At 44.8% G+C, this 288,358-nt stretch overlaps 1 protein-coding gene across 1 annotated transcript; it reads right to left on the bottom strand.

The window, feature by feature from the left end:
* Positions 1–135,101: 135,101 nt before the first annotated feature.
* Positions 135,102–275,287, bottom strand: NRSN1 (neurensin 1). The gene is made up of 3 exons (XM_069218771.1): positions 275,047–275,287; positions 175,413–175,610; positions 135,102–138,446 (listed from the first exon to the last, which is right to left on the bottom strand). The coding sequence occupies exons 2-3, from the start codon at positions 175,599–175,601 to the stop codon at positions 138,048–138,050; spliced, it is 588 nt and encodes a 195-aa protein (XP_069074872.1). The 5' UTR covers positions 175,602–175,610; positions 275,047–275,287; the 3' UTR covers positions 135,102–138,047.
* Between the last annotated feature and the right edge of the window lie 13,071 nt (positions 275,288–288,358).

Below are 288,358 nucleotides of genomic sequence, written 5' to 3'. Positions count from 1 at the left end.
CCGCCTGGTAGCATATTTTTCAGCTACTTTGGACCCAGTCGCAGCAGCCTTACCGGGTTGTCTGCGTGCAGTTGCAGCAGTTGGTCAGATCCTCACTCAGTGTGAAGGCATAGTGATGGGACATCCCTTAACAGTAATGGTCCCACACTCATTCGAAATACTACTCACCCGATCCAAGACCCAGCACATGACAAATGCTAGATTGACCAAGTATGAGACAATTATACTGGGGTCACCAAATGTGTCACTCAAATGCTGTACCGTGTTAAACCCGGCAACTTTGCTTCCCAATGAAAATACAGATGTTAATGATGCTGAGGAAGTAGAACATGATTGTCTTGAGGTAACAGAACTGTGCACCAAACCGAGACCTGACATTAAAGATACTCAATTGAAAGAGAATGATTACATTATCTTTGTTGATGGTTCATGCCTGAGAGACTCAGTACACACAGCGTATCCGGCTCTCAGTACTCCTACTATCACCGGTATCCTGGAAGCATCTTGGCTTAAGAGAGTGTATTCTGCTCAAGTGGCTGAATTGGTTGCTCTTACTAGGGCATGCCATGCCGCTGACAAACTAAAAGTGGCTATCTATACTGGCAGCAGATACAAATTTGGAATTGTCCATGATTTTGGCCAGTTATGGTCACAGAGGGGTTTCATGACCTCTTCTGGTTCTCCAGTGAAAAATGGTGACAGAATCAAGGAGTTGTTACAAGCGATTCAGTTACCCCTTGAAATTGCTGTGGTGAAATGCAGCGCTCATGTGAAATCACAAGACTTTGTGTCAATGGGAAACGGATATGCACATGAAGTCGCAAGGTTTTGTGCATTGAACTGTATATCGTTCAAGGATCAGTGGGAATTGTTACCTGAAACCGAAAATGAGACATGCACAGGTTATGCATTGAGGGTGGTTGACACAATGGAAGAGTTAAAATTGTTGCAGGGACGTGCCAGCAAAGAAGAGAAACGTTCTTGGCTTAAAATGCAATGTGTACAAAGACCTGATGAATTGTGGGTTTCAGATGAGGGGAAAATGGTTTTGCCAAACAGTCTTTTGTCAAAGTTTGCAAGGTTTTACCATGGGTAAGCACATATTGGGAGAGACGCCATGATCAGGTTGTTCAAAGGCGATTGGTTCAATCCAAAATTCAGACAAGCCGCAAAAGTAATCTGTCACAGCTGCATCATCTGTCAACAGATGAATGTGGGAAAAGGGACCGTGGTGAATTTGAGCCACATTGGGAGAGCTGGAGGTCCATTTAGCAAGATGCAATTGGATTTTATCGAGATGCCTGTGTGTGGAGGTCTGAGATATGTGTTGGTGATTGTGTGCATCTTTAGTCACTGGATTGAAACTTACCCTACACATAGAAATGACAGTCTCACAGTAGCGAAGTTGCTGCTTAGGGAGTTAATACCGCGTTTTGGGTTCCCGATCTCTTTAGAATCAGATAGAGGAAGTCACTTCAACAATGAGGTGGTTAAACTCTTGTGTGCCGCACTGAACATTGAACAGAAGTTGCATTGTAGCTACCGTCCTGAAGCCTCAGGACTAGTGGAGCAGATGAATGGTACCTTGAAGTCGAGAATGGCGAAAATGTGTGCAGCTACCAATTTGAAATGGCCAGATGCATTGCCCTTAGTGCTAATGTCAATGAGAAATACACCCAACAAGAAAACAGGACTGTCTTCTAATGAAATTCTCATGGGCCGACCTATGAGATTGCCTGCAGTGCCTGCAAATGCTCTTGTGAATATCACGGATGATATGGTGTTGGACTACTGCAAGGGTCTGGCTGACGTGGTCCGCTCTTTCTCTCACCAGGTGGAAGCAACCACACTGCCACCGATAAATGATCCAGGTCACAACCTGAAAGCCGGTGACTGGGTTGTTGTCAAGAAACACGTGAGGAAGTCGTGTTTGGAGCCGCGTTGGAAGGGGCCATATCAAGTGATACTGACAACTACTACTGCTGTGAAATTTGAGGGAATTCCAAACTGGATACATGCCAGTCACACAAAGAAGGTGACGTGTCCAACTGATGAGGAAATTGAGTTGTCGAAACTAACAGCTACAGAGAAGGAAGTCTCAGGGCCAGAGAGTAATCAAAGGGGAACTGAGACTGAAGGAGAGCCCGTTGAGGACGGCTTGGTCACTCAAACAGCAAATAAGATCCAGAAGGGTGACGGTGAGCCTATCTCAACTGAGGCACCAGGGGAACCGACACAAAGAGAGGTTCTCCCAGAAGCAGACGGATACAGGTTTGAAGTTGAACCCCTGACAGACCCAGAAGGCGAAGGAGTTGAGGCGGAAGATAATCAAAGTGTTCAGACTCCTCCTGAGCCACCTGCACATCCATCAAGAGAAAACACCATTGCACAAGAGGAGGGCATTGAACAGCGACCTGAAAAGCCAAACAGTAGAAGGACACTGAGAGGAGATAAGTGGCCAGAATCGCAAACTGAGAAAGGGAAAGTGGTCATTAATGATGCAATAGAGGAAGAGGTCGATACCACAAGGAAAGAAGATCTGAGTGAAGGAGAATTACAGGGTGACCGCAAGCTGAAAAGAAAGAAAATTGCAAACAGAAGATACGCAGGTCCAGAGTGGGCTTATGCAATGACAGCTGAGTGGCAACAAGAGTTCTTGGCTTTCTGTTTTGATCGTGAAGTTCAAGGTCAATATTATGGTACCTGAAGTTGGCGATAAATAAAAGAGACTGTATTAAGCTGAAATTGAATAAAGGGAAACCTGGGAAAAGAGACTAATGAAAGTTACCGGATGTGACACTGTTAACCTGAATTGACTTTTGAAAAAGCCGATTGTGACAAGCTGCTTACTCGATTGACAAAGGCCCTGGAGTGAATGATAGAGCTGTAAATACTTGCTGAAGAAAGACTTTTGCATCAGCTTTGTGGAAAAGTTATTAACCATCCTCCTATTAGTTGATTACGTTCGTAGTACTTTACTTTCTGATTCTTTATAGATCATGCCTAGATCAGGAGATGACGTAGAGGGGAATAAGCGTTTGGGTATTGCTTTGGGTGTTGTGTGTGTGATATTCATTATAGCTCTGTTTGGGGAAATGCGTTTGATGGATGAGAGTGAAGCTAACAATGCTACAGTTTCTGAGACTGCTACATTAACACCATGGGATACGTTTGAGCAAGATACAAAGTATTTGCATGCAAAACTAATACAAAAGGGGAGCTGTCTATTAATGTTTTCTATCACTTGCTGAGTGAGTATGTTGACACTATGGACGCAAAGGCTTGTTATGTGTGTACACAAATTCCTCTTTCAGTCCAAGAGGGAGTTACCTATCACAGCTTGCCATTAACCTACGGGATTAGTTGTAGTTTGTTACTAATGCGTTTTTATAATCAAGAAGAAGTGCAATATTTCTACTCAAATTATGATTTAGTGTTCTCTTACTTATATGCCTATCATAGAAGTTTTGAATAGTGTAGCTAAGTATTCTGCTATAAAGTTGATTAAGGGATTCTTTGAACCCAGAACGACAATTAGTGCTTCATATGCGCACCGCAATAATTTGACATGCTTGCTTACACCTGTAGAAAAGAGCTTTCTAGATCACACTGAAGATAGAAGGAGGGTTTTAAAGGGGAAATTAGAAAAGGGCTTGTAGCAACAATCATTCCTTAGTAATAGTAATAATGGGGTTAGGGAACAAGGGAAGCTAGCTTTATATGCAAAACATGTAGGTAGGCTTTGCATAACGCGACCAAAGTCATATTATGACTCTGTGTTTGTGGGGACGAGTGAGTGTAAGCATGTGTTTTTGTTTCAGAATAAATGGGCTTTCATGCTAAATGGAATGGATCAAGCGATCCCAGGGGTCTATTATATTTGTGGACTTAGTGCTTATGACCGTCTTCCAAAGGGATGGTATGGGACATGTTATTTGGGAATAGTTTTTCCAACGATTTATCAACTAGATGATTTAAAGAAATTTCCGAAAATGACGGAATTACTTTGTGCTAGACAAAAGAGAGAAACTGATGCTGGTGTAGTAGGACACATATTTGGAGCAATAATTCCTTCAGTGGGAGTTGTTTTGAACTCCATAAAGATTCGAAAGTTGTGTACTATTGTGGATAACATGCTGACAAACTTCACAGGGGCTATACTCCTCATGGATACTGAACTTGCTGCGGAGAGGGCTATGAATCTCCAAAATAGGCTTGCTTTAGACATCCTTTTAGCGAAAAGTGGCGGAGTCTGTAAGATGTTTAATGAGCGCCACTGTGCCTACATACCGGACAATAGTAATGAGATTAGAAGTATGGTTACTAACCTAACAAGAGATAGTGCAGATTTGAAGGAACTGAAAGAACTGAACTGAAAGAACCAGGAGTCTGGGAAAAGGTTGGAGAAGGATTTGCGTGTGTGGGAAGTTGGTTCAGTGGTCTTTCGCATGGGTTCTTGGGAAAACTAATACAGGGAATAGTAATTGTTTTGGCTTGTTTATTTGGACTATGGGTGCTAAGCAAAATTTGCGAAAGAAGTAAAATAAAATGGGCAAAATATAAAGCGAGGAGGGAGGAAAAGAAAAGAGGAAAATGTTCAGAGCAAAATACGAAAAGGCGAAGCAGAAAGAGGAAATCGAAATGAAGGAATTGAAAAGGTGAAGGATTGTTGAAGAATAGATTTGTGTGATGACAAGTGTCATCAGAGGAGGGATTGTTGGAGTGTAGTTATTATAATCAAAATTAACATGAAATGTTTGCAAATTAATGCCTAATGATGCCGCATAGAAATTGTATTACTGTGTTTCACTAAATGCGTGTTTGAAATGTGCCCACTGGGAGTGGTCACCAATGTATACGATGATTTATGAAATTGACTATTAATGAATTATTAATGTGATAATGTATGATTTATGTTAGCATTGAGAATTACATGTTAAGGTTTTTGCTGAATTAATTTCTAGGCCTTAATTAGCATGAGTCGGGGCCTAGCTGCCGGTCTCATATTAAATGTGTTTTTCTAACGTGCAATGTGCTGACTTACTGAAGGACATGTAGCCGTACTTTTCCAGAAGCTAGAAGATGTGTGTAACCATAGTAAATTCTTTCTCATGAGACTCGACTTGCTCAAGGAGACATTCTTGCTGAATGCAACAGTGTAAACATTCAACAGGTAAAGACAATGGAACCACTGACTGAGCCTGAGAGACTAAAATTTGTACCTGACATTCTATCCGTTGGAGACGTCAATTACAGGAGCCAATAAACTATGTGAGAACTGTTCAAAAGTGACAATTCTAATGAGGTGATTACCTGATCATTGGATGGAGATAATGGTGCACCAAATTTTGCCCAATTGGAAATTAGGGGACTGTACAACAAGTTTGATATAATCTTATGACACGAGGAGAAATCAGCCATTATGTGCCTTTGCTACTGCCTAGACACTTTGTCACTCTGTCTTAAAGACTTTGCGGTTTAATTCTTCGAAGCATCCTTATCTTTGTCCTTGCCCGATTCATACTTTTCCTCCTTAAGAGGGAAGTGTCCCGTATTGCCTGTCTTGCTGAACTTTGCTGTGTTTCTTGGCCGATCAACTGATGTCCTGAGGACAAAGACTGACTCCGTATGCTGACCCATTATGGAGGGTAACTATATGGTAATGAAATTGTAATTGTCTGTTTGCCTTTCCTTTCTAGGTACCAACTGCTACCTTTTGATAGAGACCTTAGTTAGCTGTTTTCTAAATTTGTGTTGCTAAATTGCTTTGCATGAAGCCCAACATGCTAATGCTAATTCGAGGTTAGTTAAGGAGTTCATTAAACGGACGCAAATAGACAAATGACTGAATCAATGCTTTGTTGAATAATGTGCTAATGATGCTCTGCTAAAGTTAATCCATGTTGACGTCGTGCTTTGTTCTAATGTTTATGATCTTTGCCTTGATGAAATCTTATTCTAGTTGTCATATTGTGACACTACTGATGTGTTTTCTGGTTTTGAGACTAATAAACTTGCTAGTAGAGTGTAACCAATAGGGAATAAAATAACGTAAATCATACAAATTTGTGTGTGGTCATTCATGGTTGGAGGGTCATGGAGTGATCAAACTTTATTGATGTATTTATCTAGATTGTTTTACCTTCACATATTGAATATTGAGAAAATTATTGACCTAGTGATTTATATGTTGATTAGTTGTCTCGTCCTAAGGTGTCTTCAATCAGGGTCAAAAGATTCATTGGCCTAAAACGAGTCCCAGACAATTAAATTATCTAAGATGGGACAGGTTATCACATGCAAGACTGAGGGTATTCTCAAACATCTCAAAAGTTGCAGATTTCCCTGTGCCTAAGGCTGGAGTAAATCTGTTTTCAGTGTAATGATGTGAGGAAGGGAACAGCGTCAATATGTATGCAGGTGTAGGGGATGGCTTTTCTCGATGGGCAAAATGTTTCCTTAGTTAGAAACAGCAAAAAAGCGAGCCACCAAGCTCAAATGCAACTTAACTCCAAATTGCCACATACAGAAGGGTAACCTGGTACATTTCAGGGGAGGAAATTGGATTTGTGTGTGTGCATCCTTTAAAAGTCAAACTATGACAGTGACAGCTCCTCAGGTGTACCCTTGAAACACTTTGATAATTCCTTAAAGAAGGCTTCATTGGTAAATTCCCAGTTTTTCAAATGCTATTTTTTTTAATCTGGCCCAAATACCCTTTCACACTTAACTGTAGGATTGAAAACAAATGCTATGCAGTGCAACACATCGGACGCTTACAGAAAACCAGAATTGATTTACTTTGAGTTGATTAACTAATGTTGCACTAGGATTTTATGTATGCCAGCATTGCCCACTTACACTAGCAAAAACAAACACAGAAGAATTTGACAGCCTGGACCCGACTCAAAAATAATTGGTTGTGATTTACTTTTGGAGTCTTCCTGGCTTATAACTGAGTTGCAGGAGTAAATCAAGAGTAAGCCAGGAGTACTCCTGGAATGCAGGTGTCAGAGTAAGCCACACCTACTCATAGCAAAATATTTGTGACTCAGATCTAGGATGTGTTAGAACACTGGAATGTTGGGAGCTCCATTGAAAACAATGGAGTGCTCAGGGCTTTTAATGGCAGGTAAAAGCCCGGAGCACCAACATTCCAATGTTTATTTTCTCAGCTGTTGCTGTGAACTAATCCTCACAGAGCCCGAGGGGATTTCAATCCCCTCAGGCTCCGTGAGGCCCTTGTTTTATATATTAGAACATTCTGTCCTCTAGTGACAGAAAGTTCTAATAGCCTTATAGCCCTCCTTAGGTGGGCTATACTGGCATTAAAGTTCCCCCATAGTGTTAAAGGCTCTTGGCTTCAGCTCAGGCCTTGAACGCTGGAGCAGACCTTTAATAGCCAGTAAATCCCCTTAAGGCCGGCTATAAGGCTATAGTAGCAGCTATGAGGCTCTAGTAGCAACTATAAAGCTATAGTAGCAAATGTATTGTTTCCACCAGATAAATGTTTCCTGGGTACTCATTTAGGACTTGCTGGTAGTGCAGTAGTGTTGTAATAAATGTGCAGTATTCAGGGTACAAACAATTATTACTGTGCCAATGTATTTAAGAAATCATGGAAATTATAGAGACATCTCACTGTAATTAACAAGAATGGTTAACATGGTTAACAATTTAAATGGCTGATGTAAAGGTTCACAGCATGGTTGTGGAATATATTTTCAGAACATCATTCCCCATCTTCCAGCATACCTCTAAATTAGGAGCCTAGTTTATAAGAGGCCTGTGCCACTGGAGCATCACTTTTTATGAAGGTCCGGTGGCACAGGCCTCACAATCATCTCTATGAAGTGACACAAAGCCACCCTGCGTGGCTTTGCATTGCCTCATAGATACGGAGTAAGGCCAGGCAGTGCAAAGCTCTGCATTGCCTTACTCTATGTCAAGGAGGCATTCAATGGGCGTTGCAGTGGGTTTTCCCATGCAAACACCCATGCGTTTTGACGCTTTCCCAGATTAACAAGAATCTGTAAACCTGGAAATGTGTCAAAACTGTGTGTCTCCCCTGGGGAGGAGTAACAAGGAGAAATAACTTTATTTCTCCTCGTTTTTTCCCCTCTTTCTACGTGTGCTACAATTTCCAGCACACACAGAAAGAGGAAAACACTTCCATTGATTGATTGTGCAGGAAGGCCCTTCCTGCACAAAAATTATTCTGCAAACAACACAGACACCCTTGCACCATGGTGCAAGGGTACCGGTGTTGGCGCTAGGCACCAATTTGTGCACTGGCAAAGGCAGAAAGGACAGGAATGCACCATATGGCATTAATACTGCACATTCCCGCCATTTCCTTTTGATGCAGGGCAGTGCAACAAGAAGCCCTGTGGTATTGTCCTGCACCAAGAAGTTGTAAATGAGGCCCTTAGTAGCTATGTCACATGGTAATGGTGTTGCAATTGCCGTATTAATGTAGGTAAGGTCAAGTCTTAAATGGCTGGTGGCAACTCCCTCCCTCTCACCCTTGATATATGAGGTTGTTTAGATTTTTTTAAACCCAATTTTCATCCTTATGACAGAACATTCACAAACTATCGTAGTAGTCAGTCCTGCTTCCCCAGTTGGCATACGTGTCCACAGCCAGGTCGATAATGAAAACCATTAGTGCTTGTAAGCTGAACTTTAATACAAAAGGCTTGAAAAGAAAACTCACTTTCATTTTTGAATTTGCAAACATGAATTAGTCCAAATGAAATAGTCCAAATTATCCCAAGTCATCAGAATTACATGAGCTTGCTGATATTATTGTTTAAACTTTTATTGAAAAGTTGACAATGCAGCCATATCGTGGAATGTCAAAAAAGGTGCCAGTGCTAAGAAACAAATGCCGGTGCCAAGCCCAATCAGACACCAGCACAAATTAAGCACTGATTTACATTCATAAAGGCACTTAATCATTCCTGATATTATTCCATTATGGTATAGTATTAAACAACATTAGGTTTCCAATCTGCTCAGAGTGGGTGATCCAGGATGGGGATTCCCTGTAAGGTTATTCACAATCTTCTCTATGACCTATTCCAACAGTGAAATCACGTAGACGTTTACTCTTCAGGAACAGAAGTAAATCAATTTCTCTATTGAAAGTGGGGAATTAGTGAAGAGGTAGAGGAAGGGATTCTTTTGGAGGTTAAATCAAGTTTCCCAGATGAGAAAAAATAAAATTGCAATTTTTGCACATCTGTACCCTATGCAAGCAATTAGGATGATCAAAAAGATGGATTACTGAGGTACATGCTTGTTGCTAACAGAAGTGGTGAACTGGTACAAAGTCTGCCATTCTTCAAGATCGATAAACTGGGTAACATTAACATGGATAATGTAGATTTTCCTAGTAATTTATGACGGAAAATCTTAATTTTTTTAAAGCACGGAGGCGAGTATTATGCTTCTCTAACTTGCTTTATTTTAAATAGCAGCAGTCAAGAAAACTACAACTCCCATGAGGCTTAACAGTCCAAAGCCAATGGGAGAAGAACAGGAATAACAGATGCACCAATCACTATACATGGTGCTACGTAACCACTAAGCTTGACTGCGACCAGCCGTCTTTCTTGATGCGAGGGTTTAGTCTATGCGTGAAAACAACGGAAAAATAGTCAAAATGATTGCAACTGCCAGAACCAAAGAACAAAGTTCCTGAAGTAAGTGCAGGCAAAAGAAGAGACGAGGAGAAAGTCGGGAGATGTTCGGTGAATTCCGCTGAAATGAAGCCTGGAGATCAAAAGGAACAGTTGAGTTCGGCATAACCAGGGCCCGATCAGGTAGCTGGTTGCGCTGTTGTAGATGTTGCTGTAAGGGAGGGAAAGGACAAAAATTAGGAAAGTTTGTCCGACTCGAGGCGAGATAATACTCACCTCCGTGTCTTTAATAAAATTAAGACTTTCCGTCATAAATTACTAGGAAAATCTACATTTTATGTCAAGAACGGAGGCTCCTATTATGCTTTTTTAAAGCATATTAATCACTACCAAAGTTGCAGTATGTACCGGTTTACAATAAAATGGTCTGAAAACATTATCGTTAGACCAATCGGCTGACCTCAGAATGTCCTCCAAGCTAGAACGAACCCAAAAGGCCTTGGAGGCCATCGCACCCCTAGTGGAATGAGCCCCAAAAACAGAGGTATCTATACCTGCTAGAGACATAACCCAGCGAACCCATCTGGCAAGCGTAGCTGAAGCAACAGGTTTGTGGGGTTTGCAAAAGGAAATGAGCAACTGGGAAGAGGAAGACGTCCTGAGGTCAGCCGTGCGTTCTTCATAACATTTAAGACATTGACCAACGCATAACTTAGGTTGATTGGGAAAATATGGGTAGAATACCGTATGTAGATTACATTTTGTGCGTTTATGAACCGAAAATAATACACCTGAAGGGACAAATTGTCAAGAAGAAACATCCAGCGCTCGAACATCAGATAAACGTTTGATAGAAACTAGGCAGAGTAACATGGTTAGTTTGGCAGAAAGTGATTTTAAAGACAACTCATAATTATCTTGCCAAGATAAAAACAGATTCAGTACTACATTCACATCCCACAACTTTGAGTACTTGGGTAACAGAGGAAAAGAAAATTTTACTCCCTTTAACAGGCGACAAAGGAGAGGATGTTCTCCGACGGGTTTGACATTGATCTGATCATGGTGCATGGAAATTGCTGATCGGTATAGATTAATCGTCCTGTATGACTTACCTAAACCAGCTTGCGCCGCTAAGAAATTAATGACATAATTTACATCTGCTGAAACTGGATCGAGGTCCCTTCCCACACACCAGCTAGACCAAAGCGACCAGGCAGAGCTATATGCCTTTCTGGTGCCTGGGGCCCAGGCTTTGCTGATGAGGTCCGCAGCTTCATCCGAAATCGGGACGGAAGGTCAGGAAGTCCCGACACTTTCCATGCCGAGAGCTGAAGCGTGTTGTTGATGACAAGGGGATGAGGATTCCCGCGTGGATCTTGAAGAAGAGAAGGGAATGACGGGAGAAGAAGAGGGGAATCGATTGCTAACTCCAAAAGAGGTGGGAACCACATTTGCGACTGCCAGAAAGGGACTACCAGTACTGATGTGGCTTTCTGGCATCTGATCTGGGCCAATACCCTGGTGATCATTAAGAAAGGAGGAAACGCATAATTGATTGCTTGGGACCAGTCCTGTAGAAAAGCGTTGGAGGCCAAAGCTACACGGTCCGGGCGCCAACTGAAAAAGAGGGGTAACTGGGAATTGAGACGGGAAGCGAAAAGGTCTATGGCAAAAGGGCCCCATTTGCGACATATAGAACGAAAAACTGAGGGATGAAGTTTCCAATCGCTGTAGTCCCTGAGGAAGCGAGAGTGCCAGTCCGCCGTCTGGTTGAGGGAACCTGGGAGATATTCTGCAGAGAGGGAAATCTCGTTGAGGAGGCAATACTCCCAAAGACTTTTTGCGAGGTCTGCTAGGGGTTTCGATCTGGTCCCTCCGAGATGGTTTATGTAACGGACAGCCGAAACATTGTCCATGCGGAGGAGGATGGTACACTGCACCCTGTCCTTTGCTAGGCTTTTGATTGCAAAGGAGCCCGCAAGCATCTCTAAATAATTGATGTGCAACCTGGACTCCTCGAGTGACCATGTACCCCCAGTCGAGATTGAGCAACAACGGGCGCCCCAACCCGTCAGGCTTGCATCGGATTCTAACACAAGATCGGGGGCTGATGGAAAAATAGCCCTGCCGTTCCAGGCATCTAAATGGTCTATCCACCATTGGAGTTCTAAACGAGACTCGTGATCGAGAGCTATCATCTCTGAATAAGCAAGACCTCTTCTGAGATGACAGATTTTGAGTCTCTGGAGAGCACGGGAGTGGAGAGGGCCTGGAAAAATGGCCTGAATGGAAGCCGACAGAAGGCCCACAATCCTGGCCAGAGTTCTGAGGGAGATCAGTGATCTGCTGAGTGTTTTCCGAATTTCCGATTTTATGGTATGTACTTTTTGTGATGGGAGATGGAGAGTAGCGGACGAAGAGTCTATCTCGAACCCTAAGAAGTCTATTCTTTGAGAAGGGAGAACATTGGACTTTGCTTCGTTGAGAAGAAAACCGAGTTGGGAGAGAAGGGAACAAATTATTTGTAACTGAGATAAGAGAGTAGCACGATTCTGGTGTAGTATGAGGATATCGTCCAGAGAAATTAGAAGTCTGATGCCTAATGACCTGAGGTGAGCCGTGACCGGCTTCATTAACTTGGTGAAGCACCACGGTGCGGAAGAAAGGCCGAATGGAAGGGAGGAAAATTGATACGTCTGGCCTAGCCATTGAAACTGAAGGTATTTCCTGTGATTTGGATGAATGGGAACTGAAAGGTATGCGTCCTGAAGGTCTAGACGTACCATGAAATCGCAGGGAAGGAGAATGTCCCTGAGATGGATAATGGTCTCCATCTTGAAGTGTCGATAAACGACAAACTGATTGAAATCCCTGAGATTTATCACAGGCCTGAACTTTTTGCTTTTCTTTTGCACCAGAAAGAGAGAGCTGAGGAAACCAGAGGAATCTAGAGGGGCTTTTTGGATGGCTCGCTTTGAAAGCAACAAAGCTATTTCTTCTGAAATCAGGGAAGACATCTCTGTAGAAAAACGAGGGGGAAAGTACCTTTGGAAGGGAGTGGCATAGAACTCTATTTGGGAACCCATAATGGTATTGAGAACCCAAGGATCTGAAGGCAGCGTGCGCCATTTTTGGGTGAAATGACGAAGTCGTCCCCCTATTGGAGTAAGGCCAGAAACAGGGCTTACCTTGGTTGTTGTGGGATCGGAATCCACGCTGCCCACGACCTCTGTAGCCTCTGCCACGTTGAGGGTAGAACTGGGGCTTGTAGGCTTGAGATGGATAGGTGGACTGAGAGGAGTAATAGGAGCCTCTGTTTCCCTGGAAGGAACGGCCGGTAGAGCGGCTCCTGCCTGTACCGGCCCTGGCAAAAACCCGATGATTGAACACTTTTTTGATGTTTTGTTGAGCCTTGTCAATTGAGGAAAAAGTAGAAACGAATTTTCCCAAGTCTTTAACATAGGTATCCCCAAAAAGATAAACATCAGCTTTAACGCCGGGATCCATGTTGGCCAGATTTCACAACTTGGGGTCCAATTTTAGGAGTAAACCTTTCTTTCTCTCATGAATTATGGAGGCGTTAGCGTTGCCAAGGAGACAAAAGGCTCTCTGTGCCAATAAGGATAGCTCAGCCGGATCAATGTCTGCCTCATCCATTCTTGCTGATTCAGCGAGATCTAAATTACGAGCCAAAGGACCCACTACATCCAGCAGTTTGTCCTGGCAACTTGACCAGGCTTTATCTACCCCCTTACGGGGGTCCTTTCCGAATTTGGAGAAAAAGGTAAGGATAGAATCGTCAATTGTAGGGGTCGCTGTAATCTGGGAAAAAAGTGATGGTCTGGGGCATTCAGATCTCAATTTAGACCTTGTCTGCTTATCAAGAGGAACTCTCAACCTGGAAGCAATGTATTTACCCATGTGAGAAGAAGGAGACCACTCTGTGGAGTTAGGGTGATGTAGGAGTGATGGGTCGAACATGGGGTTACCATCCGCGTCTAAAATGGTTTTGGCAAAGAACGGGTCCGAAACATTTAGTTTAGGCTTTTTAGCAGGGGAAGCCTGAGACTGTGAACCCCATATGTCAGAGGCGTCATCTGCCTCATCTGCATCACCGACGTCGTCATCGGTATCTGAAATGTGGTAGATTACAATTTGTTTTGGCGCTGTAACAGAATGTTTAACCTTAGATTTGCATTTAATGAAAACATTACTATTCCCCTCCTGAGAAGGAGGCCTGGGAGGAAAATCGTCCTCATCCATGGGTGAAGAAGCTTCACCAGTCAAAACAGCGCTAGCGGATGGTTTTTGGATAGACAAATCCTTGTATTTTCTTTTTCTGCTATCCCCCGCAAAATGGGCCAGGAAGGATTTGTGGACCATGTTTTGAACAGTGGTCTCAATTTTTTTTGACATTTTTAACATAGAAGCTGAAACAGCTTTTACCACAGCCTCATTAATGAGGGTTCCAAAATCTTCCATATTGGCTGATGGAGAATCCTGAGGATCCATTATAAAGGGAATGGTACAGGCAAAACCAATACAATTGTATCAGGGAGAAAGAAAAAGAGCCCTTGCAGAAAGGGTTAAAAAAAAAAAAAACAACCAGGAAGTAATGGGAGGATAAAGGTATATACACACCCCTAAGGCGTGTCCAGGTCAAGAAAAGGATAATGCGAGAGCTAGGAAGAGGAGGCGAGGCTCCCGGACTCCAAACAGCGTGTGAGAAGAAAAAACCGGCACACGGCGGTAAGGAGCGTTCGTTTTAGAACGTTCGTATAATGGAAGCAAAATGCCTCAAGACGCGCGTGAGCGCAGCTCACGAAGCCTCAGGGCTGATAGAAACGCTGCGAGGAGCGGAAACGCATGCAGTGAAGACTGTTTGAGCGCAGAGCTAAGTGAGCGCTCGTGTATAACAAATAATTAAAATATATCTACAATAAACACTGAAAGTATGTAAGAGAGAATAAAAACACCACTTATCTTGACTGCGAGCAGCAAGAAAGAGGGCTAGTCGCAGTCAAGCTTAGTGGTTACGTAGCACCGTGTATAGTGATTGGTGCATCTGTTATTCCTGTTCTTCTCCCATTGGCTTTGGACTGTTAAGCCTCATGGGAGTTGTAGTTTTCTTGACTGCTGCTATTTAAAATAAAGCAAGTTAGAGAAGCATAATAGGAGCCTCCGTTCTTGACATAAAATGATGCCAACTGTTACTTGCAGAGCTCAGAAACGATAGAAATGATTTATGAAGTGGTGTATGACAAAATACTTTTATTATTATTTTAATTGAAAATGCAAGTTGTTGCAACTATTGCAGAACTGCCATGGAATGCACGTAACTGGAAAATGATAAACATTTCCAGAAGTATTCCTAGAAACATGCGTGAGTCTCCGTTTTTCGGGAGCACTGCAGGGAGGATTTGGGAATTTGAAAAAGTCAACATCCAAACAACAGAGAAAAGCTCTTGGTGCTGATTACTTGTTTTTTAAGAATCCGCCCGTAGCTGTTATTGATGGGCGTAAATGTTTTCAGATTCTGATTCTGTGAATTCATATCTGCTCTTTACAGCTGCAACAGGATATCTGAACAATTACTGTTTTCTTTCTGAATATAACAAGTTGAAAATTAGGCCTTTCAACTTTACCAAATCTCACTCCTGGTGCAATTTTCTTTTCTCTTTCTTTTCTTTTCTCCTCCTCTCGTTTCTTTTCACCAGCCACCAGCAATATTCTACATAACAGACTTTAAGCACAGTTTGCTAGGTCAGATCGATGCTGTAAAATATTAATTCAGTATAATTTAAAGGTTACAAAGGAGGGGAGAAGAACTCTCTGATTGAAAAGTCACATTCGGATATTTTTGTGGCCCACCTTTCTATATTTGCGCCTACTGTGCAGTTTCGTATCACCAGATGCAGATGCTGATTAAAAGCAAATGATATCCTCTGAATATAATGATGAATCATGCAATGTTTGATTAGTCAAATGACTTTCAGTAAGATGACATTTAAATGTGTGAGTCACTGTGGCTTGGAAATGACATTCAAACATCCAGTTCTGGAGTATATTGAGCTGCCAGATCATGTAGCTGTGCTACTCTGGTACAGACCGGAACAACTCGAAATATATATACATATCAGACACTCGATGATAAACAATAGATATTCAATGGCATGCCCTGCAAAGTAGTCGAAATTATTTAGAAAGTCACTGAAGAAACGAAATTGTTTAAAATTGGTTAAAGAGTCCTCCATTTTCCCTCACACAGGGATAGACAAACACTCACAAACGGCGCAGAGGTATCCCCGCTAACACGTGTGCGTCAAAACATTCAAACACACACAGACACACACAATATGACAACACCTGCACGTTACTCTACCAGAATATTCCCTGTCTGCAGAGGTTTTTGCTCTTATAAATACATACTTATTGGCTTTGTTAATGTTATTTTAAATTGAATTCGGATAATGCATTTCAAAGCCTATAATCCTCTATAATGGACAACTGGAGAGATTTGTGTCCTGAGTGCACAGTGATTGGTATTGTGTGCGCATGCGTGTTTGCGCGCAAGTGTACGTACACATCTGGTGCCGGTAGAACTTCAGTCACCACAAGCTTTGTTGTTCTTAGAATGAACTGTGATAAATGCAGAAGCAGACAATATTATTATTCGATTATTCGTTCGTTTGATCTGAAGCATAAAGGTGTTCTGTGTTCAGAGAAATCTACGTGGTGTCCAAAATGAGACAGGCATGAAATGGGTCAGCACTTCAAAATCAAAAAATCAAAAAAGGCACACGTTTAATTGAACAGTACAGTTATTTCTCAATACACTGTTCAGATTAATACAGTCACCTATCCCTGCAAGCTGTGCTGGTTAGGAGTAGGTATTTTTTTTATTTCAGACGGTGCTAAAGGAAAGGCAAATCTTTGTCTGAGACATTCATTCCACTTGTGTGGATGTCAGGGGCGTAGCTTAGGGGAGGGGGCTATTTGGGATGGCACATCCCCCTAATAAATGTATTTTGGGATAAACAGTTGGGTGCAGATGCTTTCACCCGGATATGGTGAGGTGTCTGTAGGATTCCACTAGGAATTTTTACACGCACAGACAAAACGCACACACACTCCCTCCACTCTCTGTTTGATAAGCCTTAAAAATGTGGGCTATTTCATACAATAACATGCTTTCTCTCACTTAGGGCCACATTTACGAGGAAGTGGCACAGCACCATGCTGCAGCACTTCAGAAACGCAGGGATTCACCGTATTTACAATAATTACCCCTAGTGCTGGTGCTAAATCTAGCTGCTTAGCACCAACACAGGAACCCTTGCACCATAGAGCAAGTGTGCCTGTATTGCATGGAATGATTATTTATGTGCAGGAAGGTATCCCTTCCTGCATATAAACAATCAATAATGGCGATTTGCTCGTTTTATATGTGCTGAACTCTGCAGCACACATGGAAGTAGCAATTCGTCATTATTTAATGATTGTTTATGTGCAGGAAGGGACACCTTCCCACACATAAACACTCATTCATGGTGTTTTGTTCTTTCTATGTGTGCTGCAGAATACAGAAAGCAAAAACAAAGAGAAATAAAAGTATTTCTCCTCATTACGCCATGGTTACGCCACACCTGAGTGGCATTAGGTTTTGGTGCTGCCTCAGGTTTACTCATAAATCTGGGGCAGTGTCAAAATGCAATGGGTGTTGCAGTGGAAGACCCACAGCAACACCCATTGCACACCTCTCCCACACTAAGGGGCAGATTTAATAGAAAATGACGGTGCACGAAGCTGCGCCAAATTTGGCAGCATCGTGCCCTGTCATTTTCAAAACGCAGGGATGTGCCGTATTTACTAGAATACGGCGCACTCCTGTGTTTCCCCCTGCGCCAGGGCTAAATTTGCTGCTGTGCGCCAGCGCAGCCACCCTTATACCATAGTGCAAGGATGGCTGCATTGAGGGAGAGATTAATTTTGTGCAGGAAGGATCCCCTTCCTGCAAAAAAACAATGTTGAATGGTGATGTGCTCTTTCTATGTATGCTGCACCATGCAGCACACATAGAAAGAGCAAAAAACAATGAGAAATGAAAGCATTTCTCCTTGTTTTGCCACTCTAATGCCACCCCAGGGGTGGTGTTAGATCTTGGCACTGCCTCAGGTTTACGAAAACGTGTAAATCTGAGGTAGTGTCAAAATGCAATGGGTGTTGCTGTGGCACGCCCACAGCAACATCAATTACACGCCCCTTCCACGCAAAATGCTGCATGTAAAGGGGCCATATTTACAAGGTGGTGTTAAGCCACAAAATGTTGCTTAACGCCACCTTGTGAATACAGTGCAGGGCATAGCACCACAGGAGCATCACGAAAAGTGACGCTCCAGTGGCGCTAGAGACTCTTAAATATGCCCCTAAGTGATGTGTGTAAAGGGGCCGTATTTAGAAGGTGGCAATAAGCCACAAAAAGTGCTTAACGCCGCCTTGTAAATATGGCCCAAGGCATTGCGCCACCGGAGTGTTGCTAAAAGTGACACTTCAGTGGCACAAGGGCCTCATAAATGAGGCTCTTATCACCCAACAAATCCGCATTCTAATCTCTTTCCTTGGCCCTTAAGCCCATCTTGTGAGCCCTGCTTGTGGCAGAATATATTTTAACATTACGTGCCAGCGTGATTGTTGAGAGAAAGGATGAATAGCAACTTCAGCACACAGCAAGGGGCTTTCTTCTTTCCTGTTCGGCCTCCATCCTTTCACACTAACCCCTGCAGTGTTCGAGAATCAGCAGTTGTTATTTCAAAGATAGCTTTCACAAACAACTTAGTAGGTAGGTAAACACTTTGGGGGCAGATTTAAGAGCCCCTTGTGCCACTTTAGCACTGCCTTGTTGTCCTTTCTTTTTTTTACACTAAGGCAGCCTTTTTCCTATCCCATATTTCCAAAGTGGTTCAATGCATGCATTGCACCACTTTGTGACAGTTTGCACCACATTATGCATGTGCCAGGCATAATGTATGCTAAGGGGGTGTTCCGGCACAAGGAGGCCAGCAAAAATGGCACCATGAAATTTACAAGATTTAATAGCGCCATTTTTGGCAACATTTTTAATGCCTCCTGAAAGCAGGTGTTAAAAGGACGCACCTATTGTAATCAATGGGCCTCCTTGCACTTTGCTCCACTAGCGTCAACATTTTTGACACTAGTGGGCAAAGCGCCACAATAGCATCAAACATTTTGATGCTATTGTTCCTGATACCGCCATGGTGTGCCGTATCATAAATACGGTGCACACATATTGGCGTCAGAGGCGGCGCATTGGATTCAGAGGTGGCGCATTGGATGCAGCGCCACTTTTCTTAAATTCAGCCTTTTATTTCTGCCAGAATGCCATAAAAGTAGAAATGGAAACAGAATACACAAACTTAGCGGCAACTGATGATCAAACAATATCTAGAAAGGATTACAGATATAGGGATATGTTAAAAATAGGAGGAACTACCAATCAAGTAAAGTGCATAGTGACATTGTGTCATATGGCAATAGAGTTCACTGTGTCATAAAGTCATAATACAGCGAGATGCACACTAAGCATAGAAACTCAATTGGTATCCAGAAAAAACTGGACCAATAAATAGAGGGCAGTGCTTAATTTGTGAATAAAAATGTGCTGGGGACCAAAGCTCTCTGCTGAAACATGTGACTGCTGCATTTAAATGTGCAAGTACAGAATACTGAGGCAGAGTAAAACTAACACCATCCTGGGACTCTTTAATCCCTTTACAGACACTGCCTGCCCCTTTAGCTCACTCTTGCAGCTTTCTGCTTTCTCCCTTTGTGACGCTTTTCAATATTTCTCTTCCTCTGTCTTTCACGTATGTGTCTTTTGCTCGCAGTAAATGCTGATGGAGAAAAATAAGTCCCAGCACCCAAAAATAAATGCCGGTGCCCCACACAAGAAACCTCCACCTCAAATTAAGCACTGATAGAGGCATAAAACAAATAGAAGCACCATCTAGTAGAAGAATGATGATGAGCACCAGGGTTTCTTGACCTGTATGCCCGTGAACAACCTGAGTACATTAACCTCAGACTCTCTGAGCCAAAAGCCATATAGGGGTAGATGGCTGGAGGTAGAAATTTCCTTTGATCTTTGCTAGGAGTAACTGACCTATACTTTTAACGAGTTTAGTGAAGGAAAGAGATGATAAGAAGGGAACTGTCACGATTCCAAAAGGCCACAGACAGTGAGTCACTCATGGGTTTGGGAAACCCTGGAAAGTCAGAAAGAAAGAGCAGTAGCAATGTAACTCATACAAAAATCAAACTGCCAAACACAGGGCCTCATTTACTACAAAGTAGCACATCGCTGCGCCAAATTTGCCAGCACCGCACCACTTCAGAAATGCAGGGATGCACTGTATTTAAGACAATATGGTGCACCCCTGTGTTTTCCCTAGCACTGTCACTAAATTTATCTCCCTAGGACCAATGCAGGCACCCTTGCCCCATAGTGCAAGGGTACCTGCGTTGCAGCGAATGATTATTTATGTGCAAGAAGGTGTCCCTTCCTGCACATAAAAAATCAATAATGGCAATTTGTTACTGCTACGTGTGCTGCAAATTGCAGCGCACGTAGAAGTAGCAAATCGTCATTATTTAATGATTGTTTATGTGCAGGAAGGGACAACTTCCTGCACATAAACAATCATTCATGCTGGTTTGCTCTTTGTACGTGTGCTGCAGAATGCGCCATGCTAATGCCACCCCTGTTGGATGGTATCTTCCTTCGGCATGAAAATAGTACCAGGCCAGTTAATAGGGTCCTGGACTGGACTGACCACCATTTATTGTCCTTTAAGTTAACTGGCACAGAGGCAGTTACTAAAATTCGCCCTGTGTCAAAACTTAGGAGACCTTGTCACAAGGTATATGAGACTAACCTGGCCTTGGCTCTTAAATCAGGATGGGAACAGGCGAAAGTGCCGGCTCGTTCGAATTTGGAGATCTTTGAAACGGGAACAAGAATTGCTATTGACACTTTAGCGCCCATGGCTCCATTTCTACCAAAACAAGGACGTTTGCTCTCCGCCCCCTGGTATTACGAGGAACTTAAAAATCTGCAGAGAATTTACCGCAGACAAGAACGTAAATGGCAGCTCAATAAAACCAACACGGAGAGGGACAAACTTAGGAATACCTTGGAGAACTATAAACTGGCCATTAGATCAACGAAAACAGAATACTTCTCCCACATCATTAGAGAGGCACAGAGCGAACCGAAGGAACTGTTTAAGGTAGTCCGCTCGCTCATTTCACCACCCCTGCCCCCCAGTTTAGAGAACTCAGATACTTTCTGCCGAAAAGTTGCAGATTTCTTTAAAAACAAATTCATGCAACTACAGGTGAATTTCCCACAAATTACTCCGGAACTGGAGGTGGGCTTGCTGGAGGATTCCCTAACGCTGCCAATAGGCTGAATTGCTTTCAACCTTACTGGCTAAAAGAATAGCCGAATTACTGGCCATCGTAAAATCTGGATCTCAGAACGAATCTTGCCCCCTGCAGTTTCTCAAGTTAGTCCCCGATTTTGATCTCTACGGCCTTGGAACCAGTATATGCTGATATCCTGCAGGAAGGACGCTTTCCTGATACCTGGAAAGAATCCATTGTAATCCCTTTAAGTAAGAAACCAGGCAAGGATGCAATGGACCTGCCTAACCTCCGACCAATTTCTTCATTACCGACCCTAGCTAAGATCCTGGAAAGGCACTTGAATAAGGAATTAGCAGACTTTCTATGGGCGAATGGCAGTTTGGATCCTTCTCAGCATGGATTCCTGCGAGCTCACAGTACGGAAACCGTATTGTTATCTTAGGCAGATATTATTCGCAGAACAGTTGATAAGGGGGAGGGCACCATTCTTGTATTGCTTGACTTGTCAGCAGCGTTAGACACTATCTCGCCGCAACTCCTTATTCAGCATCTGTATCAGGCAGGAGTTAGAGACAAAGCACTGGATATCCATATGTCATTCTTGACTAATAGATCTATTACAGTGTCTTGCGGCGATTACAGAGCAACGCCTTTTCAACTACCTTGCGGAGTCCCACAGGGGTCTTCTCTTAGTCCAACTTTATTCAATCTTTATATGGCCCCACTGGCAAGTCTGGTGCATACCTTTGGCTTCCACATTGTGTCATACGCAGATGACACGCAGTTGATTATCCCAGTTTCTCGTAACTGGGAGGAAACAAGGGATAGATTCCAGCTTTGTATGGCTGCCATTAACATTTGGATGAGTAAGAATTGGCTCAAATTTAACGGCGATAAGACAGAAATTATCTGTTTTGGACTAGATAGTAAACTGTGGAGTGCGAGCTGGTGGCCGGAAGCCTACAGTGAGTGTCTGGTCCCGCGCACCTCAGCTAGAAATCTGGGGATGGTTTTTGACAGCTCCCTTTCCTTTGAGCAACACGTTAATCAGACGATTAAAGGCTGCTTTTGGGCTTTGAAAACCCTGAAGAAAATTCTTCCATTTTTGCTTAAAAATCTGAAAGTTCCAGTGGTCCTGGCACTTGTGATATCTAGACTGGACTACTGCAACGCTCTATTGCTTAATATCAGCAAATCCGCCCTTCATAAATTGCAACTCATCCAAAATGCAGCGGCTCACTTGATTTTGAATCTTCCCCGTTTGTCCTCCGCCAGTAGCTGTCTTAAACAGCTTCAATGGCTATCTGTCGATAAAAGGATCAAGTTTAAATCTCTCTGTCTAACTTATAAGGCCTATCCCCTAGAGGGCTGTGAATATTTGTGTGCAGCCCTCCAACTGTATTTACCATCTAGGACTCTTAGATCTTCGTCCAGTCATCTTATTTCGGTACCCCCGCTGTCACAGGGTCAAGTGGGGGGATAGAGCCTTCTCAGTGGAGGTGGCCAGACTCTGGAATTCGCTACCACTGACGATTAGACAGACAAGACGTATCTTGTTTTTAGAAACAAAATAAAAACTTGCCTCTTTTCGCATTAGGTTGGATTTTTAGTTACCATTACCAGGGAGGGTTTTAGTCTACCTATAACTCATAAGGACTAGCGCTTCAATGCTTTTTGCCGGAATGCACTCTATAAAAACTGCACAATAGAATACAATACCCCTGGGGTGGTGCTAGTTTTTTGTGCTGCCTCAGGTTTACGATTTATCATAAATCTGGGGCAGCATCAAAATGGTGCGTTGAGCCACCGGGGGGTCACTAAAAGTGACGCTCTGGTGGCGCAGGGGCCTTGTAAATGAGGCCCATAGTGTCACCTTCCACCCTCATTTCCTGCTTAGTTTGATCACTTTCAGGTGTTAGTGGTAGTCATTTTTACGACATTGGCAGATGTATAGCTATGTGTTGCAATGTTGCTGTGGTTCTACCCTTTACTTTAGTTTGAGCCCTTCAATCAATCCTTGCTTTTTTCGTGTTGTCCCTTTCTGGTTCTCGTCAGCGAGGGTTTTTCCTTGACTTCCCTTCATGGTCTATCAGTCCTTGTGCTTGGCCCCGTGTGTCTTTCACCATATTGTTTTAATTCACAGATTGCAACAGGACTGTCTACTGACAGATTCCCATCTGGGATTGTGGTCTCACTGAAGGTTGTTAGAGTGTATTTCCCCATTACAATAGGCAAGTCTAACCTATCCATCCGCCTAGTCTATTTGCCCTCCACGATCTACCACATTACAGATTCCTAAATGTTTGTGTTCTACTTACCCTACAGTCAGTTGTTGGTCCTTAAAAGTCCTAGAGGTTACCTGGTAGACTTCCCCAAAAGGCACCACCAATTTAAACAAATCTGTCCAAGGGGTGAATTTAGTCCTGGTTTCTCTTACTCTTTTCCCTCCTTGTTTTCCTTCGGTTCTTCGGGCCTACTAGCTACTCAATACGATTGGCAGGGATTTAGGGACATAAGGGGTCATATTTATACTTTTTTAGCACCCCATTTTCATCATTTTTTTATGCAAAAGCGGCACAAACTTACAAAATACAATTATATTTTGTAAGTTTGCGTCGCTTTTGCGTCAAAAAATGATGCAAATGCAGCACTAAAAATTTATAACTATGGGCCTAGGCGTTCTCAGCGGGGCTGACTACTTGGAACCTGGCAGGAGCAAAGATTTCATTGTGGTGGTTTTCTGTGATGAAAAGTATGATGGCATGGGTTTTGCCTGAAAATATATCTCTGGACAGGAATGGGATCGCTTTGTTGCAAAAAACGGCACAAGAAAGCCTGTGCATGACAGTTTGATTCACTCAAGGAACATTACCAATCGTGGAATGGTTTTCCCCTTAAAGTGTCCTGTCTGACCCACTCTCAGCAGAGCTGAGTGGAACAAAAGAAGACAAAATAACTTTCCTAATACTTCCTTTTAAGATCACACAGTGCTGGGTAAAGATCGCATATGACTTACTCAAAATCAGACAGTGTTAGCGGAAATGTCTATATCTCAGCCTGTCACATTTATGGTAAGGATCATGTGGCTCAAGGAAATTATGGCCCAACGTAGCCTATTATTTAAATTAAATGGACTGTGTGGTTAATGTCACAGTCACAGATTGGTCATTAATCGACTAAAAAAAGTACGGAACTTTTAAAATGGTAGTCAATTGAAAATTGTACATGCAGAATATGGTCTAAGTGCTATCACATTAAATATTGTAAATTATATGCTGATGAGAGGGATTTATTGAGTTGTCCTGGTGGTGGAGTTGTGCATCTCTAATACTACAGGAGAGAATTCTTGTTGTAGTATTAGTAGATGGGAAATCAGACATTATGCTTACAAGCCAAGCCTCTAATACATTTAGATTTTTTTTCTTGCTGATATTTCAAATGCACTAAAGAATACAAAACAGTGATGGATAGAATGCTTGATTAATCTCAGCCACTGGTAATTAATCAAGACCTCACACCCATGTGTAATAAATTGGGTTACTGGTTCACGTGGTTGTAAGCTCCTGTCAAGCAACAACCACAGTACTTGTCAGGATAAGGCACAAACAAAACACAAATTAGCCTATGCCCATCCCTTTGGTAGCATTGCACAGAGCAGTCAGGCGTAATTTAGAGGCAATGTGTAAAGTGCTTGTGCAACACTTCAAACAGTAAAACAGTCAAACACTACACAAAAAGACCCCACACCAGGTTAGAAAATATAGCTTAATTTAATTTAACAAATAAAACAAGACCAAAATGGCAAAAATCCAATTAGTAGAACCAGAGACCTGGAATGCTAAAGTTCTATGTAAAAATAGAGCCAAAAAGCACAAAGTGCCAACACTGTCCCAATCCAGCGTGACCAGATATCCAAAGTTAATTTCAGGTCCACTGTGAAGTACCATGAGCCAGCTAGAGGGATGCAGTTAGGCCTGCTGAACACAGGACCTTAAATCCTGGTTTGCCGGGTGTTGCGTGGATCAAAGATGTGTCATGCGGCCAAAGCGAAGCATCAGTTCTGAGATGCAGTGAGGCTGTGATGCAAGGGCATGTATCGTCATCAAGAATCCTGCGTAAGGGGCTTGCCATGCGTAGTCTGGGGTTGAAGATGTGATGTGCAGTGAAGGTGATGTGTCCGTTCTGAAGAGCTGCGAGGCTTTGATGCAGAATCCGGCATTGTCTTTGAGGCTACCATTAGAAATGAATGTGAGGGCCTGCACCACAAATGATTTGCAGAGTTGGGGCGATGCGGTGGTTCCAGAGAGCTGTGGTGCAATGCGGGTCTTTGCGAGGGGTCTAATCCATGCACCAGCGGTGATGCATCGCTTCTGCTCAGGTTTGCACAGCAGAGGAGATGCTCCAGTTCCGCTGGGTCCACAGATGCTTGTAAGCATCTTAAGCCCACTTCCAAGGCTCTAGGACTGGGCTGCCACCACTTTACAGGATAGACTCACAGATGGCAGAGTCAAGGTGCAGGTGTTAAGTTGTTGGAAGCCTGTTATGTCCCTGAGGCATCAGAGCAGGAGGCTAGCCAACTAGCCCTTGAAGTCACTCTGAGTTCTGAGTTCAAGAGATAAAGATCCAGTCCTTCTCACCCAGGCAGGAAGGCAATAAGTAGCAGGTCAGCATAACAAAGCAGCAGCACTGCAAGGCAATAGTCCAGCAGAGTGATGTTCAGCAGAGTGGCAGTCCTTCAGCAGCCCAGCAATCCTTCTTCCATGCAGAGTATCCACAGGTCCAGAAATCTACTGAAGAGTTGGTGTCTGAGATCCAGTACTTGTACCCAGGTGTGCCTGTGAAGTGGGGGAGAAGCTTCAAGAGAGTTCCCTTTGAAGTCCCCAGGCATCCTGCTTTCCCTGTCCTGGCTCCAGACTAACTACAGGGGGTATGCAGCTCTTTTTTTGGGAGCAGGACACAGACTATTCAGGAGTAAGTAAGACTGTGCCCAGCTCCTCCCTCCCATCCTGCCAGCGATGGCTCATCCAGGATCACATAAGCTTTTAATTGTGTCGTTGTCTAAGAGGAATACACAAAGCTCAACTTTCAGATACACCCAGTCATGTGACCAGAGGCAGGTTACAGGCACTCAACGGCTAAGGCAAGAAAACGCCAACTTTCTAAAAGTCGGATTTTCAGATTTGCAATTTAAAATCCGACTTAAAATCCGACTTTACCATAAATTAGGATTTTCTGTTGTGAGTCCAGAGACACCAAGCATGAACTGGTTATCTCTTTCCATTTGGAAATTATAGTTATAAAATGTAATAAGGAACTCCAATGTTCCTATGGGAGGGATAGGCCTTGCAGTAGTGAAAACCCAATTAAAGATTGTATTCACCACGAGGACATGTAAAGCTTAAAAGTACATATCCTACTTTTTAAATACATTGCACCCTGCACACTGCGCTGTCTAGGGCCTATCCTTGGGTGACATATGTAATAATTATGAAATAACCATTTGCCTAGTCAAAGGGTTATTTTCCAGGGCGTTCCTCCATTAGGTGAGCTGGAAAATTGGCATAAGGAAATCTATGAGATTTCCTTATGCCATTTTTTATGGCACTTTTAACGCCTGCTCAAGAGCAGGCGTTAAAAGGGGCCTTGCATTTTTAATAATGGGGCCCTATGTACTCTGCAGGAGTAGCGCTAATATTTTGGCGGTAATCCTCCAAGGTACATCAATAGCGTCATGAAGGATGACACTATTGCCCCTACCCTGCGCCATGATGCGCCATATTTTAAATACAGTGCACACATGGTGGCGGTAGGGGGGTGATGAGGGCACTTGGAGCAGCACCACTTTCCATAAATCTGCCCCTTAATTTGCAGGGCCTAGGCACATGTAGTGTCCATTTACTAGGGACCTATAAGTAAATTAAATGTGCCATTTGGGTATAAGCTAATGTTACCATGTTAAGAAGAGAGAGCACAAGCACTTTAGCACTGGTTAGCAGTGGTAAAGTGCACAGAGTCCTCAGGCCAACAATAACGAATTCAGCAAAAAGTGGATGGTAAAAAAAAGTTTAGGGGTGACCCTCTAGAGAGGGCTAAGTCTAACATAATCCTACAATCAGTTAGCACACTATACCTCCTCAATTTGGACCAAGCCATATGCAAATCACTCTTGGCCTTGCTCCAGTGGGAACAGTTCAGCTAAAACTGCCAAACCTCCTCATCACTGACCCCGAATACAAGCAGCCCTAGTTAGGGCTCATTAGACAGGTATAGCATGAGTCTAGTGGCACAGGACCAACGTCTAGGCATACCTATCCCATTTAGAGCTACACACTAAAGTATAAAAAACAGTGATGGATGGAATGCTTGAATTATTCTTAGCCACTGGTAACTACTCAGGGCCCCATACAAATCCATACAGCGCCCCCATTGTGGAAGAGCAGGGCAGGTCATTGACATCATTTAGGAACGAGCCAGGGGCCACGGCTGTCCCTGGCACTGCCTTTGCAACCCCTGGCCTAAGTAGTGGCAAAGGCAGTGCCAAGAGCAGAATGTAAACAGTGTTTGGATGAGCACTGTTTACTTTTTGGATCAGTCGTTGGGCCCTGATACAATACCCAATCAGTAGTGCAATTCATCCTCTTATAATTAAATAAAAAAGGAAACAGGTTAAAAAAAGAAAAAGAGTGAAACAACTCTTTGGCATGTTTTGTCATTGTGATTTAGAAGAAAAATAATATGTTTGGACTTAATCTTTCTTTATGTGCTTCTCACTAGCAAGCTACAAATGATCACATAGCTAAATATATTTACAATAAGGAATAATTTAAACCATTAGTGAAGTTCCTTTTTAATTTATGAGGGCCCATACACAAACAAAAGTAAAAATATTTTTTTTATATCTACTGGCAGATGTAGTTTGACTTTTGAAATTCACCTGGCACAGGTCTCCATGCATGTTACTTGGAATGGCACATATTTCTATGCTTTCAATCCATTCACACCTTATGGAGATCTTCCTGACAGAAAACTCAGGGGAAATGGAGTCTCCTATGCAACTGCCCATTTGCTTCATTTTTCTCTACTGTGAAAATATTTTTCCCGTGGAAATTGCCCTTCCCCCGCACCCCCATCAAATATTGGTAGTTATCGGTTCCTTTTCCCACACTGCATAGTGATCTACACCAGCATTTTACTGGAGTAAGAACATTACTATTTCCAAGCTGGTAAAGAGGGCTTGTGAATGTCAATAAATGTACTATATTGTAGGAACTCGCAAAGTTTAAAAGCAAACCAAAACGTGGAACGCCAAGGTTTGCCCTAAGTCCCTCCTGATAAGGATGCAGTGAACTCCACACTCAGTGGAAATCCTCTGCACCCATAAAGGTTCTTACGTCTGCCAGGAACCAAATTGTGAATGTTATGGTAGTAAACTCCTCTTTACGCCAATCTCGCACGAATTTCTGCTTTTCTCTGAGCCATGTACCACCATGTCTCACCAACACACTTAACAGCCCCATCACGATTGCAGCCTTTGCTATTCCCATGATTCCTATGACATTTGTTACCTTGTGTTAGTTAACACCTTTGGACTCCAAGGGAGAGTCCAATTGAGAATGAATGGAGATTCTTCTAGTCCATGTACTGTTTCCTGCTGCATTCCGTTTTTTTAACATTCGACAGCCTTCCTCTAACTATGCCTTAGCTACCCTTAAGGAGATGGTTTGTCTTATTTTCAACAGGCATGATGATACAATTCCCTGCTTTATGAACAAGGTGCTCTTACCATTACACCACTGGGCACAAAGTAGGTAAAACTAATTATCCACTCCTATCATACTAACAATTTTGAAGCACTTGAAATGTTCCTGGTAGGGTCTTGCTCGTAAAGTCAGGAGACGCAATAACACTAAGATAACTTCGGTGGAAATGTTACTCTTTCCAAAGTAACTGACATGGGCTATGATCGCTTCCTTCAAAATCACATATTTCACAGTCAAAAAAGATTAAAACCCTTATTGGATGAAGACATTATCTACACTCCCAAAACTATATTCTCCATAGCATATCTTTAGGGCAAACCCCATGCATACAGATCTAATGTAATCCATGTAATGCATTTACAAGATTCTTAGCATTGGGGCGCGTAGTAAACGGATTTGAGATTCTGCCATCATCAATATCTGTTCCTATTTAAGTCTGCTTGCTCCAGGCATCACGAATTATTGAGAACAAAACATATAACAAAAAAGATGCTGTGATTTGCAATTTTCTCAAAAAAATTACAAACAGCCTGGACGATGGTAAAGGGTCAGTGTTGGATTGGAGGGTATAGTTCTAAATGATGCATGGACAGTGCATGTAGAAATGCTGCATGGTAGGAAAAGTCTGTTAAGGTCCATAAGTGTTAATGAAGGCCTTGTTTTTATAAGTCTTCCCGATGAGTCTATATCCCTATTTAACCGAAAGAAAGTAATAAAATATATGAATCTGTCCAGAGCAGGCTGTTATATTGTTTGGGAACCATTGCAGAGAACTAGGCAAATGAGCTAAGCAGAATACAGAGAAATAGGGAAACAATATATATATATATATATATATATAGATATATATATATATATATCTATATATATATCTATATATATATATATATATATAGATACATAGATATATAACAAAAGAGCTACAATAAGTTAAGTTCATGAAAACGCACAGCTGACGTATCCAACTATCATTAATACTTATTTTCTAAGATCTGGAGTGATTATGTGAGTGAATAAATGGTGAAAACATGCTTCCTATAGAGCTGGTGGTATCTGAGAAGGTCATTAAACTTTGGATTGTTGCTTCGCTTATGAATAATTATTGTTCTTTTTTATTCAGATGGCCTGCTCATAGAATTATACAGAAATCATCTGCAACAAAAACTAGATGCATTAGGTAAACACTCATGCATCAATATATTGACTGTTTTCACTTAGAAAACTTAAATCTATAGCTTATTTAAATATTTTTTAAATATAATAATCAGTATGATTTACAGTTAGATTTTTTTAGGATTAAACTGCATTAATTTATATTTTTACATAGTTCGAATAATTAAATTTAAAATGATTTACAATGAAGTTGTATGTTAAGTTGTCCTACCTCCATTGATTTCAATGGAAGGGTGCTGCAGTGTCGGTCGTTAGCCATGTGTGGTGCTGGAAATACTCCAGGATTAAGCTGGAGTATATTTACTACTATTGTGTGACAATTTTTGCTGTAGTGGATATAGAAGTGCAGTTCGTAAACAGCAATGGTCCTCCTTTTTGTGGATAGGTGTCTTTCCCTCTCTAAACCCTGCCTTAACCCTCCCTTAACCTTCCTTAGTGCTCCCTATACCCCACCTAGGACCTCATTTACTAGAAAGTGGCACAGCGCGCACAAAATTTGGCAGCGCCGTACTGCGTCACTTCTGAAATGCAGGGATGCGCTGTATTTAAGACAATACGGTGTACCCCTGCGTTTTCCCTAGCACTGAATTTAGCTGCCTAGTACCAAGGCAGGCACCCTTGCACTATAGTGCAAGGGTGCATGCATTGCAGGGAATGACTGTTTATGTGCAAAAAGGTGTCCCTTCCTGCACATAAACAATCAATTCATGGCATTTTGCTCTTTCTATGTGTGCAGTAGAATGCAGCAGACAAGGAAAAAGCAAAAACGAAGAGAAATAAAAGTATTTGTCCTCGTTATGCCATGCTAACATCATACCTGGGGTGGCGTTAGTTTTTTTTGCGCTGCCTCAGGTTTAAGATTTCTAGTAAATCCAGGGCAGCATCAAAAATGCAATGGGTGTTGCGGTAGAACACCTACAGCAACACCTATTGCACGCCCCTTTCATGCTAAGTGATGCATGTAAAGAGGTCCTATTTGCAAGGCAGTGTTAAGCCACAAAAAGTGGCTTAACGCCACTTTGTAAATATGGCACAGGGCATTGTGCCACTGGTGCGTTGCTAACAGTGATGCTCCGATGGCACAAGGGTCTTGTAAATAAGCCCCTTCATTTGTAGTATGTGCATCCTGTTTTTAATGGGCTCCCCTGGTCCCTCCACCATTAACCATTAAATAAACTTACAAATGTGAAGATTTTCCCATACAAAATATTCTTCCCATACAAAAGATAGGATAGGTGGAGGTAGAGCTTTAGGGGCATACTTACAATGAAGTGGCACAGGGCAGCACAGCAAGTAACCTAAGGGCTGAAATGTACCCTATTTATGAAATAGGGTGCATTTCTGTTCTTTCCCACTGCGTTAGTGCACAATTTGCCGCTTAGCACCATCGCAGACACCCTTGCACCATGGTGCAAGTATGCCTGTGTTGCACGCAGGATTGTTTTTGTGCACAAATCAACGCCTTACAGCACCAAAACAATCCATGGAGGCTTTTTCCTCTTTCTATGTGTGCTCCAGAATGCAGTACACATAGAAAGAGGTAAAACCGAGGAGAAACAAAGATATGTCTTCTTGTTTACCCTGACCTGGGAAGGTGTAAGGTTTTGACGCATTCCCAGGTTTACATTGCATTTTAGACTATAATAGACACATGGGTGGCGTAGATAGAGTAGATCAAAGTTTGGAACCTTACAATGCTGTTGGTAATGCTTTAGAGGTTGGCTATCTATTTGCTTAATCTTGAAATCTTCAATACTTTTGTTGAATTCAAGGATTTTTCTAGAGTCAAAGATTGCATTTGTTCAGTTTCAGCAGTCTGTGATAGGCAGCCTTGTTGTAGTGGAACAGGCAAGTGTTCCTAGAGTGGGAGTGGTGGAGGATGTGATGTTGTTAGATTAAAAGATCATCACTTTGCTGATTACTTTCTTCCCATGCCCAAAAAAATAATCCCTGTAAGAGATGTAGAGTCTGTAGGCAGAGAGGGGTGCAGAAGGAGAGTCGTATTCACTGCCCTGAGTGTCCTTTTAAACCTGGGCTGGGTGTGCCCTCATGTTTTAGATTGTACCACATGCAGCAGAGTTTTTGGGAGCAACTGTGAACATAAAAGTGAACTGACTGTTCTGTATTATTTCTTATTTTTGTTCAGTTTCACGGTTGGCATTACCGTGATGTATTTAGTTAGAGCTGCTGTGTTTGTAGTGTTCAATTTGCTTTTAATTAGCTTGTGTTTTATTGTTTCATGGGATGGCGGTGGCTAGAGGTGTGCACTGATTGGTGCTTGGCTGGTGGTGTCCGTGGACTAGAGATTGGCTGGTGGTATGCATGAACTTGTGCTTGGCTGGCAACCTGCATGGACTGGCGCTTGGCTGGTGACTTGTATGAGCTGGTGCTTGGTTGGTGGTTTGTGGAAGCTGACATTTGGCTGGTGATGTGTGAGTAGTGACTTGCTGTTGGTCACTACACACACTGCTATTCAAATGCCAGTCCACACACTCCATCAGCCAGTGTGATTGCTGTGTTGGTCATGTGAGAGTATGATAGTGATGGGTCCTTGAATGGCGCTATCTGTTGATGTGAGGTTTATAATGTGCTGGGCCCGCAGCTGGTGATGTGAATCGTCTTGTGAATTGACTGTAAAGCGGTTGGCGCCTTTCTTTAACACAGCTTTACAGCTCACACGTTGTGAGTTATTGGTTTTGTTTTTTAACCATTGAATTGTTTTTTGTAAACTTTATTTTATTAGTTTTTCTCATAGTAAACACTTTCTAGAATCAACAATGCAATAATCAGCCAGACAGTGCCTTGGCTTGGTTCCACGTTACATAGAGGGGTTAGTTACTGAGACATCCAAACTCTTAGGAATAAATTATAGCAGATATGTCAGCTTAGGCATCAGCACACAACTGAATCAACCATGCAGTTTTTACATAAACCAAATCAACAAGTCGAAACAAATGTCCTGTTACATTGATGGAAAGTGGCGCTAATTTGGTCATCACCAATATTACACAGATAACATTACATTCAGGCATTCACCCATCATCTTCCACAAGGGAATCTGAACTGGTGACCTCGTCTGTGAATTGTTCAGGCAGCAGTCCCAAAGCTAAAATCCCTGCTGCTGCACCCTCATCTCTGCATGCTAATCGCATATGCTGTTCCTCCGCCACTCCCTATTCCATCAAATCTTTCAGCCACTTTTCCAATCATGTCCTTACTGCTCCCATCCATCCAATGGCCACTCTCCTCTTTGCTAGCAGAAGGGCCAACTGGGCAAGCCTATAAGGAATCTTCCATCCCTTAAGGCTAGCTATTACACCTAACAGACAGGATATCGGGGTCGATGGGAACACGAGCTCAAGGGAAAACGTTATTTTTGGTAGCACTTCACTCCAAAAGGCCCATTGTACGACCAGACTTCTCCACAGTGCGTACATCGGGCTTCCTTGTCAGGATCCATCTTATTCAGCTTATATGGTGTTATGTAGATGCGGTGCCAAAAATTTAAATGCAGCAGCTGGAACCAAAGCCTGTCCCCAGTCAGAGTCAGAAATTGTTTCACGTGTGTCTCTTACCCAGGCACCACGGGCAACATACGTTTTTTTCTGCAGATCGCCCTTGAGTACTTTATAGAACATTGTGATCAGATGGTGCCCCTCCTTATGAGCCTCCCCCACTATCTCCAACACCAGTGGATCATCTGGAAAGTCACTCCACACTCCCCGTGATAGCCTCCCCAGTTTGGCATATCGCAACGATTGCCCCGGCCCTACTCAAAACGTTTCCCCTGCCTCCCGAAAAGTGATGAAACATTCCTCTGGGCAAATATCCCCTGCCAAGAGGCAGCCTCCCCACTCCAGTGCTCCATGGACAACATTTCCATTATTAACAATGTATTTCACTTTTGTTATTAAAATGGTATATATTGAACCATCACTCACCCTCATGCCAAATACAGACAGTATATGTGTGTACTTGATGAATAGATGGTTTTGCAGCAATATTTGTCTTTTCTGTCTTTCTGTGCCAGTGTGTACATTGTCTCTACATTGTGTGCTGATGTCATTATTGTAATGTGCTGGGCCCACGACTGGGGGTGTGAATGGCCATTTGTGTGTCACGTATGAAAGATGTGTGAATGGACTGTAAAACGGGCTTTGATGCAGCTTTACAGCTCATGAGCTTTGAGTCATAGGTTCAGTTTTTTGACCTTTCAACTATTAATCGTGTATTTTATTTTTGTGAAATCTCTTGGTAATACATTTTTGCATTTTGAACCATCACTCATCCTCATGCCAAATCCAGCCAGTATGTGTTGTGTGTGTACTTAAGGAACAGATGGTTGTGAATTAATATTTGGCTTTTCTGTTTTTCTCTGCCAGGATATTCAGGGAAGATCTATCAACTCTAGGTATTTTTGTAAACTAGACACCTAGGGCTGTACAGGGTGTGGCCGGCAGTGGATCTCAACACTTTTGCTTACCCACAATGCCCTGCAAACCTCAAAATGTGACTAAAATCACACATTTTCCTTGTATTTCTGTGCCATATTCTTCCAGAATCAGAAAGAAACCACGAAATACCTACCACCTAGCATTTCCCAACTTGTCCTAATTAAAAATGCTGCCCCAGTTGTGTCGATGGGTCTTGTGCCCATGGCAAGAACTGATCAAACTAACATCAATGGGAGTCCTCCGAAAGGGACCATCCTTGACCTTGCTTTGATTAGTTCTGATGGGTTATTTCTTTTATTATTGAACCCCCGGGCACCCACTACACCCTCCCTGCATGCTCCACCCGCCCCACTTCTTTTAAATTGTGTTGGCCGCTACTGGATTCTGGGCAACAAAACGTGGTGAGGGGCATTAAAGTTGCCCCCCCCCGGATACCAGTTTGTGTCTACTTTAAAAAAATGTATAGGTTGGTTAGGTTTCCATAGGTGGCAACTAAGCTAGGGTCCAAAATCTAGAGCTTCGTACATTGGGAAAAGAGGGTCAGTTGTGGGTGGAAATATGTGCAGCGCCATGTTTCATTTTTGTCCATTTCCTATTTGCGGGCACTAGGTCTACCCACACAAGTGAGGTACCATTTGTATTGAGAGACTTGGGGAAATGCCTGGTAGAAGGAGGTTTGTGGCTCCCCACAGACTGTAGAACTTTCCATCACAGATATCAGGGGAAATGTTCATTTTTGTCAATGTTTGAGGTTTCAAGCCATCCTTGGTAACAAAACGTGGTGGGAGTCATTCAAGTCAGCCCACCCTGGATACCCCAGTGTGTCTAGTTTTAAAAAATGTACTGATTGGCTAGGTTTCCCTAGGTGGCAGCTGAGCTAGGGCCCAACATCTAGAGCTACCCACATTGGGAAAAGAGTTTAGGGTGGAAAAATGCACTGCGTCCATGTTGCATTTTAGGCCATTTTCTGTTGTGCCTACCCACACAAGTGAGGTACCATTTTTATTGGGAGACGTGGGAGAGTGCTGGGAGGTAAGAAGCTTGTGGCTCCCTGCAGATTCTAGAACTTTCCATCACAGAAATGTGAGAAAAATATATTTTTGTCAATGTCAGAAGGTTGCAAGGGATTCTGGGTAACAAAACGTGGTGAGAACCATGCACGTCAGTCCACCGTGGAAACCCTTAGGTGTCTAGTATCAAAAATTTACAGGTTAGCTAGGTCTCCCTTGATGGACGCTTAGCTAGGGTCCAAAATCCAAAGATATCCATCATTGGGAAAAGGGAGTCTGTTTTGGGTGGAAAAATGTGCTTCATCCATGTTGTGTTTTGTGCTGTTTCCTGTACCGGGCACTAGGTCTACCCAAACAAGTGAGGTACTATTTTCATCTGTAGAGCACTAGTTAATACCAATAATATTTTTCTGCATTTGTGCCTTTCAAATATAAACTATTGTATAAGAAAGATAACATTTTGAAAAATACCCTCCAAATCATTCTCTAGTAGGAGTACCCACAAATTCAGAAATGTCAAAATAACCACTGCTCCTAAACTATTTCAAAAATACATAAATGCCCTGAATACCCATTTTTCACTCTGCCTATTTCACTATAAGAATTGGTCTATACTCAGTTCCCAATGAAAACCTATTGTGTGGTGCAGCTCAGTTGTTTGGGTTCTTGGAAGACCTACAAACCCTACATATCCCCTCAGCCAGAGGGGGCATCATGACAAAAAGTTACAGATGAAAATGTTGTCACAAATGTCTGTTTTTTAAAAACGTTATTTCAACAGTTATTTTTCTTGGGAAACTTCTGATGGATCTACACATGTGACCCCTTGCTGAATTCAGAATGTTGCCTACTTTTTAGAAATGTACAGCTTTTGTGAACCACCCATGAGGTTTACATTGGTTTTCATCACAAACTAGAAGTAGGTTTACAGCATAAAATAGGGAAAATAGGTTACTTCTTAGAAAAATGCAAAAACTGTGATACAAAATTAGGTTTTTTGATTCATCTCTGCATGTTCCTGAAAGCTGGGAATATGGTGACTTTAGCACAGCAACCGTTTGTGGATGTTTTTTTTAGGAAAATAACGGACACTTTCATCTGGATCACTTAGCCCCTGTTTTTTCAAAAAACTCAAAATGTTGATATATCTTGCCTATTTTCTCGGTTCTCTCCAGGGGAATCTACAGACCCTGGGTATTTTTTGATTGCCCAGGACATTGGAAAAAAGAACCTACATTTGGCATGGGTGCCTGATCTGGAAAAAACGTTATGCAGCTTTAAGCCCGAACTACCCCAAATAGCCCAAAAAGGGATCAGCCCTAGGGGCGGGGGTTGTGGAGGCGTAGCAGCGAAGGGATTAAACATTTTAAAATCCATGTAGCACCCATATGGCAGTGGATTCCACGCCTTTAGCGCTGCAACAGAGACGGCTCTTTCACCAAACCTGCATAAGCATGTTATGACAGCTATTAGGAGTCCTGCCCTATGGGATCATAGACTTCTAGCTGGAGAATGCAGGTGAAATTTATAAGCACAAAATCTGGGTGCTTTCTGGTGACTGGTTCAATGAAAATGTATGATTATTTTAACAAAGACCCTTTTTTGGAATCTAGTTCAATGTGCCATAGGATTCCAGGTGTAATGCATTCTCCTCTGGAAAAACTCAGGGGCATATTTACAAGAGGTGGTGCAGCACGGCCGGTGCACCAAAATTGGTAGTGCCACACTGCGTCACTTCTAAAAAGCAGGGATACGCTATATTTACTAGAATAAGTGCATCCCTGTGTTTCCCCCTGCGCCAGTGCTAAATTAATTGCCGAGTACCAACACAGCCATCCTTGCACCATGGCGCAAGGATGGCTGCGTTGCAGGGGAGATTGTTTTTGTCCAGGAAGGGATACCTTCCTGCAAAAAAACAATCTTTAATGGTGATTCTGCAGGACACAGAGAAAGAGCAAAAAACGAGGAGAAATTAAAGCATTTCTCCTTGTTGCGCCATGCTAATGCCACCCCTGAGGTGGTGTTAGATTTTGGCATTGCCACAGGTTTACAAAATCGCGCAAATCTGGGGCAGAGTCAAAATGCAATGGGTATTGCTGTGGAATGCCCACAGCAACACCCATTGCATTTGGATGCTTCTTCCACACAAAGTGCTGCGTGTGAAGGGGCCATATCTACAAGGTGGCATTAAGCTATAAAAAGTGGCTTAACACAGCCTTATAAATACGGAGCAGTGTACAGCTTTACAAGAGTGTCACAAAAATTGATGCTCTGGTGGCATTTGGCCTTCTAAATATGCCCCTCGGTATTATCCTGGCTTCGGCATTTTGCACAAGCTGCAATTCGTTCATCAGAAATAGCTACATAAATAGCATTCCCATAGTCAAGTCTAAATCTAATTATGGTATTGACTATGGTGATGTGATGGTCATTGGGTAGTTCTTGGACTGAGAGGGGTGATGTGATGGTCATTGGGTAGTTCTTGGACTGAGAGGCCACGAATTCTCATTTTTTCCTGAGTTGCAATTTGATCAAAAGTGCTGCTCATCTTACTACTTCTCGAGTCTGGCTCTCCCTTAAGTTTATTGAAAGATTAGCATGTTAAATGTGCTGAATTGACAAACCTGTTCTGACTGGCTGTTTGACTGGGCTGATGATGTGATCATATTCCAGTGGGCACAGTAAGCAGGACAGAGAGATGTGTCATGTTCCTGGGTAGAGCCATTCTCAGTCCTTGATGAAGTTTAAATATTGGCGGCTTAGCCAGATTGGCAGATGTGATGCATTAGGTTCTGCAAATATAGAGTGAGATTTCAAAGACTAATCTACTATGTAACAATTCTCATGTGGAGAAAAACATACAGAGAGCAGCTGCTGAAAATCTTAAAGGCATTGGTCGAAGTAGCTTCCTTACTACACCTTTGTATGGTGGGAAGTATCACAGAACTCAACCTCATTTAGGTGCCAATAGGAATGGATGATTACAGCTTCCCTACAGATCATCTAAGATGGATGGCATAAAAAGCATGAGAATAGACTGGTTTCCATCATCCCCTCTGTCCTCATCCTCAGGGAAGGTCGGCAGAAGGGTATGTCTTTGACCAACAAGCACCTGAAGGAGGAAGAGCAGAAGCAAATGGTGTGGTCTGAATGCATTGCCTCGGCCAGTTCCTAGGTTGAAGTAAGGGTGTGCTACTACTAGCACTAATGAGGAAGGGTAAGATGGAAATGACTGAGTTGGACTCTGCATGGCAGCCAAGGAGAACAGTGAAACCAAGTATAGTGGTATGAAAGGACAGAAAAAAACAAATATGTGACTTTGATGAAGCTGTACCATGGATGTTCTCAGATACTCCTTTTGCTTTATGGCCCATATGGCTCAGAAGAGGATGTGTATTGAAGTCCTTACCTCTGGAATAGTTGCTATAATGATTCTAACACTGTTCCACTGTGGTGTCATGAGAGGCCTACAGAAGTCAGAGTAGTAAAACATGCTGTTCGTGTTTAAGAAAACCTTTTATGGGCAAGCTGAAATTGCCTGGTGCACGATTTGGACATTGACAGTGCATTGCCATTCAATAATCGTTGCAGGGCCTCTAAAGCTGCCCTAAATTACACAAACAGGGAGGTTCGTATAATATTAGAGATATAGGATATCTATCACCAAGTCCAGCAGCAATTCGGCAAACTCTATGGTGTTGAACCTCAAGTGTCTTGGGGCAATAGGTCTTGCAGAAATATCCTGAACCTATAGAAAGTTCAGCACCTTCCTGGTCATTGTCGGATATTGCAAAGAATTCTTCCTAAACTTTAGCATTGTTACAGGGTTTGAGATTATGCTCCATGAAAGGAAGATGCCCAGAGGGGTGGAGCAGGCACATTCTCTGTGTGAGGGGCCGTTCTCTCATAATCCTATTACCTTGAGGTCTGGCTAGAGAAAGTTTTACAAATCTGCCAGAGCTCATGTTATGACAAAAAAACTACTTTAACTCCACCCCTTTGTAGAATATTTTTCTTTATGGGCATGAAAGAAACATTGTTAACACGGACCCTTGTGAAATAAAGTGGGACTGGATGTTGCTTGGTGTAATCCCTTGACCAATAAAGAAAGTGGGGGTCAATGAAAAAATGAGAGACTATTCCTTTCGAATAGATATGGATAAATCTAGTAGCCATTAAATAAATCCATTGTACACTGGAAACATATACTGTCCTCTCCCCACAGTTTAACTTCATCGATCCATCCATAAATTCACTAAACATCAGAAGTATATGAAGTTGTGTATTTTTATTACCACCATTAGCTGACACTAGATCAATCTGGGTTGCGTGAGTAAGTCACAGTAGCAATCATTGTCACGCTGGTGTCAGAAAAGTGTAATGTATATTTTATTTCATCTGCAATTGCCCAGAATTAAAATCTGAATGGGTTAGATTATGAAAGCCAGTTTTTTGCAAACTCGGCTTATCAGCTATTTAAGAACCAATTCAACTCTGCATAGCATGAAGGATTTGCCAAATTATTGGCAGATTAACAACATTTGTGGATTTCTAATAAAGCAAATTATAAGACAATTAACAAGAATTACACTGGGTCTCTTGTCATGTTGTGAACAGTGGTTCCATTAGGTAATGATCATGGATTCGGGTTGAAGAATGTTTTGGCGCACCACTGTATTCTAGGGGCTTGACTAAGAATATTTTCTTTCAGTAACATATAGGGGAACCCTTGTTTACTGGGAACTGAAGATTTGTGCCTGGGATGTTTGTTATGGTTGCGCAGGGTTTTATATGATGCCGACAATTTGATTTTCGATAACATCGCTTGAATATCCAAGAGCTTGATTGATCAATTACATCTCTTCCTTCTAGTATAGACTGGCCCTTGGTTACTGGATATCGTTTATTTGTACTCAGAAAAATGTATAGGCTTGCTGTAGGCTTATATGTTCAAGTTGAATCCAGAGTGTTTTATAGTATATTGATTTAAATGAATCTGCAGCGTGCTATTTATTTACTCTCAGTGGGAAGGGGCTTTACTTTGTGGACTCTCCCAAAAATAAAATAGGAATAGGTTTTACATTGTGAACTCTTTGATTAACACCAACTGTTTAACACTGACAGATCTTATACAAATCACTGGTACGGGAAACGCCATGAACGACGACTCCATAACAACGAAGTCGTGGTTAACAAAAGCGGAACAACGCTTTCCTTAACCAGGACTTCGTTGTTTTGTGCCTTAACCACGCATGTGCTGAACAACGCACATGCGTGGTTAAGGCACAGAACAAGAGAGTCGGATGAGGAGGACGACGCAATGAGTCAGTTAAGTGGGACGGGGGTGGGGGTGGGGGGTCGGGGTATTTTTAGTTTTAGGGGCGGGGGTGGGGGGTTGGGGTTTTAGTTCTAGGGGCGGGATGGGTATTTTTAGTTTTAGGGGCAGGGACGGAGGTGGGGGGGTGGGGGGTCGGGGTATTTTTTGTTTTAGGGGCAGGGGTGGGGGGTTGGGGTTTTAGTTTTAGGGGAGGGGGTGTCGGGCGGTTTAAGGGTGGGGAAGGGAGGGGAGGGTATTTTTAGTTTTAGGGTCGGGGTGGGGGGGTCGGGGTATTTTTAGTTTTAGGGGCGGGGTTGGGGTTTTGTTTTAGGGACGGGGTGGGGGGTCGGGTATTTTTAGTTTTAGGGGTGGGTGTGGGGGTCGGGGGGGCTTTAGTTTTAGGGGCAGGGTGGGGGGTCAGGGTATTTTTAGTTTTAGGGGTGGGGATGGGGGGGTTGGGGTTTTAGCTTTAGGGGAGGGGGCCAGGGGGGACGCATACTGGAACCATGCATGCCTATCACTAATGCCTTTACCAGGAATGCCTTTACAACGAAAAATCGTTGTTAAGGCATTCGTGGCAAAGGCATTAGTGGTAACAATGCAGTGGTTGTTCCGACCTCGTTGTTCAGGCATGCGTTGTTCCAGCATGCGTTGTTCCGACATACATTACACTGGTACAGAAGGGAATATTGATGTCTGACTTTCATTGTTCATATTTGTACTTCTTCATGTTTAATATTTAGTTGTGGGCGAATTATAGCACTTTTCTATTTCTGAAAGAGCACTGACTGGACATTGGTTTATTAAGTGTTATTGTGTGCTTTGCAGTGTTTTGACTTTCTAATCTACATTGCGCCTTGAGTAAGCCTTTGTCTTCGTTGCTTCACTACCCTGAGGGCCATTTGCTCAGTTTGGGCGCTTTATTTAGGTGGGTCCAGAACACAAGAGGTATAAGCCCTCAGTTGTCACAACTGGAGCCAAATAACTCCTGATTTCCCTGGCCCTTGTGAACCAGCTCCTACATTCCAGGTGAACTGCAACTGACATGCACTTTGATTTCCCGTTTTCCCCAGGTGCCAAAAAAGTGATGCAAACCAATGTATATCCTTGTGTGTGTGTGTTTTGTGATTTAGTCTAACAACGTTAAATAGTTTTTGAGCAAGTAATGTTCAAAAACTTCCTATATTTCAAGCTGTGGATGATCCATGGGGCTGACAGATCTCTTGGGGTTATCTGATTGGCTGCCACCACATCAACCAGGAAATGTTGGCAACCATCTGAGGAATTGAGACTCAATCCAGAGTCTTAAAAACTGCGGAAAAAGGGATAGGGGGCCGGGTAGGGATACCCTGACCCCCTAGACCTGGTGGTGGGTTACCAGCAGGACCCCACCTGGGGCAAAACACGTTTTTATAAATAATGTTGCCACAAATTGGCAGAAGAACTGCGAATCCACATAAAAAAACAAAAAAAAAACAAACACGGGCTCCAAGCTTGTAAAAAATAACAAACCTGTGGTGGTTCAGTCCCGGGGAGACTTTATTTTAAGGAGGGGGAGCATAATCCTCCTCCCCAAGCCTCTGGAAGACACAGAGACATCATCCCCAGGGGCTGATGTAAAAAACAGAAGGGAGAGTGACGTGGGATTCCCCCTTCTGATGTCAAAAAAGGCTCCAGGGCCCTATCCCCTGGGGCTGAGTAAATAAATGAAGAAAGAGGGCATGCAGTCCCTCTCTGAGAGCCTAATAAGGGTCCGGGGATCCATCCCTCAGGGCTAAAATGTAATAAAAGGGGAGGTGGGCCATATAAATAAAAGGGATGTTCTAGAACAGGTCATGAGTGATGTAATGTGTGAGATCGGTCATGAGCAGTGTATGGGGGGCTGGTGAATTTCTGTGTTTCTTTGACTTCAGAATGTTAAAGTTGCCACCGACAGTCACCTAACTATAACATTACTTCAACCTTTGTTATTTTTCAGTCAATTTCTAAGGATTTTTTAAAACAAAAGCACATCTTTTTATTACACCTAACTAAAACATTACCCTCAGCCTTGCTTTTTGCGTGTTTATATATATATCTATATCTACTGATTATTATTATATATATATATATATATATATATATATTTTTTTTTTTTTTAAACAAAGCTTATAGGGACCTTATATTTGGGGTCAGATTTTAACTGTACCAAACCATAGAAATTCAGCAGTTATAGTTAGAGATACCTCAAGTAAGTATAACTCATGCCGTAAGATAACTGTAACTCGCACCTTCACGATGCACAGTTTTAGCGTCAAAACTTTACAGCAAATATTACACTGATATTATCAATGATGTTATGAAAGATGGCATGATTGCCGTAATTTGTGGGGTAATTGGCAGTGCATGGTAAGAGCATGCGTTATAGTTACCTTAGGGCAAGAGCTATGCTTACTTGAGGTAACTCTAACTCTAATTGGTGTATTTCTTTGGTTTGGTACAGTTAAAATCTGAGCCTATCAATAACGGCCCTGTAACCTTTGGATTTTTAAGTGAATTTGTATGTTTTTTTAAATTCTATTTCCTAACTCTAACATCCCTGTAACCTTTGATTTTTTTCAGTGAATTTCTAATTTTTTTTTACGTATAGTAATTTTCAGTAATTTTCAGTACATTAATCCAACCACTGTGGTGCATGGTCTTTAGCCATGCGCAGCAGTGGCTGGCTGAGGCCACCCCTATGAGTACCAAAACTTACACCGTGCACAGGCTTCACCTATGCGCAGGGGAGGTTGCCCACAAGACCCGGCCTGCAGCCAGACCCTGCAGCCAACAGCCCCTGAACCACCTGAAACCACGATGTGCACAGCGCTTTGGCCTGCACGGCGGGAGTTGGCCACAGCTTCTCTGGGTGTGAGAGGGTGTATCTGGGGGTGAGAGTGGCTGTCAGATTGTTTGTCTGGGTGTGATAGGGCATACATCAGTGTTTTACTGGGTGCGTCAATGTGTGTGCGGATCTGTGAGTGGTTGCATGAAGGTGTCAGTAGGTCTGTGAGTGGGTGTGTGAGTGTTGAGTGGGTGTGTGAATGTTGCGTGGGTCTGTCAGTGGGTGTGTGAGTGGCTGAGTGGGTCTGTGAGTGAGTGCATAAGTGTCTGAGTGGGAGGAAGTGATTGAAAGAGAGAAAGAGAAAAAGAAAGTGAGTGAAACAGAGTTTTTTATGGCTTTAAAAATGAATGAGATATATGTGTTCCTTTAAAACAAATGTATTTATTATTTTAAATAAAATATTTTTTGAACAACATTTTTTTAAAAAGGAAATGAGCCCACCTAGACCTGAACCCCCAAAGCTCAGTGTGAAGGTCTGCGACCTTCACACTGAGCTATAGGAGTCATGTTTTTTTGTTTTTTTAAGCCCTTTATGTGCTATGTAGGACTACAAGGGAGCCTTCATTGGCTTCCCGCGGTCCCTACTTTTATGCTTATTTTTTTTATTATAAAGCCCTTTACAGGCTATGTAGGACCGCGAGGAAGCCCTCAAGGGCTCCCTTGTGGTCCCTACTTTTTTATTAACTTATATTTTCTAAAAAACTTTTTTATTAAAAAGCCCTTTATGGGTTATGTGGAACCTCAAGGGAGCCGTCAAGTACTTCCCCGCCGCCCCTACTTTTTAATTTATTTATCTATTTATTTTTCTATTCATTTATTTTTTAAATAAAGCTTATGGGCTACCTGGCACTGCAGGGGAAGCCTTAAGGCTTCCCTTGCAATGCGAATGCTTCAGCAAGCATGTAGCTGCTTTGACAGAAGCTCTGCTGTTTGACAGCGGGACCTGCTTTAAAGGCCCCACTGTCACACAGCAGAGTGTTTACTGTGGCTTGGCTGCAGCTCTGCAACCAAGCCACAGTTAACAGCTGGCACCCCCGGGACATAGCAGGGGCCGGCCCTGTGCGGTGGCAGTCCCCAGGCCCATCAGTGTCTCCATGAGGGTGGCCTTATGGCCCCCCTCCCACAAGTACTTAGCCCCTGGGGGTGGTGGTCCCCGGGGTCACGGGGGGCTGCACAACCCCCCTACAAATACAATGCATTTTGCCCGGGGGTGGTGGTCCCTAGGGCACGGGGAGGGTCACAGATCCCCTGCAGCGGGAGGGGGCCAAGTACCACCCCACATTTTACATGAAAGCCCTGGGGAGAAGGTGTTTCCCAGGGCAGGGGGGGTCCTTTGCCCCTCCCACCCCCCGGCATTAAAAAAAAAATAAGCCTCAGGGAGGTGGTGGTCCCTGGGGCATCATGAGGGGGCGAGGAGGCCCCTCTGCTTTTTTTTTTTTTAAAAAGCCCCCTGGACTTGGCCCATCCAGGGGTATTAAACTAACGAAGCGCAGTAGACAGCGCTTCTTTTTTTTAATTATTTTAAGAGCGGAGTCACAGATCTACTGGGTCGCTGCTCGTAAAAACAAATTTAAAAAATGCTTTTTAGCCCTGGGGGAGTCTCTTCAGGACACCACCACCAGAGCTAAGGGGTCAGGGAGTTCGTACCCTGGTCCCTTTTCTTTATTTTTTACTTTTATTTTGGGACTCGGCTGAACCCAAGTCCCAAGATGGCTGGCAACACTTCAACAGCTTCTGTTGTTGAAGTGTTATCAGCCAATCAGATCTCTACACAAGATCAGCAGGTGTTGTGAATCCTTTGTGCCCTGCAATATACAACTTTGTTTTCCCCTTAATTTCTCAAAAACTGCTGAACAGAATTACACCAAAACAAAAAAAACACTCTTTCTGGACCAGGACATCCCTTCCTGCCAAATTTTGAACATACAAAACCATAGAAATTCAACTGTTATAGTTATTTCAAGTAACTACAACTCGACCCCTAAGGTCACTATAAATCGCGCCCCGCCATGCACAGTTATCGGCTAAATTATTTTACTGCACATGTTCCAGTGACATTATCAATGATGTGGTGAAAGATGTCATGAGTGCTGTAATTTGTGGGATAATTAGCAGTGCATGGTGAGGACGCAAGTTATAGTTACCTTAGGGCGTGAGTTATAGTTACTTGAAATAACTCTAACTATAACAGCCGAATTTCTATGGCTTTGAATGTTCAAAATATGAGCCTCACTATAACGTCCCTATATCTTTTGTTTTTTTTTAATTGAATTTATATGTTTGCCTTTTTAATTCTATTTCCTAACTACACCGTCCCTGTAACCTTTGGTTTTTTTAACTGAATTTCTATGTTTTTTTTCAAACATAAAAAAATGTCATTACTTTATGTTAATCCGACCACCACCGGGCACAGCCTATTGGCTGGAGGGTCTGGCATGCGGCCAGGCTCTTTGGCCAACCCCTATAGCCTCATTGCCCCTCTAACCAGGGCTGATCTTGACCCGGGGACCCCATGTCCCCGGGCCCAGCCTAATTAATAATTTTTTGGAGGAGAAAGTAGGCCGTGTGCCCCCCTCGCCAAAGCTGATCTCAGCCCTGGGGACCCCATGCCCCGCCTAATTATTTTTTTTTTTCGGAGGGAGAGTGCCACTTGGACCCCCTCCTCAGGGCTGATCTGAGCCCCAGGAACCCCATCCCCCTGGGCCTGGCCTAACTATGAATTGTTTTTTGGGAGGGGAACTGTGTGGCCTCCCTCCCTAGTACCAATCTCGGCCCAGGGGACCCCCATCCCCCAGAGCCAGCCATGTGACCTGCAGTCACAATGTTTGTGACTGTGGGGGAGCCCGAAGGCCCCCACGGTCTCAGGTGGCTCCCCATCTCCTGTGGGAGCCGATATTGCTGTCAAAGAGAGGAAGCTGCCTAAGCTGCTCCCTCTCTGAGACCAATGTTTGCTTTGTTTCCCTGCCTGCATCTCGTGGGCAAGCAAACAGAGGAAACCACCGCTTGCACTGAGGGAGAGCTGTGCGAAGGTTCATCAAACGGCACCAAAGTTATTAGCGAAAAAAATATGCTTTTTCTTTAGAAAGTAGGTCTTAACTATAACTACCTAGTTGCAATCGCCACTACGTAATATACGTATATAGAAAAATGTTTAGATTACTTGTGTTAGTTGTCAAATAAGCAAAGTACTTCTTGCTATTGGGTCTCTGGGTCACAGTATTGAATGGCTCTTGCTACATCATATCATGTACCCTTGACTGCTACTTGCCCCTCTGATTACGTATGGCGTCACATACAGTCTCTTCAAAATTTACATTTATTTATGCCTTATCATTTTCAATTACAAATTGCCACCCCAGTTAGCATAAATTTTTGATAATACAGGCATTACTCATTGACACTTCTGGCGCAATTTGAGACGTGCTTGCTCACTGTTGTTGGCATTAGAGTTTTTGTAGACAACTAGATTTCGCGCTAATGATCCATATGTCTATCTATGAAGCAGAAGAACTGCGAGGTGGGAGTAATTGAAAGCAGATTTTTCGTTTCCTGCAAAAGCGGAAAATAATTGCTGTGAAACTGTACGGGTGCCAAGCACATTGACGGATATGGTGAGCCAATGATGTATTTTGTTTTTGATTTCTAACTGTAAGTAGTGCGATTTACAGTATTTGCCTTCAGCCAAACTGCTGTTCTGGTGTGACTTTGAGAAGGCTGGTTGGTAGGGTGCTGGCAGCCTAGAAATCGTTATATTCCTGCAATCATTCCTATAGAAGAGAATTGTCGGGAAAGGCAATGAGTGGATTTATTATTTGTGTGGGAAGTTTCACTAAGCAGCCGTGATTGTCAGTTCCCTGCAGTGCGAGGGGTAAGGAAGTGACGTCATACACTTTTGTCCCTAATATGTCAAATACCAGAGTGTTAGAAATGGGGTTTTTGGTTGGCAGTCAGGTTACCCTCTGTCCAAGCAAAAGCCCTCACTCTAGTCAGGGTAAGTCACACACTATCCAAGATTATCCTGTGCCCACCCTCTGGTAGCTTGGCACGAGCAGTCAGGCTTAACTTAGAAGGCAATGTGTAAAGTATTTGTGCAATAAGTCATACAATACCACCATATAACACCACAAAAATACACCACACAGTGTTTAGAAAAATATATAATATTTATCAGGATAATTGTAGGTCAAAAAGAATAAAGATGCAATGGAAAATTGTAGAACTATCACAGGAAAGTGATATAAAGTGTCTTAAGTCTTTAGAATGCAATACAGTGTCTTTCAAGCACAAAGTACCTGGTTTCTGGTGGAAAATCTCCTCAGAGGGCCACAGGAAAAGGGATGCGTGGAAAAAGGGTGTGTGCGTCGATTTCTCCTCAGCACACAAAGACTTGCGTCGTTCTTTTCCACGCGGGGAAGTCGGGCGTCGTTTTCCGGCGCGCAGACAGTCTCTTTTCGTGGATCGCGGGGATTACCAGATGTCCCGGGTCTGTGCGTGGATTCTCCTACTTGTTTTCCGGCTGCGCGTCGTTCTGCGGGACTGCGCGTCGAAGTTTCGATCTCACGGCAGGCGTCGCGTCGATTTCTCCTTGGAAGTCGGGCGGCGTTGTCCTTGCGAGGCCGTGCGTCGAAATTTTGGTCTCACGGCAGGCGTCGCGTCGATTTCTCCTTGGAAGTCGACCGGCGTTGTCCTTGCGAGGCCGTGCGTCAAAGTTTCGCGTTCACGGTAGGCGTCGCGTCGATTTCTCCTGGAAAGTCGGGCGGCGTTGTCCTTGCGAGGTTGTGCGTCGAAGTCTCGATCGTCCCGAGAGCGTTGCGTTGATCAGCGTCGGTGTGCGGCGTTTTTCTCGCCGCGAAACAAGCTGTGCGTCGAAATTTTCGGCGCACGGAGCGTCCAAGTGAAAGGAAGAAGTCTTTTTGGTCCTGAGACTTCAAGGAACAGGAGGCAAGCTCTATCCAAGCCCTTGGAGAGCACTTTCACAGCCAGACAAGAGTTCAGCAAGGCAGCAGGGCAACAGCAAGACAGCAGTCCTTTGTAGAAAGCAGACAGGTGAGTCCTTTGAGCAGCCAGGCAGTTCTTCTTGGCAGGATGTAGTTTCTGGTTCAGGTTTCTTCTCCAGCAAGTGTCTGATGAGGTAGGGCAGAGGCCCTGTTTTATACCCAAATGTGCCTTTGAAGTGGGGGAGACTTCAAAGAGTGGCTAAGAAGTGCACCAGGTCCCCTTTCAGTTCAATCCTGTCTGCCAGGGTCCCAGTAGGGGGTGTGGCAGTCCTTTGTGTGAGGGTAGGCCCTCCACCCTCCCAGCCCAGGAAGACCCATTCAAAATGCAGATGTATGCAAGTGAGGCTGAGTACCCTGTGTTTGGGGTGTGTCTGAGTGAATGCACAAGGAGCTGTCAACTAAGCCTAGCCAGACGTGGATTGTAAGGCACAGAAGGATTTAAGTGCAAAGAAATGCTCACTTTCTAAAAGTGGCATTTCTAGAATAGTAATATTAAATCCGACTTCACCAGTCAGTAGGATTTTGTATTACCATTCTGGCCATACTAAATATGACCTCCCTGCTCCTTTCAGATCAGCAGCTGCCACTTCAACAGTGTATGAGGGCAGCCCCAATGTTAGCCTATGAAGGGAGCAGGTCTCACAGCAGTGCAAAAACGAATTGAGGTTTTTTTTACACTACCAGGACATATAACTACACAGGTACATGTCCTGCCTTTTACCTACACAGCACCCTGCTCTAGGGGATACCCAGGGCACACATTAAGGGTGACTTATATGTAGAAAAAGGGGAGCTCTATGCTTGGCAGGTACTTTTAAATGCCAAGTCGAGGTGGCAGTGAAACTGCCCACACAGGCCTAGCAATGGTAGGCCTGAGACAAGGAAAAGGGGCTACTTAAGTGGGTGGCACAATCCGTGCTGCAGGTCCACTAGTAGCATTTAATCTATAGGCCCTAGGCACCTGGAGTGCACATTACTGGGGACTTATAAGTAGATTAAATAGTTCAATCAGGTAGGATCCAAAGTTACCATGTTTACAGAGAGAGAGCATATGCACTTTAGCACTGGTTAGCAGTGGTAAAGTGCGCAGAGTCTAAAAACCAGCAAAAACAGTATCCACAAAGTGGAGGGAGGCAGGCAAAAAGTTAGGGGTGACTACCCTAAGGCTGTCAGGTCTAACATGTGTCCCCCCCAGCTGAAAGTGGGGAGAGCTACCCGACCTCTTGGGAGCTCTCATCGCTAAGGCGGAAGTACCTGGAGAGACCATCAGCATTGGCGTGGTCAACCCCTGGGCGATGTTCCACCGTAAAGTCCATCCCCTGTAGGGAAATGGACCACCTCAAGAGTTTTGGATTCTCACCCCTCATCTGCATGAGCCATCTGAGGGGCCTGTGGTCTGTCTGAACTAGGAAGTGAGTCCCAAACAGGTAGGGTCTCAGCTTCTTCAGTGCCCAGACCACAGCAAAAGCTTCTCTTTCAATAGCACTCCACCTCTGTTCCCGTGGTAATAGTCTTCTGCTAATAAAGACTACCGGTTGATCTCTGCCCTCCTCATTTAGCTGTGCTAGAACTGCCCCTATGCCATGCTCTGAAGCGTCTGTCTGCACGATAAATTCCTGGGAGTAGTCAGGGGCCTTGAGCACGGGGGCCGTGCACATGGCTTCCTTCAGGGCGTCAAAGGCTTTCTGACAAGCCTCTGTCCAATTCACCAACCTAGGTTGCTTCTTGGACGTGAGTTCTGTCAAGGGGGACACAATGGTACCATAGCCCTTGACAAACCTGCGGTAGTATCCGGTGAGGCCTAAAAAGGCTCTCACCTCAGTCTGGGTTCGAGGTGGTTGCCAGGCCTTGATAGTTTCGATCTTGGCCTGGAGTGGCTGCACCTTGCCACCACCTACTAGGTGTCCCAAGTACACCACGGAACCCTGCCCAATCTGGCACTTACTAGCCTTGATGGTCAGGCCTGCCTGTTGCAGGGCCTGAAGCACCTCCTTGAGGTGGAGCAGGTGTTCCTCCCAGCTGGAACTGTAGACAGCTATGTCATCCAGGTAGGCTGCACAGAAGGCATCCTTGCCAGCCAGGACCCCGTTAACCAACCGTTGGAAGGTAGCGGGGGCATTTTTCAATCCAAACGGCATCACCCGGAACTGGTAATGGCCGTCAGGGGTGGAAAAGGCAGACCTTTCCTTAGCCCCCTCAGTCAGGGCGATCTGCCAGTACCCTGAAGTAAGATCAAACGTACTCAGGAACTTGGCAGCACCTAGCCTGTCCACGAGCTCATCAGCTCGGGGGATGGGGTGAGCATCAGTCCGTGTGACTGAGTTGAGACCCCGGTAGTCCACGCAGAACCGGAGTTCTGGCTTCGCGCCTGGGGCAGTAGCCTTAGGGACCAACACCACTGGGCTGGCCCAGGGACTACTGGACTTCTCAATAACCCCTAGCGTCAACATCTTGGAGACCTCCTCCTTGATGCTGGCCTTCACCTTATCTGACAACCTGTAAATTTTGTTCTTTACAGGGAGACTGTCACCGGTGTCAATATCATGAACACAGAGGTGGGACAGTCCAGGAGTAAGGGAGAAGAGGGGGGAGAACTGCTCCAACAGCTCATAGCAGTCTCCTTTCTGGTTTAGAGTCAGGGAGTCAGACAGAATGACCCCGCTTACGGACCCATCACCTTCTTGGGCAGAGAGGAGGTCAGGGAGAGGTTCACTCTCCTCTTCCATTCCTTCATCTGTGACCAGAAGCATGTTGATCTCCGACCTCTCAAAATGAGCTTTTAGTCGGTTCACGTGGAGCACCCTTAGGGGGTTCCTAGGGGTTTGGAGATCCACTAGGTAAGTGGCCTCCCCTTTCCGCTCCTTTATTTCAAATGGGCCAGACCAGCGGTCCTGGAGAGCTCTGGGCTCTACTGGCTCCATTACCCACACTTTGTCTCCAGGTTGAAACTCTACCAGAGTGGCCTTCTGGTCATACCATTGTTTCATCACCTCTTGACTGGCCTCCAGGTTACTTTGGGCCTCTTTCCAGAAGCGGGTCATCTGATTGCGGAGGGCCAACATGTAGCTGACCACGTCCTGAGGGGGTGTCTTTGGAGCGTTCTCCAATCCCTCCTTGACAATGCTTAAGGGTCCCCTGACGGGGTACCCATAGAGAAGCTCAAAGGGACTGAACCCTACCCCCCTCTGGGGGACCTCTCTGTAAGCAAAGAGCAGGCATGGTAAGAGGACGTCCCATTTACGCCTCATGGCCTCAGGGAGGCCACCAATCATGCCTTTCAGGGTCTTGTTGAATCTCTCCACAAGCCCATTAGACTGGGGGTGATAGGGTGTGGTGAACTTGTAGGTTACACCACACGCATCCCACAGATGCTTCATGTACGCGGACATGAAGTTAGTGCCTCTGTCAGACACTATCTCCTTGGGGAATCCCACACGGGTAAATATCCCCATCAGGGTTCTGGCTACCACCGATGCAGTTACGGTCCTCAGAGGGATTGCCTCTGGGTACCGGGTGGCATGGTCCACCAAAACCAGGATAAACCTGTTGCCTAAGGCGGTTTTGGGGTCCAAGGGGCCAACAATGTCGACGCCCACCCTTTCAAAGGGGGTGCCAACGACAGGAAGTGGAATCAGGGGGGTTTTAACCCTCTTTCCTGCTTTACCACTAGCCTGGCAGGTAGGACAAGCCCTGCAGAATTTGTCTGAGTGTGTCCTCATTTTGGGCCAGTGAAAGTGGGTGACAAGCCTGTTGAAGGTCTTGTCTTGTCCCAAATGTCCTGCCAGGGGAATGTCGTGAGCCAGACCCAGTAGGAAGGCTCGGTAACATTGGGGGACCACCAGCACACGGGCTGCCCCAAAGACCGGAACCCTAGGCTCACTGTAGAGGAGATCATTCTCCCAATATAGGTGGTGATTGCCAGAGGCGTCACCTGCTGCCTGGTTTAAGGCTTGTTTCCTCAACCCTTCTAGAGTGGGACACTCTTTCTGCGCCTTGCAGAATTCCTCCCTGGTGGGTCCACCCTCAACTTGCCAGCCAGCAAGCTCAGGTAAGTCACCTAGGGTGGCAATGTCTTCCCCAGTTGGCTCGGGAGTCTCCTCCTCAGGAGCCCCGTCAGCCACTGTGGGAACTTCTGGGGCCGGTTTCCCGCGCCCCTTGTCCCTCCTCTTGGCAGCTCTCTGGGCCATCGTTCCAGGCTCCAGATGCCCTTGACTTCCCTCTCGGTCAGCCATGGACCGGGTGGTCATGCAGACCCACTCAGGTAACCCTAACATCTCCAGGTGAGATCTGAGCTCTACTTCTTTCCAAGCAGTATGCTCTAGATCATTGCCTAACAGACAATCTACAGGCATGGCAGGACTCACAGCTACTTTCAGAATACCAGAGACCCCCCCCCACTCAAAGGGAACCCGAGCCACCGGTAGGTGACTCTCGCGATTGTCAGCGACTATGACCTGGTGGAATGTATTAGGGATTATCTGCTCTGTGGACACCAGCTGACTCTTGATAGTAGTCATACTGGCTCCTGTGTCACGCAGAGCCTCCACCTTCTGCCCATCAATGAGGACCCACTGCCGGTACTTGGAAGTATTTTTAGGCATGTGGACCTTGGACATCATTTCTCCTTCTCCCAGGGACACTAGGGAAATCTCTACCTGTCCCCCACAGCTATCTGGGTCCATCTCCCCCCCGAGCGCTACACTAGTCAACCCAGGGACCTGTCCAGTAGTGGACGGTGCCCTCTTGGGGCACTGGGGATCGCCTTTATAGTGACCATACTGGTAACACTCCATGCATTTGGGGCTAGATTTTCCTGACCTGTCAAATGTCCCTGGCTTTTTCCCAAATTTGGAAAAGGAAGGGTTGCCACCCCCTCCCTGGGAATTCTTTTGGGGGCCTTTAGAGAGTTCCTTATCTGTAAGTTTATCTCCCCCCTCTTTCTTCTGTTGGGAACCCTGACCACCTTTGTGGGAGTCCCCCCCAGGTACCTTTTTGGACACTCTGGTGCTAACCCAGAGGTCCGCCTCCTCAGCAAGCTTCCTGGGATCAGTCAGCTTACTATCCACTAGGTGCTGGCGCAAATCGGTATAAGTAACATTAAGCATATGCTCTCTCAGGATCAAGTCATATAAACCTTTATAATCTGCTACTTTGTTGCCCCGCACCCATCCATTCAGTGCCTTACTAGAGAAATCAAAGAAATCTACCCATGTTTGTGTGGTTTGTTTGGTGCTGTCCCTGAACCTCTGACGGTATCCCTCAGGGGTCAGCCCAAACTTGGCAAGTAAAGTGGCTTTCTGGAGTGGGTATGTGTTTTGATCCGGTGGATCCAATGTGAGAAGTGTGTCCCTCCCCAATGGCGGCACATAACCCCACATAGCTACCCCCCATTGCCCTTCAGGAACCTCATGAGCCCTTAGTGCAACTTCATAAGCAGCTAACCATTTATCTATGTCATCTCCCACCACAAAACTGGGCACCACATTTTTGGGTATACGAACCTTCTTTTCTCCAGCAGGTCCTGTCTGTATGCTGCCACCATTATTGCTGGATTCAGACTGTCTTGCCTTGATCTCCAGCTCCTTGAGACTCAGTTCATGAGCCAACAATAGTTTCTTTTCAGCCAAAGCTCTTTCAGCTTCCACTTGTTTGGCTGTTCTTTCAGCTTCTGCTTGTTTGGCTGTTCTTTCAGCTTCAATCTGTTTGGCTGCTCTTTCAGCCTCAGCTTGTTTGGCTTCTCTTTCTGCCCTCCACTCCTCCTGTTGTGCCTCAATTTTCAGTTTTGCCATTTGCAATTGGAACTCCCTTTCCTCTCTCCTTTCCTCTGCGGTCAGGCTTTGCATGGAGACACTGCTCCCTGGTCTGGAAGGGTGCACAATTGCAGTGGTAACACCATCCATAGATAGTGAAAATCCTTCTGAGGGGCCATTTTCTGGCTCCTCTTCCTCATCATCCTCTAAATGGGCTTCTGCCCAGGCCCTCAGCGCCACTTGAAAGTCCTCCTTTCTGGAGGCCCCTTGGGTGGGTACCCTTAATGCCCTGCAGAATCCTCTTAGTTGTTTGACCGTGTATGTATCCAACTGGACTAGGTCAAAGTCCCCTGTCTGAGACCCAGTCAGAGACATGTTGAGTGAGGATTTAGTTTTTGAAAATTGTCAGGAAAAAACGGATTTTCAAAAAGAGATAAAAACCAAGTTGACCTTCAACTGTGGGTAGGTAGTGAAATACTTAGCTACTGTATGTCACTGCACAAATACAAGTCCTATCCTCACCGCTGATCACCAATGTTAGAAATGGGGTTTTTGGTTGGCAGTCAGGTTACCCTCTGTCCAAGCAAAAGCCCTCACTCTAGTCAGGGTAAGTCACACACTATCCAAGATTATCCTGTGCCCACCCTCTGGTAGCTTGGCACGAGCAGTCAGGCTTAACTTAGAAGGCAATGTGTAAAGTATTTGTGCAATAAGTCATACAATACCACCATATAACACCACAAAAATACACCACACAGTGTTTAGAAAAATATATAATATTTATCAGGATAATTGTAGGTCAAAAAGAATAAAGATGCAATGGAAAATTGTAGAACTATCACAGGAAAGTGATATAAAGTGTCTTAAGTCTTTAGAATGCAATACAGTGTCTTTCAAGCACAAAGTACCTGGTTTCTGGTGGAAAATCTCCTCAGAGGGCCACAGGAAAAGGGATGCGTGGAAAAAGGGTGTGTGCGTCGATTTCTCCTCAGCACACAAAGACTTGCGTCGTTCTTTTCCACGCGGGGAAGTCGGGCGTCGTTTTCCGGCGCGCAGACAGTCTCTTTTCGTGGATCGCGGGGATTACCAGATGTCCCGGGTCTGTGCGTGGATTCTCCTACTTGTTTTCCGGCTGCGCGTCGTTCTGCGGGACTGCGCGTCGAAGTTTCGATCTCACGGCAGGCGTCGCGTCGATTTCTCCTTGGAAGTCGGGCGGCGTTGTCCTTGCGAGGCCGTGCGTCGAAATTTTGGTCTCACGGCAGGCGTCGCGTCGATTTCTCCTTGGAAGTCAGGCGGCGTTGTCCTTGCGAGGCCGTGCGTCAAAGTTTCGCGTTCACGGTAGGCGTCGCGTCGATTTCTCCTGGAAAGTCGGGCGGCGTTGTCCTTGCGAGGTTGTGCGTCGAAGTCTCGATCGTCCCGAGAGCGTCGCATTGATCAGCGTCGGTGTGCGGCGTTTTTCTCGCCGCGAAACAAGCTGTGCGTCGAAATTTTCGGCGCACGGAGCGTCCAAGTGAAAGGAAGAAGTCTTTTTGGTCCTGAGACTTCAAGGAACAGGAGGCAAGCTCTATCCAAGCCCTTGGAGAGCACTTTCACAGCCAGACAAGAGTTCAGCAAGGCAGCAGGGCAACAGCAAGACAGCAGTCCTTTGTAGAAAGCAGACAGGTGAGTCCTTTGAGCAGCCAGGCAGTTCTTCTTGGCAGGATGTAGTTTCTGGTTCAGGTTTCTTCTCCAGCAAGTGTCTGATGAGGTAGGGCAGAGGCCCTGTTTTATACCCAAATGTGCCTTTGAAGTGGGGGAGACTTCAAAGAGTGGCTAAGAAGTGCACCAGGTCCCCTTTCAGTTCAATCCTGTCTGCCAGGGTCCCAGTAGGGGGTGTGGCAGTCCTTTGTGTGAGGGTAGGCCCTCCACCCTCCCAGCCCAGGAAGACCCATTCAAAATGCAGATGTATGCAAGTGAGGCTGAGTACCCTGTGTTTGGGGTGTGTCTGAGTGAATGCACAAGGAGCTGTCAACTAAGCCTAGCCAGACGTGGATTGTAAGGCACAGAAGGATTTAAGTGCAAAGAAATGCTCACTTTCTAAAAGTGGCATTTCTAGAATAGTAATATTAAATCCGACTTCACCAGTCAGTTGGATTTTGTATTACCATTCTGGCCATACTAAATATGACCTCCCTGCTCCTTTCAGATCAGCAGCTGCCACTTCAACAGTGTATGAGGGCAGCCCCAATGTTAGCCTATGAAGGGAGCAGGTCTCACAGCAGTGCAAAAACGAATTGAGGGTTTTTTTACACTACCAGGACATATAACTACACAGGTACATGTCCTGCCTTTTACCTACACAGCACCCTGCTCTAGGGGATACCCAGGGCACACATTAAGGGTGACTTATATGTAGAAAAAGGGGAGCTCTATGCTTGGCAGGTACTTTTAAATGCCAAGTCGAGGTGGCAGTGAAACTGCCCACAAAGGCCTAGCAATGGTAGGCCTGAGACAAGGAAAAGGGGCTACTTAAGTGGGTGGCACAATCCGTGCTGCAGGTCCACTAGTAGCATTTAATCTATAGGCCCTAGGCACCTAGAGTGCACATTACTGGGGACTTATAAGTAGATTAAATAGTTCAATCAGGTAGGATCCAAAGTTACCATGTTTACAGAGAGAGAGCATATGCACTTTAGCACTGGTTAGCAGTGGTAAAGTGCGCAGAGTCTAAAAACCAGCAAAAACAGTATCCACAAAGTGGAGGGAGGCAGGCAAAAAGTTAGGGGTGACTACCCTAAGGCTGTCAGGTCTAACACAGAGGCTTCACCTCTTGAACCACGGGATTATGTTTTCGCTGAAAGGCTCTGAAAAGAGCAAAGTGTGCAAAATATATATAAAACAGAAGGCTTAATAGACTTATGTACGTTCTTTTGCTACTGGGCCGTCTTAACTCCCGAGACCAAGGGTAGGAAGAGTAGTACCAAGAATCCAAAGGACAAGCCAGGGGTAGCAGCTGCTACCCTATGTAACCCTTAATTGAAGTCGATGTAAAACTCCCGATTTTAATAGGACAGTTGCATGCCGTGTCTACAGAAGTCCCGGGTAGATAGTGTGCACTATTTTGTTCTACCGTAGTGGTGGGGCATCGCTACACAGTTTCTGAATAATTCATACTCAATTTCGTGATGTACCGTTTCTCCACCGTATAATCGTATTCAATTCATTTTTTTTCATTTCTAACTTTAAGGCTTCAGATAAAAATAGACGAAAGTCAACAAAACATTCCTCAATAAGTTATAGGTTTACCAACACAATAAAACGAGAACGCACTAAAAGTTGCACCGCACTCAGGTGTAGCACACATTTCATCCATGCACCATCACAAAATAAATTAAATCATTAAAAATACAGGGAGCCGCAATTTGACAATGCAGATAGACAACTAACTTCTTTATCTCCCTTCCCCTTAACAGTAAAAGTTTGAGTAAGAGTTAATATTAAATATTGAACTAGTTAGGACAGCACTAGACGGTTAGTCACATCACCAGTGATATGCAACTCATTTGACTCGCCTTCTTGCCTGTGGCTAGATACTATAATTAATTGAGTGTTGTTGCAGGTCCACCCATCTCAACCATTGGACAGGCGTCAAGTAGCATGAATGATGAATCGCAGAAGCCACGTATACAACTTCTTGGTCAGATCAAGATGGTAAAAGTGAATTGCATCTGGAATAGGGCTGAGAACATAGGCTCAACAATGTTTCCTAAGAAAAAGCCACTAAGGTCTGCTATTCATATTATACTCTAATATATGGATTTGTCACTCACTTGCTAATTTACAAAAGTAACTAAAGCACACTCTCTCATCCGTCTTTCTCCAAAAGACAGTAATATTTGATGTAACAGCTTGCAAGCCCTTGGGGGCATTGGTTCGCCAAGATAGTTCTACGCTCTTAGGTCCATATTTATGGGTTTGAGGAGCAGGGCAGTGCAGCGCAGTAAGTCACCTTGTTTTGCTGCCCTGCTTCACAGGGAAAAAGGGCAGGAATGTGCCATATTTATCCATTAAGGCGCACGCCTGTCCATTGCCCCTGCGCTAGCGCCCTTTTGGCAGCTTAATGCCAACAAAGACACCCTTGCCCCAATGGTGCAAGGGTGCCTCAGTTGCATGCAGGATAGCTTTTGTGCAGGAAGAGAAAAAGAAAGAAGAATGAGAAGTAAACATATTTCTCCTTTTACGCCTCTCCTGGGGAGAGGTATCTTTTTGACGCATTCCCAGATTTACAAGTTCTTGTAAATTTGGGAATGCTGCAAAATCAGTGGTTGTTGCATGGGAACACCCACACAACCTCCCTGGTGCAGAGTAATGTAACATTGATTTGCACCGCGTTACATTAATCAAGATTTGTGAAGCCACACAGGTCCATGAAAGGTGGCATTGCGTGGCTTTATAAATCTCACTTAAAGTTTGCGTCGCTCTTGGACCACATTGCGCGGTGCATGAGCAACGCAAACCAGACCATAAATATTGCCCAAAGCTCTTTGCAAAGTTCACTAGGAAAAATGTAAAGATTACGAGCCCTCTGTGCTTCAACATGCCTTCCCAGACTTCACTTTTTAGTTCTAGTCAAAAACATGGTGTTCTTTATTAGTTTTGAAGTTTGCTCAACTGACCATACATCTGTCCAACCATATTTCGTTAGCAATTTTCTTAAGTAGCTCAACCATCTGATTTAAAATCCTGCATGCATGCAGTGTGCACACACCTTCCCTCAGCTAAGCAGTTAGCGTGCCTGATGTAGAGTATTTATGTCTTAAGAAATGTAAGTAAGCACAATTGTCCCCTAACATTGCAGCTATAACTCTCCTCAAATATTGTAGAGTGACCTAGCTCAACCAAGTGGAAAAAGACTTGCTTTCAAATTTCAAAACCTTAAAACTACTTTCTACTAATTTTGTTAATACTTTAGTCTAATATTGATATTAATATAGTTAATTGCATTGGACTTTTCCAAAACGTTTAGTGGCCTCTGTAAACCGACAAGGGTTAGTGCATAAGGGCCAAATTATGCACATAATCCAAGAACGATAATACAGGACTACCAAGGTTTGGTGGAAGTATGATTGCTTCAAAGTACAGGGCACATTTGCCAAATCGATTAAAAAAGGTTGGAGACCAGCCCAAATCCCTTCTTCAGCACAGTGTGAGAGGCAGTTCTGTGAATGATGGTTTGTGTTAATGTGACACAATTGTATTGTAACTATGAGACAAGTGTCAATTTTCCTACTACTTAGCTTTGTCCATCATCAGTTGAAAATAACCCAATTAAATGCTGTTGATAATCAACCAGATGGCAGAATACTGTATCCCCTGCCTGCATTGCTTTATTTGCCAAAATAGTAAACAACATGATTTTATCAGAAGTACAAGACCCACTCTGTAAAACAGATTGCTTGAGCCGGAACAGGTTGTTTGATTCAGTCCATTCAGTTAGATGCAGCAGCACTAATTGGGCATAAAAATTGATCATGCAGAATAGTTATGCGATCATCTGACAATAGCAGGGCAGGCTCTTTAACTCTTTCCATAGACTGCCACCAGGCCACCTTTAAGTATCTTACGGATGATACCTGACCAGATCTCAATGGGAAAAAGTACTTGCCACAGAATCCCATTAATATTCAACAGAGCAATTGGCACCCTATTCGAGTTGGTGATGGTTCCATGTGGTTAAGGTTGTCCAGTCAGTTTTAAATTTCAACCTGCCTTGGCCTTGTGTTCTCCAAAGGGACCCGGTAAGCGTCCAAGCTTTCAATAGCCAATCAGTATATAAATCATTCTGAAATGGTAACTGAACACTATCCTAATCTCTGGTACACTAGGAAGCCCATTAGCACTCAAAAATGTGATCATGCAGGTCAATTGACCACTCAATTATTCTTTTGGTTCGTTTAGTCCTAATTTTGCCCATCCTACCAAAGGCCTGTTAAATCAAAAAATAATTCCCAGGAGCCACCCTCACTTAAATTAAAACTAAATGTTGAAACAATGAAAGTTGCAATGAAACTATGAAAGCATGTTATTTACTCCGACCCTTAAGATAAGAGTCTAGTGGGCTAAGAAATTCTTGGAGAAAACTCTCATTTAGCCTTCTTACAAGTAGTGAATAGCATATCTCTGTCACTTGTAAATAACGATTGCAATACTTTCTAGGAAGAAAAACTATAGGCCTCATTTACTAGGTTTTGCCACAGGGCAGCACATCAAGTCACTTTGCTGTGCTGCCTTGCATCAAAATGAAAGGACATAAATGCTCCATATTAATGAAATACGGCGTTCCTGTCCTTTCTGCCTGGGCACAAATTGGTGTCTAGCTCCAGTGCAGGCACCATTGCACCAAGGTGCAAGGGTGTTTGCGTTGTTTAGTATCTATGGAGTTGTTTTCTTGTTTCTATGTGTGCTGCACAATACATCACACATAGAAATAGGAAAAATAAAGGAGACATAAAGTTATTTCTCCTCGTTACGCCTTCCTTGGGTAGGCACACCGTTTTGACGCATTCACAGGTTTACAGATCATTGTAAATCAGGGAATATGTCAAAACTCATGGGTGTTGTGTGGGAAAACTCACTACAACGTCTGTGGACGCCTCCTAGACAAATTGTAAGTCAACGCATGGCTTTGTGATGCCTTGCCTTACTCCATATCTATGAGGCCTCATAGATATTATTGAGAGGTCTGTGCCACTAGAGCGTCATAAAAAGTGACACTCTGGCAGCGCAGGCCTCTTGTAAATGAGGCCCTACAGTTTTTAATTTCCCACTAAGAATGTAGTCCACCAAGAAATTAATCATCTAGTGAATCAAATGGTATGTGCAAAAATAAATGTGCACAGAAAATTTGAAGGAAGTGTTCCATCAAACTGCCCTGCCTTTCTAGAGCCAATCCCCCAAAAGTTTCTAAATGAGCCTTAACTCTGTGAGAACAGCGCACACACCATTAAAATTCAATTCAACCCCGGGTCTGAGTAGCACCATGTGGCTTTCTGTGAAAGTCTGCCGCCAAATGAACGGAGGAGCAAATAAGGCCAAAAGGAAACTCAGATGATTCTATTGCTTAATACACATAATCAGATATTTTACAAATTAAAGTAAATCTAGGCAATACACTTTTGAATGAAGTACCCTCTACCACAAGCATCCATTTTTAAATACTCGTTAGCAGCGGCGGTCCCGCAAATCGGAAGGGAAGGAGGTGGGGGACAGAGATGGAGGGAGGAAATAAAAAAAGAATAAAAATAAGCGTACTTTATCACCGTCTCCTGCCGCCTCGCTCCTGCTCACTCAATGTGGTGTCCCAGCATTCACTGGGACACCAGCACAGGCTCCCCAGAAGTCCTGATGCTGCTGATCCATTTTTTCGGCCCCCCTAATGGGGGAATGCCCTCTTTGCATACATTATGCCTGTTGCAGGCATAATGTAGCACAAAGGATTACAAAGTGGTGCAATGCATGCTTTGCGCCACTTTGTAAATGAGGCGCTATGATTTTAGCCTTGTTGGGCCACATAAGTGTAAAAAAAATGATGCTAATGTGGCGCAAGGTGGCGCTAGGATCTTACAAACATACGAGTTGCTGTTCTAGATATTCTTCTGGGAGTCACAGGGGCAAAACTACCCAAACATCCCAGATGTGGGTGGAGCCTTATTGACGCACAATCGCAAATTCCCTCCTTGTTCTGTAGCCCTAACCCTCTCACATGCCCTGAGAAGGCCGGGTTCAGTCCTACTCCAAATTTTAAAACTGCTGAACGTATTTTTGGGTAGGTAAAGTTGACAGATAATGGAAGGGCCATAAATGAGCCCAAGAGTCTCAAAGCCTGAAGAGACAAAACATGTAAAACATTATATATGCATGAAAGTATAGTTGTACGCAATACATCAAATTATTTGTTTGCCAAGGTTAAAAAATATGAAAATGATCCTCACTGAATTTAGAAGAAAGACCTTCTGAGTTCAGCTCAGTGGCGGACCTAGGAATGTGTATGGTGGAACTTGGAGGCCAGATGCATTCAGCACTGGTCACAAAATACTGGTCACAATTTGAGACCAGTGTGCTTTCTTCTGAACCAACCAACACACTAAACAGCTAGTTCACAAAATAGTGATCAATAAATTTTAATGAGGTAGGTCACAAATTGCGACCCATTGTAGACATCCCAGCTATGGGGGCCTGCTGAGGTCAGCAGACCACTATGTCTGTGATTGCTTGGCTTTTAGTTAAGATTTTTTTTTTTATTCAACCTGCTTTCCTTACATGTGAACAGAATGCATGGATGCATTTATAAAATAAAAAATGAAACGTTTAAATAACATTTTTTTGAGAGTAGGAAGTGGTCTATTGGTCCACTGCCTACTCTTAAAAAATGTTTTTGTAAACATTAACAAAATAAAAGGGGTCCCTTGCTTACCACTCCCCATTTGTGATAGGGTTGCGACTACATTTTTATAGTTGGTAAAGTATTAAAGCTTTGTGACTGGATTTCAGTTGCAAAATATCAATAAATCCGAGTATTTGGAAGGGACACCCTAAACATGCCCATTCAAAACACCGAATTGGAAGTTGGTCAAAAACACTAATCGCTATTCAGTAACATTTTACCAAATTACAATTTGGGTTTCATACATAACAAAAAACCCTTTTGCAGTCGCAAACTGCCCACATCTTTGAATTGGACCTTTTGCAAATGGCAAAAAGGTGTAATCATCTGACTCTTTGTGTCTTGTCACCATTCTTGTGCTCCTGTATGAATTGTATTGCTTTACAACTTTCTTAGGTCACTTGATTTTACCCACTTGCATCCAATGGCTGTGCCTGCACTCCTGAAATACCACTGGTGGCCAGGTGTACTTAAGGGATAAAGAGCCTAGCATGCTGTCACTTTCATGTGCCATCCAGTGTCATTATGCACAACTCTGAAGTATGAGGCATGGGGGAGGTGGGATATGCGTACTCTAGTAAGTAAACTAGCCGCTATCTCTGATATTGTTGTTCTTCAAGTCAATTTCATCATTAACCCAGCAACAAATTCCCTTTAACGATGTGTGTTTACTGTCAGTCCTGGTCCGCATGCTTATTCTAGGATTGCCTCACATAGGTTTCAATCCTGCAGAAGAGGTGTCCCTTCCTGCACAAAAACAATCATGCCAACAACACAGGCACCCTTGCACCATGGTGCAAGGGAGCCTGCATTATTGCTTGGCTTCAATTTCTGCACTGGCGCTGGTTGAAAAGAGAGGAATGCACCCTGTCTTATAGATGTGGTGCTCTACAGCCATTTCCATTTGGCATAGGGCAGCACAGCTAAAAAACTTGCGAGGCTGCCATGCGCCAAATATTTGTAAATAAGTCCCTATGGGGCTTATTTGACAGGTCTCCTGTGCCAGGGGGGCTTCACTTATTTATTTTTTTACACTTCGGTGGCACACAGTGCAGATCCATATATACAAAGACATGCAAAGCCAAACTCTGTGGCTTTTCATGGCCCTGTAGATATGGTGTAAGGCAAGGCAGCACAAGTTGCTGCATTGCCCCAGGCTGTGTCGAGTAGGCATGCCAGGGGTGTTGCTGAGGGTGTTCCCACTCAACACTCATGATTTTTTACATTGCCCAAGATTAAAAAAACATAGCTGAAATCTAGGGCAGCGCCAAAAACGTACGCCTCCTCAGAGCAGGCGTAACGAGGAGAAATTTTTAAATTTCTCCTCGCTTTTTCCCCTGTCCACGTGTGCTGCATTCTGCACCACACATGGAATGAGAAAAATGCCTCTTGTGATTGTTTTTGTGCAAGAAGGTGCCCCTTCCTGCACAAAAACAATCCTACCAACAAAACAGACACGCTTGCACCATGTTGCAAGAGTGCCTGCGTTGGGGTTTGGCTGCAATTTCTGCGCTGAATGAAAGAAGAGGAATGCACCATATCTTGTAGATACTGTGCATTCCTGCTCTTCCCATTTGGCTTAGGGCAGTGCAACTAAAAGGCGTGCGGCACTGCGCTATGCTAAATGTTTGTAAATAAGGCCTTTATGGGCAGATTTAAGAAAAGTGGCGCAGCACACAGTTCAGCACCACTTTCCTTGCACCCCTTAGAGCCCCACTACCGTCACCATTTGTGCGCTGTGCTCAAACAAATGTCACTAACGTGACAATATTATGGCAAAAAGGGGCTCTTAAATCTGCCCCTTAGTGTATAAGAAATGCATTTGCCACAGAGAAAACCAAGACGTCACTTAGGGCCTGATTTAGAGTTTGGCGGATGGGTTACTCTGTCACAAATGTGACGGATACCCCGTCCCCCGTATTACAATTTCTGTAGGTTAAAATAGAATCGTAATGCAGCAGAAGGCATATCCGTCACGTTTGTGATGGAGTAACCCCATCCGCCAAACTCTAAATCAGGCCCTTGGAGCCAGTTCTATTAGTGCACAGATTACTTTGATGAAGAAAACTATAATTCCAACACAATATGCTATTAATGTCTCTCCTTAATATATATCACCCAACACCTAAGTTCCAATCGAACAACCAACATGTGCTTCGTCCTATAATGGCTCTCGTGCTAAGGGCTTTTTCAAGGCTATGGGGGGTATCTAGTCAGACGGTAAGGAAAAACAAACATTTATTTGCAGTATACTTGTCGTAATTGGCTCCAAATGTAAATAAGATAAAAAAATGTGTTGTGGTATCTTTGAAGTAAAAACCTGACTCACACAATTTATGAAGTCATAGGGTAAGCTCCAGGCAGTCTTAGAAGTAATCAAAAACATAGTAATTGGCAGGATTCAGGCGACCAACTAGTCCCACCTAAATGGTGCATGGTTCAGTCTGTGGATGTTGTGGATCAGAGAGATTTCAGAAACTTGCAATAAGCAACCTATTAGTTTTGTCTGGGGCAAATGCATCTCTTGTACCACGATTTAGACATTGTATTAGATTCTGTGTGTGCCTTTCACAATCACAGAACCCAGGATATCAGTCGGGGCTGGAAACTGTGGCCCAAAGTGGATGCTGATGACTGCAAATTAGATCACAAAATTCTAACACTGGCAACTCTTCCATTCCAGAGAGAATAACCCATTAACGCTGTAGAGTTCTGTAAGGCAATGGAACTATGAAAACTACATGAAATATGAAAACTGCAAGACAATTATCCATGCCGTCCTACACAATGTTAAGCTCTCCCTTTGCATATAACAGCTTTTGTTTCTTTCTCGATAGTCAATCAGTTGGTCTCCAGGGTTAATAAGACCTCATATTTCCAAACCTGAGTTGGTTTAAACACAAGCTTTGCCTCATATGCCAAAAAAGCAATTACAAAAACTGTTGCAATAACCATCTTCGCTCATAACTGATTTGCATCTTGCGACATAAGCAGAATGTCTTCCAAATACATGGTTAACTGATGAGTAAGTGGAAGTGCTAGTATAAATGTTTAGTGCTCTAGCAAGTGGCTTCCTGGTTAAATTGTGGAAAATCGACTTCAACTTCTGAAGCGAGGATGTTATGGGTACATTGTATGCCTCTTGGCAAGAGAGGCTTCTGAGCTCCTTGGACACTTGGCATTAGGAATAAAAATAGCTCATCTTAGTCAGTTTGGTCCAGTTGATGATTGGGATGCTGTTTTGTGACATTGGAGGGGCCTGTTCAGTATCACTTTGTCATCATCTACTGCTTTGAAGGTTGTTGAGGAGTATTAGGATATCCACACCACACAGGCTAAGCATTCAGTTCTGTGGTATGTACGTAGGGTCTTATTTTTGTTTCACCGGAGATTCGTTGATAGATATTTGAACTACAAAGAGTTGTCATGGAAGATAACTTTGTTGTAAAATTTGATTTTGTTTGGGGAAATTCTGAGGGTAATGCTTTGGTTATTTCTGGAAGGGTTTTTTTCCCCTAAAGGATGGAATATTCTGTTCGAGGAGAAGGCATGAACATCTTTCAGTCTCAATTTATTTACAATTTTCTCAGCCCAAATTGTGTGTTAGTTAATGTTGGACTAACATAGATTAGTTGTTTGTGTAAGGTAAATCAGAATATACACAAATATCAATGAGAGAAAACTGACTACCAAAATATTGTGAAGGTAAGTATATATAGACAACCTTAGATTTACTATGCTTAATTTCCCATCTAAATACCTTAAATATATACATATTGTCTAGGTACAGAGTGGTGGATTTGAGAATAACATATCTGTTAATTTCAAGCCTAACATCTGGTAATTAAGGGAGGAGGTTGAGGTGGCCTAAGGTCATCCCAGAGATTTTGGGGCATATTTATACTCTGTTTGCGCCGAATTTGCGTCGTTTTTTTAGACGCAAATTCGACGCAAAACTAACTCCATATTTATACTTTAGCGTTAGACGCGTCTAGCGCCAAAGTTCATGGAGTTAGCGTCATTTTTTTGCGTGAACACCTTCCTTGCGTTAATGATATGCAAGGTAGGCGTTCCCGTCTTAAAAAATGACTCCGATGCATATGCGTCGTATTTATACTCCCGGGCAAAAATGACGCCCGGGAGTGGGCGGGTCTAAAAAACCTGCATTAGCGCCGGATTTTAGCGCCTGGGTCAGGGCAGGCGTTAAGGGACCTGTGGGCTCAGAATGAGCCCAGATGTGCCCTCCCCTGCCCCCAGGGACACCCCCTGCCACCCTTGCCCACCCCAGGAGGACACCCAAGGATGGAGGGACCCACCCCAGGGACATTAAGGTAAGTCCAGGTAAGTATTTTTGTTTATTTTTTTTTGTGGCATAGGGGGGCCTGATTTGTGCCCCCCTACATGCCACTATGCCCAATGACCATGCCCAGGGGACAGAAGTCCCCTGGGCATGGCCATTGGGCAAGGGGGCATAACTCCTGTCTTTGCTAAGACAGGAGTCATTTCAATGGGGGATGGGCGTCGTAAAAAAATGGCGCAAATCGGGTTGTGGCGATTTTTTTGCCTCAGCCTGACTTGCACCATTTGTGGACACCCATACGCCATTTTCCCCCTACGCCGGCGCTGCCTGGTGTACGTCGTTTTTTTTAACGCACACCAGACAGCGCCGGCGGCTAACGCCGGCTAACGTCATTCAATAAATACGGCGCCCGCATGGCGCTTCAGAATGGCGTTAGCCGGCGCTAATTTATAAATATGGCCCTTTATGTCTCAACTTAGATCGAGCTGCACCCTGGAATTCCATTTATGGTTGAATGTTTTTTCAACTGCACAAGAGGTTTTAAAAGCTTATCTTTTGCATGCTAAGGAGGTTTACTCAATGACTTTAGTTTCTGCTCAACCTACTCCTCACATTGTTCTCCGGTGGTTTGATAAAACGTGTTCTACTACGGATAGAAACCTTCGCCAAGGGATACACTCTGGATTGCTAGATGTAGAAGGAGTTATAGTAAGCAGATTGATAGGAGGAAAAGAGAGGGATGAGGCCTGTCAGGAGATATATCTAGCTTTCACACTTAATAATAGTGCCAGGTTTTGGACAATAGTGAATTGTTCTTTTTTCGATAATGCTGATTAGGGTCACTTGCCTCCCATGTAGTCCCGGACACATGGGTAAATCATTTTGAAGGGATTTACAATATTAATAGTGAGGCTATCTCTGAATAGCCCTTGTTGGAAAATGGGTTATTGGTAGGGCAGGTAGGTACCTACACCTAGCAGCAAGCCACTAACCTCCACCTAGGTACAGTTAGGTCTCAGTAAATTAATCCCAGCTCAACCCTTGGTAGCTTGGCAACGAGCGTCAAGGCTTAACTTAGGAGACAAAGTGTAAAGCATTCAAATATCACAAAACAGTAATTAAATAAAACACAGGAAACAGTTTAAAAATCCAAAACCAATTTATAAAAATAGTTTATATTTTTATCTTTAAAATGACACAAAAACGATTAAAATCGGTTCAGGGGAACCGGAGATATGAATTTTTAAAGAATTATTACTTTTCTAGCGCTTAGAAACAAAAAGCACCAATCGGGTCATCTGGTTGCACCTCGACCGGGGCAAAGTCAAACTTTCAGGCCGACCGCGATGGAGCCCTGCTCGGCTACAGGTCGCGGGAGGCCTCGGTTAAAAAGTTACCTTCTGACTTAGTCTTTATTTTGAAGTTTTTCTTCACCGGGACGAACCTGCCAGTTGAATCCGACCTCCTGGAGCCCTTGTCCGGATACGCGATGTGGGTTTCCTCGGTGGAGACTTTTACCTTCGGACTTAGTCGTTTTTTCGAGATGAAAATCCTTCGACCGGGGTAAACCTGGATCTTGATCCGACGTCCATGGAGCCGTTCTCGGATACGATGGCTGGGAGGTCCCGGTCAACTTTTTACCTTCGGACTTAGTCTCTTTTTTGGATGTTTTTCTTTACCGGGACGAACCACGAAGTCAGGCCGGGTCGCGGTTGAGGCAAGCCGGCTAGAATTTCCACGGCGGGTCGGTCCCTCTCTGGAGCTTTTTTCCAAAAATTCTCAAATCTTTTCCAAACTTCTGGGGCTTCACCCAGATGTTCTTTTAAGGTTCTTTTGGGGTCCACAGCTCACCCCAAGGGTCCAGAAGTTCTGTGATGGTCCTTGGGGGGTGCGGACTTCAACTCCCAGAATGCACCTGGCACAAACTCCTTTTTGGCCACTGGACAGTGGTCAGCTGGTCGCTTTCTTCAGGAGTTGGTGCAGGGGACTCTGGTTAGCAATTTTTCACCTGTAGCAAACAGGGAGTCCCTCCTTGAACCAGTTGAAGCCAGGCAAAGTCCTTCTTGTGGTGAAGCCCAAGTGTGCAGCTGGTGCAGTCCTTCTGAGTGTAGGTTCCAGGTGCAGGCCAGGGGTCCAGCAGGGCAGTCCTTCTTCTCCTTAAGTTCTTTCTTCTTGAAATTTGGTGGGGATGTGAGTTGTGGGGGCAGGTCTGCCAGTTTTATCCTTGCTCCTGGGTGAAAAGCAGGGGGCCCCTGGTTCTCCAATCAGGGACAGGGACGTCCCCCTGTGATGACCACTTCCTAGGAAGTGTGGCAAAAATCCATCCCAGAAGGCAACAGTCTCTAAAAATCCAACATGGATGAATCTGATTTTTGGAGGTTACATCTGGCTGAGCCCACCCACTGGTGTGGCTAAAAATCATAAACACACCCCTCTCCTGCCCTCTCCTAATCTAATCAAGGGGGCACCTAATTGTCTGGGGTTGCAGGATGTGGGGGTGTTGCTGGGTGCTCCAAATGTCCTTCTCTGCCTTTGAAGACCAGTTTGACAGCCCTCCCCCTTCCTGCCTCACCATCTGCTGAGGGGAGATTCTCTCCCCCAAGCACATTCCTTTGTGTGAAGCCAGGCCACTTCACACCTCATCAAGGCAGCCTGGCAGAAGCTGCTGTAGGCTGGCCAATCAGAGCACAGCAGCAAAAACAATGCAGAGCTGAAATTGGCAACTTTTTAGGTAAAGTCTAAACTTTTTACCTGAACAAGTTATATTAAATCCAACAACTGGAAGTTGTGGGATTTATTACAACAATTAATTTGATACCAAATTCTTGGTATGTAACATTTAAGGAGACTTTAAAATTTAAAATAAAGTCTGCCCATTCTAGCCTATGAAGGCCATTTACTTCAATGAGGGAAAAACGAATTTGGCTGTTTTTACCTCACCAGGGCTTATAAATCTATTTTTATAAAGTCCCTGCTTATAGTTACATGGCACCCAGCCCTAGGGGCACATAGGGCACACCTTAGGGGTGACTTATATGTAAAAATAAGGTAGTTTAAGACTTTGGAAGTACCTTTAATTCCAAAGTCGAATTTGCATATAACTTTAATTTAAAAGCAGCCAGCAAGGCAGGCTTGCTTTTAAAATGACACTGGGCACCTCAGCAGTGCACTTAGGTGTGCACCACCTATGCTGTGGTCCCTAAACCTACATGCCCTACCATATACTAGGGACTTATATGTAGGTTAACTTAGCCAATTATAATTAGCCTAATTTGCATATCCATTTTACACAGAGCACAGGCCCTGGGACTGGTTAGCAGTACCCAGGACACCATCAAAGTCAGGAAACACCAGCAAAAAGAGGAAAATGGGGGCAAAAAGTTATGGGGCCTCTGCAATCAGCCCTGTTTTCTCACAGCCCTTCATTCTAAATGATCCGTTATGGCTGGTAGTGATTCAGGAAGAAGTGATGTTGGTCATTTCAGGGCTTTCACGTAACAAGGCTCCCAGTCCGGACAGTGTTCCAACTGCCCTTTTTTGAGTGAACCAGAATTATGGGCCCCACTTTTAACGCTTACCATTAATGCGGCTGTGGTGGGGGAAATTCTAACGTCATGCTCCTCTTCAGTGACCATTCCTATTTTTACAAAGGTGATAAAACAGCCCTGATTGCTACTGTCCTATCTCAGTGATAGACTCTGTTGTTAAGGTGATGGAGAGGGTGGTCCTGATTAGGATTTTAACCTGGGCTAATAAGAATAAAATTCTATCTGATCTCCAGTACGGTTTTAGATCGGGCCTCACCACCAGTGATCACTGCTTGAATTTACATACCATTATGTGCAAATATGTAGCAGCAAGATCAGAGTACCTTCACATTGAATTTATGGACCTTACATCCGTCTTCGACAGAGTCAGTCAGGCCAAGCTGTGGATGATCCTGTTAACTATGAGTCTGGGCTAGGATACTGTGATATTTTATAAGGGACCTGTAATCTAATATGTCTGCTGGGGCCTGCTATAATGCAACAGTTCATGCACAAACCTGATTTAAGTTAAGAGGGGAGCTCGTCAGGAGTGCATTGTGTCACATTTTTTAACTTCATATGTTAGTAAATTAAAAGGTTGCCTTGAGATGAACAACACAGATTTCTCTTACATGGGTAACCATCTTATACCCTCTTTATTGTACATGCACGACGCCGTCCAGATCTCAAAAACCACGCTGAGGTTACATCGTTTAGTGGATTCTTTTGTTGCTTCTATGGAAGCTCTGAATCTGTTCACTAACATCGGCATATTTTAAGCGATGGTAATGGGGCCCAGGTCCATGGAAACAAGGCAGTTTAAAGTGAAGGGTAACGTTTTAGTAAGGGTTGCATCTTTCACCTAACTAGGAGTTGTTATTGACACCACATGATCCTGGTCTCCACTCATTATGAATAAGAGGAATATTTTTTTCTGTGCTGTGCTATGTTTTGTTGCAGACTACTTTTTGAATGGAACCATATCTTTGGCTTGCTCAAAATGCTTATCATTGTTTTTCGTTAACCTGTTTTAGTTTTTATATAGTGCATCAATTATTCCTGACTCCCATCTCCAGCATGTCAGATAGATATTCCTACCTTTTTGTCTGTGATAGCAAATCTTCTCACAACACATTTACGCTTTATCATGTTTTCCAGGTTTTTAAACATGCCTTGGTGGGATTTTATCGTCCATCTGTTAAAAGGTAAGAGCTTTGAACAGTCTCACCCTGAACCGATGTATTTACAGTTATTATCTGATATCTGCATTGCTAGAAATGGGGTTTCTGGCTGGCTAGGGTATGCACCTAAGGCGGGCAGAACCCACCCACTCTAGTCAGGGCAATGGAGTTACACATCCAAGATAACCCCTGCTCACCCTCCTGGTAGCTTGGCACGAGCAGTTAGGCCTATCCCAGAGGCAATGTGTAAAGCATTTGCACAACACACACAACTCACGTGATGCACTATCCCCACCACAAAGGAAACACAACACCAAGTTATATGAAAATATACTGTATTGTACACAACGCAATTATTAGACCAAATACAACATGTCAGTAATATCCTGCTACCTTAGCAGCTGTCAGAACTTTACACATTAGTTACTCTGCAGAACCAGCAGTAGTCACATATAAAACACAGGTTACTTATAAGCAGTAGTCAGGCACCACATTACTAAATAAAATTGCTTGTCATAGAAATATCATAAATTGCCCATATCAGGAACATTTTAAAACATATGGCAAGTCAGAAAAACATATTAGCATGTAATGCCCATAAAAGGAACATCAGCACATATATGCAACACCTATATGAAACATCATAAAAATAGGTAGGCAACATATAGATCAGTAATGTCCATATAAGGAACTGATGGCCTATACATGTCCTTGTAAGGTACCTGTTTCACAATGCAGCGGCACCTACAGTGCCATAATGAGATCAAAAAGGCCCACCTGGTGCTCCACTACGCAAAACTGGGGCTCTCTGGTGAATTGGGGGAGGAGAGGGGCGACATGCACCCCCCTGGATTTATGAGGGCCCCCTCCTGGGGCAGAAGCACACACAAAACAACAAGGGCCAAACAGTAGGGGCCCCCACCTGCCAGCTGACGCAGGACTTCGCAGTGTGGCGAGCCTCTGCTGAGGCTTCCACCCCACCCGCGTCCTGTAAAGGGCACAATTGGGCTCCACTGGGGCCGGGGGAGCCTCCGATGAGACTTCCTTCCCCCCGCCTGTCTGAAATGATACAAAGGGGCCCGGTGGGGCGGGGGAGCCTCTGATGAAGCTTCCTTCCCCCGCCTGGCTCAGGCCACAACACAGAGCCGGTCCGGCACACAGCAGCGGGCAGGTACCAAAGCAGGTGCCTGCATGTGTCCCGGGGGCACTCCTAGGAGCGTGCTCACCCCGGGGGCACGCTAGGAGCGCACTCGCTCCTTTCCTTTCTGTTTATGGTGTCCCAGGGGCACCGGGGACAGACCAGCTCTGATGCACTTTTTAACATAAAGTCGGGTTGCGGCGGTGAAATCGGCAAGGACAACACGCTCTCCAAAGTGCCAACAATTGTACAGCCACAGTGCGCCCCAGGCGCTATACGATCTAGTTAAAAAGCGCTCTCAAGGCGCTATACCAGGACAGGAGAAGCGCTCCTCATGTGCGTCAGGTAGAGTTGCAGGGGTCAAGGGCCACAGCACCCTGCCCCTGGGGGACAATAGTTAAGGAAAACAAGAGCACAGGTGGTAAGGCTCAGCAGCAGGCCATCACAAAGGGTTTCAATCAGTGGCAGTTCCTCCTAGTGACCCAGCAGGACCCAGCAGGTCACAGGTCAGCACAGCAGCAGCAGTCCATGGCGGTTCTTGGGGAGTCCCTCCAGCAGTCTGTGTCCAGTTCCAGGTAAGTTCCAAGAATTCCCAAATTGTGGGGAAAACTCCCCTGTACTTATACTCAGATTTACTGTGTGTACACAAAGGAAGGGGAGAGGAGGTTCCAACCAGTTACAACTGGTTCTGGGAGTGCCCCCTCTCTCCTCCACCTCTGTGACATCTCCACCCTCCCTGTAAACAGGCTGTCTGAAAAGTATGCACAAAGCCCAACTGTCACTCTGCCCAGACGTAGCTTGGAGTCAAGCTGCAAAACACCAGAGTCATAAGCACAGAGAAATGCTTACTTTCAAGAAGTGGCATTTCTGTAATAGTAATAAAAAATCCACCTACACCAATAAGCAGCATTCCTCATCACCTTTACAACCATACCAAACATGCCTATGCTGCAGCGCCAAGAAATCCTAGCTATTACTTAAGCTGAATAGTGGATTTTGCGCAAGAGGTCAATGGATCGAAGCGACATAGGATTAAGAGGATGTCATCAATGAGTAATGCGATTTTCAACATTAAATAACGATTTTAGAATTCTGAACCTCAGACAATGACCATACCAGTTTATTAAAAGAAGAATTATGAATTTATTTCCCTAGATTAACAATGCTAGTGTCACGAAAATAACTCTCAAGCACAAGTGATAAGCATATAGAATTAATAATGGCTTATTAGATCGTCTTATATATCTAAGTTTATTCAAAACAATCAAGCAAATAGGTCTCCAAGATAATAACACTGATTAACAACACCAGATTTGGTAATAATGGCAAAGTATGCATTAGTTGAAACAATCAAAGAGTGTCAATATAAATCTTGAGCAATTTAAGTTAATACCCTCACTAACTACGAATCAGCATCAACATGTTGGGCTTCATGTAAAAGAATTTAGGAAAACAAATTTAGAAAAAAACATACTATCTCAGGTTATTATAAGAAAACTTTATTAATATGCAGCAGTCAAATTATAAGTTGCAGCTGTTACCTGCAAAGCAAAAGAGACACATATATCATTACAATTGTATACATTACCCATAAAACAACATGGAGTCTTCTTTAGCAAAGGGACACCATAGGTAAGTCTTCAGAGAATAGGGCCTATCGACAGCTAAACCCACACTGATAGTATGACTCGAACCATCAACAGAAACTCTTGAACACCCAAATCTCCTCTCCCTCCCAGAGCCTAGAGTCTCTCATAGAAAATCCTACCCAGGTTGTTATACTATTCTTCAAAAGGTTTATGATTGGTCAGTACATGGGGTGGTTACGATTCAACCAATAGTAGCTATAGTTGATAACCTAAAATGTTATATCATCGACATCAACAGGACATTTTCATAACAGTAACTTTTCCTCTTCCGTCTTGTCTGTGGCTCCTTTGTTCCAACTCATCTAAACTTCTCTTTTTCAGGAAGAAACTACTTACAAAGTAACATCTACTTCCATCCTCGAGGAAGAAACCACGTATTAGTGACAATTTCGAACAATAGAACATTCAATTTATGCAAGAACTTGGTTAAAGATGGCCTTGTAAGACATAATGCAGCAACCCACTAGGGGTAGCTGTGTACACATCTATTAAGCCATCTAACACACTTTTATATAAGCATTGAAGTATGGAAAACAACCACAACGTTTAGTTGGAATTTTGCTCAACTAAGAACAGAAATGAATCATGGCAACCACTTTCAAAAGTCACCCGTTTTTGTATGTTAATTCACTATACAGTTAATATATCAAAATTATTAATAAAACATATTAGAAAATTCACACTCTCACACCTAAGCTACCCCTCATACATCAGACAATACCCCCTACATATAAGCAGGGCATTTCTAATGCAATCCTATGAGAAGGCAGCACTCACAGCAGTGAGACACCAAGATAGGCTGTTTGTCACTACCAGGACAGGCCACGCAAACTGGCACTCGTCTTGCCTTCTACATATATATCTCCCTGCCCATAGAGCTAGCTAGGGCCTTCCTTAGGGGTGTCTTACATGTAGTAAGAGGGGAGTTCGGGCCTGGCAAGTAAATTTAGATGTCAGGTCCCTGTGGCAGAAAACTGTGCACACAGGCCCTGCGCTAGCAGGCCGGGTACAGGTTTGAAAGGCTACTTCAGTGGGTGGCGCAAGCAGCGCTGCAGGCCCACTAGTAGCATTTAATTTCCAGGCCCTGGGTATAGAGATACCACTGTCCAAGGGACTTATAGGTAAATTAAATATGCCAATTAGGTATAAGCCAATCATACCAACTTTAGATGGGAGAGCACCTGCACTTTAGCACTGATCAGAAGTGAAAAAGTGATCAGAGTCCTAGAGCCAACAGCGAGAGGTCAGAAAAAATAAGAGGGAGGAAGGAGGCAAAAAATCAGGGGATGAACCTGCCACAAGGGCCAGGTCCAACATGCATCACATCTGTTTCTGAGTTGCTAGTTTTATTAATTTCTGCTCTTAGGCAAAGAAAAGTTCTGATAGGAGAAATTTGAATCAATTGTATTTGATCTATTTTTGCCTGCTATGATTTTTTTATTGGATGGTTTTACTTGACACTGTGTTGTTTTATATGCATTTATATACCTTCTATGGTTATTTTTTGTTATCCAAATCAAATCAAAAAAGCATTTGTATAGTGCAGCAATGACAGTTGGCTATCGAGCATGATGCTGAGGTTTTGTGCGTGTTTTGATGGAGCGGGCATTGGTCTGAGTTATGCTGGCCACTAGCTATGGTCCTATGCTGAGATGTTCTTCCCAAAGATCAGAAATTCGGTTTAGTTGGTGTTTAGTTTGAGGCAGTTGTTTCTAATCCATGGTGCTACATTGGTCATGGTCTTGCAAAAAGCAATTTAATTGAAACTGAATAGTAAATCTATTCTTACATCTTTATAGGTATGTTGTAATAAAGCTTATAATGATGGTTGTTGGCAAAATGAGTTAATTCCTAGTACAACAAAGTGTTACTAATGTTCCATATACTAGTCCTCGCAATAATGCCTGTACTTGGGGTTTTACATGAAAGCTGGGAGCTTGGAACATTTTAATTCTCAACATTCTAAGGAGACAATGAAGCGAGTGAGGAGGGAGGGGAGTTCTCATGTGAGGAGAAGCAGCTAGTAAAAAAAATATGGTGTGTAATATAACATGAGAAATATAACACATTTAACTTTGTAACATTCATCTATTTCCAAAGAAAAAAACTAAGGAAAAAATGATAAAGAAAAAAATACTAACATGTGAGTGTACAGATAGCACAGCTAACAAAGTATGTAGTATGACCAGTAGGCAAAATCATTTAATTTTCTGAGAATATAACTTTTCCCACCAGACTTGCATCAGTTAGCACATTCAAAAATGTGCTGTGAGGAGGAGAAAGCCAATTTTCCATTCTTGAGTCACATTCTTTGCTTGCACTATCGCTCCATTTGACAATTTTTAACAAGAAGTTCTTTCCGTTTAACCTTTACAATTCAAATTGGTGAACTTGGAGATTTTATCAGAATGTACTCTGAGGATTTTAACATGGCCATATATTCCCAACTGACAGAACTCTTCCTTTACTCCATGGGTGACAGTGTAACAAGTTGTATACTTTTCTTGGCTTTCCCCAGCAATTCCATGTGACCTTAAGCCACAGAAGTGCATGTATTCATCCCCAGACACAATTATTTCCCTTTCATTGCAGATTATCTGTCCTTCAGAGATATGAAAAGGGACACTCCTGTGGCCGAATTGGAAGTGGTATAGAATGCCCAGATTGCTTTTGAAAGAGCTTTACCCCCAGGTATCCCATTGGCTCTGGCACGCTATAGTCATTCTTTAATTATTTTGTTGATTCTCTCCACTATAAACAAAAATGAATACAGTGTTCCTGACATAAAGAATGGGAAACCCACTGGTTTAGGAGTAAGAGCCCTCACACATCCTTTCGGATGTCATGCTTCATCATCGGGCTGCTCCTCGTCAAACCGGCACTGCAATGTCTGACGGGCTCCCCGTGAGGGGGCTCTTTGCCAGAGATCTTTTATAATAACTGCTGTGGTAGAATGTGGGGAGCTAAAACCTACAGGTAGGTGGTAGCTCAAGACAGGAGAGGATTACAATTGGTTCTATACCCCATCAAAAGATCACAGATTTAATGGTCAACAAGGGGATAAGACCAAGATTAAAAGCAACCTGAAAGTGAAGGTGAGATAATGCTCAAACACTTTCTAGAATAATAGGGACAAGAAACTTTCTCAAAGCCACCTAAATATTGGTCAACATGTTTCACGTCTATCGGTCTAACAGATCCTATGACGCTTCTTCAGGACCATCAAAAGAAAAGGCAACACTTTTTTTTTTAAGACAACCACATTGGATTTGCTTATTCCCAGCTATTTGGAACTGAACACCATTTTTAGATCGAGTATAAGCGTTCAACCTTGTGTATACTTTTAATATACTTCTTATGGCTTAAAGCATTTTCATTTGTTGGTTGCAGTGTTCTTTAAAAATTCTTGCTCAAAGGTGTTCAGTTCTGCTTTTTTCTCCCTCCTTTTTCTGTTTCAGAGTAGTGACCAACTACTGTATTATTCCACTTTGGTTGCTCTATCTGTTGCTGTGATGGACTACTTTTGTTATTTCTTAGTTGCTGCCTTTTCACTGTGGGTGTTTTAGACTGGTAGCTGCCTGCGTTTTATTGAAGCATTCCGTTCCTCCCACCTCCTCCCATGTCACTGACAATTGTTTTGGCTTTATTACAGTGCTATTCTCGTTTACCTCTGGCTCCTATAATAAGCCTATTTTACCAACAAAAAAAAAAAAAACTGGTGCCTAAACATTTAGCTCACTGCTCATGAAAGCCACAATATGCCATTTCTAGTACAATGTAGCTAAACCAAGAAGCAATGATGTGAAACCTGCAGAGCCTCATCTGGAGTCTCTCTCCAGACCCCCTCCCTGCCGGCCCTTAGAGACATCCACACACAGAGCATTGCTTATCTCCTTTATTGGGGCCATACATCTTCTCAGGCTGCTCTGCTATTTTTTACTTAATTAGAGTTTTGTTGAAATGTGAGGCAAAAATGTTTGCAAGACTTTTCATTATGTTAACATAAAAAGAAAAAAATACTTTTCCAGCTTTACTTTCCATTTCTGTTGCTTACAGAACTCGAGGTAGTGCAGTCATCTTCTCGTCACTCCTCAAGGGCTTGTAATTTCTGATGTCAGTAGGTGCCTGTGACCACCAAAACATGGCAGGAAAAGACAAAATTATGAGGCAGGGTTGAACAATGTACATGACAAGAAAAGGCCAGTTTTGAATTTACAATGCCTGTAGCTGTAACTCAAGAAAATGCAAGAACTATTGCATCGCAAATGCATGTTCACCTTTGTAGCTGAAACTATGGGAGCTAGTTATCCTGAAGATTCAATGGGTTTGATTATTTTCTGATCTGTCAATCTCAGTAGGTTTTCATCACACCAGAAACAGGTGTACTTTGGTAATTAGGATGACTTCTTACTTTAAGGCTTATTCTGTTCAGGAAATCTTTTAAATGGCACAGTTTAGCAGCGAACACCTCAGGAATTCAGGATAAATACCTGTCTCTTCTAGAGACTTTTCAACCAGTAACACAGGGACTGCTGCTTTTGAGCCTTGTTTTATCCCTAATTCATTTGACTGACTCCACCCAGGAGTGTAGATCCTTGCTTCATGACATAAAGTTTACCAGGTTTTCAAACAAATATGTATCACCTGCAAAAAAATATTTGAACTGTGTGCTATGCATCAGTGTATACAGCAAACAAAAATCATCTGTTACCTGAACTACTTTCTAATCAAGCACAATCTTGCAATAAGGCAATTCAATAATACATCATCTATATTGTCTACAGTACTAAACATTTCTGTTTGTTAATCTCATTACAAACCCTATTATTATGTCCAGGATTATGACAATTCCCATATACAACATATTTTGCATAGCAAGAGACATTGTGGGATAATTGACCACAGTTTCCACATTGTAAACATTTTAGCTTAGCATTGTCACTGTACTTTTGTTGATTTACTTCTTTGGTTTTGGAAACTCCATCTTTGACATCTTTTACTTTCCTCACAGCTTGTGTTTTTTTTTTCTTTTATACAGTTGGCTATGTTCTCAATGCTGTCAGTGATTCCTTCAGATCAAGGTTCTGTGCAAAGGATTTCATTTAAGTGTAATTGGTGCACCTCAGTAACTGGTGCAGTTTAAAGGAGTCACATAACAAAACCAAAGTGAAATGTCTTTGAAAGACATCCCAATACAGCAACATTTAGAACCTTTTCATTTTTTCCTCGCCATGTCAGTTTTTTTCCCCAAAATCTTTCTATGATTTTTTTAAAGTAGGGTGATAAATATCTTCTAGTACACAATTCCTAGCTTAAAAAAATGTAGGTACATTTTCATAACACTTCCTGCCTTCAATGCCAAAGATGTAAAGAGAAAATGTTGGTTAAATAATGTTGAAAACAATTCCCCATCTACTGCTATCAAGTTGGATTTAGATAAATTCACTCCTTTGCACCAAGGAAGATGAGTGTTACGTCCTCCCCAGGCCAGTAGCATGCACAAGAACACAACACACACAGAGCTCGTAGTTAACGTCTTTACTCGCTTACAGTTGTAAGACACTACACCTCCCTTCTTGTTAAATTATTATTATTATTAATAATTATTATTAAAAGACATGACCAAAAGATATGAACAAATGGCAGCATTTCATTTTTTGGATCAGCTGTCTAGGTGCTCTTATACTTATGCCAGACCATATTGTATGAGGTAGTTGAGCTGCACCCGGGTTGGACCCCAGAGGTAAGGAGTCTAATGTATGACCAGAGTCTTCAGGTGGGTCAGTTTCCTCTGAACCTATAGGGACTGATGATCGAAGAGACAGGTGTCTGAAGTGGAATGAGTCCTTTGTAATGGATTTGCCAGTACAATGCAGCATTATCATATGTCCCTTTCATGTCACAACTTTTAAAGGTTCAACATCAAATAGATGATCTGTTTTTCATATTCGCTTTTGTTTGATGAGAACCAAGTCATCCTCATCGAATCCTGTCTCCTGAGATTGATGACATTGATGCTTCTGAGCAGCGTCAGTAGCACAAACCACCTCATCATGTAAGGTTCGCTCAGTTGCCTACTATGGTAGTTTGCTTCTCATGACTCTTCCAAACATCAGCATAGCAGGATTCTTGTCTGCAGTGGAATGAGGAGTTGACCAATAAGCACAGAGGGCTTGGCATAATGCCTGGCTCCCATCAAGTCCCTCTATCGATGCATGGTGAATAACCCGTTTCAGGATCCACATAAATCGTTCTATGACACCGTTGGCTTCAGGTCATAAAGGTGTGCTGTTCTGACATTTGATGTTAGACCAGCTATAAACTCCTTGAACTCCTTCCTGTTGAACGCTTGCCCATTGTCAGGCTTCAGAATGTCTGGTATTCCTCACACTGCAAAGATGTTATCTAGTCACCCGATTACTTTGTGAATGGCTGTGGATGGCATGTCTTCTACCAGAGGAAACTGGGAATGCTCATCAGTGATCACCATAAGGGGATGTCAGTTGGCTAGAGGCCCAAAGATGCCAACAGCAATTCATTCCCAAACATGCACAGGGAGATTAGACATTGTCAGGGGATGCTGGGTCACCTTGGGAGACATGCAGTTGAATAAATTACACTCCTTTAGTCCCCCCTCCAATTTCTTATCAAAGCCATGGAACCACAAGTGATCCCTCAATGCCCCCCTGGTGGCCACAATTCCATGATGGCCTTCATGGGCAAGTTCAATAACTTGCAGTCTCAAACTTTCAGGCATGGCAATCCAGGGTCTTCTCAGCACAATCCCTTTGTTAGTGACAGACAGTTCATCTTTGACATTGTAATATGTTTTTAAATTCAACATTGTGACTCAAAAGTCAAACACTCTACCTTCATGACGGGGCTGCAATAATGTCTTTCAGGGCACACATGTCCTTATCACCACTAGTTGCGGCAATGATCTGCTCAAAGGACAGAGCTGTAGGCGTACTGGACTTTACAATAAAGTTGATGTACTTCTCTGCAGTGTTTGACGCTGAATTGTGCTGCTGTAGGAGTACTCATGAGAAACAATCTGCAGGGCTTTGATTCATGCCTGGCTTGTGCACAATTGTGTAGTCATACTTTTGTAGGTGCTAACCCCACCTCTCGATTCGAGAGGACATCTTGGCATTTGGATTACCTAAACGGGTGAGTAACGCCTGTTGGTCAGTGGCAATCATGAAATGCTTTCCACACAGACGCACAACAAAAATGCTCAGAGGCCCATACCATCGCTATACTCTCCTTTTGCGACTGGGAATAAGCATGTTCTGTGTCAGATAAACTTCGACTGGCACACGCAACAATGTGTACTGGAGCATTCAGATGTCCACTAGGCTGGCATCAACAGTGATCTCAGTGTGCAATTTAGAATCTAAGTAAGCCATCTCAGTCACATTTTCAATTGCATGTTTTATATTTTTTAAACTGCAGTCACATTCAGCTGACCATCCAAACTGGATATTTTGTTCTGTCAGGACTCACTGTGGCATAATCACGAATAAACCTTGAACAATAGCTAGCCGTGCCCAAGAAAGACCATACCATGGTGACACCTTGTGGAGGACTTGTAGCTTATAGTGCTTGTACTTTGTCAGGACCAGGAGTCATGCCTCCATAAAACGATACATGCCCAAAGAACTTGAGCTTTATTTTGTGAAATTCGCACTTTTCGGCATTTAAGGTGAGGCTTGCATCTGTAAGTACTTGACACACTTGTTTGAGGGCTTTATCATGCTTCTTCCGTGTTGCACAAAATACCAGTATATCATCACTGTAATTAAAGGCCTGTGTCACAGGCTGAATAATCCTGCAAATAGTTTCATGGAATATTTCTGCAGCAGAGGACACTCCAAAGCTTAATCTTTTGTATGTAAATAAACCAAAATGAGTCACAAAAAGTGGTAATGTACCTGCAGTTCTCTTCCAGTTCAAGCTGATGGTAGCCCTTGTTCAGGTCAAGATGGGAGAACACTTTGGCTCCATTCAACTGCATGATCATATCAGCAATGACCAGGCCAGGATATCTCTCTCTTTTGATTGCTTTGTTGGCTTGGCATATAGCCACACAGATGCGCACTGCACCTCTACTGTCCTTTTTCAGCACTACCACGATGAGCAATACCCATGGTGTGGGACCAGTAGAGCGTGCAATAATGTTATGTTTCAGCAAAGCTTCTTGCTCCTTCTCGACTGATGTGAGAATACAAATGAAAAACCACAAGGAACCAAAGAAAAAACATAGACAAATAACACCCTGTGAAAAACACATAACCCTAATATACCTGACATACAGTCAAACCTTCTTTGTGGCAACCATCATTTTATCTAAACATACAATCACAAATAAACAAGAAAAACAACACCCAGGTGCCACCACAGATTAACATATCTATAGCCAAGCTCATATCTAATACCTTCTATTCCAATAACTCAATCAAAAGCCTACAGGTCATATATAGACCTTGCATGAAACTTTATACTAACTTTCACGCCATAGACTCAATTTCCGGATAGCCACATACCAATAGATAATTCCCTAGGGAGGCAAGGACAAGAAAACATGAAATCACTGCCCAAGGTCCTAATTGGATACATAAACTAAGGTCCCTCCCACAGGACCTGACAAAATCTACATCCAAGGGACTATACAACCTCAACATAGAGGGTCTCCTCTAATTCCATCCAATATAAATCCATCTGTTGTGTGCTGATACACCTCCTAAGAGGTCTCAGAGCTCCCGTAGGGGCTTGATGAGCAGCTGCCATTTAATAACTCACTGTTCAACCCAATGGGCACTTGAAATATAGCCCCATACTCAAATCTATAAATTAGATAATTAACTAATTAGCTAACCCACCCATACAGGTATACATCAAATGCACCATGGCCGATAAAGGCCAAAGGAACATATCAAGTGCTGATGAAAACAGGGGGAAGGATACCCATAACAGCTGCATGTTTATACTGCTAACTGGCACGATGGTGTGTATCCCAGATATCTACCATCTCACCCATTCCATAGACGAATTGAGCAGGTACTCCTCTCTATGAGGTATAATCCTTCAGGTCCAACTAGATATCATAATGTGCCCGACACATGGTGATAGAGGAACAAGGTGGGAAGGCTACTTACCCACCCTTGCTACAACGCAAACTGACACAGACCGGTAAAACTGCTCTACTTAGTCCAGACACCTATCCCACTCATATATTCCCTTACCTACAATGGGATGAAGGACAGAGTGGTCCGGACCAAAGATATCCTCAGGTGGGTACTCCACTTCCTACAATGAAAGGAATGCAGCGTTGTAGGGGAGCTCGCCAATAAATACACCCCATGCTTAAAGATGTTACCAGAAATGACATGTCACTCTGACTCACAAAAAGTACACCGGAAGAAAGACACATAATAGGTGCCATTTTGAAAGGGTCTTAAATATGGACATAAATAACAAACTGAATAGCCAAGGAGTACACAGAGGGCAGGACGGCATGAACCAAAGGGTTCCTCACAGCAGGTATAACACTTCCTAAGAGGTATAGTACATTCTAGGGGGGGTCCACCAACAAATACTCCTCATGCATGAAAAAGTTACCAGAAATGACGTGTTGCTTCATCCCAGGAAGAAAGTCACGTAGTGGGTGCCATCTTGAAAGGATCCTAAACACGGACACCAATAACAGTCCGGATAGCCTAGGAGAACATGGAGCCATTCAAACAGCTCCAATTCTTATATAGACGTCCCAATTATCCATATTTAGATCTCAACGTGTCCCAGGAAAGGACACATGCTGCTTGTGGACGGGGTCTACTATCAAACATCTTATTCTGGTTTAAACTGTTAGCCAGCCCGTATACCAAGACCACCTATCTAAGGTAGGCAGTAACACAAGAAGAAGTAGTACCAATCAATGTCAAACTAGCAAGAGTAAAATGGAGCCTCAGTTATCTGTAGCCCAGAATCCAAGTAAGTCCTACTATAAAATATAGTATAGTTCAATGACTGATAAGGCTAAAAAATGCCTTCAACATTGTTTCAACAGATGGCAATGTTATATTGAAATAATAATCTAATATTTTGTTGAAATAGAATGGATTGTTTTAAAGTGAGTGGATATTATGTCTGATTTAGAGTTCATACAGTAAATGGATACGAATTGGAGGTGTCTGATTATGATTGTGAGGTGTGATAGTTTGATGTAGAGGGTGCATGAGTTTCTTTTATTAGTTATCAGAGTAAAGAAAAATGGTAATGAAATGTATATATGATTGTAATTTTGTGTAAGGAATATGTATGTACTATGAGTATTTTGATGTGTATCCACAAATAGTAAAAAGAAACAAATGAGTTTATGTATGGGCTCTACGTATATTATATATGGTATCAAAATATTGCATGGTGATATATATTATAATAGGGTGGCCTTATGGTTTATGGATGTTATTTGCCCTGGTAGGGTTGCCCTATATGCTTCTGAGGGGCCCACTTTTTTAACCTTAGCTCTACCAGCCGTTAACACCTTTTGTAGACTGTCTCTCGCAACATGTGTCTCCGGAACGAGTCAGACAATCATCAATGATTCCTGAGGCACATGGCTTCTTCATCATTATATTCAATAAATTTGCAATGTTTGTTGAGCACAGCAAGTCTTTCAACAAGTATCCATCATTTCACCAACCTTTCACACTTGTTTGAAAATGTACCTTCTAATCTAAAAGATTTTTTTGACCCATTTTTGTGGCATTTTTAACGCCTGCACAGAGCAGCTGTTAAAATGAGGCACACCATTATTTAAAATGGGTCTCAATGTCCTTTACAGGACTAGCATTAACATTTTATACGCTAATCCGCATAAAAAATGTTGACGCTAACTACCGCCATAGTGCACCGTATTTTAAATACAGTGCACACATGGTGGTGTTAGGTGGGCACTAAGGGGGGGGCAAGAAAAGTGGCTCTGCATTGGATGCAGTTTCACTTTTGTTAAATCAGGCACCTTGTCTCAGTCTGTGATAGTTTCTTTTTTCACTTTTTTACTCCGTCACCAATGAGATTCCTTCTGTATTTAATTAATTTCTCATCACTCACTTCTTCAACAAAATCCATGAAAAGTCTCAATTCACATGGTCCATCTGGCCCCAATGTTCTATTTTGTGGTGGTATCGAATGGTGGAGAAGGTTTGAAGAATGCAGCAGCACTGTATTCCATGTCTTTGTGGCAGCTACAGGAAATCTTCACTATCTTGAAGACCTTATGAGTTGTGCTGAGAGGTCACCGGCTGCTGCCTTCCCTGTCGATTGAGGTTTATTAGGGGACCAAACGTTTGACGAGCACAATACTTGTGCTTGCTCTTGAGTCACCTCGTTCAGTCTGAGGTCATAAGGCCAGTAAATAGACTTCACTATTTGTGCCTAGTTGTCACTGCTTTCTAGCGTTATATCTGGTTGTTGCTCCATGTGTTGTACCTGGTTGTTTTTGCCTCTAGCGTTTTCTTTGTATGACTGATGACTTGGTGTTGTGGAGCAGCACCTTCTTCTTTTCTTAGCCTGGCCGGCAAGTCTTGGCAGGATTTTCCAACTGTGCTCCTTTGTGGAGCCTTCAACTTCTCCACAAGGCCTCGTACGGGCTGAAGTGGCGATTGCATTCCACAAACACCAACTGCATGCTTCTTCGCTTCGGCTTGGGTGCACATCGCATGCACAAGCAGTTTGCTAGTTCTTGCAAACTCTCAGGGAGGGAGCTTCTGTTACTTCAGGCGTGTATCCCTTACTTGTCACCAGTTGTTGCATCCTTTCCAGCCTGATAGAATGCACAAGAACACACCACTCACAGAGCTCAAAGTTAATGCCTTTACTCGTCAGTGTAAAACATTCAACTGAATTCCCAATAACTGTTAAAGACCACACCTTGACACCTCCCAGATTGATTACATAATTTCCTTGGTAAGTCCACCCCTAGTCACAGGGTCCTAAAGCTTAAAATTCTAAGACATTACAGATAGCATCACTGAGGGTGAGGTGACGTTCAGCCATACTAGCTGCAGTCATGTCTGCAAAAAATATAAAATAACAAATTAAAATAGGAATGTAAAACAGGGAGTCAAAACAAGAAGTTAATTAGTACATGTGTCATGTATAGGTTACTGTAAAGATGCGACGTAGAGACTTGGTGTACTTCATCTGTATTTTATTCCATTAGTAAAAAGGAGATGTGCAGTGCTAGCAAACGAGCTAACCGCCCATGCCTCAATCCTCGCCGATCTCCACATTCTCGAATGCCACTCCGTCATTCTCACATCCGCGAGAAGACATAGCGTGAGGCATTCAGGAATGAAGAAACCGTCACTACATATCTTCCCCTTTTACAATATATAAAAAAAACACAATACAACCAATACAAACCATACAACTAATAAAACTAAACAAATCATACATATGAAACTACTTCACTTCAAACAATACAATTAAAAATCATTTAAAATATACCTTTAAGGATAATAATCTTCCAATCTTTTAGGTTTACAGATTCTTCTGCCAGAACTACTCCATTTCACATTCCTACTAAGAACACCCTGTGATCCGCATGCATCGCGAGAAGACATAGACAAGTCATCTGCATTACTAGGAGCACTAGGAACGTTATTATGTTGATTCAAACATTCCTGCTCACTCCTCTCACCTTGATTCACACACTCCTGCACATTCATATCATCTTCCAACCATTCCTTACAAATCTGACCATCCCGAACACTCCCTTGTCTCGTGTCACTTGTCCTTTTACATAACGACAACACGGCCATGTGCCGTATTTTGCCATCACTTAACCTTACAGAATTATCATACACTGCCTCTACTCTGAGGGGAGATGAAAATCTACTTTGACATTTACCTGTGTGCTTACTAGCTTTAACCCTCACTACATCTCCCACACACAATTTGATTTCTTTACTCTTGTGGACGTCATCAAAATATCTTTTGTATTTATCCTGAGCCCTTTCAATATTCTTCTTCACCTCTTCCGGACTCCATTCCACTCTTTTAGCAACTTTTAGCCATCCCACATTGTCCTTCGACATAGGTGTCCTTCCTATCATGAGCTCAAAAGGACTAGCATTAGTACTCACACATGTGGTAACCCTAAAAGCCCATAAGGTTTTCCATAATTCTGTTTCCCACACTAATTGGTTACAACTAGACAATTGAATTATACTGTTGGAAAATGGGTTATTGCCAACGGCAGGTAGGTACCTACACCTAGCAACAAGCCACCAACCTCCACTTAGGTACAGTTAGGTCTCAGTAAATTAATCCCAGCTCAACCCTTGGTAGCTTGGCAACGAGTGTCAAGGCTTAACTTAGGAGACAAGGGGGGTCATTCTGACCCTGGCGGTCGGTGACCGCCAGGGTCACCGACCACTGGAGCACCGCCAACAGGCTGGCGGTGCTCCGTCGCGGTCAGAAGCCGACTTTCCGCTGCTCGGGAGAATCCTCCATGGCATGCTCCGCCGCCATGGGGATTCTGACACCCCCTACCGCCATCCTGTTCCTGGCGGGTCTCCCGCCAGGAACAGGATGGCGGTAGGGGGTGCCGCGGGGCCCCTGGGGGCCCCTGCAGTGCCCATGCCACTGGCATGGGCACTGCAGGGGCCCCCGTAAGAGGGCCCCACAAAGTATTTCAGTGTCTGCAAAGCAGACACTGAAATACGCGACGGGTGCAACTGCACCCGTCGCACCTTCCCACTACGCCAGCTCCATTCGGAGCCGGCGTCCTCGTGGGAAGGTAGATTTGCCCTGGGCTGGCGGGCGGCCTTTTGGCGGCCGCCCGCCAGCCCAGGGCAAATCTCAAAATACCCTCAGCGGTCTTGTGACCGCGGAGCGGTATTTTGTCGGGGGAACATTGGCGGGCGTCCTCCACCACCCGCCAATGTTAGAATCACCCCCAAAGTGTAAAGCATTAAAATATCACAGAACAGTAATTAAATAAAACACAGGAAACAGTTTAAAAATCCAAAACCAATTTATACAAATAGTTTAGATTTTTATCTTTAAAATGACACCAAAACAAATAAAATCGGATAAAGGGAACCGGAGATATGAATTTTTAAAGAATTATTACTTTTCTAGCGCTTAGAAACAAAAAGCGCCAATCGGGTCATCTGGTTGCACCTCGACCGGGGCAAAGTCAAACTTTCAGGCCGACCGCGATGGAGCCCTGCTCGGCTACAGGTCGCGGGAGGCCTCGGTTAAAAAGTTACCTTCTGACTTAGTCTTTATTTTGAAGATTTTCTTCAGCGGGACGAACCTGCCAGTCGAATCCGACCTCCTGGAGCCCTTGTCCGGATACGCGATGCTGGATTCCTCGGTGGAGATTTTTACCTTCGGACTTAGTCGTTTTTTCGAGGTGAAAATCCTTCGACCGGGGTAAACCTGGATCTTGATCCGACGTCCGTGGAGCCCTTCTCGGATACGATGGCTGGGAGGTCCCGGTCAACTTTTTACCTTCGGACTTAGTCTCTTTTTCAGAGATTTTTCTTTACCGGGACGAACCACCAAGTCAGGCCGGGTCGCGGTTGAGGCAAGCCGGCTAGAATTTCCGCGGCGGGTCGGTCCCTCTATGGAGCTTTTTTTTTAAAATTCTCAAATCTTCTCCAAACTTCTGGGGCTTCACCCAGATGTCCTTTTAGGGTTCTTTTGGGGTCCACAGCTCACCCCAAGGGTCCAGAAGTTCTGTGATGGTCCTTGGGGGGTGCGGACTTCAACTCCCAGAATGCACCTGGCAGAAACTCCTTTTTGGCCACTGGGCAGTGGTCAGCTGGTCACTTTCCAGGAGTTGGTGCAGGGGACTCTGGTTAGCAATTTTTCACCTGTAGAAAACAGGGAGTCCCTCCTTGAACCAGTTGAAGCCAGGCAAAGTCCTTCTTGTGGTGAAGCCCAAGTGTGCAGCTGGTGCAGTCCTTCTGAGTGCAGGTTCCAGGTGCAGGCCAGGGGTCCAGCAGGGCAGTCCTTCTTCTCCTTTAGTTCTTTTCTTGTTGAAATCTGGTAGGGATCTGAGGTGTGGGGGCAGGTCTGCCAGTTTTATCCTTGCTCCTGGGTGAAAAGCAGGGGGGTCCTGGTCCTCCAATCAGGTACAGGGTCGTCCCCCTGTGATGACCACTTCCTGGGAAGTGTGGCAAAAATCCATCCCAAAAGGCAACAGTCTCTAAAAATCCAACATGGCTGAATCTGATTTTTGGAGGTTACATCTGGCTGAGCCCACCCACTGGTGTGGCTAAAAATCATAAACACACCCCTCTCCTGCCCTCTCCTAATCTAATCAAGGGGGCACCTAGTTGTCTGGGGTTGCAGGATGTGGGGGTGTTGCTGGGTGCTCCAGATGTCCTTCTCTGCCTTTGAAGACCAGTTTGGCAGCCCTCCCCCTTCCTGCCTCACCATCTGCTGAGGGGAGATTCTCTCCCACAAGCACATTCCTTTGTGTGAAGCCAGGCCACTTCAGACCTCATCAAGGCAGCTCTGCTAAGCTGCTGCAGGCTGGCCAATCAGAGCACAGCAGCAAAAACAATGCAGGGCTGAAATTGGCAACTTTTTAGGTAAAGTCTAAAACTCTTTACCTGAACAAGTTATATTAAATCCCACAACTGGAAGTTGTGGGATTTATTACAACAATTAATTTGATACCAAATTCTTGGTATGCATCTTTTAAGGAGACTTTAAAATTTAAAACAAAGTCTCCCCATTCTAGCCTATGAAGGCCATTTACTTCCATGAGGGAAAAACGAATTTGGCTGTTTTTACCTCACCAGGGTTTATAAATCTATTTTTATAAAGTTCCTGCTTATAGTTACATGGCACCCAGCCCTAGGGGCACATAGGGCACACCTTAGGGGTGACTTATATGTAAAAATAAGGTAGTTTAAGACTTTGGAACTACTTTTAATTCCAAAGTCGAATTTGCATATAACTTTAATTTAAAAGCAGCCAGCAAGGCAGGCCTGCCTTTAAAATGACACTGGGCACCTCAGCAATGCACCTAGGTGTGCACCACCTATGCTGTGGTCCCTAAACCTACATGCCCTACCATATAATAGGGACTTATAGGTAGGTTAACTTAGCCAATTATAATTAGCCTAATTTGCATATCCATTTTACACAGAGCACAGGCCCTGGGACTGGTTAGCAGTACCCAGGGCACCATCAGAGTCAGGAAAACACCAGCATAAAGTGGAAAATGGGGGCAAAAAGTTAGGGGGCCTCTGCAATCAGCCCTGTTTTCTCACATATACCTTTAAGTACTCAGTTGAATCTCTCCACAGATCCATTACCCGCAGGATGATAGAACGAGGTAGTTCTATGCTGAATACCATTCCTTCTAATATAATCTTGGAAAACAGAAGATACAAATTGCGAACCATTGTCCGACACGATACATATCGGTAAGCCTTCTCTCACAAATACTTCATCCATAAATCTAATGATACTAATTGCATCAGCTTTTTGTACAATACTCACCTCCGGCTATTTTGAAAAATGATCCACCATAACCAGCAGAAACCTTTCATTCTCACCAATAGGTCCCATGATATCAATACCAACTCTTTCCCAAGCCATATTGGGACAAGGAATGGGATGTAAAGATGGTCTCAAAACTACTTGCGTCTTATCAGCATTCTCACAAGCAAGACAGTTTCTAACAATTTTCTCTGCATCCTTATCTATACCTGGCCACCAGTACCAAAACTTTACCCTATTCTTGGTTTTTCCTATGCCAAGATGTCCTTCATGACATATTTCAAGAATTTTCTCTCTTAATGCCACAGGAGGTATAACTTTCCAATTTCTGAGAATCAACCCATCTTCCATGGACAACTCATCCCTTACTTCCCAGAAAGGTAGCAAGATTTCCTTAATCTTTTTTTTTAATGGCCATCCCTTCGTAATTGCAACACTCAAATCATTTAGCACATCATCACCCTCTTGTGCTAATTTCCAATCATTGCGTGTAATGCCTCGACACACACCTTCTTCCACAATAGCCACCCACACATCTTCATTTATGTCATCTTCCTTATTTTTGGTTGGTAAAGGCATGCGACTTAGAAAATCTGCAACAATGTTTTTAACACCAGGCAAATATTGTACAATGTAATTATATTCAAACAAACGAACTGATAATCTTGCCAACCTAGGCGAAGCTTTGTACAACCCCTTCGTGGTTAGAACCTTCTCTAACGGTTTGTGGTCACACCTTAACGTGACCTTAGTACCCCACACATACTGTCTAAAATATTCCAATGCCTACACACATGCCAGTGCCTCACGCTCAATAACTGAATACTTCTCTTCAGTCGGAGTCAATGAGCGTGACGCGAAAGCAATAGTATCCTCATTACCTTCCATGTTTACCTGTGTCAGAACTGCTCCTAAGCCTTTACTGCTAGCATCTGTAGTGATAATACACTTAAGATTCACATCAAAACCTTGTAAAGGAGGTGCATTGCAAATATCATTTTTTAACACCTCAAAAGCATTCTGACACGTTTCCGTCCACTCAAGTTTGTTCCTTATTTTGAGCAATTGTCTCAAACAATACGTTTTAGTCGAGAAATCTTTAACAAATTTTGAGTAGAATTCTACTAACCCTAGAAAAGCACGAACCTCGTCCTTGTTTTGGGGATTGGGCGCCTTACTTATAGCTAATACTAATGCCTCCTTGGGTTTTATGCCGTCAGCGGATACTACATGCCCCAAATAATTGACATGGTCACATGCAAATTTACACTTGCTAAACTCCGCTGTCAAACCTTTCTCATCTAAAACATTTAAAACCTGTAATAACGTTTGATCATGATTTTCCTTCGATTTTCCCATTACGAGAATATCATCTTGAAACACCATGACATTGTCAATTCCTTCCAAAATTGAGCTCATTAGTCTTTGGAACATTGCAGCCGCTGACGCCAAACCAAATGGCACCCGTCTGAACCTATAACACCCAAAGGGTGTAACAAAAGCAGTCAAATTCCTGCTATTTGGATGCAATCGTACCTGATGATAGGCTGCTTTCAAATCAATGGAAGAAAACCATTTCATGCCCCTTGTACGAGACAGCATCTCATTAATATGAGGCAAAGGAAATTGATCTACAAGTATATTCTTATTGAGATCCCTCAAATCTATGCATAGTCGTAAATTTCCATTAGCCTTTCTAACTACCACCAATGGAGCAATCCACTCCGACGATTCTATGGGTTCAATGATTTTCTCTTCCTGTAGTTTATCCAATTGCACCTTAACGCTCTCTTTCAGAGGAATAGGGATGTTTCTCACTTTGTGCATCTGTGGCTCAACCTTGTCCTTCAAATGAATGAAGTGCATGAACCCCTTCATCTTACCAATTCGCCCAGAAAATACTCTCGGAAATGTTTTCAAAACTAACTTGCTAATATCCACTTCCGTTTGCACAGTTAAAACTGGTTCCGGATTGTTAGGATCTAAAACAATGCCTAATTTACCTTGGTCAACCCAACCCAAAACAGAGGGACCTGTTGCAGCCACATACAATTTTCCTACTGTCACTCTATCTTTGTATTGAAATTTCAATTCCTTGAACCCCAACAATTCAATTACTTCGCTAGTAAATGTCTTAATTATTATGTCTGGCGCACACAACTGCTCCCCCACAATGTGTTTAAAATTCTTTTCCCAAACATTCCTATTAACAATAGTATAGGGAGACCCTGAATCTACAACAATACATAAGGTCACCCCCCCCAAATTTATTTCACACGTTGGTCTTTTATTCCTTTTCTTTTCTTCTCCTCTTGCACACAAAATGGTGTATTCATTTGTGTGTGCATCAGCAGTGTCTACACATAAAACACACATATTCAAAACGTCTTCATCAGATGAGTTGGAGTCTTCCAACTCCAACACCCTACTGTTGCTTGCCATTTGATTCTGACAAACTCTTTGAAAATGTCCAATAACACCACATCTTGAACACTTCTGCTTCTTAGCAGGGCATAACTTGTCGTTTGCCAAAGGTCATAACTGCCGCATCTGTAACACTTCTTTCTTTCATCCAGTTTATGATTCTTCTGTTCTGCTACTGGTTTCCCTGGCCATTTCTTTTTGTGTTCAAACGATGTTCTTTTCCCCTTCACTCTTGCAACGATACACTCACTCTTATTTTCATTTAAAATTTCCTTGGCACACCTTCCAGTCAATTCTGCCCTTTTCACAATGTCAATAATTTCTTGCAACAAGCTCTCTCCTTTAGCCCATAAGTTGTCTTGAATACTCGAGTTGGACGCCTGCATGACAATCTGGTCTCAAATTAGGTCATCATGCAAAATACCAAATTTGCAGTTGATTGCCAAATTTTTTAAGGCAGCAACATAATCCTCCACTGGTTCGTCCTTCCCTTGTTTACGATGGAAGAATTTATAGCGATCCACTGCCACGCAGACCCTGGGCATATAATAATTATCTAAATCTTCAAGCGCATTGCTATACAAATCTCCTTGACCATCTTGTCTTAGTTTTTTATTGATGTTTTTAAACACCTTCAGACCTCCAGGCCCTAAACAATGTAAAAGAATTTTGTACTTTTTCTCCGCAGAAAGTTCCTCTTCATCATCAATCGCAGAAATATAATTCTTGAAGTATTCACACCATTCCTCCCATTTCAACGTAGGTGTGCCAGAAACGGATATAAATGGTTGGGGAGGTGTAAGATTCCATGAATTGCCCAAAGCCATGCCGCACAGTCTCCTTAAATCTCCCTTAAAAAAAAATATATATATATTTCTTTTTTTTTTCCTTTTCTTTTTTTTTTTTTTTTTTTTTTTAGAAGGTACTCAGAAAATGTCGAGTTTCCAAGTTCTAGTGTTTGTGATTAAAAAAAAAATGCGAATGCCTTTTTGCCCGATCCAAAATGGCAGCACGATGCCCAATCCAAAATGGCGGCGCAATGCACATCCGAATAACGTAGCAATACTGGTTGTTAAGGACAGGCCTTGTGACAGGCTTTCAGGATGTTGTGTCTTTATACCAGGGCTCACCACAAGGTGTCTCCACCAGTTGAATTCCTAGAACTTCAGAAACCGATCAACGCTGATCCTCGTCAGAAGGCGAAGGTTTAAAACCTTAAAATCAGCGTCCACACTCCAACGTCGCAGGAGAATCCCATCCTCGTCGCCAATTCTGTAAAGATGCGACGTAGAGACTTGGGGGCGTATTTATACTCTGTTTGCGCCGGTATTGCGTCGTTTTCTTTGACGCAATTCCGACGCAAAACTAACTCCATATTTATACTTTGGCGTTAGACGCGTCTAGCACCAAAGTCCATGGAGTTTGCGTCATTTTTTAGCGTGGACACCTACTTTGCGTTAATGATATGCAATGTAGGCGTTCCCGTCTAAAAAATTGACTCCGAGGCATGTGCGCCGTACTTACACTCCCGGGCAAAATTCACGCCCGGGAGTGGGCGGGTCAAAAAAAATGACGTCCAGCCGCTTTTGCGCTGTTTTTTAGCGCCTGGACAAGGCAGGCGTTAAGGGACCTGTGGGCTCGGAAGGAGCCCAGAGGTGCCCTCCCATGCCCCCAGGGACACCCCCTGTCACCCTTGCCCACCCCAGGAGGACGCCCAAGGCTGGAGGGACCCATCCCAGGGACATTAAGGTAAGTTCAGGTAAGTATTTTTTTCATTTTTTTTTGTGGCATAGGGGGGCCTGATTTGTGCCCCCCTACATGCCACTATGCCCAATGACCATGCCCAGGGGACAGAAGTCCCCTGGGCATGGCCATTGGGCAAGGGGGCATGACTCCTGTCTTTGCTAAGACAGGAGTCATTTCAATGGGGGTTGGGAGTCGGAAAAAATGGCGCAAATTGGGTTGAGGCGAAAAATTTGCCTCAGCCTGACTTGCCCCATTTTTTGGCGCCCAAGCTCCATATCCCCCTACGCCAGCGCTGCCTGGTGTACGTAATTTTTTTTCACGCACACCAGGCAGCGCCGGCAGCTAACGCCGGCTAACGTCATTGAATAAATACGGCGCCCGCATGGCGCTTCAGAATGGCGTTAGCCGGCGCAAATTTTTGGGACGCAAAACTGCGTTAGCGCAGTTTTGCATCAAAAAGTATAAATATGGCCCTAGGTGTACTTCATCTGTATTTTATTCCATTAGTAAAAAGGAGACGCGCAGTGCTAGCAAACGAGCTAACCGCCCATCCCTCAGTCCTCGCCGATCTCCACATTCTCGAATGCCACTCCGTCATTCTCACATCCGCGAGAAGACATAGCGTGAGGCATTCAGGAATGAAGAAACCGTCACTACAGTTACTTGTGCAGTGCTTCACGAGAGGGATATAGGTAACTCCTACTAATTAGCAGTCAGTTTCACTTTCATGAAGACAGCTATTAAAGGTGCTGTTTCAACCCTGAGATACTCAAAGTAATCCTTTCCGATTTTGTTATATTTCCTCGAGCTCTGTCTTTATTTTCTCAACATCTTTTGTTTTAATGCCGTTTCAAACATTGAAGAAAACGAGCTACCTTTGGGCGGGGCCACCAGCAAACTTGGAAATGTCCACGAGGGGAATATGGGGGAGGTGCACACGGTTCATTTTCACAGGATCATGCTGTAAACCACCGCCAGATGTGTTGTGAGGTGGGTATTAACGCCGATCAAAAACACTAAAAGAGCTGCAGATACTGGTCCAGAGATACCTCATAAAAACACCATATCGCGCAGATAAAGGGCCTAGAGGCACTTACCCTATAAATATCACCGTAAGGGGCTCACGCATGTAGTCGTGTTCTACACTGCCAAAAGTGGTTTATCAGACGGGAGGCTCAGACACGACACCAAACGCTCCTGCACGACACCAAACGCTGCATCCAGACAGAAGTTCATCACAAGGTGTTCAGGCTTAAACCAGGAAACGTTCCTGTTGTACACACCTCAGAGGTATGTTTGAGTGAGCGAAATAGCACTAGCACAATTAATTAGTTGAATGATGGACGATAAACGTTTAGATAACAAGATTAGATATAATGATGTTCAGAATAGAGCCCTGCGTAGACCAGTACAGCCGGGGGAGGCGGCAAAAGCTCTCTCCCCCTGCACAGCTACAAGCTTGTCCTAGAGTTGTAATAAAGCGTGCACTCAGGTGGGCAGGTCGAGAAAGGTTATTCGTAGTAGAATCGAGCATCCTCAAGAGCGCGCAGGTTAGGGATGGCAGTAATGCCTGCACTCAGATTTTTACATTGTTCACAGCTCATATTTTCCAAGCTCCCAACTTTCTGAGGAGACAAGGAAGAGAGGGTGAGGTAGAACTTGTACCACACGTGGAAATTAAAAAAAATTACTTACTTTCACAACATTTTGTACCCAATGTTCTGGCTAGGATATTTTTATACTATCACATATATAATTTGATAGTCTGGTAATATACTCACTTATTGATTTATTATGTCTAAACCTTTCTTCCAGTTCATCTCTCAGGTTAGAAACGGGGGCAAGTAAGCCATCAGGTGATATTGATACCTGTAGGATTGAAATGTTCTGTAAGGAGTAGAAGGAACCAAAAGCTTCTTCTCATCTGGAGGATTTGCATGATGTTATAACGTATACAGATTGGTCAGATTCCTCTACTTTCTCTAGGTTTTTCTGAAAACAAATAGAACATCCTTCTTTGCATGCAAAGGATAAACTTTGAACACACACTTGAAACACTAGTCCGGCTTTGTCAATAAATGATGATTCTCCTACCATTTTGACCACAAAATCAATGTTTAATTAAATACACAGCGGCATGAATTTTCCCAACCTCATTCCCTTCTTTGGGCCATTCAGCGGTTTTAGGAAAGTTGGTGTAAATTGCTCACTGGTTTATTAGGACTTGTCCAGCATTTTGCGATGTGAGTGATGAACTAATTAGGTGCATCAAAAAATGTGGGTTAAAATGTTGCAAAACCTCATGCCTGTGGAATAATAACTAGGCAGATCACAATTTTCAACTCCCAACGAAGCCTGCAGGGCACATCACACGACCATCCTTGTGTTCACATTCGTGACAAGATTTTGAGGATTATTTAAAAGCCCCTTGCACCACCGTAGCGCCTGCAGATCTTAATTTGATCACAAATGCTCACGCTATTGTGCTAACGACCGCCATGGTGCATCATATTGTAAATACGGTGCAACCATGATGTTGGTAGGAGCTGGTAGGGGAGCGCAAGAAAAGTGGTGCATCATCTATGATATACCACTTTCTTTTAAATATGCCCCTCTATTTTTTAAAGCAGCCAATGTCCATTGGATCTCATTGTAAACAGCATAGTGTTCACCCCTGGACCACTCTATGCCCTTTTTGAGGCTGGCAGTGATTATTCCAAAGGGGTTGTCGGTATCTGATCAATAGTTTCCAACCACAATTGCAATTGACATATACAATTGCAACTCCAAGTAGGAGAGGGAACACCTTTTTCATGTCTCCTCTAATTCCGTTTCTTTATGGGCCACAAACCTCCTTTTTTGAGTTGGAAGGACTTTTCCGTCTAGTAAAAGGTGTTCTGTGCTTAGCAAAACACTCTTTTGTGGTCACACAGACAGAGCTTGTACTATTACCCTGTGTTACTAACGTGGATTTTTGTACATCTTGTTCTAAATGACAAATTGTGTTTTGTAAGGTATTGGTCCCCGAGTTGTTCTATATACATTTTTGTGTACTGTGTATTAGGCTAATTATCAGTAAATATTTTGATAATTTACAGTTATAATTCTTTGCATTTGAACGGGTGGAAAATTGTTAGGTTTCCGAAAAAGTTTGCATTTCCAAAGTCCACACAATATTAGATTTTATTTAATTTCAGGTGGAGTTCAGCCAGCACTTTAAATTAATGCTTTGCAGTAGAGTAGCATAAGGGAAACACCTGGAAGCATGACTTCGGAACAACAAAGTCATGAACAACACAAGCGGAACCACGCTTGTGTGAACAATGACTTCTTTTTTCTGTCCCTTCGTTTTTTTGTGCCTCAACAATGTGGTGAACAGAGCACATGCGTGGTTAAGGCACAAAAAAAGGGAGTCAGCATCGGGAGAGGATGTGCTCAGGTAACTGGGGCTGGGGCAGGGTTGGGGGTAGTTTTTAGGGGTGGGGTAGTTTTAGTTTAAGAGGCGTGGTGGAGGTTTGAGTAGTTTTATTTTTAGGGGTGGGTGGTCGAGGTTGTTTTAGTTTTAGGTGGTGAGGGGTTGGGAGAGTTTTAGTTCAGGAGCGGGGTGGGGGGTCAGGGTAGTTTTAGTCTTAGGGGCAGGGTAGGGGGTGGGGGTTGTTTTAGTTTTTAGGGGCGGTGGGGGGTCGGGGTAGTTTTAGGGGTGGGGCACCTCTAGCCATTATGGCAGGTAGGTGTTCGAATGCTGGTACCATGCATGCTGTCCCACACGTCTTCACTAGGCATGCCTTTACAATGAAAAATGTGTGGTTCCAACATTTGTTGTTCCATCATACATTCGTGGCATAATTGTTTTCTAAAGATGACAATTTTATGTGTGTTTCGCTGGTATTTTTTCCCAATTTTGATGTGATGATGAAGTCTGATGGTTTTTCTTTTGTTCAGCAAAACAGATAAAATGGTAGAGTTCTATACTGTTGTGGCACCCATGCCGTCTTAAGGATTTTGTGTTTCATGTGTTATACCTGTTTAGGGATGTAGGGCTGCATTTGTACCCTAGCAGTGGGTCAATCTGGTCAGTTGAGGCCATGGTCTTCTTCCCTTGCTGCAAACCTGCTCCAAAATGTAGAAACCAAGGGAACAAATGGGATGTCTGTCGTTTAGGAGGAGTACCTTGTGGGGTGGCTTTGCAGAAGTTACTCATCTTTTGACAAGCAGACTCCATGATTAATGCGTCCACTCTGCTAACTGTTTTGTTCTGCAAGAACAATCTTCATTTTCTCAATATTAGCAATAAGATATTTTATGTGGGCGTGGTACTGAAAACAACCCTCAATGTTTTATTTTATATTTCTTTGTGGTTATTTCTTGTTTCATTTTTCAGTTTACTGCAACTTTAGACCATTAGATTTTTGGCCCATTTATCACAGGTGATTCAGACTTCCTTCATCACCTTCTGAAGAATGTTCAAGGTGGCCTAAAAAAGTGTCCAAACTCCCAGCACAGTCTTGCTCTTTTGCTTATGTGAAACAATTCTTCCATTAAGTGAGGGAGAATGCCACCTTTCTGATCAATGCCTTCTTACTTTGTTGAATTCCACCAGTCCTCCTAAAGCACACCACTATCACAATCCTACTAAAGAAACCATGGTTTGACTTGAAAGTTCTAGCTACTAACCCATCTTCAAACTACCCTTTGCTAGCAAGAATATTGGAAGAAAGCAACTGGACAGCTTCACCATGTACTGTGTGAATACCAGTCTGGATTGAGAGGAGTAAGGATTGCTGAGCTGTCTCGTATAGTATGGTGTGAACCACCAGGATATCTCACAGGAAAGACTCGAGAAATGGGCTGAAATCTTGGGACATACACTGAAATGGATTTGATCTTTCCTTCCCAATCTTGGTCAGCAAGTTTATGTAGGGTCAATAGAAGTAATTCCAAACTATATGCTGCTTTGTGCCTGAAGTTTCATCCATATCCTGCCTGTTCTTCACCGAACATATGCGTCAGCTGACCCAGCTTATATAGCATGACGAGGTGTATCTCCAGATGTACATAAATAGTACTCAACACTATTTCTAGACGGAAACATGTCTGGTAACCCATTTTCCACTGACTGCAGGGGACTTTAGTATGACTAAATGGAACCAAGAGGTCGAGCTGCTGGACAATAGCAAGGTGCCACTCTAACTGCACCACCACTCATTTAACTTCAAGTAAGAAACGCGGGTGTAATTTTTATTCTAACCCCTCCATTGTTCCTTAAGTCAATAAGGTGGTCAAGGCATTTACCTGAAAGTCCTTGTCCTTTGCAGTATTCTCCTACGCTTCTTTCGGTATAACCATGTGGAAAATGTATCCAACATCAATTAATAACAGCCTCTAGAGGTACCACTGAATATGGTTTTCACAACAGGAAACACTGATGGATAAATTTCGGCAGATGTACTCAGTATAATTGTTAGAAATGGCCTTTCTGCAGGGTCACCCCCAAAACTTTTGCCTTCCTCCTCCTCTTTTGCCGACCTCATTTTTGCTGGCTTTAGGACTCTGCGAACTTTACCACTGCTAGTCAGTGCTAAAATGCATATGCTGTCTCCTTAAAATATGGTGACATTGGCTCATACCCAATTGGCTTATTTAATTTACTTGTAAGTCCCTAGTCAAGTGCACTACATGTGCACAGGGCCTGTAAATTAAATGCTACTAGTGGGCTGCAGCACTAGTTGTGCCACCCACATAAGTAGCCCCCTAACCATGTCTCAGGCCTACCTCTGCAGTTCCTGTGTGTGCAGTTTCACTGCCACTTCGACTTGGCATTTAAAAGTACTTGCCAAGCCTTAAACTCCCCTTTTTCTACACAATAGTCACCCCTAAGATAGGCCCGAGATAGCCCATGGGGACGGGTGCAATGTAGGTAAAAGGCAGGACATGAACATGTGCGTTCTATATGTCCTGGTAGTGTAAAACTCCTAAATTTGTTTTTACACTGTTGTGAGGCCTGCTCCTTTCATAGTATAGCATTAGGGCTACCCTTGTATACTGTTTGAGTGGTAGATCCTGATCTGAAAGGAGTAGCCGGTCATATTTAGTATGACCAGAATGGTGATACAAAATCCTGCTTAATGGTGAAGTTGGATTTTATATAACTATTTTAGAAATGCTACTTTTACAAAGTGAGCATTTCTCTACACTTAAATCCTTCTGTGCCTTTCAATCCACATCTTGCTAGATTTAGTTGACAGCTCCCTTGTGCGTTCACTCAGACAACCCCAAACACAGGATGCTCAGTCACACATCTTCATATTGAATGGGTCTTCCTGGGCTGGGAGGCTGGAGGGCCTGAGACTTACATGTCAAAGGACAGTAGTCTACCCTTACACAAAGGACTGCCACCGCAACCCTGGCAGATAGGATGTGTAGGAAGTTGGGGCCAGATGTAGCAACTTTAAAATTTGCGAGGTGCAAAGTGCGAGTCCATGCGACTCGCACTTTGCACCTCGCAATTTGCTATGCAGTACGGCCCCATACCGAGTATAGGCACTCGCAAACATGGAGGCCTGCTGTCGTCAGCAGACCTCCATGTTCGTGACTGCTTTTAATAAAGCAGTTTTTTTTTTTTTTTATGTGTAGCCCGTTTTCCTTAAAGGAAAACGAGCTGCACTTAAAAAAAAAAACCGAAACCTTTAGTTTCGGTATTTTTTCAGTGCAGGGTGTGGTCCCTGGGACCACTCCCTGCCCTGAAAAAATAATTTTGGGTCCATTCACAAAGTGGAAGGGGTCCCATGGGGACCCCTTCCAATTTGCGAGTGGGTTACCATCGACTTGAAGCGGATGGTAACTGCGATGCCATTTGCGACCGCGTACGCGGTCGCAAATGGAATTGCATCCCACTGCGAGTCGCAAATAGGAAGGGAACACCCCTTCCTATTTGCGATTCTGAAATGCATATTGCGAGTCGGTACCGACTCGCAATATGCATTTCTGAATAGCAAAGAGGCTTTTGCGCCTCGCAAACGGCTACATCTGGCCCTTGGCTCTGTATATACTATCTCAAAGTGAGAGATAGTGTGCACAGAGTTCAAGGGTTCCCCTTAGAGGTTAATAGTGGCAACATTGGATAATACTAATGCTCTATGTTGTGGTAGTGTGGCCGAGCAGTAGGCTTATCATAGGGTAGTGTTAAGCATTTGTTGTACACACACAGGCAATACATGAGGAACACACACTCAAAGACTTAACTCCAGACCAATAGGTTTTTGATATAGAAAAATATATTTTCTTAATTTATTTTTAGAACCACAAGATACAAATCAGAGGTAAGTACCTCAATTGTAAGGTACTCCACAGAGGTAAGTATAGAACTTTGATTTAAAACAGTAGTGCACACAGTTTCGGTTAAAATGGCAAATAGCTATTTTAAAAGTGGACACTGCAAAAATCAACAGTTTCAGGGGGAGATAAGTAAACCTTAGTTTCTCAGGTAAGTAAAGCACTTACACAGTCAGTCTCCTGGGCATAGGCAGCCCACCTTTGGGGGTCCAAGGCAACCCCAAAGCCACAGCACCAGCAACACAGGGTCGGTCAGGTGCAGAGGTCAAAGGAGGGCCCAAAACACATAGGCGCCTATGGAGAACAGGGGTGCTCCGGTTCAAGTCTGCTAGCAGGTAAGTACCTGTGTCCTCGAGGAGCAGACCAGGGGGGTTTTGTAGAGCACTGAGGGAGAACACACACAAGCACACAAAACACACCCTCTGCGGCACAGGGGCCGCTGGGTGCAGTGTGCAAAGTAGGCATCTGGTTTTGCATTGAAAGTAATGGAGGGACCTGGGGGTCAGTCTGGTGATGCAGGCAGGGCACAGGGGGACTTCTCGGGCCAGCCACTGACAGGGCTAGGATAAGGGCCGCCTGCTGGTCACTTCTGCACTGGTAGGGGGTTCCTCTCGGTCCTGGGAGCTGCGGTTGCAGTGCTTGGTCCAGGCATCGGGTTCCTTTGTTACCAGGCAGTAGCAGTCAGGTGGAGCCTTTAGATCCTCTCTGCAGGCATCGCTGTGGGGGTGCAGGGAGGTCGACTCCGGGTGTCCACATCGTTGGAGTCGCCTGGGGGTCCTCTTTGTGGTGTTTGTTGTCCTGAACTCGAGCCGGGGGGGTTGGGTGCAGAGTGTGAAGACTCATGCTTCTTTCGGGAAGTGAGAGTCTCTTTAAAGTTGCTGTTTTGTTGCTGTTTCTGGACAGAGCCGCTGTCCTCAAGAGGTTCTTGGTCCTTTAGGTGCAGGTCAGCCCTCTGAGTCCTCAGAGGTTGCTGGTCCCGCTGGATGCGTCGCTGTGCAGGTTCTTTGAGCCTGGTGACAGGCCGGCAGCCCTGGGGCCAAGTCAGTTGTTGTCTCCGTTGTCTCTGCGGGACTTTCAGGTCAGCAGTCCTTCTTCTTGTTGTAGGTTGCAGGAATCTGATTTCCCGGGTTCAGGGTCGCCCCTAAATACTCAATTTAGGGGTGTGTTTAGGTCTGGGGGGCAGTAGGCAATAGCTACTGCCCTGGAGGGTGGTTACACCCTCTTTGTGCCTCCTCCCTGAGGGGAGGGGGCGCATCCCTATTCCTATTGGGGGAATCCTCCAAAACCAAGATGGAGGATTTCTTAATTCAGGGGTCACCTCAGCTCAGGACACCTTAGGGGCTGTCCTGACTAGTGGGTGACCCCTCCTTGTTTTTCTCATTATCTCCTCCAGACTTGCCCCAAATGTGGGGGCTGTGTCCGGAGGGGCAGGCATCTCCACTAGCTAGGATGCCCTCGGGCGCTGTAACAACAGGCATGAGCCTTTGAGGCTCACCGCAAGGTGTTACAGTTCCTGCAAGGGGAGGTGAGAGGCACCTCCACCCAGTGCAGGCTTTGTTCCTGGCCACAGAGTGACAATGGCACTCACCCCATGTGGCCAGAAACTCATCTGGTTGTGGCAGGCTGTCAGGAACTGGTCAGCCTAACACTAGGAATTGGACAGGTATACAGGGGGCATCTCTAAGATGCCCTCTGTGTGCATTTTTCAATAAATTCCACACTGGCATCAGTGTGCAGTTATTGTGCTGAGAAGTTTGATACCAAACTTCCCAGATTTCAGTGTAGCCATTATAGAACTGTGGAATTCGTAATTGACAGACTCCCAGACCATATACTCTTTATGGCTACCCTGCACTTACAATATCTAAGGTTTGGCTTAGACACTATAGGGGCATAGTGCTCATGCAACTATTCCCTCATCTGTGGTATAGTGCAACCTGCCTTAGGGTTGTAAGGCCTGCTAGACGGGTTACTTACATATGCCACAGGCAGTGTGTTGAGGGCATGGCACCCTGAGGGGACTGCCATGTCGACTTAGTCATTTTCTCCCCACCAGCACACACAAGCTGTGAGGCAGTGTGCATGTGCTGAGTGAGGGGTCCCCAGGGTGGCATAATACATGCAGCAGCCCTTAGAGACCTTCCCTGGCCATAGGGCCCTTGGTACCAGGGGTACCAGTTACAAGGGACTTATCTGTGTGCCAGGGCTGTGCCAATTGTGGGAACAAAGGTAGGGAAAGAACACTGGTGCTGGGACCTGGTTTGCAGGGTCCCAGCACACTTTTAATCATAACTGGCATCAACAAAAGGTAAAAAGTTAGGGGGTAACCATGCCAAGGGAGGCATTTCCCTACAGTATGTAACTGAAAGGGGACCTTGTGCACTTCTATGCCACTCTTTGAGGTCTCCCCCACTTCAAAGGCACATTTGGGTATTTATGCAGGGTCCCTGACCCTATCAACGTAGACACTTCTTGACAAGACACTCTTGTCACAGACACGTCCTGGAGAAGAACCTGAACCAGAACCTGCAACCTGCCAAGAAGAACTGCCTGGCAGCCCAAAGGACTCACCTGACTGCTTTCTGTGAAGGATTGCTACCTTGCTGTCGCCCTGCTGCCTTGCTGCTCTCTAGCTGTGCTGAGAAGTGCCCTCCAAGGGCTTGGACAGAGCTTGCAACCTGTTCCCTGAAGTCTCAGGACCAAAAAGACTTCATCTCTGCAAGAAGAACTCCCTGTGCGGCGGAAATCAACGCACAGACGGCAGAAAACAACGCACAGCCTGCATCACAGTGAAAAATTCACCGCATACCAAACCGGAACAATGCAGCCCGACTTCGCAAGGAGAAGATCGACGCAGCGCCAGTGTAGCGACCAGAAATTCGACGCATGGCCCACTGGATCGACACACAGCTGAGCCAGAACGACGCAGCCCGACTTCCCGAGAGGAATCGACGCAGTGCCTGCCATGCAGTAGAAATTTCTATGCAACGCCCACCAGATCGACGAGCCTCTGTGACTTTGTCCTGCTAGCACCAGAATTTAACGCATCGTCTCCGGGGCGTCCGAAAACCCTGCAACTCAAAGAGGATCCAAGACCGAGTGCTGGAAATCGATGCAAAGCCTTCCCTGCGTGAAAAATAAACAACGCATCGCTGTGTGCGGCCTGAGAAATCAACGCACACCTCCCTGTTTTCCACGCATCTCCTCCTCTGCGGTTCCTTGCAGAGATTTTGTACGCAAACCAGGTACTTTAAGATTGCAAGAGCCATTTTTTGCTTTTAAGAAACTAAAGACACTATGGCCCTCATTACAACATTGGTGGAAAATCCCCCTTACCACCGTGCAGAAGACCGCCAACACACCGCTGCTGCGGCGGAATACCGCTACAGCTATTACGCCCTACAGCTCGGAATCCGCCAAAATCCAGACACCCACACAAGTCCGCCACACCAAAGGTCAGTGATAAACTGGCGATAACAAAACCTCCATCTTCACGCCAACAGGAATACGCCCACACTATCACGACCCACGAATCCACGCGGCGGACTTTTAACTGCGGTACTCCATTGGCGGTACACACCGCCACGCTCAAAATACACACACATTTACAAAACACAACCACATTGGACAATTCCAAATACACACACCTGATACACATACACACACTACACCCAATACAATATAAAACACACACCCACAAACCCTTATGACCAGAATAGCGACAGAAGGCCAGAGAGAGACACCACCATCAACAAACTAGCATCCACAGGCAATCAACGCCATCACTCACACAACATCCACGCACGTCACACAACACACACAAACACATCCCCTCACACATCATCCACACCACCCCATGGCACCGCAACCGCAAAGACACCCCAGGTTTTCTGAGGAGGAGCTCAGGGTCATGGTGGAGGAAATCATCCGGGTAGAGCCACAGCTATTCGGAATACAGGTGCAGCACACCTCCATAGCTAGGAAGATGGAGCTATGGCGCAGAATCGTGGACAGGGTCAACGCAGTGGGACAGCATCCAAGAACACGGGATGACATCAGGAAGAGGTGGAACGACCTACGGGGGAAGGTGCGTTCCGTGGTCTCAAGACACCAGATTGCAGTTCAGAGGACTGGTGGCGGACTCCCACCTCCTCCCCCACAACTAACAACATGGGAGGAGCAGGTCTTGGCTATAGTGCATCCTGAGGGCCTCGCTGGAGTAGCAGGAGGGATGGACTCGGGTAAGCCAATTCTTAAATACCATATCCCCCACCCTACCTGCATGCTATAACATACCCCCACCCTCACCCTCACCCCCATCACTCCAACACCTCACATATGTCCCACTATCACAAACCACCCATCCCAACACCAAGCCCTGCATGCAACAACAAAGCATGGACACCCATCACCAAAGCATGCTCACTACAGATACCCACACAGACCCTAAAACAATTATCACACAAGGTCCTACACAAGAATGTAAGACTGGGGTAAAGGGTCACCCACCCATTGCACACAATGGCACACACAGATGCAATAATCATGCCTTTACTCGCCTGCAGGACCCCTACCCAACGTCACCGGACAGGAGGTTCCAGACATGTCCACCCCCGCACAGAAGAGTCCCACAGTGATGACAGCAGCTCTGTCCAACTGGATCTAGATGACCAGCCCGGCCCATCTGGGACCTCGGGACAGTCGGTTCCCCTCACACTGGCACAAGCCACCACAGAGCCTCCCCCCTCAGGAAACACCAGCACAGCACCCACCCAGCAGGCCCATACCTCTTTCCCCAGGACACATCAAGCAGCAGTGTGTACACCACTACAGGGAACCCAGGCAAACCCACCACCCCAAGAACAGCAGGGGACCTGGGGGCAGTGGCAGTGGGCACACGGTTCAGGGGGCAGTGGGCACACGGTTCAGGGGACAGAGGCACAGGAAAACCGGGGAACTGGGAGGTCTGCTGCGCGACAGGGGGAAGACAGGCCTAGGGAACCCACTCTCCACGAGGCCCTCTCCAACATCATGGGAGCGTACCATCTTTCCCAGGAGACGATGGCAACAGTACTGGCCAAGTTTCAGGAGACCCAGCGGCTGCAGGACGAACAGTATTTGGGGATCAGGGAGGAACTCAAGTCCATCAACACCACCCTGGTCACCATTGTAGGGGTGCTGAAGGACCTTGTGAACACCAGGAGGGACACTGTGGCACAACAAGGGGCCCCTGACACTAGCCTGGACAATGAACTGCCCACCACCTCTGCCGGCGCTAGTGGACAGGAGGCACCGCCACAGGACCATGACACCAGCACCCCACCCCCTGCAGATGGAGAACCACCCCACAAACGGTCCCTGAGATCCAGGACAAAGACAGAGAGCAATGCCAAGAACCCCACCAAGAAATGAGACCACCCTGAATGTCATCCTTCTGTCCTACTTTGTCACCCTGCCCATCCTTAAACTGCCCTTGCTCCACTTCCTATGCCCCTTTAGACAATGCACCTGTGAGACTAATAACTGGACTCTGCCATGGACATTCTTCCACCATCACCCCTGACCATTTTACAAACCCTCCACTATTTAGCACTTAAGTAAACACCCTTGAATCACAAAACAAGCTGGAGTCAGTCTGTGCTTTCACTAATGTGTATTTGCAATAACTCAGGAAAATAGCAATGTCCTTTGTATTGTCAACATACCTATGTCACACAGCTCTAGTCCATGAGGTAACATAGCAGAGGTCACACAGTGGGACCCATATCTGTGAAATGGAATGGCAAAGTGACAGGTCAGGGTCCATACACTGGGTGAAAGTGACAGAAATATGATAGGTCTAACAATTTTATCAGATGTAGGAGGCAGTGATGTCTTCTTACCTGTGTCTCACTGGAAGTATTGCTGGATTACGTTGTTTCTGTTGTCGATATCCTCTTCTTCTGCCTCCTCTTCTTCACTGTCCACAGGCTCCACAGCTGCCACAAGACCTCCTTCTGGATCATCCTCCTGCAGAAAAGGCACCTGTTGTCGCAAAGTCAAGTTGTGCAGCATACAGCAGGCCACGATGAACTGGCACACCTTCTTTGGTGAGTAGTACAGAGAACCACCTGTCATATGGAGGCACCGGAACCTGGCCTTCAGGAGACCGAAGGTCCTTTCTATCACTCTCCTAGTTTGCCCATGTGCCTCGTTGTAGCGTTCCTCTGCCCTTGTCCTGGGACTTCTCACTGGGGTCAGTAGCCATGACAGGTTGGGGTACCCAGAGTCACCTGCAAATGTCGAGGGACAACTGTTAGACACACACCCTTAGGGACAACCCCAGACAACTATTCACACGGTATCAGGTCCTTGTCCTCATCTATTAGCCACACACGGTGCCTCTGGAATTGCCCCATCACATAAGGGATGCTTCTATTCCACAGAATGTAAGCGTCATGCACCGATCCGGGAAACTTGGCGTTCACATGGGAGGTGTACTGGTCGGCCAACCACACCATCTGCACATTCATTGAATGATAGCTCTTCCGGTTTCTGTACACCTGTGCACTCCTGCGGGGGGAACCAAGGCCACATGTGTCCCATCAATGGCACCTATGATGTTGGGGATATGTCCCAGGGCATAGAAGTCACCTTTCACTGTAGGCAAATCCTCTACCTGAGGGAACACAATGTAGCTGTGCATGTGTTTCAGCAGGGCAGACAACACTCTGGACAACACATTTGAGAACATAGGCTGGGACATCCCTGATGCTATGGCCACTGTTGTTTGAAAAGACCCACATGCCAGGAAATGGAGTACTGGCAGGACCTGCACTAGAGGGGGGATTCCTGTGGGATGGCGGATAGCAGACATCAGGTCTGGCTCCAACTGGGCACACAGTTCCTGGATTGTGGCACGATCAAGTCTGTAGGTGACTATTACATGTCTCTCTTCCATTGTCGACAGGTCCACCAGCGGTCTGTACACCGGAGGATGCCGCCATCTCCTCACCTTCCCCAGCGGACGTGTCCTATGGATGAGAACAGCAAGCACAGAGTCAGCCAACACTGAGGTAGTAAAAAAACTATTTTATAGCACACATTTGTCAATACGCTATGTGCCTGTCTTTGTGTGTATGCAAGACCTAGATATGTGTGACGCATTTAAAAATAATGCCATGCGGCCCCCTGAAATGGCGGCTGCCTGACCTGTAATGTGGGACAAGGGGATATGAGGTAACTGCGCTGGCGTTGTACACCGTTGCAGTAGGCGGTTGAAGACCGCAGCGCAATCTTGCATTGGTTAACATTGGACCCTATGATGTACGCCGGCGGTGACGGTACGCACCACCGCGGACGTGACCGCCTTTTTCTATCTGTTCACTCACTTGATACCTGATCTTCAACAGGAGAGGACCTACACTGCAAGTGCTGCTGTGACCTCAGTCTGGAAGCGACGATAGCTCATGTGTCTGGGGAAAGGGCCCCTGCCTTCACATCGGAGGAGTTGGATAAACTAGTGGATGGGGTCCTCCCCCAGTACACGCTACGCTACGGTCCTCCAGACAAACAGGTGAGTACACTGTGAGCATGCTGTATGGGCAATGCCTGTTTGGAGGGGTGTGGATGGAAGATATGGGGGGTGAGGCCTGCATGATTGGACGGTGTGTGTATGTGCGTCATGGCAAGGGTGGGAACGAGGGACAATGACTGTGATGGTCCGGACGGTTAAAGATTTTCCTTTTCCCCTGTACTATTCCTGTAGGTCAGCGCCCACCAGAAGAAAGATATTTGGCGTGCCATCGCCAAGGATGGCCGGACCCTGGGGGTCCACCATAGACGGAGCACCCACTGCCGTAAAAGATGGGAGGACATTCGCCGCTGGAGCAAGAAGACGGCAGAGGCCCAGCTGGGGATGGCATCCCAATGTGGGAGGGGTGCCCGTCGCACCATGACCCCCCTGAGGTTCCTGATCCTGGCGCTGGCGTATCCGGAGTTGGATGGGCGCTTGAGGGCATCACAGCAGCCACAAGGGGTGAGTACACTCGCATCCATCTGACTCTGCGCGCATTGGAGGTGTCTGGGTGGGGAGGTGGGCAGTGGGTTCCCCTAGGCTACGGTGAGCTTTGTAGGCAAGGACCCTTAGTGAGGCAGGCTAAGTGGCACCCCAACCCACCAGTGATAAGAGCCAACTACACCTAGTCAGGCTCCTGTGACCTCCATGTGTGCAGCAATTGGGCATAGGCTTTGTAACCCATGTCCCTGTGATGAATTACGGAACTCTAAGTGCATGGCATAGTGCAGAGGGCTGCTGTGTCTGTAGTGTCCGCCAACGGTAGCGGTATTGCATGCACTGAACATGTCTTTATTCTTTCTTCCCCCGCCCCCTTTGTGTGGTCTCCCTGTTCTTGTGTGGATTAGCATCATCAGGCGGAGGAGCAGTGTCACCGGAGCAGGAGGGAGCTGCATCTCACAAGGCCCTGGAGGGCGAGACAACAGAGTTGGAAGTCACCAGTGGGACGGAGGGCGAGGGGAGCTCCACGGCGGGGACAGGAGCAGAAACCAGCGACACCAACTCCTCCTCTGTTGCAAGCTCCCTTGTGGTGGCGGGCCCCTCTGTGCCCACCGCATCTACAGGTACAGCAGCCCCTCAGCGTGTGTCCCGTGGCCGCTCACCCATGAGGGTGGGCATCTCCTTCGCCCCAGGCACCTCAGGCCTTGCCCCAGTCAGCCCTGCTGCCCTCAGTGAGGAGGCCATTGACCTCCTGAGATCCCTCACTGTTGGGCAGTCTACCATTCTGAATGCCATCCAGGGTGTAGAGAGGCAGTTGCAACAGACTAATGCATACCTGGAGGGCATTCATTCTGGTCAGGCAGCCCAACAGCGAGCATTTCAGGCTCTGGCCTCAGCACTGATGGCAGCCATTGTCCCTGCTGTCCAGCCTCCCCCCTCCAACTTCCTCCACCCAGACCCAATCCCCTGTACCTCAGCCTATCCCAAGCACGCCATCAGACCAGCATCACACCTCAACACACAAGGGTGGCTCTGGCAAACATAAGCACTACACATCCCACAGGCACTCACAAAAGGATCATACCCATGCAGACATACCAACATCCACTGCCTCCACTGTGTCCCCCTCATCCACGTCTCCCTCCTCCCTCCCTGTCACATCTCCACTCACACCTGCATGCACTACATCTTCAGCCACTACCTCCATCACCAGCACGCCCATCACCACACACCGCTCATGTGAACTCACCACTCCCACTACCATTCACACATCCCCTGTGTCCTCTTCCCGTGTGTCTGTGAGCCCTCCTCCCAAAGTACACAAACGCAGGCACACACCCACCCAACAGCCATCCACCTCACAACAGCCTCCAGCCCATGCACCTTCACCCAAAGTCAGCAAACGAACACCTCCTACAACCACTACCTCTTCCTCCACTCCCAAACCCCCTCCATCTACCCGTCCCAGTGTGTCTAAAAAACTTTTCCTGTCAATCCTTGAGCTCTTCCCTTCACCTCCCCCACCCCGTCCGTCCCCTAGGGCCCGCCTTTCCAGGTCCCAACCCAGCACCTCAGCCACCACATCACCGGGCACAGTGGTGCCTGCAATAGCCGGATTTTGGAGTGCACCAAGCAACAGGTCTGCCAGTGTCCCAAGAAGCGAGGCCAAGGACATTCCCCCACCTCCTAAACAGAAAAAGTTGCCCACATCCCGGAGGGAGAAGGCCAAAACACCTGCCACTAAGGGCTCAGGCAAGACAATTGTTGGAAGTGGCAAGACAGCTGCGCCACCATCCAAGGTGGGGAAGGGCCTAAAAATGAAAGGCAAGTCAACGTCGCTGCCAACCTGCACGGCGGGCAAGACCGCCACTGGCACTGCCCCATGCACCGCAGCCACGGACAATGCCGCCAGCACCCCAGATACTGAGCCCTTCACCAGTACTGCAGACACTGTGCCCTTCAGCAGCACCGCAGTCAGTGAGCCAGCCCCGCCGCAACAATGACCGCCACCAGCACCGCCGCAACAATGACCGCCACCAGCACCGCCGCAATAATGAACGCCGCAAGCACCGCCGCAACAATGACTGCCACAAGCACCGCCGCTACTGACCCCGCCGCCAGCACCGCCAGCAGCCCTGCGACATCCTGAGCCTGTGGCACCACTGCAGACATGGCTGCCATCCCCAGTGGTCATTCGTACAAGGCTGGTGGTCAGTTCCAGGGGCCTGGGCAGCTTGCATGTTGCACCACCGTCAGTGGAGATTCACATCCACTACTTCAGTCCTTGGCAGGATGAAGCACTCTTGGCACAAAGCTCCCTCCAGAACCAGTGGAGAGATACATCCACTACCTCAATCATTGGCAGGATGAAACACTCTGGGCACAAAGTCCCCTCCAGAACCAGTGGAGACTGTTATCCACATCAGAGACTGCAGCTTTGCACTCCCCAGGATAAAGCAGTGGGCAACCCACCCACTGGAGAGACTTAAGAGACTGTGGCTTTGCACTCCCCAGGATAAAGCAGTGGGCAAACCACCCACTGGAGAGACTTGAGAGACTGTGGCTTTGCACTCCCCAGGATAAAGCAGTGGGCAAAACACCCACTGGAAAAGACTTGAGAGACTGTGGATTTGCACTCCCCAGGATAAAGCAGTGCCCAAACCACCCACTGGAGAGACTTGAGAGACTGTGGCTTCGCACTCCCCAGGATAAAGCAGTGGGCAAACCACCCACTGGAGAGACTTGAGAGACTGTGGCTTCGCACTCCCCAGGATAAAGCAGTGGGCAACCCACCCACTGGAGAGACTTGAGAGACTGTGGCTTTGCAGTCCCCAGGATAAAGCAGTGGGCAAACCACCCACTGGAGAGACTTGAGAGACTGTGGCTTTGCACTCCCCAGGATACATCAATGGGCATGGAGCCCCCTCGTGGAGCTGGTGTCGTGCACTCATCCGGCTGAGGTGCCTCCCCTTCCCTTGCCCCTGAGGTGCCTGTTTTATTTCGATCTGATGCCCCTGCAGTGTCCTCTCCGTTTCGATCGGGTATCGAGTGTGGACCTCGCCCATGCATTTTGGGCCCAGTGGTCCACGGACTATTTAGGTGCAGTACCTGGACTTGAATTCTTGGTGTACATAATTGTTTATAGTGTATATACATTTTTGACTAATAGATAAATCTTGATTACAATGGTTACAGTCATTTACTTTTGTCCTTGCATTCTTCTGGGGGGGTTGGGGGGTGTAAAATGTAATGAAGCAGCATGTATTGGTGTGTATGTTGTTGTGGATGGGGGTGGGGGTATTGCGTGTTGCGTGTGTGTGTCACTCTCTTCCCCCCTCCCCCCCCCCCTGTGTTGTAGGTGCAGTACTCACCGTGGTCATCGTCGCCGCCGTCGTTCGTGCTCCTGGTAGAGGAGCAGGAAGACAATTGCAGGGAGGATTTGGAGTCCAGGCTCCAAAGTGTTTCCCTTTCCAAGTCCTGTTTCTGCCATGTTTTTGTTCGCGTTGAATCCGCCCCGGAAAAGGTGGCGGATTGGCTCTCATAATAGTGTGGACGGTACATTGTCTTCCGCCTGTCTGTCGGCGGTGACCGCCATGCTGTTTGTTTGTACCGCTGTGGCGGTCGGAGTGTTAAAGTGGCTATCTATGTTGGCGGTTTCCGCCATGGTCATCTTTCCATTTTTTTTTGTGCCGGCCTGTTGGCTGTTTTACCGCCGCTTTACCACCGACCGCCTGGGTTGTAATGAGGGCCTTTATATCATTTTTACAGTGATATCTCAACATATACTTATTGCATCTTAATCGTTTTGACCTGCATTTTACCAGATAAATATGATATATTTTTCTAAACATTGTGTGGCGTATTTTTGTGGTGTTCTACTGTGTTATTGCATGATTTATTACACAAATACTTTACACATTGCCTTCTAAGTTAAGCCTGACTGCTCAGTGCCAAGCTATAAGAGGGTGGGCACAGGATAATTTGGATTGTGTGTGACTTACCCTGACTAGAGTGAGGGTACTTGCTTGGACAGGGTGTAACCTGACTGCCAACCAAAGACCCCATTTCTAACATTGGTGATCAGGGGTGAGGATAGGACTTGTATTTGTGCAGTGACATACAATAGCTAAGTGTTCACTACCTACCCACAGTTGAAGGTCAACTTGATTTTTTATCTCTTTCTTCAATTTTGTTTTCTACCTGACATTTTTAACTAAAATCCTCATTCAACATGTCTCTGGCTGGGTCGCAAGCTGGAGATGATGATTTTGACCTGGCCATGCTGGAGACATATACTGTCAAACAGCTGGCTGAAGGTGTTCTGCAGGGATATGGGAGTACCTACCCAAAAGGCCTCCAGAAAGGAGGAATTCCAAATGGTGCTGAGGGCTTGGGCAGAAGCCCATTCTGATGAGAATGTTGAGGAGGAGGGTCCAGAGGATGGCCCCTCAGAGGATTTTTTGCCATTAGTGGAGAATGTTACCACTGTGATTGTGCCCCCTGCCAATCCAGGGAGCAGTGTCTCTGACCGTGGCCTGACCGCAGAGGAAAGGAGGGAGGAGAGATAATTCCTGTTACAAATGGCAAGGTTAAAAATTGAAGCTCAACAGGAGGAGAGGAGGGCAGAGAGAGAAGCCAAACAGGCTGAAGCTGAGAGAGCAGCCAAGCAAATTGAGGCTGAGAGAGCCGAGGCTGCAGCTGAGAGAGCCTTGGCTGAAAATAAACGTTTGTTTGCTCATGAACTGAGTCTCAAGGAGCTGGATCTTAAGGCGAAGCAGTCTGAGTCCAGCAGTAATGGTGGCAGCATACATACAGATCCTGCTGGAGAAAGGAAGGTTTGTTTACCCAAAAGTGGTGTGCCCAGTTATGTGGTGGGGGATGACATTGATAAGTGGCTGGCTGCTTATGAAGTTGCACTAAGGGCTCATGTGGTTCCTGAAGAGCAATTGGGGGGGGGGGGGTGGTCTTGTGGTGGTACGTACCAGCTATAGGGAGGGACCCGCTTCTTACACTGGATCTTAGGGATCAAAACATATATGCACTCATGAAAGCCGCTTTACTTGCCAAGTTTGGGCTGACTCCTGTGAAATACCATCAGAGGTTCAGGGACAGCACCAAACTCTCCACACAAACTTGGATAGACTGTTTTGATTTCTCTGGTACGGCACTGAATGGATGGGTGTAGGGCAGCAAAGTATATGATTACACAGGGTTATTTAATTCTGAGAGAGCATATGCTCAGTCTTTGTTCTACAGAGTTGCACCAGCACCTGGTTGACAGTAAGCTGACTGATCCTAGAACGCTTGCTGAGGAGGCGGACCTCTGGACTTGCACCAGAGTGTCCAAAAAGGTACCTAGGAGTGACACCAAAAAGGGTGGTTCCGGTTCCCTCCAACAGGGTGAGGGGGAGGTTAGAGATGACCCAGACAACCCCCAGCGTAATGGGGTAGGAAAGGGTTCCCATGCCCCATCTGGAAACAGGGTGGTGGTTCTGGTGGGCGATGGCCCAAAGCATCACATTCCCAACCCTGCTGCTTTGAGTGTTCCCAGCTAGGACACATAGAAATCACCCCCTGGTGGGACCTTTACAGGGGTGGCCAATGTGGCGTTAGGGGAAAGTAGCCCCCAGGGGCGGGTTGTAGACCATGCCTTCATCTCCTTCAGTGAGAGGTGGACTCAGAGGGTAATCTGGTGATCCCTGAGGGTGGGAGTTGTCACTTTCACCGGGTGGGAGTGAATGGGGTCCCAGTCACCGCTCTGAGGGACACAGCAGCTAGTCTTGCCATGATGGTGGAGAGACTAGTTTCACCAGAGCAGCACACCGGCCAGGTGCGTAGGGTGACTCCAGCCCTTGGGAGGATATCTTCCGCCCCATGGCCCCGGTGTCATTAGAGTGGGGTGGGGAGGTGACCCAGAGGCAGGTCATACTTAGTCCCCAGCTGCCCATTGACTGCATTCTGGGGAATGAGTTACCCCTAGTGTCAGGAGAACTGAGTGGGCTGACCCTTGAAGATCCCTGACAGTTCAGCTGTCTGTCAGTACCACTCCCCAGAGTAGGGTATGTGAGCCTAGATGTGGAGGCAAGGTGAGGGAAGACTCACCCTTGTCCCCTGTTCAGTCTCAGGGTACAGACCCTGGGCTGAGTGACCAGTATCAGGGACCCACCCCTGAAGTGATTAGAATGGAGAAGGGGTGCAAAACCCCTGGGGCTACTGCCCCATTCTAAGATGCCTCCGGAGCCCCTTGGGAGATCCCTACCAGCCCCCCAGCTGAGGAGAAGCTCATCCAAGGGCCCCACTCAGGGTCTCCACTTAGCAGTGGATGGTCTGGAGCCTGGCCCCTGACACTGACAGCTGTCAGTGGCATCTTTTGTTTACTGTCCTTGTGGACAGGGTTTTTCCTGGGTTGGGGACAGAAGTCAGACCCAAGGAATGGAACGGGCCACATCACTTTGTCGGCCATGGTGGTACTGTCTGTATACTGGTATGCATCTGTGAGCAAATTAAAGTTAAGAGCTTTACAGATGGGGTCCTCAGGTGAGGAGAAGGGTTCCACATGGGTCAGTTCAGTGGCCCCAGAGACGATAGACAGAGGAGCCTCACTGAGTCAGAAAGGTGTAGAACTGGCAAGTGCCCCTGCAGTAGTGGGCCATTGTCCATGTTCTATTGTCTTAAGCGGGGAAGTCCTTCAGAGTGTTGATTAGCCTACCCTGGCTTTAGGCTGGAAGGGGGATATGTTGGAAAAGGCCTTTCTGCAGGGTCACCCCCAAACTTTTTGCCTTACTCCTGCTCTTTTTCCGACCTCATTTTTGCTGGTTTTAGGACTGCGCACTTTACCGCTGCTAATCAGTGCTAAAGGCATATGCTGTCTCCTTAAAACATGGTGACATTGGCTCATGCCCAATTGGCTTATTTAATTTACTTGTAATTCCCTAGTCAATGGCACTAAATGTGCCCAGGGCCTGTAAATTAAATGCTACTAGTGGGCTGAAGCACTAGTTGTGCCATCCACATAAGTAGCCCCCTAACCATGTCTCAGGCCTGCCTCTGCGGTGCCTGTGTGTACAGTTTCACTGCCACTTCGACTTGGCATTTACAAGTACATGCCAAGCCTTAAACTTCCCTTTTCCTACATATAAGTCACCCCAAGATAGGCCCTAGGTAGCCCATAGGGCAGGGTGCTAGGTAGGTAAAAGGCAGGACATGAACATGTGTGTTCTATATGTCCTGGTAGTGTAAAACTCCTAAATCCATTTTCATACTGCTGTGAGGCCCGCTCCTTTCATAGGATAGCATTAGGGCTACCCTCATATACTGTTTGAGTGGTAGATCCTGATCTGAAAGGAGTAGCCAGGTCATATTTAGTATGGACAAAATGGTGATACAAAATCCTGTTGGTAGAAATGGGGTCTTTGATTGACAGTCAGGTTACCCCCTGTTCAAAGAAGGACCCTCACTCTTGTCAGGGTAAAAGAGAATCACCCTCAGCTAAACCCTGCTTACTCCCTTGGTAGCTTGGCAGAGCAGTAGGCTTAACTTCGGATTGCTAGGTGTAAAGTATTTGTACCAACACACAAAGTAACTTAATGAAAACACTACAAAATAACACAATACAGGTTTAGAAAAATAGGAAATATTTATTCCAAAGGGAATCTACACTTTAATCATATTTAAAGGTAGCCCCTATATTAACCTATGAGAGGGACAAGACTTGCAACAGTGAAAAACGAATTTAGCAATACTTCACTGTCAGGACATATAAAACACATTACTATATGTCCTACCTTAACCATACACTGCACCCTGTTCTTGGGGCTACCTAGGGCCAACCCTAGGGGTGTCTGACATGTAAGAAAAGGGAAGTTTTATGCCTGGCAAATGGGTACACTTGCCAAGTCGAATTTACAGTTAAAACTGCACACACAGACTCTGCAGTGGCAGGTCTGAGACATGATTACATAGCTGCTTATGTGGGTGGCACAACCAGAGCTGCAGGCTCAGCAGTAGCATTTGATTTCCAGGCCCTGGCACCTCTAGTGCACTTTACTAGGGACTTACTAGTAAATCAAATATGCCAATCATGGATAAACCAATTCTCTCTCTCCTCAGCCCTCTCAAGCTCTGCTTCTAGCTCTTCCAGGCTCTGGATTCGAGCTAGGAGCCAATCATCTCTTTCTGTTCCTTCCTCAGGGCCACTGGCCTCCTCCTCGGAGTAGTCCTCCTCCTCAGACTCATTTGGTGGTGTTGCCTGACAACGTCTTAAGTTAGTCCCTTCTGGATTTCTTGTTCACAGCCAGTCCCCTTTCCATGCAGAATGCTTTAAGCTGTCACTTTTTATTGATAAATAGGTGCCAGAAATCGAATTCCATTCTGCAAAGGCTTCACAACCAAAAACCAGAGTCCAAAAATATTAACAATATTTCCAGAAGGACATCAGAGAACAAAAACGCAGAATCACAAGACAAGTAGTATGTGGTCACAGAGTGCTCTGAACTCAAAACAGTATTGTACACTTAATCACTATATGTCAAGTACAAATACAAGTACAAATCCCAACCGCTGATCACCAATGTTGGAAATGGGGTCTTTAGTTGACAGTCAGGTTACCCTCTGTTCAAACAAGGAGAGAATCACCCTCAGCTAACCCCTGCTTACCTACTTGGTAGCTAGGTGTAAAGTATTTGTATCAACACACTGTCAACTTCAGGGCAGTGCGCGCTCTATGGGTGACTGGAATGCAAAAATCCAGCACTTCCAAGATAATGTAATTCATGCATTGTGCTGATGTGCTGTTGTTTAACCTTTTGCATTGCAGAGTTTAATCCTGAAGACTTATATTCAAGGTGCTTATAAATACTGTTCATTTGTAATGTAATGCTGCAGGCTTTCAGAGTGTGTCAGGGTGTGGTCCCTTTCCAGGGCCTTCTAGAAGCTTCCTCTGCAGCATGACTGGGTGTGGTTGTGGGCTGGGCCAAGACTCTATATAAGGGAGCCAGCCTAGCTCCACGTGCTCACTATTCAGAGGTCCTGGTGCAGAGCAGCAGCAACTTCCTGAGCTCCTGTTCCGGAGGCCTACTTTGATCTTTCAGGCCTTGCCATTCACTTTGTTGGTGATTCTTGATCAGGGCGGTAAGACGGAGATCGGGCTGGGCCCCCGATCCCGTTCTGGAAGGCTTTCGAGTTCTTGGGCCTAATTTTCATGATGAATGATTTTACCTTGTGCATGTGAATGTGCGCTTGTTTTTTTCTGGCATTCGCATGCTAGCATTTGAATCGCAAAGACGCGCGATTCATTTCTTGTGCCGAACTCATGATATTCATTTTATGCTACTATTTCATGGCATTTACAAGGTAGCATTCGAATCGGCAAGACACGCAATTCATTTCTTGTGCTAAATCCATGTTATTCATTGTGCGCTACCAATTCATGGCATTTACAAGGTAGCATTCGAATTGGCAAGACGTGCGATTCATTTCTTGTGCTTAACTCGTGATATTCATTGTGCGCTACCATTTCTTGTCATTCACATGGTGGCATTTGAATCGGCAAGACGCGCTATTCATTTCTTGTGTTGAACTTGTGATATTCAGTGCATACTACCATTTCATGGCATTTACATGGTGGTTTTCGAATCGGCGAGACGCGAGATTCATTTATTGTGCTTAACTCATGATATTCATTGTACGCTACCATTTCATGGCATTTACAAGGTAGCATTCGAATCGGAAAGACGCGTAATTCATTTCTAGTGCTTAATCCATGTTATTCATTGTGCGCTACCATTTCATGGCATTTACAAGGTAGCATTTGAATCGGCAAGACGAGCGATTCATTTCTTGTGCTTAACCCATGATATTCATTGTATGCTAACCATTTCAGGGCATTTGCAAGGTAGCATTCGAATCGGCAAGACGAGCAATTAATTTCTAGTGCTTAACTTATGATATTCATTGTATGCTACCATTTCATGGCATTTACAAGGTAGCTTTCGAATCGGCAAGACGCGTGATTCATTTCTTGTGCTTAATCCATGTTCTTCATTGTGCGCTACCATTTCATGGCATAATGTAATTCATGCATTGTGCTGATGTGCTGTTGTTTAGCCTTTTGCATTGCAGAGTTTAATCCTGAAGACTTATATTCAAGGTGCTTATAAATACTGTTCATTTGTAATGTAATGCTGCAGGCTTTCAGAGTGTGTCAGGGTGTGGTCCCTTTCCAGGGCCTTCTAGAAGCTTCCTCTGCAGCATGACTGGGTGTGGTTGTGGGCTGGGCCAAGACTCTGAATAGTGAGCACGTGGAGCTGGGCTGGCTCCCTTATATGAAGGCCCCGTTGCAGAGCAGCAGCAACTTCCTGAGCTTCTGTTCTGGAGGCCTACTTTGATCTTTCAGGCCTTGCCCTTCCCTTTGTTGGTGATTCTTCATCAGGGCGGTAAGACGGAGATCGGGCTGGGCCCCCGATCCGGTTATGGAAGGCTTTCGAGTTCTTGGGCCTAATTTTCATGATAAATGATTTTACCTTGTGCGTGTGAATGTGCGCTTGTGTTTTTTCTGGCATTTGCATGCTAGCATTTGAATCGCAAAGACGCGCGATTCATTTCTTGTGCCGAACTCATGATATTCATAGTACGCTACCATTTCATCGCATTTACAAGGTAGCATTCGAATCGGCAAGACGCGCAATTCATTTCTTGTGCTAAATCCATGTTATTCATTGTGCACTACCATTTCATGGCATTTACAAGGTAGCATTCAAATCGGCAAGACGCGCGATTCATTTCTTGTGCTTAACTCGTGATATTCATTGTGCGCTACCATTTCATGGCATTCACGTGGTGGCATTTGAATCGGCAAGACGCGCGATTCATTTCTAGTGCTTAATCCATGTTATTCATTGTGCGCTACCATTTCATGGCATTTACAAGGTAGCATTAGAATCGGCAAGACGCGCGATTCATTTCTCGTGCTTAACTCATGATATTCATTGTACACTACCATTTCATGGCGTTTACAAGGTAGCATTTGAATCGTAAAGACGCGTGATTAATTTCTAGTGCTTAATCCATTTTATTCATTGTGCGCTACCATTTCATGGCATTTACAAGGTAGCATCCGAATCGGCAAGACGAGCGATTCATTTCTTGTGCTTAACTCATGATATTCATTGTATGCTACCATTTCATGGCATTTACAAGGTAGCATTCGAATCGGCACGACGCACGATTCATTTCTAGTGCTTAATCCATGTTATTCATTGTGCGCTACCATTTCATGGCATTTACAAGGTAGCATTCAAATCGGCAAGACGAGCGATTCATTTCTTGTGCTTAACTCATGATATATATTGTACGCTACTATTTCATGGCATTTACAAGGTAGCATTCGAATCGGCAAGACGCGCGATGCATTTCTTGTGCTTAACTCATGATATTCATTGTGTACGACCATTTCATGGTGTTTACATATTCTTGTGGAAATCAGCAATGTGCGCAGTCCATGTTTCTGCATTTAAAAACTAAGTGTTAGAATTCTAGATGTTACATTATATGTGCATAATATGCCCCTTAATACAACTCCTATGTTGTTCCAGAAAACGTACAGATTATTTCCTTGTCCTCATGCAAAATAACTGTGTTTGATTCTGAAGACATAATTCTAGAGGGTGCTTATGTTTCTAGTTAATGTGTAACAATTCATTAAGAGGTTTTATTGAGAAGTTGTGTTAATCATTCTTAATTTCTTCCCAGGTAACCAGACGTCTTGAGGCCCAGTTATTTAGTCCATGCTTGAGTTATCCATGGTTACAATATGACAATGCTTAGAATCATCATCTAGTAAAGATTAATAGATATAATTTTGATATTGTGTGTTTTAACCTTTTGCTTCCTACAGGTCTCCTTCCCAGCTGTTCCCTACCTAATCCCCTTTTACCCACTTGGACTTTCTTAGACTCTGTGACATTCTATTAAGAGTATTGGAGCTGTCTTGTGGTGGACATGTTGGGAATGTGCGCAGACCCCGAGGATCTGGTGACTCTGACACACACACAGTAACTTAATGAAAACACTACAAAATGACACAACACAGGTTTAGAAAAATAGGAAATATTTATCTAATCAAAACATGACCAAAACGACAAAAATCCACAATACACAAGTCAAGTTATGAATTTTTAAAGATTAAATTAAAAAATAGCACTTAGAAACACAAAATGCTGCGATGAGGTGTTAACACGATGTCGTGTCGGAGTCGTTCTCAACAATCCAACACCAACGTCGCCGGCCACGGAGTCATGCAGACCCCCAGGTACAGTACCTTGGTGAAAAATTTAAAAACAAGCTGATGCTCTAAGTCGGGGATCGTGGCGTCTGTGCGAAACGTTGAATCCGCGCACTACGAGTGGCGTCGGTAACGACGCGGTGCGGCGACTTCCACGGAGTCGCGGACTTCGGCGGGGATGCAGCGGTGTCGGGCCTGCCAAGGTCGTTGTATTCCAGCAAAGATCACGGAGTCGGTTAAAGGGGGCGACACAGGATTCAGCAGCGGCGTCAGTCCGGAGTCGTCCGAAGTCGATTTCCTTGAATTTGCCCCAGCTTTTCCTTTCAAGGGCCCAGGGACTGAATATGGCACCACTTGTCAGGGCAGGAGTCTCAGCAGAGAGTCCAGGTGCTGCTAAGGAAGAAGTCTTTACTGTGCCTGAGACTTCAAACAACAGGAGGCAAGCTCTAAATCAAGCTCTTGGAGATTTCTTCTCAAGTTAGAAGGCACACAAAGTCTAGTCTTTGCCCTCTTACTCTGGCAGAAGACATAACTGCAGGATAGCTCCACAAAGCACAGTCACAGGCAGGGCAGCTCTTCTTCCTCAGCTCTTCTCCAGGCAGAGGTTCCTCTTGTTTCCAGAAGGGTTCTAAAGTCTGTGGTTTTGGGTGCCCTTCTTATACCCAATTTCTCCTTTGAAGTAGTCCTACTTCAAAGTAAAGTCTCTTTTGAATGTGAAATCCTGCTTTGCACAGGCCAGGCCCCAGACACTCACCATGGGGTTGGAGACTGCATTGAGTGAGGGCAGGCACAACCCTTTCAGGTGTGAGTGACCACTCCTCCCCTCCCTCCTAGCACAGATGGCTCATCAGGAAATGCAGACTACACCCCAGCTCCCTTTGTGTCACTGTCTAGTGTGAGGTGCAACCAGCCCAACTGTCAAACTGACCCAGACAGGGAATCCACAAACAGACAGAGTCACAAAAATGGTATAAGCAAGAAAATGCTCACTTTCTAAAAGTGGCATTTTCAAACACACAATCTTAAAATCAACTTTACTAAAAGATGTATTTTTAAATTATGAGCTCAGAGACCCCAAACTCCACATATCGATCCGCTCCCAAAGGGAATCTACACTTTCATCAGATTTAAAGGTAGTCCTTATATTAACCTACGAGAGGGGCAGGCCTTGCAACAGTGAAAAACACATTTAGCAATATTTCACTGTCAGGAAATATAAAACACATTACTGTAGGTCCTACCTTAACCATACACTGCACCCTGCCCTTGGGGCTACCTAGGGCCTACCGTAGGGGTGTCTGACATAGAGGAAAAGGGAAGGTTTAGGCCTGGCAAGTGTGTACACTTGCCAAGTCGAATTTACAGTTAAAACTGCACACACAGTGGCAGGTCTGAGACATGATTACAGAGCTACTTATGTGGGGTGGCACAACCAGTGCTGCAGGCCCACTAGTAGCATTTGATTTCCAGGCCCTGGCACCTCTAGTGCCCTTTACTAGGGACTTACTAGTAAATCAAATATGCCAATCATGGATAAACCAATTGCATACAATTTACCACTGCTAGCCAATGCTAAAGTGCATATGCTCTCTGTGTAAAGTGCTCAGAGTTCAAAAGCCAACAGCAACGGGTCAGGAAAAATAGGAGGCAGGAGGCAAAAAGATTGGGGATGACCCTGCATAAGCAAAAAAGTCCAACACCTGTTTAATGGTGAAGTTGGATTTTATATTACTATTTTAGAAATGCTACTTTTAGAAAGGGAGCATTTCTTCTTACTTAAATCCCTCTGTGCCTTCCAATCCACGTCTGGCTAAGTTTAGTTGACAGCTCCCTTGTGCATTCACTCAGACAACCCCAAACACAGGATGCTCAGTCACACTTGCACACATCTGCATATTGAATGGGTCTTCCTGGGCTGGGAGGGTGGAGGGCCTGACTCTTATAAAGGACAGTAGTCTGCCCTCACACATAGGACTGCCACACCCCCTACTGGGACCCTGGCAGACAGGATGGAACTGAAAAGGGACCTTATGCACTTCTAAGTCACTCTTTGAAGTCTCCCCCACTTCAAAGGCACATTTGGATATTAAAGCAGGGTCCCTGACCCTACCAACTTAGACAATTCTTGACAAGAGACTCTTGTCACAGACACTTCCTGGAGAAGTACCTGGACCAGAACCTGTAACCTGTCAAGAAGAACTGCCTGGCCACCCAAAGGACTCACCCAGTGCTTAATTTGTATATAAAAACGTGCCGGTGCCCAAAGCCCTCCTTTTAAACATGCGGCTGCTGCAGTTAAATGTGGGAACTCGGGCCTCTTCAATCCATTTACAGCCACTCCCTGCCCCTTCAGCTCCTCTCTAGCAGCTTCCTGCTTTCTCCCGTTGTGACGTTTTTAAACTTTTTCCCTTCCTCCGTCTTTCCCTTATGTGTTTTTTGCTCACAGCAAATGCTTGGGGCAGAAGAATAAGCCCCGGCCCGCAAAAATAAGTGCTGCTGCTCAGCACTGGAAAGAACAAGCACAAATTAAGCACTGAACTCACCTGACTGCTTTTTGTGAAGGACTGCTGCCTGCCTTGCTGTTGCCCTGCTGTCTTGCTGCTTTCTGGCTGTGCTGAGAAGTGGTCTCCAAGGGCTTGGATGGAGCTTGCCTCCTGCTCCCTGAAGTCTCAGGACCAAAAAGACTTCATCTCTGCAAGAAGAATCCCTGTGCAGCGGAAATCGACGCACAGCCTGCATCGCAGTGAAAAATTCCCCGCATGCTGAACGGGAACAACGCAGCCCGACTTTGCAAAGAGAAGATCGTTGCAGCGCCAGCGTAGCGACCAAAAATTCGACGCACGGCCCACTTGATAGACGAGCCAGAGTGACGCAGCCCAACTTCCTGAGAGAAATCGACGCAGCGTCTGCTGCGCAGTAGAAATTTCCACGCAACGCCCACCGGATCGACGCTACCCTGTGACTTCGTCCTCCTAGCACCGGAATTCAACGCATCGTCCCTGGGTGTCCGAAAACCCTGCAACCCGAAGAGGATCCAAGACCGAGCACCGGAAATCGACGCAAAGCCTTCCCTGCGTGAAAAATAAACGACGCATCGCCGTGTGCGGCCCAAGAAATCGATGCACACCTCTGTTTTTCATGCATCTCCTCCTCTGCGGTTCCTTGCGGAGATTTTGTACGCAAACCAGGTACTTTGTGCTTGCAAGAGACATGTATTGCTTTTAAGAGACTAAAATCACTTTCTAATATTTTTACAGTGATATCTCAACATATACGTATTGCATCTTAATCATTTTGACCTACATTTTACCAGATAAATATTATATATTTTTCTAATCACTGTGTGGTGTATTTTTGTGGATGTCTACTGTGTTATTGCATGATTTATTGCACAAATACTTTACAGCCTAGTTACGCCTGACTGCTCAGTGCCAAGCTACCAGAGGGTGGGCATAGAATAATTTGGATTGTGTGTGACTTACCCTGACTAGAGTGAGAATCCTTGCTTGGACAGGAGGTAACCTGACTGCCAACCAAAGACCCCATTTCTAAAAATAATATTCACACAAATCTCCTCTTATTTTAAGGTTGATATTGCTATTTTTCTATGTTTGCATCTACCCTATCTATAAGGTGACATTTGTGCTAGATAATGATGCTGGATGATTCTACACTTTGGCAAGTAAAGAAGCTGGTGGCTTTTCCTAATAGTCGGAGGGAAAAAGCTTCACGCAAAACGTTTAACAACATCTCCACCACAATAGTAGGACGATTAAAGTGATGACACTGTATGGAAATTCAAGATTGTGTTGTATTGTGTTAAAGCATTTTTATAGCGCTTAGTACCATTATGTGGGGGGTGAAGTGTCCCTCTCTCTCCCTCTTAGGGCTCCTCTCCCACACTCGCCCACACCCGACCTGGTGCGAGAGTGGATTCAGCAATCCCGGGGCTGCAGATGTGAATTTCTCAAAAGTGTGTGCCCAATGGTGCCCCAGGGACACTGGGTTCAGTTCTTGTCACACCGGGGGCACCGCATGGAGCGAGCTAGCTCCGTTCTGCATTTTTCCGTGCCCCGGAGGCACCTAAAGGAGCGTGTTTTAGATGCGCTCCGATTTTACAGACGTCCCGGGTCGCAGCTGTGATTTCGGCACCTTAATCAAATGCTTACAAAATGCAAGGGGGCAAGCAATTAAAGCGCTTTTTAAGGCGTTAGGTTACACAGTAGGAAGCGCTCTCCAGGCGCTTCAACCAACAACAGGAAGGTGCTCTCAAGGCACTAGATAATAACCCCAAAGGAGCGCTCCTCATGCGCTTCCCATCATGGAGGCTAAAAGGTTGCAGAAGGGAGGGGCCACAGCACCCTTCCTCTGGGGACACAAGGATGGAGCACAGGGCAGCAGGCCAGCACAAAGGGTTGCAGTCAGTGGCAGTTCATCCTAATGACCCAGCAGGTCACAGGGCAGCACAGCAGCAGCAGTCCAAGGTGGTTCCTGGTGAGTCCCTCCATCAGCATTCTGTGTCCAGTTACAAGCATGTTCACGTGTCCAAAGTGTCTCCTTTCATGGGGAAAACCCCCTGTACTTATACTCAGTTTTGCAAAGGTTTACAAGGAGGGGGAGAGGAGTTTCTAACCAGTTACAACTGGTACTGGGAGTGTCCCCTCTCTCCTACAGCACAGAATCCGGACATCACTTGGGGGCAAACAAGCAATTTGTGTGAGGCCAGGACACAGCCTTTACAGATGCAAGTATGCCCTGCCTCCCCTTCTCTCAGCCCATGAAGACCATTTAATATGCAGATGCTCCTCCATGAAACTCCACCCTCCCTGTGTACAGGCTGTCTGAAAAGTATGCACAAAGCCCAGCTGTCACTCTGCCCAGAAGTGGATTGGAGTCAAGCTGCAAAACACCAGTCATAAGCACAGAGAAATGCTCACTTTCTAGAAGTGGCATTTCCTAATGATAATAAGAAATCCACCTACACCAGTAAGCAGCATTTCTCACTACCATTACAACCATACCAAACATGCCTACCCTACACCTCATAAATTAGACAATACCCCCTAGACATAAAACAGGGCATTTCCAATGCAATCCTATAAGAAGGCAGCACTCACAGCAGTGAGAAACCAAATAGGCTGTTTATCACTCCCAGGACAGGTGACGCAACTAGGCACATGTCCTGTCTTCTACAATAATAGCACCTTGCCCATAGGGCTCGTAGGGCCTACTTTAGGGGTGACTTACATGTAGTAAAAGGGGAATTCTGGGCCTGACAAGTAAATTTAGATACTAGGTCCCTGTGGCAGTAGACTGTGCACGCAGGGCCTGCGCTAGCAGGCCTGAGACGGGTCTGAAAGGTTACTCTGTGGGTGGCGCAAGCAGCGCTGCAGGCCCACTAGTAGCATTTAATTTACAGGCCCTTGGTATAGGGATACCACTGTACAAGGGACTTACAGGTAAATTACGTGTGCCAATTAGGTATAAGCCAAGCATACCAACTTTTAGGTGGGAGAGCACATGCACTTTAGCACTGATCAACAGTAATAAAGTGCCCCGAGTCCTGGAGCCAACAGCAAGAGGTCAGTAAAAATAGGAGGAAGAAGGCAAAAAGTCTGGGGATGAAACAGCAAAAACGGCCAGGTCGAACAGTTACTATTCAGTATATATCAGAATTGATGGCTTTTATGGAATCTGAATTCTGTGTTTCTATATTCAATTACCCTGTATTGTACTTTTGAATTTTTGTAATAAACCTTTAGGGTCCCTCTGAATTCCACTCTAGAAATCACTTTTTGATTCACTCTTTTCTTCTTTTGCTGTATTTTGAAATGCTGTTGTGTACCTTGTCTCTGGGACGCACTGCCTCATGAAATTGAAGTTGACACCATCCCAAGTTACCCAACTGCTGGGCATGCTTTTCGGTTGTAAGATTTTAGGCATACAGCACACCTGCAGAGGGATCTGAGGTTTAGGGGTGGTTCTTCCTAATATAGATCTATAGGTTATGGCCATTGTGCCATTATTAGTGTTTTAACTGGGTTAAGTGATTTTGATTTTGTCATCCCATTTGCCATTTCTTGACTTTCATTGTATCCAGTAGTTCCATCTGTTCTGCCTAGAGCACATTGAGAAGAGTTAAATCAAGTGGATGGAGGAATATGTGGCACTTTGAGGGACTTTCATTGCAGTTGCCTTTTTTAATTATCTTTTGGCCCTGAAGGCTAATAGACAGTCTAGCTTTGGCTGGACTGAATCTGGTGAATTTTCTTTTGTCTCGTCAGCACAGCTGGGGGCTTACTGGGTGTCTACCAGGGTAGCTGCTCTTCTAGGCACACATGTTTCAGGACTGGGAATTATGTAACTGAGTATTTGGGATGTTCATTACGTTACACAAAAAGTGTTGCTTGACTTTGTTTCAGTTTACTGCTGATGTACACTTTGAAAACCCTTTCCAAAAGCGAATGAAAAAGGAAGTATAATTTGTGGAGTGTCAACCTGAGCCAGCATAGACAGCTTTCCTATAGAATGCTGGCTGCAGTCATGCAACTCGTTGGCTTACCCCACCTGAGGTGATCTTCAACTGTATCTTCAAGCTCGTAGTCTTCCAAAGTAGCCAAAGGAGGTTTCTTGCCCTTCTACTAAAATAGAGTGGAAGGTGCGTGTCAAACAGAAGTCAACTTTTCTTAGGAAGTGTTAAAGTCACAACTGGCCAAGGGGGGCTGGGGAATGCAATGGTGGATGCTGATGAAGAGGCAGGGAAAGATCACATAATTCACTCATCATTTGATGGGGATAAATTAGAAGTTCATCTGGAATCCACATCCTAAATGTTCTGTATGTTTCTTGTACTGGAGGTTAGTAAGTAAAATACTCATCTCTACAGCTCCAAGGTCTACATAGGTCTCATTTCCTCACCCTTCTAGTTTTTATCAGGCCTCTCCACTATGGTACTACTGGGAGGAAATGGAATAAGAGCTGGCACAGTCTGTAAGCTCAATCATAGTTGTGATACACTTCCTCCTTCTCCTGTTTCTTGTCAGCTTCTACCAACTACTGCAGATGTTAGGGAGGTACTATAAATGGAGAGATATAAGAAGGGATAATTCTTACAAGTTGTTCAGCTAACCTAGATACTAATGTTGTCAAAGCTGTCCTCAGTTTTGAAAGGCATTTTATGCAACTGCGAGCCCTTCCATGAAAGTTAATATGAACTGCGTTGGTGAAGTTGTTATTTGGATGCCTCGTTGATTAGCTTGTTGCTGTAGGTAACTACTGATTGCTTTTGCTTGCTGCCAAGGAGGAGTTTGCTGATGGGGATTTTGTAAACTACGAGGATTAGGCTACTGATGATGGTCTTTTTATCAAGAAGTGAGCAAAGAGCAAGATCAGGTTAAATAGGCTGGAGCTTGACATGAGGTTGACAATAAAGAGGTGGTTGGTGACGTCCTGGCTGATGAACTCCTTGATAATCAGGATTTAGGTAGTAGGTTTGTTCATTGATGAGGAGCCACTTGCCAAAGTACAGTCCGTTGAAAGGGTTATTTCTTTTATAGCAAAGGATGTTTTGTGGCTTTCTGAAGCTGCAACATAAATTCTAAGCAACAAGAAATATCCTCAATGAAAATAACTCAGATATTAGCACCTTTACTTTGACGTCAAATCGTGGAGACTCTACAGATATGTTTTCTGCTTGTTTTGAAGGAGCAGAAGGTAGAGGGCTGATTCATTAATCCCCCACACCTTTTAAGAGGGGTTTCTGAGTGCAAACAGAGTTATAGTGAAAAAGGTCTACTGGACCGGTATTTAGGCAAATGTTGGGTGCTGGCACTGCAAGAACTGAGTAATGGGAATTAAGATTAAATCTTCTTTGATCTGTGTTAGAACTGGGGTTCCTGGATGTCAGCGTATGCACCCTGTAAAAGCAGGAACCACCACTCTAGTCAGGGTAAACTAGATACACACTTGGAGATGACCTGTGCTCACTCTCTGGTAGCTTGGCACAGAGCAGTCAGGTTTATCTAATGAGGCAATGTGTAAAGTATTTGTGCAACACACATACACACACACAGTAACACAATGAAAACAACACACAAATACTCCACACAAAGACCAAAACAACAAAGATCCAATAAATAGAAGTCAAGTTATGAATTTTTGAAGAATAAACCAGAAAGTAGTGCCTAGAAATCAATAGTGCTTAGGGGTTACTTGCAGTTGCACTAGACTAGGGCAAATCCAAAGTTCAGGGTGACCAAAATGGAGGGCAGGCCAGCTAAAGGACCCATGCAGGGCCCACTGAAAAGTACCTTGCATAGAGGGTTGCGTTAACATTGAGGAGGGGATGCGCAGAGTCAGTTGTGAGCTGCGCAGCCAGGGGATGAATTGTTGATGCGATGTCCTCATGGTGTGGTGTTGAACCCTTAGCTATGCAGGTGATGGGTCATTGTTGAGCTGTGCAGCCAGCAATGCGAAGACACTGTTCTGGGTCTGGTGGTGAGTGCTCGATCCTGAGCTTCGCAGTCAGCAATGCAATGTCCTCATTCTCAGTGGCAGCAGCGATGCACCAGCGTTAGGAAGGGATGTGTGGGTTCTGATCGATGCAACGCCAGCGATGCATTGATTTTTGCAGAGAAACAGCTGAAACAGCTGCAAAACCCACTTTCAAGGCCCAGGGCTGGACTGACACCTCTTGGCAGGGCTGGACTCACAGCTAGCAGGGTCAAGCAGCTGAAGCAGAGATGAAGGAAGTCTTTGATGGCCCTCAGACTTAAAAAAGCAGCAAGCAAGCCCGTTGAGTCACTCTGAGTTCAAGTGAGATGCACCCAGTCCTTGTCCTCTGCAGGGCAGAGATCAGAGGGCAGCAGGGCAACTCAGCAAAGTAGAAAGCAGTCCTTGCAGGGCAACAGTCCAGCAGAGTGGCAATCTTTGTAGCACAGCAGTCCTTACTCCTGCCAGATTTCTTCACAGGCCCAGTAGTCTACTCATCTGGTGGGGGCTTACACCCAAATGTGCCTTTGAAGTGGGGGTTGACTTCAAAGAAGTGCACAGAGGTCCTAGGAATAGCTATCAGAATGCAGATGAACGCAGATGAGTTCTCTATCACACCCACCCTTCCTGGGTTCATGGCTGTCTAGAGGGAATGTACAAAGTGTAGCTGCCACCCACCACAGACGTGTATTGGAGCCAGGGTGCAAGGCACACAGAGCAGTAAGATCTGAGAAATGACTACTTTCTAAAAGTGGTATTTCTAGAATAGTAATGTTAAATCCAACTTTAGCATAAAAAGGGTGTATCATTAGCGTTCCAAAGAAATGAAACATGATGCAGCTCCTCCTTCCTAATCAGGAATTACAGATTAAAAGTGTATTAAGGAATTCCCAATGCTTGCCTTTAGGAGGACTCACAGAAGAAAAAAATTATATTGCCTGTTTATCGCTACCAGGACATGTAAAACGTAAAAGTACATGTCCTACCTTTTACTTACACAGCACCCTGCCCTTAGGACTACCTAGGACCTGCCATAGGGGTGACATATGTATAACAAAAGGGGATTTTAAATCTTGGCAAGTAGTGTGAAATGCCAAGTCAGAGTGGCAGTAAACTGCACACAAAGGCCCTGCAATGGCAGGCCCGAGACAGCTTTGAAAGGTTACTTGTGTGGGTGGCACAACCAGTGCTGCAGGCCCACTAGCAGCATTTAATTTACAAGGCCTGGGTATATGGTCTACCACTTTACAAAGGGCTTACAAGTAAATTAAATATGCCAATTGTGGATACACCAATGTTACTATGTGTATGGGAGAAGCACATGCACTTTAGCACTGGTCAGCAGTGCTGAAGTGCTCAAAGTCCTAATGCCAACGCAAAGATACATAAAAAATATGAGGCAAGCAGGCAAAACGTTTGGGGGTAGGCCAGAGTAAGGCATTACAGGTCTAACAAGATTCAAGTGGCACACAGATTCAAAAGTGTTTCCTTCTTTTAGGCAAAGGATTTTGCCCTAACAGTCATGCTTATCAATATTTCAGAAACTGTTGTCCCTTGGTTCAGTGCTCAGCCACGGATTTAAGGGAAGGCCTTCTGCTGCTTAAAAGTACTGAGTGCTAGGAATCCAGGTGATAGGTAACCAAAACAAACAAACCATACCTTAACGTTTGCTATGGAAATTCAGTGGATGGTGGAAGAGAACAGTTGTAGAGAGCAGACATTTTAACAGACTCCTATGCATGACATGAAGTAGAAATAGGAGCTACTGTGGTATCTGGTGGGAGTATACACACAAGCATGTTTATTTCATTGCTGAACTTTGACATTTACAATGAGGCTGCTAAACACACCAGTGCTTTATAATATATGCTTTAAAAAGCTTCTACTTATAATGTAGCAGGGCCTTCCTGTATCACTAAGGAGGAGGGTGCAAGCATGTAAATCTACGAAAGATCCTATTCTAGGGAACAAGGGTGAAATTACCTGTGTCAGCTTAGAATACTTCGCATGGGGGCCATTAAGGAATCCTAGAGCATGTCCCCAACACAGTGTGTGTGGTCATACCCTCAGAAAACGGTGGATGAGAAGTATGCGGTCATATATAATTACCATGCAGAAGTCACGGAAACCAAATCTCAGAAAATAAATGATAGAGATTCAAAAACTATAGACCCACATTTGCATTATCAAACTATATTAATTGGGTAGACTGCGCTAATTTTGTAAAGTCATGTTGAGTTCCCATGTCCAATGTCATGTGAGCAAGGTCACCGTGACTAGCAAGATGGGAGACAATGGGGCATATTTATGAGAAAGTGGTGCATTGGTCCTGATGTGCAACTTCTCTTTGTGTCGCCCTTTCCCCACCTAACGACACCATGGTTGCGCTGTATTTGCAATATGGCACACCATGGTGGTCGTTACGGCAAGACGGTCACCATTTTTTACACTATTGTGGCACTTTGCTGCACTAGTGTTCAAAATGTGGACACCAGTGCTGCAAAGCACAGGGAGGCCCACTGATTTTAATGGGTACATCATTTTAACACCTGCCTTGAGCTGGCGTTAAAAATGAAGAACAAAATGGTACAATGAAATCTAGAAAATTTCACTGCCCATTTTTTCAGACCTCCTTGCGTCACAACGCCCTCCTTGCATACATTATGCCTGGGGCATTGCACCACTTTGTAAATATGGCACAGGGGAAAGGCCACCTTAGCGTCAAAAGAATTGCCCTATGGCGGTACAAAGGGCATGTAAATAAGTCCCAATGTTCTGTGATTACTGAGCAGCAGAAAGCAGCACTGGCTTAACAGTTAAAAGTTGTAGAATGCATGGTCCAGAGCTTGAGGGGGTGGATTGAGGGGTTACTTCCTGTCTGCCTGATCCCGAGCAGCAGAAGGCTGCTTCTCTCTCCTGAAAGACCTATACAGTCATCGGAGATAATTACTCATACTCAGTCGACAAACTACATGAGCCCCTGCTGGTCCTTTCCTCATTGCAAAATTCACGTTTATGGGTGTCCGAGTTGTCAGTTTAATCATCCTTAACAAACTGCACTGTCGGACACGAAATGTCACATTATGCTATTTCAGATCATTAATTAGATTTTAAATTGAAAAGGGCAGATTGGCATGCACTATCGCACGCAGTTTCATCGCACGTGCCTTCAACTTGACATATTCACACAAGAAAGCCCGCAGAGCACATAGCTACAGCACATCTAACATAATAAGGCAGTATATAAATCTCGTATTCCGGAATGCCTTGAAGGTGCCACCTACATTGGCAGATGAATCCCCCTAACACAAGTCCTCCATTCCCCTCTACAGGTCTTGTGTGGTTCCATTTTGGGCCAGGTACACCTTTGTTCGTTTGCTGTTTCAATGCATAGGCATGTCACTGTCTTGACATCTCCGGCAGCGTTTATTTCGAGGGCAGCACTGCGGCCGCTTTAACTTCGTCTGGTGACATTATCACGCTGAACAATGGAATGCAGACTCCCTCTGTAGCAGCTGTCAGCTTTCATTAAGTATGAGCATAAAACACCCTGCCTGCGCGGCGACATGAACGCTGAGCCTTTCTCTAGTGAGGAATAAACCCACGCTGGAGGGAGCAGATGCTTGACGGGCTTCAACAAAAAGCAAGACAAAAAACAATCACGTTTGATTCCTTCATAAATTTTATTTAATCCATTCAAAAAATAGACAGTACTATAAGGTGGCACATTTTTGCTTATGCAAATCTACAGCTGAAGGTGAGAAAGGGTAACGTCATTTGTTAATTGCTTAATTTGTTTTGAAAGGGAAAGACACTCAGGGCCGGCCTTATGGCGGTGCGAGCGGTGTGGCGGCACCAGGTGCTGTCCTGGATTGGGTAGCGCTGACCTCAGGGGGACGCTGTGTTTAGCATTAACTTAGGAAACTTACGATTTAAAAGCACCTGCTGAAAAGTTCCTTGTTTTCCTGCTAGAGAGAGAGAGAGATGGGAGTTTTGTGTAGTGGCAGTTTTGACTCGCCATAAAGTAGCACAGAGAGTTAAAGTGCCTGCTGCAAAATACAAAACTATATTTTATGTGGCTAGCTGAGTGAATTAGTAAAGCCATCCTTTACAGGCGCTTTAAAACAAATGAATGTCTGTGAGAGAGGGGCTATGGAGAGATGAGGGGCACAGTTGCTGGGTGGTAGTGTGGGAATCCGAGGAGGTGGTCTTGGAGTGGGGGGTGCCGAAAAAGCCTGTTGTACAGGGCGCCAGCAGTGCTAAAGTCAGCCCTCACACTATAATGAGTTGGGATAGCCTTGGGTATACATCCAGACACATGTATTATCTATAAGGATACTCTTGTCTATTACCTAAAAAAATATAACATATGTTTTCAGTTGGCTTTTTCTTTCACTGGGTCCCGTCAGTACTTTTAAGGTCAACTGGAGAAGTGGGTACGGATAGAGGAAGCAGGTTAACTACGGAATATTTTTTGGGTCACTGCCCCCAAACATACATAAGTACTCACACAGTACTGCACCTTCACATGAAAACACACAAAATCTTTATACATCTGGCAAGAACAACACAAAGAAAACGAGTTTGTGCCTTAAAAACATCACTGAATTCAAATATAAGGATAACAAACCGAGAGCTTTGTGTTGGATTTTTTTTGTACTCCAAAAGCAGCACTACTACCAAATATTTTTCTCCAAAATGTTTCTGGGACTTTTTGAAGGAAACAACACCCAACCTACACAAAGGGTTTTAAATGGCATATGAAGTGCAGGAGTTCCGTGTTGGTGTTAGAGAAATTGCAGTAATAACACTTCTGTAGTACCGAATGTGTAGCCATTAATGTTAGAGAATTATATTATTTGCCTGGGAAATGCTGATGTAAAACTGTGAATTCCTGCTTGCCAGGTGGACGTGACATGTAGTCTCCCAAGAGGTGAAAAATGTGCACTACTCAAAATGCGGTCTACATTTTGTGGCCCTCAATCCAAATCCGGTACTTTGGCAGAGGCCAAGGAGGGACTCGGGACGTGCTGGAGCACATTTATGAAGGCCACTCCAGTAGTAGCAGTGGTCTTGGGCCCCTTAAAAGTTGGGCTGTGGTAACCCTGTCTAGAGCGAGGCAGTGAAGCTATAGGAGTGCATGCTAGTTCAGTACCAGATACTCTACAAAGGGACTTTGAGATGGGTTGGGAAACATTTGCATTTGCTGCATGTTTTCCACATAGCATGGGATCTTTAGTAAAGCCTTTAGGAAAACGAGAGACTAATACCCAGTTTTCCCAGCACACCCTGAAACTACAGTGCAGAGTGCATAAAAATAATGACATTTTCCTTGTGTGACTGGACCTCAGACACTCTTGCTGTCATCAAGCAAGACATTTCATAGTGCTTCTAAGTTACTTCCCCGAGGTAAACTGTACTTGCACTGACCTGACAGAGCCAACATAACACAAATCGAAAATTGTTGAAGTCTGGAATATTGAGTAAAGAATATTAATTGGCGACAATCTTGTGAGCAAAATATCGAAAACCAAAATAACGAAACACAGATCTGGAATTAGGTATAGAAAATCTATACATACTTACCTGTTGATATTTTGGCCACTAAATTGTGGCCACTTAATGTTCTACACATGATATTCTGGATCTCCGCCATCTACAATAACACTCGAGCAGGGAGATACCAGAGCCATGTCCAGAATAAAAAAGACACTTTTTATTCCAAGACATGTCTATGTAGAAACAGAAAGAAGACTTTGAAAATTCCTCTTTTATTCCTGATCTGGACTCAGTTTTCATTTCAGAGGCACGAATAAGACGTATTGCTTCAAGTCTTTGGGTAGGGTTGCTGCTATAAAGGTAAGCAAAATACTTTGTCACCGACTGATTTGAGCTCAGAAGAGCACAGTCAATAAGGCGTTTTAAATGCTTTTACACAATTTTTCAGTTTACATTTGGTTCACACTACTTATAATCCCACTATCTTTTATTATCTGGGGCATCCTGTAAAGGGCTTCATTAGGCACACAATAATCAAGCTGATTTTGCCCCATGGGTTGAGGCTTACTGAACCAAGAAAGAAGGAAACAGATTACTTTCTCATTTAATTAATGGAACTCGAGATGTCAAATTATTTTGGCTAGTTTTGTTAAATGCAAACTTTCCCAGGAAAAATCTCCACACTTCTGCACAAGAATCTGAATTCCTGTTTTGTAAGGAAACGGACAACCGGTAACACACAATTTCAACATACGTTTTTCTTCAAACACCACGGGAAACAAAACAGATAGAATCATTAGGAATTTTACATTTAGAATGATCACTAGGAAATACTCAATCGCCAGACCTACCACTGAAACTGAAATCCTGAAGGAGAGTCACTAAAGTTGCCTAGTGAGACTTCCCTGACAACTAGCATTCAATGCGAACTCTGTCAGAACCAACTCAACGCCCCTCTCTGGTACCCGGCAACTGACCAGCTCTGCAAACCACATAAAGATGTCTGCTTGCTTTCAAACAGCGATACTTGCACTGCAAAATATTACTGTGATATGACAAAGGGGGCTGATCTTTTAAAGAAAACCACAATTACTTTAGATCAGAAGAAAGGTCAGGTTTCAGAGGAAGGTTGGACATTTTGAACTTTAGACAGGGTGACGGGGATCTTTGAGTCTCCTGGGGCTGGAGACTTGGTCACTGGTTGTGCATGAGCTTTCATGTCTGCTATTCTCTCTTTAAACCGTTGCTGAAGGTACTTCTCTTCCTTGGAATAGCTTTTGGCGAAGGTCGACATTAGAAGGCAGGCTGCCATGACAGTTCCTCCGATGCAGAACAGGATCGCTCCCACCAGCTTACAGATGTCAAGTGCACTGTTGAACTGAACTGCATGGCTATCCACGACAATGAAATCTTCTTCGCCAAATGCCTCGATTTTAGACGGTACGAGAAATCCCACAGTAAGTACTGTTAGCCCGACTAGCATGAAGACAGTCCCTGATATGAGCCCGACCTAGAAACAAAAATGTAAACAATTAATGCAAGAAACATTATTACAATACAATTCTTTTGATGCCCTGGACCATAAGTATTTTTACATAAAACAATACTGCTTTTAACAGAATAACTAACTCCTTCACAATTAGGTGGTGGACTTAGTTGGAATGAAAACCGTCAAAGTTTCCCATTTTAGGGAGTCCGATCTTATTTCAGTGTACCCTCAGTTGTTTTGCTTTCTCTGGATTCTCCTTTGACCTTAGCTTTGACGGGCTTAGCTGCGCTGCAGCTTACAACTGTGTGACTTTTGTTCAAAGGTAAAAGAAGAACATCTTTTGTAAAAAAATAAAAACTCACCTGCTTCTGTCCAAAACACAAATGCCATTCCTATATCCTCAGTTACAAACCCCACTTGAACCTGAAGTCATTACACCAGCAGATACACTCCTGTGCCCCTGTTTAGATGGTAAAACATTCTTTCATCTCCAAAGCCAACTGCTAATAAAAGTGAGGCCCACCAAAGGTCAGGAATAATGCTGTCTAATAGACGCTTTCATTCTGATATACAGTGGACACATGTAACACGCTTGATACATGTATGCTCCTAAACACCAGTGTGCTTCTTTTAAGTTGCATTAGAAAGAAATGCTATTTCTCCGCACTTGCTATTTTCTCCAAATGCAGACAGATTTTACCAGTCAAGAGACAGCTACATATACCAACAGATAGCTACTTCTGATATAAATCTCACTGATTTAGGTATACATTTTATGCTGTGCTAGTGATTTCTATACGAATTATAATGCAGGGACCACTTCAATAAGAAAGGTTTTTGGTGACTGGTCCTCATGTTTGCTGCCAAGGTATGTTGTGGGTGTTTTATCAGTGAACCCATTAGATTCGAGGGTGGCCGAGGTTGTGCCAACGGAGTCAGGGTATATTTACAGGTCGAGTAGTGGCAGACGCTAGAGGATGGATGGTGAAGCTGGACGCTGATTAACTGAAAGTCTATCAGTATGTGAGCGCCAAGAACTGTCTCGCAGCTGTGTCCCATGGAACAGGGCTATTGCCCTGCAATGTGGCTGGGGTTGGTAGAGGATTTTATCATCGTCGTGGAAATGTTCCTCATAGAAGCAAGGGAGAACACTGGGGGGCTGTAGGGCTGGATGGGCCAGCATTAGGGTTGTCTAGAATCAGAGGTAGTCAGAGGGCTCCCTGATGCCTTTGTTCTAGCTTGTCAGAACCAGCTTTAGATGGTGCAGAGACAAGGAAATCTGGGCCCTTATTGACAAACACTGGGAAATCTGGGGACCCCCGGCTGGGTTATTACTGAAAGCTGGGGACCTAATCTGTTAAAATGACTTAATTTTCTAAGCAGTCGAGGACCCCCTGAGGAGGCTTTGTGGACCCGCAGGGGTCCCTGGACCACGGGTTGGGAACCACTGGTCTATAACACAAAGACACGCAACCTTGTGCTACATTCCATTAGTGGTTCGTAGGCGTTCCCATGCGACTACTCATGGCTTTTGACACAGATCCCTGTCTAAAAACAATGGTAGACAGGGATTTGCACAATAATCCTGTGTCTCCTTGAAGCTGGCAAAATGAGGAGAAATGTTTCATTTCTCCTTGTTTTTTCAACTTTGCATGCGTGCTGCACTGTACTGCACACATGCAAAGTAGGAAATGCCTTAAAGCATAGATTTTGGTTTGAAAGGGGCCCCTTCCAACACAAAACCTATGTTTCCCACAACACAGACATTCTTGCACTATGGCACGTCTGTGTTGGCAACTGGCAGCAAAACGTGTACTAGTGCATGGAGAGAGCATATCAGCACCACATTTTAGTAGATAAGGTGCTGTTCTGCTCTCTCCCTTTCATGCAAAGCGGCAAATTTACTTGCTGCGCTGCGTTCCGTGACATCTACGTAAATCTGGGTCCCAGACTCTTTGGGCTCCCAACAAGGGCGAATCAAATTGATATAGATTTTAGAACCTGACTCCATTTTTAAATGTACTTACTCTTAGTCTGACTTTAGTTATTCTCCTTTAACAGCTTTAAATGAGGTATTTACACGTTTTTTATGCCACGAAGGCACGTTCCCTTTGAACAACTACATTTTCTCAATAGTTTAACAGCAGAATAAATTATGTGAGTCTGACCAAGCTGTTCTAATCTCAGGATTGTCCGGAACGCACACGAGATATAATGATGATATGTGCACAGAAGTGAAGCATATCAAGAACACTTGTTCTGGCTGGATTCTTCCTCTGCATTCCTGCCTTACTTGTCATTCATTATCAGTTAGATTACGTAGTGGGCAGTTTATTATATAAAAACTGAGATTTGACATTTCAGAGAAGTCTTCAGACTCGAGCTGTCCAGGACAAAGGTTTGGCCAATGGACCTGAAACTGAGTTTAGCTGAACTCTGCTAACAGAAAACCCATCCTCCCTGCCCTTCCAGCTAAAGGTCGGATACAACAGAGGCACTCTAATTATAACACTTCCCTTCCAGGCAATGTTAGTTTATTTTTCATGCTCTCAGAGTTGGAATAAGAGTGGGTTTGGGAATTAGGAAACTTAGTGCTGTGACGCAAGATATAAATGTTTGTTGTGTACATTTTCACAGAAACCTTGATAATAGCAATCCGCTTCATATGTTTCGTGGTCACAGCCCATGTCCGAATACTACAATAAGGCGGTCATTCTGACCCTGGCGGTCAAAGACCGCCAGGGCGGAGGACCGCGGGAGCACCGCCGACAGGCCGGCGGTGCTCCAATGGGGATTCCGACCGCGGCGGTAAAGCCGCGGTCGGACCGGCAACACTGGCGGTCTCCCGCCAGTGTACCGCCGCCCCATTGAATCCTCCAAGGCGGCGCAGCTTGCTGCGCCGCCGAGGGGATTCCGACCCCCCCTACCGCCATCCAGATCCCGGCGGTCGGATGGCGGTAGGGGGGGTCGCGGGGCCCCTGGGGGCCCCTGCAGTGCCCATGCCACTTGCATGGGCATTGCAGGGGCCCCCGTAAGAGGGCCCCTACAAGTATTTCACTGTCTGCTTGGCAGACAGTGAAATACGCGACGGGTGCAACTGCACCCGTCGCACAGCTTCCACTCCGCCGGCTCGATTCCGAGCCGGCTTCATCGTGGAAGCCTCTTTCCCGCTGGGCTGGCGGGCGGCCTGAAGGCGGCCGCCCGCCAGCCCAGCGGGAATGTCAGAATTACCGCCGCGGTCTTTCGACCGCGGAACGGTAACCTGACGGCGGGACTTTGGCGGGCGGCCTCCGCCGCCCGCCAAGGTCAGAATGAGGGCCTAAATGTTTATAAATATATATTGTGTCATTATTAGTACAGATGCTTGAGTGTGACATTCTAAGTACAAATGGTTGGTTTCCTGACTACTACAGTGTCCCTGGGCGAGGGACTGTTTAGTTTACCAGAAAACCCTCCTCTATCCGAGAAACGGGCAGTCTGCATGTCTGCAGTAAACTACATCCACTTTCCTCATGAACAGCACATTGAACTCAGTCCTTGTGTTATCTGGTTAAAGGGTTTAAACACTAGATTTATGGTATGTCCCTAAAATACGTAACAAAATGATGCCACCACATGAAACTCTTTAACCCGAGTTACAGAGTATGCTCTAATTGGGCTTCCTTTTGTCCAGAATTGAGACAACATCAGATCCAACTATACCTAGAGCTAGTACCCACCACTGACTTCCCAAAGAAAAGAGTGAAGCGCTCAGCCACTGGTGTAGTGAGAGCTAATAAACCAGTTCCACTTACCTTCTCTCATCACTTTGTTTATTTGCCTTGTGTAGGAAGTTGGCTCTGTATGTACTATTTCAAAGTAAGAAATAGCATGCACAGAGTCCAAGGGTTTCCCTTAGAGGTAAGATAGTGGCAAAAAGAGATAATTCTAATGCTCTATTTTGTGGTAGTGTGGTCGAGCAATAGGCTTATCAGAGGGTAGTGTTAAGCATTTGTTGTACACATACAGGCAATAAATGAGGAACACACACTCAAAGACAATTCCAGGCCAATAGGTTTTTATATAGAAAAATATATTTTCTTAGTTTATTTTAAGAACCACAGGTTCAAGATTTACAAACAATACTTTAAATGAAAGGTATTTCACTTAGGAACTTTAGGAACTTTGAATTAGTAAAATAGCATATACAGTTTTCACACAAATGGCAATAAGCTACTTTAAAACTGGACACTGCAATTTTCAACAGTTCCTGGGGGAGGTAAGTGTTTGTTAGTTTTGTAGGTAAATAAACCACCTACAGGGTTCAAAGTTTGGTCCAAGGTAGCCCACCGTTGGGGGTTCACGGCAACCCCAAAGTTACCACACCAGCAGCTCAGGGCCGGTCAGAGGTCAAAGTGGTGCCCAAAATGCATAGGCTTCAATGGAGAAGGGGGTGCCCCGGTTCCAGTCTGCCAGCAGGTAAGTACCCGCGTCTTCGGAGGGCAGAAGAGGGGGGTTTTGTAGGGCACCGGGGGGGACACAAGTCAGCACAGAAAGTACACCCTCAGCGGCACGGGGCGGCCAGGTGCAGTGTGCAAACAGGCGTCGGGTTTGCAATGTAGTCCAATGGGAGACCTAGGGGTCTCTTCAGCGAAGCAGGCAGGCAAGGGGGGAGCGCCTCGGGGGTCGCTTCTGCACTGGAGGTCGGATCCTTCAGGTCCTGGGGGCTGCGGGTGCAGTGTCTTTACCGGGCGTCGGGTTCTTTGAAGCAGGCAGTCGCGGTCAGGGGGAGCCTCTGGATTCCCTCTGCAGGCGTCGCTGTGGGGGCTCTGGGGGTTCAACTCTGGCTACCCACGGGCTCGCAGTCGCCAGGGAGCCCTCCCTGTAGTCTTTGTTCTCCACAAGTCGAGCCGGGGGCGTAGGGTACAGAGTGCAAATTCTCACGCTTCCGGCGGGAAACGTGTGTTCTTTCAAAGTTGCTTGTTTGTTGCAAAGATGCTTCTTTCCTGGAGCAGAGCCGCTGTCCTCTGGAGTTCTTGGTCCTTGTAGATGCAGGGTAGTCCTCTGAGGCGTCAGAGGTCGCTGGACCCTGTGGAACGCGTCGCCGGAGCAGTTCTTTTGAAGTGGGGAGACAGGCCGGTAGAGCTGGGGCCAAAGCAGTTGGTGTCTCCGTCTTCTCTGCAGGGTTTTTCAGCTCAGCAGTCCCCTTCATCTTAGGTTGCAGGAATCTGAGTTCCTAGGTTCTGGGGAGCCCCTAAATACTGAATTTAGGGGTGTGTTTAGGTCTGGGAGGTTAGTAGCCAATGGCTACTAGCCCTGAGGGTGGCTACACCCTCTTTGTGCCTCCTCCCTGAGGGGAGGGGGGCACATCCCTAATCCTATTGGGGAAATCCTCGATCTGCAGGATGGAAATTTTCTAAAAGTCAGAGTCACCTCAGCTCAGGACACCTTAGGGGCTGTCCTGACTGGCCAGTGACTCCTCCTTGTTTTTCTCATTATCTCCTCCGGCCATGCCGCAAAAAGTGGGGCCGTGGCCGGAGGGGGCGGGCAACTCCACTAGCTGGAGTGCCCTGGGGTGCTGTAACAAAGGGGGTGAGCCTTTGAGGCTCACCGCCAGGTGTTACAGTTCCTGCAGGGGGAGCTGTGAAGCACCTCCACCCAGTACAGGCTTTGTTACTAGCCACAGAGTGACAAAGGCACTCTCCCCCCATGTGGCCAGCAACATGTCTGGTGTGTGGCAGGCTGCTAAAACTAGTCAGCCCACACTGGTAGTCGGGTAAGGTTTCAGGGGGCATCTGTAAGATGCCCTCTGGGGTGTATTTCACAATAAAATGTACACTGGCATCATTGTGCATTTATTGTGCTGAGAAGTTTGATACCAAACTTCCCAGTTTTCAGTGTAGCCATTATGGTGCTGTGGAGTTCGTGCATGACAGACTCCCAGACCATATACTCTTATGGCTACCCTGCACTTACAATGTCTAAGGTTTTGCTTAGACACTGTAGGGGCATAGTGCTCATGCACTTATGCCCTCACCTATGGTATAGTGCACCCTGCATTAGGGCTGTATGGCCTGCTAAAGGGGTGACTTATCTATACCTATAGGCAGTGTGAGGTTGGCATGGCACCCTGAGGGGAGTGCCATGTCGACTTAGTCATTTTATCCCCACCAGCACACACAATCTGGCAGGCAGTGTGTCTGTGCTGAGTGAGGGGTCTCCAGGGTGGTATAAGACATGCTGCAGCCCTTAGAGACCTTCCCTGGCATCAGGGCCCTTGGTACCAGGGGTACCAGTAACAAGGGACTTACCTGGATGCCAGGGTGTGCCAATTATGGAAACAAAAGTACAGGTTAGGGAAAGAACACTGGTGCTGGGGCCTGGTTAGCAGGCCTCAGCACACTTTCAAATCATAACTTGGCATCAGCAAAGGCAAAAAGTCAGGGGGTAATCATGCCAAGGAGGCATTTCCTTACACCTTGCAATCAGAAAGGTGATAAAACCCCATAGGATTCACAAAGAGGACAGCATTGACCCTAGCCATCAGACGAATCAAGTGGCATGGTCCCTATTTCCATAAATTGTAGAGATATTAGGGCTAGGTTTAATGTGTACTGAGTGACACACCGTCTTTTAGTGAATACTGCATTTCATAATCCTGCTATCTGAATAGTCAAGGAACACATTTTCTGACTATTCCCTGGAGACTTCCTCGATCCTAGAAATACCACTGGCGACCTCCAGCATCAGGGAATAAAAAAAAACCTGGCAGTAACAAAGCTCTTGGGGCAGTGCACAGCTGCGTTTGGATATTTTCTTTTTGCTATGAAAAAGCTTCACCAGCGTTGTGTTTAGTAAGCCTTGTGAACCATTCCTAAAACTTCCAGAGACTTATGAGCAACTTAACTCAGCCCTGCAGCCATCTTTATTCCAACGCAGTGATGCCAGTCCATGACTCAAGTATGCTCGTCCTCTCCTGTAATATATACAAAATTCATAAATGCAGGACTTAATTTATAACAATAAGTTTCTGAATCATAATTGTAACAGTGGATACAAATAGTTTTTTTTCAAAAGTCCACTTGTCAAGGTAGGATAAAAACAAGTGGCTAAGCTGCCATGGTCTTTATAAGTAAGCTACAGCTTATCTTCATCAAGTAGACTGGGAAGTGCAATGGCACTTTACATTATGTGGTCTTCAACACTTGGGCCCTCATTCTGACCTTGGCGGGCGGCGGAGGCCGCCCGCCAAAGTCCCGCCGTCAGGTTACCGTTCCGCGGTCGAAAGACCGCGGCGGTAATTCTGACTTTCCCGCTGGGCTGGCGGGCGGTCGCCTTCAGGCCGCCCGCCAGCCCAGCGGGAAAGAGGTCGCCTTCAGGCCGCCCGCCAGCCCAGCGGGAAAGAGGCTTCCACGATGAAGCCGGCTCGGAATCGAGCCGGCGGAGTGGAAGCTGTGCGACGGGTGCAGTTGCACCCGTCGCGTATTTCACTGTCTGCGCAGCAGACAGTGAAATACATTTAGGGGCCCTCTTACGGGGGCCCCTGCAATGCCCATGCCAGTGGCATGGGCACTGCAGGGGCCCCCAGGGGCCCCGCGACCCCCCCTACCGCCATCCGGATCCCGGCGGTCGGACCGCCGGGATCTGGATGGCGGTAGGGGGGGTCGGAATCCCCTCGGCGGCGCAGCAAGCTGCGCCGCCTTGGAGGATTCAATGGGGCGGCGGTACACTGGCGGGAGACCGCCAGTGTTGCCGGTCCGACCGCGGCTTTACCGCCGCGGTCGGAATCCCCATTGGAGCACCGCCGGCCTGTCGGCGGTGCTCCCGCGGTCCTCCGCCCTGGCGGTCTTTGACCGCCAGGGTCAGAATGACCGCCTTGGGCTTTCGTTCTGGGCTGCCTCATTAGACGGGAACTCCTTTCATGTACTGCAAACGCAGAAACAAAGACAACAGTGTCCTTCCGAATCAGGGTTTACTGGAAATAATTCTGGCGATACTAGTGATATTGCTGGGGCAAGCATCATAAAACTTTGCTGAGGTCTCTTTTTCTGTAAATGTGTATGTCTGGTTAAGGCCAACTTTTATTGTTAATTTAAGGCACAGAAACATTGCAGATTAAAAGCCAGTACATTTGGACAATGGGCACTGCAATGTGTGAACAGCTATGCCATTCTTTCCTTTAGTTCAACGTTCTGGTTGACCCTCTGGTTTAAACTGCTCAGCCCAACATCACCAAGTCTACTGTTTCTCCATGTGTCTACTGTTGTTTCACTAAGAGGGCATGAGGCCCTGAGGTAGTGGTGCACCCAAAGTGTACTCTGATCTATAACACAGGGTTGCTATTTCCCTATAATTAAGCCATAGTGGAAAGCCTGACGAATGGTGGAAGCTGAGATTCTAAGGGGCAGACGTTTTTAACCAGGAACATTGGCGTGGAGCCCGTCAATCTAGTGAGTGAAAGATCTGCTCAGTTTTCCAGTAACTAGAGTCTGTCATTCCAACCTTGTCTATGTGTGTTGACATGTGGAATTTTCATGATACCTGTAACATGTGTATGTTGTGTGGAAGGGTGCACATGTATTATTTGTATTGTGCTCTTCCAGAGGACATGATGAATGCAACATAAGATAGAGGTTCAGTTTCATACTGCATTCATCGACTTGTCCGGATGAAGGGCTGGGAGGGCTTAAGCAAATCTGTATTCAGATGCTGGTAAGCTTGGCGCTGGGAGAAAAACATGACTGACCAAATTAGGTGTTGCTGTTTGGCAGCTCTGCTTACAGATCTGCCCAGGGAGATTCTAGGACGTTTAATCGACATGTGGAACATTGACACATGCATTGTGCTGGTGACTTCCCTGCAGTGAGATACAAATCATTTTTTTTGGTATCACACATGGGTCCCTTCACATGCTCTTCAACCGCCATTTTTTCTTCCTCTGGTCCGGTGTACTTATTTAGTTTTCCTTTATGCACTTCCCCCGAAATCTTCTGTATTGTCAGGAACGAGAGTAGAGGCCGTGGAACTAGGTAACAAAGTGTTTGGCTTCTGACCTACCACTGCATGCAGCGACCCACCTCCTTTTTCCCAATCTTTAACATTTTCTCTTCTTTCCTAATGTATAGAGGGCCAAGGCCTTTATAAAACAATGTTACAAAGTGATTAATCCTGTATTGCAGCTCCCGTCTTCCTATTTCGTATTTTAATGAAGGAGATGGGATTTTAGCAGCTGATAGCAGAAAGGACAGCGTGGCATGGAAGCAGACGAGTAGTAACGGTGTGGAACTCAAGATGATTACAGCAGTAAAATGCACGCATATCATCCACGGACGAGCTTTCCCTCTTCTTGGCATGTCTCTCTCGTCAAGTCTCTGGTAAAAAGCTTGAGGATATCAGCAGTCATCCCCTCTGTCATGCTCTGGGAGATGCCCTTATCTCACTTTGTGGAAAGCACTGAACGACAGACAAGCTTTGCTAGGCAAAAGTGACGCATTTTAACATGACAATTTTAGCATGACATAAGTTTTGATTGTCACCCGTTTCTTTTCATGTGAGCTGTATATGTTCTGGCTCTTTTAAACCACCTCTTTCAATTAGTCTGGAGTACGGAAGCAGCTGTACAGACACAGCTAGGAGAGAACCAGATCACCAAGTCTTGCTGTTTCCTCCAAGTCTGGGACCAAGCTTAGTTCATAAGATAAACCTGTAACTCTGCCCCTCTACTGTCCTTTAATGCAGTGACTGGCCCTAAATTCCAAAGTAAGACCCCATAATCTAACAATGTGTGGGGACGATTCAAGGAGCATAACCTTCTTGAAAGAAAAGGAAGTCTGCAGCCAGCTCGCCATGATCATCAATGAAATCTATCAAGGACTTGCTTTGACCCTCGAACAACTGGCCCACAGAAACATTGTGCCTTGAAGGTATGCCAGAACTGTAACCTTAAATTTGGAAGTTGTAATTCTATTATGCAGTGGGGCTCCAGGTACTGTGGATGCCCTTTTTTCTCTCAAGTATCAACTGATACCAGCCCCATAAGGGATCAGTGCCTGATATGTGTACAGGCAGATAGCAAACTGTGGGTACAAATTCCACACTTTTTGCGACATGCTTGTTATTGTGTGATGCCTCCTATATACTAATAGGTTGAATCACAAAATGCCCATTTGGAGACTGCTGCAAAACCACCTGCCTAATGAATAATAACTAAGCAGGCTACTATTTTGTGACTGCTTTGAACACAGTTGAACATAGGAGGTGATCTGCAAGGGACAGCAGGCCCCTATCCATGAATTCACTTTCCGAAAAGGTAACCATTTTTTTAAACAGCCAAGGTCTGCTTTAAAAAAAAAAAAAAGGTTTCCTGTTTGAGATGGCATCGGGGTAAGCACAGACCAGTGCCTTCCCCCGAGGCCACCAAACATGACTTTCAAAGTGAACAGCTTCCAATCACATATCTTAAATGTATGTCGTTGTTGTGAATTGCTATTCGCAGGTTACCTTAAATCCTTGTTGTGATCTTCCCCAAAACCTTTGCCTTCACCTCTCTTGTCTTCAGAACTTCACTTTTGTTGGCCTTAGGGCTCTGTGAACTTTACCACAGCTAACCAGTGCTGTAGTGCTTGTGCTCTTCTTAAAACATGGTAAAATTTACTTACACCTAACTGGCACATTTAATTTACTTACAATAATGTATCCAGGGCCCTTGAACTTTACATGTCTAGTCAGCCTTCAGCAATCACTGTGACACCCACTAAAGTAGCACTTTAAACATGCTTCAGGTTTGCAATTGCCGCTGTCTAAAGTTAGACATTTTCACTGCAACTCCACCCAGCCAACTCCCTGATGACGTCTCTTCCTCAGACACTGCCTGCTGCCTTGCCCGCTGAGCTTCACTTTCTCAGGATTTTTTTCTCCAAAATTTCTTCCAAGTCTAAAGGTAAGCAGAGACTGACCCAATCCACCTTGTGTATCCAACCCATGCTCAGCCTTAACTTTTGACTTTGCCTCTACCAGATACCCATACTTAGTGCAAAATAGTGCCTAAAAGATCATAACACTAAGAACTTTAAAAAAAAAACATAGCTCTGCTTCTACCGATTGGATGTAATTTGTTCTGGTGTCACTTTATTCATTACAAAAATATCTATACTTCTAAATTGGTTTGGGATTTTTCTTGTGTTGTGTTCTCTCTTTATTACTGGTTATGTGTCGCACAAATATCTTGCACATTGCCTCTACGTTAAGCTTGACTGCTTTTGTGCCAAGCCATCAGAGGGTTAAGCACAGATTAATTTAGTGACTTTTTTGGTTCACCTTGACAAGGACTGTGGTTGTTGCCTGAGTGAGACTTCCACTGCCCTTAACTAATAACCCAGCATCTTACAAAGGGGAGCACAGCTTTTATGTTCCTAACTAAATTCAATTGGGAGTGGGTTGCAAAAATACTTTTGGGAGTAAGAAAGCATTTCCAGGTTGAAAAATGGCATCCTTACAGTGACTGGAGGGAAAGCAGGCACATTTCCATCCCACTCAACTTGTCTCATTCGGATCTCGTATTGTAATGTAAAAGCCAGCTGGTGCCAACGGAAACAATTTTCAGGCTTTGATGTCAATTATCTGTACAGAAATAAGTAACAGTGCTTGACCAGGCACCTCTGCAACGCTATGCTGACGCCCTTCTCACACTGCAGAAAGTATCTTTTCAGGCAGACATGGTCTGAACCAGAGCAGGTTTAGCACACTTTAGGGGGTTCATTTACAAAGAAATGACGCAGCGTGGTGCTGCAAGCCAGCATGCAGTGCTTCGCAGCGTCATTTTGAAAGTGCAGGGATGCATTGTGTTAACAGAAATACTATGCATCTCTGTACTTTCCTCAGTGCTGGTGCGCAAACTGCTAACTAGCTCCAATGCAGGCACTCTTGCACCATGGTGCAAGGGTATCAGCGTTGCAGGGACGATTGTTTATGAGCAGAAAGGAAACTTTCTCTCACATAAACAATCATTAATGGCGTTCGTCTCTTTTTAGGTGTTCTGCAGAATGCAGCACACATAGAAAGAGGAGAAAACAGGGATAAGTAATGTTATTTCTCGCCATTGCGCCACTTTAACACCACCCCTGTGGTGGCGTAGGAATCTGACGCATTCCCAGCCTTTTAAATCTGGAAATGCATCATATTTCATAAGTGCTGCGTGGGAACACCCACAGCAACAACCCTGGAAGCCTTTCATGCAGTTATGCATGAAAAGGGGGCCATATTTACAACGCCATGAAAACCATGAAAAGCCACGCAAGGTGGCTTTGCATAGCATTGTAAATATGTACAGGCACATTGCGCCACTGAAGCATCCAAAAAAATTACGCTCCGTGGCACAGTGTGTCGCTAGGGACTTGTAAATGAGGCTCTATAGGCTGCTGTTTTAGTTTCTCTCTTCAAATCAATTCTCCACAAGCAACTCGAAAAGAAACCAGTGCGCAATTCTCAAGAGGAAGTATGAATAGATGGCTTTTCTCTTTTAACAGGCCATGTTTCCTTGTTTTCTAGGCTATACCACATTTTTTTCTTTCTTTGCAGATATACTTCTTTCGGAATGGCCACTCAGCACCATGCAGGCAGTGTCTCTTCTCTTCTGCTGGCCTATCGCACAACCACTAATGACCAAACCTCCTCCTCCAGAGAATGGAAGTCTGATGGGATGAAACACTGGTGGGGTACTCACACAACCCTTTATTGAAGTACAACAAGCCACCCTGGTCCTGTGCATAGGGTATTTCATTACAACTCACTGCCAGTGAAACAATGCAAGCTGCAGTCATAGTGATGAGGCATGACTCTTGAGATTCACTTAAAAGGCTTATTTATTCATACCCTGGTTACAGGTACACGTGTAGGAATATTGTAGGATGTATGCCGGCCACACCACCAGGAGCTAAGCAGTCACTGCTTGATCTCCAGACCCAGGTTCAACAAGTGCCCAGAGAGCCACATTTGCATCACACATGTACATTTCCCAAATCCATCATTTCTCAGGCTGAGCAGGTAAACAGAACACAAAAGTCATACGATGTAACAGGGGCGCTCTAGTCCTGAGGCGGTTGCAAAATGAAAGCGTGCAACTGACAAGTGAAATCAAAGATTACTGCTAAGACTAGAATTATTTAGGCAGAAAGAAAATGAGCAAGTCAACTTGATCTTATTTTTCTTTGGTTTGTTTTCCATGGTAATTCGTTGTAAGCATTTCTGTAGAAAGGTAAACCCATTGTCAGAGACTGTGTAATTTGATTGGAAAATTACGTTTGAATCTGCTGATTTCAGCCAAGAAGACTGTGGGCGATCTAAGAGAGAATTTAAAGGCACAGAAAGTTCTGTAGAGGGTTAAATACTCCATAACTCTTGCAATGTCTGGTTATGGCCATACCTGCAGTGAAAGAATCACCCACATTCTCTGAAATATATTTTCTCTTACTTTGTCAATCCCTTATAACTATTCCAGATTTACAGAACAGCCTAACTTTTAGAGGGAAGTAATGAAACAATAGAAAATAACTATGATTTTATGAAAGAGCAGCATAAGAACCAGAGTTACAATAAGCATATTCAGATTTAAAAGATGCCCCCTGTGGCCCACAAACCCACCAGGCAGACCCATTGTGTCTGCCTGTGAGTCGATATTGGAACCTCTTGCACAATACGTAGAGGTATTTCTGAAACCTTTCGTTAGTAACACCCATGCTTATGTCCGTGATTCAATGGATATGATTAATAAACGTGCAGGTCAGAGTTTTGACAAGGAAGTACAATTATTGGTCATCTTTGATATAGAGTCTCTTAATACTAAATTCTCCCAAGATGAGGTGATAGAAGTAATTAAAGGTGTTCTAAACTCTAGACCTCCACCGCATAAGGTGCCAACTGAATTTGTAAAAGCATTAGTTTCTCTTTGTCTTAAAAGAACGAGTTACTTACCTTCGGTAACGACTTTTCTGGTGGATACATTAGCTACCTGTGGATTCCTCACCTCATGAATACTCCCATGGCGCCAGCATTCGACGGAAATCTTCTTACTAGTCTCTGCACGTCGACGAGGACGTCACTGTCTCGCACGCGACGCCGCCTGACGTCATACAGGCAATAAGAGGTCCTCGACGACGTGCGGACGTCAGTACCAATCATTTTTTACGTGCATGAGAACAACCAGGCAATGCAATGAAAGAACAAAGCAACATCCATTATATTGTAAAAATACACCACATTGTATGAATAACTGTAAATCTTTTTATGTACATATATATATATATATATAAAACTCTCTCTTTTAAAATATATACACACACCAAGTATATACATAAAGATATATACACATATACCTATATATATATAAATATATTATATATATACATCTATTGCACCCTCAAAGATCAAGAGGAGCGCACTCAAGGATTACTTGGTAAGACCAGAAAGGCAACGGGGAGGCGGGTGGGACCGTGAGGAATCCACAGGTAGCTAATGTATCCACCAGAAAAGTCGTTACCGAAGGTAAGTAACTCGTTCTTCTGATGGATACAACTACCTGTGGATTCCTCACCTCATGAATAGAGTCCCAAAGCAGTACCACGCCCGGCGGTGGGTGCCTAAATGGTCAAACCAAGAAATCCTGCAGCACTGACCGTGCAAAATGGCCGTCCCTTCTAACCTCAGAATCTAAACAGTAATGTTTTGCAAAAGTGTGAAGGGACGACCAAGTTGCGGCCTTGCAGATGTCGACCACAGGAACACCTCTGGCTAAGGCCGAAGTGGCCGACTTAGCTCTGGTGGAATGAGCTCTAATGCCCTCAGGAGGATCCTTCTTTGCCAAAGAGTAACATATTTTAATGCAAAGAACAACCCACCTGGATAGTGTTCTCTTGTGGACTGCCTTTCCTCTCCTCTTGCCCACGTATCCAATAAACAGCTGATCCTCCAGCCTGAAATCCTTTGTTCTATCGATAAAGAAGCTCAACGCTCTCTTTGGGTCCAAACGGTGCAGTCTTTCTTCCTCTTTGGAAGGATGAGGCGGAGGATAGAACTTGGACAAAGTAATTGCCTGAGCCAAATGGAAGGGTGAAACAACCTTCGGGAGGAAAGCAGCCTTGGTCCTCAACACCACCTTATCCCCATAAAAAGTTGTATAAGGGGGTTTTACTGATAAGGCCTGCAACTCACTCACTCTCCTTGCTGATGTTATAGCTATCAGGAAGACTGTTTTTAAAACCAAATACCTCAAGGGGCAAGAATGCATAGGTTCAAAAGGGGACCCCATAAGGAAAGTCAGGACTAAGGACAAATCCCATTGCGGCATAACGAATGGCTTTGGAGGATATTGATTTAGAAGACCTTTCAAGAATCTGATAACAATAGGGGATTTAAATAAAGATGGTTGGTCTGGAAGACATATGAAGGCTGACAAGGCCGATAAATAACCTTTAATGGTAGCCACTGCACAACCTTTCTGCGCCAGAGATAGAGCAAAAGACAAAACGTCCGATAGATGAGCTTGTAAAGGATCAATCTGCCTCTCTCCACACCACGCAACAAATTTAGACCACCTATTAGCGTAGATAGATTTAGTGGAGTGTCGCCTGGCCGCTAATATAACATCCACTACCTCAGGCGGGAGAGAGAAGGAACTCAGGTTGCCCCGTTCAATCTCCAGGCATGTAGGTGCAGACTCTGGAGGTTGGGGTGTAGAACCTGCCCCTGCGACTGCAAGAGGAGGTCTGCCCTGAAAGGGAGACGGAGCGGCGGGCACGTTGAGAGTTGGAGAAGGTCGGAGTACCACACCCTCCTTGGCCAATCCGGAGCTATTAAGATTACTAGAGCCCGGTCTTGGCGAATCTTCAATACTCGAGGAATCAAGGGTATGGGAGGAAACGCGTAAAGCAACTGGCCGCACCAGGTCATTTGAAACGCGTCCCCCAACGCTTACTGCATCGGATACTGAAGGCTGCAGAACAACGGACAATGCGCGTTCTCTCCAGTGGCGAACAGATCTACCCGAGGAAACCCCCACTTCTGGAAGATTAAACGGACTTGATCTGGATGGAGACGCCACTCGTGGTCTGCCGAGAAGTGGCGACTGAGACTGTCCGCACGCACGTTCAAGACTCCGGCCAGATGGTTTGCTATCAAGCAAATCCGATGGTCCTTTGCCCAGGACCATAGTCGAAGAGCTTCTCTGCAGAGAAGGTACGACCCCACTCCTCCCTGCTTGTTTATGTACCACATTGTGGTAGTATTGTCCGTTAGGACCTGTACCGACTGACCACGAAGGGAAGGGAGGAAGGCCTTGAGAGCCAGACGCACAGCCCGTAACTCTAACAGATTGATGTGAAAAATCTGTTCCTCTGGAGACCAAAGACCTTTGATCTCCAGATCCCCCAGATGAGCTCCCCACCCTAGAGTGGAAGCATCCGTTATGACTGTGGCCACTGGTGGCGACTGCTGGAACGGTTTTCCTTGTGAAAGATTGTTGCTTGCAATCCACCACTTCAAATCCACAGCAGCATCTCTGGAGATCTTGACAGTACCCTCTAGATCCCCTCTGTGTTGAGACCACTGCCTTCGGAGGCACCACTGAAGAGCCCTCATGTGCCAGCGAGCATGCGTGACCAACAGAATGCAGGAGGCAAAAAGACCGAGCAGACGAAGGACCTTGAGGACTGGAACTACCGCTCCATTTCGAAACATTGGAACCAAATCCTGAATATCTTGAATCCGCTGAGGCGGAGGAAAGGCCCGACCCAATGTCGTATCCAGTACTGCCCCTATGAACAGGAGGCGCTGAGAGGGCTCCAGGTGAGATTTGGGCTCGTTCACCGAAAAGCCCAGGTCGAACAACAACTGGGTTGTTGACTGCAGATGACGCAACACAAGCTCCGGGGACTTGGCTTTGATCAACCAGTCGTCCAAGTAAGGGAATACTGCTATCCCCTTCCTTCTGAGCTCTGCCGCAACCACCGACATCACCTTCGTGAAGACTCGAGGTGCTGAAGTAAGACCAAACGGAAGGACCGCAAACTGGTAGTGTTGCGATCCCACCACAAACCGGAGATACTTCCTGTGTGACTTGAGTATCGGGATATGAAAGTAAGCATCCTGCAAGTCGACAGACACCATCCAGTCTTCCATGTTCAACGCCAAAAGCACCTGTGCTAGGGTCAGCATCTTGAACTTTTCCTGCTTGAGGAACCAATTCAAGATCCTCAGGTCCAGAATTGGTCTCAAACGACCATCCTTCTTGGGAATCAGGAAATACCTTGAGTAAACTCCTTGACCCCTTTCCTGCTCCGGGACCAACTCCACCGCGCCCTTTAAAAGGAGGACTTCTACCTCCTGTTCTAGCAACAGGAGGTGTTCTTGTGAACAATACGAAGGGCGGGGCGGGATGAGGGGCGGAAACTCCCGAAAGGGAAGGGTGTAGCCTTTTCCCACAACACTGAGAACCCAAGTGTCCGACGTAACAGTCTCCCATTTGGTGAGAAAATGCTGTAATCTTCCCCCTACAGGAGAGGAGTGAGTGGGAAATGGTGGAAGCCTAAGGCTGCTTCCCCTGCTGCACCCCGCCAGAGGATGAGGAAGAGGCAGAGTGCTGCTGAGAGGCTCCCCTGGTGCGGACCCTACCCCTCCCCCTAAAAGATCTATAGGGATGGGAAGAGGCAGGTTGCTGATATCTTCCCCGAAAGGAAGAGGAGGAAGAGCCACGCCCAAATCCACGAAACCTCCTGAAGAATCTGGAAGAGGCCGTGGAAGAAGGAGCTTGGAGTCCCAACGACTTTGCCGTGGCCCTGCTCTCCTTAAAACGTTCCAAGGCCGAATCAGCCTTAGCCCCAAACAGTTTGTCCCCATCAAACGGGAGATCCAACAATGTGGACTGTACATCTGCCGAAAAGCCCGAGTTACGGAGCCAGGCCTGTCTCCTTTCCACCACAGTTGTGCCCATTGCTCTGGCTACCGAGTCGGTGGTATCCAGTCCCGTCTGGATAATTTGGGTCGCAGCAGCCTGGGCATCAGAGACAAGATCCAAAAGACCCTGGGGAAGCTCTGTAAACGAAGAGGAGATGTCATCCATCAGAGCATGAATATACCTCCCCAGGATACAGGTCGCATTAGTGGCTTTTAACGCCAGACTGCAGGACGAAAAAATCTTCTTCGACTGCGCCTCTAGCTTTTTTGAGTCTCTGCCCCCAGGCACCGTCGGGAAAGAACCAGGCGCTGACTTGGACGAACAGGAGGCCTGCACAACCAAGCTCTCCGGCGTAGGGTGCCTAGATAGGAAACCAGGATCAGTTGGAGCCGTCCGATACCTCCTGGCCACGGCTCTGTGCACTGCTGGGGAAGATGCCGGCTTCTTCCACACCTCTAAGACCGGATCCAGCAGAGCGTCATTAAAAGGTAATAGAGGCTCCGCCGCGGCTGAGGCCGGATGCAACACCTCTGTCAAAAGGTTTTGTTTCGCCTCCACCACCGGCAAAGGCAGGTCCAAAAAACTAGCTGCCTTCCGTACCACTGTATGAAAGGAAGCAGCTTCCTCGGTATATTCCCCCGGGGACGAAAGGTCCCACTCAGGGGAAGTGTCCAGCCCACTGGCCGACTCCAGTCCACGCAGCCCATCACCCGAGTCCTCTAGCTCTCCTTCCTCTAGGGCTCGTTGGTACTCCTGCTCCTCTAGTACCCGGAGAGCACGCCTCCTTGAATGCAGTCGTTGCTCAATCCGCGGAGTCGACAACACCTCCGCCGAAGTCGGAGATCGGCGCCGATCTTCCGAAGCCACCGACGCCGCATCCGGCGCCACAGGTAACTTCGGCGCCGACTGAAGAGCAGATGAAACGGATGGACCCACCGGAGTCACAGGCCGAAATCTCGACGTCGACGGGATGGAAATCCCTGGGGCCAATCCCTCCGAAGCCATCGGAGCGGCAACCGGCACCGACACTGGCGCCGAGCCCACGTTCCCAAACGGGAGAAAGGGCATAAAGGGTGCCGGCCGAAGAGGCGCAGGATCACCCAAAGAAAAGGCCAAAGGCCCAGCCGGAGCACCCCCTGGAGCCATCTGTTGGAAGATGACATACATCGCATTCAAGAATGCGGAACTATCGGCTCCAGGGGTGGGAAAAGCCGGATACTGGGGTGCCTGACTCGGAGGCGACCCCGACGCCGGCCTCGGCGTCTGCGCCGGAGAAAACACCTGAGGCTCCAATACCTCAATCACCGACGCCTGTCCAGGCGAAGTTGGAGACGTCAGAGAGAGCAACGGCGTCGAAGGATGCGGCGTCACCGTGGGGCTGACCTCCCATGTCCTCCGGCGCCGATCCGGAGACCTGGAACGAGCCTCCATCGAATGACGCCGAGATTCTCTACGGCGCCGGGAGTCTCGATGACGCCGATGTCTTGGAGAAGACTTTTTCTTGTGATGCTTCTCCTTTGACTTGGCCATAAACAGCTTCGCCTCGCGTTCTTTAATGGCCTTCGGATTCATGTGCTGACACGAATCACAAGTCGAGACGTCGTGGTCGGAGCTCAAACACCAAAGGCAATCGGAATGAGGATCCGTCACCGACATCTTGCCTCCACACTCACGACAAGGCTTAAATCCAGACTTTCTCTGCGACATTATTTCCACAGAAAAAGAGTACGCAGCAAGATATACACTGTAACCGCAAGAGTAACAGTTGCTCCCTCGAAGATAACCGTTTCGAATGCACGGAAAAAAGGGAACTGACGTCCGCACGTCGTCGAGGACCTCTTATTGCCTGTATGACGTCAGACGGCGTCGCGTGCGAGACAGTGACGTCCTCGTCGACGTGCAGAGACTAGTAAGAAGATTTCCGTCGAATGCTGGCGCCATGGGAGTATTCATGAGGTGAGGAATCCACAGGTAGTTGTATCCATCAGAAATAACTACTTTAACTTGCACCTTCAGGTGAAAGGTGTAGCGATGGGGTGTAGCTTTGCTTTGGAAAAAGCAAATTAAGCCATGGACTGTTTTGAAAAGTGACGGATTTATGATAACATCAATCCATGTAAGACACAAATGATTCACTGGTTTAGCTTTACTGAAGATGTGTTTACGATATGGGAGGGCAGTAGGGAACAACTTCGGGCCTTCCATGAATAGCTTAATTAAATGGAATCCAGATTTGAAGTTTTCTGTGACCTATGATTCAGAGAGTATTAATTTTTTAGATCTCTGGCTTAGTCTAATGAAGGCAGGATTGAAGTAAGCTTTTATACCAAACTGACTGACAGAAACACTTTATTGCATTTTTCAAGTAACCACCCCAGGACTTTGAAGGAAAACCTTCCTTACGGACAGTTTCTCCGTATCCGGAGGAACTGCACGAATAAGGAAGACTATTTTTTAACTGCAGGACATCTGACCTCAAAACTGGTAAATAGGGGTTGCCCAAAAAAACTAGTGAGGGCAGCATGCAAAAGAGTATGGTTCACTCCGAGAGAGGAATTCTTTTTTTCCAAATGAGCGCACTAGAAATACATCTTTAAAATGCGTGATCACGTATAATTCGAAAGCGAATAGGGTAAGATCTATTATAGAAAGGAACCGGAAAATTGTGATCCCCCTAGGAATACCAAAGCCTCTGTTCTCATTTAGACGAGGACAAGATCTGAGAGATATTCTGGTCCATGCAACAAAAAATTTATAAAAATAAACAGGAAGGAACACAAATAGTTAAAATTTTCGAGCTGCAATAGAAAGAATTTAGGGCCTTATAACAACTTTGGAGGATGGTGTTAATCCGTCCCAAATGTGACGGATATACCACCTACCGTATTACGAGTCCATTATATCCTATGGAACTCGTAATACGGTAGGTGGTATATCCGTCACATTTGTGACGTATTAACACCGTCCTCCAAAGTTGTAATAAGGCCCTTAGTCTATTCCATAAAATGCCCATGTAACCTGATGTATATTGGTCAAACTAAACAGCTGGTTAAAGCACGTATTTTATAACAAATGTCAAGAATTTGATATGGAGTATGAGGGGGCCCTCTTGCAGAGCATTACTTGAACAAAGATCACACACAGGATGATATGGAGTGGTCAGTTCTGTTTGTAGTTAAATCAGGATTGAAAGAAAATGTCATTTCATTTGTGTTAGTTTAAATGGAAGCCCGATTTATTGAAAAATATGGCACAGCCAGGAGAGGTTTGAATGATGCTAATGAGATATTGTCTTTGCTTTGTAAATGAGAAGATTTGTCAAAAGGCTTTATTAATGCTACACTTTTTTCCTTTTTTTCCATTTTCTTTTAAGACTGTCAACGAAATGAGACCCTTTTTTTAAATGCTGATTGTTCCTTGTGGTGCTAGAGGTTGTATTTGTCCTGGGTATTTGTTAAGTAAATCCTCACTCTCAGTGAGTAGTACAATATAACACTGTTTTAAGATGGCCGCCATGTAGGCCTGTGGTTTCCCAGAGGTTTGCTGGTGGGAGGAGCCTATGTCATATGATCCTTTCCGCATGCAGTATGGCTGCTGTGGATACATTGTTTTCCTGCCACAAACGGAAGATGCCAGCTCCGACAGGGCGATTTGAGGAGACCTCCATGGTGAATATTTAGGTTCTTATAAGATACTTTCCACAAGCAGGTGGGCTACTGTGGTTACACTGTTTACCTGCTGAAGTCAGAAGATGCTTGCTCCCATAGGGCGAATAGTGGAGATTGAAGGCTCCTCTTGTGGTGAAGACTAAGGTTCACCCCTTTGTGATGATTACAAAATAGAGAGCTGTTACTCTTGTCTTTTATGGTTGCAGGCATCCAATTTTACTGGATAACAACACAGAACTCACGTAAGCTGCCAGAAACAGAAGTAAGTGAGGAGACCTTTGGATAAGGGCTTGGCTTCAGTAGTGGTGCGCATGCTGGGAATAAGCGATAGCGTATGCACTGATAGACACATATGGTAGTTTCACGTTTGATGGATAACGGTGTGCATGGTATTGGGTTGTTAGATGGTTGCTTCCACCTTCCACTCATGGGAGTTCACAAGAGTTGGAATGGGGGGATGAACACTTTTGAAAAATATGGTGCCACTGCTTCCTACTACATCAAGGAGTTCTGTGCTCTCGCTTCCTTTATTTTTGTACTCATTTTAAGAATTGCTTCCACCTACCAGGGATGAACACTTTTGAATTTGTGGTGCCAACGCTTTCTGACTTACTAAGGGGTTTTGTACTCTCTCTCTGCATTTTTGTACTTACTTTAAGATCTTTGGAAGGTGAACAGCACTTCTCTGACATCCTCACATATATGTATATATGCGTGTGTGTGTGTGTGTGTATATATATATCTATATATATATATATATATATATATATATATATATATATATATATATACATATATATAGATATATATACACATATACTATTTTAGATTGATGGATGCATAAGTATTATGTGTCTTTATTGCTGTTCAAAAGGTGTTTTTGTCTTCCTATGTCCTGATGAGGCCGATAATGTGCCTGGCCGAAACGCGTCAACATATATACTGAGGAGTTTTTGGGAGCTAAAAAATGATGTATACTGAAAGGCATTGAACTGCATTGGACAATCACAGAGGAAGAACATCCCTCAATCCATCTGCGGTTCTAACTACCTCAGTACTGTGGGGACTGGGCTTGATAGGACTACCTTACAGCCACTTTCTTCAAATAACACAGAAAGACTGAAGTATGGTGGTGAACCCTCTGCATATTTTTTATATATTTTTGAGGGATATATGTGTATGTCCTTATTTTGTTGATGTATCTTTTTATGTGTTCCTTTTGAGAAATTTATGTTGAAGGGTGAGATTGTGTAAGACCAAAATAAAATTGCGCGTAGGAGCCTAAACAAAAATAAATAAATGTTTTCCAGTGAATTATTTAGGTTTTCACTGTTGTGATAATATTGTATGTATTTCTCCCCCTTGTTTGCCATTTCGTATGTAGTACTGGATGCAGGCTGTCCTGGCTGATGAGGGGTGATAAACCAAAACCAGTCCCAGGATGTTTGTTTCTGAACTAGGGAGGACCTGACCTGGCAGTTAGGCTTGGACTGTTCCCACAAGGAGCAGGATCAAGACTAATTTGCATATGGCTGGGTCCAAACTGAGAGGGCATTGTGAGCAAAAGAACAATGGATTAAACCTAGATCTGTGACTGGGGGGGTGAGTGTTTGAAAAGTTTCAGCACTCTGTCCATCCTCCTTTTGTGTTGCTAAAGTTGCAGTAAGTTGGTGAGGGTATGCCCAGACATGGGTCCCTTGTTCACTGTGCCACTGGATTCAAGCTAGCCTGACTGATGAGGGGTGATACCACGAAACTGGTCCCCGGATGCGGGAACTGGCTTGGCAGTTCGGGCTGGAGTGTTCCCACGGGGAGCAGGGTCAAGACTGATTTGCATATGGCTGGGTCCAAACTGGGGTGGCATGGTGATCAAAAGATTTATGAATTAAACTCAGATCTGTGACTAGGTTTGAGAGTTTGAGAAGTTTCAGCCCTCCGTCCATCATCCTTTTGTGTTGTTTTTTAATCATCCCACTCCCCTAAGCAAATGCCACCCATCTCTTATGCTGCATTTACCACCCTTTCAACTGCACCGCAGTGCTTTTAATTTCTCCATTTCACTAGCAACGTTTCTAGTCCATTCTTATTCTAGCTGCTCCAAACCAATGTTGATTACACCAATTTTAAGTTAATTGCCTCATTCTCAAATGAATTGTTCCCTTAGCTCGTGCCATCGCTTGTTTCCACTATTAAGTACCACATCACTATATGCAAATTGCCCAGCTCTAAATTTAAACTTCATACTACACATATGATTTCACAACTGTAACTCAATATGCAGATCTTAATTTAAATATTCCAGTGCACTCATGCTTTGCAACTCATTGCAATTCTCTTCTTCTTTCCTTACATATGTTAATAATATCCATAATGACAATTCTCATTACATCAAAATTAGGTACAGAAAAAAAGCAATGCAGGCCAAATTGAATGGGTAAGTTAGAATGGGGCATTTAAGGGGTGTGTGTCTTTCGCAACAATCAATATTGCAGCAGATTTGTGAGCCCTACCTTTACTGAGCTTACCTTTGCAGCAAAGTGCCTTTCTTTCTTCATCTGAGACTTCTCTTGGTTCAACTCTACCTCTTCACATGCTGGGCTCTTTGAGAACTTTCTTTCTATAAATGCAGCTGTCTTGTCTTGGGGGTTCAGCGAGGTGGTTCCCAGCCATTGTGTGAGAGAGCGCCATTTTGTGAGGCGTATCACTGGCATTATTTTTTTCATTTTTTTAATCAGGTTGAAACTTCAGTTTAACATCAGACAAGGCCCTAATGTCTATGCTTAACGGCTCATTCTGCAACAACACTGCACTGGGACATGCCTATTATCCTGCCAAATTCCCTCTTCTTATTGTTTGACGTTGTATTCTCCTTGTCAGACAGATGAGGAGTTAATATACAATGAGTACTATTTGCCATAGCATATTGCTCCGGCTTTCTCCTCCCCAAGATACTTGTTGAAGGCTGATCCTTTCCTTGGTTTCTTCTGGATTCTTTCTGATGTGTTTTAATCATCTCATTTTAATGGATTACTCGTATGACTAATATTCTTCACACCTGCTTATGCAAGATAACCTACAAGGGAACCACTAGATCCTTTGATGATCCTGTAAAACTGAAACTCCTGAGTATTTCAACACTGGAATGGATGTTGTTGCCACAAAGCCTTAATTTAAAAATGTTTTATATATCTGTCTCTTCCAACATGTGACTTTAATATTGAATACTCATTTCTGAATACTTATTTTTGATCTGTCATCTGTCATCTGTCTAATCACTTTTTTATACTCTTCTCTTACTCCATTCACTTTCCTCCTCTATGTTCTCTGTGAGTGCTTTCTTATTATTTAACCACCTTTCTATCCCTAGTTTTTCTCCCATGTTTGGTATAACCAGCTAATTTTTTTTGTCTCCATTCCCATTTATGCAGTCTGCTGCACCTGATCCTGTATTTTTATCCGTGTGTCTCCCAGATGTTTAACTTTGTTTTGTGGAATCGTTGTGGTCTTGGACATCTGGTTAAACGACATAAGGTACTCTCATTTATCTAAACTTAATTCCAAAGTTGCCTTTCAACAAGAGACACGCTGTAGTGCTTCCGGGTCTATCAAATTGAAAAGTCAATGGGCTGGGCTGGCTTTTTTCTCTGCAGCAGTTGATCGTAAAGGCAGAGTTGCTATCCTTCATCATAAAACTCTGAAAGCATATGTTGTCTCAACTGAATGTGATAATGCTGGATGATGGTTGTTGGTCAATGCTATTTTTGACAAACAAAAATGTTACTTTATTTAATGTTTATTGCCTTGTCAAATCTAACTCTGATTATTGGCATTCTATTTAGGTGAAACTTACCAATGTCTCTAAAGAACAAGTTACTTACCTTTGGTAATGCTTTTTCTGGTGGATACAATAGCTACCTGTGGATTCCTCACCCTATGAATTAATCCTTGCGCCAGCATCAGACAGAAAGCTCTCTTCCTAGCTCTCCACGTCGACGAGGATGTCACAATAGCACGGCTCCACGTGACTCGTCTGACGTCACCGTGCCAATAAGAGGTCCTCGTTGGCGTGCTGACGTCAGTTTCACCCATTTTTTACGTGCCTTTGGGTCGAACAGGTTAAACCGACTTCCACAACAACTCAATCAACACTCTCATGATGCAACATAATCAAAAGCCATCATTTATATATATACACAGGGAAAAATATCAATATGTATATACAAATATCTATACAACCACATATCCTAGTGCAATCAGACAGGCAACGGGGAGGCGGGTGGGACTATGAGGAATCCACAGGTAGCTATTGTATCCACCAGAAAAAGCATTACCGAAGGTAAGTAACTTCTTCTGATGGATACAAACTACCTGTGGATTCCTCACCTTATGAATAGAGTCCCAAAGCAGTACTGCACTCGGAGGTGGGTGCCCGTCTGATTACACCAAGAAATCCTGTAAAACAGATTGTGCAAAATGGCCATCCCTCCGAACCTCACCATCCAAGCAGTAATGCTTAGCGAAAATGTGGAGGGACGCCCAAGTTGCCGCCTTACAAATGTCCACCACCGGGGCTCCCCTTGCCAGGGCCAAAGTGGCCGACTTAGCCCTTGTGGAGTGAACCCTGATTCCCTCAGGAGGAACTTTCTTTGCCGGTGAGGAGCAAACTTTTATACAAAGAATGACCCACCTGGAGATTGTTCTTTTATGGACTGCTCTCCCCTTCCGCTGACCAACATACCCCACGAACAGCTGATCCTCTAGGTGAAAGTCTTTCGTCCTCTCAATATAAAAACTGAGAGCCCTTCAAGGGTCCAATCAGTGGAGTCTCTCTTTCTCTTTAGAGGGGTGGGGAGGAGGGTAGAAAGAGGGAAGGGTAATAGCCTGTCCCATATGAAAAGGAGTGACAACTTTTGGCAAGAAAGCCGCCCTGGTTTTCAGTACCACTTTATCAGGAAAAAACAAGGTAAAGGGGGGTATTACGGAAAGGGCTTGAAGCTCCCCAATCCTCCTATCAGAAGTTATACCAACAAGGAATACCGTCTTAAGAACCAAATACCTTAAAGGACATGAATGCATGGGCTCAAACGGTGAACCCATCAGAAATGTTAATACAAGATTTAAATCCCACTGAGGCATGTGAAAAGGCGTGGGGAGAAACTTATTAAGTAAGCCCTTAATAAACCTATTTACAATCGGAGATTTGAATAAAGAGGGCTCATCTGGGAGACTAAGAAAAGCTGATAGAGCAACCAAATAACCTTTCACCGTAGCTACCGAACAGCCTTTCTTTGCCAAAGTAAGGGCAAATAACAAAACATCGGAAAGGTGGGCCTTCAAGGGATCTTTCCGCTTCTCTCCACACCAACTATCAAATTTAGCCCACCTATTGGCATAAATGGATTTAGTGGAGTGTCGCCTGGACGATAGAATAACATCCACTACATCCGGCGGGAGAGAAAAAAACTCAGGTTGCCCCGTTCAATCTCCAGGCATGTAGGTGTAAGCTCTGGAGGTGGAGGTGTAGAACCTGCCCCTGCGACTGCGAGAGGAGGTCTGCCCTGAGCAGGAGAGCACTTTGAGAGTTGTAGAAGGTCTGTATACCACACCCTTCTCGGCCAATCCAGTGCCACCAAGATGACTTGGGCTGTGTCTTGGTGAATCTTCCTCAGGACCCGAGGAATCAAGGATATGGGGGGAAACGCGTAAAGTAACTGCCCGCCCCAGGGTATTTGAAACGCGTCCCCCAACGCTCCTTGCAACAGATACTGGAGACTGCAGAACGACCGACAGTGCGCATTCTCCCGAGTGGCGAATAGATCTTCTTGCGGAGACCCCCACATCTCGAAGATGTACCGGACTAGATCTGGATGGAGGCGCCACTCGTGATCAGCCAAGAAGCGCCGACTGAGACTGTCCGCACGTCTGTTCAGAACCCCGGCCAAATGATTTGCTATCAAGCAAATCTGATGGTCCTGAACCCAGGACCAGAGCTGCAGAGCCTCTCTGCAGAGAAGGTACGACCCTTCTCCTCCCTGCTTGTTTACATACCACATCGCGGTAGTGTTGTCTGTGAGGACTTGAACCGACTGACTGCGAATGGAAGGGAGGAAGGCCTTGAGAGCCAGACATATGCCTGCAGTTCCAACAGATTGGTCTCCGGTGGAACAAATGTTTCATATCAATGACCCTTGATCTCCAGATCCCCTAGATGAGCACCCCACCCTAGAGTGGAGGCATCCGTTACAACTGTAGCCACCGGAGGTGGTAGTGAGAACGGCCTTCCTTGGGAAAGGTTGCCGTCCACTGCCCACCACTGGAGATCCGCTGCAGTGTCCCTGGAGATCCTTATTGAATCCTCAATATCCCCTTTGTGCTGAAACCACTGCCTGCAGAGGCACCACTGAAGAGCCCTCATATGCCAGCGTGCATGAGTGACCAACAGAATGCAAGAAGCGAACAGACCAAGCAGGCATAAGACCTTGAGGACCGGAACAAGCGCTCCATTTCGAAACATTGGAATCAGCGTCTAAATGTCCCGAATCCGCTGAGGCGTACGGTAGGCCCGATACAATGTGGTATCCAGTACTGCCCCTATGAACAGGAGGCGTTGAGAGGGCTCCAGGTGAGACTTGGGTGCGTTTCTTGAAAACCCCAGGTCGAACAACAACTGGGTTGTCACCTGCAGGCGATGTAGCATCCACTCCGGAGACTTGGCTTTGATCAACCAATCGTCCAGGTAAGGGAATACCACTATTCCTTTCCGTCTGAGATGTGCTGCAACCACCGACATCACCTTTGTGAAGACTCGAGGTGCTGAAGTAAGTCCAAATGGAAGGACCGCAAACTGGCAGTGTTGCGACCCCACTACAAACCGGAGATACTTCCTGTGTGACTTGAGTATAGGGATGTGAAAGTACGCATCCTGCAAGTCGACAGACACCATTCAATCCCCCTTGTTCATCTCCAGAAGTACCTGTGCCAGAGTCAGCATTTTGAATTTCTCCTGCTTGAGGAACCAATTCAAAATCCTCAGGTCTAGGATCGGCCTCAGACGACCGTCCTTCTTGGGGATCAAGAAATATCTTAAATAACAACCCTGACCCCTTTCCTGCTCCGAAACCAACTCTATCGCACCCTTTGATAACATGGTCAGAACCTCCTGTTGCAACAACAGAAGATGGTCCTCCGAACAAAACGAGGGACGAGGGGGGAAAGGAGGAGGGAGCTCCTGAAAGGGGAGAGCATATCCTTTTTCCACAATATTCAACACCCTGGAGTCTGCTGTTATCAACTCCCACTTGCGGAGAAAAAGATTAAGCCTTCCCACTACAGGAGAGGCATGCTCGATAAAGTGGGGAAAACTAGGGCTGTCTTCCCTGCTGTTGTCCACCAGAGGAAGAGGATGACGAAGAAGGGTGTTGCTGGACTGTCCCTCTAACTTTAGCCCTCCCACACCCTCTAAAGGGTTGATAAGATGGGTTGGCAGGCTGTTGGGTCGAGAACTGGGGCCTCCGAAACACCGCCCCACGACCAAACCCTCTGAATCTGTGAAAGGACCTGTACGGAGCAGCAGGGGTAGCTTGTAAACCTAAAGATTTTGCAGTCGCTCTGCTCTCCTTAAAACGTTCAAGAGCAGAGTCAGCTTTCTCTCCAAACAGCCGTTCACCATCGAAGGGCAAGTCAAGTAAGGTGGCCTGTACGTCCGAGGAGAATCCGGAGAACCTCAGCCACGCATGCCTCCTTGTAGCAACAGATGTCCCCATCGCTCTAGCAATTGAGTCAGTGGTATCAAGGCCAGATTGTATAATCAGTTGTGCTGCAGACTGCGCATCCGAAAAGAGTGTTCCAAAAGGCTTCTGCACCCCCTGTGGCAGATCTATGACCATAGCCTTGGCAGAATCCATAAGGGCATGGACATACCTGCCCAGCTTACGGGTAGCATTCACAGCCTTAAGCGCCATGCTGCAAGACGAAAAGATCTTTTTTGAAGACTGCTCCATTCTTTTGGATTCCCTATCAGACCGGGCCACAGGGAACGAACCAGGAGCAGACTTTGTAGAGCAAGACGCTTGAACCACTAAACTCTCCTGGGTTGGATGACGTGAGAGGAACCCAGGATCCTTGGGTGCCCCCCTATGTCTCCTTGCCACTGCTCTATTAACAGCTGGAGCCGAAACTACCTTACTCCACAAGTCAATAATAGGCTCCAACAAAGCCTTGTTGAAGGGCAGCAAAGGATCAGCTGATGATGTAGTAGGATGCAGTACCTCCATCTGTAGATTGGTCTTCACCTCTGCTGCAGATAAAGGCAGGTCTAAATAGTCCGCTGCTTTTCTAATGACAGAGTGGAAGGACGCTGCCTCCTCCGTAAACTCCCCCGGAGAGATGTCCCATTCCGGGGAAGTATCCAATCCACTGGCCGACCCCAATCCTTGGAATTCCTCCGAAGGCTCCATAAGCTCCCCCTTTTCTAATTGCCCGTATTCTTCTTCTTCAAGAAGGCGTAAGGCCTCCCTCCAAGACCTCAAGCGGGATTCTAACCTCAGCGTCAACATCGACTCCATCAATGCCGAATCCCGACCAGGCACAGAAGATGCATGAATCCGAACATCACTCAGACCTGGTGCCGACACGGACTCCAACGGCGCTTCCTTCGGAGTCGGTTGGCACGCAGGTAATGGAGCCGGCGGCCAGGGGAGAGCATCGGCGTCAGCTGATGCGGAGATGGCAATGGCGCCAGGGATGTAGATGGGGACGCCATGCCTTGAGGAGACACCGTCGACCCGGCACCCTCAACCGGGCAGAACGGCATAAACGGCTTCGACTGATATGGAGCCGGGGAGCCCAAAGAAGGAGCTAATGGCCCCGTGGGACCCACCGGTGCACCAGCAGGGGCCATAGCCTGGAAAACAGCATACATGGCATTTAAGAATGCCGCCGGATCCGCTCCTGGAGCCGGGAAGGCAGGATAACGCTGTTCTTGATCCTGCTGCTGTACATCAGGCTCTTGCGGCGCCGGAGAAAACTGAGAGCCATGAGGAGCCACCTCATATACTGATGGCGTCGGAGACACTTCTGGGCTTCGGGCTGTGGAGTCACAGTAGGGCTCACTTCCCAATTATTCAGACGTCAAGTTGATGGAGACCTCGACCTCGATCGGCTCTGTGACGATCGGCGCCATGAACCATGAGGACGCAGAGAGTCATGCCGACGCCTCTTCCTGTGCCTCCTGGAAGAGGTGTGTGAGGAAGCCCTCTTGTGATCCTTCTTCTTAGCCTTCGCTAAGAAAAGCTTGGCCTCTCTTTCCTTAAGTACCTTAGGATTCATACTCTGGCACGAACCACACCCCTCGACTTTGTGCTCAGAGCTAGGGCACCAAAGGCAGTTCTCATGTGGATCCGTGACCAACATCCTACCTCCACACTCACTACAAGGCTTGAAACCCGATTTTCTTGGAGGAGACATTGTACTAACCAAGAATACACACTATCCAACGAGCCAGGAAAAAAACATTGGCGTCGAAGGCACAGAAAAAAGGAAACTGACGTCAGCGCGCCGACGAGGACCTCTCATTGGCATGGTGACGTCAGACGGAGTCACGTGGAGCTGTGCTATTGTGACATCCTCGTTGACGCGGAGAGCTAGGAAGAGAACTTTCCGATGGATGCTGGCGCAAGGATGAATTCATAAGGTGAGGAATCCACAGGTAGTTTGTATCCATCAGAATGAAACATTATTATGGCTAATGCCATTTACTAATTGTTGGTCCTTTTTCAGATCGAAAGTCTAAATACAAGTTTAAACCAGACAAATCACACAAAGCATTTCAATCCGAATTTCATCTGTACCATTATTTGATGTATGGACAACTTGCAATTCTGCTACATAGGAATTTTCCTTCTTTTCTAATGTCCATAATACAATGTCCAGAATTGATTATATTTTAACCACTAAGGGCCTGATGTAGAGTTGGGCGGAGAGGTTACTCATTCACAAACATACCGTCCACCATATTACAATCTCCATAGGTTATTATGGGATCGTAATATTGCAGATGGGATATCCGCCAGGTTTGTGACAGAGTAACCCCCTGTGCCAAACTGAGCCCTAAATTCTTGCTTCCAACTGTACAATCTGCTGAAATGGGCTCCATCTTTAGCTCTGACTGTGCCCCAGTATTGACTTTCTTGAATATTTACAATACTGATTCTAAAACAAGACAGATGGAGGTTCAATAACTACTTGGTATCTGATACTCAGTTTATTATTGAAGGCAAAGCCTTTTTAAACAAATGCTTTCATTTTAATAACCCAAATGACACTTACATTGCCAATAATTGGGATGCTTTTACCATTGCTTTTTCACCTAAGAAACAAAGGGTCTAATCGCTCAATATGTTCTATTGCTGCAACAAAGACACTTGCATATGCCTACTTTACTACCAAATCTCTAGCCACACTATGTTAATTGATAAAACCAAATCAGAACATAACAAACTTGCAACAGTTGATGTATGTAATATCCTTCTTAAAGTTAATTCTAAGCTTCATGGCAGTCAGAGTAAATAAAGTAGGCAAACTGCTTGCTAATTATTTAAAAATTGAAATGGAGTGCAAAGCTACTGGCTCCATTATTAATGAATTTGATAATTATACATCCATCACTAAGGATGACATCTTTAATTCATTTTAATCCTTTTATAAAACACTCTGTACTGAAGACAATACTCGCCTGCACCTTACATTCAAAAGGTTTTTTGACGGCCTACATCCACCTCCCTCCCCTACAGATACATTTGATGCATTAGAAGCTTAGATTACTCTTCAAGAAGTTTTAGATGCAACTGAATCTCTGAAGAGAGCAAAGGCACGTGGCACAGATGGGTTTTCTATTGAACTTATTTTTTCGCTGTCTTCATTTTTTGCTCCTAGGTTATTAGAATGTTTTAATGCCTTGATTTGTAACTCCAAAACGAATAGCTCCTTTTCGGACGCCATGACAAACATAACTCCCAAACTAGACAAAGATCCCACATTATGCAAAAATTATAGGCTCATTGCACGTATAAACTATGGTTGCACATTTTTTGCCAAGATCATGGCATCCTGCCTAAAATCTGTTATTCCTCTTATTGTCAAATCCAATCAATCAGGCTTTATAAGGCGAAGGCTTGCTGCTGATAAAGCTAGAATGTTCTCATATAACATGTCTTTAGCTGGACACTCTCCATCCCCACATGCAGACTCTCACTAGAAGCAGAGAAAGCATTTGCCCATATCAACAGGCACTTTAAGTTTACCACATTTCATTGGGGTGGTTTTGGTCCAAAATTAATCTCCTATATAAAATTACTATACTCTAATCTCTGGACTAGTATTTTTGTTAATGGTTATTATTCTCAGTGTTTGGCTTACACAGAGGTGCTACATAGGGTTGTAATCACCCCCTATTATTTGTCCTAAGTTTGGAACCTTTCCTGTAGCAAATTTGTAATGATTACTGAATTCACTGTTATGATAACTGAATTATTTGTAAGTTACGTTAATTGCGTATGAGGATGATGTCCATATGTGTGTGTGTGTGTATATATATATATATATATATATATATATATATATATTGTTAGACTTTTCATCCTTAACGTGGTATCCCTTAACCTTTTGCCTCTGTTCCCCAGGTTGTTGATGTGTGCTGGACTCTGATTTTGCTGTTTTTGTTACTCTGGGCACTTTACCACAGCTAACCAGTGCTAAAGTGCAAGTGCTCCTTTACAAAATGTGTATGTAATTGGCTTATCCATGATTGGCATATTTGATTTATTAGTAAGTCCCTAGTACAGTGCACTAGAGGTGCTCAGGGCCTGTAAATCAAATGCTACTAGTGGGCCAGCAGCACTGGTTGTGCCACCCACATAAGTAGCTCTGTAATCATGTTTCAGACCTGCCACTGCAGTCTGTGTGGGCAGTTTTAACTGTAAATTCGACTTGGCAAGTGTACCCACTTGCCAGGCCTAAACCTTCCCTTTTCTTACATGTCAGACACCCCTAAGGTAGGAAATAGGTATGGTGGGGACCCCACCATTTGAAGACTGGCAGAAATCCAGTGCAGGGGTCCCCCTGCCCAGGACCGTCGGAATGGGCACTGTCTGATTTGCAGACAGTGCACATTCCAAGGGTGCTGGTTGGCCCCCTCTGTGCTACGGTATAGCTGAGTCCTATACAGTACAACTGGTTCCGCCAGACTGGCGGGAATGCTTTATTACAATGTTCACGGGGGAACATTGTAATAGGACGGGGGCACCACCGGTATGACAGTTGCATCCTCCCTGCAGCATTGGCAGTCAGCTGGTCCCACCACCAAAGTCGTAATCAGGCCCTAAGCGTCTGGGTGCTTGGTTTTCCACCACCCTTCAAGAAACACTATGGGGGTTATTACAACTTTGGAGGCGGTGTTAATCGTCCCAAAAGTGACGGTAAAGTGACGGATATACCACCAGCCGTATTACGAGTCCATTATATCCTATGGAACTCTATATGTATAAACTTTCTATGGAATAATAAATCTTCATGGCTGGCTCTCTCAAAGATCAAAAGCGCCAGTCTTGAAGGAGGTATAGAGTCCCAGCTTTTAAATTATATCAGTCCTTTTTTTTATTCCGACAGATTTATGCCATGATTTATGATTTTCAAGATCAACACGTACCAATGTGGATTATTTTTTAAAGAACTTTACTGAATGATTTTTCCTTTAGATATGTTTTCCTTATGTAAAATTGTACTTTTACTTCCAAACATCCTATTTTAAAATACCTGCACTATTACACAAAATAAGTTTTGATACATTTACTTTAGTATTCCTCCATTAGGTATAATACATTTACTAAGTTATAAAATATCTTTCTATGTTAACAATAGAAAAATGTTTTACTTATGTTCAATAATATATGAAAGATAATTCTATTGCAACTTTTGATTACTTGCAAACACAATACCAACTACCTAATTCCATTTTTCGGGGAATATAAATTAATTTCCTCTTCTATTCCAGTTTTTTTTCCCCAAGTACCACATGACTCATGATTCTTTGTTCTAAGTACCTGTTGTATCTCTCAACAATGTTTCACACTGAACTATTCCCAAAGCTGCCCTCATTTGTAAAACGTTATATCTTTGGAACTGATATGGAAAGATATTTATCGGTATCATTTTCTCACCAATTTTAGGACAAAATAAGGCTTATACTATTCACTATGTAAAACTTCTGAAGCCACCCGCATTACTCAATCGCTCTTTTTTTTATTTATCATAGAGCTTTTATTACACCTGAACATGTTGCTAAATTTGAACTCTCTGTTTCCCCTCTATCTTGGTCCTGTTCTAAATATAATGACTTGTTAGTTTACATGCTTTACCACTATTGCCATGTTCAAACCTTTTGGTTAGTCTGGGCTAAATGTTTAACAATACTTCAATATAATATTCTGTTTACATTACATAATGTTTTCCTTGGTTTGTTTTCACCTAATATTGATCACTTGTTACTTAGATCTCTGCGCTTAAATGGGGGAATTTTGTGTATGATGAACATAAAATGTAGAAGAGGATACAGTGTGTATTCTATCACAAAATTAAATATGATTTATACTAGTTACCTTTCACTACTCCTCTCATTTTTCCCTCTTTGCTCTCTTAATCTATTTTCCTTCCACTTTTCCATTCTACTTTCAGACGTTCTCTCTATTCTTATTATCAATCTATTTCCTGTTTCTCTAGTATACATAAAACAAAACATTCTTCTCTCACATGTATATATTTCCCATGTTTGCAATCCTTTTAATATGTATCTCTGATTTGTCACTCTGTATTATGACTGTCCTATAAACTTGCAAATAAATTATTTATTAAAAAGGAGCATTTAACGTATGAGAAGAACATACTTTGATTGAGACATTCTACATATGAACATGTTACGCTGGATGGGACAATGAACACATTTGAGGGCAAGTTTATTTACTGAAATTAATGAGAGAGTACCAGAAGTTTGCTGCTTATCGCTCTGAAAACCGAGGACCACTTATTAACATGACTTACCTGTTGGGCATGGTTATTAAAGCAGTGGGAAATTAGAATTAGCTCATGGCACTCATTGTGGGTACTAATATACAATGAGAAGTGTAAGGACAGGAGATAAGAGAAGAAGTCAAATGTGTAAATGAAAGCAAGATAATTAGAATTTAGTGGAGGGAAAGGAAGATGAACAGGAACAATGGAACATAAAAAGAGGAGCAGGGATATTTACTAGAGGAAATATAAAAATATCATTGCACGCTCAAACACCTAGGCGGTCATTCTGACCCTGGCGGTTGAAAACCGCCAGGGCAGAGTGCCGCGGAAGCACCGCCAACAGGCTGGCGGTGCTTCAGGGGCCATTCTGACCACGGCGGTAAAGCCCCAGGGAATCCTCCACGGCGGGATTCCGACCCCTTCCCGCCATCCTGTTTCTGGTGGTTTTCACCGCCACAAATAGGATGGCGGGAACGGGTGTCGTGGGGCCCCCTAACAGGGCCCCATAAAGATTTTTAGTGTCTGCAAAGCAGACACTGAAAATCGCGACAGGTGCCACTGCACCCGTCGCACCCCTTCAACTCCGCCGACTCCATTCAGAGCCGGCTTCATTGTTGAAGGGGCTTTCCCGCTGGGCCGGCGGGCGGCCTTCTGGCGGTCGCCCGCCGGCCCAGCGGGAAAGTCAGAATGACCGCCGTGGTCACTTGACCGCGGTACGGTCTTCTGGCGGTTCCCGCCAGGCGGGCGGCTTCCGCCACCCGCGGGAGTCAGAATGACCCCCCTAGTGTCTAAATGACTTGCGTCAAAGCAACTTGCCTCAAAATAACTATTTCCACACTTAAATGAATGATTGGAAAAAATGTTTCTATGATGTAGTATTGTGATATTGATGTGACCTTCTAAAATATAGGGTACATTATGTAAGATGAACTATTGTTATGTATTTATACCGCAGTAGATATTTATGTTGGATGTAGTGACTTATGTGTGTTCTGTTTTTAAGGAATTGTATTCCTACGTAAACTAACTAATGATCTTAGCTTTAAATAAATAAAAACTATTTCCACATATACAATGTGTTCTGTGCTGTTCTTTTAATTACATGTAACAAAATATACACAAGGAATATGAATAATTGTACTATTGACATCTGTAGATAAAACCAGTAACTTAACTTGTTTCTCCAGCACCACACATTGCAAACAGATTCGTTTTGCCTTTTTTGTAAGGAACAATCTCACATAATATATATTGCTTATGTTCATGAGCATAACAATAGTCAAGGTTAGCAATAATGACACTGAAAGATGTTTTGCAGAATAAGTACTGTACCTTCCAGAAAGCAGAGCTCCACCTGCTTGGCGATCTCTGGATCTGAAAATCATCGTCATACTCCCATATAGAAGCTGTACAGTCTTCATAAAACTGGTGGAGATAGGAACGCACTCCATAGCGATAGTATCCTCCATCAGGAGTCCCTTGAGTGTGCCTCGTTCCACAGAATCCTGCACCAGAACTCATCCTTCTCAGCTGAAATTACAAATCCAATCCCAAAGACACTTCTGAGTCAAGGAATTTGGATATCATCAATTTAAACTTTTACAACAGGTTTTCATTAAAGACATCTGCTGAATAAAATAACTTGTACTAAAATATTTTTGAAATCATGGTTCTTCTAGTACAACACAATACATTGAGCATCTATGAAGCAGTCTCATATTTTTACAGGACAGGACAATTTGTTGAGTAAAAAAAGGATCAAAACTTAGACCTGATGTGCTCTAAAATAATTAGGCATATACTTGCAAGAGGTGCTAGGAGGTACAAGAATGTCACATGCACGATGCACAGCGCACAATGTGATACAGCTAAGATAACAAACTTTAGATGCAGAAAAGTGTTACTGAAAATAACAATACAAGAGCATTAACTAGATACGACTAAAAGCTCATGCGAAAATATGGTCACAACATGAAATTAAAGCAGTTGTGGTTTTTCATCGGCTGTGATGGCAGCTTTTCTAGACTGGTTCCTCGCTCCCTGGGACAAAAAACATATTTAAATTATGGCACAAATTCTATGTTTGCACGTAGCAGGCTTCATTTGACTCTGATTTGTGAATCGTCGAGCAATTACTGGAAGGAACATCAAGGGGCACCCGAGGATCCGATATGAATCTGATAAAGAGGGCATAGCATGCTTTCACAAAAAGAGTATAGTGATGCATGCTTGGTGAAATCATAGACAAGTCAAATAATTGACACATTTTGCACCTACCAAGTTTTTCTGTTACCAGTGATGTGACCTAGAGTTCCCTCAACCACAATGCCACAAGAATGAAGACAAGGTATGTGTTGGTGCAATGACTACCTGAAGAGGATGCTGCTGTCGCAAGGACTGCAAGAGGAGAGTGAAGCCAGTTTGTGGGTCCACATAGTGGTGAACCATTACACTGCGGAAAACAATGTGGGACCACTGCATAACACAAACAAAGAGAAGAAGCGAATGGAGCACTTGCTTCATATATCTACCATCTATCTAAACTGAAAGTCCACAGAGGCAGACACTGGAATCACCCAAATCAAAGGTTTCAAATCTGGGAGAGGAAAACGCTCTATGGTTGATGTGTCTAATGTAGTGGCAAAGGATTTTACTATTTTGACACCTCCTTTGATACAAGTTTCAAGAATACTTGTTCAAGTTAAATCAAATTTATGAAGAATTGGAATGCACGTTGCTGTCGGTTCCTCTTAGGCTACGGGTCTAATGCTAAAATAGGAATGTCTAGCCTAGGTACTGTGCCTTAAAATACACATACATGTTTTATTTTATTTGTATTATTTTTTTAGCACAGCTAGCTTTTCAGCTCATCTTTATATTTTAATCAGTTGTCATTTCTGAGAAAGAATAGTTGCTTGCATTTCACATTTTATCAGCACCTTTGCACGCATTTCACTTTGTGCCCTGCACAAGCTTGTCACAATCGGTACATTATATTCTTACTACTGTTGCTACTCCAGATGTTGCAGAGATAACATTCAACTTTAGACATATTATAACATCTGGCCTGTACTTAGAACTCTGTTCTATTTGTTATATAAACACCAGGTAGGCCTAGAAAGGGCAGAGGAAATTCTAGTCATGGCCATCCAAGGTGGCTCAACATTTCATTGACAGCTTTGCTGATCCTGGCACTGACTCTTCAGCCAATCGGGAGGATTGGCAGCAGACAACAGGCAGACCCTTGCCTCTCTTTCAGATAGACTGGGATAGGCAGAAGGGCTAACACCATTATGCTTTAGGTTTTTGACATTAGGGTTTTTGGAAGAAATCATTCTGTTTTACAGTCATACCAAGCTGGTGGAATTGTTGATTTTGTTCACTCTAATAGTAACCATAATCACTATATTGCGTCTCATCTGCCTAATTATCACAGCCCACGCTTATCATATTGGAATGCAATCGGTTCAATAATCAATCAATCCGTGATTTGCAAAGCACAGCTAATCACCAGTAGAGTCTCAAGGCGCTGTTTATGGGCATGCTGCTCAGTCAAGAGCCAGGTCTTGAGTTCCTTCCTGAACTGCTTCAGTGATGCGGTGTGACTATATATGTCAATAAATATATTGAAATCCATTCTGCATCTCCTTGTTTGCCTTGGCATGTGTGAGACGTTGAGTAACTGAGAGAAAGGGTATGATCTGTTCACCATGACTTCCCTGAGGAGTCAGTGGGGGTCATTCTGACCTCGGCGGTAAAATGCGCCTACCGCCGGTCAGAAGCCCGCCATAACACCGCCGCGGCCGTGGTAAACCGCCACGGTCATTCTGACCCGCAACTTGAAAACCTCCAAAAACCCGACATCCACAAAAGTCCGCCACACCAAAGGTCAGCGAAAAAATGGCGATGACCAAACCTCCACCGTCACGCCAACAGAAATACGCCCATGCCATCACGACCCACGAATCCACGCGGCGGTCTTTCAACCGCGGTATTCTATTGGCGGTACACACCACCGCGGTCGAAATACACACACCTTTTCAAAACATCCCCACATTGGTCAATTTGAAACACACACACCTGAGATACATATACACACCACTCCCACACACCCAATACAAAATAAGACACACACCCACATCACCCACAAACCCCTACGACAACAATTGCGAATTAAGGACAGAGAGAGACAGCACTGCTTAGAGTAGACCATCACACCGAGGCAAATCACAACATCACCCACACAATTACCACGCACAAAACACCATACACCACCACACACATTACACTCCACAACACATACACCACCCCTCACCTCATCCACACCACCCCATGGCACCCCAAAGACACCCCAGGTTCTCTGACGCAGAACTCAGGGTCATGGTGGAGGAAATAGTCTGTGTAGAGCCCCAGCTATTCGGGGCACAGGTGCAGCACACCACAATAGCTAGGAAGATGGAGTTCTGGCAAAGGATAGTGGACAGGGTCAACGCGGTGGGACAGCATCCACGCAATCGGGATGACATCAGGAAGCGATGGAACGACCTACGGGGGAAGGTGCGTTCCATGGTATCAAGGCACAACATTGCGGTGCAGAAGACTGGCGGCGGACCCCCACCTACTCCCCCAGAATTTACAGCATGGGAGGAGGAAGTCTTGCACATCCTGCATCCTGAGGGCCTCGCAGGAGTATCTGGAGGAATGGACTCTGGTAAGTCAAATCTTAACTACTACTTCCCACCCCCACCCACCTGCATGCCAGCACATACCCCCACCCTCACCCCCACCCCCATCACACCAACTCCTTGCACAAGGCTCACCATCACAACCCACCCATCCAAACACCAAGCCCTGCATGCGACCACAAAGGATGGACACCCATCACCAAAGCATGCCCACTGCACACACACATCACCCCCACAAGCCACCCTCACAAAAGCCCCCACAAGGGAATGCCTGCACTTGGGTACACGGACACCCACCCATCACACGAAATGCCACACACAGAAGCAATAACCATACCTTAATACCCCTGCAGGACCTGAACGCCACCACACCGCCACGGAGGGTCCAGAGATGTCCATCCCACCCCCAGATGAGGCCCCCAGCGATGACAGCAGCTCTGTCTCCCTGGAGCCAGACGACCAGCCCGGCCCATCGGGGACCTCTGGACAGTCGGTTCCCCACAGACAGCCACAGGCTACACCAGACCCAACCCCCTCTGGGAACACCAGCACAACACCAGCACAGCTCCCACCCAGCGGGCCCATGCCTCTGTCTCCAGGACACGTCAAACAGCGGTGTGTCCGCCACCACAGGGCACCCAGGTTGACCCACCACCCCAACAACAACAGGGACCTGGGGGCAGTGGTAGTGGGCACACCGTCCAGGGGACAGAGGCCCAGGAACACAGGGGAACTGGGAGGGCTGCTGTGCGACAGGGGGGGGACAGGCCCAGGGAACCCACTCTCCAAGAGGCCCTCTCCTCCATCATGGGAGCATACCACCACTCCCAGGAGACGATGGCGACGGTACTGGCCAGGTTCCAGGAGATCCAGGCACAGCAGGCGGAACGGTACATGGGGTTCAGAGAGGAACTGAGGAACATCGGTTCCGCAATGGGGACCATCGTCCTGGCCCTTAACTAGATAGTCACCACATTGCGGGACCATGTGGCACCACAAAGGGCCCCTGTCACTAGCCAGGACCAGGAACAGGCTACAACATCCGCCGGCGCTAGTGGACAGGAGGCCCCCACACAATGACAGTCCACCAGAACCCCACCTCCTGCTGAAGAAGAACCACCCCGCAAGCGGAACCTGAGATCTCACAAGAAGACAGAGTAGAATTGCAAGACCCCCGCCAGCATATGATACCCCCTGATGTCATCCCACTGTCCCACATAGTCACCCTGTCCAACCTTGAATTGCCCCTGCTCCATCCTTCCACAGGCATATGGACAATGCACCTGTGCGACTGAGAACTGGACTCTGCCATGGACATTACTCCACCCCCACCCATCCCCGCTTCCCAATCATTTACCTATATGTAGCACTTAAAATAAATCACTCATTGCACTTAAAATAACAGGAGTCTGCTTGTATCTTTCCCAAATGTATTACACATAACGGTGCAATTATGTTCAGTAACATTGTGATGACAACATACCAATGTCAATAAGCTTTAGTCCATGGGCAAACAAAGCAGTAGTCACGCAGTCGGTCATACAGCTCTGAAAAGGGAAGGGAAAGTCACAATTAACTTAAAAGGAACTGGGGGGAAACACAGACAGTAGAGACGCAGGAGGCCTTAGGTAAATGTAAATTGGGGTGGCTGTTTCTTACCTGTGTGCTACTGAAAGTATTGTTGTATGACTGTATCCCTGTTGTCCGTGTCGCCCCCGTCGTCTTCCTCCTCTTCACTCTCCACAGCTGCAACAACACCACCATCTGGACCATCCTCCTGCAGAAAAGGCACCTGGCGTCGCAAAGCAAGATTGTGAAGCATAGAGCAGGCCACGATGATATGGCACACCTTCTTTGGTGAGTACATTAGGGATCCACCAGTCATATGTAGGCACCTAAACCTGGCTTTCAGGAGGCCGAAGGTCCTTTCTATGATCCTCCTAGTTCGCCCATGGGCCTCATTGTACCGTTCCTCTGCCCTGGTCCGGGTATTCCTCACTGGGGTCAGTAGCCACGACAGGTTGGGGTAACCAGAGTCCCCAAATAACCACACACGGTGTCTCTGTAGCTGTTCCATCACATAAGGGATGCTGCTATTTCTCATAACATACGCGTCATGCACTGACCCAGGGAACTTGGCATTTACATGGGAGATGTACTGGTCTGCCAAACAGACCACCTGGACATTCATCGAATGATAACTTTTTCTGTTTCTGTACACCTGCTCACTTCCACTGGGGGGAACCAAAGCCACATGGGTCCCATCAATGGCACCAATGATGTTGGGGATATGTCCAAGGGCATAGAAATCACCCTTCACTGTAGCCAAATCATCCTCCTCAGGGAAAACAATGTAGCTCCGCATGTATTTCATCAGGGCAGACAACACTCTGGACAAAACCTTAGAAAACATAGGCTGAGACATCCCTGATGACATGGCCACTGTTGTCTGAAAAGACCCACTTGCCAAAAAATTGAGTACTGACAGAACCTGCACCAGAGGGGGAATCCCTGTGGGTTGGCGGATGGGGGACATCAGGTCTGGCTCCAGCTGGGCACACAGTTCATGTATAGTGGCTCTGTCAAGTCTGTATCTAAGTATAACATGTCGTTCTTCCATTGTCGACAGGTACACCAGCGGTCGGTACACGGGAGGATTTATCCTTCTCCTCGCAAGTCCCAGCGGACGGTGCCTAGGAAGGACAACATGGAGCAGAAAGTCAAGCAAACCACAGGTTCGTTCACACAGCTTGCACAGTAAAAGAATCGCGATGCATTGAAAGGCTTGTATGAGTGGCAATGCACGGCCTAGGCCTGTGTGACGCAGTTGAAATTATGCCATGTGGGCCCTGGAAATGGCGGCTGCCTGACCTGTGAAGTGTGACAGTGGGATGTGAGGTCAATGCGCTGGCGTGGCACACCGTGGCGGTAGGCGGTCGAAGACCGCGGTGCGAAGCCGCATTGGTTAACATTGCACCCTATGGGTTTCATGAGCCAATGACGATGTGCGCCGGCGGTCGCGGTACGCACCGCCGCGGTACGCACCGCCGCGGGCGTGACCGCCATTTTCTATCTGAAAATTCACTCGAGACCTGATCATCCACAGGAGAGGACCTATACTGCAAGTGCTGCTGTGATCTTGGTCTGGGAGATACTATGGCTGCTGCGACTGGGGAAAGGGCCCCTGCCTTCACATCTGAGGAATTGGAGAAACTTGTTGATGGGGTCCTCCCCCAGTATGCGCTACTCTACGGTCCTCCAGACCAACAGGTTAGTACACAGGGTGCACGCTGAATGGGCTATGCCTGTGTTGAGTGGGGTGGATGTAAGATGGTGGGGAGGGGAGCGAATGGGGAGGGGAGCGAATGAGGAGTGCAACGCACGACAGATGGGAACATGTGCCACATGGCAAGGTTGGGGAGGGGGGGCCACTCACATCGACCATGCAGAAAAGTGATGATATTTCCTTTCCCACCCTGTACATGTCAAATAGGTCAGCGCCCATCAGAAGATCGACATTTGGCGTGCCATCGCCAAGGACGTCCGGGCCCTGGGGGTCCACAACAGACGGGGCACCCACTGCCGAAAGAGGTGGGAGGACATCCGCTGCGGGACCAGAAAGACCGCCGAGTCTCTGCTGGGGATGGCCTCCCAACATAGGAGGGGTGCCAGCCGCCAATTGACCCCCCTGATGTCCCGGATCCTGGCGGTGGCCTACCCCGATTTGGATGGGCGCGTGAGGACATCACAGCAGACACAAGGGGGTGAGTATCAGCACATTCTGCTATCTTTGCGTGTAGTTGAGGTGTCTGGGTTGGGGAGGAGGACTGTGGGTAACTCAAGGCCAGGGCGCTTTCTGTAGGCTAGTCCCCTCCGTTAGGCATGGCCCTGTGCCCCCGCCCCCCACCTCTGTAGGGTGCCAAGTACAGCTATCCATGGTCCTGCATCACCCATGTGTGCATTTGTCGTCCATAGACCTGTAGGCCTAGTCACAAGAACTGCGTAGTGTACCCCGATTGCGCAGCGTAGTGCAGGGGGCTTCTGTGTCTGTCCTCTCCGCCAACGGTGTTGCCAATGCATGCACTCAACCTGTCTTCATTTCTCCCCCCCACCCATTTTCTTTTTCTTCCTGTGCATGTGTGCATTAGCATCATCAGGCGGAGGAGAAGTGGCATCGGCGCACAAGGGAGCTGCATCTCACATGGCCCCGGAGGGCCATGCAACCGACTCAGAGTTCACCAGTGAGACGGAGGGGAGCTCCACAACGGGGACCCGTGGAGACGTCAGCGACACCGACACGTCCTCGGAAGGGAGCTCCCTTGCGGTGGCGGCAACATCCGTGCCCACCGCCACAACAGGTACAGCCGCCACCCAGCGCACCAGCCCCGCCCTCCCAGCAGCCCCTCGGCCTTCGCTCCGTGCCCGCTCGCCCAGGAAGGCGTGCATCTCCTTCGCCCCAGGCACCTCAGGCCCTGCCCCAGTTACCCCTGCTATCCTCAGTGAGGAGGTCATTGACCTCCTCAGGACACTCATTGTTGGGCAGTCTACCCTCTTGAATGCCATCCAGGGTGTAGAAAGGGAGGTGCATCGGAGCAATGCATACCTGGAGGGCATTCATTCGGGTCAGGCTGCCCATCAGCGATCGTTCAACGCTCTGGCCTCAGCACTGACCGCAGCCATTGTCCCTGTCTCCAGCCTCCCTCTTCTAACTCCCTCCACCCAGTCCCAGTCTCCTGTTCCTCTGCCTATCCCATCCACACCATCAGACCAGCCTGCACACACCTCAACACCCAAGGGCAGCTCATCCAGACATAAGCACCACAGATCCCACAAGCATTCACACAAAACATCCAGATGCAGACATGCCAACAGTCACTACCACCTCTATGTCCCCCTCCTCTTCGTCTCCCTCCTCCCTCCCTGTGATGTCTACACTCACACCTGCATGCACACCACCATCAGCCAGTACTTCCATCACCAGCACACCCTCCATTACAGTCAGCACACGTGCAGTCATAACCCCCACTGCCATTTACACGTCCCCTGTGTCCTCTCCCACTGTGTCTGTCACCCCCTCTTCCAAAGCACACAAACGCAGGCAGCCACCCACCCAACAGCCATCCACCTCACGACAGCCTCCAGCCCAAGCCCCTGCACCCAAAGACAGCACACTTGACTCTCCTACAACCACATCCTCTTCCTCCACTCCCATACCCACTGCACCTACCCCTCCCATTGCTCCTAAGAAACTTTTCCTCTCCAAAATTAACCTCTTTGCATCACCTGACCCACCCCCTCCATCTGGTAAGAGTCCAAAGAGCACCTCAGCCACCACCAGCCCTGCATCTAGTATCACCATAGTGCAGGGCTATTGGAGTCCACCAGCTCCTAGGGAAGGAACATCGGCCAGCAGCAAGGGGACAGCCAGCCCACCCCTTGGGAAGAGGACAAGAAAAATTAAGGGCCGGCGCGAAAAGCCTGAGACGGCTGCCACCAAGGAGAGTGGCCTTGTCCCGTCACCTGCCACATCATCTAAGGGAGGCAAGGGCCAGAGAGCTACAGCGAAGGAGGGCAAGGGCAGCAGGGCGGAGAAGACATGCAGCATGCGAGTGCACCAGGAGGGCCCCACCAGCCCCATACTGGGTGTGACGGACGACACCCACGGGCCCAAGACTCCATCACAGGAGGGCCCCACTACCGCAAGGTCGGAGGGCGACTAAGCGGGGAGTCTTGGCCAGGTCTGGGTCCCTTGAAAGACAGGACAAGCACCGCTGAACAGAGCCCCGCCGTGAAGAGCACCACTGAACAGGGCCCCGCCGTGAAGAGCACCGCTGAACAGGGCCCCGCCGTGAAGAGCACCGCTGAGCAGGGCCCCGCCGTGAAGAGCACCGCTGAACAGGGCCCCGCCGTGAAGAGCACCGCTGAACAGGGCCCCGCCGTGAAGAGCACCGCTGAACAGGGCCCCGCCAAGACAGGCACCGCTGAACAGGGCCCCGCCAAGACAGGCACCGCTGAACAGGGCCCCGCCAAGACAGGCACCGCTGAACAGGGCCCCGCTGTGAAGAGCACCGCTGAACAGGGCCCCGCCAAGACAGGCACCGCTGAACAGGGCCCTGCCAAGACAGGCACCGCTGAACAGGGCCCCGCCAAGACAGGCACCGCTGAACAGGGCCCCGCCAAGACAGGCACCACTGAACAGGGCCCCGCCGTGAAGAGCACCGCTGAACAGGGCCCCGCCGTGAAGAGCACTGCTGAACAGGGCCCCGCCGTGAAGAGCACTGCTGAACAGGGCCCCGCCGTGAAGAGCACCGCTGAACAGGGCCCCGCCAAGACAGGCACCGCTGAACAGGGCCCCGCCGTGAAGAGCACCGCTGAACAGGGCCCGCCAAGACAGGCACCGCTGAACAGGGCCCCGCCGTGAAGAGCACCGCTGAACAGGGCCCCGCCGTGAAGAGCACCGCTGAACAGGGCCCTTCCTGTCAAGCACCGCTCCGCTGGGCCCTTCATCTCAAGCACCGCTCCGCTGGGCCCTTCATCTCAAGCACCGCTCCGCTGGGCCCCGCCGTCTCAAGCACCGCTCCGCTGGGCCCTTCCTGTCAGGCACCGCTCCGCTGGGCCCCGCCGTCTCAAGCACCGCTCCGCTGGGCCCTTCCTGTCAAGCACCGCTCCGCTGGGCCCTTCCTGTCAAGCACCGCTCCGCTGGGCCCTTCCTGTCAAGCACCGCTCCGCTGGGCCCCTCCTGTCAAGCACCGCTCCGCTGGGCCCTTCATCTCAAGCACCGCTCCGCTGGGCCCCGCCGTCTCAAGCACCGCTCCACTGGGCCCTTCCTGTCAAGCACCGCTCCGCTGGGCCCTTCATCTCAAGCACCGCTCCGCTGGGCCCCGCCGTCTCAAGCACCGCTCCGCTGGGCCCCGCCGTCTCAAGCACCGCTCCGCTGGGCCCTTCCTGTCAAGCACCGCTCCGCTGGGCCCTTCCTGTCAAGCACCGCTCCGCTGGGCCCCGCCGTCTCAAGCACCGCTCCGCTGGGCACCGCCGTCTCAAGCACCGCTGGTCCATTGACAGTGCCGGTTCTGTGTCAAGCAGGTGTTCACGAAGCACTCAGGGCACCATGCCTCCTCCAATACCAGTGGAGTCGGTTATCCATCTGATGGACTGTGGCTTTGCACTCCCCAGGATGGTACAGTGGGCATGGAGGCCCCTCGTGGATCTGGCGTCGTGGACTCATGTGGCTGAGGTGCCCCCCTTTCCCTTCCCCCTGAGGTACCTGTTGTTTTATCATCTGATGCCCCTGCAGTGTTCTCTCCAATGGTATCCGGTCTCCTGTGTGGGCTTTGCCCATGTGTTTGTACACATTGGCCCACGGACTATGGATATTTAACGGACTGTGCAGGACTTATTGACTATGTTTATACTTTGCACTATGTTCATTATTTCTTTTGTATATTTCATATGGCATATTTACCATGACTTCAATGAACCTATTTTATACATAAATTTGAAACTTCATTTTAATTATGTCTTTGCATTCTTCCGGGGGGTTTGGGGGTGTCACTCTGACTTGTTGCTCTGCATTGGTGTGTAGGTATTGGGGGGGTGGGTTGGGGGGGTGGGTGTATGGCGTATGTGTGTGCCCGTAACCTTTCCTCCTCCCCCCTCCCCTGTGTCGTAGGTGCAGTACTCACCGTTGTCGCCTGCGCCGGCATTCGTACTCGTGGTAGATGATCAGGTAGACAAGAGCTGGTAGTATGTTTAATTCGGGTTCCATGCTGTCCAGATTCCTCGTGGAGTGTGTGGAGGTGAGCGTTTTCCCGTTTGTAGTCTGTTTCCGCTATGTTTTTATCAGTGGGGCTCCCGCCCCGGAAAAGGTGGCGGATTGGTGAGTTGTGATAGGGTGGGCGGTACACTGTCTGCCGCCTGCCTGTTGGCGGTGACCGCCGCGCTGTTTGTCGGTCCCGCCGTGGCGGTCGGAGTGTTAAAGTGGCGGGCTGTGTTGGCGGTTCCCGCCAGGGTCAGAATTCCATTTTTTGGACCGCCTGCCTGTTGGCGGGTTGGCCGCCGCTTTATCACCGACCGCCAGGGTTGGAATCACCCCCAGTGTGTCATATTTTCAAGCTGCCAAAAATCACCTTTACTTTCTAGGTTTGGGTGAGGTGCTGCTAGCTAGCCAAAGACGAAAGGCCGACAGCTTGCAGATGGTGTGGAACCGACTCACCCTAAACTACATAGTCTTACCCCCAAGGTAAGAGTGCTACGACAGCGTTGTAAGCCATCAAGGTATGTGACACACTAAGTGGCTAAATGGAGTGGCATTCTTCTGATGTCTATGTTCACAAGCATTTTTAACTGTGCTGTGCACTGAAACGAAAACAAAAAGGGGGACGCACAAATAAATGGTCTTTCTCTACAATATGCAGCATTCGCTACAGGCTGGAGGCATTCTGCATGTGTTCTTAACATCTGACATATCAACCAAATGAAAAAAAAGTTAGGAGTTTTTATCTGCCAAATTGCTAAAATATTTCTTTAAACCTCTGTGAACCAGAGATTCTTTATAAAAGAACAAAGGATGAAGTAGAGCAAATGGAGCAACTGTGTAGCAAATGTCTAATGGGAACTACTGACTTTCAGACTCTGTGCTTCCTAGAGGTGGGATGATAGTTTGATTTCAAACCTGAGATAGCTTCTCAGTATTAGTAATTCAGCACTACATAGAAATAGGTAACACACTTTAACTGTGAGGTTTCCTGGCATATTATTGTCCAACACCTGCATCCAATTCTATTGTTCATCGATGGCCAACAGCTGGGAATTTAACCTGTATTGATACTTCAGCTGAGTCAAGCTCCCAAAAGATTTAGAAAGATTGAGGCCTGCCTGTCTAGCGACAACACCAAAAGTGCAACTCCTACATACTTCAGCATGAGGAACAAACTAGAGGTGGGATGCCCAAACATTCAAGCTTGAAACCAGTAAAAAATTATAACAAATATGGTTCTTTGGCAGGTATGGAAATGATAATGCTTGTACTATAATCGATGTGTCAAGTGACTGTGTTTTATTTTATTAAAGCATTATTATAGCACTTCAGATCAGCGATAAGACTCAGGTTTCTTCTGTGTGGTGGGGTAAGAAAACACTTTTTTGTTGGTAAAGTGGGGTTTTATAATGTGGCCTGTGTGGGAAGTCATGGGTATCATGCATGAGGGAAAAGGGAGTGCTACAATTGGGTTTTTGGTAAACCTCTGTGTGACTTATGCCTGGAGTCACACAGTAGTTGTAGGGTAGTGCTTGCAGATATGAATCTGCTTCAGTATGGTTGTTTGAGGAGAAGGTTATCTGCTTCCTTTACTTGTTTTGCAGAATGAGTGCTGTGTGTGAAGTCTGGATTTAAAAAAAAAAAAAAAAATGAATTTATATAGCGCATACAAAACCCAAGGGACTCAAAGCATTTTATATAGAGTGAGTTTAGATGGTTGCAAGCTGTGGGAACATATAAACAGCAGATATAAGTAAATAAACAGGAAGGGATAAACACCAGTTTTGTGAGGAAAACCTTAAAAGATGGGCAAAGAGGGGTATATCAGTGAGAGAGAAAGGAGAAATGTGACTGCTGGGCAGTGGCACAGGCAGACTATGGGATTCAGTGCAAGCTTGGATAAGGATCCCCCTGTCGGTACGTTTGGTACTAAGGAGCAACCATAATCCAGGTTAAGTGTGCTCGTCAGGATCCACTGGCTTCTATGCTACAGCACATGTTTCACCATTGAAAGTTATGCCTCTGGTGCTGGGCGCAGTAGGAAAGAAAGCAGAAGCAATGACGCCAGAGTTGGTGAAAGTGAACTGAGAGAAGGACGGGGGTTGGGACACAGTGATTTGAAAGTTGACTTATTCTTAGCAGAAGGGAAGATGAGCGATGTATCAGGCATCCACCAGGTATATGTGGTCTAAGTTATGTACACTATTGTAGGTGTGTCTTGAAGTGACAATGAACATTTAATAAGCTCTCATCTGAGGCTCAAATCATGAAGTTCGTGTTGTAAATGGTGACGGGTAAATGTGCACGGGTGAAGACTCGGGTAGGGTGGAAGAATGTTTTTGTCCATAATCAATCCTATGAGATGTTATAATCTCTATCAAAGAGTGTCAACCATGAGGATGTAGAGAGAAGAACATAAGGTCAGGTTTTCAGGCTAGAATTTTTCTGACTATGGTTTTAATCAATTATGTTAATCCATAATTGATGTTTTAAGATGCATTTGTCTAAGTCTATGATCAAAGTTTTGATAAAGCTGTTGTGGGGGTTTATCAAAGATTATGTAAATAAATAAGTCATAAAGCAGGGATCTTGTAGTTGTGCTAATGCACGGAGTGCAATAGAGAAGTATAAAATAAGTAGAGCTGGGTTTGCAGATACTTTCATCTGACCTGTGCATAAGCAGGTCATCAGTTTGAGAAAAGCCAGGTTTTTCTTACAATGAAGAATTCAAAGAGATCTTAGACACAAGCCACTGCGGTCCCTGAGGTGCATGGGGGCTCCTCCCCCTTCAGGGATGCCCCACTCGGGTCAAGACCAATGAAACTCTGTGAGATACTGTAGAATAACATGCCTCTCATGACATTTTGCAGGGGGGATGCCATCATTTTGTGTTATGCTACTGGATGAAGCATATTCTTATGGGCAATACGTTACAAAGTCTTGCCCCATGGGTCACAAAAGAAGTTCAGTTAATGTGAGTTTTTTAACAGAGAGAATGGTCAGGGAGGAGGTGGGATTATGGATAAGAGTATCCTTCCTGGGAAACATCTATAAAGTTAAGGCTGGAGGAAGACTGATTCAGCACTATGAATGAACCAGTGGGCAAAACTGAAAGGCCTGACCCAGTGATTCTGGCTACAGAATCCTATGGATAGAAGTTAAGGGGGGGGAATGTGGTATTGCTTGCACAAATGTAGGAGGAGTCTGTGAGCCCTATGCACTAATTTTAGGGTCAAAAGGGAATATATGGAAAGCCCCAAGGCTGACATAATCTATTTGTGACAGGACCAAGGTGATGGTGGCTTGCACCTTGTGAAGGAATTAAAGGAATGTTTCCAAAGTGTAGAAGACACTTTTAGTTAACCTGATTTACCAGCAATAGATTTACACGCACTGCAAAAGACAGATAAGCAACCATGAACAATCTCATTTTCCACACTGCCATCAAACTGATGGTGTCTTGATGTTTTAGGCCCAAATTAATGTAGGGTGAAACGATGTCCATGTTCCCTATATAAAATGGAGAGTTAAGGAGGATGAGCAGCATCTAGTAGTCCACTGTTTTCTCTAGGCCAGTGCCTGCAGAGGGGTCTCAAGATCATTGGAGAACTTGCCAAGCATCAAAGAATTATTGATGATAGCTCTGGATGGGATAATAGCATAAGTGGCACAGTGGGTGCATCACCAGCAATGCCTCTGTCCTTGATACGTTCCCCAAAATCATTGAGAAAGGGCAGCTGAAAGAAGGCTGGATAGCTGATCAAAGTGCGCCTTCTTAGGTGACAAGGATGGGGTAGAAACATGCCTAGGCATTTGACGAGGAGGTAATTTTACAGATTTATGGTACAGGAAATGAAATCCAACATGTACATCTTACATGTAGAGGACATTAGATTCAGGGGGCATGAGTACATTTTCATGTAGGAACATAGAGAATGGAGCACAGTCATGTTCAGTGAATTCTACTGGCCAGCTCTAACACCCGTCACCCTTAGGGTGGTTTTTCCCAAACGTTTTGCCTTTTTCCCTCCATTTTTGCTGAAATTCATTTTTGCTGGACTTAGGACTTTACTACTGCTAACTAGTGCTAAAGCGCTTGTGTTCACCCCTGTAAACATGGTAAACATGTCTTACATCTGATTGGCACATTTATTTACTTATAAGTTCCTAGTAGAGAGGTATTCCACATACCCAGGGCTAGTAAAATAAGTGCTCACAATGGGCCTGCTGCACTTTATGAGCTACTCACTGAGGTAGCCCCTCAATATATGTCCCAGGCCTGCCACTGCAGCCTGAAAGCAGTTTTAAACTGCCAATTTGACTTAGCAATATAAACCCCTTGCCAAGCCTTAGTCACACCTTTTATTGCATATAGTCATCCCTAAGGTAGGCCCTAGGAGGCCCATAGGGGAGGGTGCACTGTAATTAAAATGTTGGACATCTACATGTATGTTTTACATGTCCAGGTAGTGGAAAAGTTCTAAATTTGTTTTTCACTACTGTGAGGCCCACTTATCCCATATGATAACATTGGGATGCCTTATTACATCAATACGTGATAATTTTTAATTGGGAATAGATAAGCATTTCATGTTTTGTGTCTGAGAAACTACCAATATTGTTCATGTTTAATTGCAAAGTAGAACTTCAAATTACAATTTTGAAAATGCTACTTTTAGAAAGTTGACATTTTTCTGTCCGTGCCATTTGCTGCTTGGAGCCCGTTGTAGGTCACATGACTGGGTATAGCGGGCAGTTGGGCTTTGCTAATTCCTCCCAAACATTCACACAACAGAGGGAGTAGGTTGTCTGAAAGGGCTAATATGTAGTAGGATGTGGGAGTGGCGCTGGGCACAGCTCTATTTGTAACTGATTAGGCAGTGCCATGCATTCACACTGCATTGTCCCTGCAGATAGCCTGGAGCCAGGGCAGGAAAGTCAAGAAATTCCAAGCACTTAAAAGAGTAACCTCTAGAAATGTCTCCTATTTCAAACAAGGCACCAGGTATAAAAAAAAAAAAAGGGACCGTCCCTCCCACTCCAGTTCAGTGTATGGACCTGCAGAAGGTCTCTCAAAGGACACCCTGCTGCTGTGGCCTGCTGCGTGCTGCACAAGACTGCTTTGCTTCACCTGAAAGGACTGCTTTGCTGCCAAGAGCCTGCCTTGAACCTCAGAGGCCTGCCCTGCTGTTTTATCCCTGCTTCATCACCTGGGCCCAGGAAGGTATACCAGAGTGACTCCAAGGTCTAGTTTGCTTGCCTCCTGTGCAGAGCCCCAGGGACGTAACAGGGTCTTACCATCAGAAACCCACATGCGGACCCAGCCTGTGTGAGTTATAACCCCACAAGTAGTGCCTCTCTAGTCCTGGACCCTTGGTGGTCGTGCTAAAGGTTGCCCAGATAGTCAAAATCCAAAACTTGAGACTACAATTTTTTTTGGCTAAAACCTGCTTTGAGAACCAAGGGCAGACCAGGACCAACCTACTTGCCTATCCACCCCAGGTGCGTCGCTGTTCGGCCTAAGTGGCAGATCCCACTACATTCTACTCTGCAGCAGCAAACCCTGTTCAGCGATCTTTCCCCATCATCTTGGAACTCTCGTCAACTACAGCCTCCTGCTTAGTCCGGCTAGAGATTTTCGACTTCCAAAAAAGTGACTAACTCCAAACGTAGAAATCTTCACTGCTTCTAAGATCGAAGTTAGGTGCTGACGAGGCCCAACCCATTTCTTGTATACGACCTGCGCCCCATCACAGTAGGTCATATTTTTCCACTTTGACCTGGTCTTGCACGGCTAGACGTCCACGGATGGTGCTTTGATCTTTCAGGGGCTAGTTTTTATTAAAAACTTCAACAATTCATAACTCCGGTTTTACTGATTGGAGTTTTTTTGTTTTCATGTCAATTTATTAAAATGTAGTTGATTTTTCTTGTGTTATGTTTTCACTTTGCTACTGTTTGTGTGCTGCATAATTACTTTCCATATTGCCTCTAAGTTAAGCGTGACTGCTTTTTGTGCCAAGCTTCCAAGGGTTAAGCACAGGTCAATTTAGTGACTTTTGTGGTTCACCCTGACAGTGATTGTGGCTCTGGCTTGACTAGGGGTCACCTCCTCCCCCAATTTAACCAACAGCCCAATTTCCCATACCAGACAATTAGCGTGAAGAAATCTCGCACCAAACCATGAAAACCTTAGGCTGTGTGGATGTTGAAAATATATGGTTGTTTCATGTTTCCATACAGCCCAGGGGTGAAATTAACAACAAGAACGCTAAATCAGAAATTTCCCTTCGGGTGCTTTCCAATTTCCCAATATGCACTGATCCCAGTTTATCATCTGTGAACATCCCAAGCCCACACAAAACCCAAATATGTTTTGTGCCACTAAACTCAAGAGACTCGAAACAGCACAGTTGGGTTCAAACCATTGCAGGGGTAGATTTCAGTGCAAGGAAGAATGAAGGGAATTATGTTTTGGAAAAGAATGTTAAGAATCTGTTTAGCGAAGTCTACTTGACTAACCAGTCAAAGCAAGCGAGGCCTGGCTTGCAACAAAAGATTCCTGAGTAAAATTAGAAAATATATACAGCCTCATTTAGAGTATGGTGGATAAATCGCCATATGAAATGTTGGAAGGTTGTGGACGTCACTGCCTCCACTACTCCAGCTGAACAACAGTGTGGCATATTTTGAGATCCCTGCCAACCCTGAGGAGGTCTCTGAACTTTCAGAGGAGTTGCCATTATGTCTGAGGCACTGAAAGTTTGGCTGTGGCCCCCATGTTTCAGGCAGCCACTTATCAAATATTTCTGTTTTCCAAAAACAATTCGCCAGTAATCCTGACATCCTGGGAATTCTCCCCTAAAGTGTGGGGGTCATTTATATTTTGTTCTGTTTGGGATCAAAACTTAATAAAGTACATCTGATCGTCCGCTCTAAATAGGACAGGCGGTCTGATGCCCTTTATTCGATGGTTCCAAATCTATCGGGTCATCGGTATAAGTCTCAGTTTCCAGAGCAAGTGCAGGCACTGCTGGTGGAAACAGGGTTGTTCTCCCACTCTCACTAGAGCGGACTGACCATAGTGTTGGCAGACATGATACGCTGAGACGTTTAGGATGAAGTGCTCTCTCCACCAAACTCTAAATCAGGCCCATAAGTGTTACACTTTCCATACAGCCCTGAGTTAGATAGGCATAATTAAATGAACAGTGCACCAAACACAGTGATTCAGTCACAAGTTAGTGATCTGCATTAATACTATATAATTGATTGTGAAGGCTACATTGTCTAGGGAACACACAACTATTTTGCATGAGTAAAACATTACCTCAGCCTTCCAGGACTTATCTTAGTCCCCTTTAGAAATGCACCAAAATATTCAGCAAATTTGTAAACAATTAACATTTCTCCACATTTTTCATTATACTTTTAGGTTACAATGAGATATGGATGAGGTTTCCTTCAACACATAGCCCTTAATGTGCTGCAAAACAAAATACAGTTTACAAAGGGGGAGCATTCATACCGAAATAGAAATAGGTTTACAAAAACTAAGACCTATATTTCATTTTCAGAAACTCTGTGGCACAGAGGTGCACAAACAGTCAATCAATGAAAGGGTTAACAGAGCAGAAAGTCTCCAAATTATAACCTTTGATGCGTCAGCACAATAATCTTAAACTTTTAGGGTCAAAGAATGCACCTGTTACACACTCCTTTACTAAAGGCACTGTTCAGTTAATAATCTAAATTTGAATGAAAGCCCACCAACAGACTTTATTGCCATATATGGCAATGCATCCCTAACAATGCCTGAAGCTTTTTTCTGCTAATAATGTGAGAACTTACTCATACTTCAAGAGTGTTTGGAAAAGCTGTACTACAGTCTCTAGACCAAATTAGGTTCAGTTCTCTTCGCCAAATATGACACTTATGTAAAGACAAACGTAATTCACTGATGAAGTAATGAGTTCGGAAAGCAATATTCAAACTCTACCAGCGAAAAGTTACAGGCTCAGATGGTCTGACAATTTGTTCTTTAAAAAATTACACTTACCATTCTACCACCCACAAAGAAGTAAATGTAATAAAAAAGGGGGGTATCGAAGGATGCAGGATTGTATTAATTTTGAGTTTCCAGGGGATATTCTATGGACGCTATTATCTCTATTCATACAGAAACGTTTCACTCAGGATTCCTTATATTTGTCCGAGAAGTGCAATATTGTTCTATATAGTTATTGATTGTTACTGATCACTTTCTAGTAAGATATTTCCTTATTTTTGCACCCTTCTTTATCTTAAAGACCTACCTAAAAGTTTGAGTGCATTTCTGAAAGACTAGAATTTTAAGACTATGATATGTAAATACTATACGTATATTGTCAAGGAAAATCGCACCCACCTTCAGATTTTGATTTATAAATACGTTGAAGCTCCATACCGTATCGTCATTTTCTAACCACAATTATCAAATGCACAAATAAAATCAGAGTTGCTTAATGTTTGAACAAGAATGTGGTAGCCAGGCACTGCATAAAGGGACGGCAGAGCAATGAGGAAAAGGACAGATGGGGGGAGACCTGCACAGCTGCTTCCAAATCCAGCTCAATAGAGTTAGCTCCTCCTGTGCACGAAAGCCCCAGCCCTCTCCCTGCATGGTCTAAATTTAACATGCATCAGTCAGGACAATAAAAATGATAAATTATCTTACTGCGTGCTGTTAACATTCTGCTCTCCTCAGTGGTCCATTCCCACACCCCTTCATTAACACACGCGTAATACACATTATACGTTGGACTAGCTCACGGGCATTGCAAATCTGTGATAAATTAAACTTGGTGGCTGAACCCAGTATAGTGTTGTGTGCACTGACAGCGAGGCTGGAATAAAAGGGGTTAGACTACACTCGCACTAATTCACAATTGTTAGACCTGACAGCCTTAGGGTGGTCATCCACCAACTTTTTGCCTGCCTCCCTCTAATTTTCTGACACTGTTTTTGCTTATTTTAGGACTCTGAGCACTTTACCACTGCTAACCAGTGCTAAAGTGCATATGCTCTCTCCCTTAAACATGGTAACATTGGTTAATACCCAATAGGCATACTTGATTTACTTTTAAGACCTTGGAAAAGTGCACTACGTGTGCCCATGGCCTGTAAATTGAATGCTACTAGTGGGCCTTCAGCAGTGGTTGCGCCACCCACATAAGTAACCCCTTAATCATGTCACAGGCTTGCCATTGCAAGGCCTGTGGGTGCAGCTTCACTGCCACATCGACTTGGCATTTAAAAGTACTTTCCAAGCCTTAAACTCCCCATTGTAATTGTAATAGTATTTATATAGTGCTTACAACCCCTGACGATGCGTCAAAGCGTTTTTCAGCGAGTAGCAAGCTACTCCGGAACCCAAAAGAAATTAATGGTGGATTAGTATAAGGAAATATGAGTACAGTTTTAGTATTATTATGAGTTAATTTGAGCCGCAGATATGTGAGTTTATTTGTTGGATTGACTTGAGTAATGGAGGGGTGGAGGAGGAAAGAATCAAGTAGTGGTTAATTGGGAGTTTATAGTAATAGGATTTAGACTTGGGATGATTAAAGGGGAAGAGTCCGTGGAAAGGGTTAGGGAGATCATAGTAGCAGGAGGGGGTTTGGATGAGTTAAAGGTGAGATAAATGAGGGAGAATTTAGTAGGGTTGTTTGGGAGATCATGGTAGTAAACTGAGGTTTGGGTGAGTTAGATGTGGAGGAGGAGGGAAGAGCTTAGGCAGGGTTATTTAGGAGATAAAAGTAGTAGAATGGATTTGGGATGAGTCAGAGTGGGAATGGAGGATAGATTGATAGAGACATGACATTTGGTGATAGGTAGACAAACCAAAGCTTACAAGAGAGTAAAAATATAATATTTTTTATCTATAATTTTGTTTATATATATATATATATATATATATATATATATATATATACACACGTTTTTGATCATTATTTTATTTAATTAATTTATTCGTTATTATTATTAATAATGATATTTGAAATTGGGCAGATAGCCTCAACTATTGGCATGATTGGGGCAGTACACCCATGTACTACATATGCATTGGTACTCCTTGTCAGGCTGTCTCTCGAGAGCTCAGTGCTCTCGCTGCATCTGGCTAAAATAGGTGTATAATCTTTACAGGGTCCATCCAAAACCTCCACGACCTGCAGAGGATCAACAGCCAGATGTATCAAAGGATTTTATCCAGTCTGTGTCTATGGGAAAATGTGTTCGTACATATGGCCCCAAGTGTTTTATCAGAGAAAACCATACCTGAAATGAGTTGCAAATCGCTATCAGTATGTTGTGATTGGAAGCTGCAGATATTTTCGGGCTCATACACAGAATTGGAGCTGATATAAAATTGTGAGATTAAGAAGTTACCCAGCAGTACAGCTGGTGCTTTATTACAGCATGACTTAGAGCATGGGTAATAATGACAGATAATATCCGATTCGACAGAGGGAAGTAAGACTTTTCTGTAAAAGGTCTGGTTCGAGTACAGGCGAGTGAAATAATCATTTGTTTGGTAGCAGAAATCCTGGGCCTGAAATTGATTTGCAGTTTGGAGAATGTAAAATATTACTAAGGCTATTTAAGCTTGTTGGACTGTTCAAAATTGTACTGGGTATAGTGCAGTACACTAGTGCTGTTGTGATCCCGCTTGCACAGATTTTATTTGCTGGAGCCAGTCTTTAGCCGTGGTGGGCTGCGAGGGGACGATATATATGCTAGAAGTCTTACTAAGGTCTATGGATGGGGTTTGGCCATGGGCATGGACTTGAGCTGAACACTCTTTCATTGCTCGGGTCTGCTTTCATTCACACAGAAGAAGGGATAAAAGCTTGCCTATCTGAGTGCATGAGAAAAAAGGCAAAGCACTGAGTGTGAGTCCATGCCTCAGTGGTCCACATACAAGCCCATTCAAAGTTCTGTGCTAATGTCCAGCATTTATGCTTCTGCTGCCCAGGTCAGCCCTGTGAGTTTGAAGAGCTATGGAGCTAGAGGAACAACGGAGTTAGCCACAGCGACAGCACCTAGAGGGGCCCAAAACTGGATTCTCTTTTCGTAAATAAAAGAAGTAACTCTACCCTTGTCTTGGGAACCATCTTCCATGTCGGAGGAAGGATAATTTTGTTTTTACTGTACCTCACCGTCAGGGTTTGCCTGGTGGTGATGAACAGAAACAAATGGCTACATATCTGCCCATCCTGATTGGGTGTGCAAGCATGTAGCCATTCCTCTGAGGGCCCTCAGTCCATCAGCCTGTCGGAGAGGTTTGGCTATGACGGTGACAAAGTTGTCACTGCCGTAGACAAATCGAGCATCCACCCATATTTAAATCGGGCTTGCAGACTCTCATGTTGGTGGTATGTATACTCCGTTGTCGTCGTAACTGAGACCTTTTGTTTCATGTAAGAATTCACAACGTACAAATTCAAGGTCCCCTTCAAATGAGTGAACGTCCTTTCTAGTGTAAGATATAGTAGATAAAATAGAGACAGTAAAAAAGATTACCACTGTATGCATAAAAACAACACATGGAGTGTCTGCATTGTAAACGCAGGAAAATATATATTTACCAGTGTGTACAAACCTGAAGCACATGGACATCTTGGGATGGTAGAAAGAAGAAGGGAACTTGCAGACAAAGTTCTCATGCATTTTATGAAAGAAGCACAAGTGTGAACTGCATTAGAGAGACAAAGCCATAAAGAGAGGAGTGATAGAGGACACGAGTTCACCAGCTGTCACTCTGTACACAATTATTCCTGTACAGTTGTATGAAAATGGGTTCCAAGGAATTTCAAGTCTTATAGGAGTATCACTCACTTCTACACTACAAACAAAATGAGCCAGGATTTGAAGTCAGTGCAGCTGGTAAAGTCTTTTACCAATGAAAAGGAATGAATATGACTGTTGATCGCAAAATTCAGTTATATCTACGTACAGCCGTGCAACCAATAAATTATACCCTCCAGAAAACCATGAAAAAAACTGTTGGTCTGGTGTTTAAAATGTAAGCAAGGAAAACAACGAAATTAAACTTTTTGTTCCATTTAGGTACTGCAAATCACCTTCCTTACTATCATAGGTGGGTATCTATGTAGATAGTCTATTGTTTCGCAAATCAACAAATAAGGAGTTTGTGCTGGAATGTTTGCAGACATTCTTTGTACCGTATAGGTCTTTTATCTGGGCAGTTGTCAGATAGGGAGTAGCTCAGAGAGCTACACATGACCGTTTGCTCTGCTGAAGGATGCACTTTCTCCTGCAACACTAGAGAGATGTGTGGATTCTGAATTACTGAGCACCCAGTGGTGCTTTACACTGACATCTAAGCAAATCCTGCTTCATGACAGACTATTCCCTGTGCAGTTTTGGGTTTAAAGTTACTGCACATGCCCCAAGTCTGGCTATCAAAGTTACAGGCAAATGCAAGTGACAGTGTTTGTGATATAAGAAGTTTGCAGTAAGTGGAACGATTCTTACTATGGGGTAGCTCTGATGTATTTTCTTCTTGTAGTAAGTACACTAAAAATTCCTGTTTCTTCCTTTGAGTTTGTTTCATACGTCATACTATATTTAAATAGTTATAATCTTCACACATTTTCTATTTTAGGTGACCCCTTTTTGGATTATATATGTGAATTTACTTAAGTGTGTGTTCTAAATGCAAATTCCAAAATGTTAATGTTGTGTAGTTTTTGCTATTGAAATGTGATAATGCAGTCTGTTATAATATATTTATGTTTCACTTTAATATTTAAATTGCTTTTTATTGTTTTTAAATAAGGAGCAAGCTTTAACAGATATTGATGTATTGATTTCTCAGTTATTGTTTTTAAACAGAATATAGGTACGTAAAAGGTTAGAGATTACTCATTGCTGTTTGTTTATTCTGAAGGCTGTCGACAATATGCAGACACAGTATATAAACTTGAAAGCTGTGTTATTAGATAGAGAGGGACTTTGATCAAGGGCCATGCTGTAAATATAAACACCTTTCCTTGCTAACGGTTAAGGAGGAAGCACATCAAGTTCTCCTACCACCTTATCTGCTGTTTCGAGAACAGCATTACCACCAAGGCCTGCTTATAAGAATAGTGGCTGCTGTTTCGTTGCAGAACATTGCTTCTATTTTTCAGTGAAAGTATGCATATGCAAGTAGGCCCCTTTTGGTGCTATGATTAGCTTAGCTAGCACAGGGAAAGGAGGGGTTTTATATACTAATGTATAGAAGCCCTATATTAATGCTGTTTTGTATTGTTATGTCTTCTGACAAAAATAATTGCCCCTATTTTCCTATTTTCATAATAGTTACTGTTCCCATCGTGTGCACCATGGTAGGATTTTAGTTTTAATAAATCTTGAAAATATATTCCCAGCTTTCTAGCGTTTTTAGTGTTTCTATTCATGAAGAAAGGGGATTTTAGTTCTATTATCGCTGTGGGGCTCACAGGACTGTCCAATACCTAAAACACACCTCACTCAAATACTGTTCAGTAAGTTGCGGGTTGTTGCAGTCCACTGGGTTTTATGTCTCAGGATGGCACACTAAGGGCCTCATTACGATTTCAGCGGTTCTTTCACAGGACTGCCGACGCCGCTGCAGGCAAAAGACCACCAGTAATGGAGGTCTTTTGCCTGCCATATTAAGAGTGTTCCGCTGGGCCAGTGCTGTTTTCACCTGCTGGCCCAGTGGAACACTCACCACAACATTGACGTTGTCTCGTAATTGAGCCAACTGCAAAGTTGGGGTGCATCGGGTACAGGAGCACCCATCGCGGATTTTCCTGCCCGTAATATGGGCAGTGAAATTTGCAATGGGGCTGTGCATGGAGGCCCCTCCACTTCCCATGCATGTGCATGTGCCTGGGCAGTGCAGGGGCTCCCAGGGCCCCCCCCCGACACACCCATTCTGTTTACCGCCATGGAGAGGCTGGCGGATGGGGAAATGTCTTTCTCAAATCTTAATTCCTATCACCATGCAAAACAACTTGAATGTACAAGATCTGTCAAATGCTGAATTCAAAAATGTAAACTTCATTCATGCTGGGCTTCCCCTTGTTGAATCAGATGTCTTAAAATGATTCAAAACACAGCTATCCGACTGATAGTAAACTGTACATGTCCTACATTCAATGTTTTTTTTTTTTATCATTACATTCATTTTCATTAAAATCTCTAAGTGACTTTACAAGCCTAAGTTTGCATTTCACATGTTTTAAAGCCCTAAAGCTGACAAATCTGGTGAATGAACTGGATATTAACAAGGAGAACTGTTCCTTAGACTCTGCTGATTATCCTTTTGTCTCTTTTTCTGCACTAGCATCTAATGGGCAGACATCCCGAATATTTCTGCCTGAGACGTGTGGCACATCCCCACATTCACTCTGATAGATCAACATTAGAAAAGGGGTCTTTGGTTGGCAGTCAGGTTACCCCCTGACCAAGCAAGAACACTCACTCTAGTCAGGGTAAAGGAGAATCACCATCAGTTAACCCCCGCTCACCCCTTGGTAGCTTGGCACAAGCAGGCAGGCTTAATTTCAGAAGTAATGTGTAAAGTATTTGTACCAAAACACACAGTAATTCAGTGGAAACATGACAAAATGACACAACAATGGTTTAGAAAAATAGAGAATATTTATCTAAACAAAACAAGACCAAAACAACAAACATCCAACACACACACACGTCCAGTTACAAATTTTCAAAGAATAAGAGTCTTAATCCCTAGAAAACAGTGAGAATGCTGTTATTTCACAAAGGTAGTTGGGTAGCGTCAAAATAAAGCCACATTGTCGAGTGTGCGTCGAAAACGGCCAGCGATGCGTCGATTTCTCACTCGCAAGCGAGACCGTGCGTCGTCCCTCCTCTGGTCGGGTCGGCGTGCATCATTTCTTCTCTCCGCAAGAGAGCGATGCGTCGATCCGGACAGGCACCTCGGGTCCGGGCAGGCTTTGCGTTGTTTTTCCGCACCCAGCAATGTTGCATAGAAAATCAAGTCGCACGGTTTCACAAAACCGCAGTGCGTGGGGTTTGCATCATTATCAGCCTCTGTTAGCAGGTGTTGCGCGTCGTATCTACAGCAGCGTTGCATCGATCTTCCAGCTGCGATGCAGGTGGAGCATTGATTTCAGCCACGAAGCCAGAGGTACGTCATTTATGAGCCGCGTCACAGAAGGTGCGTCAAAATCGGGCACCACTTGGCAGGGCAGGAGTCTCAGCAGAGAGTCCAGGTGCTGGCAGGGGAAGTCTTTGATGGCGCTGAGACTTCAACAACAGGAGGAAAGCTCAGTTCAAGCCCTTGGAGATTCTTCAGAAGCAGGAATGGACAACAAAGTCCAGTCTTTGCCCCCTTTCACAGGCAGAAGCAGCAACTGCAGGATAGCCCACAAAGCACAGTCACAGGCAGAGCAACACTTCTCCTCAGCTCTTCACTTGGCAGAGGTTCCTCTTGATTCCAGAAGTGATCTCATTTTCAGGGGGTTTGGGTGCTCTTCTTGTATCCCTCTGTGCCTTTGAAGTAGGCTTACTTCAAAGGAAAGTCTCTCTCGTTTGTGAGATCCTGCCTTTCCCGGGCCAGGCCCCGGACACACCCCAGGGGGTTGGAGACTGCATTGTGTGAGGCAGGCACAGCCCTTTCAGGTGTGAGTGACCACTCTTCCCCTCCCTCCTAGCATAGATGGCTCATCAGGATATGCAGGCTACACCCCAGCTCCCTTCGTGTCACTGTCTAGAGAGAGGTGCAAATAGCCCAACTGTCGAACTGACCCAGACAGGGAATCCACAAACAGGCAGAATCACCTAATGGTTTAAGCAAGAAAATGCCTACTTTCGAAAAGTGGCACTTTCAAACACACAATCTGAAAAACAACTTCACTAAAAGGTGTATTTTTACATTGGGATTTCAGAGACCCCAAACCCCACATGTTTATCTGCTCCCAAAGGAAATCTAAGCTTTAATAATATTTAAAGGCAGTCCCCATGTTAACCTATGAGAGAGATAGGCCTTGAAACAGTGAAGACCGAATTTGGCAGTATTTCACTGTCAGGATACATAAAACACATTAGTATATGTCCTAACTTAAACATACACTGTACCCTGCCCATGGGGCTACCTAGGGCCTATCTTAGGGGTGTGTTACATGTAAGACCTGGCAAGTGGGTACGCTTGCCAAATCAAATTGACAGTTAAAAACTGCATTCACAGACACTGCAGTGGCAGTTCTGAGCCATGTTTACAGAGCTACTAATGTGGGTGGCACAACCAGTGCTGCAGGCCCACTAGTAGCATTTGATTTACAGGCCTTGGGCACCTCTAGTACACTGGGGACGCGCAGGATTGCTGGCCTGTTGCTGGGGGCGGGACGTCAGAGCCCCTTTAAACTCGTTTGGCGTGCCCGCTTCGCGCCCGGAGGAGGCTGGGCCACATTATTTTCATTTTCATCTTCGGGGTCGGTGACCAGGCTTTGAATTCATAGCAGGCCTGAGGGTTATAAGCTGTTGTAGGCGAGCTGCATTATTCCAGTGTTCCAGCAAGGCCCCAGTAGGGCGGGAATAGAGGAGACAAGCTCGCACAGTAAGAGGTTGATCAAGGAGTGGAAAACATGTCTGCTGGTTAAAGGAAAACAAGAAGGGAAAAGATGCGCAGACAGAAGGGGGTGGCACCTCTGGAAAAAGCTGGTAATAATAAGACCTTAGATGGATTTCTTCAAAAAGCGGTTGGAGCCTTAGAAAAGGAAATTGAAATGGTAGAGCGCCGTTTAACTGCCCCTCCATTGTTGGCAGCTAACCGCCAATCTCTATCCCCACCGCAAATTCCAACACAACCTCCCCAGTCACATGATTTACAGACCGCTCCAGCTATTCCACCCTCAATCCTTTTAAGAACTACTCAAGAGCCCATTGCAGTGACTATGGATGATGCCATATAACTATCTGAACTGGCACGGCCGACTTTTGGCAGGTCCGCACCCAACCCAGAGCGCAATACAAAAGGGAAAAGGAAACGAGGTGAGGTAATTCTAAGGAATGAAGGGGCCCGTATTTTGAGCTCCCCCAACTCCGGCCTTCCAACTGGGAACAAAGACCACTCACCAGCTCAAGTGTGCACTGTTGACCGTTCAGCAATTGATTATATAATAGATCTTATAAAAGAAGAGCTTTCTGAGAGGCTTCTCCCTATAGTAACTCGCTTACAAGCCATTGAGGAGAAATTGGGAGGCCTCATTAAGTCCCAGCAGATGGTTACTCCCCCCTTAGCGGATCTGCAACTTCCCTGTCAAACTCTTTCTCCGAGCCTACCGGGTAATAGTGACAGTAGTCTCCTATTATCACTGGACAAGGATCCTAGGCTTCTAAAGAATCACCCTGATCTTCTGCATCATTTAGTGAGGGATCCAACCGGCAGGCTGGCCATTGTTCCAAAGGCCAAGTGTTTTAAGGTATCCGCCTCCACTTCGAGGGGAAATGGAGGAACAGAGAAATCCATAAAGCGAATTCTGCCCAAAACTACCAACAAATTGGCCCCCTGGAGTCGGTGCAGACTGATGGAGGGATTAAGCTGAGAACTTTACATCTTCCGCCAGAATCTTGCCCATACATTCTTGTCATTACAAGTGTTCCTAAACTCCAGATTTGCATTTCACATGGTATCCTCAATATTAATGGTGAGGAGGTGGGCTGGGTGGGTCCACTGAAAAAGCCTGGCACGGGGGACTGTATTGTCATTAACTTTGATTCTCCTGCCCTTGTCCAGCAGCTTTCTTCAAATGTGTGCAAATCGAATCCTCTAGGGGGAAGAGTATCGCTGTGCAGGCTCAAAGCTTTTTATCCTCAATCAGTTATACAAGCCATTAACGGGGCGTTGATACCACTTGGAGGCTCTACTTGTTCTCAAACGCAGCTTGCCCCTCAGTTAGGATGTAGCTCCCTTTCACCCTCTCTCTCCGAAGTCGATTGACTCAAAGCCAGCCCCACGAAGGGCCCACCTAAGCCCCTAGGAATTAGATTCTTGGACAGGGATTATTTTACATCTAGAACTACTGGAGCACGAGGACTAGGAATAGGTAGCACTGAGGCTGAGCAGACTTTTAATGTAGCCTTCAGAGGCTTTACACTAAACCCTCCACCTGCCCCGATAGAACTTTGTAGGATGGAAATCAGCCAGCCTCCATTCTGTTGTGAACTGATTGGGAAGATTACTACTTTGGAAGCCAGTGAGGAGGGAGAGGCTCATGTGAGCAATCTAGCCCTGGAACCAATAGGTCCCAATAATTGTGGGACTATCCTACCTGCCTGGGTATTTGATCTGACCACCACAGGCCCTGATTCAATTGGGGCGAGCGATCCTCCGGGTGATAAAGCAGCGGAACGTGTAATTGAGACTAGTTTAGCTACGATTGTAAGGGGCATTAAGCCTCCTTATGGCATTCCACTTGTTAGAGGGCAATCCCCGGCTAAAGCACTGCAAGGTAGAGCAGATGTGTTAGATACAGTTCTTAGCTGGAATACTGCAGGGCTGGAGAATAAAATGGGTATCCCTGAATGGGGTAAATTTATAGATGAAGATAAGATATGCCTCTTTCAAGAAACATGGGCACTGGAGCCCAAATACAGAATTGGATTTAAAAGCTACTGGGTCTCAGCGTGCAAGGCGACCTCTAGGAGTTTGGGTAGTAATTATGAGTCAGATGCTTTGACTATTTTGGACAGCTTCCTTTCCTGTAAAACTTCCAGTTATTTCATTCTAATTGCAGGGGATTTTAATGTTACTTTTGAGCCCTACTCGTGGGCCCAGGAATTATATAAAGAAGAGGATGCATATTGGGGCAACCCACAATTAGTGTCGAGCAAAAGACCGAGAATGAATAGAATAGCACATCAAGTAGCGGATATCACACTGGCATATGGTCTTCGGGCCTGTAATGGTCGCTCCCGCTCGGATGCTAACCTTCATTTTACCTTTAGGCGTGGAGCCCAAAAGAGCCAGATAGATTACATTTTACTTGATATTCGATTGTGGGGTCATATGGCTGATATGAAGGTTTCAGAACACAAGGAAAGTGATCATGAGCCACTGATCTTATCGACTAGGGGTCTGCTACCTTTACTTGAAGCCCCTTATCCTAAGATTTATGATCAGCAGCTCACATTGACAAATAATAGACGTAATGTCAAATGGGAATCTGTCAATACCAACTTAGGTTCTATTACATCCATATATAGCTTGTTGGCCGATCAAATGGAGCACATGTTCTTGCTCTTAGAGGATGGTGATGGGCTTGTAGCAGCTCATATAGAATTATTTAATTCCTTAAAGCATTTTTTCACCAAAGAGATCATTAGTAAAGCAAAAAAGAAGTGCAACGCAAGGTGGTTTAGCATTTCATGTAGGGAAGCACAGCATAAGCTACTGAGAGCTCTGAGAGGGGGACAGACAGAGCACATAAGACAACCAAGGAAAGACTATAAACAGGAACTTAGCAGGGCTCGCAGGAGCTGGGATGAGTCCAGATGGGCTGCCCTTCTGGAGTCTGCAAAAGTTAATGACACTTCGAGGTTCTGGAAATTGATTGCCGAAATTAGTGGGGAACCTTGTCTCCAGCCTGGTACCTCAATCCTTCCCGTAGTGTGGGCTGAGCATTTCGGCCGATTACACCCCGGGCCTGCTGAAGCTACTACTAGGGAACTGAATGATATTATGACCTCTGGGGCCCCCCCAATCAAATTGACCTTGGCAGAAACCAAGGCTGCGATTGTTTCATTGAATTGGGGAAAGGCCCCAGGTCTTGATAAAATTCCAGGCAACCTTTATAAGACAAGACCGGACATATGGGCCCCATATTTGAGCATGGTTTTTAATGCAGTTGCAGCAGGAGCGCCTGTCCTGAGCTCCTGGAAGGAAGCGGAGATAGTCCCTATTTTTTAAAAAGGCAGTCCCTGCGATCCCGCTAACTACCGCCCAATATGCTTACTTGACAATTCTCAAAAAATCTTTACAAAGCAAGTTTTGTCCCATCTCGAAGAATGGATCTTGGAGTCCGAAGCCATCTCTAATTTACAATCAGGGTTTAGACCCGCAGTCAGTGCCATAGACCAAGTCCCAAGATTCTTAGCAATCAAATGGAAGACCGTGGAAGTAGGAGGGGGAAACTTGTATATGGTTTTTATTGACCTCAGAGCAGTATTTGATTTGGTCCCCAGGAACCTGTTATGGTTGACATTATCTAACATGGGTGTTCCTAAAGATCTTAAGGAAACTTATGGTTCGACTGCATGAGAACACCTATGCACAAATTAGGAGTGGAAAGGATGGCGATCTAACAGACCCAGTTGCCATTAAAAGAGGAGTTAGACAAGGCTGTGTCTTAGCCCCTATCCTTTTCCTCTTATAGATAAACAATTGCATCAAATACCTAGTAAATTGTACCAATGATTCGCCTAAGTTGGCAGGGAAGAAAGTGACATGTTGCTTTACGCGGATTACACCATCTTGTTGGCCAAAACATCTATGGGAATTCAAAATCTGGTCAATCAATTCTACGTTTTTTGTAGAGACTATGGGCTGGATGTCAATGTTAAGAAAACAAAACTTATGATATATAGCGCCCCGAAAAAGAGAATAAAAGCAAATATAGCGATAGCCTAATGCCCAGATAATCGTACTCCATGACCCTCTCCAAGAGGACTGAGTCTATCAGATAGGAGCAATTGGGATGCAGCCATTAGAAAAGGGGCACTTATCATAAGTCAAAGAGGTGGAGCGTTAGAACGAAAGGCCAGAGCTGTAGTGAGCCCCCCTCTGATTCCCATTTCTGAAATATACAAAGTTCAAGTCTATGCTGCTGCTCTGTATGGAGCGGAGCTCTGGGGTTCTTACAGACAATTGGATAACCTTCAAACTAAAGAAAATAATTTTCTTAGACATATATCTAGGTTAGGGAAGGGCACGCCAATGATTCGTCTTAGAATCGATCTGGGCATAAATAGCATCAAAGATACAGCGGGTTTAAGACCACTTTTATATTGGATCCGATTGTGGAAAACGGAAGAACTAGAGCCTTTTAGGGCAGCAATTAAAGATCTTATAACACCTTATCAGGGATGGGAAAAAGTTTGTTGGTTGAGGGAGATGAAATCAGCTTGGGTTAAGTTGGGTTTCCCCCATTATTGGGAGAATCCTGAGATGATTCCTGCTAATGCCAGGTTGCTGGCTAAAGAGAGATATTGGGGGAAAGTTCATGATGAGTCCTTTCACTGTAACAGGTCAGGTCAGTTCAGTTGACAGCAGAGTTTTTGCTGGTTAAACACGAACCCCGGCCCGAGAACTTTTTGGATCGCCCTATACCTGCACGTGCTCGTGCCCTATTCCTTCAGTTGAGATATGGTACACTAGCAGTTAATAGTTTCACGGCCTGTTGGTCGATTAACAGCCCCATGTCTGATAAATGTATAAACTGTCACTCATGTAAGGAAACACCTGAGCATGTTTTGTTTTACTGTCCCTTGTACAAGTGCCCTAGAGGAAAGTGGATTATCCCTCTGTGCAAGGTTTTGCTATTGCATGAACGAGATAGTGCCTACAGATTATGCAAATATGATTCTTCCACGTTGATAGTAAGCTCAGTCTCCAAATATCTGTCAGCAGATTGGACTATTCGCTGTAGGACTATCCTAGCCTCTGGTCTATTAGTTGGACAGAGGTCTATCAGCTAATGGACGAGGATTCTAACTGGTCATGAAACCCAAATATGATCATCCATGTTGTTTTATTCTTGGATTAATTTTAAAGATACTAGGTTTTTATTGTTGCTTGTGTTTTTTATCTGATCCTTTACCTAATACTGTTATGGCACTTTTTATAATTAGTGTGCTTATTTTATGTTTTAATTGTCCCTAACTTTGGGTATTTCATTTTTTTTTTAACACTCAATTTATAGTACTATAGCACATAGCACTTTGTAAGTAATAAGACTTAACTCCCATGAACAATTTATTTGAGAAATGAGTCTTAAAAAGTACATATATACGTATGTCCATTTTATTCTGCAACTGCTCCCAATTTTGGGTACTTTTTTAATATTTGGTTCACAGTATTGTAGCATGAAGTACCCTTTAAGCACTATGAACTACTTTCCATGAATAATTTATTTAAGAAGTGTGTTTTAAAAGTGCATATTTATGTATGTCTAGATTAAAGTACATGGTAGTCCGTAGTTTATATAGGTAAGATCAGAAAAGATTTTAGCATATAATCCGGTTTTCCCAATTTGTTTTGGTAAATGGTATCCATCAGGGCGAGGAAGCACCAAGTTAGGAGTATTATTTAACACCTGTTCCGTTTGACAAGGAGTGTATTAATTGTATTTGCTTTAGTGAAGGTCATGACTTCGGTTTTTATGTATGGTTGTTTTTATTGCATTTTAATGGTCTAACTGTAGACCGAATAAATGAATAAAAAAAACAAAATACACTGTACTAGGGACTTAAAAGTAAATCAGATATGCCAATCGTGGAAGGCCAATTACACATACATTTTACATAGGAGCACTTGCACTTTAGCACTGGATAGCAGTGGTAAATTGCCCAGAGTAACTAAATCAGCAAAAACAGAGTCCAGGATACATCAACAACCTGGGGAACAGAGGCAAAAAGTTAGGGGAGACCACGGCAAGGATGCCAAGTCTAACAATCGACATACCACTACATGGGCACGACTAGTTCAACACTCTTCTGCAATGAAACATCAACAGACACACATGACTACATAAACTCAAATAATATGAATTGGTGGGTGAGACATTTGCAGGTAGAGTAAGAGTTGGAGTTACCGTAAGAGACAGGATGAAGGTATAGGTTGGGAAATGGTTACGGTGCTTCTACTTGTTATGCAGAGATAGTGGTGTTGAAGTAATAACTAAATTACAAGATGTTGATTTAGTGGTTTATAAAGGTAGTGACCCTTTATGTAATGAGATACAAGTAATTCCTTCTCTTTTAAAAAAGTTCTAAAGACTAACAATTCCTAAGTAAGTACATATCCCAGAAGGCTGCCTTTCTTATCTTCTGAGGGTTTGATTTATTACAACAGCTGACGTATCAAGAAGCAATGAGGTTTGCTCTTAGCACTTATGAACCCCAAATAAATACAAACACATGCACCAAATGGGTCATTGATACTGAGGTTCCTCTAGCATCATCAGTCATAAAACCATCTCTTGGCTGGGAGGCATGTCAGGAAAATGTATACAATCATCGAAAAACACCAATCAAATGAAGCATGCAGAAAAAAGGTGTAAAACAAGATTTTGGGAACATTACACATTTCTCTACTTAACTAAAGACATTTCATGAAGCACAATGTAAAGGGTATTAAGCCTATAAGTAAATTGGATCCTGGGTAATTAAGTCACCCACATGGAGGCTGCACCTTGCACGGTCTATTATACAGGGCTCACCTCTTGTCACATCCTGGTCAAATCTTACTGTTGGTGTTGCCCCACCAAACCACACTACACAACAGTCCTGCTGCTGAGGGCGCCAATATGTAATCAACCTCAGCGGCAACTGTAGAGAAGCGGGCATCATTCTTAACTGGCAACGTATAAGTCTCTGACAATTAAGTACAAATAAGTACTACTGTACTGTACAGTAATTTAAGAAGAATGTTCACACCATGTCCCCATGAACTTGTGAACTGCTGCAAAACATTAATCAATATTAAGGAAAATGTGCAAAGGAAAGTAACATTACCAACTCAATTGGTAATCTTGGCAGAGGGTGAGTGCCGAGCCTCAGGCAAAAAAAAAAAAAAAAAAAAGATCATGCCAAGGCTCTCTGTTGCACTACTGACTATTGGCCCTATTCATTAGAAAGTAGATAAGGATAATTTGGTAAGACGCAGAACTATTGATGTTATTTTGTATCTAGTACATACGGGCTTGAAAGCAAATGCACAGTGAAACTTGGGTGTCCTGGTAAAGCTGCAATAAAAGATGTGTAGTAAAGTGAAATGCCGGACAAAATCACACCTGCTTGCCATGTTGGCTGTTTTAGCAACTGCAAAGAGTGCATGTGAACTAGACTTGAAATAGATGACGCCACGGAAACCTTTAGCAGTGGCACTAAAGCAACTTTTCTTTTGGTTTTTAGTTGACCTATTTGAATTTGGCCTTTGCGTAATTAGGTGTTGCTTAAAGAGACATTAACTTCTTCCTAATTTCTAAATTCCTAAAGGTGCATCGCCTTATCAACTTAAGGAAAGTGTATGTTAATGTGTAAATGTAGTCTTGGTCCATATTATAAAAAAGGAAACACTATGGCATTTTGTCTCTCTGCCCTTTTGTATGTCTAAACAGATATGGAAAGGGCAGTCTCGTAATTACATGAATGAGCTTTAAAAGGTCCACGCTAAATTTTTGCCAGGGCTAAAACGGTAAAATTATTATTTATCTTTAGCTACTTTTTAAAATTTGTATATGAAATAACTAATCCAAGTGAAGAATTTTTAGGTGACTGTTACCAACTTAGTAATCCACCTGAACTGTCTTTTTTTTTTTATCCGCAAGGGGTATTAGGCTGCCAAAACATCAGACAAAGTAGAAGGTCAAAGCAATTAACATAAATGTAGAGTTCCTCTTGATTAGGAGACTGCAACATCTGGAAGTGCAACAGGGCTGAAGGAACATAGGACAGTGTGCAGACAGGTTCGCAGCCATAAGAGGTCAGTGTGAAAGTTAAGGCCTCATTACGAGGCTGGTGGGCCGACCGTCCGCCCGCCGGCCACGTGGAAAGGAGACCACTGGAGAGCTGGCAGTCTCCCCCGGCCCAGAAATCTGACGTTTCTGCCAGTCAGCCTAGTGGAAACCATGCAGCCATTAATCTTAATGTACCCAAACGATGCTTAGTGTGGATGGAAACCCTCTAACTCTCAGTCAGAATCCAGCATTGAGAAACAGACATGGAAAAACAACACATGTAAAGAAAACACCCAAATAATTAAACTGACGTAAATAACTGTATTCAATATATAAATAAATGGATTCATCATATAAATAAATCGTGTAAATAAATGTATTCATCATATAGAAATGTCTAAAAATGACAGAAAAACTTGGAAGAAGAAACATTGGAGAACATTGATATGGAAGGGTTCTGTGCAGAATCTTACAGGAAGGGTACAGAGAACCAAAATAACCCCAAACACGAAAGAACGACAAAGTGGAGTCACAAGAAGGCAGAATACTCAAGAAAGCAGGGACCCTGTAAGTAAAACAAATCTGAGGATGTAGACTGAGGTAGAGAACAAAGAGCAAATTCCGGAGACCGCGAAGAAGGTAGAGATAATTTGGGGTTGAGATGGACAACTGTGAGGTGTAGCCGCTATGGTAGAGGAGCGTCACCCCCACAGCCAGCAGCAGAAGCTGCAAACCTCCCACATCTAAAGGATAATAAACTATGTTTGTTATAAACATAGTTTATTATCCTTTCCTTGTGAAAGGGACAGGGCCATGTGGGATGACTGTGCACTCCCCTCATTGTGAATGTGTGTTTGACCGGCCAGAGACGGCCACCCAAACACACATGTGCACTGTGCTCTCCCCAGCCCGGCACTGTGTTGCTGGGCTGGAGAGATCAGCCACAGGCTCCCAGTGTGCCTGGGAGCGCCCTGGCTGGGCGCTCCCAACCAATCGTAACGCTGCTCTGAGCAGCGTCAGAATTGGCCGCAGGGCCGCGGAGCAGGTAAGTTTTTATTTTGTATCAAATGTTCTCCCCTCCCCCAGCGTGCTGCACCCACCCTGCCCCTTCAGAGCACAGCAAGCTGTGACTGCACTGAGGACACCTTTTTTCCACAGTATGGGCAGAGTAGAAAGAAAAATCATGTAAACAATAACCAAAAAGACCCTAAAAGAAACAAATAATTTAGCATAGGTCAACAAAACAGAGTGCTATTAACAAAATACTGGGCCAGGTTAGTATAAAGCAAATGAATGGGTGACTGTGTTCTACTCAAAAATCTACTTTGACAATATAATCAACTTAAAAAGAAATCTTAACCTTTTAAAAGTGGCTTGAGGCACGGCAGGACATTTGATCATTTTGAGATCCTCTTTGGAACTAACAGCATCCATGCTAACCAAAAGTGAATATGGAAGGTTATTGCTACAGGCGCCTTTAGACTAGCAAGGTGAAAGGATGTGCTTGAATTCTTCTCTAGGATGGTGGATATTCCCGATCACACCTGTTGGTTGTTAATTAGGAATAGGTTTGTTCATAAAATCCATTCCTCTGTGTACTGGCTGGTTAATCAGCATTGGCTTGATCACATTCCTCTACCATAATTCCATTCCCAAATATTTCTCGAACAATAAGCATGGCTGCTTCCAATGCTAAACAGGTTCCATATAGTTCATTTTAGAGGTAATGGTGATAAACTTAGATTCCACTGAAACCCAGCACAGGGAAAATTGTGCACATGGTCACTTGCTAAATATAGACACAGAGGTGGTTTTAAATAGGTTGATGTGTATAGGGCAAACATCAATGAATGCTATATTAAGAGATATTCTACTTGACATGAATTCATAGGTACTGGTAATAACTAATCTTTGTTTTTACACAATACAACTGAACTACACAGGTTGTAGCTCCCTCTTCAATGAGCATGGGGCCGCTTATCAAGACCAAGCTTCTAAGGAGAGGACAGACTCACCTGCCGGTCTCTCCTTTGTCTACCTTCTGTCCCCTTATTGCCATTTCAGCACTATGACATATCCCTTCCAGTGTTGATAATACACAAAAGAGTACACTTTCTCTTTCTCACCTTATAGAAACTGTAGTTTATGGGATGAAGATTTCCCAACTAGCCAACATCACAACCCTTTCCCTATTCATGATTCAAAGGATGCAGTGCAACTGTGTCACAGAAACTCCTCTGGTAAAGCGTTCTCAAGCGAGAGTGTAAGAGTCTGTATTTGGTATGAGGAAACAAACACTTTGAAAATAGACCAGAACAAAATAACATGGAAATAAATTAGAACATTAACAGGATGGTCACATATGAACAATTCCCTAGGTTCCCATCACATTAGATGGAGCCCTGCTGTGCTTGGCACATCTGCTGACATTAAATGCATCTGAGATTGAAAGAGAACTTGTTTGTTTTGTCTATCGAATTACTGTATTTGACTCAACAGCCTTTGTTTGAAAGATGATTTAGAAACCCTTGTGTGACAATCACTTGTGTGTAAATAATTATTACCTAGTTTTGTAATACAGACACTATTTATATCGGCTTGTACTCGTTGTTTTTGGTTAGTTTATATAAGGCCAGCAGCCAAGCTAAATAAAAAACCCATGGGAGACCTGATGTTTAAATCTGGAAGGTGTTAATAAGATGGTACTCTGCCTCACACTTAACAACTCCCTACTGACAAATGTAGAATATATAAAGTCTAGATAAGGAACAACAAAAATCTTATCCAGGTTAAAAATAAACCTTTCCAATCAATGCCAGTGACTTCTTAAATGTTAATTTGAACCATCTCTGTCTCCTCTGAATGCAAAATAATATAGACATATATGTGACCACAATGTGGGCAATAGAGCAGTACATATGAGAACAGGAAAAAAATGCAAGAATTTAACATGAATTAATTGTTTGTAACATCAGAAAATGTATTCAGTACACCACCAACCAAACATTGAAATATGCAAGCCCACATATTGGGAAGGTAAACCATGTACTCCGGTACTCTACAATATACCAATCCAATATCTACAGTGGAATGCTATCCTGGGGTTTCATTTCACTTACGTCCACCAAATATAATTTATGCATGTCATCTTCAGTCAACAACAATCCAGATATGGGTTATATATTTCACAAAAGACTCCTCTTGAGTCGCTCCTATAGTAATCATATTTAGTAAGAGTATTTGCAGAGATCCTTTCTCCACCGGGACACTGGCACAGGGGCACCAATCCAATCACATGGAAGGGGATGCTAGTATTAGGATATGGACGTGATCATTAATACAATGACATAAAAACGGGCACTGAGTCAATACAACTGGAATACGTATAGGACACTGGCTCAATGGCAATGACCCTAGGACACACACACAGACACTAAGATATGGGTATGGGAAGTAAGCTACCAGTACATAGACACAGCAACATGAACACAGAGCCCTGAATACATTTCACAATCATGCACACCACTATGCAAAGCACAACAAAAATCAAACCCCAACAGCCAAAAGGCCACAGAAGCAGCCCTTACAATAACAATGCTGAAATTATAGACAATAAATGTTTCTTACAATAGTAACCACTTCGCCGATCCATTGTAAACAATAAATCTCAACTCGTACTACGCTTGGGTTGCATAGGAAGACCAAACATCACTATTTTTGTATTTGGACCGCGCTCGTTCACACATCTTATTCTAACAGCAAACCAAGAATGCAAAAGAAGGGACTTGCAGGGGGTAATGCTGTTTAACGACTGTAAACTGTCAATCATTTTAGTCCATGCACATGATCATTCAGAAGCAGTTTCCTCACAGAGTGTTATCACTCGGAAAACTCTGGAACATAAGTCAGTTTCAAATATGCAACTGCACATTCGGTCATCCAATAACAGCTTAGTTACCATGGCAAAGCCTGCTGTGTGTGTGTATTTTGAGCTCCAATATTCATTATGCCCTGAACACTGGAAGCGTAGAATAAATCCGTTTAGGGAACAGATGAAATGTAGTGGACAGCATGTTTGGGCTAACATTGAAAACTAAATGCGGAATAAGCCTGCTCCTGCTCTTCAATGTTGAATACATTAAATAACAATTCTGGTGAGAGGCAAAGCAGAGCCTGATCACAAAACAACAGACAGCATCAAAGTGGAGGCTCTTACAAAGGAAGCAACATTAAAACCGTTATTAGTCCTCTAGACACTCTACTGGTAAAATATAATTTGAACATTTCCCTTAGAGTCAGTAGCTTTCTGGAAAAAAAATGCAGACCCTCATTATGTAATGGCAGTAGTTAGCCACCAAAAGAAACTGTAGGCTTCTCAAAGTGGTAGACTATCAACCTTTAAAGAAGGGCAGGCACAGAAGACTACAAGAAGAATTGTTTCACTGGTGGAAATCATTGGTAAGGACTTCTCTATGCTGATGAGTCTCATTTGCATAGGCGCACAAAGGAATTCCTGTACACCAGTCTCAATTCAAAACACATTTGCAATGTGTCATAGACTGTCCCAGACTAATCCGACACTCCTGCCAACACTGCATGTTGAGAGTATTTCTTGTCACATTGCTAGAGATGGCCATCTGTTGCATGGGCTATCCCCAGACTTTTGCCTTGATTATTTTGGGTGGCTGTAGAAGTCTGTTCCCTTTACCCCCAGCTAACCAGGGGTGTTCTGTTCCTCAGGTAGGATGACCATCTGGGCTGTGCCCATGAACCTGATTAACTTCAAAGAGACCTTTGCTGTCACAGGCAAATGCTAGTTGACACCTAGGCAGGCTCTCCTTTGTTCCCCAGTCAGCCAGACAACAATCTCAGTGGGAGAGAAGCTTCTCCTACACATCGTTGACAACATAGGAGGGGTTGATCATTTCCCTGGACATACTTCTGGGGTGGGCACAGGGGCGCTACACAAGGGATGAAAGGTTCTCTAAACTCGGTTTTAGGTAGAGAGGCACACTGTTGGATTGTCTGGAGTAGGGCACACAGGGAATGCTGCAAAAGTGGGTAAGGCTACCCCTAGAAACTTTTACACCACTGGTTAGGGAGTAAGCAAGGTGTTTCCCTCACCCAGAGGCTGGAGCTAGGCATAAATGTGGCAACCCTATTACCTTCCTCTGTGCACTTCTGGACTTGTGGAAGATCAGAAGAGGGCTGAAGCTGCTGTCTGAGACCTGACATGAAACTAGAAGACTTGACCTGCTCTCCCTAGTGTACCCAAGACAAAGTAGTGGATACCAAGGGTCATAAGGCTACAGGGACACAAGCTATGAGACGAATTTCCTACAACTGCCCAGCTGACCAGTTCCAACTGGACCAGCCGGGACCCTACTGCAGGTCTCTGCTGGAGTGAGACTAGGACCCCACTTGTTATTCCCAAGGTCCTGGACCCTTGGCTGATGTCAAAGTGTATTCCTCCTAACTTTTCCTGAAACCTGGGACTTAGAAACCTTTTGGCACTAAAGACCTCTATAGGACCAGCACGAACCTGCCAATCCAATCCAATGAATGTGTGTTTTCCCTGTGCCAAAGATTCAGGTTGCTTTCAAAAGCTTGCAGCTTTTCGCACCAGCAAATCTGATTCATTTGGATCTCATGGACAACGTAGAGTCTTCTTTGGCTACATCCTGCACCCATGCCCTGCTAGATGAATCCAAGCTGGCAAAAAATAATTATGCTCTAAGGTTGGAATCTTTATAGGATGGAGACGCCATAAGTATGCATCTGGGGAGAGACCTTCCTTGGGCACAGAATTCAAAGGTCTCCCGCTCTGGGCTTTCCTACGAAAAGTCAACTGCTTCACCGAGTAATCCTCCAATGTTTTTCTGATGGCATGGAGCCCTTTTCAGCTACAGCCTGCTGCCTTGCCCCACTGAGAATTTTCGACTTCCACTTCAGAGACTAAGGGGCATAATTTAAGTGCCCCCAGAACCACTGGAGTGTCACTTTACGTGGTGCTCCTGTGGCACTTTCCTGTGCTCCACATTTACAAGGAGGTGTAACGCCACTTTTTGTGGCGTTATGCCTCCAAGTAAATATGGTCCCCTCCAACGCAGTTTTCTGCGTCAAGGGGCGTGCAAAGGTTGTCTCTGTGGGTGTACCACATCAGCACCTGTTGCATTTTGACGCTGCCTCAGATTTACGAGATTTCGTAAACCTGAGGCAGTGCCAAAATCTAACGCTACTCCAGGGGTGCCTTTAGCAAGGTGCAACAAGGAGGAAGACTCCTATTTTTTAGCAAATGGCTTAAATTATTGTTTATGTGTGGGAAGGAGTCCCTTGCTGCACATAAACAATCACTCTGTGTGTGTCGGCGCTGGCGGCTAATTTAGCACCAGCGCTGGGGACAACACAGAGGTGAGTCATATTCAATTAAATACGGGGCACACCTGCATTGTGGAAATGACGGGGAGCGCCTCTGGCAATTTTGATGCAGCGTTGGCTCTGTCATTTTCCTATAAATATGGGCCTAAGTCAGAAGATAAAAACTTCTGACCGGGTCAAACATGGTTTCTGCCTCAAACCCACATGGCATTGTGAAAGGCCTTAACTACACTACACCTAGGTACCGGTCAGGCGCAATCAGATGACTGTGGTTTGTGCATAATGCTTTTTGGAGCTTTTGTTATATTTAAACTTTAGAAATTCAGATCTCCAGTTTCCCCAATTAGATTTTTGTCATTTTTGGTGTCAATTTATTTTTGACATTTACTCTATTTTTCTAAATTGGTTTGGGATTTTTCTTGTGTTGTGGTATGACTTTATTACTGTTTTGGAACTGCACACATATTTTACACATTGCTTCTAAGTTATGGCCACCTGCTCTGTGTCATAGGTACTGGGGGTTGGTCGGGGGCAGGGAGAATTAGGTTAATTTAGTGGTTTTACTGGTTCATGCTGACAAGAGTTGTGGTTATTACATGAGGTGGGTTACTGACACTCTCAACTAATTTACCAATTTCTTACAGATATCTTCTAATGAATACCCATATGTTCCTCCTGTGTTTCCCTGATCTATTATTAAAATGGTCTTTGTCAATCTATGTCCTATTACCTAGGCATGTAGTTGAACAAGTAGGATTGTAACTCCAGGCTGTTTGGAAACACTGCTTTTATGTTACTTAGTGGGTAAGTAACATAAAAGTGAAGTGGCTTTAGTTTGGTTTTTGAGACGTCAGCAGCAAATTTGTGAGAGGCGTTTTAGGAGTTACCTCTGTTTTCTTAGGCATATGTTAGGGCTTTGCAATCAGTTGGTTGAGTCAATTTAAATCCTAGACACCAGAAGAGATGGCACTATTTGGCTGCACTTTAGATAATTAACATAACACCAAATACACTGGGGTAGATCAATAAGGATGGTGGATGTTACAAACTTCTTCCCTCTCCACTCCCTATAGGGTAATTGATGTGCTCCATAGAGACTGCACATTTGACTGTTAATCACTATCAGCTCTTGGACTTTGTTTTTGAGAAAAAGAGATGGGGAATAACTGTGAGAACAGAATGATGGTATGTTTTTCAAGGCTTCCAATGAAGGAGCTGTACAGAGGGGAATGAAAGATGAAATGTAAAGCATAAGAGTGAGAAAGATTTGGAAAGTGAAGCACAGAGGGGTTTACAGATTTACAGGTTATAAGAAAGATATCTGGAATGTCTTTTTCCAAGAGATACATCTTTATGTGACAAGTTTATTTAGTAGGAGATTCAGAGCGTTTTAGAAGAGTATTTGGATGGTAAACAGGAGAGGGAAACATCAAGGGGAGAGGGAGAGGAAAAGAAGCAGCAAGACAAATTTACGAATAAGACTAGAAAACATGTAATATTTTTCAAAGAAACATTTAAAGAAGAATTTGAAGTACTGAGGAGATTTAGAGAAACACTTAGGCTCGAATTACAAATTGCACAGTACTGCCGCAGTGAAAATCTGTACCCATAATCACAGTTGCCATGCTGTAACTTCCCCTATTCCAACAGAACCGTCCGCAGACAAGTTAATCCCAACTGAATGAGAAATAACTAGGAATACCAGTTTTTTCCAGACAAGATTCTGCAAGGATATCTCTATTAAATGAGAATTAAAGCTCCAAATTAACACCTGCAATAAGCTGGTGATAAAAGGAGTAAGGAGGCCAGTGCATAGCTCTAATGGGAGGGATGTCAGAGGATCAGAGGTGAAAGTAGGCTGGCAGCGGGGTGGAGCATTACACAGCCCTCCTTGCATAGGGATACAACAAGCTACAAGAGGTATTTTCTGCCACTACCTGGGCTGCTCTTGCAGCGTTAGTTGCAAGCAATTTCATCAGACTGATTGTTTAGTAGATAAATTCCAGGTATAGAAACAATCAAACCACTTATAGCTGATTGGAGAGCTAACCACTTGGGGATAGTCAGTGCCATCCCGCTCGCCTCATCTTGTAATAGGCCTGTTAGAGGAAACATTCAAAATGGGCTGTAGAAAATGGAAAGAATTAGAGCGATTTATGATGGATACACAGAGATTATGATACAGAGAGTTGAAAAAAGTTTCTAAAGGAGATGTACAGAAAGTTGCTGACAGAGATTCAGAGAACTGCACTGAAAGGCACTAGGGAACGAAAAACAGTTTACATAAGGATGCTCAGAGGGACAAGAACACACAAAATTTAGAGAGAACCATTTATAATGATGTTTTATGATTTAGAGAGGTTCTGGAAGAAAAATTTAGAAATGTATAAACAATACATTGGTTGATATATACTTAACGCCACTTAAAGAGTGCAAACCAATGATTTTGAAGAGTCTGTGCACATAAACAGACCGGAGGACTTAAGGGTAGTCCAGATCAAATTACGAAATAATGAAAGATTCATTCAGAAGCATTAACTTAGAGAGGAAACTGGATTTAGCATGAAAAACACAATAACTGGTGGGTGAATCAACGTTTTAAAGAGAATGATTTTGAGAGATCTATACAGCTTAGATTTCCCTGAGGCTCAAAAGAGATATGAATAACGGCTTGAGGAATTATATAGAGTGATAAAGTTGGGCATTAGGCACTTTGGGAAATGACTTGGAGAGTATGTCAAACGTTTTACAAGGTTTTGTGCATTTATACAGAGATTTAGAAAGACACATACGTAGAAAGAGATTTCAGGTGAACGATTTCTGAACAAGTGATTTAGAGATTAAATGGTATTTAGAGACCAAAACACCCAGAAAGGATTGGGGGCCATTCAGAGAAATATAGATAGAGTAGAACACCTAAAACAATTCAGTCACAAAGGTGTTACATAGAATTTTACAGAAAAGCAGTATTTAGGCATAAAGGGTTTGCGATTTACTGGAAGCTACGTAATAGGATTTAGGTTTTATTTAGAGAAAATGGAGAGACGTTTAACAAAGACTTAAAACCAAATTCTGAATGAGCTGTGGAGAACTTCATAGACATTCGTAGATAGATAACAGGCCAATACCTTGGTGTGCATTTGTACCAACCATGACAATCCTACAGCCTACCTCTTTGCTAAGTATACAGGATGGGAAAAAAATGCACATCTCCAAGATACTCCTGAAACCAAACTTACAAAGACTACATGAAAGTCACTGGGCTCTGATACCAATCACAAATCCACACGTGATCTGTTCGACAAAACTACAATGTGTTAAACTCTTTAATCCACTCCATGTAGTACTTACTAACATGCAGTTGCACAGGAACAATACCTTCCTTCTAAATCACAATCTACTGATTTCAACATAAATATAGATACATTTTAGTAACCAAAAACCTGTAAAGTGTAATTTAAAATACCTAACTCTCCTGTCAAAATAAAAGAAAATATCATATACCTAGATTTTCAGGTTTGACTATCATTCATAAAATGTACATTAAAATACAATTTGCAATGTAAATGATTAACAATCAGTGATTACTAGTAGCCCGTTAGAAGAGAGATTCAAGATACAAAACGAATAGCTATAGTGCACTGCCCGTACCCCTAGAGGTGCAATTGACACAGTATGTAAAAGAAGAATAACAGTTGTAAGCAAAAAAGTAAGCAATGTTCAATACTATAAATGGTCTTCTTGTGGTTTCTGATCATGGTATACATCAATCAGGATTCTTATAGAGCATGGCTAATCACCCCTTCAGGTCTCAAGGTGCTGGGGAGGTTACTGCAGCTCATTCGAATCGCTGGATGGCTGGTTCAGTTGAAGAGCTAGGTCTTGAGGTTCTTCCTGAATTGAGGCAGAGAGGGACATTGCCTGGAATGAACAGAGTTCCATGTCTTAAGGGTGCAGTAGGAGAAGGATCTTCCTCAGGTTGTGGTTTTGCAGATCTGTGGGATGGTGGCCAGGGCCAGGTGAGCAGAGCAGAGTTGTCAGGTGGGCGTGTGGAAGGGAAGGCAGTGGTTAAGCTTTGCAGGCCCGATGTTGTGGAGGGCCTTGTAGGCATGCATGAGGAGCCTGAAGGTTTGTCGATCGGGAGCCAGTGGAGGTCTCTCAGGTTCCCAGAGATATGGCTGCAGTAAGAGCTGTCCAGGATAAGTCTACTGGTGGCGTTCTGGATCATTTGCAGCTTCTTTTGGAGTTTCTGGGAGGTGCCAGGGTAGAGTGCGTTGCCATAGTTGAGCTCTTCCAGATTTGAAGGGGATCCACTTGAAGATCTTTTGGAAAAGGCAGAGCGTGTGGAAGCAGGAGGACAAGACGGCGTTGACTTGGAGCTTAATAGAAAGCGAGGAGTCAAGGATGATGCGGAGGTTGCATGCGTGGTCTGTTGGTGGGGGGTGGGGGGGCTCAGACAGCTGTGGGCCACCAGGAGTCATCCCATGCGGAGGGAGTGGTGCTGAAAATGAAGACTTCTGTCTTGTCAGAGTTGAGCTTGAGGCAGCTGTCTTTCATCCAGACAGCATCCAGTTGTGGAATTTGTTCTTCGCGACTGTGGGATTGTCAGTGAGAGTGAGGATCAGCTGGGTGTTGTCAGCGTAAGAGACAATGTTGAGTCCGTGGTTTTTGACGATGTCTGCTAGCCGGGCCATGTAGATGGGGAAATGCACGGCCATGTAGACAGGGCCATGTAGATATATGTATATATCATTGAGAGCAGAGACAATTAGACTAAAGTGGAAATTACAACATCTTACCTAATAAATTCACATTTTGCCATTGTGCTATTCACAATCACATCAGCTAGTGTATAGTGTAGGACACCATGCCACCACACATTTCCATAAACCAGACTCCATCACTCTTCATAAGGCCCCTATATCTGCCTACATTATGCAGAACTGGGCAGTTTGTATTTTGCAGTCCTCTATCATTTAATAATTTTAAGCCATTTTGCAGCTCTGTAGCCAATAGTGGGTGGCATTCCGTCCCCCTCTAGTCAATACTGTATTGGTGGCCTAAAGGAGGCTTTACTGTGCATGCCCCAAATGAAACAGGTATGGAATCTATAATTATCTGGTCTGGTATAGTCCTCAAAAATAATGATTATGTAATATCCTAATCCGGTATTGTGCAGATAGCATCACCCAGTATTTTGCAGCCTCTAGACACCAGTATTGTAAAACCCACTCTGCCATCACTGTGCAGCCCCTCAACTGCTGCATTAAAGCAGCCACCAAACGGCAGTTTTGTGCAACAGGCACCATCTTACTTACTGAATCTAACACACAACCAGGATTATAACAATTATTGACCCTTCTCCAGAGGATGTTCCTAAAGGGCATTCCTACTTGAACTTGCACATCACAACATGCTGTGTTTCAGCTGCTTCCAATCACGTGTTATAATACCTTTAACAGTACGGTCTGAAAGAGGGTAGCATACACTGGGGAGACCCAGGCAGAGATTACTGGCAGATGGGTGTTGGCTTCTGCTGGACCCCAGTTACTGGTTCCTGCATTTGTTTCTGTGCAGTAGCAGAAGAACACAGAAGAAGGGGAAGAGTTTAACAGCTCTACGCTTGAGAGTTCTCAATACTACTAGAGGCCAGCTTCACCCTGAGAGACGGCGTATGCCAATAAATGGCGGTGGGAAAACGGTCAACCAGCAACTAATAGGATAGTGATTGAGGTTGTGCAGTGTGTACATTGCTGCATTCCTGGCTTAACCCTGCCACTTGGTGTACTGACATTCCAGTTGAGTGTGAGGGTAGAGTTATAGAAAGACCTGAAATAGCGCACAAAATGCAAACTCCTCTCCTAGCACCCAAATTGGGTTGACTGGAGGTTTGCTTATAAGGAATTTTCAAGCCTCTCACTGTTCTTTAGCATTTCAGTCAGTATTATCTTTCTTGGGATGCTACAAGAGGCAGAAATGTACAGGGAACTTAAATTAGCACAGGGAGGTATTTACAAATCATACCCAGATTACACTGTGCAAAAGAGCACAGCCAACAGAACCAATTGCGAGCGTCGATTCTCATCCGCGGAGCCGGCGGCGCGTCATTTCTTCAGCCGCAGATCAGAGTCGCGTTGATCTTTTCCGTCCACACGGCGCTCTGTGCGTGGATTTCTTCCTCTTAGGCTGCCAGCTTCTCCTTTCAGGGTCCCAGGAACTGGATGGGCACCATAGGGCAGAATAGGAGTCTCTCCAGAAACTCCAGGTGCTGGCAGAGAGAAGTCTTTGCTGTCCCTGAGACTTCAAACAACAGGAGGCAAGCTCTAAACCAAGCCCTTAGAGAGTTCTCAAGATGGAAGGCACACAAAGTCCAGTCCTTGCCCTCTTACTCTGGCAGAAGCAGCAACTGCAGGACAGCTCCACAAAGCACAGTCACAGGCAGGGCAGCTCTTCTTCCTCAGCTATTCAGCTTTTCTCCAGGCAGAGCTTCCTCTTGTTTCCAGAAGAGTTTCTAAAGTCTATGGTATTGGGTGCCCTTCTTATACCCAATTTCTCATTTGAAGTAGGCCTACTTCAGGGTAAAGTCTCTTTTGAATGTGAAATCCTGCCTTGCCTATGCCAGGCCCCAGGCACTCACCAGGGGGTTGGAGACTGCATTGTGTGAGGGCAGGCACAGCCCTTTCAGGTGTGAGTGACCTTTCCTCCCCTCACCCCTAGCACAGATGGCTCATCAGGATACCCAGACTACACCCCAGCTCCCTTTGTGTCACTGTCTAGTGTGAGGTGCAACCAGCCCAACTGTCAAACTGACCCAGACAGGGAATCCACAAACAGGCAGAGTCACAGAAATGGTATAAGAAAGAAAACGCTCACTGTCTAAAAGTGCATTTTCAAACACACAATCTTAAAATCTACTTTACTAAAAGATGTATTTTTAAATTGGGAGCTCAGAGACCCCAAACTCCACATGTCCATCCGCTCCCAAAGGGAATCTACACTTTAATCAGATTTAAAGGTAGCCCCCATGTTAACCTATGAGAGGGACAGGCCTTGCAACAGTGAATAATGAATTTAGCAATATTTCACTGTCAGGACAGATAAAACACATTACTATATGTCCTACCTTAACCATACACTGCACCCTGCCCTTGGGGCTACCTCGGCCTACCTTGGTCTACCATGTAAGAAAAGGGAAGGTTTAGGCCTGGCAAGTGGGTATACTTGTCAAGCCGAATTTACAGTTAAAACTGCCCACACAGACACTCCAGTGGCAGGTCTGAGACATGATTACAGAGCTACTTATGTGGGTGGCACAACCAGTGCTGCAGGCCCACTAGTAGCATTTGATTTACAGGCCCTGGCACCTCTAGTGCACTTTACTAGGGATTTACTAGTAAACCAAATATGCCAATTATGGGTAAGCCAATTACATACACATTTTGTAAAGGAGCACTTGCACTTTAGCACTGGTTAGCATTGGTAAAGTTCCCAGAGTAACAAAAACTGCAAAATCAGATCCCAGCACACATCAACAACCTGGGTAACAGAGGCAAAAAGTTAAGGGAGACCACGCCATGGATGAAAAGTCTATCAAGTGTCCCCCCAGCTGAAAGTGGGGAGCAACTACCCAACCTCATGGGAGTTCTCATCACTAAGGCGGAAGAACCTGGACAGACCATCAGCATTGGCATGTTCTGTACCACGACGGTGTTCCATCGAAAAGTCCATCCCCTGTAGGGAACGGACCACCTCAACAGTTTTGGATTCTCACCCCTCATCTGCATTTACCATGTGAGGGGCCTGTGGTCGGTCTGAACTCGGAAGTGAGTCCCAAACATGTTGGGTCTAGCTTCTTCAGTGCCCAGACCACAGCAAACGCTTCACATTCTATGGCACTCCACCTACGTTCCCTGGGTAGGAACCTCCTGCTAATGAAGGCTACGGGTTGATCTAGGCCCTCTTCATTAAGCTGTGAGAGTACTGCTCCAATACCATGCTCTGAGGCATCTGTTTGCACAACAAACTCCTTGGAGTAGTCAGGTGCCTTCAGCACAGTTGCTGTGCACATGGTAGCCTTTAGGGCATCAAAAGCGTTCTGGCAAACCTCTGTCCAGATCACCTTCCTGGGTTGCTTCTTAGAAGTCAACTCGGTTAAGGGGGTAACAATGGTACCATATCCTTTAAAAAACCTCCTATAATATCATCTGAGACCTAAAAAGGCTCTCACTTCCGTCTGGGTCTTAGGAGGCTCCCAAGCCAGAATTGTGTCAATCTTAGGCTGTAAGGGTCCCACCTGGTGTCCTAAGTACACCACAGAACCCTGCCCAATTTGGCACTTGCTCGCCTTAATAGTGAGGCCTGCCTTCTGCAGGGCCTCTAACACTCTCCAGAGCTGTTGCAGGTGTTCCTCCCATGTGGAACTAAACACAGCAATGTCATCCAGGTAGGCGGCACTGAACTCATCCAGCCCAGCCAACACCTGGTTGACCAACCTCTGAAATGTGGCAGGGGCATTCTTCATCCCAAATGGCATCACTTTAAATTGAAAGTGTCCATCTGGGGTAGAGAATGCTGACCTCTCCTTCGGACCCTCAGTTAAGGCAATCTGCCAGTACCCAGATGTTAAGTCAAATGTACTGAGGTACTTGGTAGCCCCTACTCAGTCAATGAGCTCATCAGCTCGGGGGATGTGGTGTGCGTCAGTCTTACTGACCGCATTGAGTCCCAGGTAGTCCACATAGAACCTGAGTTCTGGAGTGGCACCAGGTGCAGCAGTCTTTGGGACCAATACCACTGGGCTGGCCCAAGGACTGCTGGAGTGCTCAATAACCCCTAGGGCAAGCATTTTGGACACATCATCCTTAATGCATGCCCTGACCCTGTCAGTCACCCTGTAAACCTTCCGTTTAATAGGTGTACAGTCCCCAGTGTCCACATCATGTGTGCACAAGTGTGTGACTCCTGGGATCAGGGAGAAGAGTGAGAAAAACTGTCCCAACACGTGGCGACAGTCACCTTGCTGCTCCTCAGTCAGGGAGGGGGAGAGGATCACTCCCTCCACTGACCCATCTTTTTCTCCTGCAGACAGGAGGTCAGGAAGAGGCTCACTCTCCTCCTCTACCCTATCATCTGTTGCAAGGAGCATTGACAGCTCAGTCCGCTCAAAGTGTGGCTTGAGGCGGTTGACATGCAGGACCCTTAAAGGGTTCCTTGGAGACCGCAAGTCCATCAGGTAGGTGACTTCACCCTTGCGCTCCACCACCTCAAATGGACCAGTCCACTTATCCTGGAGCACCCTAGGCTCCACTGTTGCCATCACCCACACTTTTTGTCCAGGTTGAAACTCGACCAGAGTGGCATTCTGGTCATATCAGCGTTTCATGTCTTCCTGGCTTGCTTCCAGGTTCTCCTGAGCGAGAATCCTGAAGCGGGCAGTCTGGTTTCTCAAAGCCAGCATGTAACTGAATACATCCTGGGTGGGGTTTACTAGGAGCTTTCTGCAAAGCTTCCTTAACCAGACTCAAAGGTCCCCCCACAGGGTGGCCACAAATCAGCTCAAAGGGACTAAACCCAAGTCCCTTTTGAGGCACCTTCCTGTAGGCGAACAGAAGGCACGGCAAGAGGATGTCCCACTTCCTCCTCAAGGGCTCTGACAGGCCCACGATCATGCCTTTCAAGGTGCGGTTGAATCTCTCAGCCAGACCATTACTTTGGGGGTGGTAAGGGCTGGTGAACTTGTAGGTTACCCGACACTCCTTACACAGAGACTTCATACACGTGGATATGAAGTTGGTACCCCTATCAGATACCACTTCCTTGGGGAACCCCATGTGGGTAAAAAACCCCATCAAAGTACGACCCACCACAGTGGAAGTGATTGATCTCAACGCAATGGCTTCTGGGTACTGGGTGGCATGGTCCACCAAGACCAGGATAAACCTGTTGCCCATGGCTGTCTTGGGATCCAGAGGCCCCACAATGTCAATGCCTACCCTCTCAAAGGGAGTACTGACAACAGTTAAAGGCTGGAGGGGAGCCTTACATTTCCTTCCACTCTTGCCACTTGCCTGACAAGTCTGACAAGACCTGCAATGTGCATCTGAGTGCCTGCGCATTAGGGGCCAGTAAAAGTGGGTGATAAGGCTCTCAAAGGTCTTGTCCTGCCCCAAATGTCCAGCTAAAGGCACATCATGAGCCAATCCCAGTAGGAGGGCCCTGAAGCATTGGTGTACCACCAGCACACGGGCTGACCCAGGCTCATGAACCTTAGGCTCGCTATACAGGAGGTCATCCTCCAAATATATCAGGTGTGATCCTGGCTCCTTGCCAGCTACCTGGTCTGCAGCCTGCTGCCGCAAACTCTCCGAAGTAGGGCATGTCTTCTGTGCTGCACAGAATACTTCCCTGGTGGGCCCCCTTTCCTGCTGCCACTGTGACAGCTCAGGGACCTCCCCCAGTTCAGCCACCTGTTCCCCTGTAGGCTCTGGGGCGTCACCCTCAGGCTCCGCCTCCTCCCAGACCGTCGGAACTTCTGGGGGCGGTTTCCCGCGTCCCCTGCCCTTCCTCTTCTTAGCAGTCCCCTGGGCCACTGTTTCAGGCTTCAGAGACTCTTGATTACCCTGATGAGCTGCCATTGACCGGGTGGATACGCATACCCACCCAGGCAGACTCAACATCTCCAAGGGAGACCTGTCTTTCACCTCCTTCCAAGGGGAATCCTCCAGGGCATTGCCTAGCAAACAATTCCACAGGCATGGTTGGACTCACAGCTACCTTCAAGGAACCTGAGACCCCACCCCATTCAAAGGGAACCTGCGCCATTCTGCACAGGCACTCTGAGTTGTCCACTGCAACTACTTGGTAAAGTACCCGGAGATCTATCTGCTCTTCAGACACCAGCTGACTCCTCACGGTAGTCACACTAGCTCCTGTGTCCCTCAGAGCCTCCACACTCTGTCCATCAATGGTCATCCACTGCCTGTACTTCTTAGTGTTTTCAGGCACTAGTGTTCTCTGGACCATCTCACTGCCCCTTAGTGAGACAAGGGTCATCTCAGCTGGTTCCCACCCACCTGAAACCAACTCCTCCCCAAGCGCTACACTGGCCTAACCCTGGGATGGCGCACCAGTGAGTGCTGGTGTACTTTTGGGGCATTTGGGGTCCCCCCTCACATGACCCACCTGGTCACATGCATAGCACTTACGTGGGGGACCACCTTCCACTGGCTTCCCTTTGGAGAACCATGGCTTCTTTTCACTGGGGGATTGGGAATCCTTACCCTGGGAATCAGTTTGGGGCCCTTTAGAGAACTCCCCCTGTTTACCCTTAACCCCCCTTTCTTCTGAGAGGGACCCTGCCCACCCTTGGCGTGGTCCCCCCATACCTCCTTTGGATCGTGGTGCTCTCCCAGCACTCTGCTTCCTGCGCAAGCTTCCTGGGGTCAGCCAGCTTCCTGTCAAAGCTCTGGAAAACAAACTGTACAAGTGCTCCCAAGCAATCAGATTGTAAAGCCCCTCATACAGAGTTACCTTCCTGCCCTTCACCCAACCATCCAGTGACCTGCAATAAGAATCAACACATTCCAACCATGTTTGGGATTCCTTCTTTCTGTGGGACCTAAACTTATCCTTGTACTGCTCAGGGGTAAGACCATACCTTGTAAGAAAGGCATCCTTTATGCTAGAGTAGGTGAGATTCTGAGCATCCCCTATGGCTGTCAGTGTATCCCTCCCCTCTATCTCAAAGTGCTTCCACAGACCCGCCCCCTAGTGAGCTTCAGGGACCAGATTCATGTGGAGAGCAGACTCATACCCCTTGAACAACAAATATATGTCATCCTCCCTCTTGTAATCTTTCACAAGGTCTTTAGGAATGTGCACCCTCCTCTCAAGCTGCACTGTAGGGTTGCTGCCACCATCTCTACTGGACTGGCTTCTATGATCCATCTCTCTCAAGCTAAGCTCATGAGCCATCGCTAATTTGCTCTCCTCAAGGGCTAGCCTTCTCTGCTCCAATTGGTACTCCCTTTCTCCCTATCGGTCCTGTAACTCCTCAGGTGTCAGACCCTTAGATGAGACACTGCTGCCTGCCCTGGAGACCTTCTCCCTGGACATATCAGGCCCAGCCACAATACCATTTGTACGGAACACTCTTCCTCCTCCTCCTCCTCCTCCTCCTCATCTCCCTCATCCTCTGTGTGCCCTTCAGTGCTCTTGGCTGTCACCCAGGCACTCAGCGCCTTTTTCAGGTCCTACTTCCTGGGTGAGCTCTTAATGGGACAGTCAAAACTTTTACAGAACTGCTTCAACTGAGCCTTGGTATAACTCTCCAATTTCTCAAGGTCAAAGTCAGCTCCAACTGATGCGTCTCCAGCTTGGGACATGATGAAGATTCAAAAACAAGTGCAAAGTTCCAAAGGCAGAAAAACAAGTTCTCAAATGAAGTTCCAAAGAAAGTCAATCAAGGAATCAGCAAAAAAATAGAAGTAGAACAAAAACTGTCCCAAAGAGAAAAAAATCAAAAGATCACCAAACAACTAGTATGTGGTCACGTAGTGGTCTGCACTCAAAATAGTAGTGTACACTTAATAACTGTATGTCAAATACAAATACAAGTCCAAATCCCAACTGCTGATCACCAATGTTAGAAATGGGGTCTTTGGTTGACAGTCAGGTTACCCCCTCACTCTAGTCAGGGTAAGAGAGAATCACCCTCAGCTAACCCCTGCTTACCCCCTTGGTAGCTTGGCAGAGCAGTAGGCTTAACTTCAGAGTGCTAGGTGTAAAGTATTTGTACCAACACACACAGTAACTTAATGGAAGCTCTACAAAATGACACAACACAGGTTTAGAAAAATAGGAAATACTTATCTAAACAAAACAAGACAAAAACGACAAAAATCCACAATACACAAGTCAAGTTATCAACTAAAAATCAAAAGTGTCTTTAAGTAGTTTTAAACACATGCTAGCGCTGCTAGCGTGGAAATGTACCTGGTGCCCATCAAAAATAACCCCACACTGGCGGGTGTGCGTCAAAAAGGGCCTGTGAAGTGTTGATTCAGTCCGCACACGAGTCCAGGCAGGCCTTGCGTTGTTTTTGCACGCACAACGATGGTTCGCGTCAGAAATCCAGGCGCACACTTATCCAAAACCCATGCAGCACAGGTTGTGATCCTCCAGCCTCCGTCAGCGATGCTGCGTGTCGTTTCTCCTGCTCCATGCATCGATTCTTCAGTCGCATCTTTGCCCTCTTACTCTGGCAGAAGCAGCAACTGCAGGATAGCTCCACAAAGCACAGTCACAGGCAGGGCAGCTCTTCTTCCTCAGCTATTCAGCTCTTCTCCAGGCAGAGGTTCCTCTTGTTTCCAGAAGGGTTTCTAAAGTCTGTGGTTTTGGGTGCCCTTCTTATACCCAATTTCTCCTTTGAAGTAGGCCTACTTCAAAGTAAAGTCTCTTTTGAATGTGAAATCCTGCCTTGCCTATGCCAGGCCCCAGACACTAACCAGGGGGTTGGAGACTGCATTGTGTGAGCAGGCACAGCCCTTTCAGATGCACATAAGGCTCATCAGGATATGCAGGCTACACCCCAGCTCCCTTTGTGTCACTGTCTAGTGTGAGGTGCAACCAGCCCAACTGTCAAACTGACCCAGACAGGGAATCCACAAACAGGCAGAGTCACAGAAATGGTATAAGCAAGAAAATGGTCACTTTCTAAAAGTGGCATTTTCAAACACACAATCTTAAAATCTACTTTACTAAAATATATATTTTTAAATTGTGAGCTCAGAGACCCCAAACTCCACGTCCATCTGCTCCCAAAGGGAATCTACACTTTAATCAGATTTAAAGGGAGCCCCCATGTTAACCTATGAGAGGGACAGGCCTTGCAGCAATGAAAAACAAATTTAGCAATATTTCACTGTCAGGACATATAAAACACATTACTATATGTCCTACCTTAACCATACACTGCACCCTGCCCTTGGGGCTACCTAGGGCCTACCTTAGGGGTATCTGACATGTACGAAAAGGGAAGGTTTAGGCCTGGCAAGTGGGTACACTTGCCAAGTCGAATTTACAGTTAAAACTGCCCACACCGACACTGCAGTGGCAGGTCTGAGACATGATTACAGAGCTACTTTTGTGGGTGGCACAACCTGTGCTGCAGGCCCACTAGTAGAATTTGATTTACAGGCCCTGGCACCTCTAGTGCACTTTACTATGGACTTACTAGTAAATCAAATATGCCAATTGTGGATAAGCCAATTACATACACATTTTGTAAAGGAGCACTTGCACTTTAGCACTGGTAAGCAGTGGTAAAGTACCCAGAGTAACAAAAACAGCAAAATCAGAGTCCAGCACACATCAACAACCTGGGGAACACAGGCAAAAGGTTAAGGGAGACACGCCAAAGATGAAAAGTCTAACAATTATATATAGATATATAAATCTATGATATATATTATAAAGATTCATCAAACAGCGCCAGAGGTATAGCCAAGTTAAAATAAGCTTTATATGTGTGTGTGTGTGTGTCTATGTACACACACACACACACACATTTTGAAGTACACATATTAAAAATAAATATAATTTATTTGTGTTTCTGCCATAAATTCTATAGAATACTTCTTCAAAGCAGAAAATCATGGATCATTATATGGCCCATAGACCAATATGTAATAAGGTAAGAAGAGGATCAGACAAGTATATAAGGTAATCAAGCGGTGCCCGGTGGGCTGATCTGTCAGGTCAGTATGTGGGCCATTTTCTGGCTGGTTGTGGGCCTGTTTTGATGTCTGTTTTAAGTTTTTTACTGTTGTCTTACCTGATATTAAAACAAACATTGCAACCCCATGCAGTTTTCCATACCCTGCAAAACACTTCTACATCAACACTGCCCCAATTTGTAAACATGGACTACTTTTTTAGCTATGTAATTCAGTAAGGGGGGGCAGAGGGTGTACTTTTATTTTGGTGCACAGTATGATTTTCTGTCCCAGTCCAACCCTGCAAAGTGAATTCATAGCATGCACACAATAATGCCAAAGGATATGCAGAGCCCACATAATAGCGTGACGCACTGAATAACTGTCCGTACATATGGAAATTCACAGAGAAAAATATTAGGTTTAAATTCTGTGTCTGGGCACAATGTCCATCACTGTTCCTGCACCGCTCAAGAGTCCATCGAACTTTTCTGTGCTGCTAATGATATGATTCTTTAATATGTCTGTGTTACTGATTTTTCGCTTTTCAAATTGCTAACAGATCAGGGACTAGCACTGGTGCTCAACAAGATGAGTGATGTTGACTGTAAAAAAGCTTACCATATCAGGGGCAGCTCAGGGTGCCTATGAAACTTTTTATTGTGCTGGAATCGCTATAGGTTATTATGTAGGCTCAGACCTCAAATATAAGAGCTATCCATTGGAACACAATGCCATGATGATACCAGTGTTGACTGCCAGCATAAAAATCACACATTTCCATAGAACTTTCCACATTACCCTGGGATACAAAACACCTTTGCCATGGCAGACGTCGTCTTGTGGCAGCATGTAAAGAACTGCTGGCATGTTAGAAACTAAAATGCCATGGTATAAAGAAGGAAGAACAGATGAAGGACAAAATGCTGAACAATGCCAAACATTCATCCCCTGTCACAGACCTGGACCTAAATCCATAGCTTTTTGCTTCCCACATCATTCCAGTTTGGACCCAGCCAAATTCAAATCAGTCTTGACTGTGCTCCCCATGGGAACTTCCTAGCCAGAACTAAAAGACTAGGTCCTATCTGGACTGGAAACAAGCATCCTGGGACCAGTTTCGGGTATCACCCCATTTAATCCAGGCTAGCTTGAACCATAGCAAGCACAGGACCCACGTCTGGGCATAACCTTACCACTTAGGGCGACAAATGCAAAAAGAATAGATGATGGATGGAATGCTGAACAATGTCAAACATTCATCCCCAGTCACCGATCTGTGCCTAAATCGATCGGTTTTTTTTGCTTGCCAAGCCATTTCAGTTTGGACACAACCAAATGCAAATCAATCTTGTACCTGCTCCCCCTGGAAACAGTCCAGCCTGAACTGCCAGGCTATGTCCTCCCTGGAATAGAAACAAGCATCCTTGAACCGATTTCATGGTATCAGCCCATATCAGCCAGGCTAGCTTGAATTCGGCTGCATAGCAAGCACAGAACACACGTCTGGGCATACCCTTCCTACTTAGGGTGACAAATGCAATGGTTTGTAAAGCAGCACTGCAATACAAGCATTCATGTTGCCCTGCTTTGTACTACAACACTTGCATCCATGATAGAAACCATACTGCCTTAGCACTTAAAGGACCATGTCTTGCCAGGATCCACACTGCACTGGTGGGAAGAATACCACTGGGTACTTGCAGAGGAAGACCGTATCACCCTTGCGGAACCAGGGCATAAACTCATGAAATAATTAGGGTTCTCAGAATGGATGAATTAACACACAATTTTTCAGTTAATAAAACCTTTCATTATTACTGAACACAATATTCTTTGGCACCATCGGATTATATATGGTTCTATCATTTACACGCATTCTTACACATTTTTTGACTGATCAATCCTAATATGGCACATTTCCAGCAATATCATTATGATCACAAAGTTCTCACGACAATGTTATTCCAATAATCAATTACTATTTCAGTACACATTTTCCTTGTCCTACAATGCTTTAGGAAAGACGTCCACCATACATTATAGCCTGTGGCCTGCCTAACGGTAGAGCGACAGTGAGTCATGGAGATAAAATGGAGAACCAGTCATCGTCTGAAATATCGTCCAGACTCATTACTCTTCGTAGTCTTGAAAATCTGATGTCAGGCTCCTTAGAGAACAGGGATCCTGCATTTAGACCAATGTCTTTTGGCTTCATCAGGGCAAAACAAGATCAAGTTCAAAGCATTAACTAAAAACAAATTAAAAGCACATACATTAGTGCTAAAGGGCTGAATCAGGTAACTGTAGAAACATGTAAAAAGGTCTAAAATGACCTGTGCGTAAGACCAGAGAATCTGTGTAAGTCACCTTCAAAATCGAAAAGACATCAAATCCACCTCATGCCACAAACGTTCACTGCAACCTTCAGGGCTTACCAAGTCCTTCAACACAGTCAAAGTGAAACAAAGTCGAAACCAGTCAAAAACGTGCTCTCATTTTTGCTCTAACTGTTTGGACTAGTGCACCGCAACATATACCTAAAGCATGGATCCAAACGCATAAATACTGCAAGCACACATTGCTGTGCTGTGAGGAAAACTCTAGCAATGAAAGAGGAAAACAAAGAGTAACGACCATGTAGCACCACAATGTAGTGAAGGCAGAAAATGTGCCATCCAGTGCTCACCAGAGTAGCTTACCAAAATGGACTGAATCATATCTCCCAAACATGCTACACTGATTCACAGGAGGGTATGCTCTACAAATAAGCACTTATTCACCCACCAATGGAAAAAGTGGCCGGCCACAGATCAGGACGTGAATCTAAATAAACACAAGCATGGAACCTCTCTAAGTACTGGAATGATTCGATTATGTCAGAGACTTGAGTGGGAAGAAATGAAGGTGCAATCTTGGGATGGTCTCGGAAAGGATATCTTTCTCTTAATTTTTCCCTGCTGAGAATCCTTATTATTCCATGGGAAAAATACCACTATCATGGGAGAAGCCAAAATTGCTTCAATTTTTAATGCCTCATTTCAGTGAGAGAACTGTTGCCAAAATAACCCTTCCCAAAAGCCCCACACCCATACGCCACCTCGCCTTGCCATCCTATTTAGAATGGTTTTGGGTGAAAAGTTACTATGGGCACCAAACTGTAACTGCAGTGAATGTGTGCCCCAACTAGCCCATATGCCACCTGTTTAATAGGATCCTTACATTTAGCTCCTTCACAGATACGTAAGCCTCTTCCTCCAGTCACCCATTGATGAGGTCCATACACATACGTCATGGCACCACATTTCAAGTCATTTGTTTATTCAGTCCATGAAAAGAAGACACTAGTGAAAAGTACTGTTTTAAGTCACAGGTGTATGCAGGCTGTGCAACCAGGTGCGGGCACTGGCAGGCAACTGCAGAGAGAATTTTAACATCCAGCTTTTGGTGATGCATCATGCCACCCAATCCAGTCTAAAAGCAGCGTCCTAACCTGAAGCTCAATAGGGAAATTTCAAAAACCCTAATTGGCCTGTCCTTGTCTGACATGAGAAGTACATTTCTTTACTCTTTGTATTACCAGCATTTAATTCTCAGCTGCCTTTTTTAGAAGTCTGCTTATACTTGTTTTGGGCTTTAGGTAGTTGGGATAGGTGACATAATGGCAAAGTTTGTAAGGAGGTTGCGGGTGTAAAGCAAACAATGTTCTGGTGGCTACAGATCAAGCAGATTTGTGGTGCTACAATCAAAGGTCGAGCACTGCTAATTTGCCACAAATAACATATGTTCTATAGGAATCAACACACAGATCACATCTAGAAAATCTGAGGCTATCCCACTCAAGATATTCCAAGTCAAGTTGTGATAAGAAAGGGTCGCCATTTAAGCCGAAATTCCGCTTTCGTTGAACGTTCTCTTCTTCTTCCGGCCCTGTATGATCCTGATTACTGAGCTTATCCTATCCCCCAGATTGTCAGTGGATATGTAGAGGACTGTTATGGACCTTGTTCTTTTCCCACTGAGTTTGATATATCTCAGTACAAAGCGGAGTAAATGCCTTCCCTGCCATTAGAGTTGCTTTCTCTGATATCACCTTCTAACCTGAAACTTTTGTATCACTAAGAGCCAGTGGGTCAATGTTTTACAAGTAGCATGAGCTATGTGCCTCAATGATTGCACCACTGTTCTTACTAGATTGCCTCTAAAGGCATGACCCAATGACAATACCTCGTTTTTTCATACTGATTTGTCCCCTTAAAACAAATCACTGACTCCTTGTATTCCTCCGGCACTGTGTCAAGCTCACTGAATTGGCATTTTATATTGTCCTAAAAAAGCATTTTTACCACATATCTAATAATTATACCCTACAACCTGTGCAAGAAAAGCCAGAAAGGCCAATAGGAGAAAGTATTGTAATAAATGTGAACTTGAAGACTGTCCTCGGAGCTTACATGGAGGGAAGGAACGCATTTCCTAGGATCAGAAAACCCATTTCTGTTTCCCCACCTGCTAAAACAGAATTCCCTGTGATCCCCAATTTACAAATGAAAAAACATAAGAGGCGTCTTGCGCACATAACAACATCAACATTCATCTTTCACATGTTCATCGGTTCTGGATTTAACCCTTACACAGCCGTTAGCACTTCGATGTTCCTATACCTCTAGGTTTAGGTATTGTTAGATTGCAGGTGTGATCTTATAAATAAGTTGTAGACAATTTGCAGAAATACAAAAATAGCCATTAAGGCAAACATGCATGTGACAGAATACATTGTGCTCGCAGAGAGGAAGTATGCAGAGGATGGAAAAGAAGTAAAAGGTCATTTGAAACAACAATTGAACTGCAGCAATCATGTTTTAAATAAAGGTCAGATTTTATGCGAGATTTTAAGGAAATAGAAGATATTTTATGATAGCATACAATTTGAGGATGCATACAGTAGAAAAAAACATTACCTGCATGTGAATATAGTGCTATGTTAGGTTTTTTTCATAGGCAGTAGAATCAGGCAAGCAGCTTGTCCGGTGCTAAGCTACTGCTAGACCACCTCTCCAGCCAGGTCAGTTAATCAGCTGAAGGGTTGGGGGCAAACGTAAATAGCTGGGCGCCTGTTTAGGTAATATCGAGCTTTAAGCTGTGCTCAAAGAAAGCAGTAACCACAAGATCATAGCGATGTGAGAAAATACATAGGTAAATAATGTGCACATTAAAAAGATGGGTTGTCGCTGTAGCACAGTATGAAGTGATACAGCTGAAGGTATCACAGACTAAAGTTGTTGATAAAATGTACTTACAAAGGCATCCTACAAAGAGTGAATTATGTTATACTACAACATAGTTTCTGCCTTTTTCATTGTATACTTTTGATTGTTACTGTCCTTTCAAACAACATTATTTATTTTTTCTTAAGTGATTGACGGGTCACAGTGCCCAGAGGCACGAGTGACTAGCCCCTAGACAACTATTTATTTTGATATCTGTTCACTGTTCTGCCATGATCCTTTGCTAAAGGGCCCACTACTAGACAATATAACGCCTATACCAATCTGCCATTTGATAGCAAGTAGCATTCCAAGAATGTGCATGGAGACTTTTTGAAAGAAGGCATTGTTTGCATTAGTCAAGAACCATCAGCTTTACAAGAGCTCAATTTAAAAAAGTAATCTGGTTTATTATGAGCTGGGGTACACTTGTCATGCTCCTCTGCAATGCCGGAATAAAAATCTTTTCATTTTGTGCTCTTTGACGTAACTCATTCAAGTTCCCTTATGTAGTCACATTTGAATGTAGTGTAACATTTTCCCAGTTGTCACGAGTCCAGTGCTTTTACCGAGTTTATTTACTGAACTAACTAGAGCTCACATAGATAGACCTTAATGTGCTGAAGCAGATAATATAAGTGTGCTACTTTAAACAAGTCCACCCCATTCTCAGGTTTCTTGAATTTCAGGGGCCAATTTAAACCTGACCAGTGCTACGGTGCAGTTACCAGTGCAGTTGGTCAGGATTCGGTCCTACTGGCGGTTTCAGGAGTAGTATGGCTGACCGACCCCAATACTGCAAGGCTAGGTAACAATTCTGCTGAAGGAAAGGTATGAATCAGGGCAATACAGTGTGTAGTGGAGAGAGAGATACGGAGGAAGTGGCAGCCATTGCTTGTACATGAATTATTCTATCTGCTCACAGCCTCCTGTTTATACCCTGCACCATAGGCCCAATGTGTGCTGCAAAAATGTGCGCACTTGAGAAAATGGAAGAACGTTTAACTGGAGAGAAGGCCTTGTGGAGAGGGAAGGACAGAACCTGCTCCACCATGTGAGTTCTTAGAGGGATGGGATGAAAGCAATGCCACACCTGGAGCAACAATCCTAGATGGAAAAGGATGCCTGTAGGCAATACTGAAGCAGGGGCTAGAAGCTCCCAACAGCCTGACATAAAATCTGGATCTCAACATTAAAATCACACAAGTACCAAAAGGACAAATTGTAGCAGTTCCCAATATTTCTTACGTGTACAGCATTGTGCTCTAACATTAATGAAGTTTTAACTAGTCCATGTTTTCACACGCAAACTTCTATGATGTGTCATTATTTCTGGATCAAAGATATACATACTACAGCTCGCCCACCTTCCTTCATCACGCTCCATGAAATACTTTAGTGATAGGTCAATGACATACCATCTGGGGCTGTATTATGTATACGGCCCACCTCCCTGTTTGCACCATGGTGCAACATTCAAAAGGTGCGCTGGGTGCAAACAGGGACAGTGCACCATATTAGAAAAAATGTGCTGCTCCCAGGGCAGTTGCAAACTTGCGCTGCCTGCAGCGTAGCACATTCAACTGAAACGTGGAGCGCCTGCTTTAAAGCTGCTCTGTGTTTCACAATGCAGGCGGAATACCACCTGTACTTTGAAGAGGAGAGAGATCCCCCTAGCAGGAGGGTGCAGTAAGTGACTTCACACACCTGAGGTGGATGTCTGGAGGGTCAATAAGATCACATTTCTACCCTACAGGTGTCTGCCTTCAGGAGGCGCACTGAAAGTGGGTCACCTTTTTGTCGTGGTCTTTTAGTGTGCCTACTAAGGGCAAGTTTGCCTCTGCACCCGTGTCCATAATATGGGGCGAGCATAGAGGCAAACTGATTCCTTCCTTTACCTGGGGCCACAAAATGCTTCCATTGATATCTCTCTGCCTTCTTTGCTCAGGTCTGCACCTACAATAGATGAATCAGCAGTGTAGCTTTGTGTGCACTGCCAGTGGCTTTTGTGAAGCCTAGCAGACCAATAGAAGTCCCTACCTTTTCTCCCCCAATGCCCAAACGGTCATTGTATGCTGACCAAGCACGAGGGTATATACCAAACTCGGACAAACTGTTGGAGCCTAGGTATTCTACGTGAGGGAGGAGACCTCTTGTGCACAACTTGTCACACAAAAGACCACAATCAACAAATCGTATTCACCTCTCCTACAGCCAGTAGAAGGATAATGAAAAGTGTAGCCAGGGTTGCGCACTAGTAACAAGAAACCACCAGAAGTGGTCAGAGTACATGATAAGTTCTCCAATGCAACAATAGGACTGACTGTGCTGCACAAGAACTGGCTCTGCAGTGAGGTGAGCAACTGTGTGAGTGGGAAGATCATGCGCATCAGAGTCATTGTGAATCCTGCGATGCTGAGCATGGCCAAAAACCCCAAATCTCTTGTACTTGCTGCCACTGTGCAAGTGACTACTGTGATACTTTTTATCAGCCAAAATCTCTGTGGAAATAAACAGAGCTACTGAGTTGCTGCGGATCTCATAAATCTAAAGGGTTAGGTAACTGCTGTGCCCCACATGAGTTATGAGGTCACTCGTAATGTGGTCAAAGTGGTTACAGTGCCTTGGCCAAAGGAAGGACGATGGCACCAAAGGAGAATGCAATGATTTTCAAAAGGATCTACCTCTGGTACAAAGAGTACATAACAGCTCACACAACTTCATCTGCTATCTATCAGTGATTTGAGGCATTCAAGAACCAGCACACTATTTGAAGAGGTGCTCTGTGCTAAATACAGCATTTCAGGCCAAGAGGCTATTGTGGATTAGCTTAATCAGGGCGGTATTGAACTACAATACACATTTCAAGCTTAAAATTCACAAATTATACTTCCGGGTGTTGAACTTTACAGGTACGTCCTAAAAGGTTATATCTGAAGATCACTTTGAAAGTACAATCCAAACTATAGTACTGTCAACTGAAAACACTTGACAAGACATACATCTTTTTAGATTATTTTAGGGAAAATGTGGATACTGCCTCGCACAAAACTAAAGACAGCACAACCGCACCAACTTAAAACCGACCTCCAAGCAGCGTATCTTTGAGTTTAAGAAAAAAACAAATTCACTACTGTGGAACTAGTCAGGGCTCCTCGTTCTATTTCTTTACATAGAAGATATAAAGATACATTTTGGAACAAATATGCAAACTTTATTGCTGATAAAACCTTTCATACAGAAATGATAGGGCATGAATGAGTGTATGGATTTTGTTCTTAGGGCACACACCATTGTCCCAGAGAGTGTCTTCGCAGTCGAAATTGACATAGGGGTATGTAAAAGAAATGGGGCCACCAGGGGCGAAATCATTTGGCCATGTTCATAATTCAGTAGAGTCGTGAGTAAAACCGGTGTTACTGAAATTCAGCCTATGATCTTTCAGTACATGTGCGTTATTTTGACAAATAATTTTGTGCACCCAACAAAGAATAAGTTAGGAAAGTTGTCCTTGCGTACAGTATTGGTTACCAGTGGAAGACTTTTTTCAGATAGCTCGGGGAGGTAAAGCACATTCTACAAAAACAGACACGACCCTGCCAAGACTCTATATAATACTGGTATTAGAACGGAGGTGCTTAAAGCAACTGCTGGAGAGATCCATACTCACTTTAATAATCAGACAGTATTATAGAAGGTTAATGTGTCTCATCCACAGCAATGAGATAGAGCACAAACTTCCTTTCAATGTAACAAGTAACAATGGTTTAATACGTTTGTTACGTAATTTCTGAATATCTCTTAGTTCACAGATTAATATCATGGTAAAATAGGTTGGTGGGTTACGCACCAGCTGCAAACTACCGCATATACCTACAAGGTATATGTGTGAATCCTTATACGTTTTAAATCAGTCTTTTGCTGTTCCAAAGTTAATAAATTAGATATTTTGGAAGGCATTACACACTTTTTTATTAAATGCCCCAAACAAATTCTCACGAAAAAAACAAAGACCTATATATATTACAAAGATACAGAGCTTGATGAAGTAATGTAAAAAATGTTTCGAATTGAATTGCTATGTATTTCTTGTCATCTTGAAAAATGACATTCTGAGTGTCTACATTTGCCTGGATGGGGTGTTACGTATGGCAATGTGGTCTGAGTGCCAGAGAGGGCTTTATTTAAACTCTAACAACTGCTCCTAAAGAAGATTCAAATGAAAGGGAACTGCTGATTGTCTGTGAAATGGGCTATTTGTAGCTGGTTGGCGGGCTGGAGAGAATTAGGAGCATCCAATGCCTCCTGTCTTGAGAGTACTGATCTGACACATATGCTGAATGCATTTAGATGTGCTTGTACCTCTGTCCCAGAGTCGACACACTGCATCCAGGCGACTGACTACATAATGTGCCCCAATGTTGACACATAGTATGTATCGTGAAGGCTCACTGGGGTTGGCCTGGAATTCTGCTCTGGCTCATGCACTGCTGCTGAAATTAGATTCTGTTCATCTTAAACTCCATTGTAGCACTGAGACTCGGTATCATAACCTACTCAAGTCCTATGGATTGTGTGAAGACGCAGAAAGAACGCAGAGGATGATTCCAATATGCTGGAGGGACAGTAGGCTTAAAAACTACTCCAAAGATAAAGTGGACTGGTTCCAATCACTGCTCTGTGGTTGAAACAATGACTCATTAAAAGAAGTGATTGAGATAAAAAATGAGACTAGTAGCTCTATTTTGGAAATGTGTACCCTGGGTGTTAAGGGATAAAGAACGGATATAGGAAGTCCCAAATAAAGAGAATGATGTGAGTCCAATCAAGATAAAATGATAAGGCTACTGTTTTAGAGCAACAAAGTGGTAAAGCTAGTACGATTTTATGCAGCAGCCTAATTTAGAAAAAGCAACTGTCGTTAGTTTATTGATATGAGGAGTGAGAACAAGAAATTGAAGTAAAGGGAAACTAAAGTTCTTTACCAGCCTTACAAGGTTTGGAGGGTTACAAAATTTGCATGGAGAGCAGCTGAGAAATTCCACAAGTGTGAACTTGTAAAGAAGGAGAATAGCATTGGAAATTACTGTTTCTGAGAGTCTGGAAAGTCCTGGCACCGTTCGGGAAGAGAGAGAGAGAAATGTACTTAACCACTGAAAGGTAAAACTTTTAACAACATAATGCTGGCTGTGCAACAACTGAAAATGAACTAATGGTGCGAACAGGGATTCAAACTGGTAAGATAAGAGATGAAGCGGTCACAGTTGTGACTTGAGCTGAGACTAGGTCCTCACACTACTTAAACAGGGTCATTCAATAGGAAAAAAACTGTTTTTTTCCAAAGTGTACCTATGTTTGGCAGGTTAGCTTGATCAGAAAATCAGAGCAGCAAGGAAATGGGGAGGGGGCATATTATGTGCAAATTCACCAAAAACAACATTTACAGAAAATACATAAATGACTTAATGGTCAAAATTAGGTTTCATAGAAATATAAAAATTTAATTAGCATAATTTCACAAAAATAAAGGAAGTAATTAAAGGAGTTCAACAAATATTAAAGATGAAGGCCCAGATTTACAGAATTGTCACACAAAACAGTGCAGCACCCAAAATTGCAGTGCTGCGTACCAAGGAGACAACAGGAAAGTGCCATATCTACGGAGTTATGAACTATCCTGCTCTCTCACAACGGACTAATGCACAATTATGCTGCTGAGTTTCACTCACACACATTTGAACAATCGAGTAAAGGTGTCTGCATGAGACTAGCAGAGGTTTTGGAAGGGTAGCCTCCCAGTACAAAATACTATGCCTAGACTTACTTTAAAACATTTCCCCACATCACATGTGTTATGTACACTGTTGCACACACACAAAGTGGGAAAATCCCACATCACATGTGTGATGTACAGTGTGGCACACATGCAAAGTGGGAAAAGTTAGGAGAAATTAAAACATTTCTCCTTTTTAACACCAGCTTTCATGTGGTGTTATTATTTGGTGCAAAACCTCACTATTGTTAGTAGAGAGAGTTTTGCATGAAAAACCATGGGTGGTTGCATGGGAATGCCCGTGTACCGTCTATGGAATGCCCACTTGATGCAAAGTAAAGCTTTTCAGGCAACCTGTTAGTTTGTGTCACTTTTGTGACGCAAACCCAGTGAAAAATGTTTATAAATCTTACCCAAAACGTTTTTGTTCTTCTAGAACTGGTTCTAATGAATCTAGTTCCCTTTGAGAAAGATGTAATGCGGGTGAAGGAAGGGTTCGACTATTCACAAGTTAGGCAACATGTCGCAAAGCCGTCACTGCAGGCCTCTAGTTAACTAAAACTAATTTCCTTGGAAAGTAAGCTTTCTTTGTTCCAGGTGTTTTCAGCTCCAACCATGACCAAGCTCAAGATGCAGAGTCCCCAGAAGGCGAAGACTCTGATATCTTAGTCAGTCTGTTCAGAAGGCAGTCTTTCACAGCCCTGGAAAAATTCCATGGAGGCAGATAATGAGTTGGTGGTTTGCCTCTAGCAGGCCAGTCAACGATTGCATTTTTCATTCTTCAAGGAAACAAGGGAGTTTATTTTCTTCTTCCTACTCGAACTTTAGAACTGAGGATCCAGCATGGGTTTTTGAAGAGAACAGCCAAGCTTATCATTAGAAAGGCAATCCCTAGCTCTCCCTCGGTTGTTCTACTCCCTATTTTCAACAGCGTGGTGCAACTAGAACGCTGTGTACCTTGCCTTATGGTTCTGGAAACATCACAAATCACTTCCTGAAAAGTCCAAGAGGATGAAAAGCTCTCTAGTACAATTGTAGCTCTGATGGGTCCAGATGCCATCCACCTGACCTGTAATCCACACCCTTTACACTACAAACACCTTCCTCCCCCTCCTTGCTGAACAATAGGCAGGTTGCCTAACATGCTCCTAGAGAATAAGAATCTGGGGAAAGTTAAATAGTCAAAAGAAGAATGTTCAAATTTGAGTTCAAGTCTAATTCATTGTTTCAATCAAGGGCCAGAATATCCCTTTATGTGTAATCCCTCTTGTGAGAGGCAAGAAGGATTACATATAAAGTGTCAAACTTTGAAACATTTGAGGCACTTGGAACGTTGTTGGGTTTACATGTCTATCATTAACAGACTATCTCCAAGCCTGGAAGTTTGACTTTTGTCCTTATCACTTCTGACTGCATGAAGTGTACAGAACCTTACCTAACAAAAAAGGATAAAGTAAGATTCTGTAACTAGCAGTACTGAATATCCAATAGAATTTAGGAGAGTGTGGGATGCTGTCAGAAGCCTGAAGAGCAGCATGTGTGACACAATGGACATGAAACATATTTGGTTTTAGGAACATTATTCCTACTTGACAGACGTGTAAACCAGATACAAATGTGTGCCACCTCGTTGTCCCTGTATATAACAGCCAGATTAACTTGCAATAATTGTTACTTTCACACCTTACCCCTTCCTCCCTCATCCTCAGAATCAGACTACTGATCTGTAAAAGTGTTGAGCCAGTGCACTATAGCTAAATGTTGACCTGAGAGGGACACATTTTTAATCCTTTTAAGGTATGTATTTTTTCCCTTTTAGTTAATTCTGTTTTCTTTTCCAGTAGGTCATGAGTCTCAGGGAAGCCTTGGACTCCTATTTGTTCGCACTTCACAGAGCGGCAAGCCACACCCATCGGCTCACTCACCCTGTAATGACGGGCTATTTAGCACGCACCAAAGCGCGTCCGTGCAGTGGGTGCAACACTGGCATGCCAAAGGAAAGCCATCTGCACCCACCCGCGCCAGGACCACACCACATGCTAGCCCCCCTGCAGGTCCAGCCCTTCTGACAGAAAAAAAGGCCCGAGTTATACAAGAGAAGAGATTCTCACTCTTAATAGGGCCTTTTGTAAGAGAATTAACAATAAGCAATGTACTAAACTGAATTTTAGAGCCATTCGGCCACAACCGTTAACTTCTGTACTGAATGTGGATTTAAACTTCGTACTACATTCCCAAGATTGGGACAGAACAGGCCAAATGTTCCTTAGTCAATGCCAGGTCTCTAGTAAAGCACAGTGTGGAATTTGCTTCATTTGTAGAGTCCAGTAACCCAGCCATTATATTTATCACAGAAACCTGGGCCGACCCGTAACATGATCCAGTTCTGGTAACGCTACACCAGAGTGGCACAACATTAACAGAATGGATATACCCGCTAAGAAAGGGGGAGGGCTTGCAGTTATTTAATTTATGAGAATAATATTTCTGCCACTTTTGAACCAGTCCACACTGAAATATGTGAGGCCATGACTTTTTCCTTTGAAATATCAGCTAAGCTAGCATTTAAGGGCTTACTAGCCTATTGCCCCCCTGGGTCATACATACTCATTTGCCCAGAACATAACAAAGAGATATGAGGCAAACATCCTGTATAGTTATTAAACTTTTCTAAGGGATTTTAATTGTCATTCAGAATCAGAAACAGCCTCTCATACAATGCTATGAAATCAAATGATGAGTAATCCCAAAAAACATGTGAACCTACCATCAGGCAGAACAGGCAGAATCTAGCCCTAACCAATATATCCAATGCACCAATAACATGGTCAGACCACAAAGTGGTATTGTTTGTTATCACTTACGTACCTTTAAGCCTGATATCTAATAAGCCAAACACTGTAATCTCGACTAGAGCTTGGCACACAATTCAACCTGAAGAATTCAAAACTACTCTAGAAAAATCACCATCCCTCTGTCATGATAATATTGACAAAGCTATTCAGGCTTATTCAAACTCGTTAACTGAGGCCGTTGACTCTCTTGTCCCCCCTAAAGTAGTAAAAACATACATGGCAATCCATCAACCCCTTGGTACTCTGATGCGTTTAGAAAACTAAACCAAACTTGAGGAAAGATAGAAAGAATCTGGAGAAAAGGACTACAATGAGCTAGATAGAACAAATTATGTAAAGTCCCCAGCTGATTATAAGGCACTGATTAAATACTCAAAAACTGAATACTTTACAGATAAGATCTCAGTGACAAAAAACTCCACCAAAGAAGTATACAAAGCTGTAACAATGCTTTCCACATTTCAGATAAATAATGACATAAGCAAAACACAAACCTTCTGCAACAGTATAGCCTATTTCTTCCAAAATAAGGTGGAAAAAGTCTACAAGGAATTTGCCACAACCACAATAGAAGTATCTACAATTGCATTTGGAAATGGCACATAGTTAAGCGTGGCATCTTTGAAGAGTTTGCTATACTATCTACAGAAGACGTTTTGGAACTAGTCCATTCCACAAAATTCTGATCGCCTTATGATAATACCCTTGTCGCTGTAGGGTGATAAAGGTGGCCACAGAAATTATTGCGACCAAGCTTTCAGAACAATTTGCTCTCATCTTTAGGAAGGGTTCTTTCCCCACTATCTAGAAGCGAGCCCCTATGCTTCCTTTAGTAAAAAAAATCTAACCTCAACACCCTGGATCCCAACATTTATAGGCCGATATCTAGACTACCATTTGTGGCAAAAATAATAGAAAAAAAAATCATGAAAAAGCAGCTAACCAATTTTATTGAAAATGATAATACATTAGCTCTCACGCAACTCACATATAGTTCAGGACACAGCACTGAAGCTGCACTTATAAAAGTGACAGAGGAAATTAGGACTGCACTCTATCGAGGGTGTAGAGCGGCTTTGATCCTCCTAGACCTGTTACCAGCATTTAACAAGGTCGATCATGGGTTGTTACTGCTTTGTTTACCCCAGATTGGGATTAAAAATCAAGCCTGGGCCCTCCTTGACTCCTTTCTTAAGGATCGAGAACAGTCAGTGGCCTGAGGTGAATTTACCTCATCATCCTTTTCTCTGGCAAGTGGGGCCTCCCAGGGCTCCTCGCTAAGCCCAACGCTGTTCAACATTTATGTGCCCTCCCTGGCCAATCTGATAAAATCTTTTGGCTTCTTCCTCATGTCCCACGCTGGTGATACCCAAATTGTAGTCTCAGTGATCAATAATGACACTAAGATCAGGCCCAGATTTCATGATTTTGTATGTCAGCAGTCAGTGAATAGATGACTAAAAACTGGATGATGTTAAACTCAGGTAAGATGGACGTTCTCCTGTTTAGTAAGCAAACCTCTTTTTTTGTCGACAGCATGGTGGCCTCACAAAATGGGCTAACCCCCAACCCCGGTCAGCAAAGCCAGAAACTTAGGGATTCTTATAGATATTAAACACAATTTTACAGATCAAATAAATGCTGTGGTTTCCTTTGCATTTTGTGTGTTGAACAAAATAAAGAAAAATTTTCCTTTGATTCCTTCTGATCTTCAGAAAGCAGTTGTCAGCTCACTAGTACTGGCCAATATCTTAACATGCAACAACAACTGGTGAATAGGTTAGAAATGGAACAGAATGCTGCGGCAAGGTTGAGCTATAAAAATCCAAAGTACCAGTCTGCTTATATAGCCCTCAAGCCTTTGCATTGGCTCCCTGTTAAACACAGAATTATTTTAAAGCCTTATGCACTATACATAAAGAACTGCATAACACAGGGCCCACCTTTAAAAAAAAAAAAAAAATCATGAATTGGCATATTTCAGCACTGACATCTCGTTAAGGTGCTTTCAAACACCTTGCTATCCCCAGAGTTAAGAAAACTTATGGGGGGGCAAAACTCTTACCTTGGGAGACTCTAAAGCATGGAACTCCATACCCTTCAGAATTAAATTGGCATCAGATCTTGCTTTTCGCAAGGCTTTAAAAACCTGGGTCTTTAGCAAATAGAATAAGTTGGTTCACCTAAACTGATGGAACAGTGAAGCCAGCAGCAAGACATCCCAGGGTATTCAAACGCTTTACAAGCAGAAAAACATACCATAACATAACAGAGTGTATACACAATTACAAAAAATACAATAGTGGTTTAGGTCCGGCCATACTCAGACCACAGCGCAGGTAAAAAAAACCAGTGTGCCTAAGAAGCAAAACAGAACAAGAATACCTTTGGCAAATGTAATTTGTGATAGAGCCCTGGTAGGCTACATCAACACTTTCACTCAATTTGCAAACTTTACATGTGCTGCCTCTAATTGAGTCTGATATATTTCCATTGGAAATTGACACCCTGATTTAAGATTACAAACACTGTACAGGGCAATGTCAATATTAACCTATACCATGTAATATACTTTCTCTACAATCAGGCAATGAAATGACCAACAATTGGGGTCTGGTGATTAACATTCAATGTGTGGGGTCTTTTTACCTGCACCTACAAGATTCTCTGTTTAAATGATTGTATAAAACTATATTGAAGTTGATAATGTCAAAAAATATAATTACCTTTCTCTCTTCATTATCTCTCTTCCATATCTCCCCCACCACATGTTGAGAGTCAATTTCAAATGCCAGTGGCCAGGTTGTTAGAGACAAACTGTCTCTGTACTGGATAGACAGTGACTACTTTGACTTATCCAGAGGTCATGTTTTACTTAGAAGAGCTCTGCAAACCAGCAAACGTGAATAAGAACCACAGTTGGGGCCTCACTCTGGACTTAGACCATTGAGGGTGCTGCAATGCTGCAGACTTGCTTAAGGTCTCTAGTTTTCGGCAGTTGCAGCCTCTTACCAAGACCAGGTGGGTTTTTGTCTTCAGCATTTGCAGCCTTCTGGCTGGGACTAGATAGGTGCTCATCGCTGGCAGATGTGGCCTCCTGGCTGAATGCAGATGGGTGCTCGTCTTCTGTAGCTGCGGCCTCTGGCCAAGAACGGGGGTTTCACTTAGGTCTTGACCACGGAGAAGTGGTGAAGATATTATGTAAATAGTCTGGATTAACTGAGACAAATCAAATGTATTTCCATCAAATCCTTGGGAACCCTGAATTTCAAACATTTTGGAATTGATTTAACTATTTGTAAATATAGGTAACAAAAGACATGAATCTATTTTAAAAAGAATCTACAAGTGGTTTTCTCAAGATTTAAAAATTATGTTTCACATAAGAAATCGCCCCTGTCATCCCTAATGGGCTACATAATATAAAACAACTGTAATTACCAATTTTTTTTATGTCCTACAAAATTGTCCCTTCTGTATTTGGGAGACTTATTTTGTAGAGTGGATGAAGTGATGCAAGATCTATCATGGAATGGGGGAATGGTACAAATATCTAAACAAACTCTATAACATGGGATATATTACAAAGGCATTTCACCCCCAAGTATTGATAGATATTACTTGGCATCCCAAATGGCAAACCTGAATTGATGGGCATTATTGACACAACAGGACCTATCGCTAAAGGAAGATACATGTGGTATGGGAAACAGGGGTATCCCAAAGTAATCTATAGGGGCAGAGTACCCACTAAACTTCATGAACTCACCAGGGAGGTATTACAGGCATGGATGTATTTTAGGCCTGACAGAGCCACTATGGCAGTAGTCAGGGGGACTAGCATCATAGGTTTTACACTAGTCCAGCGCTTAGCAGGATTAGCACAAAAAATGACGACGCTAATCCTGCAAATCATCCAGAGGCTCATTAAACACAATGGGAGCCTCTTTTTAATGTCTGCTCTTAGCAGTCGTTAAAAAATGACACAAAGAAATCTCTTAGATTTCTTTGTGCCATTTTTTGGCCCCCTCAGTGCCGGAATGCCCCCCCTCATACATTATGCCTGGCGCAGGCATAATGTGGCGCAAGGGACTACAAAGTGGCGCAACTTTGTAAAAATAGCAAGGCAGTTTTGGCCTTCCAACGCCGCCTTAGTGTAAAAAAAATGATGCTTATGTGGCGTTGGAATGGCGCCAGGCCCGCATAAATCTGGGTGTCAGTGTTGCTGCACGACCTGAGGACTATTAGTGTGTTTCGGAAATGGGATACAAGTGAGATCTCCATAGAAGGCGTCGTATAAGAGGAGAATTGGAATGAAAGCATACGGCGCATTGAGAGAGGAATTTTCATTATCTGAATCCCAAATATCCAAATATATAAAGTGAAACAAGCAATCAATTACACAATCTAAGGGTTTTCTTAACAAGAAACAAGATACAAGATGAGTCACCCCTGAAATATAAAGCGTCGGCTCTCACGTTTCAGACGTGCAATCTTAATCGTTTACAAAAGCCTAATTCAGAACCTGGAAAACATTGTAAAGAAGCTATAGAGAAGTGGATGCGTGACAACAGTGAAATGGATGAGACAGGATGGCATGAGGGGAGAATGCATACGAGAGATGTGGCTATGTGCTCTAGGTTTCAGGTGATACAACTTAAACGTCTGCATTGTATATATTACAGAAGCGTTCAGTTATAACACTGTGGATGACTGAAAGGTTACATTTGCCTGAGGAGATGTGTAAAGCAAGGGACCTTTTGTCATACTGTTTGCAACTGCTCACAGACTATTACATTTAGGAACAGTGTAGTGGAACACATAGGGACCATCACAGACACACAAATGGATATCGATACAAGGGTACCAGTTCTGTGGCTGTGAGTGACAAGGCATGTCCGAAGTATATTGTATTGTGGGATGTGGAACTGTCGGTGGCATGCTGAATGACTGTAGGGCTATCCATTTCCCACAACTCTAGAAATACGGTGTCATAATATGAATTGAAGCATACTGTGCAAAGGGACTTTTTACTTCGGTAGGAGGTGGCCAAAATGTTTTAAAAAGTGTGGAGGCAATGAAGGAGCAATTTTGGTGCCAAATAAGGGTAGAAATAACCTATCGATGAATATAACGTGCCCTCTATGATCTGGAACATTGGGTTGAGTAGAAGTAGGAAGTCAAGCAACATATTAGTTTAAATCCTGATTAAATTCACACGTGTGTTACCTATTTATGTAGGTGCTGATAAGATTTGTATCGCACACACTGAATGTACCTCAATGCCTGAGCCGAATCTGCTTTAATTTCTATTGAAAACAATCAAAAGAATCTAAACGTAACAAGAAGACCTGTCTACATTTGCACCTCACTAGCAACGTCTACAAACCACATCAACTCACGCATGAAGGCCAATGTGCCTAAACTTCCAGGCCCTAGGGAACTAGCTTGACAACAAGAACTGTTAAAGGAAGAATATGTTTTACCTAAGTACGATACCTTCTGAAGACAAGTGTACATTTTGGAAAGTTAAACTATAATTGTGACAAAACAAAATGTCACGTTTTTTCACACATCCTCCAACTTTAAGATTTCTGGATTTGCATTGATTTGTTTGGTTTTAATAATTGCGTTTTAATTAGTATTTCACAACTGGAAAGGACTCCAACACTAAAAATCGATCATTTGATACCCTTAAGCATCTTACAGATGGAAGCAACCTGAAATACAGTCAGTTTTGAGAACTAAAGGGAAGTGAGGTTTAGCTGAAATCGTTCGAGGCGCCAAAACACAAGATAATAAATTGTGAGGTCACACATCAAGGGTCACTGCAGAACAGTTTGCAATAAAGTCAAGCATCAGAAACGATACAACACTTTGTTGGAACATGGTCCAATATATTTTCACTGCCTCCACAAGCCACCAAACATCTACAAAACTAAAGCAATGAAAATGTGGTGAACTAGTACAAGTACACAATTGGACATATATTAATAAATTCAAATGCATCATTTTTGGTATAGTGTTTAAAAGCCAAAGAAACAACAACTTGCCATTAGAACTTCCAAAAACATGATCTGGCTCATGAACAAATGCTATATTAAGCAACACTAACTTAATTTCAGGGCACCGGAAACTGGAGACAAAGAGCCCCGCTAACCTTAAATTGTTACTCATCATGGCCTGCTTACAAATGTTGATTGTGTTTGGGAAGTGAATGCAGCTATGGAATGGAAACATGGGTAAGCAGAATAAGATGGAAACAACAGCAAGTTGAAGAAGGCAGCATATCCGGCATTAAGCGGGTAATTGCATTTAAAGAAAAGCAGAGTCTATAAGTCATCAGAACTTCTCTCAGACCTAAATGAAGAAAACAGCCAGGGTCTTGGGCAGCACAAAACAAATGTATGCAGCCAGCAATGCACAGAGGGTGAAATTATAGCTGTTGTAATTGTGGAGACTACAAAGGGTTTCCTTTTACCAAAATATGCAGAGTCGTGCATCGTGTACTTAAACTGGTGGTTCTTTAAAATGTCAGGAAAGCCTGAGCTCTGTGCCATTGTACGGATACTCAGACAGTCACTCAGATACTGAGGTCGTACCTCTCTGCGTGCCCTCTTTGTAACACTGACTACAAATACCAGCCTCACTGCTTTTCTTCCCTCATGAAGCGATTTCAAAGCTAGGCCGCTGCACTCTGGTCACATTGTACAGGAACTAAAAATGAGAACTGTTACATCCCATTTCAATATCAGACATATATTTGCGAACTATCTCAGCTCAAGTTTCATGCCATTGGCGGGGTTCCAGAACACACAAGAGGATGCACCAGAGTCCGGGCAGTCAGAAAATTGGAAACCAAATGGATCACAAAACTTAGAGCTGTGGACCAAGGGCTCAATTTGGACAGTGAACAGCATATTTACCTCGACGACTCATAAACTGCTGCCATAAATTGTTCTTGTTATTCTATTGGATCTTTATTGTATAAATTGAATTAGGGTGCCAACTGAACGTTGTTTGTTGACAGACAACTTTCTGGTGCAATTTGATCTGAACTGTCCTGGTCCTTACTACATTTTTACAAGCATGGACCATTTATGTCATTGCTGTTTATGACTATGACATCTGTATTTGACATCATTGATCATGCACTCTACTTGATCTCTTTTGGGGGGATTTTTCTCCTTTTGCGTTGCTTTGTCTACTGTACAGAAGTCTTTCTGTCATTAGGAGCTAATCTTTTAAGTTCCCTTTACTATACTAACACATACAAAATTGAGATTTTTTTCTCAATTACAAGCTCTGTGGTTACTTGTTTTCTTCTTAGTCATATAATTCTATCATGGTGCACAGTGTCATTAACTTGTGACTTCTGGCTTCTTGAATTATGTCCTACCTTGATGCCCATTACACATGACTATTTAAACGCTTCGTAATGGCAGGGTTGGGTTTATCCTCACCGTCTGTAAACAAACATGTGAAAGTGACTGGTAAGTCTGCGTACATTCCATTTCACTGGCACTGTTTCATTTAGAGGTCTGCTTTTTATCTGTTTTGTGGACTTAGTGCTTTCTTTTCTATTCCAGAACTTTGGGACTATCATGGCTTCCCTCACATGCACAGCCTGATAGTTGGTAAGACGTGCTCCATTGTGTTTTTGGCTGGGCATTATGTACTCCAACTATACAAAGTGTATCTAGCGCTCTTGTTTACATTTCAGTTACTTTGGGACTGATCACAGCCTGCTCAACATAAATATTTTACTTGCTGCTTGCAGCGTTATACTGTTCCTTCAGGTAAGCTTGTTAGCTGTGTGTCCAACCTTCTCTCTCACTCTCTTTATACCATTTTCTATGCACACAACAGTGATCCCTGCCTGTTTCCTTATTTGTCTTGCCCGACACCAGAATAGTGTTAATTCAAGAACAATTTTCAGTGTTGCTCCATGTGGCAAATGGAGCTGTTGATTACACAGTTGTTCTTACGTAAACATGTAACATTTTATATTGGTTCTCCGTGTCGGTGCACTACTACTTTGGCCTCTTTATGACTCGCTGGTGTCTATCCTGTCGACATTACTCATGGTTGACTAATCTTTGAAGGACTAGCCTACCTGTTATTCCTTTTCCATTTGCGGTGTATGGGTCCTCTGCACTTTCTACACATGCTACCATCTTCTGCACATTGCTCATCACTACCAGGGACTAATTTTCCTTTTTAGGTCGAGCCTGCAAGCGCTTCGACCTGTTGTAAGTATTGTGGGCTTTTAACCATGCCCATCACTTTCACTCGTTTGTGGACTGGCCTTTCAAAAATTCTTTGTTATGACTGGTAAATAGTTTCCATTTGTCCCTCCTTGGGGAGGTTTTGTTACCGCCTTGCAGACTGACCCTGTTACATGGAAAACTGCATGACTGCCAATATGTTTGACTGTGAGCAAACTTATTTTTCCTTTGCACTCATGGTGGCCATGGCGCTTTCAATCGAATCATTTATGTCAACTGTTTTACTTTTCATTTTCTTCAATTTATGTGGAAGAAATGTCCAGTTAGGAATTTACAACACCAATAGCTCTAACTGGAGCAAATGTGAGACCAATTGCATTGCAAATGCTTGTTTATATTTTTTTACATTTAATTCACAGTATTGCACAATGGGGTGCATATATTTTGATATGATACTATTTTACATGCATATCAATGCATAAATATTGGTATAAAATGTTGATTTTGCAGCCTTGAAAAAGTCGCCATAGACGAAACACGTGTGGGTTGCCTGATCTTTCTGAAATAAACACCACAACCTACCATTGAACCTCATCACATTCATTCATTTCAGTGTATTAATTTGGCGGTGTTCCACTATTCCAAGGACACTTTGTTTAATTCTGGGTACCTTCAGTACATGTTACAGGAACTCCAGAGTCTGTCCTCGCAACTCCACTACTTTCATCTATTATATATGCCCAAAGTCTCATAAAAATTAACACCTGAGACTGGAGTTATGTTGCCGATTTGCCCATTCAAATACCACCAACAGTCGGATTACTCCAAGAAAACGAGCACAGGAGTGCATCTGTCAACTTATGTTGTTTAGCATTCACTTGTGCTTGGAACATGGGCAAAGGAGGTGTGGGGGACTCGGGGATGTATCCCCCCCCAGATTTTGGAGTGTGGTGGATACGGTGGACGAGGGTGGGGGGACAAGGGTACCAAATAATTTCCCCCTTTACTTCTATTATTCGCAGGGCCATTAGCTTGCAAAAGCGCTACTTAGAATGGCCCTGCTTGCTGATTGCTGTTTTCTCCTGCCAGCCTCAGCCTTACCCCCACCTGCTGCCTTTAAGACGAATCCTTCAGGGCATATGAGGAAGATCTAAAGAAGAAACAGAGTCCCACTCAGCCTGACTCCTGCAGGCTAGAAAGGAGACTGGCCCCAGGAAAAGATGACAAATTTGTGCTGATGTAGTGGGACATTTTCAGGAGCACCTGCACACACTTTCAGAAGCGCTTTCATTCAATCTGGGCAGCATGGGAGAGGGCTTTCTGAATCAATATTCCTGTTTACCCAAGATAAAGACTGAAATTAAGGGGTCATCAGATATACTGGGCACACAAATATCTCTTCAGCAAGTGCCTTAACCCCCACAAGATATTTTAAAATGCAGACTTTGCAACCAACTAAGCAGAACTGATTTACTGCCACATTTCTCCTTTATGCTAATTTCTTTGTGGCAGAGCCTCTAAAAAATAAATTTATACATTGAGGGCCAGATTTTGTGTCAGGGTTGCATAACTTTGTTGTCACAACCCTAAAGCAAAATCTCATTTGTTAAATATACTAATGTGCTCATGACAGACCTGCTAAACACATGTCTGCGGTGTCAGATCTGATGCCACTACCTGTGAAGTAATGGGTTGTGATGCTGAGTGCAATGTTGCATGCTATGATATCATGCACTGTGATGTAATTTGAATACTGCCTAACTTGGTTAGTCCCCCACTTCCTTTTTTAGGACTTGTGCCCTGAGTATTGGTGTGATGCTAGGCAACTACAATTTGGTAAAACAGAAGGCGAGATTTTAGTTATTCACACCATACAATTTAGCTTCTAGAAGGGTATCTCTTTCTAACATTTACACAAAATGTTTTTTATCTAAGTAATGACTAGATTGATTACAGCGTAGCTAAAAGGGAGAAGCCATGTTTCATTTTGGGCAGTTTTTCCTAGTGTTATTAGTTATGCTGTTGTTTTTGTTACATACTTAAGCATACTGAAGTATTTTAAAGGATATTGGGCCAGATGTATGAAATGATTTTGCACTCGCAAACGGTAAAATCGGCCGTTTGCGAGTGCAAAACCGTGGTCTGCGATGCATGAAATGCATTCGCAGACCACAACTAAGAAATCGCTAAAATAGCGATTTTTAGCGTTGCGACCTGGAAATTGCGAGTCGCAATTTGCGATTCGCATTTTCCAGGTCGCAAGGCTATTCAGGAAAAAATTGCAAATTGCGATTTTCCCAAACATGGCATTTTGCACTTGCAAAATACCATGCTTTGCAACTAGGTGGTAACCTGGTGCAAAATTTTAAAATGTAGTTAAACTGCATTTTTAAATTAAACATGTAAAGCACACATGCCCTTTTGGCATGTGTGTACCTTACATGTTCAAAAAAAAAAAAAAAATAGGGTGCAGGAGAGGGGGCGTTAGGCCCCCAGCACCCTGGCCTTTTGCATTTCCAAAATTGCGATTTCTGGTTCAGGAATCGCAATTTTGGAAATGCGAAAAAATTGCAGCTATGGGCCAACAGGCACATAGGTGCGAATGGGGCCGGTATCGCAATTTGCGATTCGGTAATAACATTTGCGATTTTTAAGAAATCGCTATAACCGATTCGCAAATGTGATACATGGCCCTTTGCGAGTCGGTAATAGCGATTTCTTAAAAATCGCTATTACCGAATCGCAATGGGCCGTGATCATACATCTGGCCCATTATCTTTTCTGTTTTTAACATTCTTGTTTTACTTGTATTATAATTTTTATATTAATTTTCTTTTTTTATGAGTAGAGATGGAAAAAAATGGCAAATAAAGAATGACAATTACATGAGGATACATTTGTGATAATCAGAGCCACTAGAATTATGCGACATGAAAGGCTCAAATTATGAGGCAGGTTTGACTAACTTATGCAGCAAAATGAGGCAAATTATGTGGCATAATTTAACACATTTTGTGACAGTAATTAATTATTCTGTAATTTTTAGACTTGTTAATATTCTCTAGGGTTAGGTTGCATCTCATTAGTATACGGTTAACACATAAATATAGCAACAAGCAAAAGAAAGGTTGGAGTCAACTTTGTCAACTTTTGCAAAGGGGCCTTCCACTGTGCACCAACATGTTGCAGCGCTTTTAGTCATTTTTGAACCGTTTGAGCTAGAAACAATTGTTTTTGTTTAAATCTGTGAATTATGCAGCAGATGATGGATTTTGTGGCAAATGCGGCAAATCCATAATTATGCGATAAACACTGCAGCGCACAATCGCATAATTCCAGTGACCATGCTGATAGCCAACTAAGGCATCAGTATTCCTGTGTTTGTATCAATGCATTTGCATAAATCTGCATACATTTCATAATGTTACAGGAAAATACAGTGAGTGCAGTCCATGCCCATAAGAGTGTGTGTAAAAGGCACTAAATAGCAAGATACATTTTGACTGCCACAGTGCTTAGATAGCATATTGTATTTATCTCTGAGCAGTGGCAGCATTTATTTCATGTGCACAGAATCCTTACTCTGATGTCAGAGGCCAGAGGAGGTCGAAGGTTCAACATCCTCGTCTTCAGCAACGTGGAATAAAAAGGTACATAGCAGACCTCATATATCTTTTTGTGTCTCAAAGAAGGAAGTGGTAATTCAGTATATATTTTAATCTGTGTTACAGAGGGCAAATCTCTTATTCAATCTTCTGACGTGTATCATAATTGGCTCATCATGAATGTTCCATTTCACACAGCGCCCCTCCAAGTGATATAAGGGGTGGCAGGCAGTACACAGGTCTGGGAGAAAAGGGTAAGGAGGTTCAGTGTGCAGGCTCACCAAGCTTTGCTTGAGGTTATAACTTTCAGAACACACTTCTTAATATAAGGTAGTGATACGGTGCGGGGATGCATGCAGCCCTTCTGACCTTTACCTGCGGTCCCCTGGTCAAAAGCAGCACTGGGCTGCTGTTTACTCGACTCAGCACTATGATAAAAAGGATGTAAAATAAACAGGAACACCTTCATTTGAATGTTAATTGAAGGTAAAGAAAAGAAGTAACTAGGTTGTCATGCACCTTCAACTTTGAGAACACCTTTATTTTTATTTTATTTTTTATTTTTAAACACATATTGCAGCTAAAGTGTAAAAATATGATAAGGGCTCCTTAAAAAATCTTTTTCAAAAGTGCATTTCATTAACATGTAGAGATGTTTCATCTTAGTACATCAGGTTATATTAGTGCATTGTGAAGCATTTTATTTTTAAGTGATAGTTTAAAAAAAAAAAATCAGAAATATTGATTCTCTCCCCCCCACCACCCTGAAAAAAATGCCAATAGTGCACTAAGAGGCAAGTCTGTTGTTATGTGCACTCTTTGGGTGGCCTGGGATCCTTTTATAAATTAACAACAATATAGTTTATTAAAGGAAACACAGGAAAAGGTTTTGTACAGTGCAAATCCTGAAGTCATGGATTTTGAGGTTCTATTACATGCAATAATGAATAAAAAGGAGGGAAATGGAAATAAATCAATTGCCTAGTGTTAGAAATGGGGTTTTTGGTTGGCAGTCAGGTTACCCTCTGTCCAAGCAAAAGCCCTCACTCTAGTCAGGGTAAGTCACACACTATCCAAGATTATCCTGTGCCCACCCTCTGGTAGCTTGGCACGAGCAGTCAGGCTTAACTTAGAAGGCAATGTGTAAAGTATTTGTGCAATAAGTCATACAATACCACCATATAGCACCACAAAAATACACCACACAGTGTTTAGAAAAATATATAATATTTATCAGGATAATTGTAGGTCAAAAAGAATAAAGATGCAATGGAAAATTGTAGAACTATCACAGGAAAGTGATATAAAGGGTCTTAAGTCTTTAGAATGTAATAAAGTGTCTTTCAAGCACAAAGTACCTGGTTTCTGGTGGAAAATCTCCTCAGAGGGCCACAGGTGAAGAGATGCGTGGAAAAAGGGGTGTGTGCGTCGATTTCCTCTCAGCACACACAGACTTGCGTCGTTCTTTTCCACGCGGGGAAGTCGGGCGTCGTTTTCCGGCGCGCAGACAGTCTCTTTTTGTGGATCGCGGGGATTACCAGATGTCCCGGGTCTGTGCGTGGATTCTCCTGCTTGTTTTCCGTCTGCGCGTCGTTCTGCGGGGCTGCGCGTCGAAGTTTCGATCTCACGGTAGGCGTCGCGTCGATTTCTCCTTGGAAGTCGGGCGGCGTTGTCCTTGCGAGGCCGTGCGTCGAAAGTTTGGTCTCACGGCAGGCGTCGCGTCGATTTCTCCTTGGAAGTCGGGCGGCGGTGTCCTTGCGAGGCCGTGCGTCAAAGTTTCGCACTCACGGTAGGCGTCGCGTCGATTTCTCCTGGAAAGTCGGGCGGCTTTGTCCTTGCGAGGTTGTGCGTCGAAGTCTCGATCGTCCCGAGGGCGTCGCGTCGATCAGCGTCGGTGTGCGGCGTTTTTCTCGCCGCGAAACAAGCTGTGCGTCGAAATTTTCGGCGCACGGAGCGTCCAAGTGAAAGGAAGAAGTCTTTTTGGTCCTGAGACTTCAAGGAACAGGAGGCAAGCTCTATCCAAGCCCTTGGAGAGCACTTTCACAGCCAGACAAGAGTTCAGCAAGGCAGCAGGGCAACAGCAAGACAGCAGTCCTTTGTAGAAAGCAGACAGGTGAGTCCTTTGAGCAGCCAGGCAGTTCTTCTTGGCAGGATGTAGTTTCTGGTTCAGGTTTCTTCTCCAGCAAGTGTCTGATGAGGTAGGGCAGAGGCCCTGTTTTATACCCAAATGTGCCTTTGAAGTGGGGGAGACTTCAAAGAGTGGCTAAGAAGTGCACCAGGCCCCCTTTCAGTTCAATCCTGTCTGCCAGGGTCCCAGTAGGGGGTGTGGCAGTCCTTTGTGTGAGGGTAGGCCCTCCACCCTCCCAGTCCAGGAAGACCCATTCAAAATGCAGATGTATGCAAGTGAGGCTGAGTACCCTGTGTTTGGGGTGTGTCTGAGTGAATGCACAAGGAGCTGTCAACTAAACCTAGCCAGACGTGGATTGTAAGGCACAGAAGGATTTAAGTGCAAAGAAATGCTCACTTTCTAAAAGTGGCATTTCTAGAATAGTAATATTAAATCCGACTTCACCAGTCAGTAGGATTTTGTATTACCATTCTGGCCATACTAAATATGACCTCCCTGCTCCTTTCAGATCAGCAGCTGCCACTTCAACAGTGTATGAGGGCAGCCCCAATGTTAGCCTATGAAGGGAGCAGGTCTCACAGCAGTGCAAAAACGAATTGAGGGTTTTTTACACTACCAGGACATATAACTACACAGGTACATGTCCTGCCTTTTACCTACACAGCACCCTGCTCTAGGGGATACCCAGGGCACACATTAAGGGTGACTTATATGTAGAAAAAGGGGAGCTCTATGCTTGGCAGGTACTTTTAAATGCCAAGTCGAGGTGGCAGTGAAACTGCCCACACAGGCCTAGCAATGGTAGGCCTGAGACAAGGAAAAGGGGCTACTTAAGTGGGTGGCACAATCCGTGCTGCAGGTCCACTAGTAGCATTTAATCTATAGGCCCTAGGCACCTGGAGTGCACATTACTGGGGACTTATAAGTAGATTAAATAGTTCAATCAGGTATGATCCAAAGTTACCATGTTTACAGAGAGAGAGCATATGCACTTTAGCACTGGTTAGCAGTGGTAAAGTGCGCAGAGTCTAAAAACCAGCAAAAACAGTATCCACAAAGTGGAGGGAGGCAGGCAAAAAGTTAGGGGTGACTACCCTAAGGCTGTCAGGTCTAACATGTGTCCCCCCCAGCTGAAAGTGGGGAGAGCTACCCGACCTCTTGGGAGCTCTCATCGCTAAGGCGGAAGTACCTGGAGAGACCATCAGCATTGGCGTGGTCAACCCCTGGGCGATGTTCCACCGTAAAGTCCATCCCCTGTAGGGAAATGGACCACCTCAAGAGTTTTGGATTCTCACCCCTCATCTGCATGAGCCATCTGAGGGGCCTGTGGTCTGTCTGAACTAGGAAGTGAGTCCCAAACAGGTAGGGTCTCAGCTTCTTCAGTGCCCAGACCACAGCAAAAGCTTCTCTTTCAATAGCACTCCACCTCTGTTCCCGTGGTAATAGTCTTCTGCTAATAAAGACTACCGGTTGATCTCTGCCCTCCTCATTTAGCTGTGCTAGAACTGCCCCTATGCCATGCTCTGAAGCGTCTGTCTGCACAATAAATTCCTGGGAGTAGTCAGGGGCCTTGAGCACGGGGGCCGTGCACATGGCTTCCTTCAGGGCGTCAAAGGCTTTCTGACAAGCCTCTGTCCAATTCACCAACCTAGGTTGCTTCTTGGACGTGAGTTCTGTCAAGGGGGACACAATGGTACCATAGCCCTTGACAAACCTGCGGTAGTATCCGGTGAGGCCTAAAAAGGCTCTCACCTCAGTCTGGGTTCGAGGTGGTTGCCAGGCCTTGATAGTTTCGATCTTGGCCTGGAGTGGCTGCACCTTGCCACCACCTACTAGGTGTCCCAAGTACACCACGGAACCCTGCCCAATCTGGCACTTACTAGCCTTGATGGTCAGGCCTGTCTGTTGCAGGGCCTGAAGCACCTCCTTGAGGTGGAGCAGGTGTTCCTCCCAGCTGGAACTGTAGACAGCTATGTCATCCAGGTAGGCTGCACAGAAGGCATCCTTGCCAGCCAGGACCCCGTTAACCAACCGTTGGAAGGTAGCGGGGGCATTTTTCAATCCAAACGGCATCACCCGGAACTGGTAATGGCCGTCAGGGGTGGAAAAGGCGGACCTTTCCTTAGCCCCCTCAGTCAGGGCGATCTGCCAGTACCCGGAAGTAAGATCAAACGTACTCAGGAACTTGGCAGCGCCTAGCCTGTCCACGAGCTCATCAGCTCGGGGGATGGGGTGAGCATCAGTCCGTGTGACTGAGTTGAGACCCCGGTAGTCCACGCAGAACCGGAGTTCTGGCTTCGCACCTGGGGCAGTAGCCTTAGGGACCAACACCACTGGGCTGGCCCAGGGACTACTGGACTTCTCAATAACCCCTAGCGTCAACATCTTGGAGACCTCCTCCTTGATGCTGGCCTTCACCTTATCTGACAACCTGTAAATTTTGTTCTTCACAGGGAGACTGTCACCGGTGTCAATATCATGAACACAGAGGTGGGTCAGTCCAGGAGTAAGGGAGAAGAGGGGGGAGAACTGCTCCAACAGCTCATAGCAGTCTCCTTTCTGGTTTAGAGTCAGGGAGTCAGACAGAATGACCCCGCTTACGGACCCATCACCTTCTTGGGCAGAGAGGAGGTCAGGGAGAGGTTCACTCTCCTCTTCCATTCCTTCATCTGTGACCAGAAGCATGTTGATCTCCGACCTCTCAAAATGAGCTTTTAGTCGGTTCACGTGGAGCACCCTTAGGGGGTTCCTAGGGGTTTGGAGGTCCACTAGGTAAGTGGCCTCCCCTTTCCGCTCCTTTATTTCAAATGGGCCAGACCAGCGGTCCTGGAGAGCTCTGGGCTCTACTGGCTCCATTACCCACACTTTGTCTCCAGGTTGAAACTCTACCAGAGTGGCCTTCTGGTCATACCATTGTTTCATCACCTCTTGACTGGCCTCCAGGTTACTTTGGGCCTCTTTCCAGAAGCGGGTCATCTGATTGCGGAGGGCCAACATGTAGCTGACCACGTCCTGAGGGGGTGTCTTTGGAGCGTTCTCCAATCCCTCCTTGACAATGCTTAAGGGTCCCCTGACGGGGTACCCATAGAGAAGCTCAAAGGGACTGAACCCTACCCCCCTCTGGGGGACCTCTCTGTAAGCAAAGAGAAGGCATGGTAAGAGGACGTCCCATTTACGCCTCATGGCCTCAGGGAGGCCACCAATCATGCCTTTCAGGGTCTTGTTGAATCTCTCCACAAGCCCATTAGACTGGGGGTGATAGGGTGTGGTGAACTTGTAGGTTACACCACACGCATCCCACAGATGCTTCATGTACGCGGACATGAAGTTAGTGTCTCTGTCAGACACTATCTCCTTGGGGAATCCCACACGGGTAAATATCCCCATCAGGGTTCTGGCTACCACCGATGCAGTTACGGTCCTCAGAGGGATTGCCTCTGGGTACCGGGTGGCATGGTCCACCAAAACCAGGATAAACCTGTTGCCTAAGGCAGTTTTGGGGTCCAAGGGGCCAACAATGTCGACGCCCACCCTTTCAAAGGGGGTGCCAACGACAGGAAGTGGAATCAGGGGGGTTTTAACCCTCTTCCCTGCTTTACCACTAGCCTGGCAGGTAGGACAAGCCCTGCAGAATTTGTCTGAGTGTGTCCTCATTTTGGGCCAGTGAAAGTGGGTGACAAGCCTGTTGAAGGTCTTGTCTTGTCCCAAATGTCCTGCCAGGGGAATGTCGTGAGCCAGACCCAGTAGGAAGGCTCGGTAACATTGGGGGACCACCAGCACACGTGCTGCCCCAAAGACCGGAACCCTAGGCTCACTGTAGAGGAGATCATTCTCCCAATATAGGTGGTGATTGCCAGAGGCGTCACCTGCTGCCTGGTTTAAGGCTTGTTTCCTCAACCCTTCTAGAGTGGGACACTCTTTCTGCGCCTTGCAGAATTCCTCCCTGGTGGGTCCACCCTCAACTTGCCAGCCAGCAAGCTCAGGTAAGTCACCTAGGGTGGCAATGTCTTCCCCAGTTGGCTCGGGAGTCTCCTCCTCAGGAGCCCCGTCAGCCACTGTGGGAACTTCTGGGGCCGGTTTCCCGCGCCCCTCGTCCCTCCTCTTGGCAGCTCTCTCGGCCATCGTTCCAGGCTCCAGATGCCCTTGACTTCCCTCTCGGTCAGCCATGGACCGGGTGGTCATGCAGACCCACTCAGGTAACCCTAACATCTCCAGGTGAGATCTGAGCTCTACTTCTTTCCAAGCAGTATGCTCTAGATCATTGCCTAACAGACAATCTACAGGCATGGCAGGACTCACAGCTACTTTCAGAATACCAGAGACCCCCCCCCACTCAAAGGGAACCAGAGCCACCGGTAGGTGACTCTCATGATTGTCAGCGACTATGACCTGGTGGAATGTATTAGGGATTATCTGCTCTGTGGACACCAGCTGACTCTTGATAGTAGTCATACTGGCTCCTGTGTCACGCAGAGCCTCCACCTTCTGCCCATCAATGAGGACCCACTGCCGGTACTTGGAAGTATTTTTAGGCATGTGGACCTTGGACATCATTTCTCCTTCTCCCAGGGACACTAGAGAAATCTCTACCTGTCCCCCACAGCTATCTGGGTCCATCTCCCCCCCGAGCGCTACACTAGTCAACCCAGGGACCTGTCCAGTAGTGGACGGTGCCCTCTTGGGGCACTGGGGATCGCCTTTATAGTGACCATACTGGTAACACTCCATGCATTTGGGGCTAGATTTTCCTGACCTGTCAAATGTCCCTGGCTTTTTCCCAAATTTGGAAAAGGAAGGGTTGCCACCCCCTCCCTGGGAATTCTTTTGGGGGCCTTTAGAGAGTTCCTTATCTGTAAGTTTATCTCCCCCCTCTTTCTTCTGTTGGGAACCCTGACCACCTTTGTGGGAGTCCCCCCCAGGTACCTTTTTGGACACTCTGGTGCTAACCCAGAGGTCCGCCTCCTCAGCAAGCTTCCTGGGATCAGTCAGCTTACTATCCACTAGGTGCTGGCGCAAATCGGTATAAGTAACATTAAGCATATGCTCTCTCAGGATCAAGTCATATAAACCTTTATAATCTGCTACTTTGTTGCCCCGCACCCATCCATTCAGTGCCTTACTAGAGAAATCAAAGAAATCTACCCATGTTTGTGTGGTTTGTTTGGTGCTGTCCCTGAACCTCTGACGGTATCCCTCAGGGGTCAGCCCAAACTTGGCAAGTAAAGTGGTTTTCTGGAGTGGGTATGTGTTTTGATCCGGTGGATCCAATGTGAGAAGTGTGTCCCTCCCCAATGGCGGCACATAACCCCACATAGCTACCCCCCATTGCCCTTCAGGAACCTCATGAGCCCTTAGTGCAACTTCATAAGCAGCTAACCATTTATCTATGTCATCTCCCACCACAAAACTGGGCACCACATTTTTGGGTATACGAACCTTCTTTTCTCCAGCAGGTCCTGTCTGTATGCTGCCACCATTATTGCTGGATTCAGACTGTCTTGCCTTGATCTCCAGCTCCTTGAGACTCAGTTCATGAGCCAACAATAGTTTCTTTTCAGCCAAAGCTCTTTCAGCTTCCACTTGTTTGGCTGTTCTTTCAGCTTCTGCTTGTTTGGCTGTTCTTTCAGCTTCAATCTGTTTGGCTGCTCTTTCAGCCTCAGCTTGTTTGGCTTCTCTTTCTGCCCTCCTCTCCTCCTGTTGTGCCTCAATTTTCAGTTTTGCCATTTGCAATTGGAACTCCCTTTCCTCTCTCCTTTCCTCTGCGGTCAGGCTTTGCATGGAGACACTGCTCCCTGGTCTGGAAGGGTGCACAATTGCAGTGGTAACACCATCCATAGATAGTGAAAATCCTTCTGAGGGGCCATTTTCTGGCTCCTCTTCCTCATCATCCTCTAAATGGGCTTCTGCCCAGGCCCTCAGCGCCACTTGAAAGTCCTCCTCTCTGGAGGCCCCTTGGGTGGGTACCCTTAATGCCCTGCAGAATCCTCTTAGTTGTTTGACCGTGTATGTATCCAACTGGACTAGGTCAAAGTCCCCTGTCTGAGACCCAGTCAGAGACATGTTGAGTGAGGATTTAGTTTTTGAAAATTGTCAGGAAAAAACGGATTTTCAAAAAGAGATAAAAACCAAGTTGACCTTCAACTGTGGGTAGGTAGTGAAATACTTAGCTACTGTATGTCACTGCACAAATACAAGTCCTATCCTCACCGCTGATCACCAATGTTAGAAATGGGGTTTTTGGTTGGCAGTCAGGTTACCCTCTGTCCAAGCAAAAGCCCTCACTCTAGTCAGGGTAAGTCACACACTATCCAAGATTATCCTGTGCCCACCCTCTGGTAGCTTGGCACGAGCAGTCAGGCTTAACTTAGAAGGCAATGTGTAAAGTATTTGTGCAATAAGTCATACAATACCACCATATAGCACCACAAAAATACACCACACAGTGTTTAGAAAAATATATAATATTTATCAGGATAATTGTAGGTCAAAAAGAATAAAGATGCAATGGAAAATTGTAGAACTATCACAGGAAAGTGATATAAAGGGTCTTAAGTCTTTAGAATGTAATAAAGTGTCTTTCAAGCACAAAGTACCTGGTTTCTGGTGGAAAATCTCCTCAGAGGGCCACAGGTGAAGAGATGCGTGGAAAAAGGGGTGTGTGCGTCGATTTCCTCTCAGCACACACAGACTTGCGTCGTTCTTTTCCACGCGGGGAAGTCGGGCGTCGTTTTCCGGCGCGCAGACAGTCTCTTTTTGTGGATCGCGGGGATTACCAGATGTCCCGGGTCTGTGCGTGGATTCTCCTGCTTGTTTTCCGTCTGCGCGTCGTTCTGCGGGGCTGCGCGTCGAAGTTTCGATCTCACGGTAGGCGTCGCGTCGATTTCTCCTTGGAAGTCGGGCGGCGTTGTCCTTGCGAGGCCGTGCGTCGAAAGTTTGGTCTCACGGCAGGCGTCGCGTCGATTTCTCCTTGGAAGTCGGGCGGCGGTGTCCTTGCGAGGCCGTGCGTCAAAGTTTCGCACTCACGGTAGGCGTCGCGTCGATTTCTCCTGGAAAGTCGGGCGGCTTTGTCCTTGCGAGGTTGTGCGTCGAAGTCTCGATCGTCCCGAGGGCGTCGCGTCGATCAGCGTCGGTGTGCGGCGTTTTTCTCGCCGCGAAACAAGCTGTGCGTCGAAATTTTCGGCGCACGGAGCGTCCAAGTGAAAGGAAGAAGTCTTTTTGGTCCTGAGACTTCAAGGAACAGGAGGCAAGCTCTATCCAAGCCCTTGGAGAGCACTTTCACAGCCAGACAAGAGTTCAGCAAGGCAGCAGGGCAACAGCAAGACAGCAGTCCTTTGTAGAAAGCAGACAGGTGAGTCCTTTGAGCAGCCAGGCAGTTCTTCTTGGCAGGATGTAGTTTCTGGTTCAGGGTTCTTCTCCAGCAAGTGTCTGATGAGGTAGGGCAGAGGCCCTGTTTTATACCCAAATGTGCCTTTGAAGTGGGGGAGACTTCAAAGAGTGGCTAAGAAGTGCACCAGGCCCCCTTTCAGTTCAATCCTGTCTGCCAGGGTCCCAGTAGGGGGTGTGGCAGTCCTTTGTGTGAGGGTAGGCCCTCCACCCTCCCAGTCCAGGAAGACCCATTCAAAATGCAGATGTATGCAAGTGAGGCTGAGTACCCTGTGTTTGGGGTGTGTCTGAGTGAATGCACAAGGAGCTGTCAACTAAACCTAGCCAGACGTGGATTGTAAGGCACAGAAGGATTTAAGTGCAAAGAAATGCTCACTTTCTAAAAGTGGCATTTCTAGAATAGTAATATTAAATCCGACTTCACCAGTCAGTAGGATTTTGTATTACCATTCTGGCCATACTAAATATGACCTCCCTGCTCCTTTCAGATCAGCAGCTGCCACTTCAACAGTGTATGAGGGCAGCCCCAATGTTAGCCTATGAAGGGAGCAGGTCTCACAGCAGTGCAAAAACGAATTGAGGGTTTTTTACACTACCAGGACATATAACTACACAGGTACATGTCCTGCCTTTTACCTACACAGCACCCTGCTCTAGGGGATACCCAGGGCACACATTAAGGGTGACTTATATGTAGAAAAAGGGGAGCTCTATGCTTGGCAGGTACTTTTAAATGCCAAGTCGAGGTGGCAGTGAAACTGCCCACACAGGCCTAGCAATGGTAGGCCTGAGACAAGGAAAAGGGGCTACTTAAGTGGGTGGCACAATCCGTGCTGCAGGTCCACTAGTAGCATTTAATCTATAGACCCTAGGCACCTGGAGTGCACATTACTGGGGACTTATAAGTAGATTAAATAGTTCAATCAGGTATGATCCAAAGTTACCATGTTTACAGAGAGAGAGCATATGCACTTTAGCACTGGTTAGCAGTGGTAAAGTGCGCAGAGTCTAAAAACCAGCAAAAACAGTATCCACAAAGTGGAGGGAGGCAGGCAAAAAGTTAGGGGTGACTACCCTAAGGCTGTCAGGTCTAACACCTAGGATCACACAATTTGGCAAAGTGGGGAAGCCAGGATTAATCCAAGATTTTCTGGTTCCAAACTATTTAATTCATCCACTAGATGTATATGCTTGACTTCCCTCACACCCACCATACTGTCACTCCCCCACCAAACTCCAGCACTTTCCCAAACTCTCCCTGAGCACTCTGCTAGCATCAATGCGTCCTTGGTCACATCACAAAACAAACTTTGTGGCCCCTGAGGAAATGTTTGTGTGTACACATGATATAAGGGATAAAGTACCCCCTGCCATACAGTATAAGGATATTGCAAGTCACAGAGGAGTTCCATAAATATATAAAGGAACAAGGCTGAAGGCTGAGTTCATTAGGTCGTAGCCTATCTGGTTTGCTAAAAACATTTATGGGGCATTTGGAAAGCTTCCCTTGGGCTGTATTCCACCCATTGCTTACATGTGGCTTTGTGGTTTGTAACTCACATATGCTTGGTTTCTACTAGTTAGCTGTAGTTGTATTAGGCTGTTCAGCTTGAGTTTGTCCCTCCCGTAGAGCATCCCTTGTTTACTCTATACTTCCACCAGTGTTCAATTTCTGTAAACAGGCCTTTAAATCTTGTTCTTATCTTGTTTCACTTGCTGTGCATTCAAAGACCAAGGTCAAATGACAGGCTCTGTCTTCCTATGGAGCTTGGTGTTTATCTTTCTTTCTCTTGCTTCAAAGTGAGAGGACTTATATGACAATCATGCTGGCTACTTGGGGGGTAGTGAAGAAAGGCTTTATGGTGCTATTGTTTTCCACCACACAATACACTTTAAATGTCTGTAAACTAAATGTGCAGATACTTAAGAATATAAGTGTGGGGGAAACAAATATTTTAAGATGCTCAAAACAAATCAATACAATTGGTAATGACCTTTCCACACATTAACATCTGTGCACTGTATATTTTTATCGGTAAAACTGTATGTCTGTGCAAATGTAACGGTCATTTCAATTCAAGATTTGTTGCCTGTAAAGGCAGTGTGCTTCAACACTATGCATACTCGACTTTATGTCATTCCTTTCCACTCTACTCTGCACCATTCCATGCCGATGCAATCCACTCTGTACTACTCCATCCTGCACCTCTCTACTCTGCTCTGTAACACTCTACTCTATGCCAATGAACTCTACCCCACTCCAGTCTAGGACACTCTACTCTACACCACTCTAGTACATACCACTATACTTTACTGCAGCACTCTAATCTACAACTCTGCACTGTACGCCACTATATTCTACTCTGCACTGCTGCACTCTACACCACTGCTCTCTACATCACTGCACTCTACGACCCTCTGCTCTGCAACACTGCACACCATGCCACCCTTTTCTAGTCTGTACCACTGTACTCTACATCACTCTATGCCACTGCACTTTAGGCCAGTGCACTCTATGCCACTCCACTCTACACCACTGTCCTTTATGACACTCTACTCGGCAACACTGTACACTTTGCCTCTGAACTCTGCCCCCACTCCATTCTGCACCACTGCACTCTACTCACCAACTATCAACTCTATGCCACTCTACTGCACTCCGCGGCAATGCACACTATGCCACTACACTCTATGCCACTCTACTCTGCATCACTGCACTCTAGGCCAATCTATCTGGCACCGCTCCACTCTACCATGCACCACATCACCCTACAACACAGCTCTCTGCACCACTACACTTTGCGTCTACAATCTATGCTGTGCCACTCCACTTTACACCCCTCTACTCTTCACTACTAGAGTAGTGCACTCTACTCTAAACCAATGCATTCTACACCACTTTACTAAAAACCAATACACTCTATGGCAATCTCCTCTGTGAGACTGTACTCTGCACCACTTCACTTGACCACACTACAACACTTCACTCTAAAACATTACACTCATGATACTGCACTCTGACACTCTACTCCATTAAACTCGACTCCACTCTGTGCCTCTCTACTGCTACTACTCTCTATTACTCAACTCTGTAACTCTCTACACAACTGCCTCTATGCCACTCCATGCCACTTTACTCCACTCTATTCTATGACACACTACTCCACTCAATGCCACTCCATGACATTCTATGCCACTTCAATCTATGATACTCTACTCCACTCTACCCCACTCCTCTCTACGACACTCCAGCCACTCCACTATATGACAATGTAGGATGCTCAACGACACCCTATTCAACTCTTTACACCCCTCCATTTTACTTTACTCCACTCTACGCCACTCCACTCTTCTTTATGCATCTCCACTCTATGACACTACTCCCCCCCCATGATCTACTCCACTCTTTTACTCACTCCTCGACACTCTATGCCACACCAATCGATGGCACTCTATGACACGTCATTCTCCTTAACACCATTAACTTATAGCCATGCTGAACAGTAGCCATGCTAGTTTACAACCTGGCTAAAACACATTGGCAAAGCCATAAGCTCTGCATAGGTGAGACCTATTGGCTTTGCCAATGCTCGTTTATGAAGTATGGAACTTCAAGGTGTCTTGCAGTATCCTTATCATGCACACCAGGGGGTACAATAGCCCATATTATACATGGTGACACCATCAACTTGCCCACAAACCACTTAAAACCTTAGTGTAGCAGTTACCAACCTGTGGTCTGAGGCCCCCAAGGAGTCCATGACGAATTCCCAGGGGATTCAGAGGTCTGGGACAGCAGGAAAGCACTTTTCCAGCTGGGGCCTCTAGAAACACATGCATTTGTATATTTATTACTTCCTTTGTGCAGCAGTTTTAAAAGCACTGCAAAGTTCCTTGTACATCCAGCAGCTTTCAGGCAAAAATAAAAGCCTCAAGATAGCTGTCTACACCAGTACCTGATACTTGGATTAATTTAACTGCTGGACAGAGATTGAAGTTATATCTATTGGTAGTTTTGACTCATCTAAGGAAGTGCAGATGGTTAATATGCCTACTGCAAGGAACATGTATCATGCAAAGGAAAGTATTTTATGTGCAGAGCACAGTGGGTTACTACTCCTGTCACAGAGATTCTTTTCTTACAGTGCAGTTCATAAGTTACAATTGTAATCTATCACAGTAAGCTATGAATTGTTGTCAAAGAGCTGCATGCAAACTGCATGGCACAAATTTGAAAGTTTCGTTTTTTCCCAGTCTTTCATTTTCTTTATAATGCTAAAAAAGGTTTACTTGTGTAGAAATATATTCTTATTATTATTAAAGTCAATGATAACTACTCTGTGATGTTCTGAATCATGAGTTTTTGCTTCTCCAGACCAAGCACTATTAGAAAATGCCTACCAGTGTGGGTGACATGTGAATCCTACACCTTGCAGTCCCCTGTAAAGTGCTCTGACACCCTACACTGTTATGAGAGGTGCTATATAACAAATTAATTGCACGTGACAGAGAGGCTTTGGAGAGATGAGAGGCCCCTATGGTTTTACTTCCTTTCCCCACCACATATTTATGTGAAGAAAGCCTTCTCAGATTTTATGTACCTAAAACATAAAAACAGAAATCGGTTGGGAAATGTAGAATCTGACCTGAGGATTCAGATTTCCTAAGTAAGACCAAACATTTAAAAGCTAGTCGCCTGAGAAGCAGCGCCAACCTTCTGATTAACATTTTTTTCATATTTTTTCAATATAAAATAATTATATCTTTAGTAATTTGAGTATTTGTTTGGTGTGAACTTGTTAGTGTATTTTTTGTGAATTACTGTTTTAATGTTTGAAATTTAAATCGTACAAATTGCATGGGGGTCCCCGGCTTCCAGTCCAGGCCTCAGTGGGGGTCCTCAGGAGTCAAAAGGTTGGGATCCACTGCCTTAGTACATAGCTTCTGTCACTATAAGCTATTAAAATAGACCAGAAGAAAGAACAGCATTTGTTGCTTTAAACAGCTGCTTTAATTATGCTCCGTGACCTGGCCTGCTTTTCACCTTGGCTGCTGGCTCTGGCAGAAGGCATTCTGAGTCATAATTTGACCATAATAACCTTATAAAAGTTGAGTTCTGACGTCTTTTATTTATAATAGGTGACTTGATGCATCAGAAGTAGCCAATTATATTGAAATTATTGACTGCAGTTTGCACAGGGATCACAGCATCCTATGCATTAAATAGCCTGTAACATCAAGAGCTTCTTCAGTGTAAATGCTTCCAGTTTTGACTGATGTGGAGCTGAGCTGCCCAAGGTCGCAGAGAGTAGTAGAAGTGTTATTGGAACACAGTTTAAGATTACTGTACCTGATCGCTTTTGATATCTCCATTGCGGTTTCAATTTGCATGAGGGGCCGACATGATCAGTGCGGGGCACAAAGGGTATGTTTTTCCTTTTCTCCCTCCTACTTGTATTTGCATAGTGTATGAAGATGCAAGGTTAAACAACATGTTTTTTTCATATTTGGTCTAAATACTTTGTGAATGTAAATAACAATAAAGCATATTTTCAAAATGTGACAAAATGCCTTCCTTTCTCTCTATTTCACGTCCAAACTATAGGATTGCTTACACTTATCAAAGCCTGCAGTTCGCAAACAACGGCCGATTTGTAAAGGTTTAATTGAAAAGTCCCCAAGACTGTCCCTGGCGTCCGTCCCCCCCCCCCCCCCCAGACCCCCCTCTCCCTCCTCCCACACACACACACAAACTTAGTGAGGTTTCGAACAAATCCTAGGCAGCACTCGTACACTGCTATGGACAGAAAGGCAGAAGCCAGCTGTCTTGTTGCAGGGCTGCTGTGCGTGGGAGCTGATGACCTGCTTCCCTGCTTTGTCCTTCACTCGTGTCCTGCTGCTCTCCAAGGTACTGAGAGCTGAACGTTCAAGCGTCAGCGTGCGTCACGAGGGGCGTCACACAACTGCCCTCCCCTCTTCGGTATGTCAAGCAGAAGCTAAAGAAACAAGCAAACAAATGAAAGCAGCCAAAAACGTGACTCATGTCCGTAAGAGTGTAAAGCTGGTGGGTTTCTTATTGGAAAAAACATACACTTTCAGGCCGGCTTCTGTGCCAGAAAGGCACCTACAAACCTACTCAGCTGTTAATGATTTACACATTTATGAAACACTTATTCTCCACATTCTAGCAGTTAATATCCATATACAGCTGAATATAGAATTTCTCTCCTTCTTTGCGTTTTTAAGGCATATGCCTATAAGGCATTCTACTCCGTGGCTAGTCATGTTCGATAATATATGCGCTCCGAATAATGTGAAGGGGACGCTGCATTACAGTAATAACAGCTGTGTGCCCTATTTGAACCTTTCTCGGACAAGACGCACCTATACCGATGTACAACACCGAAAGACAATCGCAGCCCTCTTACCTGGAGCTATTGTTGGTGCAGAAGAGCTGCATAATTCTCATAGTAAAACGTTGAGTACCATTGGTTTTTGAAAAAAATCAGAGGAATCATAGGTGGTCACGCGTATTGACAATTGATGAGCGGTGATATATCCGGCATTGAAATGTTTTGCCTGTATGCTAAGATTTTGCAGGGGAGAAAGTGAAGAAATAGGGTTTATGAGAATAATACAACGGTGGGTGGAAGTGCGCACAATATAATTCTTGGCAAATAAGCGAGCAACAGTACTCTCAAATGTTAATACAAAACAGCTCCATGGAATTTCTTTCATTCATTCACAGCGCCTGCTCCACAACTGTGGAAGTCTTTTCGGGAAACGAACCCTACTTCCAACTGTAGCATTTTTTTTCAAGGTCAAGTTGAGTTGTCTGAGCTTGAAAACAAGAGGTGTAAGGGCAGACAGTGCCCCAGTTAAACACCCTTGGCATCAAGGTATCAAGAGGAGGTCCATATTAGAATAATTCCTGAAAAAAATAGCAAGCGATCTGCAGGGAAAGTGAAAACAAATCTCTATAAGCACAGCACGGTAACATGCTTACGGGACTAGCAGTAGTCTCCGCTGGTGCACGATTCAGTTGCCAATTTAAGGAGTGTTTTCTACTAGATGTAGTACCGAGAAGAGTATTGGTTTTGGACAGGTACTTACGAGATACAAAATACAATAATGGAATATTTATGTAGCAATTAAAAATGGCTCACTGAAATCAAACGGCACCATAACAGGCCAGAAACAAACCACTCCTGACAGGATATCATAACCCAATTTCCAGACACGGCTGGAATAAACAGGAACTTCCACAATTATCTGTTATAGTTGTCCATGCACTAACGCCATTCACTTTTTAAGGACTTAAACTAATTATATATGTGACAGGTTGATGACAGAAGCCAGTTCAAGAAAAAGGAGGGGGGGTCAAACGACGCATGCCCTCCTAGGAAGCCCTACGCGGCTGCTTCTGCTGGTTGTAACAGTACCTGTCTGTGATCCCTTTCCTTGTTGCTGCTTCCACAGGACTTGAGCAATGCTGCTAGTCGCAGGTCCTTGCCCCGGCTCCCATCCCTCTCGCCGGAGGACACGGGCAGCAGCAGTGCTATGGCATCTCACCTCGCAGCAGCAGCGGCCGCATGCAGCCCCTGCCTTCCCCACCGAGGCCTGCGCACTTCTGTGGACAGCTCCAGGGACCCAGGTGCCAGCTTGTGGGCGCCATAGCGACTCAAGTGGCCGCGGGGTAGCATTGCAGCGCACTCGCGACCAGGCTGCCACAGGCCTCGGAACAAAACATAGTGGCAAATTGGCCGGCCATCTTGTAATGACTGCGAGGTTTACTCGTGAATAGGAATACGTTCGCTCGAAATAGTAATTTTTAAGAAATCAAAGCATTTTACAAAAATTTTTGTATAGCGTTGAAAAATTCTCTAACAGTGTATGTTAACTCAATTTTACAATATCTCAAAATTCAAAAGATGAAAAATTAGTTTTCATGCGACCTATTATTTTCTGATAGGAATTATTTACAAAGAGTGCGATCTTATTGAAAAGGTCCTTCAACTGTACGGTATGTATTAAATGATGGCTGCCACATTCTTTAATGTACTAAGAGCAGGAGGCTCTAACACTAAATAGTGTTGCCCTTTCTTTGTTGCTTTCGACGAAGCTAAAGGTGTGCTTCATAACAGGAAGTCTTGAAGAATTCAAGCCAAACGTGTTAAACAGTAAAACATGCTGAAGCAGATGTGGTAATTAGAAATTATTAATGAGTGTTTATGTATTTTGAATAATGACTTATGTAGAAAATGTATAAGGTAGAGAAAAATAATGTGCACGTTTGAAAATGTGACCTCGAAGAATGGCCACCAGATATATATACTAAATAATTATTACTACTTATGAAATATTGAAAACGTATTAGAATTAATGTAGTAATATGTCAAATTGAGGATTATGAAGTATGTTTTAGCTTATTAATTGTAGGCCTTTACGTCGCGAGTGTCTTGGCTTAGTTGCCAGGCCTCATGCAGAAGCTGAATTCCTTAGCGTTTAATAAAAATGCCGACAGAGTGAACTGACTGTGAAATGCTCATTGTCTTGTTAAAAGTGCATAGCAGAAGCTTTCCATGAGAACCGACTAGCAGGAGACAGCGTTCTTAAAATTGTAACAAGCGATGTGTAATGTGCGCAAGAGGTTCTCTCCCAGGATGTGAACAATGAAGTCACTGACTGGAGACAAAGATGCAAAATTTTTTAAACCTGACGAGCCGGATGATGAGGACATTGTAAAGCGAAACAATCAATGTTGTGTGAAGAAAGAAATATTAGAATTCATAGATTTGGTATAGAAAAATTATTGGGTAGAGTAATAACGTACAATTAACTGACCAATAGGGAATTAGGGGATAGTTTGGGTGACTTTGATATAACAACATGACAGAAGGAAAAGACTTCAGACTAGAGAGAGATTTTAGGCAGATTTTACCCCGTTATGATATGCGATATTGAAAAGACTCGAGATTCTGTCATTGGGCTCATATTTTTTGACTGAGAGCCTGATGGTTTGCTGATCGATTGATGACCTGAGGACGAAGACTGATTCTGCTTGCTGACCCATACCATGGATAAGTAGATATGACAATATGACTGAATTGCATTTTCCTGCCTTTTCTTTCTAGGTACCAACTGTGCTGTTTTAATAGATTTCTACCTAGATAATTTTCTAAATTTGGTGTTCTGAATTGTTATGCATGAAGTCCCACATGCTGATGCTAATCTGAGTTAGTTGAGACTATTCACATGACAACTGATAAATTACAGAGACAAATGTTTGACAAGCTATCTTGTTGAATTCGATGTATATGATTACTTCATCGCAACTGACTTTGTTATTAATGTGCACCTTTGCTTTAGAATGCATTGTGATTCAAGCCTTGATTAGATTGCGTTCCTTCCGTTGCTTTGGTCAACCAGTGTTGTTTTTATGTGTGTTTCATTTGATTTTGAGATGAATCTACATGAATTTAGCACTGTTAATTTAAGGGAAATAAAATTACAAAACTTTATAAAAGTTGTGGTTATTCATGGCTGAAAAGTCATGGTGCATGATAATTACTGACTCCATTGATTATTGATTTGATTAATGATTGTTGCACATTGATTATTGTTTCTGTTCTGGAACTATGATAAGAACATCTTAAACAAGTCAAAAGGTTAATCGACCTATAAGCGTCCCCTTGTGAGTTTCCTTATTAAGGACCGACGCGCTAGCAGTTATGGTAGCAGATTGATGGTTTGTTTCTTTAGAAGTTTGTCATAGGTGTTCGGTACAGAGTGACAGGTGTTAACAGTTATGGTGGGGAGACTGATGCTTAGTCTCTTTAAGAGCTTGCCATAAGTGTCCAGAACGGGTGTTAACAGTTGTGCCAAAGAGACTGATGGGTTTGTCTTTGTAGGAGTTTGCAGTATTTTTTGATAGTTGGATTTTGTGTTTCAAAATGACATTTGTAGAGAGAATGATGTTCCCTTAAGCCCAGAAATGACTTTCCCAGATCCTGCTAGTGGTGTTGGGTATGTTCCTGGCGTTCTAGTGATAGAGTGAAAGAGATAGGTTACGCTTGCACAGCTTATGCAGATCGCAGGTGAATCGTGACGTATGCAAGAACTTAGGGAGTTTGCGTACTCCAATTGAAGTTTTAGTAGGAGTGTGCGTACTCCGCAGTGTGAGAGTAGGGATGTCATCGAACTTCACATGTGTGTGGCGTTTTGTGCTAAAAAATTGTCCACGTGGTTGTTGATGTACGGATCCTGCGTGGTCTAAGACTCTGGAGTATATCGAAAAGTGTATCAGACACTTGGTTATATGTTGTAATCTGTCTGGTTTAGTAGGTTGATCGGGCATGGTCAACAAGTCAGTGTATGAGTTAGAGTGGGTGAGAGGAAATTTCAACTAAGATTTGACTAAGATGTGCCCCAGGACAGACCCATTGATCAGTTGAGAGTAAAATTTGCGGGTTGAATTTTACTTGTGAATCTGGGAGACTGAGAAAGAGGAAAAGCTGCATGAGCAAAAGGGCCAACAGTGAAAATCCGTAAGGTTTCTGAAGCGATTGTGTTACCTTCCTGTAGTAAGCCAGCGGGATGGTTTTCATTTTTCAGTTTTTTGATTAGTGCCCGCCATTTTTTGCATTAGTTTTGAGTGAATTGGGGGTTAGGAGGATGAACCGCAAGACTTTGTCAGCTGCAGTACGTGTGAGTGTGACGTCACTGGAGCCACGCTGGGATAGGTTGGTTAGGAGAAAGGTCGCGCACGGATTGGCAGCCGTCTGTGAGAGGCAATTGGTTGAGAACGTGTGTGAAAGGAATCTTGGGAGTAAAAGACATTTCCTGATTTGATTCAAATAAACAAAAGTAGAAAAGATGACGTTTTTCAAGGCGTTGAAAAGTGCCCTAAGGAGAGATACATACATTAGAGCGAGTGTACGAGAGCCTACCCCGCCAGAAAATACGCCGGCTTACATTGTAATGGAGGAGAAAGGTGTTGCGCCATGCCTTTGGTTAAAACAATGGTGCAAGTTGACAGAGGAAAAAAAGGAGCTTAGCGTTTCCTGAGAATGGCAAGTTTAATTTGAGAATTTTGGAGCAATTGCGGATGGCGCTATATGAATCGAAGCCCCTTCCGAGACCAGCAGAGTTAGAGGCATTAGCAGTTTGGGAGCTGGTAGCTAGACAGCAACAGCAAATGAAATTCGAGAAAAGAATAAGAAGGGTAGAAACGTCTTTAGTGGAAGCAAGATGGGATTGGGAATAGAAGAAATGAAGATTAGTGACATTGCAGGATGTTACACTGTTTCCAGCAATTTCTCAGGGAGATGAGATGGAAGGAAAGAAAGCAACTAGAAAGACTAATAAAAGTCCATCCAAGAGTAAAGAAGCTAAACGGTCTTCCATAGTGGAGGAGGAATCAGATGCTGAGGATCTCGTTACACAGATATTGAGAGACTGACCACCACTGTATGCGGTGGATGAGAGTGGTCCGAGTACTGGTGCTGATCCAGCAGCCCCGGCACAGGCAATGGGGACAGTGAGTCAGGTGCAGGTTAAGGATAACCTGACACAGGGAGCGCTGCATGTGTTGACTACTCCTGTAGTTCAGATACAGATGCAGCCACCACAGATACAGAGATTTTATCCTGATGTGCCTATTTTAGAAACAACTTCGAATTTAGTGGTACCTACGGAGCAAGTGGTTCCGAGACCAATGTTGGGCCAGACTAAGCTGACTCCAATTTTGTTGCCCCAAGTGCAGCCACAGGTATTGCCGAGATTTAAGCCAATGGCAGGGACACAGTCAGACTTGACTCCGTTAATGAATCAAAGCATGGGAGTTACTCTCCCATAGAGTACAGGTGCCAGAGCAACCCCAGATGTAATATAGCTGCCGATTACTGTTGGTCCAGCGGTACCATTATTTGTGCAAAAGAACCCAATTGTGAACAAACACGGAGGAACGTCCCAGAGTTTAATGAGGAGGGGACCAAATTAACAAGTTCAGGTAGTCTCTTCTATAGGTTAGACTTTCGATGGATCTAGATCATTGCTAGATATCAGTCCACTTGTTGCACTTCTGGGTGCCATTAATGGATCAAATGCAGGTCAGAGCTTGAAGCTATTGACACCGCAGACTCCGACTTCAGTGGTACAGCAGGTGTCACAGATTCAAGCAAGTAACATTTTGTTACAGGGACTGACAGCTCAGCAGTTGACTGACTAGTTAGACAAGCTGAATACCGCACAGAATACTTCGAAGGGAGAAGACCAGATAAATTGTGTCAGAGTAAGCATGGAAGCGGGTGAATTTGGTGAATAGATTAGAATCCTTCACAGAAGCAGAGTTGAGATGAGATACTTATGCCCAAGGATTACAAAAGAAGTGGGCAAAGTGCATCAGAGATTGGCAGATTTGGGTGAAAAGCATGGAACAGAAATCGAGAAAATGAAGCATCTGAAGAGAAGTTCCAGATTCAATTTTGAAGCAAAAGATTTTGAACACATGAGGTCAGCCAGAATGAAGGCGCACCTTAAAGAATTACTGCAGAGTGCTCAGGTCTGGGGAGCATTAGAGAAGTGGGAAGGCAGATGGGTAAAGAAAAGAGACAAGAGGAAAAGAGATTCTCTAGAGGTGACTGAGAATGTACAACAGGACAAGGATACAGTAAAGATTTTGCCAATGAGAGAAATTCCAGGGGGAAATTTTGTTCATGTTCCTTGGAGTAGGAGTGATATTTTGTCATTTACGAATGACTACCCAAAATTGAGAGAAAAGCAAGTAGAGTGGTATCAGCAGACAGAAAGGTTTGTGAATCTTGCAAAGTGTTTGTGGGAGGACTTGAACACATTATTGGAGATAGTGGTTCCAGCTGACTAAAGGGCTGAATGTAAGAGAGCTATAGATTGGCCAACAAGTGAACCGGAGAGAGATAAAAGTACAGGTGCACCGTCTCCTGAGGGAACGAAATATTACAAGGGGGTGATCGAGTTCCCTAAAACAAGGATTTCGCCCAAGAATACTGATTGGCAGAGGATTGATAGGACAGTGCAGGAAGTAAAGGAGTCGATACATGCGTACTATGAGATATTGTTGAAGGCATTCAAGGAGTACAGTGGCAAAAAAACAGTTGAGCCGAAAGACATGCTGCATTTTGTGTTCAAGTTTGTGGAAGGATTGTGACCAGAGATAGGTCAGATGATTAAGAGTCATTCGATTTGCTGGCAAGCAAAGCTGATTGATGAAGTGTTGCAGTATGCGAAATACTGTAGTGATGAAATTGAGTTGAAACAGAAAAAGCTGAAAAAGAAGGCAATGGTGATGCAAATGAAGGCAGCTCAAACAGGACTGCAAGAAAAATTTGTGCAGCAGACGCCGTAGCAGCAGGGAAATATAATGTTTCAGCCTCAGATGAGAGGTAGAAGTTGTGGAGGCAATATGAATCATGGTCCAGATTTGAATACTGTTGTGGTTCAGAATGATGTGCAGGGAATGAAGAAGTTATTGCCGTGTCACATTTGCTGGGATGTGGGACACTGGGAGCGGGAGTGTCTGAAATGTATTGATGCTGTTACCTCGCTGAACAACACCCTCCTGCATCATCATCAAAATGTGAGAGGACCAAGAATGAGAGGTCCAATTCCAATTTTTCAGAATAATGTGAATCAAGTGAAGAATTTCCAGCTCATGCAGCAGTTGCAATTGCCCTGTGCACAAGTGTCACAGTTGCAGCCAATGCAGCAGGAGGTTCCTATGTTACCTAGACAGCAAATGCAGATACCCCAAGCCCCGAAAGAGCAGTAACAGATGATGCTTTCTCAACAGGTCACAGGTCAGAGGCAAGACAGAAGTAGTAATACAGTGCACCAATTCCTGTTACACAGTGAGAATTAAATAAATGGTGAATGGATGAGTGACAGTTCGGATGAGGAGCCATGTGTGCTTGCAACTTCTTTAGAAGTAGATCAAAGGGGACCCTATGTGAAGGGAAAGGTCATAGGCCACAGAGTTTCATTCTTGGTGGACATGGGAGCCACACGCTCTACAGTGAGAAGTGCAGAAGTTCTGAATCTGCCTCTTTCAGGAAGAACAGTTCTGGTTGTCGGGGTAGCAAATCAGTTTTTGACAAACCTGATTACAGATCCTGTGCAAGTTGAGATTGGCAATTTCCAGGGACTGCATAAGTTTGTGGTCTGCAATTCGAGTACGGTATCCCTACTGGGACGGGACTTGTTGTGTAAAAGAAAGCGTTTGATTACTTACTCAAGTGATGGAATTGAGATTCAGACAAATAATGATGATGAGGAGGACCCAGCCCCAGCAACTGAGTATGAAAGTGCAAATGAGGAGTGCCCCTTAATTGAGTTTTTCCCCGTGTTCAGAGTGAAAGAGCTTCATCCTGATTTGCAGTGAACAGTACAAGGGAATTTGTGGGATTTGACAGGGAAAGAAGTGGGTTTGATTAACCCCTTCGCTGCCAGGCCTTTTCCCCCTCCTGTGCCGAGCCTTTTTTGGCTATTTGGGGCAGTTCGCGCTTAGGCCCTCATAACTTTTTGTCCACATAAGCTAGCCAAGCCAAATTTGCGTCCTTTTTTTCCAACATCCTAGGGATTCTAGAGGTACCCAGACTTTGTGGGTTCCCTTGAAGGAGGCCAAGAAATTAGCCAAAATACAGTGAAAATGTCATTAAAAAAAAAAAAAAAAAATGGGAAAAAGTGGCTGTAGAAGAAGGCTTGTGTTTTTTCCCCTGAAGATGGCATCAACAAAGGGTTTGCGGTGCTAAAATCACCAGCTTCCCAGATTTCAGGAACAGGCAGACTTGAAAAATTGGTTTTTTTGATTCAACACAAATTTGACATTTTACTGGGACAAACCCCATTTTTACAATTTTTTGTGCGTTCAGCCTCCTTCCAGTCAGTGACAGAAATGGGCGTGAAACCAATGCTGGATCCCAGAAACCTAAACATTTCTGAAAAGTAGACAAAATTCTGAATTCAGCAAGGGGTCATTTGTGTAGATCCTACAAGGGTTTCCTACAGAAAATAACAACTGAAAAAGAAAAATATTGAAATTGAGGTGAAAAAAATATCACTTTTTCTCTACGTTTTACTCTGTAACTTTTTCCTGCAATGTCAGATTTTCGAAAGCAATGTACCGTTACGTCTGCTGGACTCCTCTGGTTGCGGGGATATATAGGGCTTGTAGGTTAATCAAGAACCCTAGGTACCCAGAGCCAATAAATGAGCTGCACCCTGCAGTGCGTTTTCACTCTATACCGGGTATACAGCAATTCATTTGCTGAAATATAAAGAGTGAAAAATAGATATCAAGAAAACCTTTGTATTTCCAAAAAGGGCACAAGATAAGGTGTTGAGGAGCAGTGGTTATTTGCACATCTCTGAATTCCGGGGTGACCATACTAGCATGTGAATTACAGGGCATTTCTCAAATAGATGTCTTTTTTACACACTCTCTTATATTTGGAAGGAAAAAAAGGAGAGAAAGACAAGGGGCAATAACACTTGTTCCCCCAAGTCTCCCGATAAAAATGATACCTCACTTGTGTGGGTAGGCCTAGCGTCTGCAACAAGAAACGCCTCAAAACGCAACGTGGACACATCACATTTTTTTAAAGAAAACAGAGGTGTATTTTGCAAAGTGCCTACCTGTAGGTTTTGGCCTCTAGCTCAGCCGGCACCTAGGGAAACCTACCAACCCTGTGCATTTTTTAAAACTAGAGACCTAGGGGAATCCAAGATGGGTGACTTGTGGGGCTCTGACCAGGTTCTGTTACCCAGAATCCTTTGCAAACCTCAAACTTTGGCTAAAAAAACACGTTTTCCTTAAATTTTGGTGACAGAAAGTTCTGGAATCAGAGAGGAGCCACAAATTTCCTTCCACCCAGCATTCCCCCAAGTCTCCCGATAAAAATGATACCTCACTTGTGTGGGTAGGCCTAGCGCCCGCGACAGGAAATGCCCCAAAATGCAACGTGGACACATCACATTTTTTGAAAGAAAACAGAGGTGTTTTTTGTAAAGTGCCTACCTGTAGATTTTGGCCTCTAGCTCAGCCGGCACTAGGGAAACCTACCAAACCTGTGCATTTTTTAAAACTAGAGACCTAGGGGAATCCAAGATGGGGTGACTTGTGGGGCTCTGACCAGGTTCTGTTACCCAGAATCCTTTGCAAACCTCAAACTTTGGCTAAAAAAAAACACATTTTCCTCAAATTTTGGTGACAGAAAGTTCTGGAATCAGAGAGGAACCACAAATTTCCTGCCACCCAGCGTTCCCTCAAGTCTCCCAATAAAAATGATACCTCACTTGTGTGGGTAGGCCTAGCGCCCGCGACAGGAAATGTCCCAAAACACAACGTAGACACATCACATTTTTTCATAGACAACAGTGCCTACCTGTGGATTTTGGCCTCTAGCTCAGCCGGCCCCAGGGGGGGCAGAAATGGCCTAAAATAAATTTGCCCCCCAAACCCACCCGGAGCGACCCTTGCCTACAGGGTCGCTACCCCTGTGTGACATTGGCACCAAAAAAAAAACAATCCCCAGTGCCTAGTGGTTTCTGCCCCTTGGGGGCAGATTGACCTAAAATCGGCCAATCTGCCCCCAAGGGGGGCAGAAATTGTCTAAATACAATTTACTCCCCAGGGGAGCGACCCTTGCCTAACGGGCGCTCCCTATCTCTGAAAGAACAAACAAACAAAAAAAAACACAAAAAAAAAATTTGCCCTGGCGCCTAGAGGTTTCTGACCCCCCTGGGGGCAGATCGGCCTAATAACAATAGGCCGATCTGCCCCCGGGGGGGGGGGCAGAAATGGCCTAAAATAAATTTGCCCCCCCTGCCCCTCAGCCCCCCAACCCCACCCGGGAGCGACCCCTTGCCTACGGGGTCGCTCCCCCTGCGTGACATTGGCACCAAAAAAAAAAATCCCCGGTGCCTAGTGGTTTCTGCCCCCTTGGGGGCAGATTGACCTAAAATCGGCCAATTTGCCCCCAAGGGGGGCAGAAATGGTCTAAATACAATTTGCCACCCAGGGGAGCGACCCTTGCCTAATGGGTCGCTCCCCATCTCTGAAAAAACAAACCAAAAAAAAAAAAAAATTAAATAAATAAATTTGACGTGGCGCCTAGAGGTTTCTGCCCCCCCCTGAGGGCAGATCGGCCTAATAACAATAGGCCGATCTGCCCCCGGGGGGGGGGGCAGAAATGGCCTAAAATAAATTTGCCCGCCGGGAGCGACCCTTGCCTACGGGGTCGCTCCCCCTGCGTGACATTGGCGCCAAAAAAAAACTCCCCGGTGCCTATTGGTTCAGCCTAAATACAATTTTCCCCTCCAGGGGAGCGACCCTTGTCCAAGGGGTCGCTCCCCATCTGTAAAACAAAAAAAAAAAAAAATCCCTGGTGCCTTGTGGTTTCTGCCCCCCTTTGGGGCAGATCAGCCTAATCAAAATAGGCTGATCTACCTCCCAGGGGGGCAGAAATGGCCTAAAATAATTCCCCTCCCCAGGGAGCGACCCTTGCCTAAGGGGTCGCTCCCCTTGCGTGAAATTCACTTAAAAAAAAAAAAACCTCCCTGGTGTCTAGTGGTTTCTGTCCCCCTTGGGGGCAGATTGGCCTCATAAAAATAGGCCAATCTGCCCCCAAGGGGGGCAGAAATGGCCTAAATGTAATTTGCCCCCTAGGGGAGTGACCCTTGCCTAAGGGGTCACTCCCCACACCTAAATCAAAAACATAAAAAAAAAATAAAAAAAATGTATCCCTGGGGCCCCTCTGTGGGCCCCGCTTTCTGCCCCCCCTGTGGGCAGATCGGCCTAATAATAAGCCGATCTGCCCCTAGGGGGGGCAGAAAAGGCCTTCCCAAAAAATGCCCCCCCTGGGAGCGACCCTTGCCCAAGGGGTCGCTCCCTTATGTCCATTTAAAAAAAATAAATAAATCCCTTGTGTCTAGTGGTTTCTGCCCCCCTTGGGGGCAGATTGTCCTCATCAAAATAGGCCATTCTGCCCCCAAGGGGGGCAGAAATGGCCTAAATATAACTCCCCCCCTAGGGGAGCGACCCTTGCCTAAGGGGTCGCTCCCCACCTAAAAAAGAACCAAAACAAAACAAAAAGAAAAAAAAAAAAAATTTACCCTGGTGCCTACAGGTTTCTTGGGAGCAACCCTTGCCCAAGAGGTCGCTCCCTTATGTCCATTTCCCCCCCAAAAAAAAAATCCCTGATGTCTAGTGGGGTTTCAAAAGCCGGATTGCAAGCAATCCGGCTTTTGAAACGCTGGGAGAGACTTCAAAGGGAAGGAAATACATTTCCTTCCCTTTGAAGCCTCTCCGGGCCTCCCCCACGTGATTGAAAGAGAAACGCTGAGCATTTCTCTTTCAATCGTGCTGGAAGCAGAGCTTCCAGCGCGATGGGGGAGACCCTGTGACAAATCTGCGTGCGCTGACGTCACAGGGGGGGTTGGTGGGGGGATGGTCGGGGTGGAAGGGGAAGGGGAAGGGCTTCCCCTTCCATCCCTGACTTGGGGGTGTGGGCGGAAGCACACAGAGGGAGCGAGAGCGCTCCCTCTGGGCTGTGTGCCGAGGACGTAGTGGTTACGTCCTCGGCACAGCAGCACTGTGCCGAAGGACGTAACCACTACGTCCTCGGCACAGAACCGGTTAAAGGAGTGGAGCCAATTAAGGTTACTTTGAAGCCGAACGCAGTGTTTCGGAAGCTTCCACAGTACAACATGACACAAGATGTCCTGATGAAAGTGGCTCAGATAATCACAGATTTTGTGAAGCAGGGAGTTTTGAGGGAAGCCTTGACCAGCCCATGCAATTCACCAATAATGGGTTTGAAGAAGCCATGTGGGAAGGTTTGAATTGTTCAGGATTTGAGAAAGGTAAATTACATTGTGGTCAAGTGTTGTCCCGTAGTGCCCAACCCAGCTGTGATAATGTTCCAGATTCCATGTGATGCAGAATGGTTCATAGTTGTTGATTTGTCACAAGCGTTCTTTTCTGTGCCTCTTCATGAGGATAGTCAATTTCTCGTTTGTTTCAAATTCCTGGATCAAGTCTACTGCTGGTATAGACTACCTCAAGGGTACACAGAATCACCTTCCTTGTTCAATCAGATCTTGAAAAAGAATTTGGAATCATTAGAATTACCTTTTCAGTTGACTTTGGTACAGTTCATTGATGACCTATTGATTGCATCCAAGACAAGGGACGAGTGTAAGTATGACTCGATTGCCCTGTTGAATCAGTTGGGAAAGTATGGACATAAAGGGGGTGATTCTGACCGGGGCGGACGGCGGTCGCCGCCCGCCGCCCGCCAAGCGGTTCCCGCCGAAAGACCGCTCCGCAGTCAAAAGACCGCGGCGGTCATTCTGGCTTTCCCACTGGGCCGGCGGGCGACCGCCGAAAGTCCGCCCGCCAGCCCAGCGGGAAACACCCTTCCCACGAGGACGCCGGCTCAGAATGGAGCCGGCGGAGTGGGAAGGTGCGACGGGTGCAGTTGCACCCGTCGCGTATTTCAGTGTCTGCAAAGCAGACACTGAAATTCTCCGTGGGGCCCTCTTACGGGGGCCCCTGCAGTGCCCATGCCATTGGCATGGGCACTGCAGGGGCCCCCAGGGGCCCCGCGGCACCCCCTACCGCCATCCTGTTCCTGGCGGGAGAACCGCCAGGAACCGGATGGCGGTAGGGGGTGTCAGAATCCCCATGGCGGCGGAGTCCGCTCCGCCGCCATGGAGGATTCTCAAGGGCAGCGGGAAGTCGGCGGTACACCGCCGACTTTCCGTTTCTGGCCGCGGCTGATCCGCCGCGGTCAGAATGCCAACGCCAGCCTGTTGGCGGTGCTACCGCCGACCTCCGCCATGGCGGTAATTACCGCCAGGGTCAGAATGACCCCCAAAGTGTCACCACTGAAATTGCAGTACTGTCAGAAGGTAGTGAAGTATTTGGGTCCCTAAATTGAGAAAGGGTAGAGGAAAATATCCAGGGAAAGGATCACAATGCTACTGCAGATAAGTCCCCAGACCACACAGATGTCAGAATGTTCCTGGGAATGTTGGGCTATTGTTGCCAATGGATCCTGAATTTTTCAGAAATTTTAAAACCATTGCAGAAGTTGACTCATAAGGATGTCACCGATCTGATAGTGTTAGATCAAGATGAAATGAGAGCATTCACTGAGTTGAGAGAGAGTTTATGCGGAGCCCCAGCATTGGGTATGCCTGACTACACAAAACCTTTCACATTGTTTTGTAATGCGCGTGATACATGTTCATTGTCTGTCTTGACTCAGGTCTAGGGAGGTGCTCATCGCCCAGTAGCATATTTTTCAGCTACCTCGGACCCAGTTGCAGCAGCCTTACCATGTTGTTTGTGCGCAGTGGCCGCAGTTGGTCAAAGTCTTTCACAGTGTGAAGGCGTGGTGATGGGATATCCCCTGACTGTAATGGTCCCTCATTCGATTGAAATTTTGCTGACAAGGACAAAAATACAATACTTTACTGGTGTTAGGTTGACTAGGTATGAGACGAGTATTGTGAGCGCTCCAAACGTGACAGTGAACAGATGTACAGTGCTGAACCTGGCAACTTTACTTCTAAGTGATACTACTGAAATTGAGAAAGAGGAAGATGATGAACATTATTGTCTCGAAATAACTGAGTTGTGAACAAAACCGAGACCTGACATTAGAGATACTCGATTGAAAGAAAATGACCAAATTGTATTTGTCAATGGTTCTT

Source organism: Pleurodeles waltl, chromosome 2_1 (assembly GCF_031143425.1).
Source record: "Pleurodeles waltl isolate 20211129_DDA chromosome 2_1, aPleWal1.hap1.20221129, whole genome shotgun sequence".
NCBI lineage: Eukaryota > Metazoa > Chordata > Amphibia > Caudata > Salamandridae > Pleurodeles > Pleurodeles waltl.
Note: the sequence above shows the minus strand (reverse complement) of the source record. Positions and strands in the feature narration are given on the sequence as shown.

Coding starts and splice junctions, on each gene's coding strand:
- NRSN1 (XM_069218771.1), bottom strand. CDS start 175,601: ATGAGTTCTGGTGCAGGATTCTGTGGAACGAGGCACACTCAAGGGACT. Junction 138,447..175,412: donor GGAGCTCTGCTTTCTGGAAG/GTACAGTACTTA, acceptor TTTTGTTTCTAG/GTCGGGCTCATATCAGGGAC.